Source organism: Polypterus senegalus, chromosome 9 (assembly GCF_016835505.1).
Source record: "Polypterus senegalus isolate Bchr_013 chromosome 9, ASM1683550v1, whole genome shotgun sequence".
NCBI lineage: Eukaryota > Metazoa > Chordata > Cladistia > Polypteriformes > Polypteridae > Polypterus > Polypterus senegalus.
In genome coordinates this window covers 79,890,505-80,149,800 of record NC_053162.1, presented here as the reverse complement: position 1 = coordinate 80,149,800, position 259,296 = coordinate 79,890,505, and the positions used below count along the sequence as shown (strand labels likewise).

Sequence of the window (259,296 nt, the reverse complement as noted above, 5' to 3'; positions counted from 1 at the left end):
TGTAATTGCGGTGTCTTAGGTTACCCAAACTATACGGATATAATATTAAAAGGCGATACCCCTCCTGTAGTGATACGGCTGTAAGAAATCACATAGGAGAAATAACTTAGCTTTCTTTAATGATGATTTAGCGGCATTGCAGACGAAGGAAGCCATAGCAAGACTTTTCACAGAAGTGGGATCTCAATGTATACAGTCTGCCATTTTTGTCGATGCGCTGGAAGGATTTTCAGGATTGGAAGACGTTATCTCCCATCCATTCGTCGGCTTCAAAGGTGTGCCGGGCAATGTTCCAAGGCTTTATACTCTTTCTCCATGTGCATACCCTTGCTTAGGTAAATCATGCCATTCCGAAAAAGGCAAAGAGAGGATACAATTTCATGCTGACTCTAACACACAGAAAAGTTCTAAATTATCCAACACTCTCCTTAGCGGTTTTCTGTGCATTCTTACATCATTTAGTCAGGAAATACAGAATAAATGGTAACAAGGTTTTAAGGGAAAGAAGCTCATTTGTTCATAGCAGTTCTTCAATACCAGTAAACACTTGTTGTAATTTAAGAAAGCGGATTTATGTTATTATTGTTTTTATTATTATGCAGTGCACAGTGCAACAGTGGCTAGTGCTATGGCCTCATGGACTCTGTCCTGGATTTAAATCCCAAACCTGGTCATTGCTTGTGCTATTTTCACTTTATATCCTTGGCTATGTGGGATTTACTCCAGAAAATCTGGTTTTCCCCCACTGACATACATGAAGGCCTGCGCATTAGGCTAATTGCATGTTGGTAAGTAGGCTCTGTGAGGGATTAAGGGTCCTATCTGGAGTTTAATCCCACCTTGCGCTTGATCCTTGTGACCCTGAATTAGTTTAGCAGATTTATTATTATTATTATTATTGATTGCTTTTTCTTTATTCAGGTGGCATAACTGAGGATGCACAAGTGGCCTCAGAGTTGTGCTGTTTTAATGAAATTTTTTCTAAAAACTGAAACTGGAACACTTCAATTGTTATATGATTAGAAATTGCATTTACATGTGAAATGTTTCCTACAAAATACACTGCTCACAAAAATTAAAGGAACACTTTAAAGAAACACATTAGGTACATCAGATCTCAATATGAAGTTGGATATCTATACAAATAACGACAGGGCAATGTCTTAGGAACAAAAGGATGCCAAGTCTTTTAATGGAAATAAAAGTTTTCTGCCTACAGAGGGCTTAATTGTGTAGACACCCTAAAATCAGAGTGAAATGAAGATGTGGCAGGCTAGTCCATTTTTTCAAAAACTTAATTTCTGCTACTCAAAATGCTTTTCAGTATCTTGTGTGGCCCCACGAGCTTGTATGCATGCTTGACAACGTCGGGGCATGCTCCTAATGAGATGACGGATGGTGTCTTGTGGCATTTCCTCCCAGATCTGTATGAGGGCATCCCTGAGCTGTTGTACAATCTGAGGAGCAACCTGGCGGCGCCTAATGGACCGAAACATAATGTCCCACTGATGTTCTATTGGGTTTAAGTCAGGGGATCGTGAAGGCCATTCAATTGTTTCAATTCCTTCATCCTCCAGGTACTGCCTGCATACTCTTGCCACATGAGGCCGGGCATTGTCGTGCATTAGGAGGAAACCAGGACCTACTGCACCAGCGTAGGGTCTGACAATGGGTCCAAGGATTTCATCCTGATACCTAATGGCAGTCAAGGTGCCGTTGTCTAGCCTGTAGAGGTCTGTGAGTCGCTCCATGGATATGCCTCCAAGATCATCACTGACCCACCACCAAACCAGTCATGCTAAACGATGTTACAGGCAGCATAATATTCTCCACGGCTTCTCCTGACCCTTTCACGTCTTTCACATATACTCAGGGTGAATCTGCTCTCATCTGTGAAAAGCACAGGACGCCAGTGGTGGACCTGCCAATTCTGGTATTCTATGGCAAATGCCAATTGAGCTCCCCGGTGCTGTGCAGTGAGCACAGGCGCAGTAGACATTTGGGCCCTCAGGCAACCCTCATGAAGTCTGTTTCTGATTGTTTGGTCAGAGACATTCACACCAGTGGCCTGCTGGAGGTCATTTTGTAGGGCTCTGGCAGTGCTCATCCTGTTCCTCCTAGCCCAAAGGAGAAGATACTGGTCCTGCTGATGGGTTATGGACCTTCTATGGCCCTCTCCAGCTCTCCTAGAGTAACTGCTTGTCTCCTAGAATCTCCTCCATGCCCTTGAGACTGTGCAGGGAGACACAGCAAACCTTCTGGCAATGACACGTATTGATGTGCCATACTGGAGAAGTTGGACTACCTGTGCAACCTCTGTAGGGTCCAGGTATCACCTCGTGCTACCAGTAGTGACACTGACTGTAGCCAAATGCAAAACTAGTGAAGAAACAGTCAGAAAAGATGAGGAGGGAAAAATGTCAGTGGCCTCCACCTGTTAAACCATTCCTGTTTTGGGGGTCATCTCATTGTTGCCCCTCTAGTGCATCTGTTGTTAATTTCATTAACACCACAGCAGCTGAAACTGATTAACAACCCCCTCTGCTACTTAACTGACCAGATTAATATCCCATAAGTTTCATTGACTTTATGCTATACTCTGATTAAAAAGTGTTCCTTTAATTCTTTTGAGCAGTATAATATGTGCCTTGTAGTGTTAAGGTAATGAATTGAAAACAATGAAAAAGGCTTAAGCTAGTTCAGCACATGTTTCTAATATTTAAACATTAGAAATACTGTACTGCTTAAAATGAATACAGCATTAATATTTATCATTTTTTATCCATCCATCCATTTTTTCTATGTAATGTAAATGTAGATGTATTCAATAATGATATAATAAGGAGGAATAAATGCAGGGAGAACATACATTAGGAAATACACAGAGCATAAAGCAATATAATCAGCAGCCCTTCTGGGCTGACTAATACAGATGCTTAACCCTGTCTACCAGATCAGATGGCTCACACACTTGCCTAGCTTAAAGCGCCACAGACCATCCTAATATCATCTGTCTTCCTAACACTAATCATTGACTCACCTCTTTACACAGTTTAGTCTGTTGGAATAAGGAGGTTTTAAACCACTTTCCGTGTCATTTTAATTCTGGAATCAGTGAACAGTCCTGCTATTACAGCAGGAGCACCAGGCTGGCATTCCATGTAGTGACTCTTGGTTTCCTTACAACACTAAGGTATCAGCTACCTTAAGGGGGACATGCCCCAAGGACAGTTGACTTAAGAGTGCTCTGCTTTTCCAGTTTAGAACCTAAGGCTGCACTCAGACTGCCTCGAGGTTAATTTTGTCTACTCTGAGCTCCCCACAACATTCATCTCTTTTTCAAGGAGAACCAGACATATATAGCAACTGTTGGGTTGCATGACCCTTCCTGGGGGAACAACACATGCAGATGCAGAGGTTGTATCTTGCTCTTTAGCTCCCATAGGCCCCTATCTTTAACCTGTGTAGGGCCTCTCACACATACCAAGCATACTATCCCTTAGTGGTACTATTTCATTCCCATTGTTATAATGACATACTCTATGTCGTCCCTTCGAGTGCCTGCTTCTCCGATTCATTGGTCCATAAGACTTTCATCCAGTCTGCTGTAGTCCACAGCCTGTATTTTAAGGCCCTATTTTGTCCTTTAAGGAATGGCTTTCTTACCACCACTTGCCCTGTCAAACCTGCAGCACAAAGTCTCTTTTTCACAATAACAACTGAGAATTGTTTTCTCTGACCACTGTTGAGTCGTGCCTGAAGCTATTGTGCCGTGAGGCACCTATTATTTAAGTTAGTACCCTCAGACACGTCTTCTGATTGGGTTGTGACTTTGCAACTGCTAGATCTCTTCCTATCAGATTTTCTTCCAGCTTCCAATTGCCTACACTTCTAAAAGTAATAATGCTCTGTGTCATTTCATTTATTAATTGCGTTTTTATTTGCCATTATCACTGGAAGTTGCAACTTTCTACAGTGTAATATTGTCCAAATAGTACCCCAGAGGGTGTAGTAACACAGTCTATTCCAACTCTGCTCTAAGACTGACAAAGTGTTTTTAAATAATCAACAGAAGTTGGGACACCTGTGCAAATTGGTTGCTTAAACTTGCAAGGCTTACTTTCAGTTAATTGCCACAGAATATTTATAGGTTGTTATCTATTATTTGTCCCATGAAAAAGACCCATTTGTAATATTCTGAAATTTCCTTTTTTCAGATTTTGCTAACCTAAATTTTACATTTAGACTTCTGGCAGTCTACTGCTTACGTTTTGACCATTTTTGGTCATTCATTGCATTTCAACCGATTAAATTTGAAGATAAACAGGAAAAGCTGAGGTGTTCAAAAATTTTTGACTGGCAGTGCGTTAAACAGATCGTTGGGAACATTTTCCAAGACAGGTGGGATTCATTCCACCAGACTGAGGCATGATCCTGATATTGCAGAGCTTCTTGGAGTAGATTTAAAAAAAGATATCCCATCTTTCCATTGACTAAGAAAGACGTAGTTAGGCAGATATATATGTAAAACACACGTTTAAATGTTTTCTATGAAACCCCAATAGATGTCAGTAAGAGAATGTGCCTCCTGCCTTCTGGCCTATCCATCTATCTAGACCAGGGATGCCCAGACTTTTTTGGCTCGTGAGCTACTTTTAAAATGACCAGGTCTAAATGATCTACCTACATTAAAAATTATATATATATATATATATATATATAAAATTTTAGAATAGTAGTCTGAGCAAGCTTTAAAGAGAGCTTTTTATATTTTCTGTCCATACAATTTGAAGGACCTGCAGCTTTGTTGTTCTCCATCTGTGCTTTTGTTTTTGACACTCTAATTTAAGAGCTGGAGTGCTCTCATTAAATCTGGGTGAATTTCTATTTGCTCTGATCACTTTTGTTTAAGGGGAACCACTGAATCCAGAGCATCCCTCAAGGTCATATTATGATTTGATGTTAGCTGATCCAAGTTGTTTTCAAAAATGTCATTTGATGTTAGCTGATCTAAATTGTTTTGCATTATTACACCTACTTACTCAAAATAACTATACATTTTGAAATAAAATTACATTCTAGATGTCACACTGTCTTTAACTGTATTGGTAATGGCTTAAACAAATCAAATATAATTAAGTAGTGATCAGAAATAACGACATTAAATGGAGTAATATTTTAATTTTGAATCTCAACTCTGTAAGTTATAATTAAATCTACTGTAATTTGTGGTTATATGTTGGACCTTTGACAATCTGACAAATTCCTACTGAATTTAACAAATAAGTAAACTACAGTATTTGCTAATAGCTTCAGTTTCCACATCAATGTGTGCATTAAAATCCCCCATCAACACTACGTGATCATAATTTATAACCAAGTCAGATAAAAGGTTGCCAAATTCAGTCATGAACAATGAATATGGCCCTGGTGGTCTCTAGACCAGGACTACAATTGTGCTGGAATCTGTTTAATATTTAAAATGAGTGCCTCAAAGGATGTGAAGCTGCCAAATTTTTTAGAAACAATTTGCATTTTGTGACAATGAGTTATTCCAAGGCCTCCTCCTTAACCTGTAAGTCTACATTCATGAAGGAATGTGTATCCATCTGGTTATGCTTCAGCTAGGGCAAGAGTGTCAGATTTACTAAGCCAGGTTTCAATGAAAAGACACAAATCATATTTTGTACTTAATATAATATCATTTACCAAAACAACTTTACTTCCAAGAGAGTGAATGTTTAATAAGCAGAATTTAAGACTACATAGTTCTTTGTGAATGGGTGATATATTTCTTGTAACCCTGTTGGAGGATCAAGTTTTATCTCTTGGTTGAATTACTGTATACACCTTATTTTCTACTTCCATCCATTTTCTAACCCGCTGAATCCGAATACAGGGTCACGGGGGTCTGCTGGAGCCAATCCCAGCCAACACAGGGCACAAGGCAGGAACCAATCCTGGGCAGGGTGCCAACCCACCGCAGGACACACACAAACACACCCACACACCAAGCACACACTAGGGCCAATTTAGAATCGCCAATCCACCTAACCTGCATGTCTTTATCAAGTAATTTAAAATTTGCATCATGACTAAATTTATAGGATTCCCCACAACAGGGATTATGGGTAACAGCTTCAGGATAACAGGTGGAATAAACAACAACCTATGATTTAAGATCACAAGACTGTGGCCTGGATGGTGCTCTTATCAGTCAGACAGGTAGTTTTGCTGCCGTATATTGGGATAATACAGAAGATCCCCTCCAGTTAGGATGAAGACCATCTTTCTTGGAAAATCCCCAAGCCTCCCAAAAGGCCCAAAAAATCATCCCAATTGTTCACACAGGCAATTATTTTACTTGCACACAAGGTTTCTAGCCAGTGATGATGGAAACACAATCTGCTATAAATCATATCCCCTCTATATAATACAGGTAAGGGGCCAGACACAATTAAATTCCGACATTTTCTTTTAGCTCTGGTGCATAGAGAGAAGAGGTTCCCCTTTAATACCTCAGATTGCTGTAAATAAATATTCTAAGTGGTGACATGAAGCAATAAGGTAGATACTTCACCATCGGCAACACAATCCAAATGGGCATCTATGTCTGATATCTTTACCGCTAGGAGGCATTTAACATTAACTGTTGGTTTAACATAGTTTGAAATTCTTGCATTCCGCACTATGGAATCACCAATTATGAGCACGTTATTGTTCTCAGTATTCATAGGCGCGCTGCAGAGTTCTGAGAATCTATTCTGGGTCAGAATTGGTGATATGGGTGCCAACGGACTAAATTTTGGCTTCTTAGACGCCCATCTAACTGTTACTCACTCACCCTGTTGCCAAACTGGTGCTGCTAATTTTGGTTGTGCACCTACTACAGTGGAACCTGGAGAGACTGAAGCTAAATTCTCATGTCATTACATTTTTTTTGCTCATTTCAAGCACCACTGCAGGCTTTCTAGCTTGCTTGCTGCTTTCTCCCTAAGGGAGCATCTAATCTTGCAATATCCCAGGCTCAAGAAGTGACTTTCTCTGAGTGAGTGCGCCAGGATGGACACAGCTAAGCAACATTGCATCTCAATGTCTTAAAAGCACAGCTGCTAGAACACTTCCAAAGTGGCCCACTAGAGGGGGGAAAACACTGTCAAAATAAACTGACTAAAACACAAAGGACTGAGATGAATCTTACTGTAATAAAAATAAAAGGTTTATTTTCACAAAATGGTTGTGCAAGCACAAAGCTCTGTATAGCCTAATGGAGATCCCTGAAGAGGCAAGGCAGACACAGCAAACAAGTCCCTAAACCGAATCCAAAGGCAGAGGTTGAAAGAGAGCAAAGGTTCAAAACAAATCAGTAATCACATTCCCAAAACAAAATCCAAAGATGAAACACAGGCAATAGCACAGAAACTCACGAAACTCTCCCTAATATGTTCAATGAACCATGAGGGTCCATTGAAGAGTCTCTAATAAATAGGGTGGAGGGCCATTCTCTCCCATATTTGGGAGGAGACCCCATCTTTGGTGCTGGCCATTCACAGGTCACTTTCATTGGCCAAAGCAAATGAGATGTTGCCATTAGTCAATGTAAAGTCCTTTCTTTCTTGTGTCTTTCCATTTTTTTTTTCTCAATTCAATCACCTCTGCTGGCCCTAAAGGTGCCTCTAACCTTTTTGGCTAAGAGACATCTAATGGTTGAGTTCTCTGTGTTTTTTTTCCTTAAAGACAAAGGAGTGTCCCATGTCTTTTGGTTCTTTAGCAAACATGTTGGCAGAGGAAACAGTGTGAGTTGGAAAAAAGAAAAAGAAAATATAGATAAAAAAGATACATGGAGGATTAAGCACAGTACTTGAAGCCGGCACAGGAGAGGGACGGGAAAAAGAAGGATTAAGGGGGGAGCAAAAGAGAGCTTGTTAAAAAACCCTTGTTGAATCACTAACAAGCATATTGCTGGGAGGAGACAAAGATGCAAACAAAACTGGACAGAAATCTATGGACCTAAGTGAAGAGGGCACAGGCTGCAAAAAAGACCAAAAGATATTTTCTCTTCATCACCAGAAAGTAAAGGGAAAATTACCAAACCTAGTGGATTGAAAGAGGGCAAATTGAGAAGTGTGCTGAAGGAAAAGAAAGCAGAAGATTCCTGTGGCCTGGGTTTTAGCATAAGACCACTAATAGAAAACAGGCAAGGGAAAAACAGAAATAAAACAAGCCCCTCCGAGTAGGAGATATAATGAAGCAAATAAAAAGAAAATAGGTGGTGTGAAAGGGGAATAGGAAAGTAGAAAGCAACAAAGAGGATTGGGAGTAAAACAAATATTGTCAGAAATAATGTTAAGAATCAATACCTTAATGGTGAGGTACAGAAGGGCAGACAAGGCAAAAAGAAGCATTTGCATTCTTAGAAGATATAAAAACAGACTTAGTGTTTCTACAGGAATGTAGTATCCCATTTAGCGAACAATACCAGATATATGCAAAAGACTGAGAGAAAGGGAAGTCCTTTTGTAAGGAACAAATCTAAATAGGAATGCAGGAGTGACGGTACTAGTAAAAAATTCGGAAATAGTGATCATTAAAACAAAAATTATAATACTTGTGTATGCACCCCCACAAAAGCAAGACAGGCAGGAATTCCTAAAAATATTTGAAATCATATTAGCAAACGAATGAGAAGTAATTGTAGTTGGAAACTTTAATTGTTCATACAGTGTACTAAATACTATGGAAGCATGGGTGTATTTAGGAGAGATGGCAGTGGAGTTTTTTAACCAGATTGTTTAATGGAATCTTGGAAAGTGAGAGGATGCCTGAGGAGTGGAGAAGAAGTGTATTGGTGCTGATATTTAAGAATAAGGGGGATGTGCAAGACTGCAGTAACTACAGGGGAATAAAATTGATGAGCCACAGCATGAAGTTATGGGAAAGAGTAGTGGAAGCTAGGTTAAGAAGTGAGGTGATGATTAGTGAGCAGCAGTATGGTTTCATGCCAAGAAAGAGCACCACAGATGCAGTGTTTGCTCTGAGGATGTTGATGGAGAAGTTTAGAGAAGGCCAGAAGGAGTTGGATTGCGTCTTTGTTTACCTGGAGAAAACATATGACAGGGTGCCTCAAGAGGAGCTGTGGTATTGTATGAGGAAGTCGGGAATGGCAGAGAAGTATGTAAGAGTTGTACAGGATATGTACGAGGGAAGTGTGACAGTGGTGAGGTCTGCAGTAGGAGTGACGGATGCTTTTAAGTTGGCGGTGGGATTACATCAGGGATCAGCTCTGAGCCCTTTCTTATTTGCAATTTGGACAGGCTGACAGATGAGATTAGACAGGAGTCCCCGTGGACTATGATGTTTGCTGATGACATTGTCATCTGTAGCGATAGTAGGGAGCAGGTTGAGGAGACCCGGGAGAGGTGGAGATATGCTATAGAGAGGAGAGGAATGAAGGTCAGTAGGAACAAGACAGAATACATGTGTGTAAATGAGAGGGAGGTCAGAGGAATGGTGAGGATACAAGGAGTAGAGTTGGCGAAGTTGGATGAGTTTAAATACTTGGGATCAACAGTACAGAATAATGGGGGTTGTGGAAGAGGTGAAAAAGAGAGGGCAGGCAGGGTGGAATGGGTGAAGAAGAGTGTCAGGAGTAATTTGTGACAGACGGGTATCAGCAAGAGTGAAAGGGAAGGTCTACAGGACGGTAGTGAGACCAGCTATGTTATATGGGTTGGAGATGGTGGCACTGATCAGAAAGCAGGAGACAGAGCTGGAGGTGGCAGAGTTAAAGATGCTAAGATTTTCATTGGGTGTGACGAGGATGGACAGGATTACAAATGAGTACATTAGAGGGTCAGCTCAAGTTGGACGGTTGGGAGACAAAGTCAGAGAGGTGAGATTACGTTGGTTTGGACATGTGCAGAGGAGAGATGCTGGGTATATTGGGAGAAGGATGCTAAGGATAAGCTGCTAGGGAAGAGGAAAAGAGGAAGGCCTAAGCGAAGGTTTATGGATATGGTGAGAGAGGACATGCAGGTGATGGGTGTAACAGAAAAAGATGCAGAGGACAGAAAGATATGGAAGAAGGTGACCCCCTAATGGGAGCAGCCGAAAGAAGAAGAAGTGTACTAAATATCAAAAAATTGAAGATAAACACACAAATATGAAGCTGGACAAAACAGCAAAGAAAATCAGGAACCTAGTAAAGGGCAATGATTTGACAGACATCTATAGGGCGTTAAAAGAAAAAGAAGATGGATTTACTTTGTGGGTGCATAAGGAGTAAGGAAATCCAGAATTGACTACTGGTACAGTATATATTCACAAATAAGAACTGGATCCCAAAGGAATGCATGCTGTGGTGTATGGCCGGTCATTTATCCCGGCCAGTACCCCAAGCCGCCAGGTGGAGCCCTCCCTGCAGTATGGAGGTCCCCCGAAGACCAGCAGGGCATCATGGACATTGCAGTTTTTATACACAGCCCTGCTGGATGCAATGGGAGCCAATAGGAGACGCTGCAGGAAGGAACAGTGTTTATTTACCCTACGCCCCGGAAGTACGTCCGAGTCACATGGACAAGGAGAATGACGTGCTTCCGAGGTGAAGAAAAGGATTTTTTATCTGACCCGGAAGTGATAGGGGATCACATGGACTGGGGATTGGAACATTTCTGGGTCAAGGGCAATAAAAGGATTGTGGGATCTCCCAGACGGTGAGCTGAGCTGGGTGGTAGGAGGGCAATGCGTCTGGGAGTGGTGGAGAGTTTATTGTGATTATTGTTATTGATTATTGGTGTGTTTATGAGTATAGTGGAGGAGAGGGTGCTTTGTGCACTGTGGCAAATTAATAAAGTCAACATTTGGACTTTTATCTGGTGTCTGGAGTCGTGGACAAGAGTTCAAGGGAGTGATAGCGCCCCCTATCTTTCACAATGCCAAAACCAGCCTATTTTTCCAACCATTGTATACTGTGGACCATGTTAGAAAAAAGACAAACAGAGAAGGAAAAGAAAGATCTATCGTGGAAGCTAAATGTGAAACTATTAGAAGATAATGGTATAGTAAAGGAATATGAAATGAAGTATAAGCCATGCAGGTCTCTAAAAGATTGGTGCAAGAGCAAATAAAAAATAAAGATATTTTTCCAAAGGGCAAAGAGAATGAAAATCCAGAAAGAAAGAGCAGAAAAAAAGGGTTTGAACATACTACTATCAGCAGTACAGTGGATGTTATGTAGCACCTAAAATCAAATCAAGTCTGGAAGTGTAAGCTGAGCCTAAAACATTTAGTTTGCATTATTTGAATCACAGCTTCTATGTCATTCCGAATCCCAGTTATAGATTATAGTGAAGTAATAAAACTTTCAACAGTAGGCCAAAGTGTGTATTATTATAGCCAGAGGAAGTGCAGTTATCTAAACACTGCTCATAACTACCTTGATCATAAATGACCTTGCTTTTTAAAACAATGAAGCACAAGCAGCCAATTAGCTTACTTATAACAAAGTAAAACTGCTTACATTTCTCAATCTTACTGATGTAGAAAAATCAATCAAATCTTTATTCAATCTACTATATCCAGTTCATAATTTTCAAAATGTAGGTTGAAAACTAGTGAACCCAAATAAAAAATAACATAGACACAGGTACAGCATTTAAACTTCATATAGACCAGTGGTTCTCTAACATTTTCTCTCATGCCCCCTTTCAAAAAAGTTGACCTTTTCACCTTAAAGCCTTGTGTACCCAAACTACCCGTACTATTTTTTTTTTTGGATCAGTCATCAAACGACACTCACCTTGAACAGATCAGTTCCTGAACAAAATTCGGTTTCTGAACAGAATCTCGGTCATGAAACCAGCAACCAAATGCTCCGCGGGCTGAGATGTACGGCAGGAGAGTGTCAGTTATGCCGCAGTCTTCACTCACTGTAGACTCCTGCTCGAATTTGCAGTGTCTTTTCTTGGTTTTCTTTCTGTTCTGTTGTTTTTTTATGTAAATTGTTATTAAATAAGCCACCAAAGAATTATAGTGATAGCAGCAAAGCAAAAACAAAAGTTGTTAGTCAGAGAGTCAGAGAGGGCTTTGCCTTTTACATGTATAGATTAGGCATTAGAAACAAAATGGGCCAGGTTTTGTTTGTTAAATTGAAATAACACGAACAGCAACTACATGTTTCCTTTCACCTTTTCTTTCGATAATTTCTTTTGTGCAAGTGAAAATGCACTTCAATTTATCAGAACAAATTTGTGCCTCTTTCGTCACTAAGTTCCGGAACTGCAACCACCTTTGCAAGGAGGATAAGTAAAGCCAGTGTCAAAATAAAAAAAAGAAATAAAACAATAATAATGAAATAAACAATACAAACTGATAACTTGAAAATAAAGTCCAGTTACTGTACATGGCAAGAACTGAAAATGCCATTTTGGGAGAGTCCTACTACTTTATTAATGAGCCTGTTTTGCATTGCGCATCTTTTCAAACGGGATACCGCCACTCTCAATTCGTGCTGTGCGTTGAGCTATGCTTTGTTTTCAGTGAGGCAACAGTGTAAAATCAAATCTCACAGAGATAGGATGTTGCAAAGGGAGGCAGAATGGTCACGGCCTTCTGAATGTACTCCCACTCCACACCAAACCACAAATCACTCAGTTTCCGAGTTGTAAAGCTGAATCCGAGTTGTAATAACATACTGTAGAGCATCAAACCCTTGTGCAGTTCAGGACTAATCTCCCTTAATGTCAGAGTTTGGCGAGATGCTGTCCATACAGCTTGCAATACACTTCCTTACCCTGCCTGACATGGTCTGTGCACGATCCGTGCAAATGCTCACACAGTTCTCTCATTTCAGCTCGTGGTCTGTCAGGCAACAGTCAAGAATGTTAAACAATTCCTTAGCTGTCACTCTGCCTACTTGCAAAACAGCAATTCTGCATCAACAAAGCGCACATAAGCAATGAACATAGCAGTCATTACTGCTATCAGAAGCCCCATCAACTTGTAAACCGAAACGTGAGTCATTCAGCTTTTCAATGATTTGTTCATCCAAGTCGTTTGAAATGTCACATATGCGCCTTGCGATCGTGCAGTTTGACAGTGGGATGACCTTTTAGTTTTGAGGCGGTAGTCTCATCCAGGATAACAGACACCATATCCAAGCCCGTGGGGAGAATTATCTCCCCTGTTCTTGAGTGTATCTTTTTGTTTCATGCAACCCTGTCGGTGACTTTGTGTGAGGCTATTTGTGCTTTGGTGTTCAATGTTGCCACTTTTAAAAAGCGACTTTCCTGCTTAGACAGTGTCCAGACTAGGTTAAACTGATAATGGTGGAGGGAGGACCTGGAACAAAATGTTCCCTCTTGCAATATTTGCATTGTTTGAGTTACTTGAGGCTTCTGTCGCTTTTTCTTCCTCTGAGCTGAACTATGGGTAACAACTAGTAGTTATCTTGTACTTACACTGCCTTTAAGTGCTTTCAGAATATTTGATGAAACTATTTCTAATGTCACACTTTACGATTTCTTTTATCCACCTGCATTTTATATAATGAAATAAGGTTTTGGTCAAATTCATTCAGGTAACAGAACCTCCAAAATCTCTCACTTGTAGATCCTACTTTAACTACTAATCAAAAGAGCAATCACAAGAAAGTCTCTCTTAGTCTTGATGGATGGATGGATGGATGGGAAGGCTAATACAATTTGGTATACAGTTCATCTAATTGGACCTCTGAAGTAAAAATGCCAGCTAGTGAAAGATCATGTAAAAGTGACCCAGTGAGAACAGGCACAGCCATGCAATCTCAACACAAGCATTCAATGCTAATATTGTATTCTATTGACAAATGTCCTTTCCAATGAAAAAATACTGTATATACATTCGATTTTTTACAGAAAAAACTGCTTAAGAAGACCAAGTGATTTAACTAGAATATGAAGTAATATTATGATGTAACTGCCCCAGATGTTGTTTGTCTGACATGGCACAATTTTATCAAATATTTATCTTGTGTCAGTTTTAAAAGCAAAACAATAATGTGTGCTTTATTAACAATCAGTGTCTGATAAAGAGGACTTAGAGATTTGGTAGGCCTAGTTTTATTGGTATGTACAGTTAAACATCACCTCATACAGATTTACTATATGGCTATCTGTGTGTTCTTTTGAGAAATGTCAGCCAAAATGCCCTGATCCTCATATTTCTGTGTGGATCTTTTCATTCTTAAAGATTGATTGATAAATAAAACATAAAAAAGTTAATAAAATGCAAAAAGAGCCCAGTTATGTACTGTGCAGATTGCCAAGCAAACCAAACATGAACAAAACATGGCATGGTTAAATGCAAACTGAAATACATTTAGACAGTATAGAAAATGTGTGTGTACTGTAGCAGTTGTTTGCTCGGATTATCAAAGTTACAAACAAAGGTGATTTCCAAGATAGAATAATTTGATTTGAGCACTTTATGATGTTTCCATGTTTTCCCCGTGTCCCAGTGGGTTTCCTCCGGGTGCTCCGATTTCTTCTTACAGTCCAAAGACATTCAGGTTAGGTACATTGTCCCTAATGGTGTGTGTGTTTTTGTGCCCTGCGGTGGGCTGGCACCCTGCCCAGGGATTTGTTCCTGCCTTGCACTCTGTGTTTTCTGGGATTGGCTCCAGCAGACCCCTGTGACCCTGTGTTAGGATATAGCGGATTGGAGAATGACTGCCTGACTGACTGACACTTTATGATATGGAACTTACGCATTTCAACTTAGCAAGATTTTTTAGTTTTTAGTAATAAAACCCCGTTTTATTTAATCATTGATGTAACAGGATAATCTGCAAGAAAGAATGAAAGAACTGCAGTTTACATCTTCACAATATGAATGCTTAACTCTCATTTCTGTTCCCTTTTTGAAATGTTCTTTGTTGCCTAAAACCTTAAAATAATTTCAGCTTATGTTTTGTATTTCAGGCTTTCGATTTGACTATGTCAATTTTGAACTGTCCCACTTTTAAATATTGCTAGACTAGAACTACTCACTATCTTTCTTCACCTAATGAGACCACATGGAGGTTCCTAATGACTTTTTTGGGATAGGCACGACTAGGCCAATGGGTCACCTAGCCACTAGGTGCTTGCTGGTGAACATCACTCCAAGCTTGGCTTCAGGAATGTTCATAGGTGAAGAACAGGGAGCAGAGTAATCAGTAAAATGAACGCTTTCTACAAAGACATAGCTTCTAGTCTATGCACCACTGCAGAGGTTCAGTGGAAAATCTCATCATCACCTCTACTCATACTGATTTAAAAAGAAACACTAATGTTTTGAGAGTGACTGGGAGATTAACATAGTCAAGGAGCAAGGCAAGTTTGAACTATAAATCCAGCCAACCTTTGGTTAAGTTGGAATGTTAAAACAGAAATTGAGAGATAGAAATGAGAACAAGGGATCAAACAACAGAAAGCCACAAAATCTTTTTTAAAGTTCAAATGTAAGATACTCCAGGAATGTCAGAAACAACGTTTAAACCATTGCACCGATGATGTCACAGTTTTGAGACTTCTGGGGGAATTACCATGACTGATTGTCACAAAAGTCCCGAAATGATGGAGCCTTTAGAAAAACAAAAATGGTGTTTTGGCATAACAGTAAAAATATTACATTTCTTCAGTTGACACTGAAGTGAAAAACTAAGGTGAATTTAACAACCCGTGTGTTCCAAAACCCCAAAACTAACACATAGACTGTAAAAATCCATCCAGAATTTTTCATGAAAAGTTGCTGATCATAACACAATGCTGAACAAAATTCTGAGGTACTTGAAGTCATCTGTTTTGGGGAGCTGTACTGTTCCCTCACAGTGCATACTTCACCATATGTTACATAGACGCAAAGATGCTTTAGCTTAAAATTTCAAGTGGTTAGTTCATGAACGAAAACAACAGGTAAATTATTACTGTATTATGACACTGTTTGACAAAAGGCTCAACAAATGTAAAACATTATTGAAGGAAATTACTGTTCAGGTTTACTTATAATGTGAAGCTGAATTTTATCATCGGTGACACTTATTAACTTTTACAGCTTGGATTATTGGTCTTATCTTAATTAATTTAAAGGGCAAAGACTCAGTTTTTACTGATAAAGTGTTTTTATCTTCAGTTTAGGAGATAAATATAATTGTATTGTCAGCTAACTTATCAAAAAATTATGGTTTTGCATGCCTAGGTTTCTTTAGGTTATATTTAACCAGTAAAACCCCGATTCTCTAAAGAATCGCAAATCCAAGAATGGCAATCACTTTCTGTTCCCTCCAATCTTTGGAGGGATGAAAAATGATAGTGGGTGGGAGCGTCCTGGGAAAGTTTTCATTTAATTAAATAAATATATTTGTACTAAAATTAACCAATTTGTTAAAACTAAAATTGAAATGTATATATATCATTTAAGTCCAAAATGTCTTTGAGTTGCTGCACTTATAAGTAAAACAAATATCGGAGTGCAAAGGTTTAAATGAAGTAAATTGGAAACAAAAAATTCATAAAATGATAATAAATTCAAAATAGTTAATCAAAAATTTTTTTATAAAAAACATTTTTGGTAAAAATGGTTTCCTGTCCTTGAATTAGCTCTCCCTGGTATGGAGTAGTTAAAACCTTCACTTCAACGTCACACGAACGCCGGACTCTTGAAAAGGCAACATAAAGTTATCCATGTCCAAATACAGGCTCGGATAGGTAAATCCCTACTTTGTCCATGGTTTGTCCTTGGGATTTGTTGATCATCACGGCAAATACGGCCTTAATGGGAAATTGGCGTAGTTTAAGTTTAAAAGGTAATTCCAGATCAGAACTTGTAAGGTCAATTCTTGGAATCACAACAGTATTGCCAGTATGGGATTGTGTAAGCACTTGTGCCTCAATAACATTTTCTCTCATGCTGCTCACGACCAACCGTGTACCGTTGAATAAACCTTGTGTAGTATTAAGGTTTCTAATAGCATGACTATTGTCCCTACTTTAAGGTTAAAATTGTGTTGTGGTAATCTGGCCGGGCTAATAGTGTTTAAATATTCTAATGGGAAATTAAGATGCTCAGTTTCATGTTCAGAATCAACACTGTGAGTACTTAGAAAGACATGGCTTTCTCCAGGAAGCAATCCAATCACTTGGTTATTTATCTGGTCAACGTCAATAGGTTGTATATGCGGCGGTGTGTGCATTCGCGTGGCGATTGTATTGTGCACGGCTTGCTTCTGGTCTCTGATCCCAGCTTGGAGATCTACATTACTAAATGAAGGTTGTATATGCGGTGGCGTTCGTGTTCGGGCGGCGTTTGTATTGTGACCTGAAGTTTAGTTTACGGGTTGTGTTGTGTTGTTTGGGCGCCACCTACTGAGTCTGGGAAGCCACTGGGTTTGACTCTGGGGCGCTGTGCACGTGTGTTTTCGGTGCTTCTGACCTCTGGCATCCGTGCATATATACAACCTTCATTTAGTAATATAGATTCCCTTTTCTTTTTCTTTATTAGTAGTTTCAAACCTTCATTCAACCACCCACTTTCTTAAACTAATATATATTTACTAGGGGGTTCCTCCCTGTTCGCTTCGCTTGCCGACTCCCCGGCCTGTGCTGCGCGCCAACCACTTTGTGTCTCTGCCGCTCGTGTTGCGAAGAGGAGTGCTGAACTCACCCCAAGGAGAAGCAGTAGCTCCTCCGAAACCCCCTCTTAAACGGTGATACAATGGGAAACAAAAAGAGCTTTTTTTTACCTCCTCTTTGCTCGATCAGCTGCTGGGTTGCTGCTGCTGCAAAGCCACATGATCTGCATTTCGCACAGCGCTGTGAACATTTAAAAGCCTGTACAACAGCTGTCCTACTCTTTGTCTTTTATTTCAAGCCCCGGGCGTGGTTAAATCTTTTCTCACAAAGTCTCTTCTTGCGGGATGTGAGTTCTTGATATTTTTTAGTTTATAATTTAAAAACGGAATAAGAATCTGAAAATCTAACAACATCACATTAAAACTCAATAAATCCTGAAAAGAATGATACCAAACATATATATATAGATTTTAAAATAAGCCTGATTTAAAGCGTGACAAAAAACGTGACATAAAAATGTCACATAAAATCGTTGCACTTTTAGGCTTAGGATTTTATATATAGATAGTCGATATCACTAGCCTGTATGATTGTCAGGGTTACTATTAACTTCTGTGCAAGCTGACAAATATAAGGTGTTTGTAAAGGAAAGAACAACTTCAGGCATGGAATGGTGAAGTCAATGTTTACCACTGCTTCCTTACAGCTCCTGGAGACTGGGCCCAAATACTGGTTCAATCTGATTGTGTGTGAATTAGCCAACATCCAACCATCTTCATTAGTTTTTTTCTGCAATGCTTCCCTTTTCCTCCCAAATCTTGAAGGTGTACTTGGTTGAATAACTATTGACTCTCAAGTGTTTGCATGTCAGAGTGGTACCTGCAATTGTCTAGAGGCCCATGCAGGGTAGACATTTGTATCTGTTTTCATCTCGGAGTGTCTTAAATTATGTTTATTTTAACACAGTCATCGATTGGTTGAACCTGCTATTTCATCCTGCTATATCCTATCCAAACAGGAATGGGCACAAGGCAAGGGGCAACATAAGCCGGATGCAATAGAAATTCATTCATATACATTGGGCCAATTTAGTGTCACTTGTCAAACTTGCATTCATTGGATATACCTGGAGCAAATATGGTGAGAACATGCAACTTCCCAATCAAAAGTTATTGGGAAGAGAATCGAGCCAAAGTCCCTTGACTTCTGAAGCAGCATTATCATATCTTGCACTACTCAACCAACTCTCTCTTTATTAGAGAGAAAGATAGACAGAAACACTCACTGTGTCCTGATCACATACCAGAATTATAAAAAGGAAGAAAATTAAGTTACAGTCATAGTGAGGCATTATTCAGCCATATAGCTGTTGGTTTAAAGGAGTCCCAGTGGCGTTTCTTGACACACAAATGCTGAATGATCTGTATTTTAGAGAGGGGATTTGCAGCATTGTTTGTAAAAACACTCAGTTTTGTTTTAGTTCTTTCCTTTGCTGCTACATCGAAGGGGTCCAGAGTGCATCCTATAACTGAGTTTGCCATTTTTATTACCTTGTTGATTTGGCGGGCCTTTCTTGAAGTGATGTTGCCAACCCATCACACCACAGTGTATAAAATTGCACTGGCCATCACAGAGTTGTAGAAGATGTGAAAGATGTCACTTCCCACATTAAAGGAACACAGTCTCCTCAGAGAAAAAGTGCCTGCTCAGCCCTCTCTTATATAGTTCCTCTGTGTTTTTTGACCAGTCTAGCCTGTTATTGATGTGGACTCCCAAGTACTTGTAGGAGTGGGCCATCTCTACATTCACTCCCTGAATAGTGACCGGGCAGTGAAATCCAGTTCCTTGGTTTTTACTGATGTTAAGTTGCAGACAATTCTTTCCAGAAAAACAAACAAAGTTCTTCACTTGACTGATATACTCTGTCTCACCCCTCTTATCAATATACCCCATAAGTGCAGAGTTATCTGAGAATTTCCGTAAGTGACATGACCTGGTATTATATTTGTGACCACAGGTGTACCGAATGAAGACAAACGGAGACAGGGCTGTTTCTTGTGATCCAATAATGTTGCTCACATCCATATCAGAGACACGGTCTTTCAGTGTGTTTACATAGGCTTCAATAACTCAGTTATTCACAGAAACCTGATTTCTAAAATGCTATGTAAACTCTCATTCCAATTAAAGAAGTCTGGTAATTAGTCTCTGAGAATCCTGATTAACAGTGATAGATTTCTCTGGGAATAATCTTATTATGTGGCCATGTAAACCTTTAATCAGGCTACTGTTAAGGATTTTGTAGTCTGTGCATTTCTGCTGCACTCTGTCATCTGGTGCATGTGTTTGCTTCCCACAGGCTTTCAGTAACCACAGGTAGAAGCATCCACAAAATACATTTCCAGAGACAAACAAATCAGGTCATCACTTTATTCCTTCTCCTGGCTGAAATAATCTTTCTCAGTATTTCAGAAATCACCAAATTCGTGTTGATGAGCTGAACATACAGTATTAATCTCAGCAACACAATCTTGAGAGCAGTAGGGAAACACATTAAATGTAATATGATTTAAGTAGTTTGATTACTTGTATTATATTCCTTAAATATTTTTTGCCAGGTTTTAATTATTTTTTTTTTTTTTACTATGTGGAATGAAGTCTCTTTGTTATGTTTAAATCAAAGCCATTCTTTTTTTGTTTCTTTTTTTCGATCTGCCATTTTGTGTTCTGGTGGATGTGATGATCTATTGTTAGGGGTGTGAATTCAGTAGGTGCATGATGATCGTGTCATTAACTGTTTGAGGGCTGAATATTTTTTCCAAAAAAACGATGGTTTCACACTGAAATCAACATAAAACGTCTGTTGCTGCATGCTGTGGTAGCCAATTTGCTAAGAATGTGCAGCAGACTTGCTTCCAGGCTGTCTTTGTATTGCTGGGACTTCAGCAGCGACAGTCACGGTCGCAGAGCATTACAATCTGATTTTTAAGTGGCAGTCCTCCCTGGCAAACATTGTCAGTAGCACAACTAGCTGGGGACCGATCAGCTGAAGCTGGAACCTTACATTCGTTTTCAATCACTTATATCAAAATCTGAGTCTGACAAGTCATAGTCCAGTTCAGAGATAATAGGCAACACATCATCCACAGAGTATTTTGATCTCTCGCTAGATGTCAGTGCCATTTTTGGCATTGTGTGCGCCTTGCTACTCATGTGAGCACATGGAATCTCAGTTAAACCAATGAATCTAACTTTCCTTCTAGTAATTAGAGTCCAACATAATGGATGGTTTTGTCACAGTTTACAGTTTACATCATCAACTCCTCATTTTGACAAAAGTCGACATCAACCCTGAAAGAGTTAATGTGATGGTATAAAAAGTGGCATCTAAGAAATAATTATCATCCAACATTGTGGATAGTAACAAGAATTTGATGCATTAGCTTATGGTCTTCTGGTATTGATACTTTTTGTAGTTCGTGTTAGACTTTAATTTTAGTTTTTGTTTGGGGTTTTTGTGACATTTAGAGTATCAGTTTATCTCCTGTACTATTTATAATTCTAAATCTACTCAGTTTTTCACTAACAGAAAAATAATACAACTTTTTTCTGATACCAGAAATGAATTAAACTTTGAAAAGTCATACGTGATAAGAAGATGACCTCAAAGTAATAGCTATACAGCACCAATAATATTCTAAATTTTCCCAGGCCTGTTTTATCCAGAGGAGACTAAGTGCTGCTGTTCCAAAGATCCAACAACCTGGGTTTGAAACACACGTCCTGTGCTGTTGTTTATGTGTAGTTTGCATATTTCTTCTGTGTCTGTGTGGGGTTTCTTTCGAGGACTCTGATTTTCCACCTACGTCCCCAATAACATTTGTGTTAGGTTAAAGGATGGTTTCAAATTGGTCCAGTGTGAGTCTGTAACTGTTTAAGTAAGCCCTGTGATGTACCAGCTTCCTTGTCTGTGTTAGTCCTTGCTTTGTGCATGATGTCACGAGAAAACTGGTTTGAGAATGTTATGTGACCTTATTTTTGATTTATTTAAGAATCCACTCACCCATTCATTTTCTAAACATAGTCTTGGATAGTCAATACAAACAATCTTACATCATCATCATTCCTTGATTAAAATAGAAAAAAAAAACCTTTAAAGCACTTAAATCACTTAAAGTAAGTCAAAGTTGTTGTTTTGTTGAATTGCCACAGTGCATTATTTATTTTAGAATTACTTTCTATCAACAAAAAAATAAAAAATTATGAGCATAAAGAACTTGTGACTGTAGTGGAATTTTAATCTTCAGCTTGTGGCTTGTATTAAAGCTGCTGTGCCAAGTCATGTTATTTTTATTTTGAGATAAATCCACAAAATTGAGTTGTTTTTGAAGTGGATAATGCATTTTTTGATAATCCACTAAACAATTTGACAAATTTATAAGAATGGGCTAAACAATATTTTATTGCAGTTGCCAAAAAACCCATAATGGTGGTGAAATCTGAGATAAGTGTATCAAACATGGTAAAGCTACCTTAAATATTCATGTTGTAAAATGATTAGATGGATCGATAGATAGAACTTTATTTGTCCCCAGGGTAAAATTTGGCTTTTGAAGGAAGCTCTTTAAATAAATACATAAATAGATAGATAAGTAAATAAATAAAAATACACACATTGGGTGGTCTGAACACACACCAGAGTGACTAAAAAGAAAGAAATGTACTGACTTGACTGTCATTGTCCCAGTGATGCATTATACTGTACATTCGTATTGCTGTTGGTATAAAGGAGCCCCAGAGTGCTTCTTGACACACTTTTGCTGAATAATTAGTTGGCTGAAAGTCCTCAGTGTTAGTGTGTCATGGAGAGGATGTGCAGCATTATTCATAATGGCACTCACTTTTGATTTCATTATTTCCTTTGCTACTACCTCCATTGGGTCGAGAGTGCATCCTACAACTGAGTAGCATAGATTATAATAGATAGATAGATAGATAGATAGATAGATAGATAGATAGATAGATAGATAGATAGATAGATAGATAGATAGATAAGGCACCATATAACAGATAGATGAATAGATAAGCACTATATAGCAGATAGATAGATTTTTTTTTAAATGACCTTTATTATGAACATAAAAAGAAAAATATTAACAATATACACAGTGAAATGACAAACAAGCCCAATATTCAGGATAAAACAAAAAGGCATATATCAGAGTACCATCACTACTCCCCTTTACACTCCTCCTACTCTGCACATTAATAAGAAATAGATAGATAGATAGATAGATAGATAGATAGATAGATAGATAGATAGATAGATAGATAGATAGATAGATAGATATGTGCACAAAAATGTTGTGTATGCCTGTGTCGACACTTCCATTAAGATGTATAAAAACTAAACTTGGCGTAAAGCTACGCACATTTTCATGGCAGCTTCAGACCATGCGTATTCACGTTTCTGCTTGGTTTTGTAAACAGATGGTACCAGGCGTGAAAGCAGTGCTACTGTTTCTGTGTGATCTCCCTTTCTTTTACAGATTCGCATTCATGATGCCGTCTTTAGCAAATACACCAAAATTAATTGCATATCATTTACAAATTTAAGGTACTTGATTGTAATCATTCTGTAATAATATAATGGTACACAGAATGGCCAAACTATTCCAAGTACTATACCATGACTGCTTTGGCATTGTTAGAATGGAAGAATTAGAAGAGAGCGCGTATTTAGAAAGTATACTGATTTCTTGTGCCATGATGATAAAAAGCTTCTAAGATGATTTAGATTTCAAAGAGTGCTCCTCTAGGAGCTATGTGCTGTGTGATTAATAGGATGTGTACTTGATACGATGTTAATAATGAAATCCATTAAGGTACGTTTATTACATTTTACAGATAAATTGTTAACTTCATTTAAATAATGTATACTGTTAATAATTAAACATGTGAGGGCACAGTGGCATGGCAGAAAAACTGCTGCCTTGCAAGTTAAGGGTCAGGTCTCAGGTGTGTCCTGCCTGGAATTTGTATATTTTCCTACTGGGTTTCCTCCTCATGCTTCAGTTTCTTTCCAAAGGCACACAGGTTAAGGGATTTGGTGATGTTAAATTGACACTACTAGTGTATATGTGTGTGCTCGTATTCACCCTGTGATGAGCTGGCACCCCGTCCTGGGATTGTTCCTGCCTAGCGCTAAATGCTTGCTGCAACTGGAACTTGAGAGAATACCAAGTTTATATATCATTTTGCTCTTTTATTTGATATTGGTGTCTTTAAATTATTGTGATAAAACAAAAATAAACTGGTGAACTAGGATGCACAAGTCATTTTGATATCCATTATGTAAACATTTAGTAATTTTTACAGGATATACAATCAATAAGGTCAAGAAAATCAGTCAATAAGGAAAAGAATTGGGGCCCAGTGTGATATTAAAACAGAGAAAGGGCCTTGGTATGAACAGATTTGTAAACGTCTCATGTAGATGATAGGGTATATGCAAGTGTGTTAAAGAACATGAAGAGTACTTAAGCAGACCTTTTGTAAAGTTTAGCCAGAATTAATTTGCCTATTTATATAAGAGGCAGGAACCTTTATATGTATTGTAATGATGGGGCATTCATGCGGGCCACCTAACTTGAATCAAAGGGTGCCAAAAACAACTAATGTTAAAAATAAGCTATTAAAAAGTTCTCAGAATGAGTGATGAGTGAAAGAGAGAAAACAAAGTTTAAAAAAAGGGCAGAAAATATTCTTTTTTTTTTTTTTATTTTATTAATTTTATTACAATCAATACATAGCAATCACATTTTTACAAAAAAAAAAAAAAAAGAATTATGCTAAGAACAGATCGATCCCCACCCTTGAGAGAGAGAGCAAGCCAAACGGTGTAAAATTTAAGGCTTTTAAAAATACCTAAATCAACAAATTCTCTGTGCTTTATAAACTTATTTCAAAATATTACTGATTAGATCCTGCCATGTTTTGAAAAAGTCTGCACAGATCCTCTAACTGAGTATTTGATTTTTCCAATTTTAAATAATATAACACATCAGTTTCCCACTGACTTAAAGAGGAGAGTTTGGGTTCTTCCAGTTTATCAGAATAAGTCTGCGTGCCAAAGTGTAGTGAATGCAATCACAATTTGTTTGTCTTTCTCCACTTTAAGACCCTCTGGAAGAACCCCAAACACAGCTGTTAATGGGTTAGGAGGGATTGTGAGTCCAAGACTGTCTGAGAGGTAATTAAAAATTTTTGTCCAGAATAATGTTAATTTGGTGCAGGCCCAGAACATGTGACCTAGTGAGGCTGGAGCTAATTTGCAGCGTTCACAGGTTGGATCATGTCCTGGAAACATTTTGGAGAGTTTTAGTCGAGACAGATGTGCTCGATATATAATTTTGAGTTGTATAATTGTATGCTTTGCACATATGGAGCTCGAGTGAATTCTCTGCATTGCTACTTTCCACTCCTTTTCTGATATATTAATTGAGAGATCATTTTCCCAGTGTCCTCTTGGATCTTTGAAAGGAAGGGATTGTAAAAGGATTTTATATATTGTAGAGATGGAGTCTAACTCCTTGAAATTGAGCAATAAATTTTCCAGCGTGGATGAGGGTGCAAGATGAGGAAAATCTGGAAGGTTCTGTTTAACAAAGTTCCTGATTTGAAGATAGTGAAAGAAATTTGTAGCTGGAATGTTAAATTTGGAATGTAATTGTTCATAGGATGCAAAGACGTTGTCTATATAAAGATCTCTAAGCAAGTTAATTCCAAATTTTTTCCAGATATTAAAACTGCATATGTTTGTGAGGGTTGAAAGAGGTGGTTCTTTTGCAGGGTGCCACAGAAAGAAGCTTCTCCGTCTTAAAATGCTTTCTACATTGGTTCCAGATTCTAAGTGAGTGGAGCACAATTGGGTTATTAGTGTATTGCCGATAACGTGTGTTTATTGGTGCACAAAGCAAGGAATACAAAGAAGTACTGCAGGATTTTACTTCTATTGCGGTCCATGCCTGTGTATGTTCTTCTATTTGTGTCCAGGTTCTTATCGACTGTATATTTGCGCCCAGTAATAAAACTGGAAGTTAGGTAGAGCCATACCGCCTTCTACCTTTTGTCTTTGTAGAGTCGCTCTTTTGATGCGTGGATGTTTAGAATTCCAAATAAATGAGGTTATTGTTGAATCTAATTGCTTAAAGAACGATTTATTAATGTATATTGGTATGTTTTGAAATAAAAAGGAGCTTAGGAAGAATATTCATCTTAACAGTGTTAATTCTTCCAGCTAGTGTGAGATGAAGGGTTGACCATCTATGCAAGTCTTGTTTAATTTTTTCCATGCAGACGACGAAATTTTGTTGATAAAGAGCTTTATGTTTACTTGTGATGTTTACCCCGAGGTATTTAAACTGTTCTGCAATGATAAAAGGAAGGGTGTCTAATCTAATATTATATGCTTGCGAATTCACGGAAAGAGTACACTTTTATTCAGATTAATTCTGAGACCAGAGAGCTTTTGAAATTCTGTGAGTGCTGCTAAGACTGCAGGCACAGAATTTTCTGGGTCCGATATATACAGTACCATGTCATCTGCATATAATGAGATTTTCTGTTCCAGTCCTTCTCTGCTAATCCCCTTTATCTGATCAGTATTTCGACAATGTATTGCCAGTGGTTCAATGGCAATTGCAAACAGCAGTGGTGACAAAGGGCATCCTTGTCTTGTGCCACGTTCTAGTTTAAAGTAGTCTGAGCAAATGTTATTGATGCAAACTGAAGCTTCTGGGTTAGTATACAGTAATTTAATCCATGCACAAATGTTCGGGCCAAACCCAAACTTCTCCAAAATAGTAAAAAGGTATTTCAATTCAATCATGTCGAATGCTTTTCTGCATCCAATGATAATAATATTTCTGGGGTGTTTGATTTAGTTGGTGAGTATATTACATTAAACAGGCGTCGAAGATTTGAAGATAAGTGTCGGCCCCTAATAAATCCAGTTTGGTCTTGTGATATTACTGAGGGAGCACTTTCTCCATCCTTCTAGCTATGATTTTAGAGAGTATTTTAACGTCGTTATTCAGAAGTGAAATTGGTCTGTATGATGCACATTGTAATAAGTCCTTATTTTGTTTTGGGAAGACAGTGATTAGTGCTTGGCGAAAGGTTTGTGGAAGAGATTGGTTATCTCTGGCTTCTGTAAATGTTGCTAATAGGAGGGGAGCTAGCTGAGCGGAGAATTTCTTGTAAAACTCTGCAGGGTAGCCATCAGGGCCTGCTGCTTTTCCACCTTGGAGTGACTTTATAGCATCCAGTAATTCTGATAATGACAGAGGTTTATCAGTCCTCCACACTAAAAGCGTCAATTTGTGGTATCTGTAATTTATCCAGAAATGCATTAGATTGTATATTGTCTTCTTTAAACTCAGTAGTATATAGGGATTTATAGTAGTCTCTAAAAGTGTACATTATATTTTTGTGTTCGATGATTTTATCTCCGTTCGTGTTAGTAATTACCGAGATTGCGTTGCGTATAATATAAAAAAGAAAATATTCTTTTTGTGTATCTGTGCAGAGCTTCTTTAGCATCTGTTAAGAATTCATTAATTGTATTCAAGGATAAATCTGTTGAGCTCCTGCCAGTGATTCTGTTTAACTCCTGTTGTTTGAATCAATATGAGGAAGTATAACATAATGGGCTTTTTGTTCCTAATTAGCTCTTGGGTAAGAGTTGTTGTTTAACATTAATGAATCAAAATTCTTTCAGTGATTTAATGGATTGATAATATTTTTCACTGTGCTGATTTCTCACCATTGGATACATGTTGTTTTATTTCTATTGTAATGCATAAAGCTGGAAATAAATGTATTTACTCATAGAAGGAATGAACACCCAACCACTCTATATGTCCAGGTTTGAGAGTAATCTAATGGCAGCCTGCCTAGAGATCTCAGAGTTAAACAATCCTTTTACACCTCTCCTAGAATAAGGACAATACCAACTCCACCTTCCTGTTATTACATGGCTACTTTGAAATTCAATATTTACATGAAGAACATATGCAAAGCACAAAATACTATTGAATTTATGGATACGTGTAATGTAGTGAGCAGCACGGTGACGCAGTGGGTAGCGCAGCTGCCACGCAGTTAGGAGACCTGTGTCTACGTGGGTTTCCTCCGGGTACTCCGGTTTCCTCTCACAGTCCAAAGAGATGCAGGTTAGGTGCATTGGCGATTCTAAATTGTCCCTAGTGTGTGCTTGGTGTGTGGTGTGTGTGTGTGTGTGTGTGTGTGTGTGCACACCCTGCGGTGGGCTGGTGCAGGTTTGTTTCCTGCCTTGCACCCTGTGCTGGCTGGGATTGGCTCCAGCGACCCCCGTGACCCTGTAGTTAGGATATAGCGGGTTGGATAATGGATGGATGGATGTAATGCAGTCGAAAGCTACTACACAATGATTTTTTTTATTATAGTAGTCAGTTTTATTGCTAACAGAGTCTGAGGTATTGTGGAAAAAGATTTAACATACCTGAGATGAAAAGAACTCTACAGAAAGTAATGGGTTTGCAATGGGTAACTTTAGGCAGATTCAGAAATTGAGTACATGGACAGGTGAATTTAAAATATATTAGTAATAAACTTGACAGACAAATGGATACTGGGGAGGGGTTAATAAATACCTTTTTAACTGACTTCTGGAGCTAATATATTTCTTGTACAAGAGCAATATGAAGAGAAAGAGAAAAAGGAATTATACCCAGATAGTGAAGGTGCTAATATGAAAAGGTCCATACCTGGAACTCTAACGGCACTGTTCCAGTCAGTCTGATGAGGTGTGCATTGTGCATTGCTTAGCACTTTGTTAAAGTCATATCAAAGACAGGTGATGAACACCTATGGACTGAGGGGGATGCTTTAGTCTAGTGGGTGAAAGGAATCTAGTAGGGACTGTGGTGTAGAGGCAACGGCATTGAGCTCTAAACTCAATAACTCCCGCTGCCTCAACATGTGATGTGGAAGATCTTTCTTAACCTGTCCTCTGTGTTGTGTGCAGTGGGTCTAAAAGCATAAAAAAACAACGTAACAGATCTTAACCTTGTAAGGCACATTTATATAAAGGTGTCCGCCAAAAATAAAATAAGATGACCAATAAACTGCCTAAAGTTATCAATGGCTTTGACAAATGTAATCATATTCTTTAATCTAAATAGAGAATAGATGTACTTGATAATGCCAATGGAAATGAACAAAATGTATTTAAGACAGAAGCTAAAATTAGTGCTTCCATGAGGTGTCACTGGAGTCGGGAACAATCTATCCTGTTAAGCTGTCAATACCTGGAGAAAAATGGACAATTCAGCAAAGGAGATGAACTGTAAATGTTCATTTGAAAACTGTTTTTATGTCTTTAATTTTTAAGTTACAGAAAATTAGGAATAGGAGGTGAGCGCACTTGTAAAAATTAGGAAGGATACAAATACTGTGCTTCATTAGCTGCAGTGTAACATCCAAAATATAATAAATAAAATGCATTATTTGCTTTCAAGGTAGTACAGTCTCTACTGCCTTGAAGCACCAAAGGTACAGGTTCAGTACTCAGCCTCATCACTCTGTGTAATTTTCACTTGTTCCCATTTTTCGGTGGGTTTGTCTATGCTTTACAGTGTTTTCATATCCTCAGCATGATTCAGTCTGGGTGTGTGCTTGAGAGTATCTTGTAACAGAGTGCTCTACCATCAAGGGCTCCCAGAAACCACTGCTGGTTTAAGCAGTCAGTCATCAGTCAGTCAGTTTCCAACCTGCTATATCCTAACACAGGGTCACGGGGGTCTGCTGGAGCCAATCCCAGCCAACACAGGGTGCAAGGCAGGGACAAATCCCAGGCAGGGCGCCAGCTCACTGCAGGGCACACACATATACACACACACTAGGGACAATTTAGGATCGCCAATGCACCTAACCTGCATGTCTTCGGACGGTGGGAGGAATCCAACACAGACACGGGGAGGACATGCAAACTCCACGCAGGGAGGACCCAGGAAGCAAACCCAGGCCTCCTTACTGCGAGGCAGCAGTGCTACCACTATGCCGCCCTGGATTAAGCAGAATCAGAAAATAAGAAAATGGTTGGGAACATTGCCTTTTTCTAAACAAATCTATTTTATTTAGTTAAATATAGAATATGTTGACTTTTCTCAGGACAGTATAGTATACATACAATACAGTATCTAGTAAAATGTTGGGAGCAATCCCGTTGTGTCCCTGAACCCAATTAATTTAATTTGTTATTTTTTTCTTTGTCATCTTGTAAATCACTTAAAGCTACATCCTTTGTATGAAGATATAGTGTAAAAATAAATGTTGTTCTGAGGGCCAAAATATTAACATATTACTCAACAAACTGAAGAAGACAGGGAAAACCAGAAGGCAAGCATCAAAGAGTCAGATGCAAAAGAACCTTGATAAATCCACTACCCATCTGGGCCTGCCTGTGAATGTCTTGAAATTTTGTCTATTTGTCTTCCCTCCCATCCTTGTCAAGGAGCACCCCAAAGTCACCTTCTTTCAGCATCCATCTGTCTCCCTTTCTCTCTTGTTAACTCTCTCCAGTGAAGATTTCTGTTTCAGCAGCTTTCTGAATTCAAGCTACTAGGCCCCTAGCTGGGAGGAATTTTTAAAGAACATCCTGGCAGTTCCTTTGTGAAGAGAAGCTGCCTCTGGAAACCATTGGGTCCTTTTCATCATCCCAGGAGTGGCGACTTGTAACTCTCCATCTCTAAACCCCAGTATCAGCTTAAAAGGTTAAGGTCTTTGTGCTGTTCTCTGGCTACCTTCCCACTTTAATGAACAGAAGGAGTCCTTATACTCTCTCCACATATTGACAATGAGAATATCTCCTAATCGCATACCTGTTCCCATAACCATTCTAGCATTATGCCCATGGAATAATTATTTCCAAGGGACCCTGTTACACTATTTCGTAGATCCAAAGGCACAGATTTAGTACTCAGCCTGATCACTGTGCATATAGTATACATCATTCCCAAGTTTGTGTGGGTTGCTTGGCTACATTGCAGTGTCCTCACTTGTGCCTAGGCATGGTAACATTTGTCATTCATGCCACTATACTGTTTTTTATTGCTATGCTGTGTGTTATTATTGTCCCATATTGTCATCAGCCTGCAGTTCCCAATTTCCATAAATTGTAAGATAAGTGCTGTGTGATCAAACTCTTTGTTGGCAGATGTTGGTTTAGTCAATGGGATTATCTGTGCACAAAAGGAATTGTTATCTCAGTGCAGCACAACTTTGTGTCCACACAAAACATTTTATCTGCTCTTGCAGGTGGTTAACTGATACTTTAATGGCTGCTTCCTTCTGAAACAGAAAGGCAAGGGGATATTTGCACAGTTGTTCTAATAGGCTGTCATAGACTGCCCATCATCATATAATTCTTACCGCTATGTTTGTTATCAGGCATGATACATCTTGCTTGGTTACACAATGCGGAGCAGACATGAAACTTAAACAAAAGATGCTTATTGTACAAACAACTGTGACATCAGGCAGGTTTAAAGCTGACTGGAACTGGCCAAACTACTTTCAGTCTTGGGAATATGGTCAGCAAAAGCAAAGGATGGACATCACACTGCTCCCACTGATGTTTATTTTGGGGTGTTTGATCGGCCAAACTGATGCCACACGAGACATAAACAATCTGCCCTGTCCGGGGTTTCAAAAAAGCTTTGACGGATCATGTTATGAGTTGGTCAGCTTGCAGCGCACTTTTCACAGTGCTCAGAGCTGGTGTGAAAGAGGAGGTGGGCACTTGGCGTTCATCCTAAATGAAGAGACCCAGCAGTTTTTGGAGAAACATTTGGATTCAGAAAAGGACTGGTGGATTGGGCTGGCACCAGCTACACAGAACCTCACCCAGGAGCCCATCGTCACTGAAGGTACTGTAGGTAGAGAAAAAATGTCACTACTGCTCAAGGGAAATGGTTGAAAAACCATATAGTTAAACTTACATGATTTGCTTTTTGATGATTTTATGAAGGAAACTATTTTTGCATGTTTGTAAAATTCATCAATTTACCATTCAAGCAGTTAAAAAAACTGCTTAATTCAATTTACAGTAGCTGGGAGCTCAAGGATTTTACTCTGAGTGGGATGCCTGCCCATCATAATGCACATTGATACACTCATTTTAGTATAAAGTCACCAATTAAACCAACAAATGCATTTTAGTATGCCTGAGTAAAACTGGAGTGCCAAGAGGAAAACCATCATAGACATGGGGGGAATATACAGATTCTACAAAACAGAATATAAACTCTTTTCTTCTGGACCTCTGGAGCAGCTGTGCATAACAACTAAAAAAATACACCACCCTATTTTTAAAATGCTAATTGTAAATGAAAACCTGTGGTGTTAAAGCACATTCATACTTTAGATTCTTTGAGTCCAGGAAGATTCTTCATCCTCTTTTTAGGAAAGACTGGTTTCAAGCTCAATTTCCCACACTGTATTTAATTTTGTCTCTAAAAAATATGCTCATCTATAGAACAAACAAAAATAAGCCACCATTTTGGCTAAAACTTTTCTGCATGAACAATGAGTGCATCTTGCAAGAATGATTTGGAGGTCAGTAGCCATTACTCAGGGAGGTGGGAAACTGGTGCTTGCAGTTTAGATAGGTTTGAGGAAAAAGTGGTTTATCTGAGAATTTTGAGCTCCGTAGTTTTGCATGAAGGAAAGATCCAGGAGGGGTGTTTGTGATGTTGCCTAGGTGTGTAGCATTATTGAGTAAAAGGATATGAAGCAATACATTTGTCATATTGACAAGTTTTAAAATGGTTTGAACTACCATGTGATTAAGTACAGCCCAGAGTGCTCACAATTTTAAACATGAACATATTTTCACTGGTAAACTTCAGACCGGGGAACTATGAAATCAGAACTCTTAATAAAATCAAAATTCTTAATTGTATTAATTCAGGTCCACTCTCTTGGCTTGATGGGTCTGACGTGAGCTATGCCAATTGGGAATATCAGCCTTCTTCTAATACAGCATGTGGGTACATACAGAAGAATTCCGGATTTCACTGGACGGCTTCAAACAACTGCAGTCAGGAAATAAACTTCATCTGTGAATTTGGTGAGTTTGTGCTTAAAGCTTGATATGTGATATGTGCAGTATGTAGTCTGAGAGGAACTGCCATCCATCCATTAAGTTTCTAATCCAGTTTTCATCAGTACTGGACCACAGGGAATTGCAAGTTTGGGTGCATGTAGACACCGACTCTGGATGCTAATACACCAGACATATTTTGTATAACCCATCATGCTTTTGCATTGTGTTATGAAATATGAGTCTACAGAGGAAATTCACAAAAGTATGTAGGAAAATGCAAACTTCACACTGATAGAATACCAGTCAGCAATTAAACCAGGATCTTAATGTCTGAGAGGGGAATATCCAACAATTTTTAACCCATGTAATAATAACCATAATGTTTAATTTACATGCTACCTTTCTTATATCAAAGGTTGCTGCACATAGCATTAATAAGCAAACTATAAAACATAGAACCAACCATGACAATAACAAAGCTTAAAAAAAAATCAAAATTTCAAAGCACATAACAAAACAACCAGCAAGAATTTACCAAAACAAAATCCACAGAAGCTTAGAGTCAAGACCAGGACAGAAGTATCAGAAAAAAAAGATTGTTCATTTGTGAAGAAAAATAGGGAAGAGCAGTCTTGGATGCAGTTATCTTACTGCCGCCTACAACCCTGTAATTGACAGCAGCAGCACTCTGTTACCTAAGCTAGAAGTTCTTATTCTTGTTTCAGTGGTTTGTTGTTTGCTTTATATATATATATATATATATATATATATATATATATATATATATATATATATATATATAAATCTTGGGTCAAGACGGGATCATTGCGGAGTGACACTTTGACCTCACGCGAAATGTGATCATCTGGGAGAAACACTTTGATGTCACGCAAGACTAGACATTATTACAACCTTAAGAAACAAGACTCGTGAGACAGTGACTTTTGCACGTCACTCCCTACTTACAAACAATTTCAAACAAGTTCACAGACATCTAACCTCGCAGTTGTTAGAATGCTTTTGGCAGACACACTTCATGTGCTTCCGGCTCTTAAAAATATTATACGTTCTAGATGGCACATGAACGACTAAGCGAAGAAGAAAGAGCAGCACGTTGAAAAGAGACACAAAAGTGTTGGAGAGAAAAGAGGGCAAAAAAGGATGCACAAGAGAACAATAATAATCTATGTGCAAATTCAGAAAATTAGGAAAGTAATAATCAGCCATGTGAAATTGAAAAGGTCATAGGTCAAATCTGGGTCAGAAATAAAAGACTTCATAATGACATTCAAAAACGTTGGCACAATACACATGCGGAGCAGTTTAGAGATTATGAAAGCAGTGGAAATCAAAAGGCTCAAAAAAACATTGGCGATATACACATACAGAGCAAGTTAAATAATATGAAAGGAGGAAAATTCGAAAGTATCAAAAAAATATAATAAAGGGTGCACAATGAAATGGAAATTATTACTCTGTGAAATAACGGAACAGCAAAAAGAGGTCGAATATATGGACATAGGTGATATGTCAGAAGTATGTAGATATTAGATATTAAAGATATCTAATAGATATTAAAGTTTAAGTCGGAGACTTGTAGATCAGCTAATTCCTGTTGCCATCAGGCAAAAGTAGTGTTGCCTCCCAATGAAGAGGCGTACCCACAAGAATTAAAAGATTTGTTGTTTGGTGAAAGTGAAATCCACAAACACTACAGGCAAAATATCCGAGTCTACAATAATCTTTTCGCGTTCGCATCATTCAATGCTCAAAACGTAGGTTTTCACGATTCAGGACTATACGAGAAACGATGAAGTCAAAAGAATTAACATTAATTGTAGAACGATTGCACGGCAAATTGGTTAAATGTGTATCAATAGACTATGCTGAAGCAGTTGGCGCTGATAGTGCAGAAGATGAAAACATCAACTTACAATATCCCGTAGAATATCTACAACACCATCCGGACTCCCACTGGCTGAATTACTGTTAAAAGAAGGATGGAACATACGCCATGAGAATCTGTGGTCCCGCAACAATTAAAGCTATGACAAGTTTAATTTTGAAGAAACCACAAAAAGGTCAATGTATATTTATGATCACGGAGAAACTATACAACATAGGATCGAAACAGGGTTCGGTTAAATCAGAGCATACATTTACATGATCGAATTTCAAAAACGGGGTTTACCTCATATGCATTTATTGGTTACTTTGCAAAATAAATTATTAACTGCTGATGATGTAGATCGGTTTGTCTGTGCTGAAATTCCAAACAGATAAACCTATTCTGAATTAAGTCATTAAACACATGTCTCACGGACCACATTTAAAAGATTCAGTATGTTGGGATTCAAAACAGAAAAGTTTTAAAGAAATTTCCAAAGGCGTTCATTCAATCAACAGATATGACTAAGGCTGCCTTTCCTGATTATTGCCGAAGAGATAATCGTCACGAACAGCACACTTATCACGGAAAGAAAGATGGTAAAATTGTGATGATTGATAATTCAATGATTGTACCATATTACCCGTATTTGCTCAAACGATTCAATTGTCATATTATTGTCGAGTATTGTGCATCGGTTATGAGTATTAAGCACAGTCTCAGGACCAAGTTCAAACATATTTAGATACTTGGTACGCCAGTGCAATGGAAAATGGGTGGCATTTAATGGAATTTGCAATGCACGGTCGAAGTCATTCTGTTGAATTTTTAACGATTCATTTACCAGGTCAGAATATGATTCAATTTAAAGAGGACGAAGAAGCAGAAGCTTTAAAGGTAGAACTTAATAAAACAGATGTAAATGAAAAGCATATACAAATGTGCAAATCCCTCAACATTACACATGGCTGAAACTAAAAGGAGTGTGTTTGTGTATATATGTATGTATGTATATATATATGTATATGTGTGCATTTGTATATGTGTATATATGTGTGTGTGTATGCATCTAATTAAGCAGTTACTCAGAAATTAAAAGGAAAAGCTAATTGATGTTATATGTAGTATTTTATTAGATATATAAAAAAAAACTATACATAGAATTTTAATGATACAGATGGATTGAAATGTAAAGTTTTGCTTCTAGAGGAATAATTGTTTCCAGTCTCCTTGGGGTGCATTCTGCCCCCCTCTTCACAATGGCGCATTACGCTGGAGGGGAATGGGGGAGGGGTTGACAAGCGAAGCGAGAAGGGGCGGAGCCCCCTAGTGTATATATATATATATATATATACAGTGGTACCTCGGTATACGTCTGCTTTGGAATAAGTCCAACTTGGTATACGTTCTGTTTAGAGGCGAAATATTTTGCTTGGTATACGACCTTTGTTTGGAATTCGACTCGTGTGCTAGAACAACACGTGTGGTATACTGGGCGCGCACCTTCAAAAAAAAAGGGCCAAGTTTTAATCTGTACAGTAATCCCTCGCTATATCGCGCTTCGACTTTCGCAGCTTCACTCTATCGTGGATTTTATATGAAAGCATAACTAAATATATAACGCGGATTTTTCGCTGCTTCATGGGTTCTGTGGACAATGTGTCTTTTTACTTCCTGTACATGCTTCCTCAGTTGGTTTGCCCAGTTGATTTCTTACAAGGGACGCTATTGGCGGATGACTGAGAAGCTAACCAATCAGAGCACGCAGTTAAGTGCTCCTGACTGAGAAGCTAACCAATCAGAGCACGCAGTTAAGTTCCTGCGTGCTGAATGCAGCGTTAACCAGGAAGTCTCATCTCGCTCATTCAGCATCAACGTGTTTCGCTGTGTAAAGAGTTGTGCTCTTTTGTGTTTATCTTTGTGCATAGTCAAGCCCTTCATTATGGCTCCAAAATGATCTGCTACTGCTTCAGGGGCCATGCCCAAGTGCAAACGGAAGATGTTAATGATTGCCGAAAAGGTAAACGTTTTGGATTTGTTGAAGGCTACGATTCTTTTTATTTAAAAAGAAGAAAAGGAATATAAGATCTACGGCCGCAGTGTCCTTTTAACCAGGGTGCAGTTGTAAGTGGATGTAATAAGGCAGTAGTCTGGATGGAATCTGCTTTAGGGATTTGGATTGAAGACTGCCAGAAGAACAACGGCAGCGCTTCACAATCGCCTGAAGAGGCTCCTTTGGAAGAGCCGTAACGCTCTCATTTGTTGTGCAGTAAAATTAAACTCATTGTTATCGGACAAGTAATTTTCATTTATTTCATCTAATTGTTTTTGTATTTATGTATTTTAGTATTAAGCAGTGTTTAAATTATTTTATACAACCCCATCAATGTATAATATGCCAATAACAATAGAATTTTTTTTTTCATGGGAACGAATTAATCATTTTCCCATTATTTCTTATGGGAAAAATTCATTTGGTATAAGTCCTGTTTGGTATAAGTCCAGGGATCTGGAACGGATTAAGGACGTATACCAAGGTTCCACTGTATATAAACTGCTCAAAAAAATTAAAGGAACACTTTGAAAACACATCAGATCTCAATGGGAAAAAGAAATCCTCCTGGATATCTATACTGATATAGACTGGGTAATGTGTTAGGAACGAAAGGATGCCACATCGTTTGATGGAAATGAAAATGATCAACCTACAGAGCCCTGAATTCAAAGACGCCCCAAAAATCAAAGTGAAAAAAGTATGTGGCAGGCTAGTCCATTTTGCCAAAATTTAATTGCAGCAACTCAAAATTGTACGCAGCACTTTGTATGGCCCCTGTGTTCTTGTATACATGCCTGACAACATCGGTGCATGCTTCTAATGAGATAACAGATGGCGTTGTGGGGGATCTCCTCCCAGATCTGGACCAGGGCATCACTGAGCTCCTGGACAGTCTGAGGTGTAACCTGGTGGCATTGGATGGACCAAAACATAATGTCCCAGAGGTGTTCTATTGGATTTAGGTCAGGAAAGTGTGGTGGCCAGTTAATGGTATCAATTCCTTCATCCTCCAGGAACTGCCTGCATACTCTCACCACATGAGGCCAGGAATTGTCGTGCACCAGGAGCCACTGTACCAGCATAGGGTCTGACAATGGGTCCAAGGATTTCATCCCGATACCTAATGGCAGCCAAGGTGCCTTTGTCAAGCCTGTAGCGGTCTGTGTGACCCTCCATGGATATGCCTCCCCAGACAATCATTAACCCACCACCAAACTGCTCATGCTGAATGATGTTACAGGCAGCATAATGTTCTCCATTGCTTCTCCAGACCCTTTCACTTCTGTCACGTGCTCAGGGTGAACCTGCTCTCATCTGTAAAAAGCACAGGGCACCAGTGGTGCATCTGCCAATTCTGGTATTCTATGGCGAATGCCAATCGAGCTGCATGCTGCTGGGCAGTGAGCTCAGGGCCCATTAGAGGACATGGGGCCCTTGGGTCACCCTCATGAAGTCTTTCTGGTTGTTTGGTCAGAGACATTCACACCAGTGGCCTGTTGGAGGTCATTTTGTAGGGCTCTGGCAGTGCTCATCCTGTTCTGCTTTTCTCAAAGGAGCAGATACCAGTCCTGCTAATGGGTTAAGAACCTTCTATGGCCCTCTCCAGCTCTCCTACAGTAACTGCTTGTCTCCTGGAATCTCCTCCATGCCCTTGAGACTGTGCAGGGAGACACAGCAAACCTTCTGGCAATGACACGTATTGATGTGCCATTCTGGAGAAGTTGGACTACCTGTGCAACTTCTGTAGGGTCCAGGTATCACCTCATGGTACCAGTAGTGACACTGACTGTAGCCAAATGCAAAACTAGTGAAGAAACAGTCAGAAAAGATGAGGAGGGAAAAATGTCAGTGGCCTCCACTTGTTAAACCATTCCTGTTTTAGGGGTCATCTCATTGTTGCCCCTCTAGTGCATCTGTTGTTAATTTCATTAACACCACAGCAGCTGAAACTGATTAACAACCTCCTCTGCTACTTAACTGACCAGATCAGTATCCCAGAAATTTCATTGACTTGATGCTATACTCTCATTAAAAAGTGTTCCTTTAATTTTTTTGAGCAGTATATATATATACAGTATATATATATATATATATATATATATATATATATATATATATTTTTTTTTTTACTGTCAAATAATGCAAAGAGTACGTGACACATGTTTTGCCCTTATTTGGGCTCATCAGGCGTACACACTCCACTGCATCCCCTTGCGGGGATTGAACCTCAGACATAAGCATCGAAGCCCCTTTACGCTGCACCGTGGCATGTGGTTTGTTTATTTGTCAGCCTGGAGATTGGAGTAATTACATTCATAGCATTCGTAGTCTGAGACAATCTGATTATATTACCTACCAGGTAATGCATGTGGTTGGTCTGCAAGTTGGCAAACGTCCGCCACACCCTCTCAGTCGCGAGAAGCAGATGCAGTGGAGTGTGTACGCCTGATTAGCCCAAATAAGGGTGAAACACATGCACTCTTTACATTATTTGATAGTAAAACTATATAACATTCTATGATCTGCTTCTCGCGACTGAGAGGATGTGGTGTACGTTTGCCAACTTGCAGACCAACCACATGCGTTACCTGGTAGGTAACCACCCATACAATCAGATTGTTTCTCAGACTACGAATGCTATGATATATATATATATATATATATATATATATATATATATATATATATATATATATATATATATATATATATATATATATATATATATATATATACTCAGCAAAAAAGAAACGTCCCTTTTTCAGGACTGTGTATTTCAACAATAATGTTTTAAAAATCCAAATAACTTTATAGATCTTCATTGTAAAGGGTTTAAATAATGTTTTCCATGCATGTTCAATTAACCATAATCAATTAATTAACTTGCACCTGTGGAATGGTCGTTAAGACCTTAACAGCTTACAGAAAGTAGGCATTTAAGGTCACAGTTCTAAAAACGCAGGACACTAAAGAGACTTGTCTACCGACTGTGAAAAACACCCAAAGAAAGATGCCCAGGGTCCCTGCTCATCTGCGTGAACATGCATTAGGCATGCTGCAGGGAGGCATGAGGACTGCTGATGTGGCTAGGGCAATAAATTGCCATGTCCACACTGTGAGACGCCTAAGACAGCTACAGGGAGACAGGAAGGACAGCTGATCATCCTCGCAGTGGAAGAGCCCGGATCTCAATCCCATTGAGCACGTCTGGGACCTGTCGGATCACAGGGTGAGGGCTAGGGCCATTCCCCCCAGAAATGTCCAGGAACTTGCAGATGCCTTGGTGGAAGAGTGGGGTAACATCTCACAGCAAGAATGGACAAATCTGGTCCAGTCCATGAGGAGGAGATGCACTGCAGTACTTCAAGCAGCTGGTGGCCACACCAGATACTGACTGGTACTTTTGATTTTGAGCCTCCCTTCATTCAGGGACACATTGTGAAACATTTTTAGTTTATGTCTTATGGTGTTGACTCTTACTGTTCATACAAATATTTACACATTAAGCTTACTGAAAGTAAAAACAGTTGAAAGTCAGAGGACGTTTCTTTTTTTGCTGAGTATATATATATATATATATATATATATAATATGGCGGGCCTGGGTCCCATGCTCGGCTGGGACACCCCTTCTACATATGTTCCGACGGAGCAACCATGGGCTTCTCAGTACCTCCCCCAGGACGCTTGGTGGCAGCTTCCCTGGCTGACGATGGTGCCTCAGTTTCCCGCAGGGCTCCATGGAAGATGGAGTTCTCCACAGCCCTGTTGGTATCTGTGGTGGCCACCAGGGGGTGCTGCATGGGTCCCTGAGCATGCGTGGACGACTCTGCAGCAACGCCTGGAAGTGCAATCGGAACCAGGTGATCAAGCACCTGGAGCACTATAAGGATATATATATATACTATAAGCATATAAGGGGCTGGGAACCACCACTCAGGAGCCAGAGTTGGGAGGTGGAGGACAAAACTAGACAGGAGGAGAGGTGGTTCAAGAAAGAAGTGTGTTGTGTGCTTATTTGGACTGTGTTGTGCCTGCGGGGTTCACGGGGAAGACGTGCCCCACAGGTGAAGAAAAATAAAGTCTGTTGTGTTTTACACGTGCCTCAGTGTGAGTCTGTGCTGGTTTGCGCGCTATATAGTGCCTTTTATCACTGTATATATATATATATATATATATATATATATATATATATATATACTAGCAAAATACACACGCTTTGAAGCGCCGAAGTACTGCCTTAAAATTTTTATTAAGAAGAAAATTAAACCTTTTTAAACTGAGGGAAAATATACCAATAATTATTTGTTAAGGATGTCTTTGTATACCACATTGAGTTCGGCCCTCCGGTTGTAATATGACCAAGCTGTGCGCTGAGCTTACTCTTGAGCATGCAACGTACAGTTGGCCATGTGAACAGTAATCTTGTTTCAAATCTCACAGCTTGAATTGCTGCTGTCATAATCGGTTTGAGTTTCATTGTTTATTTCAATTACGACAGTATTTGCAGGACTTGTGTTGAAGTGACATTCGGCATCTGTCAAGCGTTGTAAGCATACAACCAGTTTCATCGATAACTTCACATCCAGCTTTTGAGAGTTTAAACATTCATAAACATTAAAGTGTCCACTACTGAAATCATCACCTGTGAGTCTAAGATGTTTAAGAGGCACTGGCAGTTGTCGAAAGGTGTAAAATATTTGGCCATTTCGGTACACTTGAAAGCGACAACCGAACAATTCAGCGACAGCCATCAACTCACATGCAGAACAATAGGTGAAGGTCTTAAACATTTCACTCTTCTAGTGCTCCTTTGTAGTATAATTATCTCCTGTACCGTCATCAGTCCACACCTTGAACCTGTCCCAGTCATTCAATACATAAGACACAATGTTCCTCCGGATTTTAAGAGTGAGCCTGATATGGCCGTGCAATATGTAACACAGAGAATGGAAAAGGTAGGTGCCATCTCCGGGCATGGAAACCACTTGGTAAGTGACAGTTCTTTGATCGATGGTGATCACCTTAATAGACATGTTAATGGGGGTACGGTTGGAATGATAAAGAAAATGGGTACCTTAACAATGTAAAGTAAGTCTAAAATACCTAAACAATAACTATAATCGTAATAAACGAACAATAAAACAGCAGAGAAGCCGTGGATTAAATAATAAGGCTGTAGTTATCAGCAGGGAGACGTGAATTTCGTGGCGAAGCAAGGAAGGGAATATAGAGACTGGAGCGACCCAACGCCGCCTCACACGGTGACCAAGCTGCAGGCTATGAACGTATGTGTACATAAGTAGGATTCAGTTAGCATTGGGAACATATGTACCAAATTTCTTGAAGACGGGCCCATAAGTAACAAAGACCGTTGAAAAGTTCAATATGGCGGCCAACAGTGGCATCATACCACAGAAATAAGTACGTACATTGGTTTCGGTTAGCGCAGGGAAGCCGCCTACCAAATTTCGTGAAGATGGGGCCATAAATAAGAAAGTTCAACATGGTGGACATTGTCGACCATTATGACCGTTACGCGTAGAATTTCGAAATGAAACCTGCTTAACTGTTGTAAGTAAGCTGTAAGGAATGAGCCTGCCAAATTTCAGCCTTCTACCTACACGGTAAGTTGGAGAATTAGTGACGTTGGAAAGTTCAATATGGTGGCTGACAGTGGCGTCATACCACCGAATAAGTATGTACTGTACATTGGTTTCGGTTAGCGCAGGGAAGCCGCCTACCAAATTTCGTGAAGATGGGGCCATAAATAAGAAATGAAACCTGCTTAACTTTTGTAAATAAGCTGTAAGGAATAAGCCTACCAAATTTCAGCCTTCTATCTACACAGGAAGTTGGAGAATTAGTGATGAGTGAGTAAGTGAGTGAGTGAGTGAGTGAGTGAGTGAGTGAATCAGTGAGTCAATGAGTCAGTGAGGGCTTTGCCTTTTATTAGTATAGAAGATATATATATATATATATATATATATATATATATATACACTATATATATATATATATATATATACACTGTATATATATATATAGTCACAAAAGCCACGATGAGACAAAGCAAGGTTTGGGGCAGCCACCCGTATAATTTGTTTTCCTGGCTGCAAATTGTCTTTCAAATGATAGCACTGCTGTGCACAAAACCGAGTCCAATACAGAACTGAGGGCATAGGGAAAAGGAGGAGGTTTTTAAAGGGGAAGACAGGAAGTGAGATCATAGGGGTCGGGCTCATTGAGGTCTTCAGCCATTGGTTCGACCCCGGACGTGACATCACAGGGGCCGGAGCCGGCAAGGTCTCCTTTGATAAGCTCGTTCCCGGAAGTGACGTCAGGAGAGCCAGGCGGAATCCCCCGGGAATGGCCTGCAGGCAAGGAAGAAAAAGAATCAGTGCACTCTGCCCCGTCCTGGTATGTCTCAGAACTGTCCTTACCCGAGCCCTTTAGCTGCCACCTATGCGCTCGTGTGTGACAATATATACATTATATATATATATATATTGTGACAGATAGGGGGCGCTATCGCTCTCTTGAACCCCTGTCCATGACACCAGGTAAAAGTCCAATAATTGACTCTATTAAATTGCCACAGTGCACAAAGCACCCTCTCCTCCACTATACAAATCAATACTCAATCATAAATAAACAATCCTCCAACTCCCAGACGCGTTGCCACCCTTCCACTCAGCTCAGCTCACCGTCTGGGAGCTCTCATAGTCCTTTTATATTCCCTGACCCAGTCCATGTGATCTTGTATCACTTCCGGGTCAGGTAAAAAGTCCTTTTCTTCACCCCGGAAGCACGTCGCTCTTCCTCTGACGCACTTCTGGGTTATAGGGCACAAAGGAATCTTCAGTCCTCCCTGCAGCTCCCTCTTGCGGCCCCTGTGGTATCCAGCAGGGCTGAGGATAAAAACTACAAAGTCCATGACTCCCTGCTGGTCTTCGGGGCACCTCCATACTGCAGGGAGGGCTCCATCTGGCAGCCTGGGGGTATTGGCCGGGATGATAAGCCGGCCAAAGATCACAATATATATATATATACTGCTCAAAATATTTTTACTGATATGGACTGGGTAATGTGTTAGGAATGAAATGATGCCACATTATTTGATGGAAATGAAAATTATCAACCTACAAAGGGCAGAATTCAAAGATACCCTGAACATTAAAGAGAAAAAATGATGTGGCAGGCTAGTCCATTTTGCCAAACTTTAATTGCAGCAACTCAAAATCATACTCAGTAGTTTGTATGGCCCCCATTTGCTTGTATGCATGCCTAACAACATCAGGGCATGCTTCTAATGAGACAACGGATGGTGTCCTGGGGGATCTCCTCCCAGATCTGGACCAGGTCAACACTGAGCTCATAGACAGTCTGAGGTGCAAACTGGATTGGAGGCTAGTGAGGAGGCCAGTCAATGGTATCAATTCCTTCATCCTCCAGGAACTGCCTGCATACTCTTGCCACATGAGGACGGGCATTGTTGTTCACCAGGAGGAACCCTGGACCCACTGCAACAGCATAGGGTCTGACAATGGGTCCAAGGATTTCCTCCTTATACCTAATTGCAGTCATGGTGCCATTGTCTAGCCTGTAGAGGTCTGTGTGTCCCTCCATGGATATGCCTCCCCAGACCATCGCTGACCCACCACCAAACCGGTCATGCTGAACGATGTTACAGGCAGTATAACATTCTCCACAGCTTCTCCAGACCCTTTCACGTCTGTGCTCATGGTGAACCTGCTCTCATCTGTGAAAAGCACAGGGTGCCAGTGGTGGACCTGCTAATTTTGTTATTCTATGTAAAATGTCAATCGAGCTCCATGGTGCTGGGCAGTGAGCAGAGGGCCCACTAGAGGACATTGGGCCCTTAGGCTACCCTCATGAAGTCTGATTCTGACCGTTTGGTCAAAGACATTCACACTAGTGGACTGCTAGAGGTCATTATGTAGGGTGCTCTTCCTGTTCCTCCTTGCCCAAAGAAGCAGATACGAGTCCTAATGATGGGTTAAGGACCTTCTACAGACCTGTCCAGCTCTCCTAGAGTAACTGCCGGTCTCCTGGAATCTCCTCCATGCCTTTGAGACTGTGCTGGGAGACATAGCAAGCCTTCTGGCAATGGCACATATTGATGTGCCATCCTGGAGAAGTTAGACTACCTGTGCAACCTCTGTAGGGTCCAGGTACTGCCTCATGCTACCAGTAGTGACACTGACTGTAGCCAAATGCAAAACTAGTGAAAAAACAGAAAAACGTCAGCTGAAACTGATTAACAACCCCCTCTGCTACTTAACTGACCAGATCAATATCCCAGAACTTTAACTAATTTGAAGCTTTTGGAATTTGATGTTCCTTTAATTTTTTGAGAAGTATATATATATATATATATATATGTGTGTGTGTGTGTGTGTGAGTATACTGTATATGTGAGTAAACCACAGCCTTGTGTCAAAAGTTCATACAAACATGAGGACACCTTAACAAAAGAAGAGCTCCAGTTGGCAATTTTACCTGCTGTACAATTTTTTGGCTTAACTGAATGTGTTTGGAGACATTAATAATTATCAAATGACAACATTTATTCTGTATGGTGACTGAAATGACAGGTATCACTGGTGGAGCTAAGTTTGGCTATGGTGTTATTTTTTGCAATTTGTTGTAAAATAAATGAATGAAAGCATAAATTGTTTTTTATATAACAAAATGAAAATGGTAACAGTAGATTTTTAATTATTGCCTCAATGCCCTGCATTTCACAGTGGCATTTTAAAAAAACACATTAACAACTGGTAACTTTTTGCTGTGGTTATCTAATGTTGTGGCTTCACTTTGGAAAAAAGAGCTGTAGAGCTGATACATTTATATAACAAATTCTAAATTGACTTGAATTCATAAAACTGTTTCATTCAGATTGCTTATCCATTTATTGATTTTAAACTGATTAGTTCATCATATGATTTCAGAGAGTTTAGCCCAGTTTCATATATAGAAAATTAAAGCACTACAGATGGACGCAGAACTGTACAACATTGTATTGATTAAATTTGAACAAAGTTTTGCATTCCTTGACTCTGCAATCCTTGCTTTTTTAGAATCGGGGCGCTCCCTGGCTTGTGTAAACTCCAATGCAACACTGCAGTGTGGCTCAGGGAAGGTGATTGAGATTGATGACAGTTTCTATGGGAGGAAAAGCCTGCACTACTGCCAGCTGCCTTCCCAGCCTCCCCTGCCTTTACAAGAAGAATGCAGTTGGATAGATGTGGCTATAAATGTGACAGGTAAAATATAGTTTTTTTTTTAAATGAATAAGTTACAAATGATGCATAACAATTACAATAAAGTAGATTTCATTTTCTTAATTTCCACTTGCTTAAAGTTAAACTTTTTACTTTTGTTTTAAGTGACATGTATGTCACTTTTTGATAGTGATGAACTGAAGTGTATCATATGAATAAAGACTTGTTTTCTTGATTCAGGGTGTAGGAATTCAGTAGTCAGTGCCACATATTAGATTTTCAAAGACGTTTACTTACAATTATCCCCAGATTTGTGCAAAAACAAGGTACAGTACAGAGGCAGATAGTTGAAAATATAGAAACAAAATCAAAGCACAGAATATGATAGATTTGGAATTAAATCAAGAATAACTGTTTTCAAGACATAATGTAAAATCAAGAATAGTTAAAGAAAATCGTGCTAGTCAGTCTTACATTCCTATTTTTTCAAATATCTATTTTTTAGAAACATTACAGTGTTAAATTATTGCTGCATAGGTATACTGGTAGGAAAAACAGGTGAGACAGTATCTTTAAGGTATGTAAAATAATTGGCAGTAAGAGAGCAAAAAAAGAGTTAATTAAAACATACATCTAACCTGTCCTTCTTCCAACACAGTTATGTAGTCCATCTCAGCAGCACTTGATATTAGGCAGGGTCCAATATTTAACAGCAGTACAGAGCTATTGGGAGTTCATGGGGGACCACCCTCCTTATTCCTTTGAAGTGATTGCAACTTTACCGGGACGATTATTGCTTTGATTCAGTGCATGCCGTGGCACACCAAAGAGGTGGCTATGCAGAGTGATACAGTTGCAAAGTGTGGCACTCTGTCATAACCAATAACTCTCCAAAGTCCAAAATACTAACATATTGGTAAGATGACATCAGTTCTTGTGGTAAACTACTCAGCACAAATCATCATACGAGTCCCGCCTATGATATTTCCTGGTTAAACAAAAATGACATACCCTGAAGTAGAGGCTTTAAAAAAAAAGTAACAGGAACTACTTTGCTGGGAATCCTACTAACTTTCTTGAATTTCTATAATGTCCATGGTTCTTTAAAAAAAGTCCTGTGGTGGGAAAGTGCCTATAGTGACCTGACCAGGAACTGAATCAAGTCTTTGGGACTGCCATGTAGGTGAATTAAGCACCATGTCTTCTCCGTAATAAAGAGCAATTGAAATCTCCAAGGCAACCTCTGAGAGGACCAATTCTAAACTAAGAATTGAGACTCTACATTTTGTCCTGCAGCCCCACATAAATCACTGCTTTTCTTCTTCCAGGATACTGCCATGGACTACAAGCATGCCAAGCAGCAGCAGACATTACCTCATATGGAGAGCCTTGTCCGGGCTTAGGAAGTTACCTGTTTGTGGAGTATCATTGCAAGGAGGGTGAGTTGGTCTGTTTCATGTTGACTAAATTAAATAGGTGGACACTTTGAATCCTCAAGTGGCACTTAAAATCCTGACCTGAAATCACTTTTAGAAGTTACAGGGTGGTGTATATATTGTAATGTAGGTACATGTAAAGTACTTTTATATTCACCACCGTAAAATACAGTAAATGTTGGCTGACTAATTGTTTAAAGTTCAAATGTTTTTCAAAATATGAATATTTAGAATGGTTTGAAAAACTAATTTAATATAACTTACTTCATATTCTGCAAGACAGAGCCCTCTTTAGAATTTACAATTAAAGGATAAGGAATACTGAAATCCCTTTGTTAACTGTCTTGCTTTCCTTCACTTTGTTCAAACTGATAACATGTAGGAAATAATAATCAGTAAAGTCTGTTATGTGAACACTTGTATAAACTTTATAATAGAAAAAATCAATAAAATGTTCTACATAGTGTAGGAAGAATAAAAAGTGATGCCCACATTTAAGTTGGCCTTGAGAAGCAACTGTGGGCTTCCTTACATATCCTTTACTAATCAGGTCCTTTAGATGTAAGGGAATGAGGTTTAAGGACACATAACAAGTAAAAAAGAATAGAGTAATAATGTAAGACAGAACTTGGTTATCAGTCAGAAAGGGTATACATATGGAGCCCAGAAATGATAGAGGGCATTGAAAGTGAATCTGTATACAGTGTACTGTAGAGATGAAGCTAGTCAGGACCAAGACTGCAGGTGTTTAAAAGTTGTCTAGGAAAGGAACAGTGTTGTACAGTTCCTCGAGTAATTTGTGTCCTTGTGTTACTGACGCAGCTCACCATTACAATAGCATGGATAACCTAGGGAGACAGCGGTTGGCAAGAGTTTGACTGATAGGAGCAAGGAATTCCAAATTAAAAGAGAGAGATGAGAACATAATGATGTTTGTTGTGCTTGAAGCTTAGTGCAGGGTTTGGATAAATACATAAGTCATAACCCATATAATTAGGTGAAATCACCTATGTAGAATAGCCTAAAGTGGCTTGTTCAGGTGGTTTTGAACTCTTTTTATCACTTTGTACGTTAATTTGTGCTTTCTTTACCCCTTCCTGTTGTTATTTTCTTAATAAATATTCTTTTGCAATTATACCTTCTTAGTTGTATTCTAGATTTGGAAATGGATCAAAAGTTCCCTCTATTGTTCACACCTGGTTTAGTAGGCAGGATTTCAAGCTCTCTTCTGGTCAGAACCTACTGTTCTGTTCCTTTTTTTATTGAGGTTATAAGCTTAAAGCCAAAGCTTGTTTATTTAAAAATAAAAATTTTGTGGCTTGAGGAATACTACTCTCTTTGTGTCAGAAAAAAGAAAGAATAGTGATAGCATGTAGTCACACAAAAGCGACTGTGTTTCTAGAGCTGGGACCTTTTCTTAAAAAGTCAGACAAAGGCTCACTGACAGAAGGCAACAGGAGTGTTGGAGCATAGGCAAAAAAAATTTCATGTGTGTTACGTGTCATAGTTATTATTTTTTTTTTGAAGTTTTATTAATTTTATTGCAATCCATACAAATCAATCAAGTTTTTACAAAAAAGAAAAATTGAGTCAAGGACAAATCGATCCCTACCCCTGAGAGAGAGAGCAAGGCAAATGGCGTGAAATTTAAGGCTTGTAAACATACCTAAATTAATAAATTTGATAAGCCAATAGAGATGAATGCAGAAGACAAAGAAATACGGAAATAATTGCTTCCTCTCTGCTTTAAGAGCTTATTTTAAAATATTACTGATTAGATCCTTGCATGTTTTGAAAAAGTCTATAAGGATTCTCTAACTGCGTATTTGATTTTTTCCAATTTCAAATAGTTTAACACATCGGTTTCCCACTGACTTAAAAGAGGAGAGTTTGGGTTCTTCCAGTTTAGCAGAATAAGTCTGCGTGCCAAAAGTATAGTGAATGCAATCACAATTTGTTTGTCTTTCTCCACTTTAAACCCATCTGGAAGAACACCGAACACAGCTGTTAATGGGTTAGGAGGGATTGTGAGACCAAGGCTGTCTGAAAGGTAATTAAAAAGTTAGGTCCAGAATGATATTAATTTGGTGCAGGCCCAGAACATGTGACCCAGTGAGGCTGGGACTTGGTTACAACGTTCGCAGGTTGGATCATGCCCTGGAAACATTTTGGAGAGTTTTAGTCGAGACAGATGTGCTCGATATATAATTTTGAGTTGTTTAATTGTATGCTTTGAGCATATGGAGCTTGAGTGAATTCTCTGCATTGCTACTTTCCACTCCTTTACTGATGTATTAATTGAGAGATCTTTTTCCCAGTGTCCTCTTGGATCTTTGAAAGGGAGGGACTGTAAAATAATTTTATATATTGCAGAGATGGTGTCTGACTCCTCGAGATTGACCAATATTTTTTCCAGCATGGATGAGGGTGCAAGATGAGGAAAACCAGGAAGGTTCTGTTTAACAAAGTTCCTGATTTGAAGATCATGGTGTCATAGTTATTATTAATCTGAGATATTGCATATCTGAAATATTTGACTATTTTTTGTCATATGCAATATGATTTTTTTGTCTTCATTTCCCAGTCTCAACTACTAAAATTCAGTCCCACCTTGTTCAGAACAATACTAAAACACTTTGGGTCATTAAAACAATTTCATTCAAGAAATAGTAATGAAGTGTATATAAAAACCTGCATGACAGATTGTCATGGCCAAGTAAGCAAATTATTAGGTTTTGTCAGTTGTGCTCATGACCACCACTAGAGTATGTGTTAGCATAACAATAGTGTTCATGATGTTTGCAGAAAACATTTCACACCTTTTAGAAAGATCATAGGAGGCCTGGAGAAGTAACAGTTTGAAAGGACTACTGGATCATGTGTTCTCCTGTCATAGCACATACTAAAAAAAATTCCACCATCTAAAGAACTATTGCACGTTCCATAGATAACCTTGTTAGGCCTTGCACCATGACCCAGTGGTTTTGAGTAAATCTTGTTTAGGCCTCAAGTAACCAGAACTGACAATTGGGTGATGTTCAGCATCTAGACAAATGGATTCAAACATGTGGAAAACATGCATTATAGTGTAATCAACACACCATTTTCAAGTACTGTACTACACTGCTAGAGCAGTCAACATGCATATCTTCAAGATATGGTTAATTACTTCTAATTTTTCCAGACACAGCGGGCTTTCCCTGTTACTCCCTCCTTAGATGTCTAGGCCTAGTATGTTAAAATCAACCATTTCTTTGGATTGGCTTTAGACCAAATTGTATTCAGATATTAGGTCTTCTGTTCACCAGTGTTTATGCAAACTGGACCACTGATTCTACGTGCAAGTTCTTTTAGTGCAAGAATGTGTATGAAAACAATCAAATTGTAAAAGCTGCAAAGGTTTTATGTTTTTCCAAGTAACTCAGGGTCACCAACATTTAGATTTAGGTGTGCACCCTCTGAATGACTACTTGGTCAAAATGTTTACTAAAACAAACTCACAAAGATACTCAGAATATTGTCTGGATACCATATTGATCATATAGCTATATTATTCACATTTTGTTCTGTTTTTTGCTTATGTTGTATTTCTTTTTTATACTCTATATTTGTTATTATTAGGACTCTTGCATGGAAATGTGCTTAATAAGAAAAAAATAGAATTTTGTATTTTTGGAAATTTCGAAAAAAGAATGCCAGTTCTCAGAATAGAACCAATATAACATAGTGTATGGGTAATTTCTTACAAATTCTCACAAATTTCAACCTTGAAAATCTTTTAGTATTTCTAGCCTTTAAATAAAATTCATTAAATTTTGCTTCTTCATTTCTTTACCTTTCCTCTGTTAGCCTTTATTTTCATTATTGCATGTTGTTCTAGGCGGCACGGTGGCGCAGTGGTAGCGCTGCTGCCTCGAGTTAGGAGCACCGGGTTTGTTTCCCGGTCCTCCCTGCGTGGAGTTTGCATGTTCTCCCCTTGTCTGCGTGGGTTTCCTCCCACAATCCAAAGACATGCAGGTTAGGTGGATTGGCGATTCTAAATTGGCCCTAGTGTGTGCTTGGTGTGGGTGTGTTTGTGTGTGTCCTGTGGTGGGTTGGCACCCTGCCCAGGATTGGTTCCTGCCTTGTGCCCTGTGTTGGCTGGCATTGGCTCCAGCAGACCCCCGTGACCCTGTGTTCGGATTCAGTGGGTTGGAAAATGGATGGATGGATGTTGTTCTATTTGTGTTATATTTTCTCATATTTGTTTTAATTATCCAATGTCTTTACATAAATCTTAAAAGCATCTTAAGTTCCCTTCTGATCACTACACTAAGTGCTTTATGTAACTCCATCATGTATTCTCTGCTTACCCCTCACTTTTTTTCCATTTTTTCCCATAGGTCTTCAACTTAACCTAAAGGAAATAGCAGCTGTCTTTGAGAATATCACTGTAAGCATCAAATGGCTTCTCACACCCTCCTCTGGGAACCTAACATGCATCATGATTATGGGAGATGGGCATACTATTGATCTGGACTACCCGACAGAGTAAGTAATGCACCATCTATCCTGCTTCTGTAGTAGAGAAGGTGCAGACTTCTTATCTGTATCAAGCAGGGAGTGCACACTCATTGGGAATGTATTCTTTTATAATCATAGATGCTGCTAAAGCTGACATGTTTCATCCAACCTCAAGGTTCAGCCTCTGTTTTCTGTCCTTATCTTGGGTTCTTTCTTTCTTTATCAGTTGGGTATGAACTGCCATCTGGTCAGTCTCCCCATAGCAATGTCGGCTACTTAATGATCTTATTCAGTAAAATGTAAATGTGAGTACAGTTCTGATGATACATGCTGATATGCTCCAATCCCATCTTTGGTTAAAAGCAGAGAGATCCACACATTTAAAAGTTCTAAATCAGAAGGTGGCATGGTAGTACGTACCTTTCAGGTTTACTACTGGGCAGCAAATAAACACACAGAAAAAACATTGGAAATTACCAGAACAAGTTCACACCAGCCTGGCTCGCCATAGAAAATAAACCCTGTTCCAAATCCACCTGCTTTGTACTCCACTCAATACTAACTATCTTCACTACACCATTAAGCCAGTTATCCACCAACTACTTAAAAATGTAACCAATGCAAGACACATTTCAAGGTAGAGCTTTTATCTGTTGCTCCTATACATAATAATTATCTATGTCAACCCTCTCAAACATACTGTGTTTAACTCATGGAAACCACTAAGAATTAAAACACTTAGAGATCTTTATACAAACGACATATTGCATCTTATGAACAATTACGCTCCAAATTCAATGCATAGCTACACACATTGTTACCTACATTCACATTAGGAATTTAGTTAAAAGAAACCTTCCCAGCACATCTGATACCCATATCAATCCCAGAGGCTGTATTGACCAGTGTGGATGAAGACTCGGAAAGTATAACAACAATATATTAAAACATTTGCAGAGAATCAACATCTCATAGATCCTAGTGCATGGTTGGAAAAGGGATCTTTCAGTTGGCTTCTCAGAAATGGAGTGGAATTCAGCCATACATAGAATACACTCCAGTCTTGTCTGCGCCAAGCACTCCATAATTCAGCTAAAGGTCTTTCATCAATAAGATTTATCCTCCTTAAAACTGCCGAAAATGTGCCAAGGGCAATACCCAGTCTGCAAGTGCAGCTCTCTACCTCCAGCGTCGCTAGGCCAAATGTTTTGGGAATGCACTAAATTAATATCTTTTGGACCAAAGTCTTTATATAACTCTCAAACAGCCTTAGTGTTAAAATCAGTCCAAATTCATCAACTGCAATATAATGTGTACTCCCCGATGGCGTTAAAGTTGTACTGGAGCGAAATGATGCTGCAGGACTAAGAAGGCTGTTTGGGGTATCAACTGAGTAAATTCCCTGTTTGATTTCAAGAAAAGGCACAAAACAAAAAAAACAAAAACAAAAACAAAACTCCTCCTCTGGTGTGATGAGTGACAAGTGCATAGGAAGACATTGATTGTAACAGCCTACACCATATTATTAGCACGCAGACTTATCTTGCTCAACTGGCAAAATCCTATCCCACCTTCTATACTGTAACTCAGTGGGTAAGCACTGTTCTATATAATCTCAAATTAGAAAAAAAACAAATTCCCTCTTAGAGAATATGGCAAGAATTCATTAATAGTATTTTATTGTATCACACTGCAATACACAACAAATTTTCATATCACTACAGTCTCATCTTTAATGTTGATAAACAGTTTAACTTCTAAGTAATTAATGATATTTTGATGTTCACAGGTTCATAACTAACTTCACTGTATGGCTGTTATAGTTTAACATAATGTATGAATCAAATATAAAACTGAAATCTGAAGGGGCATGAAGTGAAAACCAAACATAATGAATTGCACACAGTAATATTGTTCTCATTTCCAGTCAAATATGTAGTGTTAGACAATGAACATATAACTGTTCACTCAATAATTCATCACAATAAATAAACATTTATCGTAATACACCTGAAGGACACATCTTGAAATTCTACTTATCAGTGGTATTTTAGATTCAGGTAAAATTCCGTTACAACAAACTGCCAGGGACCTAAAAAATATTTCGTTATAATGACAATTTCGTAGTAATGAAATTCTGTATTTGTCACTATAGTGCTTTCTTTAACTTACATCCAGGCATTTGCAATCATTTCAATAGCTTCTTTCGCGTTAATTTTAATCTCCTCCTGTCTACAAGTTATGCTGATGCGAATTTTTGTCAGCATTTCCTTTCAATAATACACTGTTGGGGTGCGAATGATGCCTAAATCCATTGGCTGAAGCACTGCTGTGCAATTTGGGTGGGAGGAATTCGACACGGACATTATTTAAATGTGGAAGCATGTTGTGGGCAGCACAGTTTTCAATCAGAAGACAAACCGTCATTTTCTTCTTCTTAATATTGTGAGGTTTCTGAACTATTTTGGGATCCCCCCCCAACTCCCCACCCAATGGGAATGACATGCCAAAGTGCATGCTGGGGCAGGGCAACAGCAGGCTCAGAGCAGTGCAGTGAGGCGCCACAGAAGCAAATCATAAAAGATCTGGGTCACGCTACCCCAAAACACGAGGCTGAGTCTCAGTACTTTAGCAAAAATAGCTTTATTCAGCTTGAAACAGGAACAGCACGGTTATTTATTGTAGTGTGATCTGCCATTTTCCTATACACAGACACATTAGTCAGGCAGGATTGTGCCCAGGTTAGTGGCCAAGTAATACTGTTCCCTGCATTTGCAATGTTCCTTGCATCACTCATCGAGATCTTTTCTGTTTGCTTCAGTGAAGAGCTGCAGCAGAGCTGTGAGCCTGCTGTTGCTCCGGCAATGGATACACAGTGTTCCACAGACGTGGTGATCGCACTTCGGGATGCTCTTCGGCGTGTTGTCCAGTTGGGGGAGGTCCCAAGTATTATGTATTGTATTAAACTACATGTTTTGCAATGCCGATAGTAATCAGTAGGTGGCACCAAGCAAGATATAGTATAGGTGGTGCGCCCTGGAGTTGTTGGTGAATGCAATAAAGAAATGAGTGTTTGGATACTCCGCACCATTACAGAAAAAGTTTGTGTGTATTTATGAAATGAAGTATCACGCAACATAACATAAATTGGCGATGAGTTGTGTGAACAAGAAGAACTGACCGCGCTGTATAGTGGCTAGCTAGTGAGCTGGTGTAGACTGTTTAAAGGAGCCTCTTTTCCGCCTCTGAGTCTAACGTGGAGTGCAAGGTGCCGATGACATGGCTGGAGTAATCGGACGGATGGATCCCTTCGAGGACGCTGGTGAGCAATGGACGACGTATATTGAACGTTTTGAACATTACATACTGGCTAATGACATTACGGCCGTGAAGAAATTGCCTGTGTTGTTTAGTGTAATGGGACCTAAAACGCAGTTTGGTAGCGCCTACGAAGCCAGGGGAGATGGAGTATCACCGTGTTGTGGAGGTTTTACAAGCCCATTTCGCCCCGAAACCACTCGTGATAGCGGAGAGATACCGGTTCCACAAGCGTAATCGGGGGAAGGGGAAATGATAGCACAGTACGTAGCGGTGCTGAAAAGTCTTTCGGAACATTGCGAGTTTGGTGCATATTTGGAAGACGCACTACGAGACAGGTTTGTGTGTGGACTAAAGTGTGAAACTGTTCAGAAGCGCCTGTTGACTGAGAAAGATCTCACATTTCAGAAAGCAGTTGATTACGCAGTTTCTGTGGAGATGGCAGCGTGCGACGTGCAGCAGTTAAGTGCTTCCCTTAAAGTGAATGCGGTGCTTTCTAAAAACTGTGACAAATGCCGCCGTTGCGGGAAAATGAATCATACTGATGATGACTGCTGGTATAAAGACCGTGACTGCCACCAGTGTGGAAAAAAAGGCCACACTAAGAACATGTGTAGGAACAAAACCAAAAGCTATCAGGACAGAGAAAAGAAATGGAAAGAGGGAAATCTTACTCAGAAGGATAATGCAATTAAGCGAAGGATGCAAAATAAGAAGAGAATTCATCATGTCGAGGCAGGGAAAGATGAAAGTGAGAATGAAGAAAATAAATCTGATACTGACAATGAGTTAGGACTGTATTCTTTGTCTCAACAAGGCAAATATTCCCAAATTTACGTGCTGCCTATAGTAAATGGGAAGAAAATGGAAATGGAATTGGATACAGGGGCTGCAGTGTCTTTAATTCCTTGGGAGCAATATAGAAGCACACTGAGCCAAGTGGCTCTGCAACCCACGGATGTCATGCTAAAGACATACACTGGGGAGCCACTGGCACCTGAAGGGGTAATCAAAGTGCAAGTCAAATTAAATAATCAGTGTGCTAAGTTGCCTTTGTATGTAGTGAAAGTAGATGCACCCCCACTGTTTGGTAGAGAATGGCTGAGAGTTATTAAACTGAACTGGAAAGACTTAAAAATGGTGCATGCCATTGAGCAAAGAGAAAAAGAAAACTTGGAGTCTGTGTTAAAGAGACATTCAGCTGTTTTCTCTAAAAAGCTAGGCACAATGAAAGGAATTAAAGCCAGACTGACTCTCAGACCTAACAGTGCACCCAGATTCTGTCCACCACGGAACGTCCCTTATGCTCTTCTACCTCGAGTGGAGGCCGAGCTAAAATGCCTGACTGAGCTTGGAGTGATCTCACCAGTGGAGCACAGTGACTGGGCCACACCCGTGGTGCCCGTAAGTAAAAAGGATGGCACAATTAGACTTTGTGGGGATTTCAAAGTCACACTCAACCCAGCTCTTTGTGTGGATAAGTACCCAATTCCATGCATTGAGGACCTTTTTGCCTCTCTAGCAGGTGGTCAACGCTTTAGTAAGTTAGACTTATCAAATGCCTATCTACAGATGGAGGTGGAAGGAAAGTCTAGGGAGCTGCTGACTATCTCAACGCAAAAAGGGCTATTCTGTTTTAATCGCTTACCTTTTGGTGTAGCGTCATCACCCGCTCTATTTCAGAAGGCTATGGACCAAGTGCTCCTTGGACTGCCATATACTCACTGTTACCTGGACGATATCCTTGTGAGTGGCCCTGATGAGCAGACCCACCTCAAAACTCTGGGTACAGTTCTGGGTAGGCTAGAGGAGTATGGTCTGCATCTCAAACAAGAGAAGTGCTTGTTCTTCCAGGAGTCTGTGGAATACTTGGGTCACATAATTGATGCAGCAGGACTTCACAAATAACCAGAAAAGGTGCGTGACATTGTGGAGGCCCCAGCACCACAAGAGGTTAGTCAACTACGTTCTTTTCTGGGAATGTTAAACTACTACGGACGTTTCATCCCTGACCTGTCCACTATCTTGAAACCACTGAATTAACTGCTAAATAAGGAGAAGCGATGTGGACATCAGCCTGTGAGTCCGCATTCCAGGATGCTAAATTACTCCTAGTATCACAAGAGGTATTGACCCATTACCATCCAGAACTGCCCCTTCTACTTGCGTGCGATGCTTCACCTTATGGGGTCGGAGCTGTGCTCTCGCACGTCATGCCTGATGGCAAAGAAAAACTGATAGCCTATGCATCATGAACTTTTTCAAATGCAACAGTTCGCATAAATTTACAAACCGAAATTTTTTTTTTTTTGCTCGGTCTTTCAAGAAAGTTGACAGTGTCAATGGAGAAATTCTGAATTCATTGACAACATCTTTTTTCTTTTTGCCACAATCGAGACCTGCAAAAATGTTACAATTTTTTTTTCTAATATGAACTGTTACTGTTTTTTGATGTCTGCCTTTTCTATAGGAGGGTAACAATGAGTTAAGTTCCAATGGAATTTTTTCAAATGTTGACGAGCAATAAGCAAAAGGTATTACTGAAAACCACCGAAAACAAAAACAGCAAAAAAAAAATGCAGTACGAGGAAAGTTCAAAGAAAAAAAAAAATTACAGTGTTTCTGTTTGGGGATTGTTGTGCACAACTGAGCTGCGACCACAGAACTAACAGCTCTGTGGATGATTCATTCAGGCATTTCAAGGTCTTTTGGGCACTTTGTTGTAATGAAAGTATCTGCTGAATGTACTTCATAGTAACGAGATTTCTATAGACGCGTGTCATATGGGGAAACTGTCAGGACCATATAAATACTTCACTGTAATGAAAATGTTGTTGTAAAGATATTCGTTGTAATGGAATTTTACCTGTACTTAGGAATATACAGTAATCCCTCCTCGATCACAGGGGTTGCGTTCCAGAGCCCCCCGCGATAGGTGAAAATCCGCGAAGTAGAAACCATATGTTTGTATGGTTATTTTTATATATTTTGAGCCCTTATAAACTCTCCCACACTGTTAACATTATTAGAGCCCTCTAGACATGAAATAACACCCTTTAGTCAAAAGTTTAAACTGTGCTCAATGACAAGACAGAGATGACAGTTTTTTCTCACAATTAAAAGAATGCAAACATATCTTCTCTTCAAAGGAGCGCCGTCAGGAGCAGAGAATGTCAGAGAGAGAGAGAGGGAGCGTGACAGAAAAGCAAACAATCAAAAAATCAATAGGGCTGTTGGGCTTTTAAGTATGCGCACCGAGACAATGCAGCTGCAAAGAAGGGAGCAATGTGAAGGTAGTCTTTCAGCATTTTTTAGAGTAGCGCCCGTATCTTCTAGGCAAACAGCATCTGTGCAAACAGCCCCTCTGCTCACACCCCCTCCGTCAGGCGCAGAGAGAGTGAGAGAGAACGAGAAAAGCAAACAATCAAGCACTGCTCTGGAAGCACATCGTATATCATTGAGGAGTTTTATTTATTACGTAATACATGCTCTGATTGGGTAGCTTCTAAGCCATCCGCCAATAGTGTCTCTTGTATGAAATCAACTGGGCAAACAAAGTGAGGAAGCATGTACTTTAAATTAATAGACCCATTGTCCGCAGAAATCCACGAACCAGCGAAAAATCTGTGATATATATTTAGATATGCTTACATTTAAAATCCGCGATGGAGTGAAGCCGCGAAAGTCGAAGTGCGATATAGCGAGGGATCACTGTACAAGTATTTTTATGTCTACCAGGATTTAAAAGAAAGCTGTATAATAAAGATCCTGTTTTTATTTTTGTGATGCCAAAGAACTCATTAGGGTAAACGGCATGATTCTTTCAAACTGAAATGTGATGGCAGGAAAAAGCAAAACAGGAGATGGAAAGAGAAATGCAGGAATAGGGAAATAAATAATAGCAAATGGTTAAAAAATGTTCAGGCAAGTGAAACCATATAATAGGTTCACAATTGACAACAGTTTAACAAAAAACCATTTGAGTAAGTTAACTATCCTAAATAATTAACCAGCTGTATAAAAATACTCTAAAATATGTCAAAAGTACACCAATAGTAGTGATATCACTTTAATTAGGAGACAAAAAATATATACAATCAGGGAAAAACGATAGGAACGCTGCAAAGCTAGCAGGAGATCAAAGAATAAAGGGTGAATGAAATCAGAAGCATACCCTAAATCTTCAATATAAAGAATCTTAATTGTGTAAAAGTACAAGCTTTTCTTATTTCAAACACCAAAAAATACCAATAGATATTATTTGTAAACAAATATAACCACGTGATATCTCACGTACTAGTTGGCTGATATTAGTTATTTTGTTGTCTTCTAATCAGAGGTAGTTTTACAATCCATGCTGTAATTTGATGTGACTCAGTTCTCATTAATACCAAGCAACTCAGAGCACTTGTGGATCACCAGGGGCCTTTATGTATAAACGGTGCATACGCACAGAAATGTTGTGTAAGAACTTTTCCACGTTCAAATCGCAATGTATAAAACCAACACTTGGCGTAAAGCCACGCACTTTTCCACGGTACCTCATACCTTGTCGTACGCAAGTTCTCCTCTTAGTTTTGCAGACTGGTGGCACCCAGCGTCAAAGCAATGCTACTGTTCCTGTGTGGTTACATCTTATTTTCCTGACGCGGCTTTATAAATACACTGAAACTATCCGCATATTGTTTATTAGTGTAATGCATCTGATTGTAATTAACTTCTAACAATATAATGGTCCAGGGAATAACCATAGTATTCCTAATACCATAACTGCTTTAGCGTTGTTACTCTCACTGCACCTTCTTCTTCTTTCAACTGCTCCCGTTAGGAGTTGCCACAGCGGATCATCTTTTTCCATATTACTCTCATTGCACCACTCGGAGTATTTATATCACTGTATCTGAGTGTGAATCACAGCAGCAGCTGATCGGAAAGAGAATTATCGGTATACAGCTTCAAGCACACACTGTCTCAGCCACGGCAAAACTTTTCAAAGCCTTTCCTGTACGGACCTCGGGGTTCAGAAACAGTTTCATCCCAAGAACTTTAAACGCACTTAATCAATTGCTGCTTGTAGAACTGTTTGTACTTATAAGTACAATCACCCCACTGTAAACTTGCACTACAGTTATATCGCACAACCTGAGCCACTTTATAAAGCGTGTATTTACATATGATGACAATATCATTTTTAAGATGAAATGCAGCAAAATATGTTTATTATATTATACAGATAAAACTTTAACTTCATTTAAATAATCTATATTCTTCACTGGGACTGCCGTGAAGGACAGAATAATTAAACATGTACTACGAAGATATTTCAATGTTCCTTAAACGTTTTGAAGAATCAGCGCTCTAAGCTTACAGATAGCTTAACGTCTATTACAGAGCTGATTGTGTGGCGATCGGTTACATGAAGAAAGAAAAGCAAGGACTGCAGGGGCGGCTACGCCAATATATATTGCATATAAAACAGAAAGAGAAAATAACAACACAGCTAAAAACGCAGCAACAAATTTCGTCAAAAGTTAAATGCTTGTGTCATCAGCACGAGGCGGCTATGCAGTGTCTGCCATCCACCGTGCATAAGCTACCTTACTGACATTGGCGGGCGAAGGAGCCACCGGTTCTTCCTCTGCCCAGGGCCACCACAAGCCTAGAGCCGCCCCTGAGTACTGCTGCAATACGTTATTTCATCGAAGGTCACACACAATCACTGTGCCGTGAAACCCATGTTTAATAATGTACTTTAACTCCTATCATCATGAAAATGACATCACATATATCTCAGTATTTTAGTTACTCAGAAACCTGTAATATCACAAATGTAATGGATTCTGTGTCCAGTTGGAGAAAGAGAGCCGGTTTAAGAAGCAAGTAGTGATTCACATACATTGAGCACATAGAAGATCACATACAAAACAAAGCATTTAACGTGCTACTTTAATTACGATGTGGTTTGAGAAACTGGTTAATTAAACGATTTTAAGTTGAAGTTTATGATGTTCTACTTTAATGACAAAATAAACTACATGATTAAAGTAGAAATTTCGAGATTAAAGTTGACATTTCGTGCTTTTTCCCCAATGTGTGCATTTTTCTTCTCTGTACCCTAATAAGCTTTCATATGACACTCAGACAGTGGGCTACAACTCGCCTTTTCACGGCAACTTTGATATGTGACTTCATTTTTATTTCCGGCACTGTGCGATTTTGTGAACGTGAGCTTTCAAGTTTCTCCAACACGCTATGTCACTCGATCAACTTCCTTTTGTTGATTATACCACGGTTTAAATAAACAAATAGTATGTTTTTCCTTTGCCTCCACTTGGTATTCGCTGAAATTCTTATATTTTCCCCTGTGCTTTTCCCATTGTCTTCTCACAGACGGCTGAGTTTAAGGGCGATTTATATTGATTTGCATATTCAAAGAGGCGTAATTCTGGGAGGAGTTGGGGCGTTACCTAAAGCATGTGCACGAGCGTTACTTTTCACGCTGATCAGGATTTATGTAGCAGAAGAACGTGGAAGTTGGAGTACGCACAGATTCCTGCATCTGGATTTTTCTGTGCGTAAGCATATTTCGGCTTTTGTGCTTACACCATGTTATAGTGCGAGTTCTACGCATGGCGTTATACATGAGGCCCCTGGGCTTTTCTTTTCTGAGACTCCATTGACAAATATCATTTTTATTTAGAAAAATCACATGGCCAAGTAAATACCTGTGGCCAGTCATGCATTTGCCAGTATAAGAAAAGAGTTTTCCAGAATCCCAGTATTTATTATTTGGCTGACACCTTATATCCAAGGGAATGTTACGATTAGGTTCATTTCTGGAGCACAAGCATGTGAAATGACTTACTCATGGTCAAATAGTGTCAACATCAGGATTTGAACCCACAGACTCAGCATTTGAAGTCCAAAGCCTTAACCACTACACCACACTGAATATTGAGATTTTATGAAATAGTCTGGTCTTGAGGAACCCTTGTTATTAAAATATGATGTGAAGAACATTGGTTCAATTTCTTAACTGCTACCCCACAAAATTAAACATACAAAAGTAGAAAAGGAGGGATTGACCATAAAGTGGACATTAGAAGTCTTCCAAAATTATTTTAGAATATCAATTTATGTAACGATGGAGACTGCTATACTGTTCTTAAATGAAGGGATGAATAATGTGGTGAGCAACTATGGTTGCTCTTATGTTTAGTTAGGGATCCCAATTTATAAGGACCACTTAGTTGTTTATTAATTTCCATACATACTGTATAAGTTTTATGTTAGATCAATTGTGCCCTATTGATCACATATGATTAACTTATGAGTATTCCCATTGATAATGAAACACTCATAAAGCTGATTTTTTTCAATGGTTTTGTCTCCAGTGGCAGGTCAGAGGGCAGTGTGGTCCACATGTATTCTCGAGCTGGTGTATTTACTGTCACTGTCGAATGCACAACCAGTGAGTGGAATGTTGCAGCACATCAAGCAGTTACAGTTCAAGAGCCAGCCACTGAGTTTGATACAATTATGTGCTATTGTGGCAATGTATCTGGAGACAATAACAACTGCAGGGCAATAAATGGAAAACCTCTGCTGGTACAAGTGAAGATGAAGAAAGGTAGGCTGGTTCCTTAATTTTGGTATGTAGTTAAAAGTTTTTAATATGAGTTAAAGGATAAGTTCTCTATTTTTCAAGTCAAATTTATTTTTTGACAAATATGATATATGCATTTGCCACACAAAACTGTGTTCTAAAGTTGTGTGTTTTCTATACCCATCCATTCATCCATCCATCCTCTTCCGCTTATCCAAGGTCGGGTCGCGGGGGTAGCAGCTTAAGTAGAGAAGCCCAGACTTCCCTCTCCCCGCCACTTCTTCCAGCTCTTCTGGGAGAATCCCAAGGCGTTCCCAGGCCAGCCGGGAGACATAGTCCCTCCAGTGTGTCCTGGGTCTTCCCGGGCCTCCTCCCGGTTGGACGTGCCCGAACACCTCACCAGGTAGGCGTCCAGGAGGCATCCTGATCAGATGCCCGAGCCACCTCATCTGACTCCTTTCGATGCGGAGGAGCAGCGGCTCTACTCTGAGCCCCTCCCGGATGACTGAGCTCCTCACCCTATCCTTAAGGGAAAGCCCAGACACCCTGCGAAGGAAACTCATTTCAGCCGCTTGTATTCACGATCTCGTTCTTTCGGACACTACCCATAGCTCATGACCATAGGTGAGGGTAGGAAGGTAGATCGACTGGTAAATTGAGAGCTTTGCCTTACAGCTCAGCTCTTTTTTCACCACGACAGACCGATGCAGAGCCCGCATCACTGCGGATGCTGCACTGATCCGCCTGTCAATCTCACGATCCATTCTTCCCTCACTCGTGAACAAGACCCCGAGATACTTAAACTCCTCCACTTGGGGCAGGATCTCCCCCCCAACCCTGAGAGGGCACTCCACCCTTTTCCGGCTGAGGACCATGGTCTCGGATTTGGAGGTGCTGATTCTCATCCCAGCCGCTTCACATCTGCGAACCGATCCAGAGAGAGCTGAAGATCACGGCCTGATGAAGCAAACAGGACAACATCATCTTCAAAAAGCAGTGACCCAATCCTGAGTCCACCAAACCGGACCCCTTCAACACCCTGGCTGCGCCTAGAAATTCTGTCCTTAAAAGTTATGAACAGAATCGGTGACAAAGGGCAGCCCTGGCGAGTCCAACTCTCACTGGAAATGGGCTCGACTTACTGCCGGCAATGCGGACCAAGCTCTGACACTGGTTGTACAGGGACCGAACAGCTCTTATCAGGGGGTCCGGTACCCCATACTCCTGGAGCACCGCCCACAGGATTCCCCGAGGGACACGGTCGAACGCCTTTTCCAAGTCCACAAAGCACATGTAGACTGGTTGGTTGTGTTTTCTATACATTTAAAAAAATATCTTGAAGGTTTACAATGGAAGCTAGGGGAGAAGGGGGAACCACCAAAAAAGAAAAGTCTAAAAACTTACTGATAAAGTAGAAAAGCTTTCAATATAAGAAAATGTAACTTCTGCATGTTCAACGCAAGTTTGTGACCACCTCTGGAAATAACACATTTATTTTCTATTCCTGGTACTATTTTTCTGGAGGTAATGATACATATATTATAAGTGCTCACATAAATGCAGAAGTGAATCAAAACAAATCCAAACACATGACATGAAAAGTTTACTGTGATTTTGTCTTTTGAGAGGAAAATACGCTCCGGGGTGTGAAAGTAGAAGAAGGCAAACACTGAAGTGGCACGCAATGTGGTCTTCTTTTAAAATTGCTGAATCTCACAATAGTCATTTTTTTATTCTGAAATGACAGGTATACTCAAATTTTACAATGTGTGTATAATAGTAAGATGCGGATCAGTACTTGACATCTGGCTTGGAAGTATTTGATAAGTTTTTAAGCCCCAATAGTCTCCAGTGTAAAGCACTAATGCAGGCAAGATACTTTTTTTTTAATTAATAGAAAGCAGTTATTTTTAGTACACAATTTTGTGTGACAAATGCATATATACCATGTTTATGAAGAACTAAGTTTGACTTCAAAAATACTACACTTATCCTTTAAGTAGCTGTTATATTTAACAGTTTCTGCATAGTGAATGAATGAAAATGGACATCCATTCCTTGGGATGTATGTTTTAAATGTACTCCAGAGTTTGTGGTGACTTCATTCTAAGCCTAATTCCTGTTTGTTCTCTACAGGTACCAACATCACCTACACAATCCTTTCTGCAGCATCTCCATTAGCTAAAATATCAGTTCAGCAAGGAATCCAGGCAAAAAACCTCACTATCGACAGTGCATCTTTAAAACAAATAGGTCCTGGTTTCCATCCATTCACAATTGTAGCTTCTAATAATGTAACAACACCACCGGTCACTACACAATTACAAGTTCTGTTAGTAGAAGAGATTCAAGGTCTACAAGCATCTCTGATCTCTCAGGGTAGCGTTACCCTGGGTAATGAGATTCAGATTAATGTCTCCATATCTCATGGTGTGCCAGCAAGTTTACAATTCAAGTTTTTAAGCTCCAACAAAACTTTCTTTGAGACAGCAGAGATGAAGAAAGCACAGCAACCAGAAGTCTTTCTTTTCACCTCAAGATTTGCAGGTAAGTTACCTTCCTTAAATGAAGGTTAATGCTATTAGGTATATTTGAGTATAACTCAAAGCCCTTTACATGTATTAGGGTAGAAACATACAATACGATTGCGACACTTATAAGGATGTAAATACAATTAAACGTTATTTAGAATCTGCAAAGTGTGATAGAGATCAAGGTTGTCTGTAGGCTTTGACAGAGATCTGGAACTATACAGAATTCAATCCAGCTGAACTGCTCAATGCAGTTCAGTGTCATGGCGGCCTCAGACTCTCCTGACAGTTTCAGTCTCAAACTAGCAACAAAAACCGGATGTGCTGTTGGTCCATAGCAGAGCTTAATCATGCAAACACCTACTCTGATGCACTCTAGTTAACCTAATATTAATATCTTAACCCTGTGAGAGAAAATGCAAAGTACCCCAAGAAAAAACTCATGCAGAAATGGTTAGAATGTGTAGACTCCATACAAACAGTGACTGGGGCAGAATTTATACCTAAGGACTCTGAGGCAGGTAGACCAGCAACTATTTCAGCTTGCTGAAACATTTTATTCTACAGGTCAAATAACATGTATGCGACAACGTATAATTGTCATTATTAACAACAACATTTATTTATATAGCACATTTTCATACAAATAATGTAGCTCAAAGTGCTTTGCATGATGAAAAAAGAGAAAAAAATGAGAAAATAATAATTAAAATAAGAGAACACTAATTAACATAGAGTAAAAGTAAGGTCCTAAGGCCAGGGAGGACAGAAAAAACAAAAAAAAACTCCAGATGGCTGGAGAAAAAATAAAATCTGCAGGGGTTCCAGGCCATGAGACCGTCCAGCCCCCTTTCTACCTAACATAAATAACCTCAATCAGTCCTCATTGTATTCAAGGTTCTCATGGAAGAACTTGATGATGACGGCCACGTGGACTATTGGCCTTTAATCCATCATTGGTGCTTTGGTTAGGTGGTGTTGGCGCAGTTCACCACCTCAGAAAACCGGAAAATGAACAGAAGAGAGAGTAGGGGTTAGTACGGATTTTGGAGCCACCATGAATAGTAATGATAATTAATTGAGTATACAGAGCATCAGGATTAAACTAATATGAAGCTATGAGAAAGCCAGGTTAAAGTAATGTGTTTTTAGCAGTTTTTTAAAGTGTTCCACCGTATCAGCCTGGCCAATTCCTATTGGCAGACTATTCCAGATTTTAGGTGCGTAACAGCAGATGGCCGCCTCACCACTTCTTTTAAGTTTTGCTCTTGGAATTCTAAGCAGACACTCATTTGAAGATCTAAGGTTACGATTTGGAGTGTAAGGTGTCAGACATTCCGAAATATATATTTTGTTTTGCATTCATTTATTTGGTATTTTCTACACATTGAACAATAATTTTTAGGTCCTTCTATCACCTCTGTTTTGAGAGCCGTTGTTGGCGCCACTTTCTGTGTTGCTAGAAGTGTGGTTTCTAGGGTCATGACCCATAGGTAATTGGTACAACGGGACAAAAGGTCAGATGGGGGTTCTTTTTATTATCAGATGTACAGATACAAACCTAAATAAAAATACTTCAAAGAAACCTTTTTTTATTGTGTTTCTTGTGAGTTAAGTTTGGTTCAACTTTTTTGACTGTTTTTTCAACTTCAATTCTTGTAACTTATTTGGATTTGGTAGCTAGGTTTATTTTTATTTGTTTTGGTTTCATTTTTTTACATGCTTCTCCTGGTTTATGAGTATCTTAGTAAATAAATCATGTGGTCATTGTTCTGCAGGACAATAATCAGTTGGATCTCTATAAGAATAAAAAAGGCTCCCATGAAGGACAATATGTATTGAACTATGATATGGGTTTTTAGGGTGTTGTGACAGACATGTGCCTTCTGTAATATAACACCTGTCATGAGGCTGAACATTTTCTGCACTGCTCAGTCCTGACTCTCCCATTCGGAAGCTTCTTACTCCAAGAAGATTCTTTAGCTAGGTACATAATTGCAATGTGAGTGGGTGAGAGTAGGAAGTGCCAGAACCAAATCATATTATGGTATTAAAAATGATTTCAGGTCTGCATTTGCATCATTTACAGTAAATGTCAGTCTATATGATATTACAGCCCTGGTTTTTGAAAATGTTTGTCATTATATTGGCCCTGTGAGACACCTGTTTAATATTTCATAAAGCAAGTGCCTGAACAGATGAAATAGCTAGCACAGTTACAACCCCAAACAAACACACACACACACACACTTGCTTCCTTATTATAATCTTGTCAATTTGTTCCTCAACAGGTATATTTGAAGTGAAGATCTCTGCCTCAAATGGATTTTCTGAAGTGAACTTGAACATTGGAAGTCTCACCATTACACCACCTTCCAGCTTGTTTGGTGATCTAACAAATGAGACTCTGTCTGCCTCCGGGAATGGTGAGCAGATTAGATGTTAACTGTTGAGTATTAGGTCTAAAGTAGACTGCTTACTTAAAGTTCCATAGGTCTGACATAAAGTGCATCCCGAAAGTATTCACAGCGCATCACTTTTTCCACATTTTGTTAGGTTACAGCCTTATTCCAAAATGGACTAAATTCATTTTCTTTCTTAGAATTCTACACACAACACCCCATAATGACAACGTGAAAAAAAGTTTACTTGAGGTTTTTGCAAATTTATTAAAAATAAAAAAACTGAGAAATCACATGTACATAAATATTCACAGCCTTTGCTCAATACCTTTGGCAGCAATTACAGCCTCAAGTCTTTTTGAATATGATGCCACAAGCTTGGCACACCTATCCTTGACCAGTTTCGCCCATTCCTCTTTGCAGCACCTCTCAAGCTCCATCAGGTTGGATGGGAAGCGTCGGTGCACAGCCATTTTAAGATCTCTCCAGAGATGTTCAATTGGTTTCAAGTCTGGGCTCTGGCTGGGCGACTGAAGGACATTCACAGAGTTGCTCTGAAGCCACTCCTTTGATATCTTGGCTGTGTGCTTAGGGTCGTTGACCTGCTGAAAGATGAACCGTCGTCCTAGTCTGAGGTCAAGAGTGCTCTGAAGCAGGTTTTCATCCAGGATGTCTCTGTACATTGCTGCAGTCACCTTTCCCTTTATCCTGACTAGTCTCCCAGTTCCTGCCGCTGAAAAACATCCCCACAGCACGATGCTGCCACCACCATGCTTCACTGTAGGGATGGTATTGGCCTGGTGATGAGCAGTGCCTGGTTTCCTCCAAACGTGACGCCTGGCATTCACACCAAAGAGTTCAATCTTTGTCTCATCAGACCAGAGAATTTTGTTTCTCATGGTCTGAGAGTCCTTCAGGTGCCTTTTGGCAAACTCCAGGTGGGCTGCCATGTGCCTTTTACTAAGGAGTGGCTTCTGCCTGGCCACTGTACCATACAGGCCTGATTGGTGGATTGCTGCAGAGGTGGTTGTCCTTCTGGAAGGTTTTCCTCTCTCCACAGAGGACCTCTGGAGCTCTGAAAGAGTGACCATTGGGTTCTTGGTCACCTCCCTGACTAAGGCCCTTCTCCCCTGATTGCTCAGTTTAGATGGCCGGCCAGCTCTAGGAAGAGTCCTGGTGGTTTCGAACGTCTTCCACTTACGGATGATGGAGGCCACTGTGCTCATTGGGACCTTCAAGCAGCAGAAATTTTTCTTTAACCTTCCCCAGATTTGTGCCTCGAGACAATCCTGTCTCGGAGGTCTACAGACAATTCCTTTGACTTCATGCTTGGTTTGTGCTCTGACATGAACTGTCAACTGTGGGACTTTATATAGACAGGTGTGTGCCTTTCCAAATCATGTCCAATCAACTGAATATACCACAGGTGGACTTCAATTAAGCTGCAGAAACATCTCAAGGATGATCAGGGGAAACAGGATGCACCTGACCTCAATTTTGAGCTTCATGGCAAAGGCTCTGAATACTTATGTACATGTGCTTTCTCAATGTTTTTATTCTTAATAAATTTGTAAAAATCTCAGGTAAACTTTTTTCACATTGTCATTATGAGGTGTTGTATGTAGAATTCTGAGGAAAAAAATTAATTTAATCCATTTTGGAATAAGGCTGTAACATAACAAAATGTGGAAAAAGTGATGCGCTGTGAATACTTTACGGATGCACTGTATGTATATCTTCAAAAGATTTTGTAATTGCATAAAATACAGTTTTAACAAAAATAATTAAGTACTTGACTTTATCCAATTCAATAAGTGCAGTCAAAAAACTGCAAGAAAGAAAGAAATGCAGAGTTAGTAAAAAAAAAAGGAAAAAGAACTGACCATCACTGTACTTGTATCTGTAATTGGAACACAGTTCTTAAAATTAACTTAAAATGAGTAAAAACCCATAGATGTCTTGTAGTATGTGGCAGACTAACACATACTTGAATTTACCCTCCAAGTAAAACACACACACACACCAAGCACAATTTAGGATCGCCAATGCACTTAACCAGCATGTCTTTGGACTGTGGGAGGAAACCGGAGCACCCAGAGGAAACCCACGCAGACATGAGGAGAACATGCAAACTCCACGTATGAGGTCCCAGAAAGCGAACCCAGGTCTCCTTACTGCGAGGCAGCAGTACTTCCACTGGCCACTGTGCCGGCCGTAAAGCACTTCATTTTAATTAAATTACTCTTTATATTTAGCATATAAAATAGGTAAAGCAATAGCTAGTAAAACGAATGCAGTGACCCATGAAACACATTTACTGACATGAACGTTAATGTCTCTAATTTAGGAATGAAAGATGTGCGAGGCCCACACCCAAGTGAAAAGCTGGCCATGGACTGAGTGGAAGCAGATATTTTTATTGTCGGGGGCAGAGAGCTGAGAGTGAAAAATAAAAGCAGGAATCTGAAACAGGGAGATAAATAATTTGGCACCAAATCCTAATTGTTAGACATGTTTGTAGTTATTTAACCACTGCTAAATTCAAAAACAAAAAATATTCCTATATCTTTTACCAAACCCCAACATACTGTATAAACCTTAAGTACGTTACAGAATTTTAAACCTGAAAAGTCAAAAACTGAAGAGGAAATTTGCTCCTTGTTTTGTTGATTGTCTACAGTCTTTGGTGGCAGTACACATTCGATGCTAACTTTTAAATTATCACCTTGATGTCATCATATAATCCAACATCCAGCTATGAGCCATCACATCATGGCAACATAGTAACAACATGGTGGTGGCCATGAACAGCAAAAACAAGATAAGAAAAAACAAAGTCAAAATGAAACGTAATTACATAAGTTCATTCTTCGTAATTCAAAACCCAAAATAAAATAGCAGCTCTAGGCAACAAAAAAACTGAAACCTAATTAAGACTGGCCATATCTGGGCAAAAGAGGTAAAGCCTAAGAATGAATATGTCTAGGACAGAGTGAGCAGGGTCAGCAAAAGTTAAATGATTTTGTTTTTAAAGATAGATTAATTTAAAACTGATAGCTGGAGCAACCACAGACATTCCTAAGTATTCAGTTTTTCAACTAATAATGCTGCATTTAAAATGTTTAATTACATTGCTGTTTAATGGTGTTGTTCCCATGACTTATTTTATTAGGACAAAAGATACAGTAAACGCATAAAGAAGCCAACCCTGGATAGAATGCCAGTGTCACTTACACATACTGTACACACATTCATTTAGAATCCCAAACAAAAAATAAAAGTCTTTGGAATTCTGGATGTTTTAGAAAGTTGGGTATAAAGTGAGTTGATTGTTAAGTGTGAATCCCATCAAATATTTAGTGTTTCACTTTATAATGATCCCTTACTGTTTTCCTAGATTCTGAAAGCAAGCTGATGAAAGCAGAAACAGATCTTGAGGTAAGAATTATTATTGTTGTGTCAAGAAAAAAAAACACATTTTTTTTCTGTAATCCAGAGTTTCTCAACCTTTAAGTATTTGCGAGTTTTCATAACAGTTATACAGTAATTTCGCCCTCCTAACGTTTTTTGAAAGGAGCCCACTAATACCAATTTGTGCTTTTTTAATTAATGATATATCATAGATGCATATTTTATCATACCTATTTAACTTTTATCGACATTTATCTAACTCTATATTTATTTTTCTAGTATCAGAATGTAGTTTAAGTTAATTTGTTTTGATTTCAATAGATGTATTTTTCATATTTTTGATTCTTGTTTTCTTTTTTTACATCTTCGCACCCCCCTTTTTGTTACTTCATGCCTCCCTAGGGGGGCCCCCCCACAGTTTGAGAACCTCTGCTGTAATCTATAAAACACCAATCCATCAGTATGGCCGAAAAGCTTTAAAATTAATGAAAGATCCCAGTACACCAGTGGCAATTTCTCTTACTTATACCATTCCCCTTTTTGCTGCTTAAAGGCTCCATGTTATTTATACATAAGCAGTTTGTTGTTTCAGCATTTTGTAGTAGATACTTCTATATACAGTAAATCCATAAAATGCCAAGCTAATGCAAGTTCTCTCCTCCTTATCTCTCTCTTTCCTAGCTGACAGTATTGGCAGCACTATTTTGCTCTTTCACACTAGTTTTTGATTTGCTGTACAGTATACAGGAACTGGCACTGGCATCCACAGTTTGATATCAGCACACAATGTATATGTAACCGCTAGTTATTTCAAAGGATGCCAGACATCCATTACATAGAGTAACTTAAAAACAGAATGCAGAAAAGTAAAGTTGGGCACTACATTAGAGAGAGAGAGAGAAATCATGCCCTCTGCCCTTTTGACCTTGGCTGCCTGTCTGTTTGCATACAAGTTTTTTTTTTCCAGAAACCAACATCACAATATAGCTGAGATTAGAATTAACATGTCAAATCCAAAGTGGCAGCCCTGTCCTAGAAAAGAGTGGCTTGATCCATTTTGGTAAGGGGCGACCAAATGAAAATGTTCGACTAATTATGGGTCTTATTCACAAAGGAGGGTATGGCTGCTCATAGACTAGCTAAGAAAATCGATGCTGCAGTATAAGTTTTACGGACATTGTTTGTTCTAGACCACAGAGGTGAACTGGGAACTACAATAGGTTATCAGGCAAATATTTCACTTTACCAGTCTGTTCTTACCTTCGGACGCATATTCTGAGTGGTTCCTGAAAGAAAGAGAGCATAAGTTCAAGTGCCTGAAATGAGGTTCCTGTATTAATTTGCTGGGTGCACTGTCTGTGATAGGATGGGCAGTTCAGCAGTATGTGAGGGCCTCAATGTGGGGGCACTGTTTCTCTTGATTGGCAGTGGCCAGTTAAAATGGCGTGAGCTTGTAGTTAAAATATCCTTCTGTCATCTCTCAGTGTGTATGAGGCACAGCCCAAAGGGAGAAGACTTAACCAAACTTTAAACATACAAATATGCAAATGATATCTTTCACCAAAATCTTTTATGGAGTACTGTGTGATTAACATATCAGTTAATCAAATGTTTATGCCGCAGAGCTGAATATAACAGACGCGGTCTTGCTGTTCTTTCTCCTTAGTGTTTAGTCCTCTCTGCTTTGCTGATTTATATAAAGGAGAGTTGGAATCCGAGAGACTGTGTTTGTGGAGGGATGGAGAGTTAAGGTGGGTGGGGGAGTCACGTGATCATCTCCCCTCCCATTCACGTCATTTCATTCACTTCATTTCGCTCTGAGCTGAGCTCCGCTGCTGACGCGGTCTTGCTGTTCTTTCTCAGTGTTTAGTCCTCTCTCCTTTATTACTGATATATGTAAAGGAGAGTTAGGATCCGAGAGACTGTGTTTGTGTGTTTGTGGAGGGATTGAGAGTTAAGGGGGGGAGTCACGTGATCACCCCCCCCTTCACCTCGTTTCATTTATTTCATTTCGCTCCGAGCTGAGCTCCGCAGCTGACGCGTTCTTGCTATTCTTTTTTCTTAGTGTTTAGTCCTCTCTCCTTTGCTGATTTAAATAAAGGAGAGTTGGGATTCGAGAGATTGTGTTTGTGGAGGGATGGAGAGTTAAGGCGGGTGGGGGAGTCACGTGATCATCTCCCCTCCCATTCACGTCATTTTATTCACATCTTTTCGCTCCAAGCTGCAACAGACAGCTGACGCGGTCTTACCGTTCTTTTTCCTTAGTGTTTAGTCCTCTCCCCTTTACTGATTTACTGTTCACTAGACGCAGTACTTACGGAATAGTATTTTTTCCTTTAGTTTTTCTACTTAGTGTTTCTTAGTGTTTAGTAGACGCGGTGTTGTGGTTTACTGTTTCTTTCTACTTTGTTTTTGTACTTTAGTGTTTGGTAGACTTTTACTTTAACTCATTTACTGTTTTTCCCGTTTCTATATTTTTATGTAGCATGTTCATGAATTAGTCATAGAGAAAATTTATATATTTTGGCTCCAGGAGGACAAACCAAAAATTATGTATATAAAGAAGCTCTATAAGTCGCATGTAGATACATAATTATTCCAACTACAGCGACTGCAGCGAAGCGCACGTGGTCTGCTAGTAATTTATAATCTTGTGACTTCTCTGATTTGTCATGACCATTGCAGTCCTTCCATTCAGTGCATTGATAAGAAAGAGGGAATCAACTGTTTGTTTTGTAATGGAGTCACAAACAAAGATGTGTGAGGTCTCCTGTAAAGCTGGCCAGGACCTTCACCGTCCTGCCCAGAAGAGATTCAGCTTAAATCAGCCAGTTCCCATCTACTACCTTCTGGCTTCATCTGAGGCAGGCACCAAAAATGTGGAGGTAGCTTAAAAAGTTCAAAATACAAATAAAGGTCCACAGTATATTAAAAATCTCATAAGGGACAGACAAACTTGTCAAAATCTAGATTGCAAGTCTGACAAAGAATATTTGTAAATTGAGAGATTTTTTTTAACAAAAATAGAAAACAGCAAACAGGTCCAAAATCACTATCTGAAGGAAAAATCCAAGAAAACAAAGCAAGAAAATCACAAAAAACAGTAAATTAAATTAAATAATGATACTTCAGGATCCAAATTCAGTTTTCTGTATTATCACTGTCTGTGCAAGCCAGACGTCTTTGCTTTATGTGCATATGTGTATGTATATATCAGAGCATGATCTGACCACTTTTATAATGATGTCTGTCTCTGTGTGTGCCTGTCTCAGGATGTGAATCTCTGGGCACAATAACTAAATTCAAATAGACTTTGCCATAATTATAACTTCTGTAAAATGCTAGAAACATAGTGACTTGAGCAAAGCAGAAGTAATGCTTGGTTGTTATTTGTATACATTTGTGCTTTAACTGGAGCAAACCTTTCTAAAATATATGACTCTTCTATTTAACTAAACATAATAAAACATTGGCCTGTAATATTTTACTGCTTAAACTGTAGCTTTATGTAGGGAAAGTCATGTGCTGGACAAATCAGACTTTTTACTATGCCTTCTTCCAGGAAAAATTTAAAGCCCGTTCTGCAGGTGGAACAGTTTTAAAAATTACAGCAAATCCTTCCATGCCAGTTGTTCTAGGCAAGAGTGTCACGCTGACAGAAACAGGCGTGACAGATATGAAAGCAACATTTCAATGGACTTGTGGTAAGTGATTGAAACTATATTTTATTTTAGTTATGAGTGTTGTACTCATGTGTAATATGTGTAATAGTTTTGCAATGTTATTATAAAAGTTATTGTTTTCATGGATGTTGCCAAACATGTTTGGATATCAACTGTAACCACAAGGGGGAGTCAGAGAGCCCTAAACCATGCAGCAATACAGCCCACAATATATGATTAAAATAGCGGTTTGTATTCCACAAAGCACCTTCCAATGAACACCTCTTCCAACAATTAGCCACAATTATACAATAAACCAACAATAAATGACCAATTCTTCCTCCTTCTCTCCCCTCAAACTCGTCCATCCGTTGCAGCAAGCTCCTTTTTAACTGGGAATACTTCCGGTGCCATTCTGTCTCCTCAAGGAAGCACTTTTGGGCCGTAGACAAAGTAGAGTGGTCCTCTCCCGACAGCACCCTCTATTGATCCTAAGGGTCCCCCACAGGACTGCACTTCCAGACTCCATCTCCCTAGCACTTTAGCAGGTGTTCCAACTGGGTTCTCATACTAGGACCTCTGCCACCTAGTGCATGGGAGATAGAACCACCCTCAAGTTCTGATTTATACTGGCTGGGCACAAAGTTATCTTTTCATCCAGCGGGTCAGTCCATCCTTGGTCAAGATGCCCTTTCTTATCCCACACAGCATAACTTCTAATGCCAATTCAATAACATTATTTATTGTAAACTGTAAGCCCTGTCTGGCCACGTCCAAGATTTTGGATTAAATTCCAAACTGTCAAAAATATTTAGCAAAAAAAAAACCCAAACTATTGTTTGGAAGACTTTTTTATGTTTTTTGACCTTTTTTTTGCCTCTTTTTTGGCAACAAATGTCCCAGTCCTTGTGGATCACTACTAAAAAGTAAGATTTTTTCAGAATATCTTGACAGTATCAGGCAGGAGCCACCCATGGACAGGATGCTAACATAATACAGGAGCCACTGACCCTCGAATCTACATGCACTCTGGCCAGGCCAAATTAGTCTGACCAAGTAACTGAAGCAGGAAGTCTTTGCCATTTTGAATGAAAATAAAAATATCCAGGGTTGAAGCCAGAACAAACTTTATTGGGAAGTATGGAGTTATTGGGTTTTCATATGTGGATGATATAAGATTAGAATACAAATAAAGTCCACCATATTTTCAATTTGGAATATTCCAGAAAGGGCACACACAAAAGACTACTGCAAACAGAGCTATGTCCTACAAATGCAAAGCTGCAGTTTGCACTTTTGCTGAACAAGGCAAAGTTAAGCAAAGATCATGACTATAAAACATACATAAGATGGCTATAAAACATCGATAAGGTGGCAAGGTAAGCACATATACTAATATATACAGACAAGCAACATTGAATTTACTATTCAGTACAGTGGGAGATGGCAGCCTACAATTTTCACATCTTTGGCTCCACCTCACACGTCACGTAGACTCAGAGGTAATACCATCTGCCTTACTTTTCCCAATTCCATGAGCTGATCTAATCCATAACCCTTGAGGAGAGTTATGGCTGGCCATGCACCTGGCTTGATAGAATTTAGCAGTGGAGAATCATCTGTGAAGTGCATGCAGCTAAATTCTCTCCAACCATGATCTAAATCAGCTCCTTTTATGACTGGGTGTTAAGCCCAGTACAGTCCAAAGACATGCAGGTTAGGTGGATTGGCAATTCTAAATTGGCCCTAGTGTGTGCTTGGTGTGTGGGTGTGTTTGTGTGTGTCCTGCAGTGGGTTGGCACCCTGCCCAGGATTGGTTCCTGCCTTGTGCCCTGTGTTGGCTGGGATTGGCTCCAGCAGACCCCTGTGACCCTGTATTCGGATTCAGCGGGTTAGAAAATGGATGGATGGATGGATGTTAAGCCCAGTGATTCTGCTAACATGATGTTTCTTTTCTTGCTTTACGTTTATGAGACATACGCTGGGAAAATTGAATTGATTACTTGGCAAATTGTGTTAATAGAATTTCAGTACACATGAAATAAATAATCACTCATGAATAATAAGCAGCACACAGCACACACAATGTTAATGACAATCAGCAGCTATTCTGCAAATCATTACTTGAATTTGTGCATGCACCCTGGCTTGTTTTAAGCCTGCTTCATTAGAAAGGAGCTTCATTCTTAAAGTATTTGTTAATCAAAATATTACTGTACCGCATGCATTGATCAGTTTTACCATGATTTTGATGGCCAGTCACATGAGGAGTGTAAGGTTTCTAGATCTGCTAAAAATAAAAGGATATTTGACAGTATGCCTGTTGCCTGCTGAGTACCATGTGCAACTATGAATTTCACTGTGCACTTGACAATAATGACCCTGTAAATTAGTCTATTATTGAGAGAGTCTCGGTTGGTGTGTTCATCAGTGTGCCCGTGGCTGACTGATACCATATCCTGCCTTGTGCCTAATGATGCCTGGCTAGGCTTCAACTCTGTGTGATCCTGAATACAGAATATGCACTTGGGATAAGGATAGATGGATGGTGGCATTGAAGTGGAGATTTTATACTGCAAACAAGCAGAAAGAGCCTGATTTCAGAAGAATTTGAAGAAAGCAGAAGAGTTTAAATTCTCATATTAGAATTAAATTAGGTAAAGATAGATAGATACTTTATTAATCCCAAGGGGAAATTCACATACCCCAACAGCAGCATACTGATCAAAAACAATATTAAATTAAAGAGTGATAAAAATGCAGGTAAAACAGACAATAACTTTGTATAATGTTAACGTTTACCCCCCTCCTGGGTGGAATTGAACAGTCGCATAGTGTGGGGGAGGAACCATCTCCTCAGTCTGTCGCTGAAGCTGCTCCTCTGTCTGGAGATGATCCTGTTCAGTGGATGCAGTGGATTCTCCATGATTGACAGGAGCTTGCTCAGTGCCCGTCATTCTGCCACGGATGTCAAACTGTCCAGCTCCGTGCCTACAGTAGAGCTTGTCTTCCTCACCAGATTTGTCCAGGCGTGAGGCATCCCTCTTCTTTATGCTGCTTCCCCAGCACACCACTGTATAGAAGAGGGCGTTCGCCACAACCATCTGATAGAACATCTACAGCATCTTATTGCAGATGTTGAAGGACGCCAGTCTTCTAAGGAAGTATAGTCGGCTCTGTCCTCTCTTACACAGAGCATCAGTATTGGCAGTCCAGTCCAATTTATCATCCAGCTGCACTCCCAGGTATTTATAGGTCTGTACCCTCTGTACACAGTCAACTCTGATGATCAAGGGGTCCAGGAGGGGCCTGGGCCTCCTAAAATCCACCACCAGCTCCTTGGTTTTTCTGGTGTTCATGTGTAAGTGGTTTGAGTTGCACAATTTAACAAAGTCCTTGATTAGGTTCCTGTACTTCTCCTCCTGCCCATTCCTGATGCAGCCCACAATAGCAGTGTCGTCAGCGAACTTTTGCACGTGGCAGGACTCCGAATCGTATTGGAAGTGTAATGTGTATAGGCTGAACAGGACCGGAGAAAGTACAGTCCCCTGCGGCGCTCCTGTGCTGCTGACCACAATGTCAGACCTGCAGGTCCCGAGACGCACATACTGAAGTCTGTCTGTAAGATAGTCCACGATCCATGCCACCAGGTATGAATCTACTCCCATCTCTGTCTGCTTGTCCCTAAGGAGAAGCGGTCGGATGGTGTTGAAGGCGCTAGAGAAGTCCAGAAACATAATTCTTACAACACCACTGCCTCTGTCCAAGTGGGACTCTGAAAAAAAAAAAAAAGTTTAAACTAAAGTGTAGACTCTGGCAGAGGGCAGTAGTTAGCACTGATGCCACACAGTTCAGGTACTCTGGATTGAAACTGTGGCCTAGTCACTGACTTTGTGGTGTTTGTACTTTCTTATTAAAGTGTTTTACTAAGATACCCAAAGGCATGCAGGTTAGGAAGAGTCCGAACTCTAAAATAGCCCAGGCTGGGTAAATGATTGTGGCCTTTGGTGTATAAAGACCCCAACCAGATCAATTTATTGCCTTGCACCGGACCCTGCCAGGATTGATACATGTCCCCAATACTGAGAGATTATAGTAAGTAGAATGAATAAATAAATGGGAATGTAGGATCCTAACAGTTATCAAGTAAAATAATGTCGGCATAAAGTAAGCATCTGCTTCACATAAAGTAAAGAACATAAAACATTTTTATTATAAAAAAAGTTACTTTGAAATACCTTATTTTTCTTGTGTTGCAAATGAACAAATTGTTGTTGTAAACCGTTTTTACATAATGAGGTATCACAATCTGGGATACAAACCTAATATGACAAGCTTTTCAGCTGTCCTGCACTGCGTATAATGTGGCAATGAGCCACTGTGCTAAATGGACATCCCTATTAATTGTGAAGCTTCTACCTCTGTCATCTGTGGAAATCATTATCCTCATAATTAATGTGATGAGCTTGATATTATGAAGATACAATATACACTGTATATCTGCTTTCTCCACTAATATTATCTCAAAAAATGTCACAGTCGAATAATATATTTTAATGGCAGTGACGAAATCTCATGGAGCAAACATAGGGTAAAGTTTTTTTGTTGGTATATAAAACACTAGCTGTGCTACCTGTCTAAGATGGGTAGAAATCTACATAATCAATGTCAACCTCAGCATTAACGTCTGCACTGCTCCATGCAATCCATATGTCTCTGTTATATGCCATTTGGTATGAGATTCATAAAAGCAGTGTTAATGTTTATGATGTGCCATCTATTAGAATGACATTGCAACCAGATGGACACAAAGAGAGGCACACAAACACTTATCGCTTTACTAAGGTAGTTAATAAGTATTAATGTTTTTCCTAGATAATTATGCCAGTCCATTTATTTTTAAAGTGATTTATTTCAGGGTACATGGCAAATTCACACTTATACCCTCACTCACTCATACTAGGCCAATTTAAAGTGTCAACCAACCAAGCATATTCTTATGAACCGATTCAAAGACAAAACCAAAAGGCAAAGGGGAAACAAAAAAACCCTGGCCCAAAAGACCACACCTTCAAATTCTTTAACAAATTTACTTTCTTAAAGTAAATAATCAAAAAACAAGAGAAAAAAAACTCTTTATCAAAAATGAACCAGTAAAGAACAAAATCAATTCAAAATAATTTTCAAAAACTAACAAGAATGAAACATACAGTAAGTCCAAGAAATCAATAGGAATACACTGCTATCAAAAGACAAAAAACATAGAAAAGGCCAAAACTTATGCAAAGTCACAATAACAAAGCCAAATCTGAAATCCTAAATAAAAACCATTCAAAACAAAACATTCAAAAGGCCTCAAGTAAGAAAAGCAAGAGAAATTAGGGGGCGAGATGCAGAAAGGAACGATCCAGTGCCACCACAAAAGGCCTAATGGACGCCTATATTTTTTCTGAGGCTTGCAGTTTAATTAGGGACCTTGCCCTATCACCATCACAAATACTTAAAAACAGAGTGAAAATAATTATACTAACATAAGGGACTATGGCTAGATGTTTTATTAACCAAAAAGAAGTAACCCAGTAACTGGGAAAAGAGAAAAAAACTGAAAGTAAGAAAAAAGAATAACAAATAAATACAAAACAAATTTAAGGGTAAGACCCTTACAAAACCATGACATATCTTTGAGACATGGAAGGAAAATTGGAGTACCTAGAAAAAAAACCCTCTAGATGCAGTTGGAGTATGCAAACAATACAAATGCAGAGACTGCGATGAGATTTAATGTTGTAAGTTGCCTTGGATAAAGTGTCAGCCGAAAAAGTAAATGTAATGTAAATATAGATGTTGTAAAATAAGCACAGAAACACCGTCAAAGGTTTGGGAGAATTCCCCATATATTGTCGCACAAAAAGAAATGACATCTTTACAGACAGAGTTCAAAAAGGAGCTGTCACAAATAGGAAATGAGGGTAGTATATATAGGTGGGTCTGCAAGAAGAGGTGTGATCTCTAGGGTTGGAACCGGAAGTGATGTTACTGGGTGGATTCTTCAGTTCTGCCGGGAGAGAGGAAAGAAGAGTTAGACATTCACACGTGTGTTACAATGTCAAACTAGTCTTTTTGTGATGCTGCTTTTCTTGCAATTTTTTAAGATTATGTTTTGTGTGATTTTTAACATTAACAGCATAATTTTAATAATGATTTTGTATAACTTCTTTTGCAGAAAGTCCCTGCTGGGGACATTGGCAACAGTGTGAGAAGAACAACAAAATGGACAAAACATCTCGTACAATGAATATTCCTGCTGAGTGTTTACCAGATCCTTTTGATTTAAGACAACTAACATTGAATGTAGGTGGGGTACATCAACAGAGTGCAAAGCAGTGCTTATCGGTCACTGTTAATAACAACGTTCGAGTTACCATCAGGTACAGCTGACAATACACTTTGAGCTACATCATTTGTATGAAAACGTGCTATATAAATAAATGTTGTTGATGTTGTTGTTAAGGAAAGTAAAATCTTCACATTTACTGAATTGTACATACAACTTAGATAAATAGAAAATGTCCTTCCATCTATCTTTTAATAGTTTATCATAATCAATCTAGATTTCAGTCAGTCTACATGTGTAAATAGAGAGACAGGCAGATAGGCAGAAGAATAAAGGAAAAAATTTTAGGACTCTGCCCAAAGAAATTTCACCATGGCACATTATTTAACAATAGTACAATCCAACATTAGAGCATCTATGTTCATTTGACTTTGGCTTCAACTAGATTAATGACATGCAGGTTAGGCTGAGTGCCAGCTCTAAAGTGGTCTGAGCTGGGTTCATGAATTTGGCGTGCTGTGCCATGTATGTTTGAACTACCCTTAAGCTATCACAAATGTATGATATCTTCTTCATTGCAGTAACTGCATCATTTTCAAATTGCTTTACCATTTGATTTACTCTCATAGATAGATAGATAGATAAGTAGATTTCATTGTATACAAGTGACCATTCTTTAAACTGAAGGCAGTGTTTTACACTACCTAATGAAAATAATTTTGTTTTATTTTATAGCTGTGAAAAGAACTGTGATGGAAACAGTCAACAAAATATCACTTTAAAGGCGCAATGCAATCCTAAATGCCAAAACTATAAATGGTATAATGTAGGTGATTATGACCAGGCAAGTAGAAAACCTTCTCACTTTTTTATTTTTTAAAGATACATCAATCAAACAAATGTATTCTATTCAATTGGCTAACATCAGCATGCAAAATTTTATTAGAAGCCTTGTTATCTGTACATTCATTACTTTCTTAATTTTTAACACAATATTTTTAAAATATGAAATGCTTATTCTTCAAGAATATTCCAAGCAGCTGCAAATCAGTTACACAAGACAAAAGAAAAGTGACCCTTTTGAAGGGGTCATCCCAGACATTTAAACTGACAACTGCATACCAGAAGATGTATGGACCCAGCATTGTCATCAGAGCAATAGGTAAGAATCATTATATTCTGAAACCTAATTCTGAATTATATCATATTGCATTTCATTTACTACAAAATACAATTTGTCGATATATAAGAATAGCATATGATTGTAGACAATTTACTTTATATCCTTTATATTGATTGCATAAAAATTAAGGAATAACATGACAAACCTGACCCTGATCTTATTGTAAATATGCCAATGCACATTTTAATGAAATTAAGACCCTTCACTACTCAATGATGCCATCTTTTGGTGGCTCTTTCAATTAATAAATAACTTTCAAAGAAAGACACTGGATCATAAATGGAGATAAAAATATAGTTTTTAGGTGGAGAATAAAATGTTTGTTTCATTTGCAAGTATTAGCAGTGCAGGATTAGGTATAATTTAAATATCTGCACTGCAACAAAACATTGCTGTTGTTTTACTTTCAGATAAGGAAGAAAAGAATGTCCTGAATGCTAGCCAATTTGTATTTCTATTTATTTATGCCTCAAGATTAGTTTGTAAATTGAATTCAGTTTATTGTACTTAATGGAGAGAAGGAAACTGCATGGACTAAAAATACCAGTTATTAGAAAATGGGCTTAGAAAATGAGAAAACAATATTAATATGAAAGGATGAACTGAGTTCTAATCAAAAGATCCTAAATTAAGTATTTAAAATAAACTTGAGAGGCTGAAGAGAAATGAAAGCAGGAAAATAAAGTTCTTAACCTAACCTAACAATCTGTCCCTTAAGTAAATAATTGTCACCAAATGCATTTTAAAATATTAATTCTAAAGATTTTGAAGCAGGAGCATGTACATTCATGTCCTAAACACTCTTTGAATGAAGACATCACACATCATGTCTACATGACTGTTATAAGGCATCATTTCAATAAACATGGCGCCCCTTATATTCAAACAATTCAAACATCGACCATTAGAAAACTATTTATCAAAATGTCAAAGCAAAATGCTATGAAAGCAAACCTTAATACCTTAAAAACCTTAATTTCAGAATTTTATATCCCAAAAGAAATCACATGGTCATGACACAATGAAAGACTAGTCAGAAATTGTTTTTTTTTGTTTGTTTGTTTTCTTGTTGTTTTTTTCGACTGTAGTAGATTCCATGCTGAGCAGCAGAAATGGCCCTTGTCTGTTTAGCACCTTAAGCAAACTTTTGCACTGGGACTTCTCAGATGTTATAGAATTTGTGTTTGTGTCAGATTTAAATATTCCTTACTTAGAAACTGCTGCTAAACCAGGGCTGTGGAGTCGGTAGATAAATGCTCCGACTCCAACTCCTCAGTTTCTAAATCTTCCGACTCTAACTCCGACTCCCCGACTCCGACTCCTCTGTATGTATATACTATGCTAATGTATTTTCTACATCCATTGAAGGAAAGGAAGGCAACATACATATCATTTCACCACAGAACTACTGGCTAGGAAGCCAACATTCTACTATAATGCCAGATTAAAGACAAACACAATTGATTGGCGGCCGCAGATTGCGGGTGTCCACATGGACAGGCAGATCCAGCTTGCTGAAAATCTCGACCACCGCCCCCATTCAAAGTAATGTGATGCCTGTGTCAGCCAGCCAGAAGTTTAGTGCATTGTGTCACTCACCGGCCAGCTGATCAGCAGAACGAGCCTCTGCTGGAGACAGGTAGGGAGATCTGTGTTCTCGGCTCCTTCGGCCCCCTTCACTAGCGCATAGCAAAGGGGCCGACGGAGCTGAGAACACACCAGATGATTTTTCAGGCGTTTGACGCGTGATGACTCGTTGAACGGCCGAAAAATCGGCAGTGCATCTGTAAATGTATGGGGGGCTTTAGGCTAGGTTCACAGTTCCCTGTAACAGTGGAACACGACACAATGGAAAGCGGTGCCGCACCTTACCTGTGCATAACATCCCATATAGTGACGCATACAGTCAATGAAAAGCATGCTTCATGGTTACTTGACATGTTCGTTTTGTGGTAAAATTATGCACTGCATGCATTGGGCTTTATTCTTACAGCAGAGAAGTAGTTCATTATGACTGTTTGTGAATTGGGACATTTCAACTTACTTTTTTAATTCCCATTTAAATTTAGTAGGAGTCGGAGTCGGTTAACTTTTTGCCGACTCCGATTCCGACTCCAGGTACCCAAAATTGCTTCCGACTCCTCGACTCCGACTCCACAGCCCTGTGCTAAACTAGGAAAAAATTGGCGGTCACAGTAATTTTTTCACATTTTTGTTTTTTGATAACAGTACTGTATATCTTATGAACAAGTAACATTGTTTTTGTAAATGACTGATTCTGTCATACCAAATATTAGTAGTGAGTATACATTGCTACTTTATTGGCTGTTCGGACTGAAAGTGAAGGTAAAGTTTCAACTTGGAGGGGTTTCATCAGCTCCATTTTATACTGAAGTATCAACACCCCAACTCCCCTCCTCCTCCCGATTTTTTCTCTGGCAGAAAAAGCATATTGGTGTCATCGCCCATAAACAACATATACACTACCTGTCACATTCTGTTAGTTCAGCTAATCAAACACCTCCATCATCTACCAATCTCTCTATTATAAAAAAAAATCCTGGAGAGAAACAGTAGGGCGACGATACATGATCTTCACGTTAAGATCACGTACTTACAAATAAATAAGAGCAAGGGCAGCCAGCAAACACACTCAGTCGTATTTTGGCTTTGAGCACACACAGATCCAGGGCTCTCAGTGCATATAAACTGTATAAGGACAATACGTTATAAATGAGACATAGACGACAAAGCGAAGAAGAAAGCAGCGCGGAGAAAAAAGACTCAAAACGTTGGAGAGACAAAAAAGAAAAAGAATAATCTAGGTGCAAATTCAGAAAATAAGGAAAGTAATTATCAGCCCGGAACAAGTGGAATTGGAAAAAAAGCACGTCCAATCGGGACGTTTGTGCTATACACATGCAGAGCAGGTTTGAGATTATGAAAGCAGTGGAATTTGAAAGGCTCAAAAAAAAATAGTTGGCGCGATACACGTGTGGAGAAATTTAAAGAATATGAAAGTAGGAATATTAGAAAGTATAAAAAAGAAAGTAAAGATCGCAGGAGCGCACACAAACGGAAATTATTACACAAAAAAGGGAAAATAATCACCATGGACCAGGTGTCATTAAAAAAAAAAGCAGGATAAAGCGAGGTCAGAAATAAAATACAGAGTAGAAAACAAAATAAAACATTATAAAAAGGTTAAAAAACAAGGGGGGCAAACACATGCAGAGCAGGTTAGAGATAATGAAAACTGGAATTCAAAAGACTCAAAAAAAAGTTAAGCGTGACATGCAGAGCAAGATACAGAATATGAAAGCAGAAAAAAATGACAGTGTCAAAAAAAAGAAAGTAAACATCGCATTAATGCAAAGAAAGACAAATTATTATTCGGAGAAATAATGAAAAGGCGAATAGATATCAAATATGTGGACGTAGGTGATATGTCAGAAGTATGTAAATATTGTAAGGCTTTGAGGTTTAAGTCAAGAGAATTTCAAAAATGGAATTTACCTCACATGCATTTTTTGGTTACTTTGCAAAAAAATGATTAACTGCTGATGATGTCGATCGTTTTGTCTGTGCTGAAATTTCAAACAGAGAAAGCTATCCTGAATTATGGTACAAAGTCATTAAATACATGTCTCACTGACCTCGTTAGAAAGATTCAGCATGTTGGGACTCGAAAGATTCAAAATATTGTTTTTACAGAAAAAAAATCTTAAAAGTGTGTATCCGGAAAAACAAAAACAGGGGTTGGCGAGCGAAGTGAGCAGGGGGCAAAGCCCCCTAGTTTTTTAAAAAAATAAAAACAAGTCATTTTTACAATTGATAAAGAAAAACTTTCCACTTGGGGTTCCTCTAGAAAAAGCAGGACCCTAGACAGTTGCCTAGTTTTCCAGCATCATCGGCCACCTCTGCTGGTAGTATTATGTGCCAGTGATTAGTGCTGCTGCTTTTTATTTCCAGGAGACTGGATCTGAATCATGTTGTAACCTCAGTCTTTGTAGAATCTGCTTGTTCACTCTTCATAGCCTTTCACTGTCTTTTGCTCTCACATCCAAAAGATGTTAGGCTAATTGGTTATCTAAATCAGTAAGTGACAGCATGAATGTAATGTGCAATGTGATGGTCTGACTCCTTGTCCATGGTGGTTTGCTGTCTTAAGGCCAATGTTTCCAATGTATGTGCAAGGCCCAAGTCATTTAAAGTTATATAACACACATTTACAAAATGGATGTTCTGAAAACTGATGGATGTAGAGGTCACATAGTTAATCTGTTATATTGCATTATGTGGTTGATTTTGTTATGTGTTCAGAAATTAAATAATTTAGTTTTCTATTTATTCTTAAATTGGGAGACCTTTGTGTCATGGTTGAAGCTATATAAAGAATAACATAATTGGTAATGGTGGCACAATGGCGCAGTGTTAGCACTGCTGCCTCACAATAAGGAGGCCTGGGTTCGCTTTCCGGGTCCTCCCTGCGTGGAGTTTGCATGTTCTCCCCGTGTCTGCGTGGGTTTCTTCCAGGTGCTCCGGTTTCCTCCCACTGTTCAAAGGTATGCAGGTTAGGTGCAGTAGCGATCCTAAATTGTCCCTAGTGTGTGTGTCCTGTGGTGGGCTGGTGCCCTGCCCGGGATTTGTTCCTGCCTTGCACTCTGTGCTGGCTGGGCTTGGCTCCAGCAGACCCCTGTGTTAGGATATAGTGGGTTGGGTGATGGATGGATGGATAATAGGTGATGTGGTGCACTGATTTCTCTGGAAATTTTTTGAACAACTTTTTCTTTGGAATCACATTTTCATTTGATATAAAATGATATTTTGAATCTTTTTTTTGAGGCTTATCTTACTTTTTGTGGTGGCAGACAATAGTTAGAACAATAATCTTTGGGAAGGCTATACCATACCATGCAACCAAACATTCATGAAATAAATATACACTAATATTACAGGTGTGGAGCTCTATAAAATCAAGCTGTTTTTTGTATATTGCATAAGGTAACTCAAAGTTATAGCGATTTAGCTGAATGATTGAATACATAACCACGTAACTCACCTCAAAAATTATCAGCACTTGATGTTATGATTTCAGAAAGTCTGGGCTATGTGCTAAAATGGACTAAAGTACTTTTGACTGCCATTGAACTATGACTTCACTGTTTTTTTCTTTTGTGGCAGGTATTAAAGGGTCAGATTCAGGATTTATTGATTATACAGTGACTGTGCCAAAAGATTCAGCCACCACTCCTGCTCCTCCCACACCACCATTTTGCAGTATTACACCCTCAACAGGCTCCGTTTTCACCCTCTTCACAATCACCTGCAAAGATGGGACCTGCACAGCTCCTCCGTGCACTTACTGCTTCAGTGATAACCAAGGTGGGTGTCTTCTAGAGATGGCAATTCTTATTGCCACCTTTAAATTTGGCCTTTCTAATTTAGGTTAGGAGCTCTGCATTTCCTTCATAGGAGAGACCATTATGAAACATACTTTTTTTGAGTATTCTCAGATACATTCAATCAAAACGCTGGAACAGGTGAAAGATTATTAAGTTTTCAATGGGAAGTACAGAAGATCTAAATGTAATGTATTATAGTGCTCTTCTAAGAAGATAGAATATGAGCACTTCTAATCATTTACTTATATGATATAGCAACATATGAATAATACTGTATGTAATATAAAACCAAGCAAACACATTTAGTATTTAAATAAACAGTTCAGTAATAAACTAATAAAATGCTGAGAAAAGGTACATTTAGAATACATTAATTTAGCAAATAATAGGGAGGCATGATCGTGAAGTGGTTATTACTGCTTCTGCACATCTTAAGGAATGTTGGTTTAGTTCCTGTCTATGTGCATTTTGTGCATTAATCTTTAGTCTCTGTGACTTTCTTCGCAGTACAATACTGTGATTTCTTCCTGGGTTACAGAAATTTGCATTAGGTTTATTCGTAATTCTAAACTAACGCATTGTTGATACTGTATATGGAGTGTGTCATGCAATAGACTCTGTCCCCATTCAGTGCCAGTCCTCCTTTTGTAATCACTGATTTTCTAGGACAGGTTTGGCTTACTGCAGACATTTAAATGTGAAGAATGTGTAAAGATCTGTTTCTCACTTTCTGTCTCCCTGTTAATTTTTATGTATGAAATTTATTTAATTAAGATTACATATGATATAAAAAATATATATTTCTATAGGACATTTTCATATAAAATGTGTACTCCAAAGTGTTTTACAAGAAATTAAAATTAATATACAAAATAAACACTTACACAATACAGAGATTGCCATTCGGCAATGTAGAAGAACACGGTAAAAACTCCAGTTAATAATACTTGAGAAAATAAACATTTGAGGTGGTTTCTTTAGATATAGGGTGGTCCAGATCTAATTATGCAATTTTCATTACGTTCTAACTTATTAAGTTTATTACATAGAGAATTCACAAAAAAAGAATTTTTGTTGCCGATAGATGGGAGCACCTGCCCTGCATTCCAAAATGGCGGGGAGATGTTTGTCAGTCGAACAGCGAATGCGATGTGTTCACCTTTTCATAATTGCATAATTAGATCTGGACCACCCTTTAGATAGTGTACAGTAATCCCTCGCTATATCGCGCTTCGACTTTCGCGGCTTCACTCTATCGCGGATTTTAAATGTAAGAATATCTAAATACATATGACGGATTTTTCGCTGGTTTGCGGATTTCTGGACAATGGGTCTTTTAATTTATGGTACTTGCTTCCTCAGTTTGTTTGCCCTGTTGATTTCATACAAGGGACACTATTGGCGGATGGCTTAGAAGCTACCAAATCAGAACATGTATTACATATTAAATAAAACTCCTCAATGCTATAAGATATGCATCCCGCGCGGAACTTGATTGTTTTCTTGTCTCTGCCTCTCTCGCCCTCTCTGACATTCTCTGCGCCTGACGGAGGGGCTGTGAGCAGAGGGGCTGCTTGCACAGAAGCTGTTTGCCTAGTGGATACGAACGCACCTCTAAGAAATGCCGCTTTATCACGGTGCTTCCAAAAACACACTTATTGATTTTTGGATTGTTTGCTTTAATCTCGCTCTCTCTCTCTCTGACGTTCTCTGCGCCTGACGGAGGAGATGTGAGCAGAGGCTAAAGGCAAACTTTAAAGCACAAGTATTGATTTTTTGATTGTTTGCTTTTCTTTGCGAGCGCGAGCTCTCTCTCTCCCTCTGAAATTCTCTGCTCCTAAAGAGAAGATCTATTTGCATTCTTTTAATTGTGAGAAAAAACTGTCATCTCTGTCTTGTCATGGAGGACAGTTTAAACTTTTGACTAAAATGTGTTATTTCATGTCTAGAGGGCTCTAATAATGTTAACAGTGTGGGAGAGTTTCTAAGGGCTTAAAATATATAAAATAACCATACAAACATATGGTTTGTACTTCGCGGATTTTCATCTATCGCGGGGGGTTCTGGAACGCAAACCCCGCGATCGAGGAGGGATTACTGTATATACCAGAGTGTGTAGCTGCACCCCAAACTCCCAGACACAACTATACAAACAGTCCTCGGTTTAAACACAAGATCGTCTTTATTTACAACACTTCCACCATTCATCATAATCTGTTATGCAGTAATATAATAATACAATAATTTTTTTTCTCCTTGTGCATTTTCCTCAAAGCCTCACCGACACACCTCCTGACTCTGAATGCTCTGACAGGAAATTCTGCTTCTTTTATGGCAGAAGTACTTCCGGTTACACAGCATTGCACACTTGATGTGGAAGTCCTTAAAAGAGGTTATAACGATCCCCTGCAGCTACCCCTGTCGGCATCCAAGAAATCCAAAAGTGCTGTCCCATGGGACTACAATTCCCAGCCTGCCCTGTGGGAATTCCTATGGGTGTCCCATCAGTGGAATACTGCCACCGTGTGTACAGAGGGAGAATATGACTTTGGGAGGCAGGCACTCCCTGTTCTTCCATTGTGGCCTCCCTTCCTGGCCATAAACCAAAACTTCCATCCTAGACATCTAACATGGCATTCACAATAGATAGACAGATGGATAGAACTTTATTTGTTCCTGAGGGAAAATTTAGCATTTTAAAGAAGCTCAATAAATAAATTAATAATAAATACACATGTCCTGCGGTGGGTTGGCACCCTGCCCAGGATTGGTCCCTGCCTTGTACCCTGTGTTGGCTGGAATTGGCTCCAGCAGACCCCCATGACCCTGTGTTAGGATTCAGCGGGTTGGAAAATGGATGGATGGATGGATGGATAAATACACACACACTATAGTCTGAACACACACCAGAATGACTAAAAAGAAACAAAATTCTGACTTGGCAGTCACAGTCATCGTGAGGTATTATGGAGACATTTTGCTCTTGGTATAAAGGCCCCAGTAGCATTTCTTGACACAGTTCTGATGAATAATTTGTGGGCACAGAGATCTCAGTGTTGGTGTGCCAGCGAGTTTTGTTTTCATTCAGTCCTTTGTTAGATAGATAGATAGATAGATAGATAGATAGATAGATAGATAGATACTTTATTAATCCCAAGGGGAAATTACTACCTCCAGGCAGTCCAGAGTGCATCCCATAACTGAGTCTGCCCTTTTAGTTTGTTGATTTTTTGGGCATCATTTGAAGTGAGAGCCCAGAACATCACAGCATAGAAAATCACGCTGGCCATCACAGAGTTGTAGAAGATGTAAAGGATGCCATTATCCACATTAAAGGAACACAGTTTTCAAAGAAAAAAGAGCCTGCTCTGCCTTTCTTATAGAGTTCCACTGTATTTTGAGACCAGTCCAACCTGTCATTATTGTAGATCTCTATGTACTTGTAGGTGTGGACCACCCTTACATCCACTACTTGAATAGTGACAGCACATAGAGGCTCTTTGGTGTGGTGAAAATCAAATGTACATCCACGCACTCAAGGCCATCTTATAGTATTATTCAGCACACATTAAGGTCCATAACAGTGGTATGATTGCACAATAGTCAGATATTTTGTGTCACCATTAATGTCAAGAATTCCCAGGCACCCTTACATCTTGTGAAATGGCCAGTGGTGGTATATTGGGGTCTTGGTTGCAGTCATCACATGTATTGGCACAGTGAATGAGAAAGGTTTAGTAATAGCTGCTCACAATATTTGCAAAATTCTATATTAAACAAATAACTAACATGTATTTCACATAAATAATATAATAATAGTACAATGCTCTGCTAAAATATATATTGGAACTGCAGTCTAGATTTAAATGCCAAGGTTAATATGACATACCTTACACATATAGTATCTTAATAGTTTCATAATTACAAAAGTTGGGGGAAGATTTCCCTGGAGATTTTTGAAAATTGTGGTTTCACAAAGTCTAACATTCTATAAATGTTGATTTTTCAAGATTCAATCTAGAGAGATTCTTAAGTATTTGTATCCTCATTCACATTGTGTTTTATTTATGGATTTGTGTTTATAAGCTTATTTGTGGTCAACTAACAGTATGGGTCTCTGTTAAAAAGTGTATCACTGACAATTTGTATCGTTTTTCAGCTTAACAAAGACAAACATACTGTATTTTTTGATCCACATCGGTATCATTATGCATTAAACCAAGCTGGACGTGCTCATTTAACTTCTACTCGAAAAATGATATCGACTGCCATCACTACTAGAATTTCAGTGTCTGTTGTTTTTTAATTTGCCAAGGCAGGATATGAATGCAGAGAAAACTTTATCCTTTTTCGGCCAATAAGCGTATCAGGTTTTACTGTGACCCGTCATTTGCGCGATAGACATATGCGCGCCGACAAAGTAGCGCCGATTAAAACGCGCCGTCAAAATCACTCCGACAAAATCGTGAAAGTTTCATTAAATATAAATTACTAGTTTAAAGCATATATAATAATGTTAATTTTAGAAGTCAATATTATGAGACGCGGCATGCCATCAGCACGGCACGCAGATAGTCTTTAAGATCACGCCCTGCATATGTAGGAAGAATTGCAGCAAGGGCGTCCCACTCTCTTGGCCTCTCTAGCAATTTTGTCGTGGCGATTTTGTCGGCGCTCATTTGTCGGTCGCGGTTTTGTCGGGGTACATATGTCTATCGTGCTTTTGTCGGTGAACCGCTTTACATTTAAAGCAAAGCAAAAAAAAATAAACAAGTGTGTGAAAAATTAGGAGGACAAAACATTACACACCCCTTAACATTTTTGAAATGAAGCAATGGTTTATCTCAGATTGGGGTGCTATTTTTCATTTTACAATATCTTGTTTCCAGTTATTTTTTGGCTATATCAATAAATCAGATTAATTTCGTCTATTCAATATTTTATTTTTTATAATGTCTTCCAATACTTCACACTACCACATGGATAGGCCATACACTTTGATAATGAGTTTCTTTTTCCGTGTGCTTTACAATTCTTCATATGATGGCTTATTTTTAGGGTCTACGTTACACTGTGGCAGTGAACTTGTTGTGAACTCTCTTCACCTACCATTGGGGGACAAGCAAAAGAATTATGAGTTGGAGGTGACAGTGACAGCAAAAAATTCAGCTGGTCAGAGTAGTACAAGAGCAACTGCAGTACAGGTGAAAATTTATCTTGTTGTATAACATCCTCCCACTTTATCATAATTTTATATCGTAATTTGTGTGAGCTACAAAATAAAGCTCCTTTTGTTTGCACTTGCTGTTAAAATTTGTCAGGCATGCATCCAATCTCCTTATTGTATTTTCTGAGCTACTTTTTTATTTGTATTCAAAGTTATTTGTTTACATTGAAGATATTAGTTTGTGTTTTTGATACTGAATTTTAAAAGTGTCATATCATTTTTTTAACTTGCTTAATCCAGACCAGGGTTACTGGAGCCTATCCCAGCTAGCACAGGGTGAAAGGCAGTCCATCACAGGGTAAACATATATATTATAGTCACTCACCAAACACTCACTAGCGACAGTTTAGCATTTAGATAAGGTGACTGTCCAACAAAGTCTTTTGAAGTTTCTGATGAGTTTTTCAATGCAATGTGGGTCTGTGGACAGGTTGTCTGTGTCAGTCAGCGTCTCTCTGATGCTCTTGACTTCTCACTATAGTTTTGTTTACAAGTGTTTAATAGAGTAGTAAGGGTTTATGGTAACACTTTGCTTAGCAAAGTTTATATCCTAGTTAGTTGTATCAACATATTGTTTGGTCATAAAGGGTCAATTGCAACAAACCACATGAGTTAGTCCACAGCTATATCCAGAGATATAGTAACAAATGAGATACTCAATTGCAGTTAGTCATAAAAGAGACAAAAACCACAGCTATAGGTTTGTAGAGCTTGTTTATGGATTTAGTGAGAGAGGACATGCAGGTGATGGGTGTAACAGAACAAGATACAGAGGACAGAAAGATATGGAAGTAGATGATCCGCTGTGGTGACCCTAACAGGATCAGCCGAAAGAAGAAGAAGAAGACATTAATGTGAGAAAGAAGTTACAGGCAGAACAGTAGCACATTGTTTACCAGTTGTACCTTACAACTTTAAAGAGAAAGAGCTGCTTGGTCCACTCACTACTAGTAATATTTTCTTAAGTTTGAGTAATTTTACTCTTGATATTCAAGTTTTCTTCCACACTCCAAGGACTAGAGTACTGATTTTAAAACCCAGTGAACATCTTAGGGTTTATGTGTGTGTACTTGTGCTCTGTGATGGACTGATGTCTTAACCTTGATTGGTCCTGTTTTGTGCCTGATGCAGCATGCAGGCACCAGCTTGGCTCCCTATACCACTGTATTGGAATAGGTTTAAAAAATTATTGATTGAAAGCAGTGTTTTGTGCATACAGCTAGTTGTACATAGAATACAATAGATAGATATATAGATACTTTATTAATCCCAAGGGGAAATTCACATAATCCAACAGCAGCATACTGATACAAAAAACAATATTAAATTAAAGATTAATAAAAATGCATGTAAAAACAGACAATAACTTTGAGTAATGTTAGCATTTACCCCCAGGGTGGAATTGAAGAGTTGCATAGTCTGGGGGAGGAACGATCTCCTCAGGCAGTGGAGCAGGACAGTGACAGTAGTCTGTCAATAAAGCTGCTCCTCTGCCTGGAGATGACACTGTTCAGTGGATGCAGTGGAGTCTCCATGATTGACAGGAGCCTGCTCAGCGCCCGTTGCTCCGCCACAGATGTCAGACTGTCCAGTTTCATTCCTACAATGGATTCCTACAATCCTACAATGACTGTAATAAATCAATGGTTCATTGTTAATTGCATTATAATGTGACATTATCATTTTGAATGATTTAGGTTTTAAATACAAATGAGACTTCAGACCCCAATAAACTCAAAGATCTTGTCTCAAAGGAAGTTGCTGTCCTCATGAATAGTGGTGAGGTAGCAGTAAGTGCAATGGCTGATCTGTTCCAGTCAGTGTCATCTGTTTTGAATGACCAAGAGAATCAAGTGGATAATCAGAAAAATACACGCATGCAGGTAAGCAGGTTGGCATGCAGTAGTATAGTAGGTAATGGGGATTTATTATTTATTTGGATTAACATATTATTGTTGTTGTCACAAATTGTTTTACTTTCTTTGTTTTCTCTTCATGCAATGAAGTAGATAGCGCATCAGTGACTAGTTCCTTCCCTGTTAATGATTCTGCTGGGACAGGCTAGGACTTTGTGTAAAGAAATGCTGTTTTATTCTATCACATGGAACAACTACAAATAAATTAGAAACAGCTGAAAATCTCTATGAAATAATAATACACAGTAAAAAGAAACAGGCATGAGCCACAATTTGACATTAAATCTGTAGATTTTGACATCTTGTAAGGATCCATACCCCAGTAAGCATTTTTAAACCAAGAAATTCATGTGAATTAAAACTAATTTTTCTGACTTTTGTAAAATTTTAGTTCTAGTTCAGGTATATAAAGCCACTTGAAAAAGAAAACATTGAATTGAGAGAGGCTGGGAGTACAATCAGAGACTGAGTGAAGCTATTTTACAATGAGAATAAAACAAAGAAAGAATGTGCTCAGAATATCAGATATCACCATATGTAGAATAATCTTATTTTCTCTGCAATAGTTAGTCTCTTCACCTTGTATATCTGTTACATACATGTAAATATGCTTCAAATAAGAAAGTTCCTGTGACCATTGTAAAAACATTTTAATATCATAAACACAGGAAATGGTTAAAAAACTGGGGGAGAATCAAGAAAGACAAAAAAGTCAACTGCAATTGAAACAATAAATGGAAGATCCACTGTACTGAGCAGTGTTAAACATTATATTGTCAGCCAGTGTTTTCAGAATGAAGAAGCAGAGCCAAATATATATGTAACAAATCAAAGGGCCAGTCTTTTATCATATGCTTGCATACCTGTCCCCTTGTAATTCAAGGTTTAAATATGGCACAAATTATGTTTTTGGTGTTGTTTATGTGGTTTAATATTTTGTTTTTGCTGTCTTTTTATAATCTTTTGGTGAATTCTAAGTAGTAATGTTAAATGATGCTGTTTCCATTAACAGCTGCGGGAAGAGATGCTGTTAGATTTATCCTCTGTTATTCAAAATGGTTCTGTGCAAACAGTTAATGATGCTCTTAAAACAGCAGAAGCCCTGAAAGGACTCACCACCAGAAGTGATGAACTGACACCTTATGCTCAGGTACATATAAAGAAATGCAGGAAGTTTCAAGATGTATATGGAAATCACAATGGGATGTTTACTTAAGCCAGACAATTTAAACATAATGTAGATTCAATTGTAGTTTGTGTTATATTATGAATATTGTCATTAGTTTGTCTTATGTGTTCTGCTTTGGTTTTTGTGCTGTATTCTTTTTAGTTTTTTTGTCATTTATTAAGGTGACAGCAGAAGGTAATATTTTCTGTACTTCCTTTCCTATGGATGCAGTTGTTTTGTGTGCTGGTTCACAAGTGATGTAATTTTGCGTCTCTGGTCACAATAAAGCTGCATGGTTGCTATGCACGTGATAACGGTGCCTTGTAAACCATGACAATATGTTTGCCATGATATATAAGATTGTCACTCGCATTGAGCAAGTTCCAAATACTAACTTGTTACAAGAAGGATGTCGCAAGACGCCACATTAATCTGTTTCAGTCATAGCTCTTCTCTTACTGTTGTGCAGATGGAAACCAGCTCGTCTTTGCAAAATCTCAGTCAGTCACTGCTGTCCCTGGTTGTTGCTGAAAATTCGACAAGTGATGAACTTGTACTGGTGGCAGAGCCCATCATTACTGCAACAGGCAGTGTCTTGACAGCATCTGAATCAAGTTCTGTTGAGAATCAGGTAACTGAGAATCAAAAATAGATAAAAACTTGCTTCTTTAACAGTTTGTCCATTTAAACATTTCAAAAATAATTATACAACCATATTATTATCAACAATTATGAGATTAAAGAAATTAAGAATAGAAATAGATTTATTGTATTTTTTTATTAAAACAAACGTTCAGTATCCCTAGTCCTGAAGAATCACAACATCTGTGGAATTGAGCTCTCAGTAACTCAGCAATGGATTTAATATGAAGCTTTCAGTTCTTTTTAATTGTGGTCTTCTCTGAAACAAATTTTTCAATTCTCGCTGAGCTGGAATTCCTGTGGCTGTACTGTCAACAGAATACAAAACACCTTTTATGTTAATTACAGATAAGAAGTGACTTGATCAGTCACGTTGACAGCTAGCATTCAAGAAAAAAGAAACATAATGGACTTAACAATAAGGTGCTTTGTTGCACACCTTTTTAATGGTACAGTTAAAATCAATCTATCTCTTGTAGATGCTTTCCTCCAGTCTACTGATCAATGCGATTGATAATATACAAAGTGTTCTCCTTCATGGAAAGTTAGCAGATGAAGATCCCATTGTTATAAACACTCCGACTGTCAGTCTTAGTGTCAACAGGTAAAGGTTTTGTCTTATTTAATGCCAGTCTCCATTTTTTAACAGTTTCAGAATTATGACAGTTCAAGGCATCTTCCTTTCTATCAGTTGTTTTTAATTTTTTTGCAAAAGTTTAAAGAACAAGAATATATCATAATATAACATTCTGAAAACAACCTAATATAGTTCAGCATTATGGGAAGTCCAAGCCTATCCAGGCAGCATTACTATTAATGGAGCCCCCAGTGGGACACTAATCAATCACAGGTCCCACTCCCATGGGGCAAGAATCGGCAATTAAACTAATGCACATCTTTGTAATGTGGGAGAAAAAAACGTATACCCAGAGAAAAAGTCATGGAAAACTCCACAAAGGCCGTGGAAAATTTTAAATCAAGGATCTGTGAGACACCAGTGCTAACCACAATATCATTCTGCCATCTAATAATGGTATAGTTGGCATAAAAACATTATAGGCCATTCTCAATGACCACCTTACAGAACCATAATCCTTATGTTCAGATGAAAGAAAAATGATCATCCATCCATTTTTAAATCCACATACCTATATTTCTTTCCCCAAATATGTGCAGGGAAATCACACAACAAAGGACCCCAACTGAAACAGCTCTCATTTTTCTCCTGCTCATAAGGAGGCTTGTCTGTGTGTGATCATAAAAAGAATGTTACTTTGATTTCTTAAAGTTTTAGCAGTTTGTAGAGTGTTCTTCACTCATGAGTGTGATGTTTATAAGCATAGGCTCTTAATCTGGTATTTGCTTTTGAAGGCACTTAACAAATCAAAGAACTGTTTATTTTTATTTCCCCTTAAAACATGGTCGGTGCAGTGGGTAGCGCTGCTGCCTCACAGTTAGGAGACCCAGGTTTACTACATGGGTCCTCCCTGCGTGGAGTTTGCATGTTCTCCCCCGTTTCTGCGTTTGTTTCCTCCCACAGTCCAAAGACATGCAGGTTAGGTGCATTGGCGATCCTAAATTGTGCTTGGTGTGTGTGTGTGCCCTGCAGTGGTATGGCGCCCTGCCCAGGGATTTGCCTGCCTTGGTGCCCTGTGCTGGCTGGGATTGGCTCCAGCAGACCCCCATGAGCCTGTGTTAGGATATAGTGGGTTGAAGAATGACTGAATGACCTTAAAACATTTTTATGTACCAAAAAAAATTTTAAATCATCTGTTCATTTCCCACACCCATTTTCCATCACTGGGCCATCAGTCCCTTGCTGACACATTGCTAAGATGTGGAAGGAAACTGAAGAATTTAGGCACAACTTATATGGACACACTACAAATGTTAAACAAAGAAGTGACTAGATCAGGAAATCAATCTAGATTTTTGGACATACAAAAGAGTGGTGCAAATCAGCATGTTGTCTTTTTAAAAAAACAGTCTGTTTGCTGCTAATCTGTTACATTTTTTTTTTTCTTTCTCTATCTTCATTTAGTAACTTACGATACCTTGCATAAACTAGAAATATACTATTTTGTTAAACTTTTCAATGAGGCCAACAATTATAGATAGATAGACAGAACTGTATTTGTCCCTAGGAGGAAATTTGGCTGTTTACAGAAACTTGTGTTAGAATCAACATATTAATTGAAATAAACTCCTCCTCCACCAGTACAAGTTCAATTAAACCTTTTTGAGTCAGCAATCAGGCAGGAGAAAGCTTGTCCATCTGCATCATTAATTTCACCCTGGCAGCACCTTGCTGAAGAGGGAGCATCCGTTACAGAAGTTACAACATAGTCAGATTAATCAAAAAATACAGGTACAGGGTTATATTTATAGACAGTTGAATTTTCATAACAATGCTAAAAGAACGCTTGCATATCATACTGATTGATTAAAAAACACAAGGTGTTTTAGCTTAGGGCACAACCACCCTAAAATAAGTCTTTCTCTGTTATATCTTGATTCTTCAACATCTCTTGAATTCAAGTCTTACTAGGAGCATGAAAGAACATTACATTAACCAGTTTCTTGGACCATCCCCCTGGAACATTCTCTTTGTTTACTTGGCAACTCCAGCAGTCTCTTCATGACATTAGAAATACAAATGCTTATATATTTCACTGCAAACCAAAATATTTAACTACTGTTACCATAATATGGAAAGTATCCTAAATGACTTTGTGATCTCTAAGTTCCCCAAACTCAATAAATAAATAAATTTATATATAATGCAAAGTTAACGGACTGACTTATTTGTTCATCAGCATAAACAATATTTCCCATTTATTTAAGAAGCTGAAATTTGCCAGGGTGTTTTAGCGCATCCATTAAGAAAAGACATTTCAATATATCAGTATTTAGGGGTAAAATCTCAGAAACGCTTTGACTGATTTGATTGAAATTTGGTGACATTACTTAAAAATAACAATTGCGCATGTTTTTTATTCGTCAATATTTGTTGTTAATAATGCTGCAGTGAATGGGGTATTCTTAGCAACCTTCTTTTGCTTCAGCTGTGATCGCACAGAGAAACAGGGCGTGCAGTCCATATTAATGAACACCCACAGCAGAAACATGTCACTGACCAAGCTGCAGCTGTAATCAAACAGAGAAATGGGACTGGCGGCAAGTGAAGAAGGGAAACTGTCCTGCACAGAAAAAAGAGACAAGGTGGCAAGTTGTATGGAAAATGTGATGTGAAGTAGACAAAGGAAAAACTCAAAGAAGACATGGTTAGCAAGTGGCCTCAATGGGTGCAATTTGGGAAGTATTCTGTCAGCGTCTTCTTACTACTCACAATGTGGTATAAAATATATGCAAATTTATATTGGAATAGATTGTTCATCACTTTTACATAATAAAGATCTAAGAATGGAGGGAGGGCTTAGTGGTAAATTAAATTAAATATTTTGGAGAACTAAGGTATCCCCTTTGATGTGCCACTGCCCTTCACTTCACAAAGCAGAAACAGAGAACTGCCAGTACTGCAGTACCAGTCTAGTCTACTGCAGTCTACTTCAAGCCCTATGTCCAACACAAGCCAGGAGTGATGGTATACATTTATCAATTTACAAACCTGTGCATCTCAATAAAGAGGCCCACTATGGATAGAACATAGATGAGGTTGACATTGTACTTAGTTCACGTATTACTACTTTCACATGTTCTTAGCTGGACAGTAATTAAAATGCAGAGTTCATTTCATGGGACACATGAATATGCAGCCTGTAAACATCAATGCTATATATTCAATAAATTAAAGGAAACTACAATTCAGTGTATGCTGCTTTTGATCTAAACCCTTTATAAGAGTATGAGATTACAGATCAAAGTGTTACATTCAAATCTGACTGAAGTTACTATTTTTAAATGATCTGCTACAGGGTGAAATTAAATTTATACCCAAAGTTGTTACATTAATTACCTGTTTGTATTCAAAAGAATATAGTTTCCTGTAAAATTGTGTTTTTGCGATGGCCATTAACAAAAGTTGCTAGGAAAGCAAGAATTGATGCACAGTACAGCAGGAGTGTTTTAATCATATGCAATTTTATGTAGTATGTTCAAGAGCAAGGAGCTCCAGTGAACTAATAATATTACCACCTGGGTTAAAGTAACAACAAATATTTAATACTGACTAGTTCTAAGTTACTTACATGGTACTTCTGATAGATTCCAGTAACCCTCAGCACTATAAACGAGGCCCATTGTCTTAGGAAATTTTCCTGGCAGAGCTGGGAACACGGCTCTTATTATTTTATTATCCTAAACAACAAATATACACCACAATGACTAAAAAGAAGGAAAACTCAAAAGAAAGAAAACTTCTGACTTGGATAGAGATAAAAAGTCCAAATTAAATTAAATTTAATTTTAATTTAATAGGGTATGTATTGTAATTTTGAGAATATTTGATAATAGGTCTTATGACAAGTAATAGAATAGTTTTAGTTTTAAACCTTGGAAATGCTAGTTTCTGGTCTATGAAAACTATTCTTTTCTGGTCTTGGTGAAGTGTTTTGGCCATGTAAAACATAAATAAACATTTGATTTTTAAGTCCTGTTTGTTTTGCAAATAGCAAGCACAAATCACATAAAACAAAAGAATCCATTATGAAGAGTGAGAGTAAGTAGAGGTGGTTAGCACTACTGTCTCATTGATCCAGCATACTGCGTTCAAATCCCACATTCAGAGTTTGTGGGAAGTCTGTATTTTCTTCTTTTGAGTCTTTATGGGTTTTCCTCTGGGTATTCTGATTTTTCATATCAAAGATGTGGTTTTAGGTTTATTGGTCATTCTAAATTGACCCCATGGATGTACATGGGCCCAACAATGCACTGAAATCCTGTCCAGAGCTAGAAGAAGATATACATATGGAAAGCTGTATATTGGGGGGGTAGGTTGGAGTTTGTACACTAAACTCATGTCTGCTTCGGTTTTCCTACTGCATCACAAAGTCTTGTGTGTTAGGTTTATCATAACATGAATAGTTGTGAGCTTGTACAGTATATGCAAGTGTATCCTGTGATTGAGTGGTACCCTGGCAAGGGTTGGATTTTGTCTTGTGCCCAATGCTTCTGGTATAGGCTCTTGCTCCACATGTCCCTAAATTGGATTAAATGAGTTTCAGAATGTGATACATGTATTATACTGTATATGCATTGAATTAGCATATTGTGTTTTACAAGTAGAGTGGACCTTTTCTTTTAATCTGTTCTTTATTTTGAGGCTGTACTCCGGTTCAGTGAGTGGGCAAACCATTAACCTCAGCAATGAGACTACAGCCAGGTTCACATTCCCATTGATAAATGATCCTGAAATTTTGGAAGAAGAAACAGTTAATGTCAAGGTAAGATTAAGTATGGAGAATCAAAGCAATTATTATGCTGTGGGTAGAAACAGATGTTTTAATATAATTCAAAAGAACAGACAATTGTAAAGACAATTTCATCTAGGTAGCACAGTATCGAGTGCTGCTACCTAAGAGCTTTGAGAAACTGGATTTAATCCTGATAAGGACATTCTCCTCGTTTCTCAGTTGATTTTTTTCCTACTGTAGGTGCTCTAGTTTTCCTCTCACAAGCCAAAGTCTGAATTTCTCTATTGTGCATGCATGATTGTACCCTACAGACTGGCACCACTTCCAAAAGTGGTTGATGACTCCCCCCACCTTGTTGTGAAGATGGCTTCCTGACCCAAAAGTTTTATAAAGTGAGTTAATAATATGGATGGATGACTATTTCACCTAGTTAATAAAAGGCAGATCATTCCATAGGCAGGAATATTTTAGCATAGAACACTACATGAAACTGGGGTGATGAAGTCAATTAAAAGGTTTTGCATTTGTATCAAAAAACAGCATTTTCAGTGAATGCATTTTAAGGCAACAGTTAATATACTTTATCTGTAGGAATGAAGTGTTACTTTTATTGGTTTTCTATCTACAGATGACAAGTTTCAAAGTCAACCCCTTTGCCTGGGCTGGAGAGAATGAGATCAGTGGAGCTTTAGGGGGTCTGTCTTTAACAAGAGATAATGGGTCTATTATTCCCGTGAAGAATCTCACACAGGACATTAAAGTAAGTTACTACTCATATTGCATTTTAACATTTAAAGAAACATCCATGTTATATCATTATATACAAATCAAATAAACTACCTAATGTTTTAGTGAACACAATCTTAAGGCACTGGCTCAGAGTCATGGGCAGGGACAGAACTGATATCCATTGTTGTATAGTCAAGAGGCCACAAACATCACATATAGGAAACTATTGTATTACATTTACTATCTGCAAAAAGAACAGATTTCTGCTTATCAAGGATTTCAGATAAACAAGCCCACAAAATTAAATATACAGTATGCTTCACATTTATTTATTTTGAGTCTACTTTCTTCCACTCTTCAGTTTTCCCAGTGGCATTCATGACACTTTCTGTTGGTTGCATAATTCAAGTTAAACAATACAGCTGAGCATTAGATTGAACTGAATTGCAGTATTCTTAGGCATATCTCCATTCTTCTTAAAAGAATAAAGCAAAGTGTGTCACCCCAACCCAAAACAAAGCTGGCCAAATATTCAAAACATTATTAAAATACAAATTTATGAAGTAACAAAAATACTCATAAGGCAGGAATAAATAATGGAAGAAGCCCAAAGTAATATATAAACTATCAGGGTAAACAGGTTCAAACTTCTTCCTATCACATAAGTGGCTTGTACACTTGCCCACTAACAACGTTAGTGCCACAAGTGCCAAATTACTCTCCCACTCACCTCCTAACTTCTTAAATTGTCTGTCTTTTTCTCTGTCTCTCTTCAACTTCTAACCAATCTACTTCCATAGCAGCCAGGCCTCTTGCTCAAGTCACCTCCACCCTAAGCACAAAAAAGCTATGGCCAATGAGTTGTTTTATACCCTTCTCTGAGGCTGTTTCCCGTGCGGTCATCAGAATCACTTTTCTGCATCAGGAATGTGTCCTGAAATACCTACGGCCATTTCTCTATATCTCTGATATCCTTGCCAAAGTTAAAAGGCCAGGAGCCCAGGGTGATTCAGCTCTGATTTGCAAACCACAGATTTCAGGTCATTACTTTTGTAGGGTCAATATATATTACTTTCCAGAGTAAAACATCACTTTATCTGTTGTTAATAAGCAAGTACAAATTTTACTGTACGGTGTACTTTGTACATGTGCAAATAATGGCCCTGTGAACTTATAGGGAAAATCTTGATCCCAGTTCTATTTACATAAAAGGTTCTTCAGACTTGAGCAGTACAGAAGTATATTTATTTATCAGAGCTGTGTTTGGAGCACACTTCATTCTTATTTAGTGACCAGAGTTATACTGACAATCATTGTCTCGATGCATGCTCAATAATCCAGGTGAGGAAATTCTAGAAAGTTGATTCAGTTCATCTGGACATAGTTTTTTTTTCCGATACGTTTCATCACTCATCCAAGTGACTTCTTCTGTCTCAGTTGACTGCAGGTTTCTCCATCCTTCTAAACAGTACCTTTGCATAATGACCGAAAATAGCACCATTGATTAACAATGGGCCATGTGATATGCAAATTGTCCATTGATCAATGGCCATGAGTACATGATTTTGAGAGATGTCATTGTAGAGGCAAATGAAACTATGATCTCGTATGATGTTATATCTCTATTTACTTGCCTTCCAGTTACGCAAGCAGTGGAGGTGGTCCGTAAGAGATTACAGGATGACCCCACACGCAGTAAAAGGACCACTCTCAGCACCGACCAAGTGTGTCTGCTCTTGGAACTGTGTTTTCAATCCACATATATTATATACAAAGGCCAGTACTTCAGGCAGAAACATGGGTGTGCCATGGGTTCCTCAGTTTCACCTATTGTGGCCAATCTGTATATGGAAGAAGTGGAAAAGACAGCGCTATGATCCTATCCTGGAACACCACCGAGCCATTGGTTCAGGTATGTGGACGACACCTGGGTGAAAATCAAATCTCAGGAGGTACCTCAATTCACTGACCACATCAATTCAGTGGACAAACACATCCAGTTTACCAGGGAGGACATGAAACGTGACAGGCTAGCTTCTTTAGATTGTGAAATTTCCCTCAGCAATGAGGGACATTTGAAAGTTGATGTGTACTGTAAACCAATGTATACGGATCAGTATATAAGGTTTGACTCTCACCATCCACTACAGCACAAAATAGGTGTCATCAGGACTCTACAAAACAGAGCAAACACCATACCCACAGACACAGTGGCCTGGGAAGCAGAAGAACGTCATATCAAAAAGGCCCTGAGTAAATGTGGTTATCCCAGCTGGACTTTTGTCAAAGCAGGGAAGATACCTAAAGAATGTTCTAAGCAATCCAGGAGAGAGGAAGGACAACAGCTGCCTAAGCGAAAACCTTTGGTGATCCCTTATGTGTCAGGAGTATCGGAACAGCTGAAACACACTTTTTTAAACACCAGGCAGCTTTCAAACCCCAAAACACGATATGGCAAAAATTGGTCCATCCCAAGGATCGGGTGCCCCGGCACAGACAGAGTAATATAGTTTACTCAGTTAATTGCCAAGAGGATTGCCGTGAATCATACATCGGGGAAACCAAACAACCACTGGCAAAGCGGGCACCGCACAGAAGAGCTACATTGTCAGGCCAGGACTCTGCAGTCTATTTACATCTACAGGACAGTGGTCACTCTTTCAGTGATGAAGATGTGCACATCCTGGACAGGGAGGAATGCTGGTTTGAGCAAGGAGTCAAGGAGGCCATTTACGTGCAAAAGGAACGACCATCTCTGAACTGAGGAGGGAGCCGAAGGGTACACCTTTCACTATCTTACAATGCTGTGATCGCAGCCATTCCCCAACTCACTGTGAATGGTACTCATGACCATTGATCAATGGACAATTTGCATATCATTGATCACACAATCCATTGTTAATCAATGGTGCTAGTTTCATTCATTATGCAAAGGTACTGTTTATAAGGTTGGAGAAACCTACAGGCAACTAAGAATGAGGAAGTCAATTGGATTAGTGATGAAACGTATAGGAAAAAAGCTATGTTTAGATGAACTGAATCAACTTTCTAGAACTGACAATCATTTGTTAGACAAAGGCTTTACAAATGTGTATGACTATGCAAGGGAATAACTAGCATATTTATAGCAGATAACATGTTAATCTAATATAAATAGGTCCATATATGAGACATTGGATCATCCTGTATTAGGTTACATAGGGATATACAGTACGTGATACTTCACTCCATGCCAGTGGCATGCATAGTAGAATGAGATCATCCTACTTAGAGCAGTTAGACAGAAGGCAAAAACTCAACAGACTAAAAATTTTACATAAAAGTTTTTTGCTACAATTCTTATAAATCCATGTTGGGGCCTCATGGTAATTTATGGACCATCAGTGGTCCATGCCCATGTTTTAGGGTAACTGTTTCAGATTGACTCATTGTAAGTGAGAGTGGGTGTACAAATGTGTATGCAGTGAGGAGTGGCATCTAGTTAAGGGCCAGGTCTTGTTTATCAACTAATGCAGCCAGGTTGGAGTCTTGTCCCCCATAACACTAAATTGGAAAAAGCAAATTTAGAAAAAAAACCCAGATATTTTCACAATGGAAAAAAAAAGCAGAGACATGTAAGCTAACTTCAGAATTGTAAAATAATACAAAAGTATAAATGGCACAACACAAATACTATCACCTGTCTGATAATCTTATTGTGAGGGTTGTGTTTTTTTCAAACAAGCCCCATCTCTAAAAATGCACAGACGGGGCGAAGGAAGAAAAGAAAAAATAAAAGTTTTTTATTGCATACTGTACTCTTCATAGGTGTATTTGGAATTCTGAGTTCTTATTCAGGTGTCTTTAAATAGATGTCTAAACTGGTAATGTATAATGAGGCAAGGTATTTATTAAACAGAGTCAGTGGGAAAAAGTGAGTCAGATTGGCTAGTTTGCTGAAGTATTAACTTGTTTTATAATCTTTGGTTAAGTTAAGACAAGTCAAATCAGTTAAATAAATAAATGGTTGTTATTCAGTACAATACATGTCTAAACATATTCATAAATTACCTCCAATATCTGAGAAGATACATACTGTATATTCATGGGGTAGACTGAGAAAAATGTTTCAAACACTTCAGATGCATCAAGGAAATTGGCATAGACAATGATTCTAAATTTAAGATGATTGAGTGTAGCATATCTTTCAGTTTACTTACTTACTTCTCAGTTTAAACACTAGATAGCCAATTTTCCTTTACACTGTGTCGTGATTTCAGATATACCTGCCCAGGACAAATGATGTACCAGTGAATGAAACAATAATACCACTGAGGTCCTCAAACATTATAAAGGTGAACATTACAGCAAGTAATATGTCTCTAGTTCTGAAGCTGCATCCAACCTGGATGGTCCCACTGGAACTGTTTCTGGGATTTCAGTATCAGCCTAATGAGACATTTTATGATGCCAAACATCAACTCCCTAATAAAGGTAAGACTGTCAATTTTATGTATATAGAATTTAGGTTACAGATTTTCTTGGTCAAATTCAGGTTTAATTGTGTAGTAGTAGTAGTAGTAGTACTACTCAGGCTTGCTCATTTTTTTTATCTTGTTCTCTGTTGCTATTGATGCAACTGCTAATGATTACCTGCTAATCATTTTCTATGTATTACAACTTACTTTGCAAGTCTCCTTGGACAGTAGCATCTGGCAAATAAATTAGTACTACTACTACCAATAATAATGTAAATATGTGTAAAAATAATGTTCAGGCATGTTTGACCAATGGAAAGGCTTCATGATAAAACTAAAAAAAGCAAAATTTCAAAGACTTTTTCCTGATGCCATGATAAGATAATGGTTAGCACAGCTACTGTACCTCACATCTTCAGCATCCTGGGTTTAATAATTAAGGTAGTATTTATAAGTCAATTAAAAGTATTCAAAATATGCTCCTGCAAGCCTGTTTTTGTTGTTTCCAGTTTGATAAATCATATCTAATTTTTTTTAATATAATAAAATCACAGGATTTACCAAATGTGACTAGTAAACACATAACTCTATCCATCCATTTTCAAATCAACTTAATCAAATTCATGTTTAAAGGGATTCAGTGTCACTAAGATCAGTTGTAATGTAGGAAAAGTAGATAACTTGATAGTTAAACACACTCAGACAGGCATCATTTGAGCTTTTCCTACCACATTTAATTGCATCAGAATCAGAAATCTACTCTTTATGTACTGTATAAAGGCATGATAAGAGCATTACCATTTTAAATAAAATATTTTCCTCGAAAAATAGATGTGCTGTGTGAATTGTCTATACAAAATGCATTTATCAGAATCTTTATATACACTTAAGTCCATAAGTATCTGGACAGTGACACAATTTTCATAATTTTGGCTCTTTGAAATAAAGCAATCATGATGTGGTTGAAGTATAGACTTTCAGCTTTAATTTAAGGGGTTTGCCAAAAATATCATATGAGCTGATATTTTTATACATTGTCCCCCTATTTTCAGGGGCTCAAAAGTATTTGGACAAACTAACATAATCATGGGGCAAACTAATCACAATCATGTTGAGAGTTCACAGTGACAACTTCCAAATGCAAATTCCACACTTGAAATCAATTCCAGACCTTTTACCTGCTTAATAGTTAATTAACACTAGAATTACCAAAGCTTACAAGAAAACACATGAATCCAGTCCATCTTAAATCCACTCGCACCTCTGCATTCAGCGTCGTTTGTCTTGTAAATGTGTCGATAATCCCAAGCAGCAAGCAGCCTGGTATGCCACAAGAACAAAAGAAGCCTGACTGCATTCTCGTACCATTCCTCGCGTACTAAAGTGTCAGCAGGCATTTTTCATGGCATTACACATGTAATTTGTGAGCATGCCCTTGATGATCAAACAAAGGGAGCTCTACAGTATACTTGTGACTTTACACTGTAGGAAGATAAGTAAATAAATCAAGATAAGTAACATTCGATCTGGCTTTTATATAAGTAACATATAAATTCTTCTTATGTAAAGACCATCACAAAACATAATCACAAACATGAGTTTGCACAATACGTTGGCGAGCACTGTAAGCCATGCTGTTTCTTTGAAGGACAGGTGATTGGCAGGATGACACCGGACTTTGTCCTGTATCCAAACTGTGTCATCTTTCGCCTGGTGCAGCTGCGTTCTTATATGTGAGTGGACATTTCTTGCAGGGAGGGCTTCTGTTCTCTTTCTCTGATCTGAGTTCACATCTGTTATAGCTCGTCTTTATTTGAAAGCAGCAGTGTCAGATCGGGCTGAGCATGAACAAGACTGAGTGCATAAAATTGAATTAAAAAAACGCTAACCTTTACAAGTACCATACATTTACAGCGGCTGTTACAGACTCAAATCAAATGTATGTTTTTACTGTATAATAGTAACAATAAGAACAGCTCACTGCTCAAAACGTTTATTTTGGAACACGTTAAGACTCAAACCCAGGACCTTCTGAATAGGAGTCAGCAGCTATAAACACTGTACTACCCAAGAAATCGGGATAACAAGCAACACTAACCTGATTTCTTTTTCTTCAGTTATAGTTTTGGGTTTGAAAGTGCATTTGTTCTGTTATACTTGTATCTTTTGTGAAAGTGCTTATTTGATATTTGGACTTCAGTCTTCACACATTATACACTTCATGTCTACATTTTGTTGTTAGTACTAAAACATGGAAAAAGTTTGTCTTTTAGGTATGTGTTCAACATTTCCTGTCATCCTACACTTACATACATTTTTGTAGACATGGAACACACGTGAAATGCATGTGTTCCGAATAACAATATATTTTTTTAGCCTAGGTACCTGAGTCACTGATAAACATGGCATCAGTTGGGAGAGGTTTTTGCAGTTTCTCCGGCAGTGGGGGGGATGGTATAGCAGGCTGCTTGCTCTTTAGGATTATTGACACATTTACAAGACAAAAGAGGCTGAATGGAGACGTGCGAGTGGATTTAAGGTGGGCTGGATTTACAAGTTTTCTCGTAAGCTTTGGTAATTCTAGTGTTAAATAATTTGGGAATTGCTAGCAACTGTCTGTGGAACAGCTTTACAGTCAACTGTCCAAATACTTTTGAGCCTCTGGAAATGGGGGGATTTTGCTATGCAGAAAAATGGCAGTCATTCCTAAATGGCTCATACAATATTTTTGGTAAACCCCTTAAAATAAAGTTGAAAGCCTGCACTTCAATCTCATAATGATTGTTTTATTTCAAATGCATTGTGGTTGTGTACAGAACCAAAATTATAGAAATTGTCCAAATTGTCAATACTTATGGACCTGACTGTATATCTCTAAATATTCAATGTCTGTATGTCTGTCCGCTTTTCACGAGAGAACTACTTGACAGATTTAGATCGGGTTTTTTTCTATAATTTGCTTGAACATTCCAGTTGATTTTGCAACTTCTCTCATTGTGCTAAGTATCATAGTTCACTTGCAGGAGCGATATATTCTCTATAAACGAGACAAAGGCTGCAGGCTGAGGAGAGGGAGAAGTGTGATGTTAGGAGTGGGGAGCCAGGCAGGGCCCTTCTCACTCACCCCACCACAACAGAAAGACTAAACACTCCAAAATATCAAAAATGGTTTTACTGATTTGATTGAAGTTTAGTGATGTTATAAAAAAACAATTAGCCAACATATTTTTTGTGAATACATTTTTTATTTATTGATATTTTGCTAATGTGCATGCTTTGTGCTGCACTGTCGGGAGCTCTATGTAAAGGTAGCACACAACAGAACTGACTGATGAGCCACATGGTAGACAGATGACTGACTGGAGACGGTGCGGTTTCCAGGACAGGAAAGGAGAAACGTGATCGCAACGAAGCTCATGAAAGATGCAAAGCTTAGTGGTTAGCAAGAGTTGTTTTTTGCTATTAACTACTGGCACTCTTAGAGACATACTGGCTCTCATCTTGATTATGCATTCTTTTCTGTTGACCTCCAGCCCCCAGTGGCGGCACTGAAAACTACAAGGGGGAACAGATACCCCTGGCATTCCCTCCACCTGCTCTTCAATTATGGAGCTTAAATCATGCAGTAACCACAGAGATTGTGCCACAAAACTCAAATCTACTGCTCTGCACTCCCTGCTCTTCACGTTAATACATCAGCGCAATATGCAGGGTACTGGCACTGATGTATAACCACTTCAAATATTAATTTCCATGTAATTTTCCATCTATGGACTTTAAAGGGGGACTACATACAGTACAGCTGACAATAAACACAGAAAGAAGTATACTGTACTTGAGTAAAGGACATAAACAAATGAAAATCATAAACATCTAATAAATACAATATATACTCTTTTCTCAAATAACTCCACCAATTCAAAAGAATACATTTCTCTGTAAAATTTATATTTTGTCATGACTATCAACAAAATCAAGTCACTAGGAAAAGTAGGAACTGATCCAATGCAGGATTTACTCATGGACAATTGTATATAGCATGTTCAAGAGTAAGCAGCTCCCGTGATTTAATAATGATACTATAATATTTGACTGATGTCTTTATCCAAAGTGACTTACAATATTTGAGATACAATTTGTTATGTTTCTTTTATTTTTCCAATTAGAATACATGCAAGTGAAGTAACTTGCTCATGGTCATACAGTGTCAGTAACAGAATTAAAACCCATAACTTCAGGGTGTAAGTCCTAGGTCCAAAGCCTGAACCGCTACACCATATTGTCTGTCAATAATATTAGTTCTTGGTTAAAAAAATATTAAATATTAGCAAAATACCAAGGCCAGAGGAGAAGTAGTGTGTTAAAGAAGCAATGAAAAGAAAAGGAAACATTTTGAAAATAACGTAACCTGATTGTCAATGTAATTGTTTTGTCACTGTTGTGAGTGATGAGTGTTGTTGTCATATATATATATATATATATATATATATATATATATATATATATATATATATATATATATACACACACACACATAAACATATATATATATACATATCTATACATATACACATATATACATACATATATATACATATACATACATATCTACATATATACACACACAGCTATTTCGTATCAGTGCAATACGCTGTTTGTTAAAACGGTTGACTCCCGCTCTTACGTGCAATAAAAATCAAATCATTCAGTTGTCTTTGCTCATATGTCATTTTAGAGCTGGACACCTGGCATCTTTTTTTGGCCACAAGTTCGTTTCTGTTTGGTGTGAGGTTCTGTGTTGTGGAGATTCTCAGGATGGATTGCAGATGCTCATCAGTGAGGCGACTCCTGTGTGCTGTTTTGTTATTCTTTATCACTGGAAAGAGCTTCTCACACAGATATGTGCTACCAAACATGCACAAGGTTCGAGACGCATGTAGACGGACTTTTTTTGTTCTTCAAAGTCACCAAAGCGCCGTGCAAACTCAGTGCGCAATAACTCTAGTAAGCGGTAAGTGTTCGGCAAGGCAGCTGAAGCGCTGCATTATGGGATCTGTAGTTTATTGTGTTACCAGCGCTTCATATACCCGGGCTTTAATAACAATAATACAGTATATAAAATGATCTCGGGCCGGATATAATTACACGCCGGTCCGGATGTGGCCCGAGCCCTTGAGTTTGACACATATGGACTAAATAGAACTTGAAAAGATATATTTTTTCAAATGTGATCGCGCAATTCAGATAGAGTTGACGCGCACTACAGCCTGCATGCCTCAATGAGTCATCCTCCCCTCGCTCTTACTTTTTTACCGTTCATCTAATGAATACACTGAGTATGGCTTTACCAAAACAATCATTGATGGCGAATAAAGTATCCATTATTCGAGTATGTAGAGCGGGATATATATATATATATATATATATATATATATATATATATATATATATATATATATATATATATATATATACCGCGTATCGCAGCGGAGAAGGAGTGTGTTAAAAAGGTAGAAAAGAAAAGGGAACATTTTAAAAATAACGTAACATGACTGTCAATATACAGTATTTGTTTTGTGAGTGTTACTGAGTGTTGCTGTCATCAAGGATTTGATTATCATTATTTCTTTCAATCAGGTTCGTATTTGTAGGATGTGTTGTGTTCAAGTTACATTCCGTGTTTGTCAATCGTTGTAAAGATTACAGGTTTCATTCATCGATTCGTTTCTTACTGCATCAATAAACAGCTCGTCTTCTTCTTTATCTGAGACCTGACACACTGCATGCCCGGTTTTTTACACTGTCTTCCTTTAAGCGGACATTGACTTTTTCCACCGTGTGCTTTGTTTCCACAGTAGCTGCATTTATGAATATGCTTATCAGACGCTTCATATTTTTTGCTGCCTTTTCAATTGTGTAATTCGGTTTTGTTCAACGCTCTTTGGAACTGTTGCTTTTATCTGTGCACTGCGTCAGTTCACGTGAGCCACTCGGTGCACTTGCATCGAAGGTTCCCAGCTGTGCTGGTGCCATCTCGTGCTATGTCCATAGCTTTATTTAATGTTACCTTAGTCCTGGCACTTAAAACTTTCTCTCGCAGTTTCGCTGAGTTTGTGTCAAACACCACCCTGACCATCTCATCTTCCTCTCCATAAACACAGTCCTTCACCCGTGAATATTTACCCGTGGCAGTTTGCTATTGGATTGCCGCTGACGGACGGCCTTATATGGGCAGGCACTAAATTACAAACGCCAGCGGCAGCCTATCTATGAACTTAATTTAAAGTGTAGGTTTACATCGTGCTTTGTTTCAAGTAGCAGAACTCATGAATATGGTTGTATATGTCACTCGCCGCTTCTTATTGTTTCGCTGCCTTCTCAATTATATAATGCATGTTTTCTTCAGCGCTTTTTTGAGGTCTTCCTGATTTTCTATGTGCTGCGTGATTACGTGGGAGGCGTGATGATGTCACACGAAACTCCGCCCCCACGGCGTTGAAGCTCATCTCCATTACAGTAAATGGAGAAAACTGCTTCAAGTTATGACCATTACGCGTAGAATTTCGATATAAAACCTGCCCAACTTTTGTAAGGAAGCTGTAAGGAATGAACCTGCCAAATTTCAGCCTTCCACCCACACGGGAAGTTGGAGAATTAGTGATGAGTCAGTGAGTGAGTCAGTGAGTGAGTCAGTGAGTGAGTGAGGGCTTTGCCTTTTATTAGTATAGATTATTATAATACAAATATTGTTATCAGAAAAGCACTTATTTAGTTACATTGTACTTATGATAAATCTGATTAACTACTGGCACTATAATGAAGGCCTATTGTCTTATGAAATTTCCGGATAACCAAAGCAGGGTAACACAGCTGGTAGATGCATATTGGAAATGGCACAGTGCCATTTCCAACCACTAAAATGGTAGTCTGTAAGGTAGAGTGATTGAGAGAATGAGAGTCAAGCTGGCACTGACCAAAATCACTACAATTTTAAGTACTTGTTAAATTGTTTTTATTTAACAAAATACTGTCAAACTGTCTCATAAAACATGGTGTGAAAGTCTCTTGTATGGTCGCTCTTGCCAAGATAATAAATAGAGATAAAAATTCACCTTTACATAGAGTGGGCAATGAAAATTACCTGTATATATTACATAGCAAACAAAATTTTCATTTAAATATACTGTATCTTTATATATCTTTAAGTTACCTTGAAGTATTTGTATCAATCTTTGAATCAAACATCAAACATTAGATTTTCACATTATGAGTTTAATTATTATATGAAGTGCTTCTGCATAATTTAAAGGTATGATTTTTTTTATGACTTTAAATTTTGATAACCTATACAGTATATGATACTAGCAACACAGCATATGTTGTACATTACAATATAATTGAGATTTATAGATGGAAGGAAGAGCCTACACAAAGAAGTTGTTGATATTGGTAGTAATGAGGGTGCACAATTCTCAATCACATTGCTTCACTTCCTGTCAGGAACCCATATGACAAGCCAAGTGCAAGACAACAAGGTTTGGCAAGAAGTTGCAGCACTTTGGATGGTGGAGTGGTGGTTGAGTCAGTCTTGATCAGGACCTTACCTCTGATCTTGCCGCCATGGGTGGCCCTACCAGGACTATGTGACTTCCGATGGCATAGCTCAGGGGATCATTGATCATACAAACCACTTTGCCACATTAAGGCACTGACTTAATAAAGGAAAATTTTGTTTAAAAGACAAAAGACACTGACGGAGAGGTGCGAAGGGATTTATGGTGGGACGGATTAATGAGTTTTTTTGTTGGTTCTGGTAATTCTAGTGTTAATGCATGTGAATATGTTAGGATCATTGACTTACTTATTTGGACACTCTGTAATCTTAGATTTTGATAAAACCATTTTATTAAGATTTTTATTAATACTAATTAACAATTATAGGTACACATTAGTTTTAACTTGCAGTTCCTCATACTTTTAGGTGCCATGGATGCTCATGGAAAAATGTGAAGTAAAAGGACATCTTTATATGTTTTCAGTTCAGTTCAGAATTAATTCATAATAAAATTTAAATAGCCCAATCCAGAAAAACACGTTTGACTTAAAAGGAAAATGTTACCAAAAAAAATAGAATATGTAACAGTCAAGTGTATCTTATTTTTAATAATTCTACCATTAGGTGAAATCAACTTAACTGTTGTGGTTCTTGGTTCTCCCACAAATGATATTTATAAAGTTGATATTAATAGAGAGTAGAAGGGTCACTATGTTAATGGAAAACATACACCAATGGTATACAGGTCAGGTTGGGGAGCATGCACTGGTACAGTGTATTGCAGCACCCACCACACGACGAAACAGCTCAGGATCCTGGTTGGCAACCCCCCATGCAGACATGTGATCTAGCCATCATAAATGACCATCTATCTGCTTGTTATGTGGGTGTCCCCTTGGGCTGGTCCAACTACTTGGGCCCTCAACAATGAGGATCCTGTGAGCCGGACCACCCCCAGGGAATTGCGCCACATGGTCATAGTGTCATAAATGAAGTTCCGTCACAATGCAGGTAATGTATCTCATTTGGAACTCTGTGAGCAATTGCACTTTCGACACAAAGTCAAACCAGCGGTACCCAAGGATTCTCCGAAGAGGCACAGTTCCAAAGGACTCTAAAGACTGAGACCTTCATCCTTCTGCATAGATATTGGGAGCACCATACATACCTTTCCAGCGACCTCATGACCCCCATTGTTCTCCCAATCCATCTACTGACTTCATAGGAAGATTCACCAGAGGCATGAATGTCACTGCCAAAGTAAGTAAACCTCTCGACAAGGTCGACACTCTCTCCACAAAAAGACACACTGCTGATAGCTGTGCCTAAGAGGTCATTAAAGGTATACACCTCCCTAAAAACTATTTTCTTTTTTTTTTCCAAAGATCTTTAAAAGCCACCTTGTTACTACTCTACAAAACATAATTGATCTTTATTCTTCTGTTATCTGTATTCTTGCAGAATGCTTTCAGTTACCAAAACCATTTGATTCAAGCATCACAAAAAATCTACTAAATGTATAGTTGCTGGTTGAAAAATGTTTGGGTTTGCTTTCACTTTTGTTGTGATACAGATGAGGAGTATACCTGGGTGCTAAGACCTGATGATTTGAGTTTACAGGTTGGAATTTATTACCTGTTAATTATACCTCGTTGGGAGGTTGGATCAAACATGACCAATGCTTCAATCAGTGTGACTTCAATTGTTGCTAGTTGTAAGTACTGGGAAGAAATGAGTAGCAACTGGAGCACTGCAGGCTGTAGGGTAAGTAGCAAAGTTCTACTCTGTTCTACATCATTCATTTATAAAAACAATTTCATTTTGATTTTGGTCAAACTTTAAATTTTGAAAAATTACTTATATTTGTATTTTGCTTTTTAATGGTTCAAAGGTAACCTCAGATCCTTTTCTGTTTCAGGTTGGCCCCCACACAAATTCAACTGTAACTCAGTGTTTTTGCAATCATCTGACATTTTTTGGCTCATTTTTTGTCATGCCCAATGTGGTAGATGTTTCTCGTACAGCAGAGCTATTTGCCACTTTTACCAACAATCCTGTTGTAGTATGTGTTGTAGGAGCACTTTTCCTCATCTATATTCTTGTTATCATTTGGGCACGCAGAAAGGACATACAGGATGCCATTAAGGTATATAAATGTAAATTGACAATGTAGAGATATGTGATGTTTCAAACAAAACGTAAAAAGTAAGATCACAAAATTAAATGTAATTCTGTCATTCTTTGGTCAAGAGCTGATGTCTTCATTGTATTTTATAGTGTAAAGAAATTTTGAATTAATTTGTCTCCTTTTGTAAGGTAAAGATCACAGTTCTAGAAGACAATGACCCCCTAGCACAGTATCGCTATATGTTAACTGTTTTCACTGGGCACCGTCGTGGAGCTGCCACATCCTCACAGGTCAGATGAATGATATTCAGATGTGTTCTTTATGTCTCTGAAATGATTAAAAAAATTTGCCTATTGATTTGATTTAACAAGCAGGTCTTTCATCCCCAGTCAATGAGTACTGTATAGTATTGTCAGTATGTTTTTCCAAACACAAAAACCTTATAAAATAATTTTCTTTGTTTATACATAGGTGACCGCAACATTGATTGGTACAAATGGAGAGAGTGACCCCCATCACCTATATGACTCTGAAAAGCCTGTATTTGAGAGGGGAGCTGTGGACATGTTCTTGCTGACTACACCTTTCTCTCTTGGAGAGTTGCAAAGTATTAGATTGTGGCATGACAACTCAGGAAAGCTTCCCTCTTGGTAAGGGAGGTTTTGTGGTTGGGAGGCCTATGAATTTCAATATACAGTGGTACCTCGGTATACGCCCACTTTGGAATAAGTCCAACTTTGTATACGTCCTGTTTGAACGCGAAAAATTTTGCTTGGTATATGTCCTATGTTTAGAATACGACTCACGAACTAGAACACCGCGCGCTACCCTTGTTTACCTCTCTCGAGGCAAAGCCATGATTGCCCACGAGCGTCAGTATGCCAGTTGCTAGCATTCAGTGAACAACCCGCACTATAACTCGATGTGAATTTTCACGTGATTTTGTGTTTTTTTTTGCATAAATTTGAATTGTTGTTGAAAAGTATGAAGGTGGCATGTGTATCCGGGACATGCATACCGTATGCCGAGAACGACGGTATCTATGATTGTGAAAAACAAAGACGTTATTAAAAAGTGTGGTTACATTTTCATTTATTTCATCTAATTGCCTTTGTATTTATATATTTTAGTATTAAGCAGTGTTTAAATTATTTTATACTTCCCCATCAGTGTATAAAATGCCAATAACAATAGGATTTCATGGGAACGGATTAATCATTTTCCCTTTATTTCTTATGTGAAAAATTAATTTGGTATACGTCCTGTTTGGTATAAGTCAAAGGATCTGGAACAGATTAAGGATGTATACCGAGGTACCACTGTGTCTGCAGTAACTAAAAGGTTGGTTATTAATGATAGGGATGATCAGGACCTGCTCGATTAAAGTGAGGATTCAACCCATTTGCTGACACTTAATCAACAACTCTTTTGGTATGATGGTTTATTGCAAATGGATTCCCATGAACAAAGACATAAATGAGGCAGCCATGTTGAGAAGCCCCTATGTTAGGAAATGGATTGACACAGGTCTAAATCTTTGGAGGCAATTGTATAGTAGAGTGGTGGGCTATAACTAGCATCCTAATATAAGAGTTTTGCATGTCAATGAAGTGAAAAGGAATGTAAAAAGCCACAGAGATGGTGTCACCACGACTGTATTAGTTAATGTGAAGACAGAACTGAGTTTAGGCATTACTAGCCTTTGCATGTCCTTCATGCCCATGAAACTGATTCCCTGAACTGAACTAAATTTCTTAAAGTAAGTGGCACAAAATTCTGACACACTGAGAGGGAAAAAAATATCTGCAAGTACAAGGTCACCTGACCTGTGTGCCTATTTTTGAAAATAAAGGATGGAACACCAACTAGCCCAGGTATTTTAGAAGCTTTATTTTTTAAAGTCCTGCTGATAGGCTTTCAGTTTTAACTGTTAAGATATGTTTAAAATTATCCAGCCTGTCTGAAAGTAAAGTGCCTTTGATGATAATTTAAACACGTCTAGTCTCTCTTTCTCTCTCCCTCTATATATATATACTGTATATATAAATATATACATATATATATGCAAATATATATATGTACATATATAACTCCAATGTCTGTCTGTCTGTATGTATTTATCTCTGTCCGCTTTTCACAAGAGATGTACTTAACAGATTTAGATCAGGTTTTTCTCTATAATTTGCTTGATCATTTCGGTTGATTTTACGACTTATCTCATCGCGCTAAGTATCATAGTTCGCTTGCGGCAGCCATTTATTTGCTTGTATCCTTTTGAGAAATCTGAGCCCACCCAAACTTCACAGTGGTACCTGTCTTCAGGTCTGTCAGCTTCAGAACAGCATCACAGTGACAATAATCATGACAGGATGTGGCATTGGTAACACGATTTTAATGCCTCACATTTCTCTAATCTCGACAGACATGCCCTTTGAATTGAAGAGATTACAGTTCCCAGTGAAGTTTTGCTTTGCAATGTCAATTAACAAGTTGGCAAGGGTTGATCTTAGCTCATCATGGTTCTTGCATGGTCATCTTTACGTCGCTTTCTCCAAGAAACCTATACTGTATGTCCACGCCCCTGATAGCAAAACCATAAATATTGTATATCAACAAGTCCTCAGATTCATCAATATAAATTCTTCTCAGTACAAATTACATTGTTTAAAAATTTCTGTTGATTTTTAAAGTTTGTCCTGTTTCACTACTACATGAGCAAAGCTGCAGGGAAACAGCTAGTTAATGATATAATTCAAGCCACATGATAATAATTATAATAATTCTTTACATTTATATAGCGCTTTTCTCACTACTCAAAGTGTTCTCTACGCAGTGAGGACCTGGGAAGCGAACTCACAACCTCCTTACTGTGTTGTTGTCAAGCTATAATTCCAGTTTCTCCCTTTTTTTGTTTTTGGTTATTTTATAGTCTTCTGAAGGCCATGCATATATTTTTGTGTTGTTTATTTAAGCCCAAATGAATTTGAACATCATTGTTTAGCCAAGGGTTCTGGTCTGCATGCAATACATTATGTCTAGTAATATCCACATAGTGTTTGATATGTGATATTCCTGATTCTGTTTACTCATTTGACACAAATCTGGGCAAAATTAACAGTCAGTCAGTCATTTACCAACCCTCTATATCCTAACACAGGGTCTTGGGGGTCTGCTGGAGCCAATCTGGCACAGGGCGCAAGGCAGGAACAAACCCCGGGCAGGGCAATAGCCCACCACAGGGCACACACCCACACACTAGGGACAATCTAGGATTGCCAATGCACCTAACTTGTATGTCTTTGGACTGTGGGAGGAAACCCACACAGACACGGGGAGAAGATGCAAACTCCACACAGGGAGGACACTGGAAGCCAACCCAGGTCTCCTTACTACATGGCAGCAGCACTACCACTGTGCCACCATGCCTTACATATTCTAATGCTCCTGATGAAAACAGTTTTACAAAGGCAAATACTAACGAAGGCTTTGAATAAATTACTAATGATCATAGCATACTGTATACACTACACTTTTTGTTACAGATTTTGAAGCTCAGCACGGTGGTAACATATTTGGAAAAAATCTGTTTAAAATTTGGAGAGTCCCTTTTTTACAGGATCCCGGAGGGACAGCCTCTAGTCCCATGTGACCTTAGATTGTGTGAAGTAGGCAGCAGGTTTAAGACTGTTCGGTTCTACTTTTTTCTGTCTTGTTATGTTATGTTGTGCTTTAAAATGTATCACAAAAAACGTATGATTTTTCCCAGGTACATCAATAAAGTAATGGTACACGACTTAGAAAAGGACCAAAAATGGCATTTCTTATGCAACTCCTGGCTCTCCATTGACATTGATGACTGTGTCTTAGATAAAGTATTTCCAGTAGCCACTGAGATGGACTTAAAACAATTCAGGTAGGAAAAAGTTGTAAAAGATATTTTGAATGTCTCATTTCATTTTATTATGTCATATGCTGTTGTATATATAAAAATACACATCTGTCCTGCGTCCATTAACTTTCACTGCTGGAATTACTGTCAAATTATTTTTTTCATATCTAATTTGAAAAATATTTGCAAGTGCAACAAATCCTATTGGGTATCATTCACCTTTCACTTACTCTGATCAGTGTCACTGGCAGTGTGTCTGTATGCATTGGTCTACAATTATAAACTACATGTGGAAAAGATGAAAAACATTTCAAACTGTTAAGCTTATGATGTCTTTCCTTAATTGTGCCTAGTCTTTCTCCTTGAAAATGTAGAGGAATAGCTTATTTGTATGAATTAAAACATTTTGGACAGAATTTCACTTATGTGGGTATATTTGTCAATTTTCTATTCAAAATACAGTTGTTAAGGATATAACAATTCACTTTCCCAGTCTCTGTTTGGGTCTTCTTCCAGATACACCAGCTATCCTGCCACACCCCTGTTTTGTGTAGGTTTATTTCACTGGCTTCTATAAACTGGCCCAATATATCTAAGTGAGAATATGTTTTTACTGTATGTGTGTACTATATGAGCATGCCCTGTGATAAACTAGAATCCAATTCAATGTTGAGCCCTTCCTTGCCCTTAATGCCGTCAGGGTAAGTCTCACCATGACCCTGTGATTAATATGTAGGCTCCAAAAATGGATGCATGGATTAAAATAAAAGATGAATTTTCTATAATATGACTGTCATACTAAATTTAATGCTGAAGGGCATACAGTATGCTTATTATACGCTATTACTGCATCACATGTCTCTAAATTGAACTTGGTCCTATCTGTGCTTTTTTCAAAGCAACCTCTTCTTCATGAAGACAGCAAGAGATTTCAGAGATGGCCACATTTGGTTTTCAGTGCTGAGTCGCCCACCACACAGCAACTTTACACGTGTTCAACGTGTTTCCTGCTGCTTCTCGCTCTTGCTATGCACCATGCTGACAAGTATCATATTTTGGGGTGTGCCTAAGGACCCAGCTGAGCAGAAGATGGACCTTGGTAATTTAATACATTCACAAGTACTTTCATAATCGAATTAGATAGCTAGCTAGCTAGCTAGATAGCTAGATAGATAGATAGATAGATAGATAGATAGAAATGTATTTATCTCTAGGGGAATTTGGACATATATATATGTGTATGTATATATATAAATATATATATATATATATATATATATATATATATATATATATATATATATATATATATATATATATATATATTGTCATAAAAACGAGTCCAAGACATTATAAAGGTTTGGGGCAGCCACCCGTATATTGTTCTTCCCAGCTGCAAAAGGGTTTTCTTTATCAAAAAAACGATGTGCATATCACAGAGTCCAAAACAGAACTGGCTATAGTAGCCTAAGGTGGAGACTTTAAAGGTCTTGAGAGGAACTGATGTCATTAAAGGGGCCAGAACCAGAAGTGACGTCATCAAAGGGGCCGGAACCAGAAGTGACGTCATCAAAGGGGCCAGCTTCGGAAGTGACGTCTTCAGAGGCGCCGGAACCTTGCAGGATTTCCCGGGAAAGGTCTGTAGGGAACTGAGAAAGACAGTCAGCGCACTCTGCCGCCCCCTGGTCGGATGTTTTATTACAATTACTCGAGCCCTTTAGCTGCCTCCTACTCGCACATGTGTGACAATATATATATATATATATATATATATATATATATATATATATATATATATATATATATATATATACACACACACACACACATTCTGGTCTGTTAGTGTGTGTCAGAGAGAGGATGTGGAGCACTGTTCATAATGACACTCAGTTGTATTTTCATTCTCTCCTTCCCTACTACTTTCAGGGGGTTGACATGGGTGTCATAGTGTTGCCTTGTTTAATTTTCAATGTAGATGTTTTAAGTTTGAAGTTTGCACATTTTCTGAATGTTCTTGTAAGTTACTTGGAATGTAGGTCACTAATAAAATGGTGCCCCACAAAAAGTATTTTTCTGCTATGCCATTGATTCTGCACCATCATGACTTTATAGTTTAGAAATTGAATGGGCAGATAAATATAGTGCTGTACATACATTTCATCGACCCATATATAGTTCTTTAGAGGGTGGCAGGAACCCAAATCACATCCTGGCAGCAATAGCATACCACAGAGCACACTGGAATATTACTATTATATTAATATTATTACTTTTTCGGCTAGTTTAGATATTCCAATTTACCTAATGAGCACATCTTTGGGATATTAAAGGAAACCATTGAGCTCTGAGAAAAACAGAGATATGCAAGGACTGACCTCCACACTTGAAGCAGGTAGCAAATAGAATGTGTGACACTGGATTTTAATTATGAGTGAGTTAGGATGTAAAGAAATATGGGCATGCAGGTTAGCACACAAAAAATATTGTGTATTAAGCATTAATTTGTTTCACAAACCAACCAAAATGTACTTTAAGATACATTAGCTTTATGATAATACAAAGATAATCATACACATGCACAAAATTATGTATTGAAATTTATGTGCATTTCATAAAAGAAATTGACCTAAAATTTTATTTTTCTGGTGGTATAGTGTTTAGAGTTCCATGGATCTAAGTTCAATGCCCAGCACAATCTCTGCTTTTCTTCTTTTACCTGCATAAACTTTCTTTTTATACTTCTTTTTGGACAGCTCCCACATTTCAAAGACGGGCCCGTTATCTCTATATGAGCCAGTGTGCTCTGATGAGCTACTGGCAGATTCAAGCTTTGTTCCTGCTTTTCACCCGATGGTTCTGAGACCTAGTAATGTTCTAAGCATTACAGAAAGACCATACATGTACATTTTGTAAAACATAAGATTCAGTACTTCCTCTTTTAAGTCCATTGTTTTACGCATCAAAAACAGCTTTAACAAGTCCTAAAATTAGTTAAATATAAGCTGAAGTTGCAAAGAACACATTACAGATTTATTTTATCATTACTCTGGTCTCTGGTTATATGAATAAATGTGGTCTGTAATAGACTGGCACCCTGTCTATGGATGGTTCCTTCCTTGAGTCCAATGGTGCTGGGATAAGCCTTGGCTCCCTGCAATGCTGAAATGAAAAAGCTTGTTGGAAAATGGATGGATTATTCAACAAAAAAACAGGCATGCTTACAGAAGCCATGGGTAAGAGTTTAAGTCCACCCTGTGATTCAGCAGCTTCTAAAACTATCATTAGTGGCAATAAATTGAAGCAATAATTTCCAGTATTAAGTTTATCAGTTGTATACCCCACTATGCAACACCATTTCAGTCATTAATGTTCGAGGGTATTCTTTGATTAACTTCTTTAAATCTAGTCAAAGCATTGGTCATTCCAAAATCTTCATTCTTTTCTTTTTCAGCTGTTCACTTGTAGATTTTATGGTGTGCATAGGAACACTGAAACAACAACAATAATAATAAAATAATAATAATTCTTTATTTTTGTATAGCGCTTTTCTCACTACTCAAAGGTCTTTTAGTGAGTGGGGAGCCACTTCAACCACCATTAATGTATAGCATCCACCTGGATGATGCAACGGCAGCCATTTTTGCACCATTACACTTAATACACATTAGCTATGAGGCGGTGAAGTTATGAAAGAGAGAGAGACAATTAGAGACAGGTGATGATTAAGGGGCCGGAATGACTAGGCCATGAAGGATAATTCAACCTGGATATCAGGATGCACCCTGATCTTTACAAAGGATGCCCAAAGATCTTTTATGACCACAGACAGTCAGAACCTGAGGTTAGGATGGCATCATTTCTACAGCACAGTGTCCCCATCACTGCACTGAAGTGTTGGAATCCACATTCAGACTACAGGGTAATTACCCTCCTGCTGGTCTCACCAACACCTCTTCCAATAGCAACCCAAGCTTTTCCTAGATGGTTTCCCATTCAAGTACTGGCCGGGCCTGAACATCGCTTAGCTTAAGGTGTATGACTTCCTCTGATGTGCTTGTGGTATATCTATGATACGTATCTATAATGCAATTTTGGCTAAGCTTTAGGTCATATGCAGATGGCCTCATATTTCCTCTAGGGAAGTTCATGGTAGAACCAATGACTTAAAGATGTCTGGGCCCTGTTGTTAGAAGACAACCCCAATAATAACCCTTCCTCCATTATACCAGACAGTTGGTATGACCAGTTTTGTCGCATCATTGTTCCAGATGTCATGTAGCCAAGCCATGCTTCCAAGTTATTTTTTCAGAGATACCCTTTCATGTAAGCCAACTCATTCAATCCTTTATGATGGAGAAGAATTGTAACATTTAACATTTTAGTAGAGGCCTATACATCCCTGAATGTAGTTTTGGAAAATTTTTAGGCCATCATACAGTTTCACCCTTAGATAAATTTCCTGAGTTATCACTGTTTGAAAAATGTATAGCTTTCAGAAATGTTCTTCATTTGAAATGTGTTTTGTCCTTGTCCTGGTGTTATCACAAATTTGAACTCTTTAAACCAAGTTATCAAAGATTCTGCTATTCTATAATAGTGGTAGCATGTCCTGATCATTAACTTTTTATGCATATTTGAACAGAAGCACCCGACTCAAAGTAGCCTCTTAAATGATGGTTTCCACACATAGCTTCTGTTGGTTTAATTATTAATAAAAGCTCTGTTATATCTATTATAAAGTATGTTATTTGTCACCTGTGGTTAGATGTGTTTGTTTGTAGGGCTTGTTGAGAACTACCATAGGTGATTTTTAGTTATGTCTTGGAATCTAGTTAGTTAGTTATGTTATGATATGCACAGTAAATATATCTCTGAGAAAGGGTGTACTTTCTTTTTCATATCAGTGCATGTGGCTGAATAATTCCAGCATAACCACTTGTTTCTTAACAATGTTAAAATTATATTTTGGCACTGACCTTTTGTCCACTTTGCTTCCTTTAAGATATCTTTGCTCACCTTACCACCAGTACTTGAAAATGCTTGTTTGTCTTATATACAGTAACACATTAAAGATATGCACAACAATTCAAATGTAACATTGTGGTCCATTATGCACAGGGATATCAAGTTCTGTTCATAATGGACCACAATGTTTTGTTTGAATTTAGCTTCTAACCATCTTTATTTCTGAGATTTGAATGGCATACTAGGGAGAGACAACTACAAAGATAACATATGGAAACAAACAAGAGCACCAGAAGAAACAAATATGAAACTGTTACCAGCCCTCAAGATGGCAAAACGGTTGTTTTGTAATAAAGCTGTGCATTTGATTGTTATGGGTTTATTCTTTTACAGCTTTGACACTTAAGTTATCAAGCTAATTAATTTCTATATTTATATTTCTTTTAACTTTAATGATTATATTTCTCTTGCACTTAATTCCAGTTATAAGAGCACTATCATATTGTTACAGTTTGTTTTAATAGGAATATTTGTATAGACAGTTATTATTCGCCTCCTCACAGGGCAAATTGAATTTACCTGGCAGCAGGTGATAATTGGATTTGAGAGTTCTATCCTCATGTTCCCTATCAACCTACTCATTGTCACAATCTTCAGAAACATCCGTCCGCGTGGCAAGAAGTCAGTCCAGCCTAATTTGGAAGTGGACAAAAAGCAGGGTAAAAATGGTCGGGTATCTCCTTCTGAACCTCCTTCTCCTGAGAATATTCACAAGGAGCTGTCACCAGATTCTGTTATTAAGGTAATTTTCATAACCTGTAGCATTAGCCTGTGTCCTTATTCTATACTAGACTCATTTCACTCACTTACAATGTATCTTGTCTGTATCTCACCATATATAGTACAGTAGTTAAGTATTTCATATGACACCTAGCAAAAAAAAGCTTTCTGAATCATAGCTTAACGTTAGCATTCAAAAGACATCAAATCTTTTTGAGGACTGGATACACAGGATTCTGTGATTTGCATTTTCACATATTCAGAGATATTAAAACTCAGTGAAGTGAAGAACTTTGGCTTGCTGATTATCTGTACTAGAGGAAAAAAATGTCATTCATGCTCACCTGGTGGCTGCATGCACCTTAATGAGAGATATTAAGAATCAGTTCAGTACAGCAGGCTCATTTTGTTAGTTAATAGCTAAGTTATATTAAAATCATCTCCAGATATTTGTTTAAAGAAGTGAAGGTTTCCAGTTCAACTTTATGGCTCATTAGATTGTTCCAGGATTTTCATAGCCATTTCTGTGAAGACATGTTTTAAAGCATATCCACCACCATCAGTTATAACTGATTATCAATAATCATGTGAGTAATCATACATTTTTTTTGCTTTGTATGCCTTTTTGTAGGACATCAGGAGGATTGCTCAATCACTATCCAAGGCCACAAAGCATACAATACCACAGCTGGAAAGAGATTTTCGGAGGACAACAGACATCAACAAATTGTTATCTTTAGTTGATGAAATCATCCGACAGCATAATGGTGTGGACAGGGAGTTTTATACTCAAAGCCAAAAAAAGGAGCCATCCCTTGTCCTTACACTGGGGGCAGTGAACATTCAAGGTATCACCCAGGAAAGCTTACAGTCTTTTTAGGTTTGTCAAGAATAACAAAAAAAAAAAACTTATTTCTACCTCAGAATTATTCCTCCTTTATTCAAATGTTTAGGCAAGCAGAGATCTGTTTGTATCTATCCATCTAATTTCTAATCCCATGTTATCCTGAGCATAATCATGGGAGCCTTTGCCAGCAAATACAGAGTGCAAGGCAGGGTGTCAATCCATCACAGGGTGAACACACAAATACACACAGCAGAGGCCAATTTAGCATCGATCAACCAACTTAACATGCTTCTTTTTGGACTATGGGAGGAAACCAGTACACATCAAGGAAACACACAGTAACAACATGCAAATTCCATACAGGGTGGACCCGGGACATGAATACTACCACTGCACCACTCAAAACATTATTTGAATGGGTTTTTAAAATAATGCTTTAAGAATGTTTGAATGCTTCAGTGACGCCGCTGGACAGCCGAGTATAGTAAGTCGTTGTTGGTTCGAGCAGATAACAGTAAGTTTGGTTGGTTTTTGGAACGTTGGTTTGATGGGGTGTACTTTCCAGGACTAACATCGTCGACTTAAACCCTTCGACAGCTCTGGAACCATAAGTAATTTAGAACGTATCGCCATTTGCTTGGTATGTCGAAATCTATCTTTGGGCAGTTCGGTTTTGGCATCCGTCCTTCTGACATCTATTGGCAAACTGAGTAATGACGGCTGGGTACTAACAACGGTCATTGTTTAAATTTTATCCGATTTCAGATCTAAAATGACCACGACAACATAATTATTACTCCGACTCTGATTATAGTCGTAAAACATGGTTTGTTTTGAAAATTTGTTTGCTGGAAAAAATCAAATGAGGTTTGCCAAAGAGCTGAGTTCACGTCTCGCAGCCCCGTTTAAATAGGAAGCTCTTCATTACATTGTCCGAAAAGGTCTATTTTAAGCACAAATCAGTGCCAAGATAACAAAATTATTTCAAGGACTTAAAAAACCAAATAATTATTTGCAGAGAAAGTATGGATTTCACAAACGTAGAATTTGTAGCCCGATTCGATTGGGCTCTCAGTCGCTAGTAAAATTATAAAGATATAAAGAGAGTAACCTTATTTGCCAATATTCTGTGGTTCTGCTAGAGGAGAGAAGAAAACCACATGTGGTAAATCGAGACTGTAAGAATAATAGGCCAGACATTTAAGAAACAAGATATGAATATAGATATTATCCACATGAAAGCTACATAGTACATTAAAACGTTAAACAAAAATGTCTTTGGTAGTGGTTACATGAGAATAGATAGTGTTTACAGTATAAAATATGACATAAATTAACTGGGTGTCAGTGTTGTCTTTAATTTTTTTGTTTAAATAGAATCCAGCCTCATAGACAGCCCAGAGAAGACAAGCCAGTGCCGTGTCGACTGTAATCACTTCCTCTACAGGCAGCTACAACATGTGGAGAAACAGCTGGAGCTGCTTGGCCCTTCCAAGTTTGGCTCTCCTCAGAGTTATGTGCAGGCTGTGCAGCAGGTTCACAGTATGAAGGTCCTGCTTGAAACGCATTTTTTGTCTATCAGCCCCAAGTCTGACAGGTATAGTATGTTTGCCTTACAACTACATCTCTATGAATTTGTGAATTGCATCTCGTGGTTGGTGATTACTTATCATCACTTGCATTTCAGGCTTTGCTCAAGCCCTATAGACAGCGCCACTGCAAAGAAGGGTTGTCAGAAGGGTCTTCCTTGGTGGTTTGTCTTTATTGGTTGGTTCCTAGTGTTGGCAACAAGTGGAGTCTCCGCCTTCTTCACCATGCTTTATGGCCTACACTATGGCAAAGAAGGCTCCATCAAGTGGATCATTTCCATGGCAATGTCATTCTTTGAAAGTCTTTTCATTACACAACCTCTGAAGGTAACGTTAAAAAAAAAAATTGAAAGAATAAAAACACATACACACTGATTTATATTCCTGGGGAAACAAATCAGGATTTAACTGAAACTGAAGATAAAGAAAAAAAACATTGTCATGGTGCACATTCTGAGTTTACAAAATATGGAAATGTTTCATACAAAGCAAGATACAAGGAGATAATAGAATATTTTTGAAAAAAAATTCAGATGCTGTCTAAATTTTTTTCAGATGCTGTCTAAATCTTTGATCATAAACTATACATTGATGCACATCCATAACAAAAAAAAATAACTGTTTCTTGTTTTTATAAAGCTAAAAATGCCTCTCTCAGAAATTATGTATTTTTACAAAGTGTTCAGTTTATCTAGACTAAACTTAATACAAAACCTTATACATAAGGGAAAAACAATGCATTATTTTAATCCATCCTGTAAAAATGGTGCTAATCAAGCAATAAATAAATAAATTAATCTACTTTTTATAATATGATATCTGTTTTATTCAAATTGAATTTTTGCAGAAAGGATCCAAGATTGGTCAGTTTTTCTCAGCCTGGCATCAATTATCTTAAATTACAATGCAAACCAGTCTGGGATACTGGTTGGGGTTTGCCATAAACCATGTTGTTGTCGTGTAAGTCCCCTCACCAGTCACTTTTGTACAGAGAACTTGTAGCATTCCTAGATAAATGATCCCAGTTAACTGTTTGAGGTTGGGGCACTCAAGGTGGAAAGTATCTTAAATGCTCCATTAACACCTGTGGTTAAAGTTTTTTTATGTATATTTTTAATCTAAACCAAATGTCTCACTTTAACATTTATATTTGGACCTTTCCAATTTGGAAAACAAATTCAGATGAGGGAAGGAAGTGCAAACTGCACACAGACAATATCTAGGCAGAAGAATTAAAACTAGGGCACTAGATCTGTGAAGCTGCAGTAATAACCGCTGCACCATTTTGCCACCCAATATTTTATCTTGATTTGCTAAAAAAAATACATAAACCCACATATGGTATGAATATAGACACAGAGATCATATTTTTCTTCAAGACCACGCGAGCATTAGGAAAGACATTCTTTTAAATTTATAGTGTCGATCCAGAAAAATCGAATCATTTTATTTAAATGTTGCATGAAAATCAACAAACATTTCAATAATGGTAACATATGAATTTGCATGACCTTAATTGTTAATCTTTTCAGTAAATTTGTATGTCATTAAAGCGAATGTTTAAATTTGAACTGCTTGCATAACTTTTTGACATCTTTTTGTGGATGAAGTTCATCTGAGTTCAAATTCTATGTCCAGACTTTGTCTGTTTGGAGTTTGCACATTCTCCCAATATCTGTGTGCATTTGCCTCAAAATACTCTGTTTTTCTCCCTTTTCCCCAAAGATGTGCAGGTTAGGTTGGTTAGTGATTCCAAACTGTATAAGTGTTAGTGTGTGTGGGTGAGTGAACCCAGCAATGGACTAACTGGCATCCTGGCATTGGCATTAACATCGAATTAGGGATCAAATGAAAATGTAAAAAATGTTCATAATTTTTCATGAAAATCTGTGTGTGCTATTAATAAAAATCTGAGGCAGGAATGACATAAAATACGACACCTTTTCAATATTTTCTTTCTCTTTCTACAGGTTTTAGGATTTGCAGCCTTTTTTGCCTTAGTTCTCAAGAAAGTAGACGAAGAAGAGGAGATTGGAAAGAATCCTTTAGGAGAAACACTAGCAACACCAAGTAAAACAATTCAGTAACTTAAAGAATAGAGCACGTTTAAAGAGTCATTTATATACAGTATTAGTCTGTATTCTTTTATTTATTCTGAATATTGCATTGACCTCTTGTACTATTGTATATTTAGCTCTAGATCAAATTTTGAGTGTTTCCCATTAAGGTAATTAAAACTTTCTCCAATTCCACAGTGGATGCTGACATGACATTAAACAAGCGGAGAGACAGTAGCTGCAGTGTCTATCATCCACCACCTCCCACTGACATTGAGAAAATGAAAAGTAAAATGTTCAAGGAGCAAAAGGTGTTTGCACTAATCAGAGAAATACTAGGTAAGCATTCCTTAAAGGAAGGAAGCTGGCTTTTTATTGTATTTTTATATATGGTAGCTGCCATGTATATTTTATACTGTGACCGTCCGAGTTGCCTGCAGCTGCCTTAACCCTCTTGTACACAGGACCATTGATAGTCATATACATATACTGAGATGAGCCAGGACAACCCAGCAAAAATAAGGTGCAAGGTGCAATTGTGCTCATATTTTAACATTGCAAACAATGTGAAATTACTGCAGTGCAAGTTCTTCAAGAAATAATCCATTCATAAAAACAATTGTTCATGTGAAGGATAAAAAAACAGTAATAAATAAGTTTAAAAAGTCCAGTCTAAAACCATGCACATATCAGTTTCTTTTCTGCTCCAGTCAGCCCAGTGCATCTTTCTCATTCTGTCTCTCTAGCTCACCTCATCAGGCCTTGCGGCAGATGGAAATACCAGCAGCAGCAGTTCCTTCCCTTATTTTTTAAATGTGCTCATTCTTCTCCTCGCTTTTGTTTACCTGTAAACGTGCAAGGTACAAATTGCCTTGTTAACACTCGGGTCCGTGATTAGCGCACTGTCATGTCTATTATGTAGCTTAAAAGGAGTCGAAGCAGGACAGTGGAGAAAATCAGATTGGTAACTAGAGACAGAACCAAAAAGTACAAGCTAACACAGTGGAGAGAAGGAAAATGGTTGATGACTCCACTGGGGAGTGAGCGGTCAATGTTCCAGGGTGGACATGTTCCCCACTGAATGCCTTGCCAACCAACTTCCCATCAACACGCTGAGCTATACTGCATGCACGTACATCCATCCAAGCCTGAGCTCACTGTTTTATTGAAAAACCATGAAACCTAACATGCTTCACTAAATATACATGAAGAAACTGTCTATATCTGTAAGCAAAGAACATGTATATTTAAATAGCAGGTAAGGCCAATTATTGAAAGCCTATTATTGTCATTTTCTAACTCTCTTAATCCAGGACATGGTTGTAGGAGCCTATCTCATCTAGCACAGGGCAGGTACAAACCCCAGATACGGTGGCAGTCCATCAAAGGGCAGACACACACAAAGGCCAATTTAGTGTCACCAGTTCACCTAACCTTCATTTCTTCGGACAGTGGGAAGAAAGTAGAGGACTCAGAGGAAATCAGAGGAAACCCACACAGACATGGGGAGAACATGCAAACTCCATGCAGGGAGATCGGATGCGAATGTTGGTCTCCTTAGTATGAGACAGTAGCACTACCACTGCGCCACCATGCCGTCCTTATACAGATAAGTTTTGAACAAAAAACCCTTACTAATTAACTTCCAAATAGATATTTTTTTATACGATATTGAAAATATAAATAATAATTTGGTCTCGTCCATTTCGAGAGATGGACGTCTGAGACAGAACTGTGCTAGCAACAGCATTATTTTTCCTTCTTTTTTTTTTTTTAAAAAAAAGAGGTACCCTGTATTTTGTCCACTTGAGGGGCTTTATTACAGCATATGCAAGGATATATAAGTATGACTGGCAGGAGAAAAGCTCAGAAAGGAATGGAAAAGACAGCTAAAGCTTCATCTACGTCTAAACAGGTCTCAAGCTCCAAATACGGCCTGGAACAGATAGGCAACCTGAAACAGTTAAACTGGCCTGGAACAGATGGGCGAAACAATGGATCTCCCGGATTTGACGCCATAGCTTCGCCTCCATCCGAGAGCGAAAGTGGGAGTGAAAATGCAAGTGAGTCAGGCCAGGAGACCATGCTGATTCTAGAAGGTTCATTGGAACTAAAAAAGGCCTTACTTTTCACCCTGTCAGTTACCCATTGCGGGCCGGCAGCATCAACTCCAACTGGGCTTGCTACTCCACCTGCAGAGCACAGAGAAGACCGAAATGAACAGTCCGAGCTGAAGGTAACAATCACCGCGATAATTGGCACAACAACTACCACATTCGGGGAGGAGATAAATGAGATAAAGAGCAATATAAAGAAGAATACAAAGGATATAAGGAAAGATACAAAGAAGATAAACATGACAAATAAAAAGCTGTTGTAGGATATTAAAGACTCAGAGATATGTTTAAGTACTCGCTTTGAGGCAACCTTTAAAACCATGCTAGAAAAAACAGGAACATGCGAGTAAGTTTGAAAATAAATTTAGACCACTTGATGCTCAGCTTGAAGACATTACGCAAACATTCAGGACACATATTGAAATAGTTGAAAAAATGGCTTTTGCTGCTGACAAAAATTTCTCAGACTGAAAAAAGAGATAATATTTGAAAATTACCATATTCACATTTTTCTTGATATTTCACCTTCAACAGATGCTAAACATGCCTCATTTTACAGCATTAAACAGCATTTATACATATCCAAAATCAAATACAGCCTTGTCTATCCTGCTAAATTAAGAGTGGATATTCAATGCAAGTTCTGCATTTTTAGTTCTTCGGATGAAGCAGAAAAAGAGCTAAAAAATCTTATCCTGACACTTTTTCAAATACGATTTTGAATCCCATTGTGTCCTGGCAAGGCAAAGAAGACTACCATCAATTTGGCCTATTTGCAGTGAGACCTTTCTTGTAATTATACATTTCATACATTTTATTACACATTTCATTTGTTTTCCTGCTACTTTAATATTTTAATTACAATTAAAATTATAATTGTATATGTATGGGTGTGTCTACGCATGTATATATATAAATATATATATATATATATATATATATATATATATATATAATATTTGCATATATATGACTGTATGTGTGTGTATATGTATATATATGCATTATGTGTTTTGTGTTTTTTTTTCCCAAATGGGACTGTTTAAAATCACACCCTTGGTTTATTGTATTAGGAGTGTACTATTATACGTTATCTACATCTCCATGGGTATTGTTTAACATTATATCCTGGTTTTATTCTTTCAAGACTGTTTAAGATCATATTCTAAGCTTATACTATTTGGACTGTACTAACAGTAGATATCTTTACTTTATTTATTCTACACTGCTGCTTAGAGGCTTGTTTTGTTCTGGACATGCTCTGTCTCTGTCCTTTTCATCCCCACAATTGCAAGTGCCAACACAATAATACGCTTCACAGCCATACCTCCTTGCAATATTGGAAATTAAGATTAAACCTATGTAACAATGTGCAACCTTAATTTAAGTTTACAGAATGACAACAAAAGTTCAGAAGCAATGTCTCTATGACCAAATAGTAAACTTTGTGAGCTGGAATGTCAAAGTTCTCAATCATGAACTAAAGAGGAAAAAAGTATTCTCTCACCTAACAGGTCTAAATGCCAATATAGTGTTTTTACAGGAGACCGACTTATTAAATGTTTATTATGTTTAATATTATTTAATGTTTGGCAATCATATTGGATTAAATCATTTAGAGATTTGTACATAAATAACGTATTTGCATCCTATGAACAATTATACTCCCAATTTAATCTCCCATCAACACAATTTTTCCACTATCTCCAAATTAGAAACTTTGCTAAACAAAATCTGCCCAGTTTTCCTCACCTCCCACCTATTTCTATTCCAGAACAATATTGATCAGTCTTGGGGACTCGGACAGCATTTCTATAATATATAAAAACATTTTAAAATCCTTTCATTTTAAAGATCCCAGAGCACAGTGGGGAAAAAATATCTTACTCAGCATTTCAGAAACGTAGTGGAAGGCAGCATGCACAGAATTCACTTTATCTCCATATGTGCAATACATTCAATTGTTCAACTTAAAATCTTTTATCGAGCACATCTGTCTCGTTTGAAATTGTCCAAAATATTTCCAGGGCAAGAGCCAACCTGCGAACGTTGCAATCGAGCCCCAGCTTCACTGGGCCACATGTTTTGGGCATGTACCAAATGAACATAATTTTGGACGAAAATGTTTAAATGCCTGTCAGATAACCTTGGTGTTGCAATCCCTCCTAATCCATTAACAGCTGTGTTTGGTGTACTCCCAGATTGGCTTACAAACTGTAACTGCCTTTACTTCACTACTAGCACGTAGACTTGTTTTGCTCAACTGGAAGAAACCTAATCCTCCTCGTTTAAGTCAGTGAGTAGCTGATGTTATATACTATTTGAAATTGGAAAAAATCAAATTCTCACTTAGAGGATCTGTTCAAAACTTTTTTAAAACCTGGAAGGACTTAATTAATAACATTTTAGAATAAGCATTTATACTGGGGGAAAAGACTCCTTTCTCTGTTTATTACTCTTAACAGTTTTGGTCTGGTTGTTGGCCTTCCTCTCTTTCTCATGGGCGGGGGTTGATTTGATTTTAGTTTTGTTAAGTTTAACTTAATTGTATGGAATGTTATATGGTTTTAATAAATTTAACAAATAAAATTAAAAAAAAGAAAATTTAATTAATAATTATAACTTGTATCGGTCGTTAAAATGCATTCTTTAAAGTAGAGTTATTGATCACATAAATGTTGTGAAGCAAGTACAGTGGCGCACTAAGTAGAGCTGCCTGTGTTGATGTCCTGAAACAGTCCCTGTTCTCATGAAGTACAGTACAATCCGCAGTTTCTACAGTTATTCTTCTTACATTCCAAAAATGTTAATAGTTGGGTTATTGTTTTCTCTAAACTTCCCAGAATAAGGCAGTTTTGTTATATGTAAGGGTGAGTGACTTTCAATGGATTTGGTAACAATTCCATTTCACTTGCTGGCACTTTTGATAGCATCAATGTGTACGTTAATCACATTTCTCTTGTGTCTTTGAAATCAACAGAACCTAAATAACAACAGCCAGAATCAATAGGTATGAAATGAATACTGCCAATGCTATCTGCTATATTACAAGAAAATAACTGTTTACACTTTGGTGTTTAAAATGTATTATTTATGTGAGAATATGATTGATCCCTTTGCTTAATTCATCTAAAATATCAAAATATCAATGCACACACTTACACACTTCCTAGGCAGCCCTAACTTTCTAAAACAATTTAAAAAAACAATAATAAAGCTTTTAAATACCTGGCCAAATTTTGAAGTCTGTGAAGCCAAAGAAGATGAGAAAAGAATTGTCTTTGAAACAATTTCCATTTGTCACTTTTGGTACTTTTCCCTGTTTTTGGGGAGAAGAAGCAACTTTTGGAATTAACAAACGTAAATAAAAGGTGAACTTACACCATCACAAGCCACATAACCCTACAGTGTTCACATTAAATATCTATTGTCACGCATGTGCATATGGGAAAACAGCTTGAAGGCATGGGTGATGATAATTCTCTACCGAGACAGGAGGTGGCACTGTGTACTAACAACCTCTCATCGTCTCCTTCTGCAGAAAGGATGATTGACACCATTCGATCTGACATCACCTATGGGGATTGTCCACCTGTACCTTCCTCTTCCTCCCACTATCCTAATAAGTCTACCTAAGACAGAAGTTGGAATGGCTCAATTTTGTGTTATAACTTGTGCTTTCTTTACATTTATTGCTCATAATTATACGGGGTTGGCTGCAAGGTGCCCCAAAACTCTAACCTTGTCCTGTTATTACTTTTATATTATATAAACAGTAAAATGGTCCATAATTTAACACGTCATCTACAATGGACTGATACCCATGCAGAGGCTGTTTCATATTTTTCATCCAGTGCTGCCAGGCAGGGCTCTAGCCTCTTTCGATCCTAACTTAGATTATCCACAGTTGAGAATGTTTTATTATATTGTACAAATCATATCAGCAGATTTGCACACCAAACTATTTATTCATTCTCAAGCTTCTGTGTAACCAGGTTTTTGATAATGATTGGGATGTCACTGAGGTAAAGCTAGCTTGACATTCAACATCCATTTGATGTTTCTGTGCTTTTTCATGCCACAGTCAGAATGGTTCGCCAACAGTCCAGATAATGCTCATCTACAGATAGTATTTTAGTGAGACACTGTATGTCTTCACAATATGCACATTGTACCCAATGTACATCAGTGTACCACAATGTGCATCCTTGGTTAGCTCTTTTTCTCATCAAGATAGAGGAAGACATGGTTGCTTTAGTCATTCAGGTGTTTAACATAAGCATCTTTATTATGAGTAACCCCACAGATCTGTGCAAGTGAACACTTTACATCCACAAGCTTTCATTTTCTCCTCCAGTTCTTGGGACAGTTCCTAATGGCACAAATAATGCTGGGTTCTTGGTAGTTCATTCCTCTTTTTGACTGAAAAAAGTTCAATTTCAAAATTTAAGTAAAAATGACATTTTTCTTTAAACATAAAATGATGTTCATATATGTATCATTTTTAATTAAATATGATTAAACAATAGCATTAACTGTTTCTGATTTTAGGCCAGCTGTAGCAAAGGTTTTCTGCCTGGTGCATTTATGGAATTGACACTAATGGGCTAAGACCCACTTTGCCATTAGTCTCTTAAATGTTTCTGTCTTGTACACTCAGTATATATTCAGTTATTTCTTTCTTCTTAATTTCCTGAAATTGTTCCTAAAACTGGTTATACATATTCATCTCTGTCTTCTCTCTAAACAAATGGTCTTGCCTTTCAGCCTATCTGGGATTTTTGTGGATGCTGCTTCTGTTGGCTTATGGGCAGCGTGATCCTAATGCTTACTTCTTGACCCAGCATATCAGACAGAGCTTTACAAATGGCATACCAAATACCCTGGCTATCAGTGACATCTTCAACTGGGCTAATACGACTCTGGTGGGTTGCCTATATGGTACATATCCTGGTAAGCTCCTAAAAACTATGTTGCATTTATTCTGGTAGCTTCCACATTGTGACGTTTGGTTGAAAGACACTACAGCCTTTGTATTTTCCACTTAAATCCAAATGTCTTAGAGTAGTCTCCTAAACATTTTGTCCTCCCTTATAACCACAGTTATAAACCATCCACAAAGCCTCATTGATTAACTTAAAAATTGTCACCTGGCAGACAAGAAATTGTGCAGGGTGAAAATGACACCATGAAGACACAGAATTGGGAAACAACCTACCTAAGTCTGTAAAAAGAGAGAAAGCCTACACTGGCCTTCAGAATGCATTCTTATATACAACTACTGAAAAGTTATACTTGCAAGGGCAGAAGTGAAGTAATGAATCCCTAGAGCAGTGTTTCTCAACCACTTGGGGGCGTTGTATACTGCCGTCAGTGGATTGCAAGTTTCTGTTACTTATATTGGTAGTGGGCTGGGCTGGGCTGGGCTGGTAACTCGAAGGTTGCTGGTTCGAATCCTGGCAGTGACAGAAGGAATGCTGCTCTTTTGGGCCCTTGAGCAAGGCCCTTATCCTGTAATTACTCAAGGGGCGCAGTACAAATAGCTGACCCTGCACTCTAATCCCTAAACTCTCTGGAGATTACAGAAAGAAATGCAAGAAATTTTATTTTGCAAATAAAAGATTAAAAAGGGCGGCACGGTGGCACAGTGGGTAGTGCTGCTGCCTCACAGTTAGGAGACCCGGGTTCACTTCCCAGGTCCTCCCTGCATGGAGTTTGCATGTTCTCCCCGTGTCTGTGTGGGTTTACTCCCACAGTCCAAAAGCATGCAGGTTAGGTGGATTGCCGATCCTAAATTGTCCCTACTGTGTGCTTGGTGTGTGTGTGTTTGCGCCCTGTGGTGGGCTGGCACCCTGCCTGGGGTTTGTTTCCTGCCCTGTGTTGGCTGGGATTGGCTCCAGCAGACCCCGTGACCCTGTAGCTAGGATGTAGCGGGTTGGATAATGGATGGATGGATGAAGATTAAAAATCATTTTTAAAAAATTCACTAAATCATTAGTGGGGCACACAAGGGGGTCACGGTGGGTCGCTGCTCCAATTATCGCACTAAGTTCCCCTCCTGTCTCTAGTAATCGTGCTTGATTCAGCAAGGTGGACCTCAACTAAACCTGACCACTGACTCTGGAGTCAGCTGAAAGCTTGTGGGAGGAAGTAAAGTCAGAGAATCTGTAAATTAGAGGAAGGGCATCCACATTCTGCTTTTGTAGGGTACAGCAAAAAGATTCAGTCCACCAGACAGACAGAGTATGTAATCATGAAGGCTGGTAGGGATTTTTTTTTTCTTTTTTTTTTTTACTAATCCCATGGTTTCCATTCCTTGCAAATTTTATTTATAATAATAAATATAATAATAAATTCACATGTTTTGATACACTTTGACTGCTCAGCAATATTTTTAATTCGGAAAGGCTCAAAGTTTGTTCTTCATTTACATTATTATACACAAGGGGAAATGCATAGACACAATGAGTTTGCATAAGAATAAATAAGTCAGTTATGAAATTATCACAACAAAGTGAAGCGATACACAAATGAGTCATCAAATTGTGGAAAACTGCATAATTAAAGTTACCTAATTATTATGAAATATAAAAATGCACAGAGAAAGAGAAAGCGAAGGAAGCCAATGCATAGGCAGATGGATGAAGGAAAAGATTTGAAGGAAGAATGTCTTACTGCGGAGGAGGCGAAGGGCCGAGCTGTTTAGAGAAGGTTGATCAAGCACATCGACCTCACAAAGTAGTGGGAAAAGATGAAGAGGATGAGGAAGAAGAAGAAGAAGAATTAAGCAAAATTCAACTAATTATTCTATAATATTTCAGCAATTTATTATGTTAAAATCATGTTATGTACACATAACATAAGTACATTACTGAAACAAAATAAAATGATGAAATTGTATTTCTTAATAATTAGTTTACTGTTATTGAACAATTTTTTTCACAATGTAATAACTTATTTGTAAATATTACTAAACTTTTTCATGTAATTATTTCATAATTGCTCTTATATTTATTTCATTTGGAACAAATGATATTCCATAGGTTTAAAGGTACATCTAGAATAAAAAAATAAACATCCTCCAATCGTATTCCTTAATTTCTGTGAAAGTTAAAAGTACTTTCTAACATGTTTATTTTTGTTTTTAAAACGACCACATGTTTGTTGTGTTTCAGGCTTTATTACAGATGGAAATTCCAAGCTAGTAGGAAGTGCTCGAATACGTCAAGTTCGAGTCAGAAATAACACATGCCCACTTGTTAAATCTGTGCAACGTTTGGTGCCAGGCTGCAATTCTCCATATTCATGGGATACAGAAGATACCAATTCCTATGGGCCTGGCTGGAATGACATGCTAAGCAACACATCTCAATTCAGTTCCTTCTGGAAATATCAGACACAAGACATCTTAAGAGGACACCCTATTTGGGGGAGTAGTGCCTTATATCGTGGTGGAGGATATGTGGCAGATCTAGGCACAGACTCACAAACTGCAAAAAGGTACTTCAAGAATATCTCAATGCCTATCTCTTGACATGTTTTTATGTAAAACTCATTGTTAAAATATGTGTTTTCTAACAATATGTGCTAAAAAGGCTTTGTAGATGCTGCAGCATTAACATTTCAGTCTAAACATGCAAGCATTTAAAAGTAAATTTAAACATGACAGTTTTTGTGCCATTTTTCAGTAATATCTCTTAGGTATTCAGTAAGATTAAGGTGAAATTTAACACCCCAAGACTGCTAATATTACCAGCATTCTCTGATCCTTCCCTGATTATTCACAGTTTTTGTGCTGTCTTTTGTTGGCCAAACAACGACACATGAGAACAACATTTGGTTTTCAGATTTAGATGGATTGTTTGCTGTACACATTTAATCACAAAAAATGAAAACAGAAGGGAGCTTTTAAAAAAGCATCTGGTACAAAAAGAAAATAAATTACCTGGAGATAAGTTGTAAAGACAGTGATCAATGTTACTTTTGTGCAGGTCATTCTCTGCACTTTTTGGGGCCACAAGTGTATGTCTGTTTAAGGGACAAACTGCAGAAACACCATTTTCTCTGTGTGTTGGTGGCCTTCACTGGTAATGAGCATTTGTTTAGCTTGCTGATGCTAGGAAATGGCTCAGATTGTGTGAGATATTGAACACTGGATAGCAGTCACTGTGAATTAGTGAACGTCTTGGCAGCTAGGAATATGGAATACTTATGGAAATGGAATATGACAAAAGAAAAAGAGGATTAAAATGATAGTAATAGATTTAACTACATGATCACTTCATATTAGTATCAAATTTGTTTTAAACAAGTTTAAAAAAAACACAAGTTATTGACACCCTGTCCAGAAAAACGTTTGCCCGATTAATTTCATTCATTCTGTACTGTTTTGATGTGTACCTTATTCTTTCCCTGTCTAATCATTAGTAATGCTTTTTTTATTGCATAAATGAACTTTAATAGTCGCCTCCTAAGAATGTTACTATGGAGTGATGGAGGAGTTTGTGTATCTCAGCTATCCTTAGACCTACAGTATACTGCATTACTAGGAGTATAGAGATATGAGACAAAGGACATTTGGACCCTCTTGTGAAGGGAGATTGGAGTTGCTGCTTGTTGGTAACAACATGGTGGCCAGTCAACCCACTTACACATACAAAGTTGACAGGAGGTGTCACCACCTACAAAAAGAAGGGTGAGGGAGTTATGGAGAATTCCAGTCAAGTGACATGTGTAGGTTTAATGGGTAACCCATACTAGACCTTTGATTATTATGAAATCTGCCTCTTGGAACATGGAGCATAACTTCTTTGATGGAGAAGACTCACATTTGTGCATAGTATACACTCTGAAACCAGATGATGGTCTCTCTTGCCCTGAAGTTTAGTCCCAGTAGAAACCCACAAGCAGGTATACCTATATTCACAAGCCTCTTGCTGGTTGCCGTGCAGTTTGAACTTGTACCAATGGACAAAAAGGTCACCACAAAGTATGTTTGTGTTACAGAGAGATTTAAATGGTGCCTGCAACCTTTCAGAGTATTCCGATCTTTTTAGAGACAGTGGATTTCAACAATCACATGAGAAGTAACAGCTGCATTTACAGGGGCATGATTGGAATAAACATTCTACTTGATCTAAACCCGGGTCTTGCACTGTTATTGGATTTCTGAACTAAATCCTTCTATATGAAAGCGGTCGGGATTGTCCTTCCATCCCGTGAGTGCTATGCAGGCGCGGAGTTTCACACACGCCCCGTCCATTTTGCAATGCACGATGGGATTTGTAGTTTCGTTTTTCCAGGTCAAAGGTGATTTTCTACTCCAGACTGTGCGATATCTTCTTCTTCTTTCTTACTATATAAAAGCAGTCGGGATTGTCCTTCCGTCCCGTGAGTGGAAAGCCTAGCGGTATTCCGCTTATCACAGACTTACTACTTGCAGCTTGCGGTACGAAGCGACATGATGTGAGCAGAGTTCTGGTGCTCCCATCGTTCCCTTGCTTTTGTGCGCAATGCACTGGAAAAATAGACAAAATTATGTCTCTGGAAATAATTAATGTTGATGGAGTACAAATGCCTCACCGTGTAGTAAATATCAGGGGGGTTCAAAAGGGCGACCTTAATATAGAAAAAAAGTTAAAATTTCATCACAAAAATAACAGAAACTACGAGTATTAAAGTAATACCGCTCAAATGCAATATAACCAAATTAATGAGTTTGTATAAAATATCAAATTGATTTACATATTGAATTGCCTTAAGAAGTGGTCAACTTAAAAGTCGGTTGCCTTAAAAGGCAGGTCAGCCTAGTTACCAATAAAAATGTTCAAACACAAGGATGTCTATAAGTGCACTTGGTATCAGAACAACCTGGACCAAATGACTGGCTTTGTATTTAAGTCATTTGATCTAGTGCAGAGATTCCCAAACGTTTGGATATCAAGTACCACCTGAGGTTAAGTGAGTTGTGTTGCGTACCACCCGCACCTTGTTGAAAGGGAGGGAGAGCTGTAAGAGGGGGGGGAGTTCGGGTCTAAACCGCCCCGAAATCTAAATAAAAGTTAAAGAATTGGAAGAAATTATGCATAAAATTAGTGAAAAAATTTGTGCATGTACTTAAATTGATAAATTCCGCCCCAAAACGAAATCCTGCCTTCAGCCTGTATGTGACGCAGTTACCAAAGACGAAATGGTATCGGCTTTGTGCTTAGATCTAGTGACTACGATGCGACATAGCGGCAGTGCACGTATAACAGCAAACGCCAGTGGTTTCTGTGAGGCAGAGTTACCGAAGACTAAATAGTGTCGGCGTTGTGCTTTCATCTAGTGACCAAAAGCTCAAACAGTGAAGAAGTAGAAGTTGACTTCCGCGAAACGGAATTATGGTAGTGTTAAATGAACTAAATACTGATTCGAATAATAGGTTTTATTTATTCAGATGATGAAATTTCACACCACACTAAATTTGGGAATCCACGTATTATTGTATTTAAACAGTTTCGTTGGTTTTTGCTCACAACAGGCATGTCATAAAGGATTTGGCACAGATAAATTAAATTTCAGGGACCGCGATGCATACCACCTGAAAAGGCTCCGTGTACCACCAGTGGTACGCGTAGCACAGTTTGGGAACTGCTGATCTAGTGCTGTGCATTTTCAGTATCTAGTAAACAGAAACATGCTAAGCTGTATGGCCACTGCTTAGTGGTGAGTTGACACAGGCTATTGGAGAATCTGATGAACAGACCTGGAACATGCAAATGGGTAAGGAAAGTATAGTTTCAATGGGTAGTGGATTCTTCTGAGCTTAACACTCACCTCAAAAAGAGTTACACATCTAGATTGCGAAAGGTTAGGAGCGTAGAGTCTGAAATGACCCCATTCAAGTCCTAGATAATAGAAAATACTGCAATGGCCTTTGATCTTAAGGCAGTCAAGGTTTGTCATTGAGCTTTCATAGGACTCATTGGTGGACATCAGTTGTAAGGAAAGCTATGGCAATTTTGGTGAAACTAAATAGCATGACTTTTAGGTGGCCTGCAAAAGGAACAATAGGGAAGAAGTTGGCCAAACTATTTCGACTAGTGCTATCATAGGAAGGTTGAAAAGTACTCTGAGGAACTCCTAAAGCCAGTGGATACACCTTGCTCAGTGGCAGCAGTGCCAGACACATGAGTTGGGGCAGAGTCCTTCTTGATGAATGATATTACTGAAGTGACAAATGAAAACATCCATGGAGACAAGGTCATGTGGTTGAATAAGGTCCATCCAGAAATTAGGCAAGTTCTGTGGTGTATGTGGTTGTCATGCTTAGCGTGTTTCATCACTGCTGTGTTTCTTCATTCTTGTCCATCAACAATGAAACTGAGACAAGGGTATGTTTTCTTAAAATGAGGTACAAGAAATGTGCTCCAGTTATCAAACGTTCACATTTCCCAGCTTTTCTTGAAAGCCTGTTCTGAGATACTGAAATTGACATTAAATTTAATACTTGAACTTCAAATTTAAAAGGAACAATGGAGATTCTGCCCTAGGTGTGGGACAATGATCCAATTCTTTGTCCTTGCACAGATATTTGGGGTGTTGTGAGTGTTTGCCTGTTCTGTCCACATTATGCCTTGTGAAGATGGAAAAGTATTATATCTGCATACTTTATGGTATCTTGTGGAAGGTTTTACAATAGTAGAGCAGTACATGACTGCTACTATATACCATTTGTTCCACTGAGCAAGATTTGTTTTTACGTTCTTACCATTAAGTTGAATTCACTCAATGTGGTTGTTTGACTCCTGTTCATGACCTTCATGTACAGACTATCTAGGCACATGTAAGAGTTTCCACTTTGGAAACAATAGAAGTACATCTCTGCTGTCTTACTTCTTGGTTTCATCAGACTATGATGTCAAGTCTGCCCTGGAGTGTCTCTAAGCAAAGTGTGATGTACTTGGAAGGGGAAGAAGGGCTTTGAAAACTGAGGTCTTAATTATCTACCAGAAAAGAGTGGCTTGCTCCCTCGTACTTCTCTATAACCATACTGGCTGGTCACCTGCCGTTGCCACTGTGCAAAATGTGTAACCTGGGATGGATTATGGTGGGATTCCACAACTCTTGCCATAGTCAGCAGCATTTGCAGTGTGGAGGGGATGCTGTGCAGTATGGGGGCACTGAGTGAGAGACGGGTAGAGAGAGAGATCTGAGATAATGTCATCAGGTAGCACTCCAGTTTGCATTGCTTACAGCCTGTCCCTACATGAACAGTTAATGGAGTTCTCCTTTAACTTACATGTAGGAAAGCTACGTATATGAGAGTGTCCTTGTACTTCAGGTGTCGCAGGTTTCTGGATGACCACCAGCAGTTACCACACTGCAAAACGTGTGATGTGCAATGGATTATAATGTAATTCCACAACAATGCCCTCACTCTTGTTTGTTTCGTCTTTCATGTTTGCTCCCCAGCGGTGGATCAGATTCTACAAGAAATACTACAGTTGTGATCTTGCCTTTCAACCAAAAAAATCAAAGTCTGTTTGAAATGAATTTCATTTAAATTTTTGCCTAAATCAAAGATTTCCCTCACTCTTGTCCTGGCCCCAAGCCACCCTAAAAACAAAATTGTTCTTGGAGTTATCTATTGCAATTTGGGGTTCTTTGTATCAAAAGTAATGACCAAGAATATTGTATGGAAGAAGCTTTCCAATGCAAATGACAGCTATGTATTAAAAGCCAAATGTTTTAGAGTAACAAGTTTGCCGATATATAATTTGTTATGATATTAAACTTTTCCACATGACCACTTTCTCACCCAGGCAATACCATATAACTCTGGTAATGTTATGAAAAGGATTATAATGTTTTAGAATGAGTTCATTCATTTGTTAACTTGTATCTTCTCGTTTTTGTCTAGATGCAATTGCTCATTTTTTGTACATTCATATATGGATTCAACTGTTATCATTTTTTAACCAGGTAGAATTCATTAAGTAATCTTCTTTTGAAGGATTGTCTCATCTGTGTTAATATCTTTCTGTGCAGTATTTTACAGTATCTTTTTAATAACACTTGGCTGGATTTATATACTCGTGCTGTCTTTGTGGAGTTTACGGTCTACAATGCCAATGTAAACCTCTTTTGCATTGTGACTCTGATGATGGAGACAAGTGCTATAGGTGAGTCCTTCTCTTCTAGCTGCCACATTATGTTCCATAAACTTATTTTCTCTCTTTAATATATTTATCTTGCTATGTGTCAAACACATTTTGTCCTTCAATGACATATTTCCATTGTAACTCTTCTCAGTCTGTTGCCTTTATCCTAGAGCTGTTTTGCTGTGTAAGCAAATTTCATTGAACTTGGATCTGGTCATTCCTTATCTTCTCACTTTCCATCAGTTGTTCTCAGATTTGATAAATCATTTCTCTTAATTTTAGTCCTTTTGCTGTCTTACTATGATTTCTTCTGTACAGGAGCATTTCAGTTTGGGTCTGAGCTGCACAATGTCCGCTTATATCAGTCCCCTGGTGGTTTGCATATCTTTGTCATGGCTTCTGAGGCTATCTACTTCCTCTTTATCCTTTATTACATGTTCATTCAGGTAAGAAGTATAATTCCTCTTATCCCTTATTATTTACATGGTGAAAAAGTTTAAATTTAGTCCAGTTCTGTATGGAATTTGTAAGATTATATTGGCTGTGACTTCTGTACTCCATGCAGGGAAAATTGATGAAGGAGCAGAAATGGTTGTATTTCAAGAGTAAGTGGAATTTGCTGGAATTGGTGATCATCATTTTGAGTTGGAGCGCATTGTCAGTGTTCATCAAAAGAACACTGCTTGGAAATCGAGATGTTGACTACTATCAGAGTCATAAAGACCAGTGAGTACTATAGCAGCTAAGAAAACAAATATATAGCTTTTACTCATACTGTAATCATAATTTTCTGTAAATTGTAATTTTTTATTAAATCAAAAACAAAAAACAGGAGGTGCTCTCTCTCTCTCTGTATATATATATATACACAATAGCAAAATACCTGTGCTTCGCAGTGGAGAAGTAGTGTGTTAAATAAGTTATGAAAAAGAAAAGGAAACATTTTAAAAATAATGTAACATGATTGTCAATGTAATCAATGTAATTGTTTTGTCACTGTTATGAGTGTTGCTGTCATCAAGGATTTGATTATCATTATTTCTTTCAATCAGGTTTATATTTGTGTTCAAGTTACATTCCGTGTTTGTCAACCATTGTAAAGATAACAGGTTTCATTCATCGAAGTGTTCACTACCCAAATCGCTACTCGTGAATCTAAGATGTTTAACAGGCATTCCCGGTGTTAAGTTGTGGATTTGCCTGCAAGTATTTAGCGACAGCGTGTCTATTAACATGTGGATTTTTCTGTGAGTATTTGGCGGCAGCATCACAAAGTTGTTTTCATCTAGCTGCAGAAAATGTACCACGATGTCTGACATGCCTCCTTTTTACTGTTTTCGCACAGCCTGGATTGCTGCTGTCATAATCGGTTTGAGTTTCATGGTTTGTTCCAATTATATTAGTATTGCAGGACTTGTGTTGAAGTGACATTCGGCATCTGTCAAGCATTGTAAGCATACAACTGGCTTCATCGATAACTTCACATCGTAATAAACAAACAATAAAACAGAGGAGAAGCCATGGATTAAATAAAATGGCTGCAGTTATCAGCAGGGAGACGTAAATACCATGGCGAAGCAAAGAAGTGAATGAACAGACTGGGCAGGCAGTCAATTACGTGGGAGGCGCGGGGACGGGGGACGCAATATAGGAAGGCAGCCAACTATGTGGGAGGCGTGGTGATGGGGGACGCAACACCGCCTCACACGGCGACCGAGCTGCAGGCTGTGGACGTATATATGTATGTAAGTAGGATTCAATTTTGACCGTTACGCGTAGAATTTCGAAATGAAACCTGCTTAACTTTTGTAAGTAACCTGTAAGGAATGAGCCTGCCATATTTCAGCCTTCTACCTACACAGGAAGTTGGAGAATTAATGATGAGTCAGTCAGTCAGTCAGTCAGTGAGGGCTTTGCCTTTTATTAGTATACTAGCCAACCCGCGGCGTAGCATATGCCGCATAATCAGGCCGCTTTTTAAATGATTTTTAAGCACAGAGGAAAAAATAAACATTTGAAAAATCCGTAATTTAATAAACCACCAAGAAAAGTAACATTGCAACAATGCACGCTATGAACCAACATACAATTGTCCATGACTGAAAACCGGAGGAGAGCCGTCGCGCTTTCTCCTTCTAAAGCAAAGGACGGGGTTGAACGGCGCTCGTTCAGTACGCACTGCCCGCATATGTGCCCGCCCCCAACTCCCTACCTGAGTCACTTTCGTCTGTGTACAGTCCACATGCATCTGTGAGTCACATTGACTGTTAATTTTCCAAACACCGCCTCAGTCGGTTTCCACGTTGATTTTTCATTGTTCTTTGCGGTTCCGCTGCTTTTTTATATATAATCCACCAAGTCACCCGACCATGGGGGGCTTTACAAAGGGCAGGGACGTAATCAGTGCGAGTGTATGACCCGCATGTACTGGGAATTTCTCGTTCGTGGGGAACAATTGGAAGCCACGGTCTCCATCACGAATGGGGTTCAACAGCTTACCTACGCCTCCCCGTGCCAGGTAGACACACGTTGATCCATTCAGTGTAGCGCACGTGCAGTACCGGACATACAAGTGCATCACAGACCTGTTAATGCTCAATCTCACGTGGCTGAAAGTCACTTGTCCCTCTAAGAATTTGGACGCCGACCGCTGTTGGGTCGTGTAACTATTTAGCAGGCGGGAGTCTCGTTCGTTTTCGGAAATAACCAGCCAAATCGCTCCACCAACTAAGAACTGCCAAGCACCACCACCCACAGAATCGAGAAAGAGCTATCAATCTGTCAATCCTCTCCGTGTCCGGGCCGGGTGAGGTTTCCTGTGTTGAGTTAAATGAAGTGAAAGGCTCCACACCTGGTGGTGCCCTTCCGTCAATTCCTTTAAGTTTCAGCTTTGTAACCATACTCCCCCCTGAACCCAAAGACTTTGGTTACCCGGTTGGCTGCCGCGGGTCATGGGAATGACGCCACCGGATCGCCTGTTGCGGGCCTGCATTGGTGAAGCAGGTGAGACGGTAATGAAACAGAGGCACAGGGCTTATTGGTTTTTAAAGACTGCTTCCTTCATTGGGTTTTAACCAATGCACGGAACGAAACAACACACAATCGTCCGTGCGGCGCTCAGAGTGGAACGGGAGGAGAGGAGAAGGACATCCACTCCGCTCCCTCCTTAATGCTAGCCTGCTGATTTCTTGTTCAGTATACACTGCCTGCTCATGTGCCCACCTCCAACTCGTCACTCGAGTCGTTGTCGTCTTTGTACAGTCCAGCTGCACCTGTGACTCACGTAGACTTTTAATTGCTCTGTGCGGTTTTGGCTGCCTTTCTATATATAATTCACCAAGACACCCGACCATGGTGGGAGGGGGGTGTGTACAAAGTGCAGGAGTATCTAAGAAGACACATGTTTGTTGCGGATGCGAATTGCTGTATGTAGCGTGTAAAACAGTTTGCTATGGTGCACGCAGTCGTGCGTCGTAACCAAAAACTCATTTTTTAAAGACTGCTCACTTCATTGTGTTTTAACCTCAGTTGTAAAGAAATGTTTTAAGGATCCCATGGGATACCCCTCACAAACAGTTTTACACGCCGCATATGGCGATTCACCTCCGTGAGAAACATGCCTCTATTAACAGTCAACGTGGGTCGGAGCTGCATGTGACCTCTACGACAGACGAATATAAATGACGCTGGTTTTTCTGTGTCGTCGCATCCGAGTTGGTGGGCGTGGCTCTGTGAGTTGTCGTCGTATCCAATGGTCTTGGAGTTGGTGGCCGTGGCTCCTTCCTGCGTGCGCCATAGGTGTCTCACTTATCGGCTTAGTGAATCCACGCCCTTTCCGGCGTGCTTTCCATGGTTGTCTTGCCTTAGTGAATTATATATATATATATATATATATATACATATACTGTATATATATATATATATATATATATATATATACACAGTATATATATATATATATATATATATATATATAAGAGGTGGGACACAAAAATAACCGGACTGGGCTTGGAGCTTTCCTGGAAAAACATCTGGAGGTCAGCCAAATGTGAATCATAGAACTATATCCCCTCTGACATGCCCTCTCAAACTACCAACCAACTAGGTGTATCCTGTTAATAGCCTAGTCAGTATTTGCACAACAATTGTTACACGAGTTGCCGCTATAATGTTGGGTGAAAAAAATCAAACAGTGAATCAACATCTAATTTCTCGCAAAACTGAACAAAATGAAATGATGAAAACAGTCTACGGTGATAACAGTTTGTCTCACACACAAGTTTTTCAGTGGTACAAACCTTTCCTAGGACAAGAAAATGTGGCAGTTGTTCAACGCCCAGGTCGAGAGGGTCGTGGGTGCTTCCCGTGCACAATTCTTTTTCCGTAAAGCAGTTTTTGACTGGCAAAAACATTCCTGTCCTCGATCATCCTCCCTATTCACCCGATTTAGCTCCCTGTGATTTTTACTTGTTCCCAAAAATCAAAAGTGACTTGAAGAGAACACATTTTTCTTCAATGGATGAAGTGAAGACAGAAATGGCAAGCCTGTTGAAGAGTGTCAAGCGGGAAGACTTCCAGCACTGTTTCAATCAATGGAAGATACGTATGGAGCAGTGTAGAGATCGGGAGGGGGAGTATATAGAAGGTGACAATGTTTAGAATGCTGTAATTCATCAATAAATATATATTTTTTTACCAATCCGGTTATCTTTGTGTCTCGCCTTGTGTGTGTATATATATATATATATATATATATATATATATATATATAACTGAAAATCTTCTAGAAAAATATGGTTGATTTTCCAACAATGCAAGGTATGTGTAGTAAATTACAAACTATGCAACACTACACTCACCAGCTACTTTATTAGGTACACCTTGCTAGTACCGGATTGGACCCCCTTTTGCCTTCAGAACTGCCATTGCATAGATTCAACAAGGTGCTGAAAACATTCCTCAGAGATTTTGGCTCATATTGACAAGATAGCATCACACAATTGCAGATTTGTCGGCTACACATTCGTGATGTGAATCTCCCGTTCCACCACATCCCAAAGGTTCTCTATTGGATTGATATCTGGTGACTGTTGGGGGACATTTGAGTACAGTGAACTCATTGTCATGTTAAAGAAACCAGTTTGAGATGATTTGAGCTTTCTGACATGGAAGGCATGTTATCAGGTTCAAAGTAGCCATCCGAAAATCTGAAAAAAGGAATGGACATGGTCAGCAACAATACTCAGGTAGGCTGTGGCATTTAAACAATTCTCAGATGGCACTAAGGGTCCCAAAGTGTGCCAAGCAGGATGGATCTATGCTTTCATGTTGTTGATGTCAAATTCTGACCCTACCATCCGAATGTGGCGGTAGAAATCAAGACTCATCAAACCAGACAACATTTTTGTAATTCTAATACTGTTCAGTTTTGGTGAGCCCATGCAAAGTAGCCTTAGTTGCTTGTTCTTAGCTGACAGGAGCGGCACCCTGTGTGGTCTCCTGCTGCTGTAGCCCATCTGCTTCAAAAGAAAAGAAACAAGATTATTAAGAGACATTTTATTAAATGAGAGAGGCCTTGCAATATTCTAACAATCATATTTTCTTTGGGACAAAATCGTCCAACACATGACAAATCCAAAAAAGTGTTCACAGTTTTAAACTACAGTAAATCTGACACTTATTTTTTGGCTAACTACAACAAACTAGTTATCTACACAATTCTCCTACTGTAACAAGTCTCTGTACAAACAAAGATGAGAGAGCAGGGACAGGAGGAATTACAAGAGGATCGGTTTATTCACTTTTTGGACATAAGCCAAATGTCATCCTCGCTTCCACTGAAGAGATCATACAACTTTTGGATGGTTAGGTAGATATTAAGTGTTTTGGTGGAAGATACAACCCCTTGTCATAGCTCCTTCTTGTCACAGTAAATGTATAATCTGTCAATCTATCATTTTCCTACTCATAATGAGTTTATATTTTGAAAGTATTCCCTGCTCCCATTTCTGTTTTGTATTCTCTCCTTTTTGGAATTTAAGTCATCCCAGCTTGTATCTTGCCTAACCAAAATGCAATTTTGTTCTTAGGTTTGCCAGTTTTTATGATACGGCTGCAGCAGATTCTGTGTTGGGTTATATTATTGCTTTCCTGGTGCTACTGGCCACCGTGAAGCTCTGGCACCTGTTGAGGCTTAATCCTAAATTACACATGATCACATCCACCTTGCGTCGAGCCTGGACTGACATCTCCGGATTTATCACAGTCATTGTCATCATGTTCCTGTCCTACTCCATTGCTGTAAGTTACCTTGCCTAAAGCAGTAAACCTCAAAATTTAGCTTGTTGTTTCAATCTTACCAAAAAGACCCATTCAGAAAGGTAAAATGAAAACAGAGAGAGCCCTCTTCCCATAGTACATCCTCCTGCCATCTCTTCCCCAGGTACGAAATGACACACATGTACCTGGCCAACCACCTGATTGAAAAGAAAATGTAATTTATCAGACTATGCCACCTTCTTCCTTTCTTCCATGGCCCAATTCTGAAACTCACATGCCCATTGTTGGCATGCCCACTGTAATAGGTTCATCATGGGGACTCTGGTCTGAGCCTACTATGCACTGCTTATTCTATCACCTTCCACTCATGACCAGCATTAAGTTTTTTGTTCTAAAGTAGTTCTGTAGGATCAGATCAGACGGGTTTTTGCTCCTCATACACATTAATGAGCCTTGGGTGTCCATGACACTGTCACCAGTTCACCAGTTGTCCTTCCTTAGACCACTTTTGTAGGTACTAACCACTACACACTAGGAGCATCCCACAAGCCCTGCAATTTTGGAGGTTCTCTGACCCAGTCATCTAGCCATCATAATTTGGCCTTTGTGAAAGTCATTTAGACCCTTACATTTGTCTATTATTATTATTTCTGCTTCCAACACATCACCTTCAAGAGCTGACTCTTCACATGCTGCCAAATATATTCCACCCCTTGAAAGGTGCCACTGTAATGAGATAGTCAATGTTACTCACGTCAACTGTGAGAGGTTTTAATGTTGTGTTTGATTGGTGTATGTCTTCCATTTTGGTCTCCCTTGCATGTTCTCTAAGCTCAAGGTTGGCTCAAGGGCTCCCCTTATGATAAAGATACATGGAATGAAGACTGCAGGGCCCAAAATGCAAAGTGATGAGGTTTACACAAAAGGTTATTAACAGCTGAAATTATATAGGCTCAAATAAGCTACATATTATGATTTCAACTTTAAATATGACATAAGTGGATTGGTATTGCTAAATTGGCCCTAGCCTCCGCCTGTGTGTGTGTGTGTTTGTGAGAGTGTGTTCACACTGTGATGGACTTATGCCCCGTCTGGAGATTACATACAATGCCTGCTGACATAGACTCCAGTTTACCTGCCACCCTACTCGGGATAAGCAGGTTTGGAAAATCAATGGACAGGTGGATGACTGTGTTTCTGTCTTAATTATGTGAATGTGGTAAAACAATTAAAAAATAGTAAGTCACTTTAAATGTACAGACAAGATGAGGAAAATGTCTGCCCCATAAGTAACAGACTCATCCTCATGTCTTAAAAAAATAATATAAAACTGTCTGCAGGAGAACAAGAACCACAGTTTATAAGACAAGTGAGCCCAATAAGTGCAATGCCATAATGCATATGAGAGTATGTTCTGAATGTGACAGTTAGTTATGAACAAGAGACCTATAGGAATACTGTATGTTGGAAATGTAGAAGAGAAGGTGAACTGTGTTCATAGTACAAAATGAAGCTCCTGTTTAATTACTGTATACAAAATTCATCTAGTTGTCTTACATTCATCTCTTAGTTTGTCTAACACATGGATAAAAATTGTACTTTTGACAACAAATCATGCTTTTGAATGTTTGTTTTAGTCCAATCTACTGTTTGGTTGGACATTATACTCATACAGGACATTAATGGAGGCAAGTCTAACCATGGTCAGCCTGCAGCTGGGAATCTTCAACTATGAAGAGGTAAGCACATAATGAAGTACACTCATTTAATTTAATTGATATATCTATATATATATAATTTACTAAGGGCACACAAGACAGAGAGCCTCGTCTGCCAACTCTAACAGAGCCCAGCCCACCAACTGTAAGACCATGGGATACACTCGACAGAGTCCCGCCCGCCAACTTTAACCCTCCTCCCGCGTCATGGGATACGCACAACAGAGCCCCGCCCACCAACTGTAACTCTCCTCCCGCGTCCACCGTCGCTCTCGAGGCATGTGCACTGCCTGCTCATGTGCCCGCACTCAACGACTCGCCAAACACAGCCTCATTTGCTTTCGTCTGTGCTACAGTCCACATGCACCTCTGAGCCACATTGACTTTTCATTGTTCTTTTCGGTTCCGGCTGCTTTTCTATATATATATATATATATATATATATATATATATATATATATATATAATCGACCAAGTCGCCTGACCATGGGGTACGCACGACAGAGCCACGACCGCCCACTCTAACCCTCCTCCCGCGTCATGGGGTACGCACGACAGAGCCACGACCGCCCACTCTAACCCTCCTCCCGCGTCATGGGGTACGCACGACAGAGCCCCGCCCGCCAACTCTTACCCTCCTCCCCGCGTCCACCCTCGCTCTCGAGGCATGCGCACTGCTTGCTCATGTGCCCGCCCCCAACACGTCACCAAACACATCCTCACTCGCTTTGGTCTGTGCTACGGTCCACATGCAGCTGTGAGCCACGTTGACTGTTCACGTTGATAATTATGCAGCGGATGCTACGCCGCAGGTCGGCTAGTACTGTATAAAAACCCTTTTGTTTAGGGTGATCCATGATCCATTTGCTGATTTCTCTTTCCTGGCATAAAACCAGTGTGGATTCCTCTAATCCTGTCATATTACCCTTTTTTTTTTTTAAATGGCTGTTTTTCCCTGTGATTATATGTTTTACAGCATACATCTCTGGTCAAACCGTAAGTCAATTGCCTAGACAAGTGTTAAGTAAAATTTACAGCCATGTTTTTAATTAAGACCAGGCAACAGTGAGAAACAGAGTTGTCATTTATAGAAATCCTAAGTGTACCTGCATGATAAATGTGACACGGCACTGGTTTTGTTATAGACTGTCTTTTCACTTGAAATCTCAAAACTGCACTGAAAATAATTTCTGCATTTGACCCTTTGAGAAGCCATTTAAGTAAGTAAGGGTTACAATAAAAAAGAAACAGGCCACTAAAGTATATAATAGAGATTAGTGATTTGTGTAGACTGTATTTCAATTAACCTTTGTAGGTCTTTGTTGCATTTTTAGCCACAAATGGGCTAATTTCTAGCTATTTTCTCAAATGAGTTCCTCTAAAAATGAAAATACAAAATTTTCCTTCAAATTTTTTTCTGGGGAAGTTTACAATATATAATAGCTGTCTCCAAAATGCATTTAGGGAATACACAGGGACACTTGAGTATTTCATGTTGTGTTAGGATGGGAAATATGTCAAGACAAACCGTACCTGTAAATAATGTGGGCATATCTTTAAATATTTGAAGAGATCTCTAAATCAGGGTGGCATGGTAGCAAAGTGTTACCATGCTTTGATTTTTGCACCCAGGAAATCTCTCTTCATGGATATGTGGGTTTTCCTCCCACAACTCCAAAGACATGCAGGTCTGTTAATTCTAAACTGGTCCTGTCTGAGTTGGTTTACGGGGTGTGTACAGTATAAGAGAGCCATCTGATGGTCTGGCATCCTTTTCAGTGCTGTCTGGATAGGCTTCAGCTCCCTGTAACCTTTAATTAGAAAACCAAGGTTTTAGAATGCATGTTGCATGTTATCAGCCAATATAGGTTAGGTAGAAAAGACTTAGATTTCAATTATGTTGATTTTTTTCATTTGTCTTATTTTTAGGTTTTAAACTACAATCCTGTCCTTGGTGCCTTCCTGATTGGCTCCTGCATTGTATTCATGACTTTTGTGGTGCTTAACCTGTTTATCTCTGTCATCCTAGTGGCTTTTAGTGAGGAGCAGCAGCAGCATCAGGTGAGTCTCTGGCACAGGACTGATAATTAATACTACAACTTAACTCTTCGTTACTGAATATAGCCAGCCATTTACGTATTTATTGAACCCAGTCGTGCATGTTTCCTATCCAATGCCCTAGTTCTAGAATCACGGTGTACTAAAGCCCCTGTCAGTACTATCAGGTGCTTGGCAGACAACAGTCCTGAATGGTCCCCAGTTTACTGCAGGGCAAACATATGCACCTCATGGAAGTTTAGACTTTACAAGCTGTACACATTTTGGGATGTGGGGTTAAAATCAATGCAGCCAATGGAGAAAAAAAAACAAGAGAAATGGGTAGAACTTGCAAACCACACCATCAAAATCTGGGCCAGGACTGAAAATCAGACTCCTGGAGCTATGCTACCACAGAATTTAGCCATTAAATAATCTCATAAAACAACAGATGATTTCACCTTCTGTTCTTCAAGACACGTCATAGATTTTGAAGCACCACGGTCAAACAGCAGTAGAAGAATTTTCATATGTACAGAGTACAGTGGAATTACTAATGTGCACATTCACAAAACACAAAGCATTTTACTTGATGTTCTCCTTACCCATGTTAGTCCAGCAACAAGGACAGAGCATCACCTAAGATAGACAGAACTTTGTCATCAGTGGGAAATGTTAATAAAATAAAGAAATAGATAAATAAATATATACACACTCTGTTATTGGTATAAAGGAGCCCCAGCAGCATTTCTTGACACACTTCCACTGAAAAATCCATTGGCTAAAAGTTCTCAGTGTTATTGCATCTGAGAGAGGATGTGTGGCATTGTTTGTAATGGCACTCAGTTCTTTATTGCTGTGACCTTCAGGGTGGGTCAGAGTGCATCCCATAACTGAGCCTGCCTCTTTAATTAGCTTGTTAATTTGGCGGGCCAGCCCAACACACCACAGCATAGAAAAGCAAACTGCACTTCAGAGTGTTATAGATGACGTGAAGGATGTCACCACCTACATTAAAGAAACATGGACTCCTCTTATGTAGCTCCTCTGTGCTAGGAAACCAGTTCAACCTGTCACTGATGTGGACCCCCAAATACTTGTAGGAGTGCACCACCTGTACATAAACAGGGGCTCGGACATATAGACTGTTTGGTGCAGTGAAAGGCAATAACCAGTTCTTGGTTTTGCTGATGTTAAGTTGCAGACAATTCTCTTTGCACCAAGAAGCAAAGTTCTCCATCTGGCTCCTAGTCTTATACCCCTAAACAATACACTTCATAAGTGCAGAATCATCGCAGAATTTCTGCAAGTGACCTGACCTGGTGTTTTATTTGTAGTCAGAGGTGTACAGAGTGAAGAGAAAAGGAGACAGGACTGTTCCTTGTGGTGCTCCAGTGTTGCTCACATCTCTATCAGAAACACAATCAGTGAGTCTCATAAATGGCAGGCTGTCTGAGAGAGAGTCCATTATCGAGGACATCATAGACACATCCACCTGCATATCTCCGAGTTTACCCCTTAACTGGGATGTCTGGATGCTATTGAAGGCACTGGAGAAATCAAAAAACATAATCCTCACAGCGCTGCCAGCTTTGTCCAAGTGAGAATAAGCCTTGTGGAGCAGAAAGGCAATTGCATCCTCCATTCCAATATTTGTGCAAAGGCCTTTATGATATGAGGTGTAAGTGTCATTGCTCTGTAGTCATTAGGTGAAGAGGTGTCTACCTTCTTTGGAAGAGGAACAATACAGGATGTTTTCCACAGCAACAGCACTTTCTGGAGACTTTGTCACCCATTCAGTCTGTCCCATTCAGTCTGTCCCTGAGGACACCACAAAGTTGGTCAGCACAGGCCTTAAGAATTCAAGGACTGACTCCATCTGGTCCACAGGTTTACCTGTGTGTAGCTTCCTCAGTTATATCCTCACTTGGTCTTCAGTTATGGACAGCCCAAGACATTCCAGTTGATGTGGTAGGAGCTGTTAATATAGCAGGGATGGTGTGGGATGACTCGTCATTGGAAGAAAGGAAGGGAAACTCTATTACAAAATTGCTTCAGCATGTTAGATTTGTCCACATATACTTCTGGATCCAGACATCTTTTATGTTGTTTTTTTTTAGCTTTGTAAGCCTCCTTTCCTTTACTCAGCTGCACTTGCTGTGTATCCTTTAGAGCCACTTTGTCACCAGATTTGAATGCTCCCTGTCCTCATCTGGAGACCTTTTAGGTCCTTCGTGATCCTGGGCTGCTTGTTTGGAAAGCAATGCAGTGTCTTTGAGGGTATCACAGTGTTGACACAAAAGGTAACCTAGACTGTGATGCAGTGACTGAGACCTTCAGTATCATCCCTAGGTGTCTCGCACATCATTTCCCTGTCTGTCTTTTAGAAGCAGGCTCCTCTCTGTCTTGGTGGTAACAGTTTACAGACTTCTAGCAGGGAATAAGACCAATCTTGGTATGGTCAGATTGGCCCAGAGGTGCCAGTATTTTACACATAAAGGCATATTTAACATTTAAATGGAGCAGGTCCAGCTCGCTATTTTCCTTTGTGGAACAAGACACGAACTGAAAGTGAAATGGTATAACTTTAGGGTTGGAGTACTGGGTGTCTGTCCAATGACGTTAGTCAGGTATATCAGGTTGAAGCCGGCTCTCTGTAAAACACACACAAAAAAACAAGAAAACAAATATGCCAGTGGCCTGTGTCTGTGGGTGGGTGCTGCTTGGTTCTTAAATTTTCACAGAGCCCAACTAAAAAAAAAAACCCAGTGAAAGTTTGCACAGATTCCCCATTTGTAAAAGGAAAGACTGTAAGTGCTATTTCATTCCAAAATCTAATTTGTGCCAACACCTCAGGTATTTTCAGGTACCCCAATTGTGGTAACTCTGTTATGCAAATTCACACTTTTAAACCTGCCTGGGATAGTCCAGGCTAGCTGCAGCTGCCATTACATCCTTGAAGTTGGATCTGTCGAGAATCTTGTCCAAGATGAGCTGGCCAATGAGGACATGATGGCAGCTGCAGCCAAGCCAGACCATCACATTTAATGGCAGAAGTGGGATTTGAATCCACACCTCCTGTGAGACTGGAGCCAGTGGCAGTGAGGGGCGAAGACAAGATAGAAGGAATGAGAACAGAAACATGACAACTTAAAAGAAAGATAGAGTGTATCATAGTAAAAGCAAAAGAGAAGGCAGAATCATGGTGGAACCATTGCAGTTGAGGACAGGAAGTGGGCAGTTGGGGACGTGTCCAAAGAGGACTGCATGGCCAGCACTTGGGGTGGGGGCAGAGATTGCTCTTGTTGAGTGCATTTGGGAGCAGGAGTGACCTGCTGCTCTGTATGGCTCCCCCAGCTGAAGGCCGAAGAATGGTGTCAGGAAACAGAAGCAAGGCTCAGTGTGGCGCTGCACACTAAATGCCTTGGAAGGTTGCAAGACCGGAGTCCATTAAAGGCTGACTGTGCCTGTTGGTAGATGTTTCCCCATGGTTGTGGAGGCTCCCAAAGGGTAAGCAGAGGAGCCTTTTTTTGAAGGACAGTACCACAGCTCATGAGTTTTTAATGTATGAATTCTGTACTGATTTTAACCTCATTTTAGGAATAAATGATTTGTTTATTTATTGGACATTTTAACCTCAACCGAAGAGCACCTATTTTTATTGAATTATACTGTATATAGGGTGGTCCAGATCTAATTATGCAATTTTCATTACGCTATAACTTATTACATTTATTACATAGAAAATCACCCGAAAAATCCCAGACCATCGAGAAGTGTGCGAACTGACGACATGAAGAATCGTCTTCGTGCCAAACTGAAATCGTCCCCGCATAAATCAAAGTCACCGAGACGATCTGGATCTGCATAATTAGATCTGGACCACCCTGTATTGCTTATTTCTTTAATGGATGGACTGCACTGCACTATTTGCACTTTGCAACACCACCAAACACCAAAGCACTTTGCACCATCTCTTGCTGGTTATGCGTCCTCATTGCCCAGCTGATCTCGGGCATGATTTTTGACGATTTCAGGTTCAAGGATGTGATGGCACAGTGGCGCAATGGGTAGCACTGCTGTTAGGAGGAGACCCGGGTTCGAATCCCGGATCCTCCCTGTGTTGAGTCTGCATGTTCTCCCTGTATCTGCGTGGGTTTCCTCCCACAGTCCAAAGACATGCAGGTTAGGTGGATTGGTGATTCTAAATTGTCCTTGGTGTGTGTGTGTGTGTGTGTGTGCCCTGCGGTGGGCTGGCGCCCTGCCCGGGCTTTATTCCTGCCTGGCTGGGATTGGCTCCAGCAGACCCCTGTAACCCTGTAGTTAGGATATAGCGGGTTGGATAATGGATGGATGTGATGGCAAAGGCAGCCAAAGCAGACTGTCACACTACCTAGACCAGACTTTGCACAGATTCACAATTTGTACAAGGATGGACCACAGACTCTGTTTCATACCAACATTAAATTGGTGTTCCATACCAATACACCAGGGGTGTTGAACTCTGGGCCTGGTGGGCCGCAGTGGCTGCAGGTTTTCATTCTAACCCTTTTCCTAATCAGTGACAAGTTTTCACTGCTACTTAACTTCTTTTCCCTTCATTTTAATAGCCCTGTTTTTAAGGATTCAGTCCTCTGAATCGATTCGTTTCCTCATCAAATGATAGCCAAACAGAAATGAGATGTCCAGCTATAAACTGGGATTTTAAACTCCAACCACTTTTTTAATGAGAAGCTGATTCTTGCTTTTAATTAAACTCGTTATTTAATTCCATGGCTTGTTGCTGCTCTCATTCTACCACCGCAGATGTTTCCAAAGCTGTTGATTTTTCTGTTTTTTTCTAAGAATGACATCAAAATGTTTTGGTGACCTGAGAGATCAATCTTATCAAGACCATCACCTTTCTTTATTTTCAAATGTTGTGCAATGGGCAGAGGTGAGCTGGTCATGTTTCATATCTCACTATTTTTCTGCTAAGTAAGGAAAAAGAAACAACTATGGGGCCCGAGTCAAGATAATTAAAACTAAGGCAAAAGACGTTAATTAGCAGCAAAAACTGGTCACTAATGAAGAAGGTTAAAATGAAAACCTGCAGCGACCGGAGTTGGACACCCGTGCAGTACACCATAAATCACATGGAAATCAGCACTAGATAAGGCCTACTAAAGTGCTATATAAATCAAATGTGTTATTATTAAACAAAGCTGAATGTACACAGTGAAATCAAAAAAATTATCCACAGAAGTAGCAGTCACGCAGATGATGCTGTTGTGCTATAAAGTGCATCTGAGAAAAGGTGTTTTTTTTTTTTGTATTTAAAAGTGAAACCAGAAAGAACCACATTGGAAGACCAAAAAAGATATTTTCAAAGTAGGAAAATTTACAAAGTTTAACAGGGTTTCACAAAGTTAAGGAGGGTAGCATCAGGCAAGCATAGACAAGCCTGTCTGGTGTGTGGCTTTTAAAATCAAGTGCAGAGCAAGGTTATTATAGTTAACGAAAACTAAAATTAAAACTGAAACTATTATTAAAAAAACATTTTCGTAAACTGAAATAAAATAATTAACAAAACTGAAATGAAAAACTAAAACTAAACGAAACTATTAAAGTTGCTGGAAAAACTAACTGAAATAAAATAATAATTTACTAAAATATTTTTAGTTTTCGTTTTTGAATAAATATTCTTGCCGTTAGTCTTTAACCCTTGTAAGTTTGAACTCTAAAACAAAGTCATCCACCATGAGCCGCCCGCATATATTCATCCAGTGAACGGCAGCTGGTGAAGGAGGGCGGCAGTTCACACAGCATTTGCGGTGACAGAGCAAGCTGAGTGCGGGTGCATAAAGTATGAGAAATAGAAAGCGATTTGTGTGCCGCATTTCTTTGTGCTTTTCGTATATCAAGATGTAATTCAAATGGCTGAAATCAGAATGTGCTGGTCAATAAAACGTTTACCATAGAAAAATCACGAGTGAGTAACGTGTCAGTTTATTTCTCAGGTGTCTGCTTTTTGTTGACAGCAATTCACCTGCCACTTCACGCAGGAGAAATCGTTTTTACATTCTCATATACAGAAAGTATAGTAATCATGAAAAAATTCGACATTGATATTTTGATGAATCTTGACGTTGTCCAACAATACTGTTTTTTGGAATTGTTTGTGTGCGCGTCTCTGTGCGTGTGTAAACACGATAACTCAAAAACGTAACTAGATAGATGGATGAAATTCGGCATGTGGTAGTTATACCTCAATTGTAGATCTGTATTAACTTTTTGGCCAAATCCATCACCCAGAAGTTGTACTTTATCTGAACACATACTCAATTTTTCTTTATTTATACAGCTGCAGAGTCCGATTTATTCAACTTTACTTTTTTAATAATTGTTCAATATATTATTAATTTGATTTGTTGTTGATGATTCCTTAAAGTACATAATATGAAAATATAATCATTGTCTTGCAGTTTACTCCTCAAATATCCATCCCCATATCCGAGTATACAAGGAAGTCCAGGGGAGATCATTCCCGGTTTTTTACAATAAAAGGGTGCCGATCGAGAGACAGAGTAGGTCATCATACAAGATCAGCATATTGTTACTGACCAATCACTTTTGCTTTAAAAACATTGTTTAACAACGAAGCCATATAAACAAAGGCAGAAAGTCCGACAAGTGATGAAAAACTACAAATGGGTTTTTGTATTTATTCCATATTTATTAATTTATCATTTTTAGTTCATATTCACAACTCAAAATACGTGATATTGTTAAAGTAATCCATTAGCAAAATATTTTAAAATATTTCTCTCCGTTTTTTCAATGTTTTTCTCTCTCTCCCAAAATAGATTGTTGAAATATCATATTCTTTTTGTTCTTAACATCAGCCTTATCATACATATTGCATACCAGGGATTTTTCCTGCCTTGCATCCAAACCTGCTACGGTAGGCTCCAGGTTTTCTGAAATCCTACTCTGGATAAATAGGTTTAGATAATGTATATATTGTTCCTAATCTCAGACGCTGTCTCTGTTATTTTATGCCTGTCTGTACTCCTATTGCCTGCTCTTGCCCTGCTCATTATGGGTTTACTGTCCTTTATGTTGGGCTATTCAAGTCTCACTGCCCCTAACCTTGACACTACATGCTTGTTGTTCTTTGTTTCCCTCAATACAGCTAGGTGGGGTCTGCACACTGATTCAAGTCTAAGAGCCCTATTCTTCCTAAGCCCCTGTGATTTTCATGAGAAAATATTTTAAAAATTATAAAATTGTGTAAAATTGTTCATATTCAGTGTCTAGTTTTGATTATGCTTGTTTCTATCAGACACAAATAAAACCAGATAAAAAACCAGGCTGTATAGTAAGCTTCCACTAACATTAAACTTGTATCCAAATCTGTTAAGTGTACAGTTCTGTCTGATTGTGACACAAAACTAAGCGCTCCATGCCGTAATTACTAAAACTAAAACTGAAACTAATATATATAAAAATAAAATAGAAATGTTTTTGTGAAATAAAAACTAAACTAAAGCTAAAAATACATGATGAAGGAAAACTAAAACTAAACTGAATTTCCAAGTAAGATAAGAAAAAATATAGAAATAAAAACTAATATAAAAAGGCAAAACTATAATAACCTTGGTGCAGAGATCTTAAAACAGCTTGATGTCGGACAAATCAGATCATGGATCAAGAAATACGGCACATTACTAGGAGGAAACATGAGCAAACATGGAACGGTGCAGAATTCACAAGTCTTCAATGCAAATCCAATCTGCACACTGCCATTAGGTATTAGCTGCAGATCTTCTAGCTGTAAACTAAACTTCGGACATGTTTACAAACCTTCTATCTGCTAAGAAAATGAATAATTGTAATTCTGACTATTCTGCTGAACAATCAACAAGACCAACCTAGAACATGCATTTTCTTTGAATGCTAGTTAGTCTGTCTAAATATTGTATCCGAAATTCTTTTTTTTGGTATATGTTGCCTTGGAATCTTTTTAGATTCTGTAATCTTTTTAATTTTACAGTGTGATGTGATGATGCTTGCTGTGCAAAACATGGAAAAAATTGTGCTTTTGCTCACTACAAACTCACCAGAAATTGCTTTGTTTCTGAACATTTGACAGATCTATGAATTTTTTTTAAGAGAGTGAAGTTTATGGTTTTGAAAATTTATATTGAGTGCCCACAAATATTTATTTACAACTCATTACTTATTACAATATCTATAAATGTTGCTTATTAATGTAATTCTGCACTTTGTCAGTAAATGTTGTGTGACCCGACATTTGCAAGATAGACATATGCGCGCTGACAAAATAGCGCTGATTAAAACACGCTGACAAAATCGCGAAAGTTTCATTAAATATGAATTACTAGTTTAAAGCATATATAATAATGTTTATTTTTGAAGTCATTATTATGAGACGGTGGCGCAGTTAGGAAACCTGGGTTCGCTTCCCGGGTCCTCCCTGCGTGGAGTTTGCATGTTCTCCCCGTGTCTGCGTGGGTTTCCTCCGGGCACTCCGGTTTCCTCTCATAGTCCAAAGACATGCTGGTGGATTGGCAATTCTAATTCTGATATGTGGGTGTGTGTGTGTGTGTGTCCTGCAGTGGGTTGGCACCCTGCCCAGGATTGGTTCCTGCCTTGTGCCCTGTGTTGGCTGGGATTGGCTCCAGCAGACCCCCTTGACCCTGTGTTCGGATTCAGCAGGTTGGAAAATGGATGGATGGAATATTATGAGACGCGGCATGTCATCAGCACGGCACGCAGATAGTCCTTAAGATCACGCCCTGCATATGTAGGAAGAATTGCAGCAAGGGCGTCCCACTCTCTTGGCCTCTCTCGCGATTTTGTTGTGGCGATTTTGTCGGCGCTCATTTGTCCGTCGTGGTTTTTTCAGGGCGCATATGTCTATCGCACTTTTGTCAGTGAACCAAATGTTGTGGACTATATGGGGTGCACATTCTTCATCACCAAACCTAAATGACAACAAAAAAAAGAACATTAGTGGCAAAAGAAAAGGGTCTTATTACCCAACACAGTGACCATTTGAAACAATTCTCCAAGATCATACAGACTTGGGTATCTGAGCCTTCTGGCCATTCTTGTTTACCCTCTAAACTACTCCCCTTGCCTAGCCTCCTAACTCCAACACTCCCTGACTGTATACCTGGGTCAGTAAAACCCATCCAGTGACCCCTCACTACTGGTTCCATGTTATCCTGCCAGCGCACAGAGGCCTACAGGGACCTCTGAGGGGCTCCCCTAGTGGCATCAGGTTTCCCTGGACTCTTCTCCCGCACAGACTGTAATTGAGGAGGGCCATTCTGTCTGTCCTCCCCAATACTCCTAGGGGACATTAGTGGCCTGTAGGACATTAACAAGGGATTGTCTGCCTTCCACTTTCACCATGTGTTATATTGAATCATATATGTAAACAATTTAAATGATAAATTTGGAGACATCTTTGGGCCTACTATATAGAACATTTGTCAGTTTATTCCACTGCGGGATTATGATTGGCCACATTACACTGGCCCACTTTAGGCCATCTTTATAGCCATTTGTGAACCAAACCTTAAAAAATGGGGTACTGGTGCATCCAGAGAAACACCATGATACTGAAGAGGGTAATCACTGCGCCATCATGCTTCATAGAAAAGCAGCAGTAATAAACTGCTTTGGGATGACATTGACTAATCATCATCTGATTTTCAGGTAAGAGCTGTACAATTTGATGCAACACATTTCAGAATTTTGGGCTTCCACATTAATAAGTGATAATAATAATACATTTTATTTATATAGCACCTTTTCCATGCTCCAGGCATAATATGGCCTCATAGAAACATTACACTGTCCATATTGTGTCATCAGCATTCTTGTTTCATTGTATTGTACAGTGATAAGAAAGGTATCGTGCATTTTGAAGTAATTTGGAGAAGTACTGCATGTTGGATGGAATGTTGGGGGATATTTAAAAATTTAAAACGATCAAAAACTCAGTAATAAGTGGTGTTGGAATGAAGAGTCCACCATCATGAATGAGGCTCTCTGCCACGTAGCACTTGCACCATTAGATTCACAGATAGTTGTTACCCCAGTTTGTTAGGGTACTCTATATTCCATCTACTCATAACTAAACTCAAAAGTGCATTTAAACAACTTGGCTGCTCTTTTGTTTTAATATAGATATTGTCTATTATTGTATTCAATATCTGTTTGGCACAGCTATGTCACCAGCCTGTAGGTGACCTGAGCCTCGAATTCAAATGACTGCAAATCTCTACCAAGGAGAGTGACTGATGGGCTCATACATGTACAGCAAGAACAGACACAGACAGTTGCCGTTACAAATAGAAATCATTAATGCATTTTGCTTTTGTCCATATTGTTTTTCACAGCCATCTGAAGAAGAAGAAATTGTGGATCTTATGCTTATAAAACTCTGCAGCTTCTTTGGTCTTAAATACAAGAAAGAGGAGAACACCGCAAAACAAATGGAGCAGGACCCTGTCAAAAGTTAGACAGCACTTTTAAGAATGAGTAGTTCATAAAAAAAAAAAAAGAAATGCTTATTTCAAGTTAGAAAAAAATAAAAAGCACACATTGCATTATCCTTCTATCTAGTTATTGTCTCCACGACACTAAACTGGAAAAAGCAGGTTTAGGAATGTTATATAGGCGTACCTTTTGTGTCCTGTTTCACTGTTAGTGATTTAGAGAGGCAACATCATTCTGCCTTTTGAAACTGTGAGCCATTCAAATTCTGTTTGTGTAGCAATGCTTGTGTGAAACGCCTCCGATATTGTGAATTAGTTTGTTTGCCCAAATGCTTAATCAAAGTGAATGCTGAATCTGTATGCTGTGCTTAATAATGAATAAATGTGTATAATGTTTCTTAGAATTAAAGGATATCAAATGTGATGCTTTTTGGTTGTCGTAGCTTTCAAGGCTGGTTTCCCTTCATAAGTTTGAAGCTATTTGTCTGGGAGTTATGAAACTATGGAGAGCATTCATGGATTTGTGACAGATGTCCTGTAAAGTGTAACTGATGAGCTAATCAGCTTTGTGCATTATATATTGTATACAGTATGGTGCTCCACCTGGAAAAAAAACTGTTAAACTCAAAAACGTAGTGGAGTTAGTCTTATTTCCCAAATACATGTCTTCCAATAGTATGGTAGAAATATGGTTTGTTTTTTACTTAAGTGAAAATGATCACATCTTATGAACTGAAAGGAAAACCAACAAAAAACAATACTTGAACTGGTATAGAACAGTTAATCTTTCCCTTTCAGATTTCAGCTCGACTTGTGTCACTTAAAGAAGTAAGGCCACACATTCTGAAAAATGAACACCATTAGATTCATAATATAAAAGAACCTCAATATCAACGCAGAGTACAGTGCAGTAGCTCAGCATTGTGGCACTTGGGTTTGTCCACAGTGCTTATTCTTAGCTGGATTCAATTTCTGGCCACTTCTTGTTGTGACATGCAGTGCGCATAACAGTGGCATTTAAGCACTCGTGTGTATTCTCTCCGCCGTCTACTTGCCATTCCATTCACCCTCTTTAGGAATTTACTTCATTCGTTACAGGGTCACATGACTGAAACGGCAGAGACCTGGATTATGGGTGACAGAACAAAAATGTTGCCCCACCACTGAATATGCTATCTGTACTCATACTGGGTATCAGATATTGCCTTACTTTTTTAAAACGTCTGTGCATCATAGGCTAATTTAATCTCAAATGGTATTAACCTCAATATTCACAAAACGATGCAGAAAACTAAAATGGAAAATTATTAGGAGGCATGTGGACAATCCACTTAAATCCATTAATGCAATTCAGGCTTTCCAACGCAATATTTCCACAATATTAAATCTTCATATAAGAAATGTACTGAATGTTTTTTAATTATTAGACAGTCAAGCAAAACATTACAAAACAAAATAAATTAATATACAAATATGTCCGTTAATTCAAGTTTAAGTCTTTTGTTTTGTATTAAAATAAAAAAACATTAACACCGAGATGGAAAGGCACACCAGCCTAAGAACAGGAATGTTTACTTACTGAAACGTCTCACTCCGAACACCCCATCACCACAGAAACGCCTCACAAAATGGCAGCTCTGCCTGCCACTTCTGCACGCTGTGTCTTATCATATGCTCAGGCCGTCTCCACCTGTAGTCTTGAAACTTCCAGGGCTTTAAGTGTATCCCGAAAAATCCAGGAGTTCATGGAATGCAGAGCGCCATTTACCTGTGTGACTGTCAGTTGTGCATCTGGCTCTTCAAGTGTTCAGAGGAATCTGCAGACTGCTACAATATTAACACAAAATGTTTGCACTGCAGTAACAACATGTGTTGTACGGTGATCAGCACGTGCAAGGAAGAATTTTACTGTACCCTGTACATGTGACAATAACACTCAAATTATTTTCAAAAGTTACTACTTGCAGTGGGCTGGCGCTCTGTCTGGGATTTGTTTCCTGCCTTGTGCCCTGTGTTGGCTGGGATTTGCTACAAAAGACCCCCGTGACCCTGTAGTTAGGATATAGCGGGTTAGATAATGGATGGATGGAAGTTACTACTGTGCAAAACCATCCAAATGTAAACTTGTCTTTTTGTTTTCAGAGTTAACACCCAACTTTGCTCCAGAAGTGACTGTCCTTTTATCCTGCCTAAATGCCTTATTAACTCATTTATAGATCCAGTCACAGCTACCAACTTACAATGTTACATTTCCCTTTAAGAAAAATGAAAATATCAACACACTACATAAAGCTGAGACCTCTCCACCACCATGTCCACTTCACTCATGGATTGCTGTCCAGAAAAATGTGCATTGGGAATGCGTCTGCTCTCTCTCTCTAACGCACTACTCTATCCCCATTTCACAATCAGTTATCGGTGAGAGGTATGTGGTTGTATCGAGCACTCGTTCTCACATCGGCGGCTCAAGAGAACAGCAGTACCTGCAGCTTGCTGCTCCCAGTAGTATTTGTGGATCTCGTGGGAACTTTGGGCCTTTTTGGTCCCAGTGGTATCCAATTTGAAAACAAGCCTGTGGATTCAGTGGTGCATTTATGGAACAATTCTGTGGTTTGCTGGATTTGTCTGAAGATGCAAAATTAAGTATGTGTGTAAAAACATGTAGCCTCCGGTCCCAGCCAACTTTGTCCATGTAAATTTCAACATCATATCATTACATAAGCGGTAAATAACGGTTCTGCCAAAGTGCACTCAGTTTGCCATGTTATACTTTAGTGCTAGCTTTTCAAGCAGATTATTGAAGTCCCTGCTTACGACAAAAGATGTCTTCATGTTTTAGCATTTCATTTCACTTATGTGGCAATGCCACATTTTTAACTGGCAGTATTTTGTGTCACAAAATTCGATACATCAAAATTTTGTCTTCTGCTTAATAATTATGAGTTGTAAATTCAAGCGACATTATAAACAAAGAGACAAATTTTGGGTTGTCTTACGTAAACATCTTATGCTATTACAGAAAGGTGCTTAGAAATCGTAGACTCCAGCAGTACTCACATGTACATTTTTTGCTTTCATTTTCACATTAAGCATTTAGTGATAATTCACAACAATTGCATACAGGGCTGTGGAATCGTAAGCAATTATTGGTTTACTGGAGTCGGAAAAAGTGTTCCACCTCCAACTAAATGTAATATTTCTAATTAGACACATATAAACAAAAGGCCTGTGTGTGTATGGAGAAGGCCACTCTGCTCACGCTCAACCACAGCCACTAGATGTCACATGCATGAACTTCTCAAGACCTGTGCGCAGCAAACACCATGACACAAATGAAGAGACGTCGAAACAAAGCAAACGCCCCAGCTCAACAATGTGCAAGTGAAACACCTCAGCAGCAGTGGGCAAGGCTTGAAATTTTCACTAAAAACATTGTCTATGGGCAGCACAGTGGCGCAGTGGTAGAGCTGCTGCCTCGCAGTTAGGAGACCTGGGTTCGCTTCCCGGGTCCTCCCTGCATGGGTTTGCATGTTCTTCCTGTGTCTGCGTGGGTTTCCTTCGGGTGCTCTGGTGTCCTTCAACAGTCCAAAGACATGCAGGTTAGGTGCACTGGCAATCCTAAATTATGCTTGGTGTGTGTGTGTGTGCCATGCGGTGGGCTAGCGCCCTGCCGGGGTTTGTTTCCTGCCTCGCGCCCTGTGTTGGCTGAGATTGGATCCAGCAGACCCCCCATGACCCTGTGTTAGGATATATGGGTTGGATAATGGATAGAGCATTGTCTATCTGGAGGTATGTTCTCGAAACAAAGATTAATAGGACTCATTTGCCAGCAATACGGCTAAGATATGGCATCAGGTCCACGTCCACTGCACTGAGTAATTCTTAAGAGTTAGCTGACGTCTCTCCAAGTTCATGAATATAGTAAAACTGTTACTATATAACTGTCCCAAAAACCACACACAGCTAGTATCACATATACAGATTCAATTAAACTATTTGTTCTTCTAGACTTTTGATGAATATAGAGCTTCTTTTTTTAACATTTCAAGTTTAGTCTTATATTTAATTATACTCTGTGTTTGTAAGCTACATCATTACTACAGCCAATAAACCTGAACTTTAACAGGGTTGATTGCCAAAAAGTAGCCTAAGGATTCACGCTGGGGTGATGAAGTGCCTTATATCGTACTTTCAAACAACATAATAAATGAGTCCAGTTTGGAGGTACCAGAAATTGAGGAGCCACAGTCAGTGGTACCATAAACTGAGTAGTCAAAGGTTTTGTGTACCAGCTCCTCTGCCCTTTGCCAAACTACTGCAAATGCTGTCTAACTCTATGCAGTTGTGCTTGAAAGTTTGTGAACCCTTTAGAATTTTCTATATTTCTGCATAAATATGACCTAAAACATCATCAGATTTTCACTCAAGTCCTAAAAGTAGATAAAGAGAAACCAGTTAAACAAACGAGACACAAATATAATACTTGGTCATTTATTTATTAAGGAAAATTATATATATTTATATTTTTGTGACTGGCAAAAGTGTGTGAACCTCTAGGATTAGCAGTTAGTTTGAAGGTGAAATTCAAGTCAGGTGTTTTCAATCAATGGGATGACAATCAGGTGTGAGTGGGCACCCTGTGTTATTTAAAGAACAGGGATCTATCAAAGTCTGCTCTTCATGACACGTTTGTGGAAGTGTATCATGGTACGAACAAAGGAGCTTTCTGAGGACCTCATCAGACTGGAAAAGGTTACAAAACCATCTGTAAAGAGTTTGGACTCCACCGATCCACAGTCAGATTGTGTACAAATGGAGGAAATTCAAGACCATTGTTACCCTCCTCAGGAGTAGTCGACCAACAAAGATCACTCCAAGAGCAAGGCGTGTAATAGTTGGTGAGGTCACAAAGGACCCCAGGGTAACTTCTAAGCAACTGAAAGACTCTCTCACATTGGCTAATGTTCATGTTCATGAGTCCACCATCAGGAGAACACTGAACAACAATGGTGTACATGGCAGGGTTGCAAGGAGAAAGCCACTGCTCTCCAAAAAAAAAACATTGCTGCTCGTCTGTAGTTTGCTAAAGATCACGTGGACAAACCAGAAGGCTATTGGAAGAATGTTTTGTGGACGGATGAGAATAAAATAGAACTTTTTGGTTTAAATGAAAAGCGTTATATTTGGAGAAAGGAAAACACTGCATTCCAGCATAAGAACCTTATCCCATCTGTGAAGCATGGTGGTGGTAGTATCATGGTTTGGGCCTGTTTTGCTGCATCTGGGCCAGGACGGCTTGCCTTCATTGATGGAACAATGTATTCTCATTCATTCATTCATTCATGCACCAAGACAATGACTCTAAGCACACAAGTCATTCTACCAAAGAATGATTAACTTTATTCTTCTTTAATGTTTTGGAATGGCCAAGTCAAAGTCCTGACCTTAATCCAATCGAAATGTTGTGGAAGGACCTGAAGCAAGCAGTTAATGTGAGGAAACCCACGAACATCCCAGAGTTGACGCTGTTCTGTACGGAGGAATAGGCTAAAATTCCTCCAAGCCGATGTGCAGGAATGATTAAAAGTTACCGGAAACGTTTAGTTGCAGTTATTGCTGCAAAGGGGGGTCACACCAGATACTGAAAGCAAAGGTTCCCATACTTTTGCCACTCACAAATATGTAATATTCGATCATTTTCCTTAATAAATAAATGACCAAGTATAATATTTGTGTCTCGTTTGTTTAACTGGTTTCTCTTTATCTACTTTTAGGACTTGAGTGAAAATCTGATGATGTTTTAGGTCATATTTATGCAGAAATATAGAAAGGGTTCACAAACTTTCAAGCACAACTATACATCTCCCTAGGTTTTGCTTACTACAGCAGACCAGTTTCCACACCTGTTAAGCTTTGCATCTTCTTGGTGATGAAAAAAAAAAAATACCCACAAACCCTTGACATCACTGCAATTAACTGAAAGATAACTTTACATTTTTTTTCATCTGTTGTACTGTCAGTAAGAATTTTCCATTGTCAGACAGCAAGAACGTAAGGGGGAAATGAAAATAAAAACTGAGCAGATCCCATCTTTGAATGATTGATCAACACCTAAGACACATCCAATTGATTAAAGCATTTGCCAAATCTGCTTTTTCTGTTCTAGAAAATTAACATCTGTTTATATGCATGGAAAATAAATATTTTTGTAACAGTTAAAGGTTTAAAAATTTTGATGTGAAATGTATTATTTAAGCCGAGTGAAATCAAATTATTCCTTACCACTCAACCTAAATGAGGAGGAATACCTCTAACCAAAGTACAGTTTATACCTCTGCATTAATGTTTAGAGTGCCTCTCCTCGATTAATGTATATTTAAAACCTCCACAAAACATTCAAAAGAATGCTCTGCAAACATTTAGGGGGAAGAAATGGCACATTAGTGACTGAATGCCTTTAATTCTAAATTAAACTGCACAAAAAAGGCACTGTCCCTCATAGACTAGGTAATGTAGCAAAATTAAATACATTTTTAAAAAAAAAAAAAAAAAAAGGATGCTATCCGAAAAGAAAATAAATTTTTTTTTCTTCCAGACCCTAAAATACTTACATTCCAGGACTGTTCTAACAAAAAAAGTTAAATACATGCTCCCATCTCCATGCAACATAATGGAGAAAGGAAAGACAGAAAATGCTGAAAAAGAACCACCATCTTTCAGCAAGAGATTTTTCTCCTTTTTATTTAGAATGATACGTTCATGTCCAAATTCATTTCTTTTCTTTTTTATCATCTTTCTTTGCATCTCCTTTCTCTTTGTCCTTATCTTTTTCTTTGTCCTTTTCTTCCCTCTTGTCTTTTTTACCCTCGTCCTTCTCCTGGCCTTCTTTTTTCTCAGCGTCACGGTTGGCAATCTTGTTGTTGATGAGGTTGTGCAGTGCTACTACAGATCGGATAAGGGAGGCCAGGTATACAACCAGCATCTGGTCGTTGGTCTTCAGATAGAAGGCTTTGATGAATTCTTGCAAGTTAACATCTGGCAGCAGGTTGAAGACATCCTGCAACTGATAGATGATTTGGTGATTGATGGGTAATTTGCCAGTTGCCACCTTTTCCAAATAGCTTTTGATGTCAAGTAGTTTTGAGTTTAGCCCTTTCAAGCCATGCACTTGATTTGTGATGCGCTGGGACAGGGTACCAACAGTAGTGTCCTTGATGTCTCTGTAAATAAAATGAAACAACACTTAAAGTGTTTCACTGGCATACAGCTACAGAATATCAGAAATACTACTAAAAACTATTGGGCATCTGAAATTTGTTTAATTCAATCCAGTGTCTAAAATAATAACATTTACCCTTATAAGCAACTTGGTATTTTTTTTTTTTTTTTACTCAGTAGTTCAATAGATTGAATTTCTGAAAAAGATATTATGCAACATACAGCATCAAGCTACTGAAGGCTTAAATCGGTCTGCAAGTTTTCATTTAAAAAGGTGCTTTTTAACTGAATTTAGCTGCTGCCATGTTTGTGTCAGCCTCTAAATTAAACAAGTTCTGTTCACTTCTTACAGGAATTAAACAACAATTTATTCTACTGCAGTGACGCACACCACTGCTAACCTTATGGTCGCCCGTGTAGCGTTTTGGAGGTTTCATTTTTTCTCTTTCTCTATTGAAAATCCATAGTCTTTACTTATTATCTTACTGGGCAGGGTGGTATCAAACAGAGTCGCCAATGTAGGTTGGCATGAGCATATACAACCAGTCTGAATGATACAAACATGGGATGCACATGCGATTGTCACCGACTTCATATCAGGCATTGCCCACGGTTTGGAGTGCAAACTGGCTGGTCTCTTTGCAGTGCATCTTATCAACAAGACAGTTTACAATGGGCGGAGGAGGCAATGGCAGGTAAACACACCATATTGACTTTTTTGGAGAGATGCAATAATGGATGTAATTGAAAGAGACAGAGAGAATATTTGCATTTTGGTTGCGCTTTTCTTGTTCACTGCTTTTACATCACTCTTTATTCACCTTTAGTCATAGTGCACGTTGAACCAATTTTAATATTGTTAGGGATTTTTTACTTTTTATTTGAACAATAAAAGCACTTAGATTTTAAACTGTCCCTTTTGTGTTTGCCTCCTTCACTGTTCTGCAAGCCCTGGGTCTCTATTATCTTTCTAAAACATTTTAAAGTTTCTGGGGTGTGATATTTATACAGAAAAAAAAAAAATCATTATCTTGTTTGTTAATTTACACTCTCTTAGGCTATTACTAATAAGTGCAGGGGCAGTTAAGTACACCAAACTACCTTAGCATACAGTATTTGCACCTGCTTTTACCTTGCTCTTTGTACGTTTTCACTATATTGGGATAATTAAGGAAGCCGCTTCCAACCAAATGAATAAACACATCTCTCTATTATAATAAAAAAATCCTGGGATAAGACGAGACTTTGTGCCAAGAGATTTAACCATGCCCGGGGCCGGAAATAAAAGACAAAGTGTAGATGACAAAGTAGAACGTCATAAAGAGTGCAAAAACACTGGCGCAATACACATACAGAGCAGGTTAGAGATAATGAAAGTACTAAAATTCGAAAGTCTCAAAAAAAATGATAAAGATCGCATTAGCGCAAACAAACAGAAATTATTACTCTGTGAAATAACAGAACAGTGAAGACAGATCGAATATATTGTTCTGATTTAAACTTTAAGTTGGAAACTTTGTGTTGCCATCAGAGAAAAGTAGTGCTTCTTCCCCATGAAGAGACCTATCTGCGAGAATTAAAAAGATGTGTTGTTTGGTGAAAGTGAAATCCACATGCGCGAGTGGCAAAGATGAGATGTGGCTGGCGTGTAACACAGGCCGGGGGGCGTTGGCAAACGAAATGAGCGGGGGCAATGCTCCCTAGTTAGTCTAATTACAAATAGAGGAGTCAGAGGTTGGTTAGGTTACACCAAAAATACCAGTTTTTCATGCAAATGTAAAACACATACAAAGGCAAAAATAGTAAACCACACCGGATCACATAAAAACCTGCAGCAACTGCATACTTTAGGACAATGTTTGAGAATTAGCTGTTTTTATGACCTAAACAAGTATTTCATAGGCTTTAATGGCATAAACTAATAACCAAAAATGATAGAGTTAAAACATATTTTGAACACACCAAGTTTTTTTAAATGATGCTGTGTCACTATTAGCCTGTACTTTGGAGAGAAAACATTTAGCTACTGATCATAACTTTAACTTAAAATGGTTAAATGAAAATAATGAATCTGGTGTCTCTGCAGATCCTTGACCAGCATCTGCTTAATAAACAGCCAGCCTAAAATGCAAAAGGGTGTACTTGTTTTAGTCTTCCATGTTCACTTTTGAGTTTGCTCCTGCAGTATAGTGACCTATGAAACAATGTTTAATGCTGTATAAAAAATGCATTGTGGTACATAAAGATAAAAATGGCCTATCCACATTGGAACACTAATCATAAAGCAGGTTCACTCATTTTCAGAAATGATGAAAAACTAGTATTTATAAAAGCATACAACTGTAAAGAATTGTTAAACTTGCAAAAAAAAAAAAAAATTCTACCAAACAAAGAAGAATGATCAAGTTTGACAGTAAAAGGATTTGCTGAATTCATTGCTGAAGGAGGTCAACATAAAAAGTACATGTAATATACTCACCAACAAAGTCAAACACCCCAGAGATATTATCTTTGGATGCAGAAAAAGCATTTGACATGATTGAATGGAAATACCTTTTCACTACATTAGAGAAATTTGGGTTGGGCCCGAACATTTGTGCATGGATCAAACTACTGCATACCAATCCAGAAGCTTCTGTTTGTATTAACAACATTTGTTCAGACTACTTTAAACAAGAACATGGTACCAGACAAGGATGCCCCTTGTCACCACTGCTATTTGCAATCACCATTGATCCACTGGCAATACACTGTCGAAATGTTGATCAGATAAAAGGGGATTATCAGAGAAGGACTGGAACAGAAAATTTCTCTATATGCAGATGATATGGTATTGTATATATCAGATCCACAAAATTCTGTGCCTGAAGTCTTAACAGCACTTACAGAATTTCAAAAGATCTCTGGTCTCAGAATTAATTTGAATAAAAGTGTACCCTTTCCAGTGAATTCTCAAACATATATTAGATTAGATACCCTACCTTTTATCATTGCAGATCAGTTTAAATACCTAGGGGTAAATATCACAAGTAAACACAAAGCTCTTTATCAACAAAATTTCACCGTCCATATGGAAAAAATTAAGCAAGACTTGCATAGATGGTCAACCCTTCATCTCGCTCTAGATGGAAGAATTAACACTGTTAAGATGATTATTCCTCCTAAGCTTCTTTTTTATTTCAAAACATTCCAATATACATCAATAAATCATTTTTTAAGCAATTAGATTCAACAATAACCTCATTTATTTGGAACTCAAAACATCCACGTATCCAAAGAGCGACCCTACAAAGACCTAAGGCAGAAGGTGGCACGGTTCTACCAAACTTTCAGTTTTATTACTGGGCCGCAAACATACAAGCTATAAAAACCTGGACGCAAATAGATGAACATACACAGACCTGGTCCACAATAGAAGTAAAATCCTGCAGTACTTCTTTATATTCCCTGCTTTGTGCCCCAATAAATGCAAGTTATTGCCGATATACTAACAACCCAATTGTGCTTCACTCACTCAGAATATGGAACCAATGTAGAAAGCACTTTAAGATGGAGAATCTTTGATCTGTGGCACCTCTGCAAGAAAACCACCTCTTTCAACCATCGCAAACATATGCTGTTTTTAATATCTGGAAAAGATTTGGGATTAAATTGCTTAGTCATCTTTATATAGACAACATCTTTGCATCCTATGAACAATTACAATCCAAATTTAACTTTCCACCCACACATTTCTTTCACTATCTTCAAATTAGGAACTTTGTTAAACAGAACCTGCCCGATTTTCCTCATCACGCACCCTCCTCCATGCCGGACAAAATATTGCTCAATTTCAAGGACTTAAGACGCTATCTCTGCAATATATAAAATTATTTTACAGTCCCTCCCCTTTTAAAGATCCAAGAGGAAAATAGGAAAAAGATCTCTTAATCAATATATCAGAAAGGAGTGGAAAATAACAATGCAGAGAATTCACTCAAGCTCCATATGTGCAAAGCATACAATTATTCAACTCAAAATTATATATTCGAGCACATCTGTCTCGCCTAAAACTGTCCAAATGTTTCCAGGACAAGATCGAACCTGCGAATGCTGCAATCAAGTCCCAGCCTCACTGGGTCACATGTTTTGAGCCTGCACCAAATTAACATCATTTTGGACAAAAACTTTTCAGTGCCTTTCAGACAGCCTTGGTCTCACAATCCCTGCTAACCCATTAACAGCTGTGTTTGGGGTTCTTCCAGATGGGCTTAAAGTGGAGAAGGACAAACAAACTGGGATTGCATTCACTACACTTTTGGCACGCAGACTTATTTTGCTAAACTGGAAGAATCCTATCTCTCCTCTTTTAAGTCAGTGGGAAACCGATGTTTTATACATTTTGAAATTGGAAAAAAATCAAATATTCAGTTAGAGGATCTGTACAGAATTTTTTCAAAACCTGGCAGGATCTAATCAATAATATTTTAGAATAAGCTCTTAAAGCACCGAGAAAGCAATTATCTCCGCATTTCTTTTTCTTCTCCATTCATCTCTATTGCCCTATTAAACTCATCAAATTATGTATGTTTACAAGCCTTAAGTTGTACTCCATTGGCCATGCGCTCTCTCTCGCTCTCTCTCTCAGGGGTGGGGGCGACTTGTTTTTCAATCCTATTTTTTGTAAAAATTGATCTACAGTATTTGTATGGAATGATTACAATAAAATTAAAAAAAAAAAAAAGTAATAATCACGACAAGGAATGTGGCCTATTGTGTTGTAGATATCATTTTAAAATCGATCACTTTCTCAGTCTACACTCAATAATTCAGAAAAGACTGCAAATGTATTAAAAAAATCTCTGATTCACACAAGTATTCTGAGCCTTTCCTGTGGTACTGCAAATTGTGGCCAGGTACTGTACATCCCGTTTGCTTTAATTATCCTTTAGATGTGTCTAGAACTTGACGGGAGTCCATGTGTGGCAAACTGAATTGTTGGACATAATTAGAAAGGCCCACACCCGTGTATATAAGGTCCCACAATTCATACTGCATGTGCATGTTAAACTAAGCAATGAAGTCCAAAGAACTCTCTATTGACATCCGTGATAAAATTGTGGAGAGACATAGGTCAGGGCAAGGGCATAAAACCATTTTTAAAGCTTTGAGTATTCCCACGAGCATGGTGACCTCAATAATTGTCCAGAAAAACCGAATACCTGGGCAAGAAATGCCTTGGTAAGGGAGGGGACCAAGAACCCAATGGTGAATCTAACAGAGCTTCAGAAGTCCTCTATTGAGATGGAGAAGGACAACAATCGATAATGAATACAGAGAGGTCCTTAAGAAAATGTCCTCCAGAGTGCAAGTGACCTTAGACTGGAGTGACAGTTCACCTTTCAGCATGACAATGATATGAAGCATTCCGCCCAGACAACTTTGGATTGGCTTTGGGTCAAGTCTGAGTTCCCATTTGATGCTTCCCATCCAATCTGAAGGAGCTTGCGAGGATCTGCCCGAAACATTGGGATATACTGCCCAAATCCAGGTGTACAAAGCTTGTAGAGACTTAGCCAAGAAGACTGAGAACTGTAAATGCTAACAAAGGGGCTTCACAACTTACTCAATTAAGGATCTGAATACTTATATTAATAAGAGGTTTATATTTTTTGATATTTAATAAATCTGCAAACCTTTCTGAAAGCATAATTTCACTTTGTCATTTAGTGAAGATAGATGGATAAACATAGCAAAGTCATCCATTTAAAATTAAATCTACAACACAATAATGTGTGCAGAAAGGGGTTCAAATGCTTTCCAATCCAATATATATGCTATTTTACTTGTAAACGAAAAGTTGTATGAGGACACATTTTGCCAAAGTGTTGAGCAAGATTTTGAAACTAAATCAGAGGCCATCCCAATGTTTTTTTCCCCTTTAGGATAACATTCCAACATGCTTAACACACATCTGCAGGACTGGCTATGTTGTGTCAGGCTGCAATAACTTAAATATGTGAGATAAGGTCAATATATCCAGTAGCAGCCTAATCAAAGAATGAGCTGTAATCAAATCCAAACTGGGAAAGTGCTGCCTGTGGTGGCAGAAGATATTCTTTACCATAAAAGAACAATAAGGAGCCGATTTTCCTATAATGGTTTAACCTCCGTAATATATCGGTCCATTAATTGTGTAAAGTTAGCAAATGCAATTATTGGGACACAGGCAGACAAGTGAATCCAGTGTTGGAAATACAAATTCACAAAAAGAGATTGTGCGTACTTCACATGGATAGAGAACAGGGCTAGGATTTGAGCCCGAACTATTAGAGCCATAAGGATGCAACATTAACTACAACATCACAGTGCCACCCTTGCCTGGAAATATTTTATGGTGAACCACAAGAATGTTACCAGAAGAGGCATTTAGCATCAATTATTTAAATGAATTGTCAACTATTTTAACTTAAATACTTTATCGCATGAACTTTAATAAAGTCATGCTGGTTACCTTTATTATTACATAGCTAATACAGTAATTTAAAATAAGTCTCATGTTTGTTTAGCAGCAAGGGGGTCAAAATATACAAAAAAAACGAAGGAACCAATTTTATCTTTAGCTGTATATAATAATCAACCTACTTGAGCTTACTGTCAACCGCATTTCTGGGAAGGCAATATAGGTCGAGAATAAGCATTCACAGACATGTTCTCTTTCTTTCTCCCTCATCTTGCTTATAATAAAGGTTTTTTTAAAACTTTCATTTTTTTCTGCATAATAAAACATTGGTTAGATGGATGCATTACTTAGGGTGTGTTTTTTGTTTATGGCACTGCAAGCATGGAAGTAGTCTGCAAAATTCGCAATTGCTTCCATAAAAGTCTGCACCCTAAATACTGTCCACTGAAAGGACCAAATCCATACCTTCAATGTGCACTCTTACCTTAACAAGTGCTCTACACCTACTTCCTCTGCTTCTTCAGCACCAATTTCACTTGTCACATGTTCAAAGGTCTTTGATGTAGGAGTCCCATCCTAAACAAAAATCATGGTTATTATACAGTTGGCTTTAAACTATCCATCTAGAAAGCTCATTATGAACTCCTTTATAACCTTTTCAAAATGTAACATTTCTTGTATAATGCACTTCCAGTAACAGTGGAGTCTGCAAGTATGATTACCTTTTATGTAGCTAACAGATTAAAAAATAATTTCCTTCAAGCTACTTAAACAGGCTTTCCCCTGGTTCTCGTATTATACAGAAAAAAAGTATACAAAAGGAAAATTCTTATTATCTACATAACTATTAAGTCCTCATTATAATTTTTATTTAGTGAATACTTTTATTCATGGCAATTTGAAAATTTAGTAAAATACGTTTTGGTGTTAAAAATAATAATAATAATAATAATACAAGATGCTGCTGGTACAAAGTAGACAGTGTGCAGACCGTCTGATAAATTTGTGGCACAGCACCCCAGCTGAATGCTGCAGGCAACAGCCAGGAATTACAGATGGGGTTAAATTAAATGGGGTCATTTTCTTCTTTATGGATACAGCAAAAATATTATAAAGGTGGCCTGAATATTTTTAACTAGGCGTCATTGCTTTGGGCATTATGGATCAAGCCAGCAGGCAGTAAGATGGTAACTAATCGTGCAACACCATATGCTGACTCTGTGCTCTGCTGACACTGAAAAATTCTCTTTAAAGTGGGGATTTAAAGCATTATAATAATACAAGGAAAATTAGAAAATATGACAGTTACATTATTTTCCATTTGCATGAATGAGAACATCTTACTATAAAACAACAGTCAAGGATCTTAGATTTAAAAGTGAATTAGAACAGAATCAGATACAGGACACACTTTATGTGTACCAGAGAAGTCTTTAAAAAAAAAAAATCTGCTCTGAATATACCTTTAGATTTAAAGAAATAGGGCCATGGAACAGAAAATACTGTCCCAAACTAGGCCAACATATTAATGCAACACTACAAAGCATGTCTGGAGTAACACTGTACCAAAATGAGATATGAAGTAAAACAAATAACCATTGTTGTACACTCAAATGTCTGGTTTTGCCTTTGAATAAGACATATTTCAAATAAATTCTAATTACAGTATATTTTAGTGGTGACATTTAATATGATAGTATGTGCAGACTTAACAATGCACTGATGAGAAAGGATATAAAGTACTTTGTGGAGATCTGTTACCACTCTATACAACAAAGACATCAGCATTAGAAGCAGCAAAGACCCATACAGTCAAGTACATCCAGAGACTAAAAGGCATGTCCTACTCTGACACACTAAGGAAATTAAACCTCCTTGCTTTGATCCGTCAAATGTTTTCTCAATTAAGTAGTTAGTTGCATACTTAAGACACCAGTTGAAATTAAAAAGAAGTACACTTTAGTCTGAAGCCAGAAAGCAGTTTTTTTTTGTTTTTTTTTGCAAAAAGGGTCAGTGGGACCTGCAACACACTACAGAGTCATGAAGCTAATAAAGCAACCTAAATGACACTGATGGACTGAGCAGTTTTCTTATTTGTGAAGCTTCTTATAACTGTGGCGTTTGTCACTTACATCATGCACTTCTTCTACTGATATATAGGCTTCTGTAGGCAGGCCCAAATCCTTTGGCTTCACATCAATGATAACTAAAACCTAGAAAAAAGGAAATGTGTGATTACAATCAGTTCTGTATAACCTCCACTTCCATATCAATACTTTATTACTTTTGAAAATTTGGATAAGACATGGATGTGGTAATTAACAGATCTTGTACTATGATTTCCTTACCCAAAAAAATATAAAAAAAATGTTCCTTGTATAGAACACAAATGCCTCATCAAACTGAATAAAAAATCCAGAAGCAAAGGAGCCACATGTCAAGACAACAAAAACATTCTGCTAATAAATTAAGGAATGCCTTGTAATGTTTTTTGAGGAACTACTTCCCAACTTACATCTTCACTGCAAATAACTACACATCCCAATTCAGCAGAACACAAGCATAACACAGTGCCATAAGGACATGGGGTCCAACTTCACTGAAATTTAAATAAAATAAAAATAAAAAAAAAACTCATCTCCTTTTAACTGCATTTCCCAATCTAGCAATGTTCATTGTTATGTCTGTGCTAAGACCATACATTTTGATGATCTTGCTTTTCTACAAAGACTCCTCCAACTAATTAGTGCCATTTTTACCAATGCAATACTTCCAAAAAACAAAGAGAAAATCTCAACTGGCATCCTAACACAATCCTTCAGTTTTCTGTGCTTATTTATCTGCATATTTTCGATTAGTAGAACAGTAATATTAGTAGTCAATAATGTTTGTAATCTTTTCGTCGTATGCTGATCTCACTTTAGTACATGTATCAACAGCTATCCAATATGGCATGCAGTTTGGAGAGTGCAACATGCACCCAAGAGCTGGTTTTATTTTCATTCTCTCACTCAGGGTTGTTCTTGTGATGAAATATTAGTTTTAACAACTTGAATCTCAATTGTGCATCCTGTACTGAACATAAGAAAAATATGGAAGGCTTCCCCCTTTACCACTTTAAACAGATTAGCTGTAAATATGACTGGTTCCCTGGAAATAGAATGCCATGTGTTATGCATGTCATTTTTCATGAGTTAGGAAAAAAACAAACAATAGAATTGGAAGCATTGGCACCAAAATTGCAGTAATTTTTAAGATTAGTGAATAGTGATTGGAGTAGCAATAATGTAGTGAAACAAATATATTAATTCATTTTCCTATTAGGATAGAAATCGGTCAGAGCCAAATCACTGTTTATCGTATGTAATACCTTTCATGTATATCTCATTTCAAATAAATACTCCACATTGCACAGCTTAGCGTAGTTAGTTTACACACCATGACAAAATGGGCTACGATGTTAACCAAAAAATAGCAGCGCTGGGAGCACACACCAGGTTTATTTCAGGTTATTCATCTAAGTACAAAGCATTCAGCCTTCTAAATTGTACATGTTTTGAGCAAAACATAGCTGACAAAAATGAAAAGACATGAACAAGGTAACACATCACCATTAACTTAATTCCTGGACATAAAAGAAATACTTACGGAATTAGAACAATATCGTTTCATCAGTTCATTAATGGCAATATCATTCTTGTGGAGTTTGGGACCTGTGTGATACCATCCGACTATTCTTTCTCTTGCTATAAAGGGGTTAAAAAAAGTATAGCAAGACAGTCTAGACAGGGGTGCATCAAATTTCCCCAATTATTTGTCAGAGTTAAATATCCAAATGTTATCTCACAGCTTCAAATGAGAGAATCCTTTATAAATGACCGTACAGGTATATAATATATATATAACCCAGTGGTTCCCAACCTGTTTTTGGCCATGCCCCACCTAGGCCTCTCTAAAATCATGATGTCCCCCACTGTAACATATACCTTATTCTTATTATTACCTATTCAAAAAGTAAACTACTACTCATGTGGAGGAAGCCCATAATATCATTAATTTGGTCTAAACAAGCTTCCAAAGAACATGGAAACAAAAGAGGGAAAGGATAGTTGAAGTACTGACAAAGAAATCAGAAAAATATAATATGAATATTAAAATACAGCAGATACAGTTATGAATATTAAAATACAGCAGATACAGTTTTGAAAACATAACAGATGTGATATTCATAAATATAAAATAACTTTAATGACAGCTTTATCTGTAATATTTTGATCATTTTAATTACTATACAATAAAATAAAGACAAATAAAAATAAAAGGTACGAAAAAAATTCAAAATACAATCTGAGCTCACTTCAAGATAAGTAGATTAAAAGTTAGTGAGATCCTTGTGCTTCATGCCTGCTGCAGAGATATTTTATATTAGGCACCAATTTAGTTAACTTCAATCTCAAGAATTCTCGTTTAGTGATATCCAGTCTATTTCTTTTCTTCAGTAACAAATCATTTACAGCACTAAAGCCACATTCAGCTAAAATATGAAGATGGGAACGGTAACAACAGTTTTCTTGCGAAGTTAGTTGAATTTGGGTATTTAGTTTCTCTCTCATCACAAAGCCATGCCATCGCTCCTTTTATATTGAATAAAGCTATAACTGACTCACCATTTTGCATTTCCAAGAGTTTCTCTTGGTAATGCATTGAAACATCAGACAGATCCACTAGCAATGCATACATCACCCATGTTGGAAAATCAATTTGTTTAAAATCAGAAAATCTTTCTTTCAAATCAGAGGTTAATATTTGCAGGTGATCCAAAATGACAAGTACAGCAGCATCAGTCACGTCACATGTTTTTAGCCAAGGAAACTGTCAAAATTTTTTGCATTGACAAGAGTTTTATTTGTTCCTTGAAGTTGTTTACTCAACATATTCAGTTTTTCAAACATATCTGCTAAATAACTTACAAATGTTTTGCCATCAACGGTTAGCAGGTGCTTCATGTCAGGCTTGTCACTTGAAAAGTCACTAAGAACATCAAATAGTTCCATAAATCTTTTCAAACAATTCCCCTTTGAGAGCCACCTTACCTCAGTGTGAAGGAAAAGTCTTACATGGTCAGCATTTTTATCTTCGCAAAATTGCTTGAAGCGACGCTCACATTTGGCATTAGATTTGATCGCATTAATACATTTGATAACTGATTTTAGTACCTAGTTCAATATATTTAGAATCATTTATACAGTATATTGCTTTGTTATATTGCAAAATTTGATAATCATTGTTACAATTCATATTATTTTAATGGTAAAAACAATTTCTAAGTAGAAAAACCCAAGCTGGTTGTAAAATCATAAATTAAAGGGTTTCTTCACCATCCATTCAATGTTTATATAAATATCTCTGTAAAAAATAAAAATGATGTTTATTTTTTTTTCTATCATTTTTAACATTGAATTTCTGTTTTTTCATTTTATAAATTAAAATACCTAAATTCTGAAATTTCTCTCCTAAAAAATCAAATTGCGTGCGCCCTGTGTTGGGAATCACCGATATAACCTATGCAAGCAATCATTCTTTTTGTTAACCCATAGGAAATGCATTAGGCAGAAACCAATAATTGACTAGTGTGCGTCCACTTTACGACTTAGTTATTCACATTCCCTCGCTCACATTGAACAAAATTACAGTAACCTATAAAAGTAACAGGCAAATCTTTTAAATATCGCAGGAATCCAGTACATCCTCAGCAAATCCAGACATATGCCTGGACCAGGGCACAGATCCATCACTCTGGAGGCCAAGACACAAACACACTCATCACTGCACCAACAGAACACATGAGAAGTTTATAAAGAAAACACCTAAGAAGTGTAAAAAAAAAAGTACAAAATATACATTTCACCAATGTTGTACTTTTAAGAAAGAAGCTCCTTACTGTCTAAATGTGCACTCACCATTAACCTTTTTAAACATGCCATACATGTTCTCTAAGTAATCATGGTCCAGAAACCACACAGAATCATCCTTGTCATCTTCATCAAAGGGGACTGCAGAAAAAAAACACATTTTAATTAAACTAGTAGAAGGAACAAATATAACATGAGAGATTTAAATAGAAGACAAGAAAGAAATTCAGGAAAAAACAGTTAAAAAAATATTATTGACCTTATAATAGATTATCTCAGAAAATGAACAACAAAGCAAGTGTAAGTAACCAATGCTTTATATATTTGTAACTTTTTTACTTGAAATTTTTGGTAAAAGTGCATTTATAATACATTATGAAGTAACTGCAAGACGATAATGTAATAAATTCTTTTGCATTATTCATTCAATCATTCCTGATACTTGCAAAACCAAATTGCCAAAGTAAAAAAAAAAAAAAAATCAAGTCTAAAAAACAAGGACAGAAATATTGCAGGGATATGACAAACATCTTTATTCCAAACTACAGTTAAAGGATGACACAACATTGATAGGGAATTACAAGTGAATATCACTGGATCCTATCAATGTACCATACTGTGTTAGTCTAAACTGAGAAAGGGCTACGACACAAGATCATAAAATAAAATAAATCAGAGTAATAGCATACCTGCAAAGCTGTTGGAGACATCAAGAATTTTCTTCTGCCATGAACCCAACAAGACCCCTACAACACGTTTTTGATTGCCTATTTTTCCTATTCTGTAAAAAGGTAATAAAAAAATAACGTTTTTTTTAATAAAATGAAAACAGAAATAACTACTAAAAAGATTTTTACCTCAATCAAAACTCACCCAATTCAAACTTATATACACTGTGCATGTATTTGTACCTCTCTGTCTGTCTATTCATAAGACTCTATACAATTGAAGTCTGAAGTTTACACTTAGGGTGAACTCACTTTACAACTTCTACACAGATTTTATACTAACAAACTATAAATTTGGCATATCATTTAAGACATCTACTTTGTGCAGGGCCAAAGTAATTTTTTCCAACAGTGTTCACAGACAGAGTATTTCACTTTTATTGACTATATCACAATTGCAGTTGGTCACAAGTTTACATACACTTTGTTAACTGTGCCTTTAAACAGCTTGGACAATTCCAGAAAATGTTAAATCTTTTGGTAATTACAGACAATTTGCTTCAAATAGCCAATTAGTCTAATTGGAGTCAACATTTGAATGTATGTTAAGGCCTAACTTTAAACTCAGAGCCTCTTTGTTTGACATGCAAAATAAATCAACCAAGACCTCAGAGGGGAAAAAAAAAACTGCGGACCTCCACAAATCTGGTTCATCCTTAGGAACAATTTCCAAAAGCCTTATGATTTAACATTCATCTGTCCAAACAATAACACACAAGTATAAACACCCCGGGACCACATAGCCATCGGGAAGGGGACTCATTCTGCCTCCTAGAGAGACAGAATCATACTTTGGCACAAAGAGTACAAATCAATCAGAGAACAACAGCAAAGGACCTTGTGAAGATGCTGGATGAAACAAGTAGGCAAGTATCCATAGCCACAGTAAAAAAAACAAGTCCTTGTATCGACATAACCTGAAAGGCTGCTCAGCAAGGAAGAAACCACTGCTCCAAAGCTGCCATAAAAAAAGACTGCAGCCTGGAATGGCTAATGGGGACAAAGATCTTGCCTTTTGGAAAATGTACTCTGGTCCGATGAATCCAAGATTGACCTGTTTGGCCGCTTGCAGGAAAAAGAGTGAGGCTTGCAAGCCAAAGAACACCATCCCAACCATCAAGCATGGTGGGATTGGGGCATCATGTTGTGGGAGTGCTTTGCTGCAGGAGGAACTGGTCCACTTCACAAAACAGATGACATCCTGAGGAAGGAAAGTAATGTGGATATGCTGCAGCAACATCTCAAGAGCTCAGAAAGCGCAGTCACAAATGGGTCTTCCAGATTGACAGTGACTCCAAGCATACCTCCAAAGTTGAGGCAAAATGGCTTAAGGACAACAAGAACAAGGTATTGGACTGGCCATCACAAAGCCCTGACATCAATCCGACTGAAAATTTGAGGACAGAACTGAAAAAAGCATGTGTGTCTGAAAGAAGGAGGCCTATGAATCTGTCCCAGCTACACTAGGTTTGTCTGGAGGAATGGGCCGGAATTCCAGCAACTCATTGCAAGAAACTTGTGGAAGGCTACCCAAAACGTTTGGCTCAACAATTTAAAGACAATACTACCAAAGAGTATGTTAAACTTTTCACCCGCTCGAATTGTGATAGAGTCAATAAAGTGAAATACTCTTGTCTGTGAATATTGTTCAGGGCACAGGTCATTTTTTCCAACAAAGTAGAGGTCTTAAACGAAATGCCAAGTTTATAGTTTACCAGTTAGTATAAAATCTATAGAGGGGTTATAAAGTGAGTTTTAAGCAATTCACCCAAAGTGTACAGTTGAAGTCAGAAGTTTCCATACATGCATGTTTTCAATAACACCTCACTATGACAGCCTTGTAACAACTTTTCTCTCTTTTTAACAAGCACACACACTTTGTTATATAAAACTAATGCAAGACACTGAAACTACACAAAACTTTAAACACTGAAAAAAATCAAGCGTGCACATACAGCCTTAGCTGTCTTACGGGTGTAATTTATTTTACAAGGGTGAAGTACTCAGCTAAACAATCTGTCACAAAAGACCGAACATCATATCTATCCAATGTACAAGATGAGATCAATCTGGTGTGTGCATCAGGATTCAGGTGTATATAAATGAGAAAAATATCCAGAAAAAAAAAAATCAAGCAAGCAATATTTATTAAATAGAAAATAAGTTTAAAAAATATCAAAAGAGAATTGATTTTTTGAAAATTAGCACCGTGAAAGAACTGAATGATCAGTAATAACATCAGCAATACAGGACCACATAGAAAGCGACAACGTATTGGATGCTTCTTTCCTTTTCATCCTTACCTACCACACCGCAACTAAACTTCCAAAAATTAACAAATCCTTACATACCAGCGGTACCTTTACACTAAGGTCAATTTTACTTTGGTTTCGTAAAAATAAAAAAGAATCATAAGACATAACTAGCACTAACTGTTACTGTAACAGAAAGGAACTCACAAAATGAATTATCGACTCTAAAAAAGATTCAGATCAGCAACCGCTAATAGCAGAAATGTAACTAACTATTATTAAATATTTCTGTAAATTTCCCCCTGGGACAAATAAAACACTAGCTAATTATTTAACTAAGACGAGGAGCCAATGTGTTTAACTGAAATGTACAATTTAATTGAATGAACGAGGTGTCCTGACATAATGTTTACACCAATTTTGTTACCTGGTGATTTAAGGCATTCAATGCCTTTTAGTTTTTCTAAATTCTGTATCCCGCAAAATATGTTCAGAGTGAACTTGACTCGTACAATTAAAAAACAAAATCCCAAAAAACTTAAATGGCATCTGAAAAGCAACACCTTTCCGACAATCAGTATTTAATCATGACTATCTGCTCCGTATGACTCAGCAGATAACCACTTTATTATGTCCTACTGGGCTTCAACATATTCCTAAACTAAACTAAATAGTTGTGTTTTAAAAAACAAATCACTTTTAACCTAGCGACTGTTTAATGGTCTACTTCCGCTGTCCGATGGTACTTCTTTCTAATGAATGATTTGCACTTTCATTTAACAGCGCGAGCTCTAACAGTTTTATTAAAGGTCTTGGTATACTACAAAAGTACCTTAAAAATCAACCTGCTACATTAAAGTAAATATGTAAATCATAATCAGGCTTTCTAAGCAGTGCACCGTTTAAACCAAGTCTTTTCTATGTTTCTTGTTCAGTTTAAATATGAATTAGGCCTGCTTCAAAATGCTCCGGTGAGTCCCCACATTTGAAGGTATTATCTGTCATAAAAATATTTAAGTTTACTTACCGATTAAAATGATCGACCACACTTAGCAAGACTAATGGATGTACCACCACCCTTTCTACCGCTAATTCTGGCATTTTTCTAACAATACTAAATATTACAAAAGAAGATAAAACAAAGAGCTAAAAATCCTACTCGTTAACAAGACACTCCTCCAAAATCCCACAATTCTGTCAATAATGCGACGCCATCATAGTGCGGGGCGTTCCCATAATGCAACAGTGCAAATCGTTCCATGTTGATGAGGGGCACTTTCTGGAATTACGACACGGATATTCACAAACAGGCGTATTACTGCCCTCTTTTGGGGTAGAGTGGGAATTATAATCGCGAAAATTTGAAGGCCTCCATGTAATACTGATTTTAAGCAAAATATTCAGTTCAGTTCAATTTTATTGTCTCAAGAGGGCCATTTACCTTGTCAGTGACTGCAATTGTCAAGTCAGAAGTTTTTATTTCTTTTTAATTTTCTTTCTATTTAATCATTCAGGTGTATGTTCAGATCAGTGTGCGTGCATATTAAAAACATATTACAAAAACAGTCATCAAACTTAGGCAAATAGGTAAAATACAGGAGTTAGCATAATACAGTAAAAACATTAGTTCAGGCATGTTAGGCATAATAATTAAACCAACATTTAGATTTTACTAATGACTGAAGCAAATGCTACTGTCCAGCCTATGATTTAAACCTGTGGATGTTTATTAAAAAATGAAGTTATGTAGAAGATTAATAGCAGTTGAAATAAAATGGTTGCTTTTTAATCTTGAACTTTTGACCTGATGGCAGCAACTGAAATTGAGAATGTAGTGATGAGTTCTGTCTGACAAAATCCACTCCGCTTTCCATAATACTCATCTTTTAAGCATGGTCTGTGAGATTGGACTGTTCAGACATTGCTATTTTATTGCTCCATTCTGCATTTTGATTTATTCTGTTTTTCTTGCTGATATTAAGATTTCTTAACCAGTGCAGCAAAACACAAGTAAAGGCGGAAAAGACAAGATTTACTGTCACTTTTTCAGATGGCTTTCCTTAAAATTCTGTTCTGAGTCAATGATTATCTCCAGATATTTATAACTGTCAACAATCTCCACTGCCTTGTGTATCTTCTGAAATCACTTTTAATTAAGTTCCTTAGTTTTTGCAACATTTAGATATAAAAATATAAAAGTTAACAACGTCATCTTCCACTGAATTGGACTGTTTTCATTCTCATTTAGTAGGCTAACCATCACTGAGTTATCAGCAAATTTTAAAATAAACATGTTTTCAGATTTTCATTTTCAACCATTTACTAAACCATGTACTAGAGGATAAAGTGATGTGGAGAGCTTGTCAGTCAGACAACCCTTGAGTCCTGTTTGTCAAAAAGTCACTCAGCCTCCCGACTAAGTTGAAGTCCAAATAAAATCTTTTTTTATAAATCTCCCTGTAAGAAGGTGGTATTCCATAGGGTAATTCATTTTTATAGAGAACAAACAGTAATGTATATTTAATAAAATGAGCAGTTCATTTTATAAGAGAAAAAGAAGCTAATTATTGAAATTGCAAACAGAAATGGATTATCTTCTTATTTTTGACTATAGTGGTGAATATGAATGTCAATTGAAAATATTCAGATATCATGTTGAGGTCAGTATTACAAGCACAGACTTACCAAAAGTGATGAAGAAGTAATACTTTGTAATAACCATAAAACTTGTATAGGTTCATAATTTACTTCTTCTTCTTTCGGCTGCTCCCGTTAGGTGTTGCCACAGCAAATCATCTTCTTCAATATCTTTTTGTCCTCTGTATCTTGTTTTGTTATACCCATCACCTGCATGTCTTCTCTCACCAATATACTGAGCATCTCTGCTCTGCACATGTCCAAACCAGCGCAATCTCACCTCTCTGACTTTGTCTCCCAACTGTCCAGCTTGACCCTCTAATGTGCTCATTTCTAATCCTGTCCATCCTTGTCACACCCAATACAAATCTTAGCATCTTTAACTCAGCTACCTCCAGCTCTGTCTCCTGCTATCTGGTCAGTGCCACCATCTCCAACCCATATAGCATAACTGGATTCACTACCATCCTGTAGACCTTCCCTTTCATTCTTGCTGATACTGTACCTGTCTGTCACAAATTACTCCTGAAACTCTTCTCCACCCATTCTATCCTGCCTGCACTCTCTTCTTCACCTCTCTTCCACAATCCCCATTACTCTGTACTGTTGATCCCAAGTATTTAAACTCATCCACCTTCGTCAACTCTACTTCCTGCATCCTCAACATTCCACTGACCGCCCTCTCATATACACAAATGTATTCTGTCTTGTTCCTACTGACCTTCATTCCTCTCCTCTCTATAGCATATCTCCACCTCTCCAGGGTCTCCTGAACTTGCTCCCTACTATCGCTACAGATCACAATGTCATCAGCAAACATCATAGTCCATGGGGACTCCTGTCTAATCTTGTCTGTCAACCTGTCCATCACCATTGCAAATAAGAAAGGGCTCAGAGCCGATCCGTGATGTAATCCCACCTCTACCTTGAATGCATCCATCACTCCCACCGCAGACCTCACCACTGTCACACTTCCCTTGTACATATCCTGTACAACTCTTACATACTTCTCTGCAACTCCCGTCTTCCTCATACAATACCACAACTCCTCTCAAGGCACCCTGTCATATGATTTCTCCAGGTCCACAGACACAATGCAACTCCTGGTCTTCTCTATACTTCTCCATCAATACCTTCAGAGCAAACATTGCATCTGTGGTGCTCTTTCTTTGCATGAAACCATACTGCTGCTCACTAATCATCACCTCACTTTTTAACCTAGCTTCCACTACTCTTTCCCATAACTTCATGCTCTGGCTCATCAATTTTATCCCCCTGCAGTTACTACAGTCCTGCACATCCCCCTTATTCTTAAATATCGGCACCAGTATACTTCTTCTCCACTCCTCAGGCATTCTCTCACTTTAATCTGGTTAAAAACTGCACTGCCATCTCTCCTAAACACCTCCATGCCTCTGGACCAACGGCCTTTCCATTTTTCATCATTTTCATAGCTGTCCTTACTTCCTCCTTGCTTATTCATTGCACTTCCTGATATACTATCTCCACATCATCCAACCTTCTCTCTCTCTCATTCTGTTCATTCATCAGCCTCTCAAAGTACTCTTTCCATTTGCTCAACACACTCTCCTCGCTTGTGAGTATGTTTGCATCTTTATCCTTTATCACCCTAACCTACTGCACATCTTTACCATCTCTGTCCCTCTGTCTAGCCAATCGGTACAGGTCCTTTTCTCCCTCCTTAGTGTCCAATCTCTCATACAACTCATCATTTGCCTTTTCTTTAGCCTTCGCCACCTCTCCCTTCACCTTGCGCCTTATCTCCTTGTAATCTTGTCTACGTTCTGCATCTTTCTGACTATCCCATTTTTTCTTTCCCATCCTCTCCCTCTGTATACTCTCCTGTACTTCCTCATTCCACCACCAGGTTTCCTTTTCCTCTTTCCTCTGTCCAGATGTCACACCAAGCATCCTTCTTGCTGTCACACTTACTACATTTGTTGTAATTTCCCAACTGTCTGGTAATTCTTCACTACCACCCAGTGTATGTCTCACCTCCTCCCTAAACTCAACCTTGCAGCCTTCCTTTTTCAACTTCCACCATTTGATCCTTGGCTCTGCCCTCACTCTCTTCCTCTTCTTGATCTCCAACATCATCCTACAGACCACCATCCTATGGTGCTTAACTACACTTTCCCCTACCACCACTTTGCAGTCTTCCATCTCCTTCAGATTGACTCTTCTGCATAGGATGTAATCTACTGTACCTGTGTGCATCTTCCTCCACTTTTATACGTAACCCTATGTTCCTCCCTCTCCTTAAAATATGTATTCACCACAGCCATGTTTATCCTTTTGGCAAATTCCACTATCATCTGACCTTCTTCATTCCTCTCCTTGACACCATACCTACCCATCACCACCTCGTCTCCTCTCTTCCCTTCACCAACATGTCCATAGAAATCCACTCCAATCACCACTTTCTATCCCTTGGGTACACTGTTCATCACTTCATCCAACTCACTCCAAAAATCTTCTTTCTCACCCAATGCACACCCAACTTGCGGGGCATATGCACTAACAACATTCATCATCACGCCTCCAATTTCCAGCTTTACAATCATTACTCTGCCTGACACTCTTTTCACCTCCAAAACACTCTTGACATACTGTTCCTTCAGAATAACCCCTACTCCATTTCTCCTCCTATCCACACCAAGATAGAAAAATTTGAATCCACCTGGCCTTACTCCCCTTCCATTTAGTCTCTTGCATGCACAATATATCAGCCTTCCTTCTCTCCATCATATCTGCTAACTCTCTCCCCTTACCAGTCATACTGCCCTACCCTCAGTTCCTCTCTTTACCTTCCTCCTCTCCTCCTGCCTCCGGACACGTTTCCACCCTCTTCTTCTCCTTCTTCTTCTTCAGCCAACAGTAGCCCAATTTCCGCCTGCACCTTGTTGACTAACAGTACTGCTGGCGGTCGTTGTTAACCCGGGACTCGACCGATCGGTATGGAAATTTGTATTGTTGTCCGCATATTAATTTGGCACAATTTTACACCGGGTGCCCTTCCTGACGTAACTCTCCCCATTTATCCGGGCTTGGGACCAGCACGAAGAAACACACTGGTTTGTGTATCCCCTGTGCATGGGTTAGGTTCATAATTTACTGTAATGGTTTATTACTGCCAAAATCCTGGTTCAATTGTATTGATTTAAAAAAAGGTGCATTTAATAATACATGAAATTGTAAAATGGAAATCTTCCTTAATCTGTGGGGTAAAAGTGACATAATTAAATTAAAATGGTAAAATTCAAACAGGCCTCCAACACACCTGTTGCATAATATTTGAAACCATAACATTATTCATAACAGGATTTTTTTTTATTTATTCATGAAACAGCTCATTGAGAAAGGCACTAAATTAGGATTACTTAAACTCCACAGTTTTAATTAGTTGATTTTGTAGGAATGCATAATTCCTTTACATTGTCTGTAAGGTGGAGTATGGTTGCCTTAATACTGAATTGGCAAATTTGAAAAACAAATCATAGACCATTGGAGCTGGTGAAGGACTGTAACAGTATGCATCTGCAAAACAACAAAAAATACATGTTTCCTTTATCCAGTTTTTCCAATGGACTATTGAATAGATAGATAGATAGATAGATAGATAGATAGATAGATAGATAGATAGATAGATAGATAGATAGATAGATAGATAGATAGATAGGGGAAATAGCAATGTTATAAGAGCTCATAAGTATATAAACAACAATGACACAGAACAAACTCAAGTATAAACAAATAAATAAATATGTTTGTACTTGAAACAAAGGAATGGTACGAAATATACACTTATTTCTTTATTTATTTGTTTATTGATTGATTGACTTATTTTTGACTCTTGTGAATCTATATTCTTGTTTGTTATGTTTCTCCTGCTATATGTATCTACATTTCCCCATGGTAATAATAAAGTTTATCTAATCTAATATCAAAACATTTTTTACCACAGGATATGTTCCATAGTTGGATTGACAGTTGTTAAAGACTCTGACTGGAGTCAAATGATTGAATCAGCCTTGAACTGAATAAGATGTTCTGCAGTTTGCCCAGATTGTCATACAGAGGTTTTGAGATTTTGTTCATTATAGCTTGAAGTCATAACAATTTTGCTTTCTACTACTGTCTCCATGAGACCATGCTAGCCCCAGTTTAAGTCTGTTGGCACCTCCAATTTCTGTGCTAATTTCACAATGCATGACTATGAAACACAGTACACTTGTCTCCAAAGTCTAATTGATAATATGCAGAACCATTCTACTCATTGGCCTCAAGAAACGCACTCAACCCTTTCCCTCTTTGCATATGGTTTCAATATTTACAGCCAAATCCAGATTTCTGTACAGAAGCACCCAGAAGGACATCAATACCTAAATCACCTGAATGGAAATCAAAATTGGTGAAACCGAGGTTTTCCTGAAATCCATCTATTCTCTTGACTTTGGTAACAGTTTAGCTGTATGTTTTCATCTGCACCACTCAATAAAGTCATTCACCAAGTCTTTCTCACACTGGTTGACTAGAAGGAAATCTAGAACTGTTCATTGGTGGGGTATCTGTTGATGACCTCCCTTTTTGACTCACAGTGTTGCAGTTTCACAAATTGTCTGTCTGTAATCCATGTAATTGATATAATTGGAGGTATAGAATACATCTTATTTTAAAATCTTTATAAACATTTAACAGATTAGGCATGTCTGTTGCTTCAATCATAATATTTAGTAAAATAATTCATTTAGATACTAAAATCTTACTTTTTTAACTTCTTTATACCCTTTTTGTATCTGCCTGTGGACCCTCCAAAGGTTTGTCTTCCCCAGGAATGAAGCTTTTGTCCCCCTCTCCTCCACTGTCAACTGCCCATATCTCAGTTTTAATGCTAATGGACCTTATATTGTCATGAATTATATTAAGCATTAAAACTTCTATTTTTGTCAATTTAATTTACACTCACCAACCACTTTATTAGATACACCTTTTTAACTGCCTGTTAATGCAAATATCTAATCAGTCAATCACATGGCAGCAGCTCTATGCATTTGATTTAAGTGACTTTGAACATGACACAGTTGCTAGTGCCAGATGGGCTGGTCTGAGTATTCTAGAAACTGCTGATGTACTGGCATTTTCATGCACAGCCATCTCTAGAGTTTAAAGAGAATTGTCAGAAAAAGGGAAAATATCAAGTAAATGGCAGTTCTCTGGGCAAAAATGCCTTGTTGATGCCAGAGGTCAGAGGAGAACGGCCAATGTGGTTTGAGCTGATAGAAAGGCAACAGTAACTTAAGTAACCATTCATTACAACTAAGGTATGCAGAAGAGCATCTCTGAACGCACAACATGCAGAACCTTGAAACAGATGGGATACAGCAGCAGGAGACCACACAGGGTATCACTCCTGTCAGCTAAAAACAGGCAGTTGAGGCTACAATTCAAATAGGCTCACCAGAATTGAACAATAGAAGATTGGCAAAATGTTGCCTGGTGTGATGAGTCTTGATTTCTATATTCATCATTCGGATGGTAGTGTCAGAATTTGGCATCAACAACATGAAATCGCGGATCCATCCTGCCTTGAATCGATGGTTCAGGCTGATGGTGGTGGTGTAATGGTGTAGGGGATATTTTCTTGACCCACTTTAGGCCCCTTAGTAGCAACTGAGCATCATTTAAATGCCTACCTGAGTATTGCTGCTTACCATGTCCATCCCTTTTTGAATGCAGTGTACCTATCTTCTGATGGCTACTTGGAGCAGGATAACGTTTCCATGTCACAAAGTTCAGATCATCTCAAACTGGTTTCCAGAACATGGCAATGGGTTCACTGAACTCAAATGGCATCCACAGTCACCAGTTCTCAATCAAATAAAGCACCTTTGAGATGTGGTGGAGCGGGAGATTCGCATCGTGGATGTGCAGCTGACAAATCTGAAGCAACTGTGTGATGCTATCAAGTCAATATGGACCAGAATCCCTCAGGAATGTTTCCAGCACCTTGTTGAAACTATGCCATGAAAAATTATGGCAGTTCTGAAGGCAAAAGGGGGGTCCAACTCTAGCGCTAGCAAGGTGTACCTAATAAAGTGGCCAGTGAGTGTATGTAAGTGTTGCATACTTTGTAGTTTTGTTGTAGTTTTAATTTACTACAAATACCTTGCATTGGTGGAAAATCAACAATATTTTTTGTAGAGGTTTTTCAGCTATAATGTATACTTTATGTTTTGTAAATTTCATTAACTTTTCTTTGTTATTATTTTATTATTGCAATTCTTATTTTAGTACTATCTTAATTTTGTGTTTTTTATCTTTTTATGTAGAGGCTGAGGTCCCCACTATTGCCCAGGTGAGAAACTGGAAAGGGAAATGTAACAAAAAAATTAATTACAAGTTTGATATTACCAAACTTTATCATCCTGAAAATTGTTGCATTTACTAAATAATTATTTACAATATTGGAAATCATCTTTGTATACATGTTTATCATTCCTTCTGGCAAATAGATCTCCAAACTGTAATAAAAAACTATAATTTGTGGCCATGACAAAGACAGCTTGATTAAAGAAAAGTTCAATTTCATTAGTAGGACTCAAACCCAAATTTCAGGCAAGCGTGCTAACCATCACACCCAGCATGGTGCTGGTTCTGTGTTGTTAGATAACACTGGAGTGTTTTTTGTCACTCTCTCCAACCCCAATCCTTCTTCAGCAGCTAGAAGATTACCTGTCAAAAACATGCAACAGATGGTAAGAAGTACCTGGGTGCCTAACTTCAAATCTGTGCCTTGAAAAACAAACCTGTGCATAAAGAACAAAAGCAGAGCTTGTGTTTTACAAATACAGAAATTAATGGTGATTGATACTCTGATTTTTTTGTTGTAAAGCACAGTGACCTACATTCACTTCATGAAATGTTCTATACTAATACATCTACTGTTATTATTATTATTATTATTTATTTATTTATTTATTTAATTTATTTATTTTCATACTTGAAAATATTTACAAGGGGTTTGAGCCTGTACTTAGTGAAGAGTTCTGTTCTGGCTCAGTTTGGTCTCTGCAGATGTTTCCACTCTTTGTCCCTTGTCATTTCTTTCATTTTTGTTTCTTTTGTTTTTTCTGTTTGTTTTAGTTTTTTTCCATTTCTTAGTTTGTTTTCTTTAGTTATTGTTGCCTTGTTATTGCTAATCAAATTTCTTTATTCCACTTTGTATTGTTTAAGGTAAGCATTTTGTTTGAAATAAGCTGTCTGATTTTACTTTTATTTTTTCTTCTGTTTTTTTTTTCCTTTTTTCTGTACTTATTCTTGTTATTCAGTTAAAATTCTTAATAGTTTGTTTTAATTTATTGATAAATATTTAAATTTCACAAAATCAGTCATTGTGTCTTGTGGGGATCATAGTAATGGTTTTGCCATTCGTTTTGTCTCCTAAATTACAACAAGTGCTATTCAAAAATACATAAACGTAAAAGAGTGGTTATGGGTTATTTTCTTTATTTTTAATTATTAGACATAGCAGAAGACAAAACTTCCAGTCATCCATTATCCAACCCGCTATATCCTAACTACAAGTCACGGGGGTTTGCTGGAGCCAATCCCAGCCAACATAGAGCACTAGGCAGGAAATAAACCCTGGGCAGGGCGCCAGCCCACCGCAGGGTGCGCACACACACCTAGCGACAATTTAGGATCGCTAATACACCTAACCTGCATGTCTTTGGACTGTGGGAGGAAACCGGAGCACCCGGAGGAAATCCACGCAGACACAGAGAGAAAATACAAACTCCACGCAGGGTGGACCCAGGAAGCGAACCCGGGTCTCCTAACTGCAAGGCAAACACTATAAAGATATTCAAATTCTAAATATCTGTATCTGTTATTTTACTTTTATACTATACTGCTTTCTGTTAGTTCAAAATCTAAAAAACACACGCCTATTGCATTTCATCCAGGGAGATGTCTAAGGTTAAAATATCTTTTGTAAGTCTGTTATTTTAACATTGTTGATTATTTAATTTTTTTATATCTATGTATCTTTTTTCCATATGCCATGTGTTTTGTGGGTGGCCCCTTCCTACCTGGCCACTGGTCACTGTGATATGACTGCCCTCAGTGCCTTGGTGGCTGAGGAAAACCTACAGTTCCTTGTGGTTCATTGGTGTTGGTGAGTTTCTCAGATGATTATTCTGTGCTTTTTGTAAAAGTTTGGGTTTTTGACCTCTGTGCTCTGTCTTTTGACTATTTTTGACATTTTGCTTTTCGATTGCCTTTTTGATGGCATTTCCTTCTGTGCCTTTGTGCTCACTGTTACTGTTATAATTTTTGTAAAAGTTAATCTTTTTATTTATAAAGATTTTATGTTTGCCTTCATATTACTAGATAGGATTTGGTGGTTTCCCTATCCCTCTCCCAAATTTAGTGGGCATTTCTGAGTCATTTCTGGACTTTTTGTGATTTCGAACAGCAAGTTCATGGCAAAATATACAGATAATAATTCAACCTCAAATTAGAATCGTAGGCAGTTTAAATTATGCATTACACATGAAACTCTTAAAACGTAAAACCTACACAATTGCATCAAAATATCCTAAAATCCTGTCTACTGAAACAGCTGCCTGTTAGGAAATAAAACAGTTTTTGTTTATGATATTATTTTAAGCACAAAGTCTGGGATGTGTTTATGTGGCGAAAGCCTGTGTAAACATGCACACCATGCTCCTAACATGCTGGTTTTACTTTTTTCCATAAGGCACACATTATAAGCACAGGAGATGGACTTTAAATGATGTCTAATACTGAGCTTCAGAAATTCCCAAAGAGTGTGATTTCATATTTTTGAAAATGAAGCTCCAGTTGAAACTTAAGTTCCAGGTTGTTTGTTGAATAACTCATTTGCAGTAGTTGCACACTGCTCTTCCTGTGTTAGTTACAATGTTAACATAAACAAGGCCATCCTATTCTCTACAGCATTTCTCAAAGACAGTGTGCCCTCAGTCTGCTTTCAGTGAGTCATGCCCAAATCCTGTTAGCTGGGTCCTTGCACTGGCTATTATACTGTATATCATAAAAATAGTCTGAGGTCTTCAAAACTAAAATTTAACAAAGAAAGCATTTGGCTGTTCATTCCAGTCTCACACAGTTTCACAAGAGTTTAGTGACCTTCTTAGGATGGTCATTCCTCTGTGGAATTTGGTCCAACAATTAACAACAACTTCCGGTGTGTTGCCAGATTAGATAGTAATTAGACAATAAAAGGTGGAGCTTATTTAGGCAGAATAAAATTAATGTCACTGTTCATTTGGAGTTTCTCCACGATTTGAGGGGTACACATGAAGTTGTTCATATGGAAAAAGACACGTATTATGACTATTACAATAGAAGAAGAAGAAGACAGAAAATAAAAATAAATAATATAATAATAAATGAATAAATAATTATACAAGATTAACCTTTTGCCCACCCCTGTATACATACTATATGCTATTAGTAATTAAGGCCATATATATATATATCTATACTAATAAAAGGCAAAGCCCTCACTGACTGACTGACTGACTGACTGACTGACTGACTACTCACTCACTCACTCACTCACTCACTCACTCACTCACTCATCACTAATTCTCCAACTTCCTGTGTAGGTAGAAGGCTGAAATTTGGCAGGTTTATTCCTTACAGCTTACTTACAAAAGTTAAGCAGGTTTCATTTCGAAATTCTACGCGTAACGGTCATAACGGTCAATAACGGTCGACAACGTCCGCCATGTTGAACTTTCTTATTTATGGCCCCATCTTCATGAAATTTGGTAGGCGGCTTCCCTGCACTAACCGAAACCGATGTACGTACTTATTTTGGTGGTATGACGCCACTGTCGGCCGCCATATTGAACTTTCCAACGTCATTAATTCTCCAACTTCCCGTGTAGGTAAAAGGCTGAAATTTGGCAAGCTCATTCCATACAGCTTACTTACAAAAGTTAAGCAGGTTTCATTTGAAATTCTATGCGTAACGGTCATAACGGTCAACAACGTCCGCCATGTTGAACTTTCTTATTTATGGCCCCATCTTCACGAAATTTGGTAGGCGGCTTCCCTGCACTAACAGAAACCAATGTCCGTACTTATTTAGGTGGTATGATGCCACTTTCAGCCGCCATATTGAACTTTCCAGCGTCACTAATTCTCCAATTTCCCGTGTAGATAGAAGGCTGTAATTTGGCAGGCTCATTCCTTACAGCTTACTTACAAAATTTAAGCAGGTTTCATTTCGAAATTGTACACATAATGGCCATAACTTTCGACAACGTCCGCCATGTTGAACTTTCTTATTTATGGCCCTATCTTCACGAAATTTGGTAGGTGGCTTCCCTGCGCTAACCGAAACTAATGTACGTACTTATTTCGGTGGTATGATGCCACTGTTGGCCGCCATATTGAACTTTTCAACGGTCTTTGTTACTTATGGGCCCATCTTAAAGAAATTTGGTATGCGGGTTCCCAACGCTAACTGAATCCTACTTACGTACATATATACGTCCATAGCCTGCAGCTTGGTCACCGTGTGAGGCGGCGTTGGGTCCCCCATCACAACGCCTCCCATGTTGTTGGCTGCCTGCCTATATAAGACCGTCCGTCACTCCGGTCTCTACATTCCCTTCCTTGCTTCGCCACAGGATTCACGTCTCCCTGCTGATAACTACAGCCTTTTTATTTAATTCACTGCTTCTCCGCTGTTTTATTGTTCATTTACTACAATTATAGTTATTGTGTAGGTATTTTAGACTTACTTTTCATTGTTCAGGTACCCATTTCCTTTATCATTCCAACCGTACTCTCATTAACATGTCTATCGAGGTGATCACCATTGATCAAAGAACTGTCATTTACCGAGTGGTTTCCATGCCCGGAGATGGCACCTACCTTTTCCATTCTCTTTGTTACATATTGCACGGCCATATCAGGCTCACTCTTGATATCATGGGTTTCCTCTGGGTGTTGCAGTTTCTTCCCACAGTCCAAAGACATGCATATTAGATGAACCAACTTAGCTAATTCAGCCCTACTGTGAGCTTGTGTGTATGTGTGTGTGTATGTGTTTATTCACTCTGTGATGGACTGACACCCTGTCCAGGGATTGTTACACTTGTTGGTTGGAAGATAAATAGATGTAATTCTAATTTTTCTTTATTATTATAACACTTTAAATAACCACTTTAAATGGCCTTTTCAGTGTCAGCAGTGCATATTTAGTTACCTCATCCAATACATAATTTAATCTTTAGTTTAGGCTTAATCTATAACGTCTAAAACAAAGAGGTGTAATTAAAAATATTCATGCCACCTAAATTATATTTTTTGCTACTTTCTGTAAAGTTTAGTTGAATTCCATCTCTCATTCCTTGACAGCTGGCTCCTGCAGATATACAGATAGCGTCCTGCACTACAAACTACAAAGTCATTCCACATACTAAGTCTACTTTGCCCCACTTACATTCTTTATTTAACTTTTTTTTTAGCTGACTACATCCTACATCTTTTATAATTTTGCTCATTATCATTTTTTAGCTTAGTGATTTCCTGGTAGACACCCAAACTCATCTTACAGAATTTCTAATTTAATGTGAATAAAAAGTCTACTAGATAAATCTATAATGAGGACTAAATACTTAAAGATAATTTACAGTACAACATTTGAGTTGAATTTTGATTCGAAAACAGACTCAATGTGCCTCAGTTTATATGAAAAAAAGATGGACAGCAACGTCACATCTTGTGGCCACAAGGACCAACAAGCTGCTTAGTAAGTGAAAAAATGACTGCGTTTAACATATTTAAGGAATCATGGATGATTTTGTCTGGGCTTCATATGTGCATTTCAGGCAGTGCTAAGTGTATCCAGTTCTACTTTCTTTTTGATCACTTCACTTTGTGCAAACAGAGAACAACGTTGTTGTGAAGGGCTGCGTTTTCAAGCATAAGGACTGTATTATTCACTCACCAGAAGCACTTCTTGTTTTGCAGACTCACCTTGAGTAAAAAAGTAAAAATTTGTAGCAAGGCATAGTGCCAGTGCACATGAGTCATAAGGATTTAAGCTCCTTTCCATGGCTGATTTAACGGTTTGCTGTTCTAACAAGGACTTGCTTACCCACCAGTCACTACTAGACTGAAGAGAGGATGGCTGCACATATTTTTCCCTTTTATAGGGTACACCTGTATGGTATTTTAATAACTCTTACCACAATTACTTTTTTCCTGAATAGACGAGGTTGCTTTTATTCATGCTGTTACCATAATAATAAAATATAAAAATACACATACAAATGTACATGTTACAGTCAGAATCATTAACCTACATCTGTTTATATTCAAATATTTACTTATTTTAAATTTGAATATTTGAGTCTTATTTTTTGGCTAATTTGACAGTGTGTAATATGTATATATATGGTATATATATATTTTTTTTTTAATATCAGTTACCAACCCTTAAAAGAATGGCAGTACTGTAGAGGGAGCATTCACTCACTCTAAGTGGTTCTTAACTTTTTTTGGCAGCCAGCACCTCTTCCATTTTCTAAACATATTCTTGCATCCACATGAAAAATGATTTAGAGTTTTTTATAACACAATTTAGACTAATCAGTAAAAAATATCTTTGGTTTGCAGGAGGAATCAGAGTGCCTGTACCAGTGACCTAGTCAGGAATCAGACCCTGAGACTTAAGGCCCTACAACTTACCAAGCCAACCAAAATCTAAAATATGTTGGATTTAAACCCAGATAGCTACATTAACAAAAACAACCTACACAAATGGGTATTAATGAACTTGTGGTAATTAAATTTAAATCACAAACGATCTTTGAACGCAGGAAATGACCTGTAATTCTGAAAATGGCTGGACTAAAAATCAGCAACCACAGTGTTCCCCAAGTACAAGAATCGGAAAGTCCATGAATATAAACATCAAACTTAGTAATAGAAATAATTTCCAAAAAATTTGGAAGGTCAACTAAAGCTCAATCAGGCAAAGAAAAATAACAATTAAAAATCTTAAAGAATTTTAAACATACTTGCTCTTACTTAGTTCTTTCCTTTTGCTAAATTATACTACTTTACAGTTTTGCTCTTTCTGATACTGTATTTAATGTTTACTGGGGGCCTCTGCCCCCTGCTCGCTCCGCTCACCCACCCCCGGGTTTGGTTTTCCAGTTATACAATTTAAAGAGATTGTTATTTTCATGGAAATTGTTACATATGCATTATTTTCACTTTTACTTTAAAACATTAGTAAAAACAATATTTGGAACTAACTTTCTTCAAGATTGCATTGAATTTTGATTCCGTGTTTGGACTTATATCTTGACAACGCAATGTAAAATTGCCTGTGAGTGAATATCGTTTCTTTCTCTCTAATAAATAAAAGGACTTTCTCAAATGTTTGTCCATTGTCTTTCTTCTTCACTTAGTCATTGATGTGTCATCTACTGATAAATTGTCCTGATAAAATTTATAAGAGCTGAGAGTGCAGGAAGTGTGTCTGACAAAAGTATTCACACGAGTGAGGTTAGATGACCTTGGTCTTCTTTGAAAATAGTTGTAAGTAGGGCGTGACTTGAAAGAATCTCATGTTAAAAGTCTCCGTCTCACTGGACTAAATACCGCGCCAACGTTTTTGGAATGTTTTATTCCTCACTGGTAACACGAATTAGACGATCTACAAGTCTCTGACTAAAAGTTTAAATCTGAACAATATATTCGATCTCTTTTCACTGTTCTGTTATTTCACCGAGTAATAATTTCCATTTGTTTGCGCTAATGCGATCTTTACTATAATTTTTTGAGACTTTCAAATTTTAGTACTTCCATTCTCTAACCTACTCTGCATGTGTACTGCACGAACATTTTTAAATTCTTTATGACGTTCTACTTTCTCATCTACTCTTTGTCCTTTATTTACGGCCCGGGTGTGGTTAAATCTCTTTCTCTCGGGACATATAAGTGTCTTTCTGAGAAAATCACGTCTCGTCTCCTTCCAAGATGATTTTTTTTTTATATAGAGAGAAATAAAGTCCTTGCAATGGGAAAGTGAAAGAGTAAAGGATATCCAGAATAGATCATTTATACAGTATAATTAAGGATCTGTTAATAAAAATAACAATATCATTTTCCAGGTTAGTATTAAGAAACTAATACTTCATGTGTTGTGTTTATTTCCTGCACAGGTTTAATCTATAATTTTCCATGTTAAAATTGATTACATAATATTAATAGACCTTGCATTTACTTAAATTAGATCAATGATTTTATTTATTTTTCTGTAAAAAGAAAAACATGTAAGGCAAACAAATATAAAAAAAACGTAAGAAAATCAATCAGTTACAAAAGACTTTTCTGATGGTCTTATTTTGTTCCTTAACAACAAAGTTGTGCTTATGTTTAATTTAGTTTGTTGCTGAAAGATGTTAAGATATCAGTTTCAACATACAGGATTAGGATTAGAGTTCAATTACATGACTTAGCAGGTTTTGAAGCCTTCCAGTAATCTTTTTATAAAGAATAATCTGTTCTCTTCTATTTCAAATGTGCTTCCTCTTCCTGTAAATTAGGAGTGCTGAAACAAATAAATGCCTGTCACCAAACATAAATGTCACATTAAGGATTAGAACAGGATGGAGGGAGTGGCTACAATTCTACATTTATTAACAATAAGTGACATTGACAAAGTAGGAAGTGAGCTGGGTGTTGTTGTTGGACCACTTAGCTTTTTTTTTTCAAAATTCATTTTGTTGTTTGTCTTAGTTTTTAAATCTCCAAATACTTAGCATTGTCTATTAATTTCTACATGCACATCTTTCAAATATATGAAAAATTCAAGTTGCCAGGAAGAATTTTCACAGACAAAGAGACAGCATGCAAACTCTGTGTCAAACTCAATCTAGATATTAAACAATTTTGAAAATTTGCACCTGGTGTAGCATTCAACATGATTCAAAGACTGTGCAGGCACTGTAAACCTTCATGGTGGGTTTAGTAGATAGGTTCTAGAACCTTCTCAATCCATTTCAAGGTTGCAGGGCCCAAAAACTATCTCACTGGGATTGGGCAAAAGGCTGAAAACAAGCCTGGATCATACTTTAGTCTATCACAAACATCATTGTCACTCACACACACAAAATATACACACATATACAAACACCATATTTGCACAAAATGACAATTCACAATTACCATTTACCACAATCTGAATAAAAACACACCTTTTGAATTTAATTTGTTCTTGACTTGAGTATTTCTGGCTGTTTGTAATGCTATATATTGGCTTTAAGTCCTTTGGCAGCTTGAACCAGGAACCGTCGATAGTCATAGACCAAGGATGGCCCAAACAAATGAGGATACACACACAATCAGGCAAGGGGTAGGTGAAAAGTGCTTTGTACTTTATTACATCACACCACTTTAATTTTCATGAAATGGTACTTGCAAAGGGGCAGCACGGTGGCGCAGTGGGAAGCGCTGCTGCCTCACAGTTAGAACACCTGGGTTTGCTTCCCGGGTCCTCCCTGTGTGGAGTTAGTATGTTCTCCCCGTATCTGCGTGGATTTCCTCTGGGTGCTCTGGTTTCCTCCCACAGTCCAAAGTCATGCAGGTTAGGTGCATTGGCAATCATAAATTGTCCCTGGTGTGTGCTTGGTGTGTGTATGTGCGTGCCCTGCGGTGGGCTGTCGCCCTGTCCAGGGTCTGTTTCCTACCTTGCACAATGTGTTGGCTGGAATTGGCTCCAGCAGACCCCCGTGACCCTGTAGTTAGGATATAGCGGGTTGGATAATGGATGGATGGTACTTGCAAAGATATTCATTTATAACATATGTTAGGGAATAACAGAAGTGACAGGTAAACCTTATTACAGCAAGTCACAATTATGGATATCAGGTAAATGTGATGGTAAATTATAGGGTGACCAGATTTTCAAAGTTTCAAACAGGGACACTTTTATAGCATGTATGCCCACGCATAAAGCAGATCCTCATTTGTTTGTTGCCTGCTTTAACTCATTATCAATCAGAGAGAATCAGGGCACTGAAAAAAAACAACACTTTCACAAATGAACACGTAGGATCCTTCACAGTGGCTGATGTGGGAACAAATAAATGGTAGTACTGTCTGTTTTTGTCTGCTTCTTGGTTGTTCCTGCAATGCAGTTCAAGTTTGACATAAGTTCTTAATCTTCCCCTATCAAAGTTTTGACCAGGCTGCTATACATACGTGTATATTACATTAAACTAAGAAATGGGATATAAGGGGATCCTGCTTGGAGTTCCATACACATTGTTTTAAATATATGTGAGGATGTTTGTTTTGGTGGTGGAATGTTTTAGTAGATGCACAGCCTGGTAAAACAAGGACATTTTGATATACTTCAATTATTTATCAGGACGTATATCCTGAAATTGGGACTGTCACTGTCAACGGAATGACTGGTGACCCTAGTAAATTATAGTGTCTTTTAAATAGTGAATCATTATAATCTGAAGATAATGGAGCTGTGAGGCTGGTTTAGAGTGAAGTAAATACCAAGCAAATGGTTATTTATTTTGTGCACAATGGCTTACATACTAGTCTTCATTCATATCTAGATAACATTTTGTTTTCCTTGCTTGCATTTTATACTTTTCTGGTAAGGAAGATCATTTAACTTACTTGTTACAACTTAAAGCACTGGGAAGGGTGAAATGCTGAAGAACTGGTTGTCTCCTGTTTGTATTTAAGCAGCTGGGAAGACTGAATATAGCATAAACAATTTGCTGAGGCAGAGGTTTGTGTGTGCAGTCAGCTAGACTTGACTAAAAAGAGGATTGCCATGCTGCACACGTCCAATCAGCCAGTGAAAATGACCTCCAGTCTATTGGTTTTTCATTACCTTGTACTGAGGATCTGTTTGCCATCAGTAGCAGCTATTGGAGGTGAAAAAGAAGAAAATATACAAGTTGGTGTAACTGCTGTCAAAGTAAAATTGAAAAAGTAGAGTAATTCTTAGTAGATGTTGCCCAAATTATTTCTCCATTATAAGATAATCAAATTAGCAAGTTTGCCAATGCTTTTCATAATATCTCAGTGAAGATTGAAGTGTCTTGACAAATGTCCTTGAAGAATAAGTCTGGATGGCTGTGTTGTCTCATGCCGACAGACAGACATGGCTATTGCAATTGGTGCTCTGTAGATTATATGAGAATGCATCTAACAAGGATTAAGACACTTGCTTGGAAAAAATCTGAACAATCCATTCATCCAAATTATCCTCTTTAATAAAACCCCTGTGTGCGTCCAGGTGTCCGTGTGTGTGTGTCTTCTGGTGAAGTGCGCATGCACGGGGCCACACGGCACGTATTCAGTCTCTTCCTGTGCATTCCCTGTGCAAAAAGAGAGACAGACACACACACAGCCGCGTGAGAGACAGACACACACAGGCGCGCGAGAGACAGATACACACACACAGGCGTGCGAGACAGACACACACACACACACAGGCACGTGTGAGACAGACCGACACACACACACACACAGGCATGAGAGAGACACACCCACACACAGACACAGAGATGCACGCTTAAGAGAAACACACACACACGCGAGAGACAGACACACACACACAGGTGTGCGCATGCATTGTTGCAATGTTACTTTTCTTGGTTGTTGATTAAATTATGGATTTTTCAAATGTTCATTTTTTTCCCTGTGCTTAGAACTCATTAAAAAAAGTGTTTTTAGCGAGCAGCTCGTAAGGCTATAGCGCAAACTCTTGCAGTGTTAGTTTTCTCTGTTGTTCAAGGTTTTCTTAGTGTTATTCAATGTTTTTACATTTAGTTTACTATTACGCTGTGCATTCAATGGTGTAATTAACTATATTTGTGCTTAAAAACGTAAAAAATTATATATTTACATACAGTTCATACGGTCTGGAACGAATTAATTGTATTTACATACAATCCTATTGGGCAAATTACTTCGGTTCACGACCAAATCGGGTTACAGCCAGAGTTTTGGAACGAATTATGGTCGTGAACCGAGGTTCTATTCTATTACTGTCAGACAAAATTACAGGCATTTTATGGAAATACAAACCAGTATTAATGAGAGAGAAAATTAAAGGCACACAATACATCCATTTTCCAACCCGCAGAATCCAAACACTGGGTCACGTGGGTCTGCTGGAGCCAATCCCAGCCAACACAGGGCACAAGGCAGGAACCAATCCTGGGCAGGGTGCCAGCCCACCACAGGACAAACCAAGCACACACTAGGGCCAATTTAGAATCGCCAATCCACCTAACCTGCATGTCTTTGGACTGTGGGAGGAAACCGGAGCGCCCAGAGGAAACCCACGCAGACACGGGGGGAACATGCAAACTCCACGCAGGAAGGACCCGGGAAGCAAACCCAGGTCTCCTAACTGAGAGGCAGCAGCGCTACCACTGCGCCACTGTGCCGCCCGCACACAATACAGTGACGCATATTACAGCCACATACAAGGTCCCTTGCCATTTAATATAGACTGTTCCTACTAATGTTTATGCACTACTGTTCTAGCACCCGTTATTATAACAGGCTTAATGTCTAGTTAAGTATAAACTCCTTTCCTTGATTGTCTTCTGGTAGCGAAATGCTGATGTTTTCAGCATATAAAAGATTGTTCTTTCCATTTGTGATCCTGGATAAGTATAAAGTATAATCCAAAGAAAAAGATAAAAGAATGATGTCACTTTATCCAAGAGATACATTCAGTATTACATTCATATACTTTATATAGATTGTTTAGATTGCTGATTTATATTCATTGAATTCATTTACTCTTAAGAATATTTCAGGCAAGATAGTTATACTCACCAGTCATGGTACATGTAGCAATAATGGCCCCATAAACTCCTAAACTTATTTAATGTATGCCTAGTGAACAAATTTATTAAGAACACCCATACACCTGCTTATCCATGCAATTATCTAATCAGCCAATCATGTGGCCTCAGCACAATGCATTAAATCATACGGGTACAGGTCATGAGCTTCTGTTAATGTTCACATCAAACACCAGAATGGGGAAAAATGTGATCTCAGTGGTTTTGACTGTATCATGAGGTTTGGTGCCAAGTGGGCTGTCTTGAGTATTTTTGTAACTGTTGATCTTCTGGGATTTTCACACACAAAAGTCTACAAAAAAACATCCAGTGAATGTAAGTTCTGTGGACACAAATGACTTGTTGATGCCAGAGATCAGAGAACAATGGCCTGACTAGTTCGAGCTGTCAGAATTGTTACATTAACTCAACTGAGGTGTAACTGTACAACTGAGGTGAGCAGAAAAGCAACAGAATGCACAACATGCTGAACTTTAAGGCAAATGGGCTACATTGGCAGAAGACCACATTAGGTTCTGCTCCTGCCAGCCAAGAACAGAAAGCTGAGGCTGCAGTGGGTATAAGCTCTCCAAAACTGGAAAGCTGAAGACTGGAAAATCAAAGCCTGGACTAATGAATCTCAATTTCTGCTGAGACACACAGATTGTAGGGTCAGAACCAATGGCACCAACTGCATGAATCCATACATCCAACTATCCTTGTGTCAGCAGTCCAGAGCGGTGGTGGGGGTGGTGTAATGGTCTGAGGAATGATTTCTTGGCCCACTTTAGGCCTGTTGATACTAATCTGCTTAAATGCCACATCCAATTTGAGTGCTGCTTGTCTTCATGGCCACAGTTTACCCATTTTTTAATGGCTGCTTTCAACATGATAATACCCCATGCATCAAAGGAAAAGTCATCTCAAATTTGATTTAATGAATATGACAATGAGTTTCTTCAATGACCTTCCCAGTCACCAGATCTGAATCAACAGAACATCTTTGGGATGTGGTAGAATGGGAGACCCACAGCATGAATGTGCTGCCAACAAATGTGCAGAAATTGTGTGATGTGATGATGTGATTATGTGAAATTGTGATCAATTTGTGCAATTCATGCAATGATGAAATAAGAGCTTTTAGAGCAAAAGGAGGCGCTACACAGTATTAGCCTAGCATTCCTAATACCTTTCTCATTGAGTGTATTTTTATTGAATTTTCAACATTTTGATGGAGATTTTAAAAACTGGATTTATTTCTATACTTAGGACAAGGTCATTTTCTTTAGCTTATGTTTCAAAATAAAATTTGTACATTATCATTTACAAACTTCCATACTGCATGAATCCAGTTCTTCTGCATAGCCAAGCTGGCTAGTGTTCATTTAACCACAGCGGCTCAATTTCAGCTGTGCTTACCTGAATTTCATATTTTAATTAATGTTGTTGTACAGTAATTAAACTTTCCGCAGCTGCATAGTTTTACTTTCTGTTCTGGTCCACTTGCAAAGAGAACCCTTATTGTTGAACATAAATCACTCCTCAATGAAAGACCAAGTCATTTTACAGTACATGAACAGATCTATTTACAAGGCTGTAGAACCACAGAACTTAAAATTAACCATATAGAGGTTTTGCACTGAAGGGTGTGACAACAAACTGAATGGTTTCATTCTTTTCTTAAACGCAGTTGGTATACAGCTGCTTTTCTCATCCAGTGTAATGTTTCAAACCACTAACTTACTAATTGCTTCATATTTAAAGACACATGGCATGGTTTTGGACTATTCTTACTTGACCTACAATATACTTGTAATTTTATCTTTATTTATGTAGCACAATTTAATTAGTATTTTTATTTCTACATTTGGGGCAGCAGCAGTGGTAGCGCTGCTGCCTTGCAGTTAGGAAACCCATGTTCGCTCCCCAGGTCCTCCCTGCGTTGAGTTTGCATGTTCTCCCCATGTCTGTGTGGGTTTCCTCCAGGTGCTCCAGTTTCCTCCCACAGTCCAAAGACATGCAGATTAGGTGCATTAGCGATCCTAAATTGTCCCTAGTTTGTCCTTGGTGTGTGTGTGTGTGTGTCCTGCGGTGGGCTGGCTCTATGATTTGTTCCTGCCTTGCGCCCTGTATTGTCTTAAATTGGCTCCAGCAGACCCCTGTGACCCAATGTTAGGCTATAGTGGGTTGGAAAATGACTGACTGACTGATTTCTACATTTGAATGCTATATGCTGACATTACTAGGCCACCTATGCCTGTTTTTAGCATAGGTATTGTTTAAGATTGTAATAAGATACATATTATGCCTTTTCCTGTTGGTCCCAGATAAATGTACACCATTGTCAACTTAACACGCAAGGCACCGATTTCTTGAGTGTCTCTCTTAAGCTGTCATCCGAAAGCTGTTTCTTGATGTACTTCTAATTTAAATGCACAAATTAAATGAGATTTAAACATTATAACATACCTTTAGTTCATGACTAGCCAAAGTACCCGGTGTTGCCTGGGTTTATTTGTATAATAGGTTAAGGTAAGAAAGCAAATGTTGACCCTATTGACATTGCTAGCTGAAAAACAAGTGCCCCATCCATCATCAACACTACCACTGTGATTACTATTAATTTCTTTGCTCCCATGAGTCGAGAATTTGTTGTTTGTTTGATTGGATTTCATAATTGTGGTAACTCCTTGCCAGGTTGGGACCATTAACACTACTTCTTTGAATTTCCTGGTTTACTGCGGTTTTATGAACAGATGATCAATCCCACATTACTAAACTGGTTGACTGGTGTGGAACGTGGCCCAAACACAGACAGGCAGACATCGTATTCAGCACCACCACGCATTTATTTACAAGTCTACTATTTACAATTGTGCACACAGCCCACAAACTCCCCCAAAGTCCAGGCATCTCTATCCAATGCCTCCTCTTTGTCTCTGACTGCCTCCACTCCTCTCTTCGCAAGCTCTGTCCTCTTCCACCCGACTCCAGCCCTCTGATTATATGGAGGCGGCCCCTTTTATTCCCACCCTGTTGTGCTCCAGGTGCTTGATGACATCCTTCTGGCAGCACTTCCTGGTGTTGCGGAAATGCTGCCCTTGTACCCAGAAGCACTCCGGGCGTCCCTGGAAGGATCTTCCTCCATCTTCTCGGGTGTGGCGGAAGGGAATGTTTCCCGGGCTCCATGAGGCTTGAGGCACCCCTTGGCAGTGGCCACAGACCCCAACGGGCTTGAGCCTCCTTACTCCTCTCCCGTGGTCCTCTCCCGATCCAGGGAGGTTGCCCCCTCATGGCCTGGAGGACGTATATGCCACCTCCCGGTCCTTCCAGGCATCCCGGCAGGGTCTGTCCCCCAGCCTCCTGTGACACTGGGCAAAACTACCAATTTCACATTGTCTCCTCTGTTGAGGATGAAATTTTTAAACTCTATAAAATCTATATGTTATACCGGGTTTTCTGTAATACACATGCAACATGTCATTAACATCCTCTCAGCTATTTTGTGATAGTTTTGTTATATTGCCCTTCCTAATATGACTCCCAAATGAAATTCTTGAAACTCCACTAAATTTATTTTTAAGATGTATGAACAATAATGTAAATACAAAATTTTGTGAAGGTAGACATATTGTAGTTGTTTTTGACAAATGCACTGATTATTTGTTGTGTTAACTGTAGCTTTGGACTGGACTATAGCTTTGCCTTATTTTATTTGGGTACTCTAGTTTCAACATACATCACAAATATCTGCAGTTAGGATCAATTTGAAATGCTAAATTATCTGTTGTGAGCAAGTGCAGGTTTACGATGTGATTTGTAATTAGCTGATATGATTTTTACCAGTGTTACCATGATAAGTCTTGGTCTGCTGTTACCATGCAATGGAATTAATAATCAATTATTAGTTAATGTGTTGATGTCCCATTGATTTTCAGTTGGTTCAGCTATTATACAATTAAAAAACAAATGTTTCAGGTCTGCAAGAATATCAGTTTTTAAAAGAGAGTTCAATATTAAAAGATAAAATGGGGAAGGATGGGAGATCATACTTCCTTCTTCTTCTTCTTCTTCTTTCAGCTGCTCCTGTTAGGGTTTGCCACAGTGGATCATCTTCTTCCATATCATCCTGTCTTCTGCATTTTGTTCTGTTACACCCATCACCTTCATGTCCCCTCTCACCACATCCATAAACCTTCTCTTAGACCTTCCCCTTTTACTCTTCCCTGGCAGCTCTATCCTTAACATCTTTCTCCCAATATACTCAGCTTCTCTCCTCTGCATATGTCCAAACCAGCACAATCTCGTCTCTCTGACTTTGTCTCCCAACTGTCCAACCTGAGCTGATCCTCTAATGTATTCATTTCTAATCCTGTCCATCCTCGTCACACCCAATGCAAATCTCTGCATTTTTAACTCTGATTCTCTTCATTCATCAGCCTCTCAAAGTACTCTTTCCATCTGCTCAACACACCCTCCTCACGTATGAGTATGTTTCCATCTTTATCCTTTATCACCCTAACCTGCTGCCTATCTTTCCCAGCTCGGTCCCTCTGTCTAACCAATCGGTACAGATCCTTTTCTTCAAAGCAGCATACAGATAAGAGACAGGGTTCAAATGGAGAGATAGAGAATGAGAGAAATCGAAAAGAGGGTGAGAGTCAACAGAAGAAAGTTGGAGAACTCCACATATCTTAAAGACTGATCTCAGAGAGAGATAGAAGAAAAAACAACAAGGGGGAAAACAGAACCTGTACCGTCACAATTAGGACATTCTAATACATGGACCATTAAAAATATCTCAGTGTGACAATGTGCTTACAGGACCAGGACCAAAAGACAGCTTAACATCACATGTGTGCTAGCAGGAAGAGAATTGTGTATCCAAAAATTGATTTATAAGAAAGTGCTGAGTGCAAAATCAAAAAAGACTGTAATACTGTTTTCAAGCCCAAAACACAAAGCCAAACTTGTTAGTCAAAGTGTGAAAGTGGATTCACAAATGCCCCATTATCCTTACCCACACCAGAACTGCACAGGTCATATTTTTGTTGATTCCACATTATTGGATGCTGTGGAGAATTTTAATTTTATATTTTCATCTTGAGTAGAGATAATAACATTTTCTATGGTGACCAATGCTGGACAACAGCAAACAATATCAAAATCTTCCATGAAAAAAATCTCACTTTACTTGTGTTGTGTAATCTACATGTTAAGTCACCAAGCTGTATGCTCATATTATCAATGTATTTTTGCTAAAATATCATGAACGAAAATGGAAAGTATAAATTTTCTTCTCAGTTAACACTATAAACTGCGAGAGTTAAGTAACATATAAACAAAAAGTAATGTTTTTGTGGACTATTCCTTTAACAACTGTTATAACCAATGCAAATGTTCAAAAATACCGTATATACTCGTGAATACTGTAAGTTCTCCCGTGGATATGTTGGGACTTGATTTTGCTGCATAATTTCTGGTACTTAATAATGTTGGTCGTATAAGTCGAATGTGGAAAACTCACGCTATTGGTCCAAGAGATTATGATATGGTAACGCCCACCTGAGAGAGTAACCACGGAGCTTTTTTTTTCTATGTATTGTGGCTACGTGACCACACGGTAATACCCGAACTATTCCGAAGCAACGTTTGCACTGATTTGTATTTTTTGTATCTCACACCCTCATACACCTTTATCATAAGAGTATCCCTTATCTACAATGGAGCGTTTGATCAGAAGAAAATATGAAGCAGGTTTTAAATTAAACGTCGTTGAAGTGGCAAAAGAAATTGGTAACTGCGCTGCTGCAACAAAATTCAATGTATCTGAAAAACTGATGCAAGATTGGAGGAGGCAAGAAGATGTAAAAAACAAAAACAATTTAAGTGTCGCATTTTTGAATGGCCATATAAGTCGGGGTCTGATTGTATGATCGATATTTCAGGTTTGAAGAAACGATTTATACATAAGTATACACGGTAGTCCTCTTAGTTTTTAGTTAGAAAGTATCAGATATCTCGAAATATTTTGGGGGACTTTTCAAAAGTGTATTCAGGTCATTGTAGAAGTTTTTATACTAAATATTAAGTTCAATCAAAAACTTCACTGGGCTCTACTAAACTTAATATTGCAGGACTGTTCTTCTTTTAATGAGCCTGATCAGGAGAAAAGACAAGGCCAGAATGTAGCAAAAAATGTCAAAAAACAAGAGATTGTCAGCACAGGCGACAAATCCAAGATATTAGGCAAAAGTTAGCGTCAAAATATTCAAGAACAGGGTCTTAATGAAAAGTACATGAAAAGAACAAGTATTTTGGTGCAAAGGCACATAAGAGTTTATCTCTGAACTTAGTTTGAAAAGTGCTGCACTGGTGACCTTTAAACCCAGCATGACCCCCACCGGCAAAGGTGTCCATAGCAACAGGAAGACAAAATAGCAACACCTGCAATAACCAAATTGGCAACATAATCAGTTCAAAATAAAATGACAAAATTCCAGCAAGGCCTAGAAACGTAATTCTAATACAAAAAACATGTTTTCTGTCTTCACAACCCAATCAGAAGATACGTTTCTGAGGGTCACCAGCTTGCGTGACAGGTGCCTCATAGCATAAAAGTTTCAAGCACAGCTTATCAGTGGTTGATAAAAGCAAGTCTCAGTTTCTACTGTGAAGAGGAGACTTTGTGCTTCAGGGTTGACAGAGTGAGTGGCAATAAGAAATCCATTTCTTAAAGGTCAAAATAGGGCCTTGAAATACCAGCTATGGACTACAGCAGAATGGACAAAGTCTCGTCTTTGGGTTGGGATTGCGTTGTGACTTTGGGTCTGCCAGATCTCATCATATCAGAGTTTCTTCCAGTTTCCTATTGCCTTTGGATTGTATAGTACACCATACTCATTGACATTTTGATTTTTTTTTTTGCAGTTTCTCAAAATGAAAAGCCTACGCTTCTAAGAGTCAATCATTTCATTTGTTAATTGCTGTTTCCTTGCCATTATAGCTGTAATATTGTCCAAGTAGTACTTCAGAGAGTTTAGTAACAAAGTCTTTTCCAACTCTGCTTTAAGACAGACAAAGGGTTTTTTTAGTAATCAACTGAAGCTGGGACACCTGTATAAATTGCTTGCAAGGCTTAATATACGTTAACTGTTGCAGAATATCTGTAGGTCGTAACCTTTTAATTGCTCCCTGAAGAAGGCCCGTTTATAATATTATGAAATTTCCTTTTTTTTCAGATTTTGCTAAGCTGAACTTTAAATTTAACCCTTTGGTAGTTTACTGCTTTCCTTTTTACCATTTTAGGTCGTTCATTACATTTTAACTGATTACATTTGGTGGAAAACTGGAAAAACTGAGGTGTTATAAAACTTTTGACTTGATAGTGTGCATAATTCAGAATCATAAAACATTACTAAGTTGTAGAGACAAATTTATAAAGCTCAACAAAGTTTTCCAAAACACCAGTAATCATACAATGTTTAATGCATGCAACCGTTTTTCATAGCATGAATGTGGTTGCTTCAAATACCAGGCAACTCAATGTCCTCACAGCATAAACTTTAAAATGGTAGCACCATGTAAAGCAAGTACAAAAAATGGTGACAAAATGATGTAAGAGAAATAACACTAAAAATATAAACAACAAATATAAATAACTATTAACTTGTTCCTAACAATACCTACCAAAACAAGGCCCAAATAATATGATAGAATGCCTTCTTTGCATCTAGTGAAAAAATGTGCTCCTAAATGAAGTATGAAGTTGGGACTGCATCAGTAATATGGCAGATGAGATGAGGAGGATATTGTCTATGTAATGTTTTGACCCATGGAATTTAGGTGCCTATGACATGGAAAGGAAAGGGAAATGTTTTCCTACCACCACCTCTCTATACAATCAATATGACAACAAGAACATTGCTTTTAGGAACCAATCTTTTTAATGCATCCAGTTTTAATTTGTTGATCATTTTTATCCTACCTCACAGATGTCATCTGTAATGAGTCTAAATCCTATCTCACTCTGGCACCTCTGTGCAACCAAAGCCAAGGAACTTTTATACATGTCTTTTGGGAATGTTTTCCTTTGGTTTGCTACATGGTACATTATTTTTAAATATTTTTGAGTCCTCTTTACTCCTTAAACCTGTCTACTGTTAGACCTATCAGTTTCACCTAATTCTTGCATTCCGATGGGTCTATAAAACAAAATTGATGAACCTTCTTTATTTTGGGCTTTCCACTGCATAGATGAATGGTGCCTCCGCCTCTAGTAAATCTAAACTGAAAAATAACATACGGATTGCTGTGTTCCATCTAAACGTAACTGTCCCTGATTTTACTCATAGACATCTATGATGAAGCAATCACTTTATCTCTTCTATTTAGGATGTATATTGTTAATCTCAGTCAAGACCAATTTTTTTTTTTTTTCACTTTTCTGTTGCAAACTTCAGCTTACTCAGCTATGCCATAGTGGATTCTTAATTACTGATTTTTTATTACATCTTCCACAGTCAAAGTTCCCATTCTATACTGTTTGTTTACTTTTGATAGTCTAATTGTATTTTACCAACCTTTTATAAGTCAATAAACATCAGATGACAAGAAAAAAACAAAAGGGCATTGGTCAAAATCCACAAAGTTAATAAAAAAAGCGGAATACACAAAGCCCAGAACAAATACTGAAAATAAAAGTCAAAAGAACTGTGAAATCATTTTCACATGCCATACCACATGTACTTTAGAACAGGTTATCCACCAGAAGCTAAGCATGTTCTGGCCAAGCTATTACTTGGATGGGAGACCAACTAGGAAAAAGCATGGTTTGCTGTTGGAAGAGGTGTTGATGAGGTTTATGAAGTCCCACATAAACAGAGGCAATACGAAGTGCCTGTAACTAAATAAAAAACATTATTGCCTGGGCCGGTTCTAGACAGGCATATATGAGGGGGCAGACAGAAATGTAAAGGGGGCACATGGTGGTGACAGAGGCGGGAAAGGGGTGGGGTGGTGGTGGTGGGGGTGCCCTGGATATCTGTTTTTGTTATGTACAGTAATTGGATTGCACCTTGTCAGGACTCTACCCTAAGACATGTCCAACTTGGGTGTCCCAAAGAAAGGCTAAGCTTCTGCTGGTGTAGCTCTTAGGGTCACTGAGGCACGCAAACCCCCTGACCACGATAAGGTGGCAATCCCTCAGGAGGAAAACTGAAAAGTAAAACAACAAAAAATAAAATAAAATATTCCTCATCAGATTATAACAACTAAAAACATGACATTTACCTTAATTGGATGGCCTATATCAAATATATTCGAACCCAACAATAACACTTCTCACTATTGCCAATATTAACAAAACTAAAAGGGTAGGCCAAGTTATAAAAAAATCAGTTCACCAAGTCTTGAAAAATAAAACTGAAAAATAGAATAAAAAAATAAAATAAAATATCCATCCAGATCTTTACAACCAACAACATAAAATGTATCTTATTTGAATGGCCTAATTCTCAAATAAATTTGCAAAATCAAGTAAGAATAAAATAAGAACTCTCAATATAGCCAATATTTACACAACTAAAAAGGGTTGGCATAGTAATTAAAAAAAAAAACAATTCACCATGTTTTTTCCTACAATTCTCAAACTAATTTGTAGAACACAACAGATTTAGAACAGAACATTTTAACTTTTTTCTTCTTTTTTGTCTTTTTGTCTTGTTTTAAGCTTGTTTGTTTTGCAAGCAACTGAACTCTCTGTTTGCAACTGAACAGCTCCACTCTCCTTTCTCCTCAATCCACTCTACAACAAGAGTCTCCTGTTTCCCTTTGTAAAAACTCTTACAAATTCATGTTATGGACTTCTCATGGGCCAAGATCACCAAATTCCCCTTTCTTTTATGTAACATGGTGTGACAATAGGGGGTTAGGACCCGTGACAAAGTGGAGAAGGAACTCTCACACAATTCTGAAGACATGTCAATTACCAGGGCTGTTACATACAATTTATGCAACTCAGGAAAGGCTTCCTTGTATTCCTGCTGGAGTTTACACACAATGGGCAGGTCTGTTTCCTTTGAACATTTTTTGAGCAGCATCTGTTTTGCCACAAGAACTTAATTTTTCAGACTTACAACATCTGCTACAGTGCCAGCCATCACAGCCAGAGGGTGCAACAGGGTGGGATCTAGATTTGAAAGCAAGACTAGATATGGCTCTCATCAGGTCAATATTCTTGTGTGAAAATCTAATTTCCATTTCTGAAATAGCTCTGTCAAGGATGTTGAGCAGGGATCTTTTCTGAGACTGATGGGGGGAAATGGTAGGGTCACTAGAGTCTGTATGGCCCAAGATTGAGAGCACAACACTTTGACCCAGGTGTTTGCTCATTGTTCTCCTTCTCTTTGTTGGATGTGACTCATCCTCAGCAGGAGATGACACTCCCCAACAGTCATCCTCACAGATGTTTTTTAAGGAGTCCAATGCTGCACTAACAACCTCAGACGTACTGCACAGATCAACTGACTGAGACTGTAAAATAGCATTTGCTGGTTTCAAGACACCAAGCACCCGCACTAGGAACTTTCCAATCTTAAGTAATGCTTCTTAATTTGGCATAGCAGGCCTGATGCCTCGGTGCACAGGTCAACTGCAGCATCATCATCCTCTGTCATCTCAGATAGGATACTAAGGATTTGTTCTTGATTGTCCACAGTGCACCTTGTCACTTCATAGAGGCTTGTCCATCTGATCTCAAGCAGCCTTTTTAGACAAGGTGCATCATGTTTATTGAGCACATAGTGGTGGTGAAAAAAGTTGTAGAGTGAACTAGATAGGCTAAAAAATCTTTTTGCACATGGCTCACTCTGCATGGCATGCACAACCATTAGGTGCAGTTGGTGGTTGTAGCAGTGGATGTATGGGACATACTGTATCTGTCAAGCCTCTTTTGGAGCAGAGCTTGTACACCACCTCTAACTCCACTCATCTCAGAAGCCCCATCATAACACTAGCTAAGTATACTGTCAGCACTGTAGCCAGCATCAGAAAGGTGTAACAGTATCTCAGAGGTGATGTACTCTGCATCAAGTTGTTGGAAGTCAAGCAACCCAATAAGATGCTCCTCTGGCATGGAATTTCTGACAAATCGTATTATCACAGACAAATTTTCCACATTGCACCTATCCCTGATCCCATAACTTTTGAGGCAAAACCCTGCAGAATCAGCACTTTCATATTTTTCCCTGACCTCTCCAAGCACCATATCAGCCAGTGTTTGGATAATTTCATTTTGGATATCCTTAGATGTGTAATTTGGATTTATGGGATACCCTTAGCAATGCTTGCTATCTTCTCATCCTTCTCTAAGGTATACTCCATCAGTTTTAGAAAAACCCTGAAGCAATGTCATCATTATTACCCACTGCATCATGTCTCAAGGTTTCTGCAGTCCCACGGAGTCCCAACTCATTTACACAGAGAAAACTTATAGCACTACCAATACTCTTGACATAGTAATGGTTTTTTTCAAGTTGTGTTTTACCAACCAACATTGAATCCACAGTCCCCTCCGTGGCCTCTCTGCTTTTATGCTCGGTCCAGATGGTTGAAGCATGCGCATGGTTGTGGCTGGACACATGCCTCTGTAGCCCCTTGTCTCGATCAAGTGCTGCTTTCCAGTTGTTAAAACCAGTTAAGGTAAAAACTACATCCCTCTCATTAACAGTGCTGCCATATTTCCGACAAGGGAAACAGAAGCATGTGTCCCGCACAACAGAGTACTCCAGCCCTGGTTGTGTGCGGTACCAGGCATGATTGAATGATCTTAATGTTGTACCACCAAATACACGTTTGGGGTAACTACCCAGTATTGGCTGGGATGGTGTATTGCCATTTAAGTCACTGGGTAGCTGAGCGGGTTGCTTTGGGGCAACAATTGTTGGCAGAGGTACAGGAGAAGCAGTGCCTGTTGATGCCACAGGAGTAGACATGCTAGCTGCTGTCTCTGATGTACCAGCAGCAGCATCATTGCTACTGCTAATGGTATAGGCAGGAGCAGCACCACACTTTTTAAAAGCTTGGAAAAAAGGATGCATCTCACAGCATTAACTTTCCCTTTGTGAGCTGCTGGAAGCTGGGGTGAAAAGTGAATAAGCTTTAATAAAATCGCTGTGATTACATCAGTATATCAAACGAGAAAACTGTTGAGTGCAGAGTTGAAAGGTGGGGCGGGGCTTTGTGTCGGGGTCTAACAGACAGATACAGGTCCTCCAGTGGTGCTTGTGGGATCGAGAAAGAAACACTTCTCTACCAGACTGAAACTGTGAGAAGAACAAAGGACTAGTCCCCCATTGACTGTACAAATATAGATGTATTTTTTAGTTGTTGTTAATTATCTCACGAGTCACTATGATTTTGATGACAGAGATTTGCTGCTTCCTCAAAGCCTCCCGCTGTTGCGCAGCCCTGCCTACTGAGAAACCTGACACCAAGTCATTTGCATACTAACAGTGATTGGATATTTAGCTGGGGGGAGGGTGAGTTGAGGATCTCTGCCGAGTGATGTATGAGCCTGTGCACAAGCAGAGCACGGAGGGAAAGAGCGAACAAGAGGTGAAACCTATCATCTCATTTGTGCCTTTTCCAGTGGATTTTTCAGCTACTGTAGTAAATCTTGTCCATATTCAGTTTGTGGGTAATCTATTATTTTCTTTCTCAACATCTAAAAGTTTGATTTAAGGGGGCAGGACGTTTGTTTAAGGGGACATTGCCCCCTCTTGCCCCAGCGTAGGGCCGGCCCTGATTATTGCCAATTAGACTTTGGAGATGTGATTTGTTCCACTATCTTTAGCCCTCACAACCAAATCAGACCTTCTTATTCATCTAGTGAAATTATTGAACATGTGTTTAAATCTAATCAGAATTATTCTCTTTCTTCTTTCTCTCTCCATCACTGCCTCATCCACTCTTCCCAGCCTGCTTCGTTCTCCATCCTCCCAACTCTGGCTTCCAGAGTTGAGGCAGCTGGCTCCTTTTATGTAGCACATGGGAGTATATCCGGTGTCCCGTAAGCATGGTCCAAAAGCACCCCTTGGTGGCACCCATGGAACCCAACAGGGCTGAGTTGGCAAACTCCAAGTCCCATGATGCCCTGTGGAAACCTGGGGCACTGCTGCAAGCTGGGAGATGGGCCACCATCTAGGGATCCGGGGGAGATAATTCCCTATGCATGCTGTTTCCCCCAGTCCATCCATTGCAGAGGCATCTCAGCCAGGTAAGGCCCCTCACAATAAGATAGATAGATAGATAGATAGATAGATAGATAGATAGATAGATAGATAGATAGATAGATAGATAGATAGATAGATAGATAGATAGATAGATAGATAGATAGATGTTCAATTAATCATAATTACTATTCATGGTGGCTCTAAAATCCGTACTGACCCCTACTCTCTCTTCTGTTTCTTTTTCTGGTTTCTTTGTGGTGGTGGCCTGAGCCACCTCCACCTACTCAAAGCATCATGATGCTCCAACAATGATGGATGGATTAAAAGGCAGAAGTCTACGTGACCATCATTTTCAAGTCCTTCCGTGAGAACCCTAAATCCAAAGAGGACTGTTTTATTTATGTTAGGTAGAATGCCCAGAGGGGACTGGGCAGTATAATGGTCTGGAATCCCTACAGATTTTATTTTTTTCTCCAGCCATCTGGAGTTTTTTTTGTTTTTTCTGTCCACCCTGGCCATTGGACCTTACTCTTATTCTATGTTAATTAATGTTGACTTATTTTATTTTCTTATTGTGTCTTTTATTTTTCTATTCTTTATTATGTAAAGCACTTTGAGCTACTGTTTGTATGAAAATGTGCTATATAAATAAATGTTGTTGTTGTTGATAGATATTTGTCCCAGAAATGAAGATTAGCATGGGATTGGAGAATATTAAGAGAACAATGTAGTATTTCTGTATTGCTCCTAATATTCTCTACCAGAAAGCAACAAAATCTATCAGCTTTGTCAGAACTCAATGAAAGCTTATTGAGGTTGCATCCTGCAGGGGGTGCGCTCCCTGGGAATATGTTTGAAGATTGCAGCTTTTACCAAACCAAATATCCATATATAAATATATATTATACAACAAAACATTAAATCCTTCCCTAGAGGTACGGTTGAAAAACAACAACTGAAAAAACAACACTAAAGGAAGGATGCACTTATGTTAATATCGGCTGGCCAATCACAATAATACAATTTTCGAAGGAGAGGTACTGGCAAAAGTGTGCAGTTGTGGGGTTCCTGCAGTCAGCTCTGGCCACTTCTGAAGGGTGCAGGAGGCATGTTTGCTAGGTGTGGGCAGAAGCAATGTCTTCCATCCATTCGTAGATGAGCTCTATTGTTCATTGCAGTTGCCAGAGCTTTATACTTTTCTTGCTGTCTTTGTTTCCAATATAACAAGATGTATTTGCCAAACATGGAATGCAGTCTTTTGCATGTATAAGATAAATGGAAATAGCACACAGTAACTGTTGACCATAAATTGACCATCAGACCACGGGATACACCAACTCTTTTAATATCCCACCACTTGTCTCTTCCCATCTTCCCATCATGTACTGTGTTACAAACCTCACAGACTGCTGTGATACATTTCAAGCCTTTTGATACAGAGGTACAGGTTGCATTTTACTACATCGATAACACTGAACTTATGTGAATTATGCTCACTGACATAATATTGAAACCATGGCCCCAAATGTTACAGAAGGCAGCAATTTATTTCGCACAAGTGTGACAGAACTGAACATGTGATGCTACAGACTTTATATATACTGTATATAAAGAATTGAATTTAAACCTAGGGAATTTAAACCTAGGGCTCTGGAGACAGCAGGGCTATCCACCATTTCATAATTTCACTCCAAAATAATGAGAGAAAAATAGAACTTATAATTTAAACAGAAAATCTTTTGCCACAGAAATGTTTCATATAAAGCTAATGGTATGAGAACAAATAATAACCCAAGGACAGAGAACAGCAGGTAAGTAGGCAACATCAACAAGCATTAAGCAATCAAAAATCAAAAACATTTACAGAATTGATGAAATTCTTTTATCAATGATTTGAAAAACAAAGTATGGCTTTAAAGAAAAAAAAAGTATTGTTTTGATAAACTTCTTTTTTTCTTTTAGAGTATTTTCCAATTTCCACTTTGTGAACAAATTTGTTGTTTGTTTTTTACTGGTACTAAGGTTTTAGTAGTTATTGATTATGTCTAAAATAGTGCATGCAGTTTGGGGTGGGGGGGGGGCATGTTTAACATTGATTTTAAGAATACCTTTTGTGAATTGTGTTCCATGAATTAAACATACCTTTTATCTTTAAGTGCACTGCCAAATTTCAAATTGTAACTACGAGGCCATTCAGAGTAATGCTATGAGTCAATTCAAGGGAATTACTAGAATTAAATACTTAAATGCATTGAATCAACATGCAGCTGGAGAAGCGAGTTGGCCAGTTTATTCAACAGCTGTAACGAATGCTGAGAGTAATTCAGATTTAGTTTATTGCCACATAAAGACTCCTGGCCTGGGGAATAACTGGATAGATAAAACATAGTGCCTGCTTAAAATTTAAATACCTAAAAAACTAATAAAATGGGTAAATTACAGCTTCATAAATAAGAAGAGATGTACAACAATTTAAAATGAAATTACTAATATAAGAATCATATCACAGGTTTACATTGAAAATGTTGTTTTGATTATTTCATTTGTTTTTTATTATTCGTTACTGAATTCAAAAGTGAAAACCATTTTTCTCCATGTAAGATTTTTATAGATTTTTTATTGCTTTTGCGCTTTATCTTAATGATAATTTGTTTGAATTTAATATTTTCTAATATTAAAATCTATGTTTAAAGAAAAACATTTATTTTATTGTATAATAAGGTCAGACTACAGCTGGAATTGAAGATGGTGATGAGGTAGCAGCAGATAGCAGCATGTAAAGTTAGTAGAAGCATATGATTTTCCTGTGAGTGAGACAGCAGAGCTACAGCCTGGTGCCAAAAACACCATCAGACCTATCTTGGTGGATCCAGCTACCATTGTTTCCTTGTAAGCTTGGTTTAATCAAGCAGTTTGTCAAAGCCCTATCGAAAGATGGAGCCTATTTTACTGTATGTATTTGTGACAAAAGTTTGCCTGATGCTGAAAGACAGCATTTTTGTCTGACCTGTTATTAGAAATAATAATAATAATAATACATTTTATTTATATAGTGTCACAAAAATAGTCCAAAGATATACAAAAAGGTTTGGGGCAGCCACCCGTATATTGTGCCTTGGCTGCAAAAGGATAATTTGTAATGAGATGTGTACAGGTCTTAGTCCAAAACAAAAGTGACTAAAAGACTGTAAATATGGCGGCTTTAAAGGCCGAGACAGGAAGTAATATCTTCGGGACTGGAAGTGACATCATCCATGGCCTGGGAACCATAAGTGATGTCATCCATGAGACCAGAAAACAGAAGTGGCATCATCCATGGGGCTGGAATTGTGGATGATCTGCAGAGGATTGAGAGAGAAAGGATTTAGAGTGGCAGCTCGCCACCCCCTGGTCTGACATGGAATTACTTTTATTCAGGCCCTTTAGCTGTCTCCCACTCGCATGTGTGTGACAATAGACTGATTTCAGGTGCAGAATTTGACAAGTGTAATGTGCAACCCGAAACAAGCTTCATGGGTGTCATTCAAAGAAGCAAGGTAACAATAAAGATCCAAATTGTGAAGAATAAATTTAGAAAATTGGGTTGCAACATATGTCTCAAAGTTAATTTTGTTGAATTTGTATTTGGGTTTTTTCCCTGAAAATCATGGTGAAGAGCAGAGTAAAAGATTTACGATATCAAAGATATGGAAAAAAAGAACCAGGGACGTTGAGAGGATGGGCTATTGCTGAATGATTCTTAGTTTTCCATCAAAAAAACTAAGAAGTGACAAAATTCAGAGAGGTACAGTATGTAAGTCAGTGAAAATGTATTGTTGCTCTTTTACATATACATTTAAAAATATTAAATTGTCTATGCATTTCATGTTAAATTGATTTAGAACAATACTATATGCATAATTCTTCTTCTTCTTTCGGCTGGTCCCGTTAGGAGTCGCCACAAAGCATCATCTTGTATTATATGCATATGATTGTATACTTAAATAAATTTTCAAATGTTTAATTATGTTACATTGAAATAGTATTGTATATTGTATACATCTGCCGTGGGCTGGCGCCCTGCCTGGGGTTTGTTTCCTGCCTTGCACCCTGTGTTGGCTGGGATTGGCTCCAGCAGATCCCCAAGACCCTGTAGTTAAGATATAGTGGGTTGGATAATGGATGGATAGATATTGTATAAATATTGTATGCATATTGTATGTATAAATAATCTTGTATTGTATGCTTAAGATTGAATGCACACATAAACTGTCAAGTTACGCTACTTTTAAACTTTATACTTCAATGTGACATAATAGAATTATTCAAGTTATATTTTTTAAATTGTTAGTGAATGCAAAAAAATAACAATTCATAATTAAAACTATTCTTTTATTTAAGCAGATTTATTAATTTTGCAGATATGTGAAATACTACAGAGGAGTTTCCAAACCACAAAATTATATTTTAATGTTCTGCTTAGTGTTGGAATGTGAGCGACCTACTTATTTTTACGGTATTAGTAAGAATATACATGGCTGACCTTCCTGGCATCCGCGACCATGTCACTATCAGATCACACCCTGGTGACAAACAAACCAGTTCTTTAAATGAAATTTGTAATAACTTTTTAAATCGCTTTATTACCGCTGCTGTAAGTTAGCATAAATAAAGTAAATTGTGGGAATGGAATGTGGGAGGTGTGGATAGTAGTACTAGTACATACAGTATATGCAGTATTTGTAACATGTGGACCTGCTTCCTTTTCCAAGACAACTTTGTGAAGGAAGATGATTAAAATATAAAGTAAGCTACAAAGTAGAAACTGTTCTGTGCTATAAAATTAAGCAATTTCACTTTGTAACACATCCCAAACACATGTGTTAGTTTTAAGCTGCTGGCGCTAAATTGTCTTGGCATGAGGGACGATGTGTTATTGTATGAATGTGCCCATAAAGGACTGATTCCCCATTTAGTGTTGGTTCCTGTCTTCAGATATGTTCCTCCCCTATCTCCCCCAAAATTAAACATATTTTTAAATATTCTGAGCATTAAACGTAAAATACAAATTAGCCTGTAAGCCTCTATCTACATATCAGTGGCACAGCTAACTTGCTGAAGTCCCCTGTGCAGTGCCCTGAGGTGGGCCCCTCCTGTCTAGCATAACTGTTAGCAATTTATTCACAACTAGATCCTATGGGCTGGCTGGGCAGCGGTGTCCGCGACTTTTGTTCACACACTGGCGACAAACAAACGAGTTCTCTAAATGGAATCTGTAATAACTTTTTAAATCACTTTATTACCGCCGCTGTAAGTTAGTATAAATAAAATAAATTGTGGCCATGGAATGTGAGAGGTGTGGATAGTAGTACTAGTACATACATGCAGTATTTGTAACATGTGGACCCACTTCCTTTTCCAAGACAACTTTGTGAAGGAAGGTGATTAAAACATTAAGTTTTACGTAAAGCTACAAAGTAGAAACTGTTCTGTGCTATAAAAAGAAACAATTTCACTTTGTAACAAATTAAAACGACAACACTGGCTGACAGGATACTACTACACAATCAACCTGTTTTACAGAAGCGCTGAGAAAATGGACATCATAAAGTGGTCACGCTCACAAATCCTCACAGTAGTGACACTAATGCACAGTAAGCAGTACTAAGGTACACATTAAAACAGATTACAGATATGTTAAACTGTTAAAGCTTACAATAATGGAACTGACTGACAATTCTCAACTGATATTACTTCTAATGTCACTAGTACCTTAAAATACTTGCTTGCGTCAATGACAATGTTTGACACATTAAGTTGTCTGGCGCATTTGTTTTCCATTGAGAGTACAGCCAAACCACTAAGTCTGACTTGCGACGTGGTGCTTCTGAGGTCATTTTGATGGGTTTTAACTTGGAGAACAATCGTCCACCCGCAGTAACAGTCAATGGCATAGTCAGTAGTAACATGTAAGCTGTGCCAATGTCACTGAAAGTGCACAGTGACCTATCAGCAACAGTTGAGCTACTTCGAAAACAGTCGACTTGGTTGACAGGATGGATTGAAAGCATGCACAAAATGACAACAATTGAGTGCAAAACGCCGGTGAAATGTCGATGCTATAGCGTTCAATGAAAAGATCAGCAGCAGCATACAATTCATCGACAGCCATCAAGGTCAAAGTTGATGGTAACAAGACATTGAACGTTGAAGCCACTGCATCGAGACTGAATCCTCTGTTTTAGATTAGTTATTAAAAATAAAAATAAAAAAGTCTATACGGCCCTGAGTGGGCCCCTCAAGCTTGTAGGCCCTTGTGCTTTGCACAATCTTCACAATCTATTGCTACGCCATAGCTACGTATATAAAATGACAAAATGTCTGGTGTCTGTGCCTGGGCCTAATGTCGTCCAGGATCTGCATGAGGGCTTTAATGACTGATGAACAAAGGCAACAAGATGCACAAGGAAAGAAAGATGCAAGGGCTTGTATGTCTGATGAATAGAGGCTCATAAATGCACAATGTGAACAAAACAGACAGATTTACCATTGTACCATGGTGCCCATCTTAATAAAACTATGCTAGTTTTTCAGTAATGTTGTACTATAAAACATACCCATGACAGACCATAACAAACATCTGCATAGTCACAACCTCTTCAATGAATTAATAACACTTAAGCAAGATATGTAAAATAAGCCATATATCATATTTTAATATCCAAAGAGTGATAAATTAAAAAAAAATGATTTACCACTAGCAAAAAGACCTTGAAATTAACATCTCCACTGGTAATAGAGGTGAGCCAAAATGAAGTGCCACATTTCCCAAGGTCATTGTGCAAGGTGGAGGCAGCCGACTGGTTTGGGGTGGGGATCCTTTGATAGGCGATACCTTGTAGTTTTCAGTTGGCAACTTGCCTTGATCCGGTGTGCACTGTGCTTTCGCTGTAGAAGCATTCTTCACAAACAATGAATCCATCATCTACACAAAATTTAGACAGATGGGTACAAGTCAAGTCAAATGAAGTTTGGGAGCATGCACTGGTACAGTGCATTGCAGCATCCACTACATGATGAAACAACTCAGGATCCCGGTTGGCAAACTCTCAGGCACACACGTGGTCCAGTCCCACCCTCCGGAAATGACCCTCTATCTGCTGCAGCCAGGTGTTACGTGGGTGACCCCTTGGCCTGGTCCAGCCACTCGGGTCCTCAACAATGAGGATCTTACGTGCCGGATCACCCTCGGGAAAATGCACCACATGGCCGTAGTGCCATAACTGATGCTCCCTCACAATGCAGGTAATGAGCCTCATTCGGGACTCCATGAGCAACCGCTCATTCGACACAAAATCAAACCAATGGTACCCAAGGATCCGGAGAGACACAGTACCAAAGGAGTCCAGTCTTCGTCTCGGGTCACTGGATAGCATCCATGTCTCGCAACCATATAGCAAGACAGGAAGCACCAGGACTCTAAAGACTTGGTCCTTCGTCCTTTTGCATAGTGTGGAGCCAACCCGGACACAGACAGGCGGACATGTTCTTAATCACCACCACACGTTTATTATTTACAATATTTACAATAATTATGTCACTCAGACACAGTCACGTTAGTGCACAAACCCCAATTCACAGTCCTGGCCACTCAATGCCTTCTCTTCGGGCTGCCTCCACACTCTCTTCTGCCCCGTCCTGCTTCCACCCGACTCCAGCCTTGAATGAAGGGAGACGGCCCCTTTTATACTCTCCCGGATGAGCTCCAGGTGGTTCCCGGCATTCCCCTCTTGGCCACGCACCAGCGTGGCGGAAGTGCCGGCTCTCCTCCCGGCAGCTCTCCGGGTAACCTTCTAAGTCTTGCCCCCAGCACTTCCTGGTGTGGCGGAAGTGCTGAGGCAACAGGTCCCCAAGGCATTGGGGCGCCTCCTGGCGGTGACCACGGGCCCCTACAGGGTGGGGCTTCCATGCCCTAAACCCGTGGCCCCCAGAGCAACCAGGAAGGCAGCCCCCATGTGATCCAGGGTGGGCCTTGACCCTCTTCCGGTCCCTCACAGCATCCAGGCCGGGTCGTTGCCCCTGGCATCCCTGACAATAGATATCGGGAGTGCCACACACCCCTTTCCAGTGACCTCATGACCCCCCACGCCCTCCCAATCCATCTACTGATTTCATAGGAAGAGTCACCAGAGACATGAATGTCACTGCCAAGTTAAGTAAACCTCTCAACAAGGTCGACACTCTCTCCGCAAACAGACACACTGCTGAAGGCTGTGCCCAAGAGGTCATTAAAGGCCTAGATCTTGGTTTTTATCCAGGACACTCGCAAGCCCAGACACTCAGACGTCTCGCTCAGTCTTTCGAGTGCCCCGATCAGAGCCTCCATTGACTCTGCAGTGAACACAGCATCGTCAAGATCCGTGAATCTTTCTTCACCGACAGATGCCCCACAGCCGCTGGACAACACAACCTTGCCCAACACCCAGTCCATACGAGCATTGAACAGAGTAGGAGCAAGAACACACCCCTGATGAACCCCAGAATCAACTGGGAAAAAAACAGAGGTTCTGCCTCCACACTGCACAGCACTCACAGTACTAGTGTACAAAAGCCTTAAATAATCTTACTCCATCTTATATATCGGAATGTCTGACACCCTATATTCCAAATCGTAACCTTAGATCCTCAAATGAGTGTCTGCTTAGAATTCCAAGAGCAAGACTTAAAAGAAGTGGTGAGGCAGCCTTCTGCTGTTATGCACCTAAAATCTGTAATAGCCTGCCAATAGGAATTCGCCAGGCTTATACAGTGGAGCATAAAAACACAGCTGAAAACGCATTACTTTAACATGGCCTCTTCATAACTTCACTTTAACTTAATCCTGATACTCTGTATGTTCAATTCATCATAATAACTATTCATGATTGCTCTAAAATCCGTACTGACCCCTGCTCTCTCTTCTGTTTCTTTTTCCGTTTTTTTTTGTGGTGGCGGCCTGCGCCACCACCACCTACTCAAAACATCATGATGCTCCAACATTGATGGGCTAAAAGCCAGAAGTCTACATGACCATCATCATCAAGTCCTTCTGTGAGAACCCTAAATCCAAAGAGGACTGTTTCACTTATGTTAGGAATGCATAGATGGGGACTGGGCGGTCTCACGGTCTGGAATCCCTGCAGATTTTATTTCTTTTTCTCCAGCCGCCTGGAGTTTTTTTTTGTTTTTTCTGTCCACCATGGCCATCGGACCTTACTCTTAATCTATGTTAATTAATGTTGACTTATTTTATTTTCTAACTGTGTCTTTTATTGTTCTATTCTTCATTATGTAAAGCACTTTGAGCTACATTTTTCTGTATGAAAATGTGCTAAATAAATAAATGTTGTTGTTGTTATTGTTGTTGTTGTTGTTGTACAGGCTGGCCATGATATCCAGCAACCTCGAGGGGATTCCGCGAACCCTCAGGATGTCCTCAGGGTAGCTCGATCAAATAAGTCGAACACTTTACGAAAATTGACAAAGGCTGCAAAGAAAGTCTGCCAATATTCATGTTTGCGCTCTTTGAGAAACCTCAGTTCCAGGATGCAGTCGATGGTAGACTTCTTAGACATAAAACCTGACTGTTGCATTCGCTGGTAGGTGAGCAAGTGATCACGGATCCTATTGAGGACGACCCTAGCAAGGAACTTACCTGGCACCAAGAGCATTGTTATCCCCCTGTAGTTGCTGCAATCCAGGTGATCATCCTTCCCTTTCCAGATAGGGACAACAAGTCCCATTTTCCAGTCAGTTGGGATGATGCCAGTCTCTCAAATGGAAGCAAAGATTACTTGTAATGCCAGGAGGACAGCCTTACCTCCAGCTTGGAGAAGTTTACCCTGCAGCCTTTTCCTTGCCTCAGCTGGTTCACCACCTGTGCAATCTCAGTGAGATTGGGTGGTTCACAGTTAATTGGAGGATCAGCCTTAAGGACCGTGGACCCAGAGATATCCAACATCCTAGCCAGAGCATCAGCTTTGAACAACTGCTCAAAGTAGCCAGCCCAGCGAGTCACAACTGCAGCGTCATTCATAAGGACCATTCCATCAGCCGCCCTGACTGCGACTATCCAAGGAACTGATTCAGATGTGTGTAATGCTTTAATTCCTCTGTAAGCAGGATTTCGGTCACTAGACCACAGATGGGGTGTCACTTGCTCACAGATTCCTCTAACAAACGCCTCTTTATCTGCCCTCAGAGCCCTCACAGCCGTCCTTCTCAGCTCCTGGTACAGACCAGAGGTGCCATTGAGCCGTGCACTGCGACTCCTCTCGATGATATCTAGGGTGCCCTGCGAGATGGAACACCTCCTTCTGGGAACACCAGTAACACCAACACAACCCTCAGCAACCTTCAGGGTCTTGACACGGAAGGTCTCCCACATCACATTAGGATCGGCTGTTGGATCCAAATCTGACGGGTACAACATTGAACAGAAAATCTCCAGGCTGTCCTTGGACTGTACAAATGCCTAAAAACATCCACGCTGTAAGGGCATCAATTTTGCAGTCTCTTAGACGTTCAGCGTGCACACATGCTTCTGCCTTAGGCATTTCCAACAAGTCTTTGAGGAGGATTTTGCATGAGGACTTTAATTTCCATGCATACAAAATGATGGTAGTGCAGGAACTCACTGACAGAGACTGAGAGAGCCGTAAAGAGTTGTGTGTAACATTCTGCAAACTGTTCATCGACATGCCATCATTATGTGCAGCGACAAGACACATTTCCATTTGAATGGTTGTGTAAATAAGCAAAACTTTTGCTATTGGGCTGAAACCAACCCTCATGAACTTTATCAGAAACCTCTGCATAGTTAGCGTGTTGCAGTTTGGTGCAGTGTTGCAGAATTTGGAATTGTAGACCCTTACTTTTTTGAGGAGGGGGGAGCAATGGTCACCTTCACTTCAGATACGTTACATTAAAATGCTAGAGAACTTTTTTGTGGCGCCAAATGGAAGAAATGGATGTAATGGATGTCTGGTCTCTACAGGATGGAGCAACAGCTCATACAGTGCAGAAATCCATGCAAGTTGTGTGGGAAATGTTTCCGGGAAGACTGATTTCCATGTGCGCCGTTGTTGGGGGGTCTTCATGTACGCCTGATTTTGCTTCGTGCAATTTCTTTTTGTGGGGATATCTCAAGTCGAAGGTATACACTTACCAACCTCAAAACCTTGAAGCCCTCAAGGATGCTATTCATTACAAAATTGCCACTATTCCCTTTGAAATCACAGAACAAGTCATGCAAGCATTCAGAAATCGTCTTGAAGAGTGTATCACTAATGATAACCACCACCTTGAAGACATCATTTTTAAAACAAAGAAAAAAAATGTATTTTGTATACCCTTTCTTGTGTCGTAATGAAATTTATTTTATGTCTGTAGCGTTTTTGTAGAATAAACGTTTGAAATGTGGTACTTCTTTTCAGCTCACCTTATATATTTCTCCTGCTCTTCATTACAAACTAACCCAATGTAACATGTATTTAAGAGGTATTACTTAAGTTGATCAGTGTGTGATATCTAGATAGTCTGATTGATTGCCAAACTAGGTTATAAAAGATCAAGTCTTCATGAAAGTAGATCACACAATTCAATTTATTCTGAAGTTCATTGCATTGTTACTGTATCCTGTTGTGTTATTCACAGTATTGGTGAATTGGTAGTATTTCTCAGAGACACCTTTTTATCTCCAACAGCACAACAACATTTTACACTCATTTCCCACTTGTGTGGCTCTTTGCCATTCATAAATGAATTACATCTGTCTTCAGCAGGTGACACCTGGTACAATTCCCTTTGAAGCTTTGAATCTCAAACATGTAATATAAACCCAGGCAAGAGGTCACATGATCTGTCAGATAATCTGGGATGAAGTAAGGTTTGCCTCCTGCATTGTAAAGGAGACAGAGGAAAAATGAACGATAGACAGAGAGAATGACCATGAAATCTTAACACAACATTTTGATAGAACATTACTTAAGACCTTGACCTGTCCAGACTACCTGACATCATTTCTGGCTTTACATGAGATAAGTTATTTTGGCAGCTGATGCATATAACTGAAACCTTTTTTTGTTTTGTCTACAGGGTCATTCTTGTCACAATATGCACAAAGAAATAACACACATAATCACCAAAGCAAAATATAAGCCAGATAGTATACTTTAACTTTTACACATCTTACAAGTGGCAAGACTACAGTGACTAGAATGAATCAATAGCCTTGTCATATTGCCTGCCTCAAAATAAAAATAAAAAAATTCAGAGTTGCAATTTAATACAGGAATGGCAATTGTAAAATAGAACAATGGACATGCATTAAAAGTAATAGTGAGTGAAAGGAACCTTAGAAATGTTTACATAACACATATTTATTTGTCAGTTTCTTTTTATGGTGACAAGATTGCATCAGAGTATAAATTGTCACTAGGTTATGATAGGAGATCTAAGAATGGATCACACTCAACAATTATTGGATGCTCTTTGTTCTGTCTGTGTTGCCTGAAGAGGCAGAGAAATGAACATTGATGGCTAATAAGCAAACATATTGTCATGCATATACATCTGTCGGTCACCCTCCAGGCTCATCTGAAGCAGATACTACCACCCGGGATTAAGAAGGGGCACTCACACTAAACTTCTCTTTTCTTCCCTCCACAGTACCAAGAAGGTTCCCAGTGAGGGCATTTAACTCCGCCCCTTATGGTTTCCCACCTATTAATGAAGAATGCGGTCCATTTTGAATGGACTGCACTGTAGAATGGAGCACCCGATCACTTGAAGAGAAAGACAAATCTTGTTATCTTAGCCAGATGGCTTTCCTATTTTTGGCTTTTCTTTTTTTGTTTTTTGTTTGATGTGCTTAGTGTCCTTTTCATTACATTTCCTGTGACTTGTGCTGAGGTGTCACCCGCTGCACTTGGGTCCCTATCCAGGTGGTTTATTGTATGGAGGGTGCAGCAACGTGCCATCAACACATGCTTTAACCTATGACTGCATTAAACAGGAATGCCTAGGTTGGTGTAATAAATGAATTAAAAATAAAAGATGTTTTGGTCTTGAAACTTCCACAGATTTTTTTTTCTTCAGCTTTTTTTTGTTCTATCCTACCAGCCATTTGACCTTACTCATCTTTTGAGACTTAGAGTATGATATTATATATTGGACTCAAATTTTCTTTTCAGATATACGAGGGGGCTTCACCCCCTGCTCACTTCACTTGCCAACCCCCCAGCCTGCGCCTACTCACCAGACACTTCGCATCTCTGCCATTTGTGTATGTGGATTTCACTTTCACCAAACAATAAATCTTTTAATTCTCACAATTATGCCTCTTCATTGGGAAGATACACTACTATTCCCTGATGGCAACACAAATTAGATGATCTCCAAATTTCCAACTTAAAGTTTAAAGCTGAAAAATATATTCAATCTCTTTTCGCTGTTCTGTTATTTCACCAAATAATAATTTCCATTTATTTGAGCTAATGCGATCTTTGCTATCATTTTTTGAGACTTTCGAATTTTAGTACTTTAATTATCTCTAACCTGCTCTGCATGTGTAGTGCACCAACAATTTTTAATTCTTTACGACATTCTACTTTGTCATCTACTCTTTGTTTTTTACTTCCAGCCCTGGACGTGGTTAAATCTCTTGGCACAAAGTCTCATCTCACGGGACATGAAAGTATCTCTCTGAAAAAGTCACATCTTGTCCCAGGCTAAAAAGTCTCATCTAGTCCCAGGATTATTTTATTATAATAGAGAGATATCTATGTAATGTAAGCTTGTATTGATTTATTTTGTATCACTTGCTCATTTTTATTGTTGCCTAATTTATTTTTTGTTCCTTTCCTTGTATCAATTTCTTTGACTTCTGGTAAAGCACTTTGAGCTACATTGTGTGTATAAAAATGTGATATAGTAATAAATGTTGTTGTTGATATGGCATTAACTCTGCAAAGTGACCTTGACAATCACAAGTATAATCTGTTAATGTTTTTGGCTATTGGATTTTCTTTCTGACAGAAAAGAGGTGGCGAAGCAGAGGTAGTCCTTCACTATGGACATCACCACTCTGATATTCTTCATACACCAGTGATTGCACTTCCCATGCTGATTCTGGTCAAGCAATATAGCTCAGGGTTCTCAAATTCAGTTCCTGGAAGGCTGCAATGGATGCTGGTTTTCATTCCAGCTTCTTTATTAATAACTATTACTATTACTACTGCTAGCGGAAAATACTTTGCACTGCCAAGTCAAATAAAATAAATAAAGTAACATGTATCATTAATCAGCTTCTAATTATAACATTGGCTACAGCAAAAACCTGAAGCTATTGTGGCCGTCCAGAAACTGAATCTGAGACACCAGATCTAAATGATTTTTGACTTGGGGCAGATCAGCACTTATTGTTAACCAGCAACTGGTTAAGAAAAAAATACACAGTTTTAGGCTTATGAATGCTATAAAGACAACACAGTCTGTTCCATTAGCAGCAGCAAGTATCTGCTAATTAAGAAAGTGGCAGTGATGTATTTTGAAAGTCTCTGTGACCCTCAGAAAACTAAGTTTGAGAATCTGTGATATAGTGCAGGGTTGTCCAACTCTGATCCCAGAGGGCCATAGTGGTTGTACTTTTTCCTTCCTGCCATTTTTTTAATCAGTTAATTGACATCTTTTAGGGCACAGTTATTTGCATTGCTACATGTTTCCTTAAATGGCAGCCAAACAAAAAGGAGACATGAAGTGAGTCAACAGATGACCAGTTAAGCTGAGACCTAAAATTCTGACTAATCTCACTCCAACCAGATTCTTAATTAGAAGCTGATTCTTGTTGTTAATTAAATTGAATTATTTAATTCAATGGCTTGTTGGTGCACTCATTCAGTTACAGCAGACTTTTCCGAAACTGTTGATTTTCTTTTTTTCTAAGAGCATTATTGAAATGTTTTGCGGACCTGAGCAGATCAACGTTACTGAGATCTTCACCTTCCTTTATTTTCAGATATTTTATGCCAGAAACAGGTTGCTGGTCATCTGTTGACCCTTTTTGTATCTCATTATTGTTTGGCAGCTAATTAAGGAAAATAGAAATAATTAAGGGGTCTGAATCTTAAGTAGCAAGCCAATTAAAATTAGGCAAAAAAAGCTGGTCACTGATTAAGAAAAGGGTTAGAATGAAAACCTGCAGCCACTGCAGTCCTCCAGGATTGGATCTGGACACCCATAACATAGCCTATATCAGTGATGTCGAACTCTGGTCCTGGAGGGCCTCAGTGACTGCAGGTTTTCATTCGAACCATGTTTTTAATTAGAGACCAGTTTTTGCTGCTAATTAACTTCTTTTTCTTTAGTTTTAAATAACTTGACTCAGACCCCTTAGTTATCTCTTTTTCATTAATTAGCAACCAAACAATAATGAGACACAAAACAAGCCACCATATGAGCAGCTCAATTGTGCCCATCACACAATATCTGAAAATAAAGAAATGTGAAAGTCTCAGTATGGCTGATCTCTCAGGTCACCAAAACATTTTGATGGTGTTCTTACAAAAAACAGAAAATCAACAGTTTTGGAAATGTCTTCTGTGGCAGAATGAGAGCAACAACAAGAAGCCATGGAATTAAATAACGGGTTTAATTAACAGCAAGAATCGGCTTCTCATTAAGAAACTGGTTTGGAGTGAAATTGGTGGGAGTTTGAAATCCCAATTTAGCTGGTCATCTTTTGGCTCATTGAACATCTCATTTCTGTTTGGCTGTCATTTAATGAATCCTTCTATATAAAAGCGGTCGGGATTGTCCTTCTGTCCCGTGAATGCTACGCAGGCGTGGAGTTTCACACACGCCCCGTCCATTTTGCAATGCACGATGGGATTTGTAGTTTCGTTTTTCCAGGTAAAAGATGATTTTCTACTCCAGACTGTGCGATATCTTCTTCTTCTTTCTTACTATATAAAAGTGGTTGGGATTGTCCTTCCGCCCCATGAGTGGAAAGCGTAGCGGTATTCCGCTTATCACAGACTTACTACTTGCAGCTTGCGGTACGAAGCGACATGATGTGAGCAGAGTTCTGGTGCTCCCATCGTTCCCTTGCTTTTGTGCGCGATGCGCTGGAAAAATAGACAAAATTATGTCTCTGGAAATAATTAATGTTTATGGAGTACAAATGCCTCACCGCGTAGTAAATATCAGGGGCATTCAAAAGGGCGACCTCAATATTGAAAAAAAGTTTAAATTTCATCACAAAAATAACAGAAACTATGAGTATTAAAGTAATACCGGTCAAATGCAATATAAACAAATTAATGAGTTTGTATAAAATATCAAATTGATCTGCATATTGAATTGCCTTAAGAAGTGGTCAACTTAAAAGTCAGTTGCCTTAAAAGGCGGGTCAGCCTAGTTAAGGAATAAATTTAGAGGACCAAATCCTTAAAAACAAGGCTATTAAATGAAAGGAAAATGAGTTAATTAGCAGTGAAAAGTGGTCACTGATTAGGAAAAGGGATAGAATGAAAACCTGCTGCCACCATGTCACTCCAGGGCTGAAATTTGACACCCCTGGCCTATATAATTTTAAATTAAATGTCAATGAAACAGAAGAATTAGTGATGAATTTTAATCAAGGACATAGAACAAACTTGCTATTATTAGATTAGATTAGATTAAAATGTATTAATTCCAAAGATAAATTCACATGCATACAGCAGCAGAAACATAAATAACAAGGATCAATCAATCAATAAATAAATAAATAAACATTATGATGAAATTTCAAAATTAATTTAAAGAGTACGTTGGGAGAAAGCACTGAATTGCCTGATAGCTGTGAGCAGAAAAGACCTCCAAAGATGTTGCTAAGCACACTGTGGTGGCATATGGCAAAAAGTTCTCCAAGAAAGCACCTCCTGGAGGTGATGGAGGGGATTTTTCATGATGGCATCAAATTTTGCCATTATCCACATTTCCAGTGTGTCCAGGGTTCACCCTGTGATAAAGCAGGCTTTCCTGACAATTTTGTTCAGGCACTGTGCTTCTTTTGAGCTCAGGTTGCTTTCCAAGGAGAATGTGGACTAGAACAACACATTGGCTACTATGCACTGGTATAACATTTCCTGCATACATCAAAAGATGTCACTGACACTGTTATAGAGTATCACAATAAGCAGGTTTGTTATTGAAAGTGTTATACTCTGCCTGCCATCATTTGGTAAGAAAATATATTTGCCACAGACTAGAAGCATCTAACAAGAGTATTATGCACTATTTCCAAATTCAAAGGTGGCATGTTCAGTCTGAGGATTCAGTATAATCTTCCAGCCAACCCATTCCCTGTTCACTCTGCCTTAAGTCCTTCCAAGCTGTTTTAAAACATTATTTATTTACAGGCTGTGAGATGGACTATTATAGCCTTAAACTTGGTCTTGTGCACTTAACACTTTTGCCTTAATTTCTATATAGCTTGTGGGGACATCATTTTGATGTACTGATGTTTTAGTTATATGATGTTCACCAGTTTGTGTTCCATAAAACCGATATAGGAGTAGAATCAGTAACAGCATTAATAGTGGTAGTAATAGCTGCTAATTTTTTACTTTTGTATCTGTAGCACATTGATTCTCTTGTTATGGCAATAAAATAAAGTTTACTGAGGAAGCAGATTCTCTTCCCATTTCTTTTTCTTCTTCATTTATGTTTAGCCGCTTATTAAACTCGTCAATTTATTTATTTTTACTAGCTTTAAGTTTTACTCTGTTGGTCATGCTCTCTTTCTCAGGGGTGGGGGTTGATTTGTTTTCAATGCTATTTTTTGTAAAAATGTATCTATTTGTATGGAATGATTACAATAAAATCAATAAAATTAAAAAAAATAAATAAATAAAATAAAGTTTGATTTTTTTTATTTAGCACTTGGGTGTGTGTGTGTCTGCCCTGCGGTGGGCTGGTGCCCTGCCTGAGGTTTGCTCCTGCCTTGCGCCCCGTACTGGCTGGGATTGGCTCCAGGCCCCCCATTACCCTGTGTTGGGATATAGCGGGTTGGAGAATGACTGACTGACTTTTAAACTTGTATTTTGAGACAATGTAACATGAAACAATATAGCCATTACATAAGCAATACAAGTTCAAACATTATACACCAAAGACTTCTGACTTTAGGAAATACACAGTACAATACACATTCTAGTGAAAAGTAAAGCTTCAGGGGTGGGGGTTGATTTGTTTCAAACCATTTTTTTGTAAAACTTAAGTTATTTGTATGGAATATTATTGATTTTAATAAAATCAATAAAATCAAAAAAGAAAGAAAGAAAAGTAAAACTGGGTTATCTGCAAGCAAATGTAAACATTTATCACATGCTATTATTTGTAGGATTTGAACTATACTGGACTAATCATATACAGTAAGAATACATCCTATAGTATTAATCAATTCAGTATACAGTAACATGTCTTGAAATGTGAGCCGTTTAGTTACTGCGGAGCACTCCACTGTTTTTCTTTTCTCTCTTCTTACATCCTTTTTAATTATTAAATTACTTTAGGGTAATACTGTATGCTTACACAGTGGTAGCGTTGCTGTTTCGCAGTACAGAAACCAAAGTTTGATCCCCTGAGTCCTACCTGTGTGGAGTCTGCATGTTTTCTCCATATCTGCATGGTTTTACTCCCTTTGCTCCAGTTTCCTTCTACTATCCAAAGACATGCAAATTAGGTAAACTAATGAAAGTAACCTGGCCCTAGTGTGTGTTTGGTGTGTGTGTGTGCAGTCGCCTTGTGATGGACTGGTGTCCTGTCCAGGGATTTTTCCTGCCTTCTGCCCTATACAAGCTGGGATAGGCTCCAGCCCACACCCTTGACCCTGGTCTGCATGAAGCAGGTTAGAAATTGATTTTAGGGTAATTGAGATTTTTGGATTTTAAGCTTTGCAGTTAAATTACATAAGCTTAAGACTGTTATAATTATGGTAATCATTTTATTCAGTTGCCCTGCGGTGGGCTGGCAGGGTTTGTTTCCTGCCTTGTACCCTGAGTTGGTTGGGATTGGCTCCTGCAGACCCCCATGACCCTGTAGTTAGAATATAGACTTCTGTCCCCTTCCTTATTGCCTACTAGCTGAAATTCCTGGCATTGCCCGGGATGGAGATAAAGTGTTTTTTTTTTTTCTATTCTTTGAGGAAAATATAATAAAAAAACCCCACAACTTTATAAATAAAAATAAATTAACAAACAATGAAGATTCACTAATATGCTTGTCTTGTGGTCTTGCCCCATGGGGCAGTTCTAAGTTTCCCCAAATGAGTTCCAGGGAGAAAAAAAGAGCCAGACTGTGAGCTGGAGAGGTCCTCCTAATGCTAGTGTGGAAAACACTGGAGATGCTGGGGTGTTGGTATGCCCTGGAAACCAGCAAGGGCACCAACAAAAGTTAGAAAGACATTGTCTTGAGTGGAATGTAAGCAAGAAGGAAGTTACTGTGGGATCCTTCATAAGCTGGGCCTGATAGAAAGAAAGTTGAGACGGATAGAGACAGGAGGTGAGAAGGGGGGTGCTTTGAAATTGTAAGCAGGCAACGTGGCTGTTAAGATTCACAGTCTTTTTTATTTTTTTTTTCTAGGTTTTTACTTAGGTATAAAGATGGAAACCTGTTTGTTTTGGGGGTTTCTCAAATGGCAGTTCTGCTATCTGTTCTGTGATTTAGTACTTTATTTAAAAGTTATTAATTTGTTACCTTCGTTTCGGTGCATTTGATGTTGTTATTGGACGTTGCCATTTTGAGAGATTTTCATTATGGCAATTTCTCATAATCCTTTGGAAATACACATTATCATGTGTGATGGTATAAAGTTCACCTAAACAGTTTCTTTTCTCTGTAACATTTGGATAAAATCATAATTATTATGACTGACTCTTTTCTGACTTTGCTTTTGACTTGTCTTTGGACTCTTTGACAATACTTGCGGTTAGTGTTTGATTTTAATGATATGTTTTCTTTGCTCTTCCAGTACCAACCTTGCTTTGTTTTCCTGACCATGGCTGCTTCCCAGTCTTTTTATAAAAAAATAACTTGACTTATACTTTAGTCACTAGACCAGGCTATTGTCCACTAAGATTCTGTATAGTTAGGCTCCAGGTGGCAATATGGTTTTGTTTCTGCTCTTTGTGTCCTTCATGTTGTTTGTCCCCGTCATTTTTTATTTAATTAAGGTGTAATTTTGCATTAGCATAATCATCTTGATGTTTTCTGAATGTGAAAGGCTACCAGTGGTGCAGATAAACTTCCCCACATTTGGTGTAGATGATTCTAAATAGACTGAGGAGTTTTGGACTGCTCCCATTTTTCTTCTTCTTGAGTGAGAAACATAGCTATGGCAGACACCATGCCTTCACCTATTAAAGGAAAATGAACCATGTATTAGTAAAAGAACAATGCCTCTTAAAACAGTGAACAAATAATAACCATTTAATATTTGTGCAGCTTTAATATTTGTGCAGCTTGTTTCAGGAAAGCAAAGTACACAAAATCAATAACTAGAATTTGTAAGCGGTTATTGTAAATCATTCCAGTGTTCACAGGAGAATATCAACACAGACATTGGAACTTGACACAGATGCATCTTTTCTTGATTTGAACCTTTCGCCCAAATGCTGTAAGTGGTGTCTTTTCCACAACTCTTAAATCAGCAATACAACATGCCTAAGCACCTTTTTTATAAGCACACTGGAAATTTGCTTCTAATTATATTTAAATAAAAGTTAAGAACACAAGGAATTTATGAAGAATTAATAGATTAATAGTTATTCATCTGGGGAGGCATGGTGGCCCAATGGCTTTAGATAATGTGCTGTAGTTAATGTATTAAAAAAATCTGATAAAAGGCACATAAGCAATTGTACTTTAGCCCAATTTTGTAAGTCACCTCCAACAAAGGTGTTAAATGCAGGCAAAGAGACCTGGTTTTTGTTCACAGCCTGGTCACTTTTTGTATGGTGCCATGCATGAGTACTTGAATATCCCCTTCAGGGCTCAAATGAAGCAGCTAATACCACATCTTCTCAAGATGAGGCATGTGATGGTCTGGGTTGCTTCCAGGAGCCTCTTGAAACCTGAACCATAATTCATGTACCTGAGGATGAGCCAGGCAATGAGGACACATAGTCAGCAAGGGGTTGCTGCAATGTGTTGGGTTTTTTTATTTACAAAAAACATAACAAATAGTGTCCAAAAGTGCAGTGCTCCAGATCTTTTCCCCCTGCTCGCTTCGCTCAACAACATCCCCCCCACCCAGCCTGCACTTCGTGCCAGACACTTCACATCTCTGCTGCTTATATATGTGGATTTCACTTTCACCAAACAACAAATCTTTTCTTCATTGGGAAGAAACACTACTGATGGCAACATGAATTAGACAATCTAGAAGTCTCCAACTTAAAGTTTAAATCTGAACAATATTTTCGATCTCTTTTCGCTGTTCCGTTATTTCACTGCATAATAATTTACGTTTGTTTGTGCTAATGCAATCTTTACTATCATTTTTTGAGACTTTCAAATTTTAGTACTTCCTTTATCTGTAACGTGCTCTGCATGTGTATCATGCCAACATTTTTTAATTCTTTACAAAGTTCTACTTTGTCATCTATTCTTTGTCTTTTATTTCTGGCCCCAGGCATGGTTAACTCTCTTGGCACAAAGTGCCGTCTCGCGGGACATGAAAGTATCTCTCTGAAAAAGTCACGTCTTATCCCAGGATAAAAAGTCACATCTCGTCCCAGGCTAAAAAGTCTTGTCTCATCCCAGGATTTTTTTTTATTATAATAGAGAGAAGTAAATGATCCAAAACAAAAAGGTGTCACGTGGAGGTTAAAATATTCAACAAATATATTTCATAAAAGAGGTCAAAATCCCATGCAACATCTATGCTTTACAAAATCCACTAGCCCCCAGTGCCTCCTTCCTAAAACTGACATCTCCTCTGCTTACCCCACATGAGTTCTCAGTAGGCAGAGGAGATGTCCACCAACAGGTGCTTGAGTCCCCTTCAAGACCCAAGTTCCTGGAAAAATGCCACACTGAGCCCTGCTTCTCTGACTCCCGCACACACTCTTCAGCCTTACACAGGAGACCACCTGGAGCGGTTGGCCTTTCCTGCTCCCCACAATTGCTCAGCAGGAGCAACCCCTACCTGTCATTTCCAACTGTGCATTTCTAAATGGGCTGTTTTCCCAGCCACCTGCTTTCATTCCATCGCACAGGCTCCTCCTCCTTGACCCTCCCTCTCTCCTTCTTTCATTAATCTCCATTCCTTCAACTTTTGGTTCCTTTTCTCTCTTTTTGCACCGTGCAGGCTCCCTTGGTACCGTCCATTGGGTGCCCTCCCCTCGTTCCAAGGTGTGATTGAACCACTTGAATGACATGCTAACATTTTCATGTGAATATGAAATCAGCCAAGCATCCCAATCACCCTCGGAGTGCTGCATGCACGCTCACATGTGCACCTGCACCCACTTGGAGCCTACAATCTCTGGGACTCATGATTATTTATTTTTAAAAAAATCACATTTCGCCACGGATCTCTTATCACAGGATAATGTCACTAATTGTTCATTCTCTTCCTCCTGCAGCTTCAATAAAATGACCAATGAAGGCATATGACACACGCAGAGAAGGCCCACTCCTTCTCGTCGCAACCTTATAAAAGCCAGCCATCCTTGGAAAGAAGCATCATTTCTTGGACCAGAGCCTACCAGGGCAGAGCTCCAAAACTGACCTGCTATAGAAGTGAGCTATATAAAAGATTGTCCATGAAGACACCTTTTTTGTAGTTTATACATTGCCATTGCACACTTGTTTATTTGAGTACTTGACTTAAACAGGGTTGCCCAGTTGGCTTACCAATTATTCCCTGGGACTTTGTCAAATCACTCGAGCAATTACAATGGAGTTTGCACATCTTCCATGTTTCCACATGAATTTTGTCCAGTGTCACACACGTGCGATTGGGAGGCAACTAGATTGCCTGAATAATAGTAGTACCACACCAGACCAGGGGGTAAAGAGCTGCACTAACTCTCTCTCTCAATTCTTTGCAGACCATCTACAGGAGATCCCGCTAGGTTCCGGTGCAGTTGATGACGTCATTTACGGTACCGGTGCCATTGATGACATCACTTCCAGTACAGGGGCCATTAAAGATGCCACTTCCGGTCCAGAAGACACCACTTCTGGGTCCGGCGCTATTTGGGATGTCACTTCCGGTAACTGGGCCTTTAAAGACGCCACTTCCAGTCCTGAAGATGTTACTTCTTGGTCCAGCGCTACTGAGGACATCACTTCTGGTTCCAATGACATCACGTTCGGTTCCGGTTCTGATGACATCACTTCCTGTACTGGCTTTTAAAGCTACCATGCTCTCACTATCAAATTAATTCTGATTTGAACGTTGTACCATTAACAAATAATCAAAATTACCTATTTTGCAGCCAAGGGGTATTATACGGGTGGCTGCCCCAAACGTTTGATGTTTTCTATGTCTTATTGTGACACCAGGTATTAGCTAGTTAAAATTGTTCCTATAATGTCTCCTTGCTCTTGATGCAATTTTCAACCCTATAATTGAACTAGAAAATTCTGAAACTGTGCAGATCAAATTTGTATTAGTTGATAATACTCATTTCAAATGAATAAGGTGAGAAAGTAGGTAGAGTTACAGTATTTATAAGTGAACAGGCAATGATTTAAAGTGAAAATTATACCTCTATTTGTTTTCACAAACATTGTAGAGAGCTGGGGCACCGACTAAAGGAAGATTAAGAATAAAGGAACAGGCTAATTTGATTATTTGGTGAACTCACTGTGACAATAATTCATAGAACAGAATCAACTGAAATTGTCCATAACTATATTTATGTAGACACAATCTTGCTTGTGTCAAGGCTTTTGTGTTATTTTCACAAATGTCATTCATATTTAGTTAATGTGTTAAAGAGAAAGGCATAGAATGTTTAGATATGATTATTATGTAACCAAATTCATCTAAAAAACAGCATTATGTTGAATAAGAATTTAACCTACTTAAATATGACTTTTTGAACTTCTTTCATTTGTTTTGCACTGTAAATAGTTGATTTGCCTTTGTACTTGACCTTTGGACATGGAGTCTCATTAGCATGGAAGTAAAATGCTTTGACCTCCAAATCCCTATATTATGTAGAGGGAGCTTTAGGATTTTTAGGGAGCTGTAGAGCTTTAGGATTTTTATCTTAACTATCCATCCATCCATCTTAACTAATCTTTAAAAATTAAAATATTTTGTTAGACAAAACTAAATAATATTGTTAGCACCATACATTATTCCTTTTAAGTATTTTTAATATCTACAGTGACGTTAATGAGAAAACATTACCAAACAACTGCCCATCATCAAACTTTCAAAATAAAGTTCAAGGTTGTGAGTATAGGAGATTATTTTGGTGGAATCATTCACAAGGGAGGAACCAGCCCTGAAATGGGATGTCTGTCCATCACAGAAGCAAACTCACATTTGATCATTCAGGACCATCTTAGCAACTTTCCAAAGTAGAAGGAAATTCAGCGTTACTTGGGAAAATGTTATGCAGACATAGGGAGAACTTGTAAACTCTACACAATCATTGTCCAGGCTGGGATTCAAACCCAGGACTCTACATCTCTGCAGATCATTTGTGAAAATCAAAAACAAACTAAAAAAAAAACTAGCTTATATTCTTAAATTCATATTAATGTATTAAATGCTATGAAGTCATCTTTATTACTGACAAATGTCCATTTTGAATAATATATTATTGCTTTGAAAGACATATAACTTGTAGTAGATTTCTATCAAAGGAAAACATTTAAATCTAGTAATAAGTGAAAATAACTGGAGTAATACCAGAAATAAAGTTAAAATGTAAATAATTCACATAGTGGCTTGTGGTGTTTCCACTGAACATCATACAATGGACTTTTTAATTTGTTTACAATCATTTCATAATTACCGGCAAGAAAGTGATTGCTGGATGATAGATGGAGTTAAGGAAAAGAATATTAAAATATATGGACAAAACTGGAAAAATATTTTTACAGTTAAGGTAGTACACACTGGAGTGATTTAACGCACACCTTACAGTACCACCTAGACACATCATCATTGATGTAACCTGGATCTTTCAACATCATACACCCTTGCCCAGGCGACCCAGCCAAGGGTAATCAGCCCCCAACTTGTGTTTAGGTAGTTGATATGGTCCACAGACTGCTCCTTTTGATCCATAGCCACCTTGATGCTTTCTCAGTGACATCAGTGATGTTCTTGATGACTCTCTTATTTATTGTGCAGATCACTGATTCCCTGGGCCCTGCAGAGCAAATGTCTGGCAAATTCTCAGTAGCCAACCTCAAAGTAGTAGCAATGGGTCTTCCAGCCCCTGCTTCAGCATTTGCCTACGAGCTTGTTGTACTTAGCTCTCTTTCTCTCAAATGCCTCTCTCATCCGGTCTTCCCCAGGTACAGTCAATTCCAGCAAGACAACCTGCCTTAACACTTGTGACACAAGAACCATGTCAGGCCAAGCATGTGTTTAATTGCTTAAAATATAATCAGATTATTAATTATTTATGTATTTTGTTTTCTTCCAAATTGACTGACAAGTAACAGATGTTTGACAACAAGTGTAAAGAAACCATATGACACCAGATTGTGGGTGCTGTGTTACAGTTGTTTGGTATGATAAGTAAGCTTCAGCTAGATATAAGTTGGGTTAAGGAAATATAACAATTACTAGTAAAAGACCTAAGACATAACATCACAAGATCACATTATAAATAGTACCATACTAAGTCTAAGTAGTCACTGGAGTCTAAAGAAGTGGATTTGAATGATCAATAGTTTAAGTTATGATGTGAAGACATTTAAATGACTTCCAGGCCAGAGCTGAAAAGTGGCTGGCAACATATATGTGTTGCTCCTAATATATAAACTTAACCAGATGATTAGCAGAACCTGACTATAGGGCCCAACATGACACCTTAAAATGGAATGAAACCTTTTATTTTCTAAGTTAAAGACCTCTGGGTTCCCATTGCACATAATTAAGTGTAAATGCATTATTGACATTTATTTGTATTCTTTTTCAATTTCATCTTTATTTAACCTCATTATTGATGCAAAAGATTGTATAAATGGCAATTATTTGTGTTTAAATTTAAAATTTAAAAAATGCGTAAGTTCCTTTGATGGGTGGTAATTCTATAAATTGTAAGGCAATACTAAATACTGTACTCTTATAAATCCAAAGGTTTGAATTTTAGTTTAACTAAGTTCATTTAAAATTTAAGTGTTATCTTTGACAAGGGTTTAGGCTTTGGTTGACACATTTCTGTACTTCCTACGACCTACTCTTTCTAGTTTGTAAATAGTGCAAAATGAAATGTGTTTTTTAAGCGGCAGAACCTTAAAAAGCAAGTTCAATTCATTTGTCTCAAGAAAAGACAATTCTTTAGAACATTAGAACAATCTAGATGAGAACAGGCCATTCAGCCTAACAAAGCTCATAATTTCTATCTACTTAATTCTTCTAAAAAAAATATCAGTTCTAATTTTGAAAGTCCTACTGTCTATCTACCATGCTACTTGGTAGCTTATTGCAAGTGTCTATGGTTCTCTGTGTAAAGAAAAACTTTCTAATATTTGCATGAAATTTACTCCTAACAAGTTTCCAACTGTGTCCTCTTGGTCTTGATGAATTAATTTTAATACAAAAGTCTCGATCCACTGGACTAATTCCCTAACTAAACATAATTTTAAACACTTCAATCATGTCACCTCTTAATCTTTTTTGCTTAAACTGAAAAGGCTCACCTCTTTCAATCTTTCTTCATAATTTATCCCCTGTATCCATGGAATCAGTCTAGTCACTTTTCTTAGGACCTTTTCTCGTGCTGCTATGTCCTTTTTGTAGCCTGGAGACCAAAACTGCACACAGTATTCCAGATGAGGCCTCATCAGTGCATTATAAAGCTTGAAAGCTTGAAGCTTTATGGTAAAGTTGTTTGATTTGTTAACTTAGTATTTTGCAGCTAATTTGAAATACGGCTGCAGGAATATACAGTAAGTATGACAATATAATTCTGGTTCTTAAATCATTTTGCTGGCTTCCAGTGAAGTTTAGTGATAATAAAAAAACCCCCTTCTATCATATATAAAGTTGGAAAGGGTACAGCAGAGTTTTTTAGTACCTATACTATGCATTAAGATTTCAAGATGCAAATCTCCTTAATATTCTGTGGATAAATGAAACTGCCTTAAGTGGAAGAACCTTTAGCTGATCGTCTAAACTCTTAAATGATGGATGCCACAGGTGCAGGCATTCGATGACCTTGATGATCCTATAGTCTAATGAGCCAGAGGATAAAGATGCTTTTGAATAATGGGTCATAGAAAAGTGGGGTAGCATTAATCACGAAAACCTGTTTCTATTTTTGCCAGCATCCTGGTCTTTTCAACCACTTATTCCAGAGAGGCCACGATCAGTCTAGAAATATCGGGTACTCTTTTAATCTGGCAGCCTCTGAGTTGGTGTTGATTGCCAAGACTACAACATATTTCACTATGAACTAATAGAACATTACTAGCAGCCTGTCCTTCACAATGAAAGATCTGGGCTTAATGAAAAAAAGTCTGCTTTGGTCCTTTATTCAAGCATATTAACGAAATGTGTAGATTAAAAAACAAACTCAATAACTGCATTGCATATTTGGCAACATTTTGTAAAGTGTTCGAATGACAATGGCTTTTTACTATCACTAAAACTTGAACTTATATTTGACATTCAGTTATCTGCGGATTGCGTCCCAATTTAGGCAACGAGTCTCTCTTTCTCGCCTTCTTCTTCCTTTATGTGTGTTATATCCATACAGGTTATTTAATTTTAAAACTGAGTTAATAATCGCCAAGGCTGACGCGTACCTCAACAAGGTTTATAGCGGGTGTCTCTTTCGGATAAGTCACGTTCCCGTTTTGTCACGTGACGCAGCGGCTTTCCCAGCTGATCTGCGCCTGCGTTCAGTGAAAGGGGTCGCGTGGGAGGAGGCGCCTAAAGAAGCACAGAAACAGACGAGTCGAAGGAGGTTGGAGAGTTGAGCTTCCTGGCAGGCTGGTTTGACGTAGAAAAAAAAAAAAGATATAAATAAGCAAACATACGGACTGATACCTTGCTTGCTTTTCTTTTTTGTTTAGTTTAGTATTTTTTGTTTATTTTTGCTTTCTTTGTTCCTTTTGAAGAGCATTGCTTGGGTGTGTTATTCGTTTGGCATTCTGAGGGCGCCGTGTGGATCCCCTCAGTTGAAGAAGCAGTGCGATGCCATCTGATTTCATCTCCCTTTTCAGTGGTGATCTCGACCTAAATTCGCCGAAATCGTTGTATTCCAAAGGTAACGCTGACATTATGGGCATGTTGACAGTTCACAGTGTTGTTGTCTCTCTTACAAATTTCCTTTTCTGTTTAATAAGTTAACGTGTTTTCGCGAAGAGTTATCTGCTAAAGATACTTAGGTTTCGGCCTTTTCTCTTTGACATGCTGGCATTAATACTGTAGTGTTTATTAGCTTGCTGGGATGTAGGACTCGACGAGTGGCAGTTACTCAGTTTCTATGGGCACCCAGAATGAAAAAGGGAGACAAAAATACTTTTTAGTAAGGTGTATCAGTATAATGTTACTCTTTTTGTATGGCACGTGATGACAAAAGCAATGCTTTCACAGGGCGATCGTAATTTTAAAAGAGTGCAAACACGCCCTCTTCCACACTCCCATTCCTTACAATAATAGGTTTTTCTTGGTCGCCCTTCTTGCTAATTTTACTTGCTCTACAACTGGTATCATCCCGTCAATTGTATATAAACCCATTTGTACCGAATTTAAAGAGAAGTGCCAGAAATCCGACATGACTGGCATAACTGTAAGTAATGCTGGCGCCTATCCTGTAGAAGCTTCGCAGAAGTGTTATTAGCTGAAGAAAATCCTATTATGATGTGTTCCAATTATGTACTATATATACGACGCGTAAGCTTTAGGTTAAGAACCAGTTTATAGACTAGTAACCTTCATATTTTTATGCACGTTTTACCATGTGGAAATTAATTATGATTCTTCAACCGTTTCGCTGTTGTTCAACAGCAGATCCCCAAAATAATTTCTTTAGCCTCCCAGTTTTATTATCTGTTCGCAACATCAGAACCTGAGTTTAAATAGTAATGAAACTCATGACTTTTATTTTGTCATTTAGAAAATCTTATTTAATTATGTACTTTTATGTACAAAATCATAAGTGTTTAACTGTGTAGTACTAAAAAGGAAAAATATACCGAAATATTTTGCCAAAAAATGTTTATTACAGCGCCCTTTGTTGTTAGATCTTTCTTGTGTTATAATACAAAATGAATTAAGTTAGTTTTTTTTTTTTTTTTAAACAGAGTAAATGCATACAGTAAGTTAGAATGAAGAGACATAATAGGTTTACAGGTGACACAAGCAAAGAACTACAAATCTGTATTCCATTTTACAAAAATCACAAAAGGACCATAAAACAGTATGCTTTAAAGAGGTTTGGGTAAATCTTGACAAAAAGTAATAACACTGATAAAATTGCATCTTATCTTGTAGCACTGATCTAAAAATGTTTAAGGACTGCACATTTAGCTTTAAATCATAAGTTTACCGTGTTGGAAGGGAGGGTGTAAATAAAGGTAGCAGAAGTGTAAAGCATGCATTACGTATTGTTTTGTAAATTTTGATACTTTACTGTGTTGACCTACAAATATGTTTCTAGGTGTAATAGTAGTTCACTACTGAAAATTCTACTTTTTGTCCAGAGATCGCATTGTTCAGATATATACTGCTGAGTTCAAGTTACAAACTTAACCTGAATGGAAATAGTCCTCTTTGTAACATGACCACCAAAACTAGGACAATGCAACACAATGTTCTGCAAAAAATTGAAAGCGAAGCATACAGTGATACATACCATATAAATGTCCATATTCTGTTTGTCAATGACAAATATGTTCTGAGATTTTTCAGGTAAGGAAGACAAACCTGTTCAGTTAATGTTGTTATTCTCACTAATTGTAGCAGTAGATAGTAAGAATTTGTTCCATGTTGATTAAAAATTTCACTCTACTCTGTACACATGACCCTATAAATCTATCCAAGTCACCAGTATATCGCAGGGCTTACACTGATATCGTACCCGAACAAGATAAAGTTGGTTTTTTTTTTTAAAAAGATACTTTGCTTGAATGGATAAATTTTATATTCTGTCATTAGTTTCAGCACAACAAGAAATGACATTCTATAAAAGTCTAATTGACTAGCATGCATATGGATGAAAATTCAAATAGGAGTTGTGAGTTCCACTGAAGTGTACGCAAATAGGACAGTTAGGTGCTTCTATGAAAATACCTTATGTTTAATATTTTCTTCTTCTCTCCTCCAAAGAATATTGCCCATTTTAGTGTTCTCTCTTAAGAATACTCTGGAAGTTTCTAGAGTTGAATGGTTAGCAGACATATGCAACATGATTGTGTTCAAGAGAGTTTCTGAAGATTGGAAAATAAGTGGGACCATTCCACCATACACAGGAATGGTGATCCACTTGAGTGTATGTAATTGATTGAGTGCTCAAGCTTTTGGAGCATGTAATGAAGGTGGTTGATAGAGCGCTAGAGAAATGAATTTGAGAGCAGTTGAAAGTTAGCCAAATGCAATCTTTATTTTTGGGAAAATATGTGAAAAGCATCCAGTGAAGAAAAAGAAGTTGCACTATGCATTTCTTCATCTGAAAAAAATCATTGAGAAGGTTGGGTGTGGATGAATGATTACTGTTTATGGTAATGTCGGTGTATGACGAAGTACAAACCGTGGTTAGGACTGCATATGTTGATAGTTAAAGTTCTGAGGCAAAGGTGGAGATGCACCTTGCTTTTTGTAATACTGATGGAAGTGGTGACTAGAGAAGTGAACAAAGGATTACCTTAAGAGCTCTTGTTTACAGACAGATCATCATCTATTGACAGTAAAAATTGAAACAGATTGAAAGAGAACATATTGAAAGGGAAAGCTGGGCCTAAAAGTAAATCCAGAAAAGACCAAGGTGATCATTGAAGGCGAAGGGGGCATGCATTTTAGAGATATTGAAATGCAATAAAATGTACAGGTTGTTGAAAGAGAGAAGTGACCCAAAAAGGCAAAACATGAAGCTTGAAAAAATTATTGGAAGGATGTGTGGAATGTCATGGAGTCAGAGGATGGTGAATGCTGATATGAGAGAAAGTTTTGGTGTGGAGATGTTAGGGTGCTGTGCTGAGGAGAAATAGACTAAGGTAGTTTGGGAATGTGATGTGAAAAGCAGAGGATGATAAAGTGAAGAAATACACCATAGAGGTAGAGGGCTAGAGGCCCAAGAAAGGATGAAGGTGACGTGGTTAGAATTGGCGTCAGATAATAAAAAGAATGGGATCTCGCCCAAAGAGTGGCCAGAAATGCAGAGACTAGTAGCAAACAATTTGGCCGGCACATGGCTAACCCAACTATACTTGAAAAGTGGCTATTAAACCAGTGATGATGATGATTATTATATTTTTTAGAACAGTAGAAATGCTTGATATACAGGTTGATTTGGTATATTGAAAGAAATTATACTCCTAGTATGGGGTTTATTTAAAAAAAAAAAAAAAAATTACCAGTATTGTAAAATTAGTTGAAAATGTACAAACACATTTTAAAATACAATACAAAACATGCATACAAAAGAAAATGGGAAATTTTGTTTCTGGTAATGAGTGTCTTAAAGTTATTGAATCTCTTTGTGTGTGGATTTGTATCTGAGCTGTTTGCAATAACTCGGCTCAAACTCTCTTTAAGAATATCACTGTGCATTTCAACCTGTTTGGTGAGCTGATGGAAATAGGAAAGTTAAAAGAAGGAAGAAGCATCTTGTGCTATGTTTGTTTGGAAGCATTGGTAGCCTGAATGAACAAGGGTGCAAATGAGGAAAAAAAACCCTGTACTTCTATCATTTTGACTACCTACTATCAAATATTTGGAATAGAAGAGTGTTAGCATTGTTTTGACAGATACGATTCATGCCAGTGTGCGCAGTAAATCCATAGTACATTTGTTACATGTTAAAAAATACATTTCAGTCTTAAATGTATGTGCAAATAAATTATACCACTGTCAACTAAAACTGTCATAATTAATAATTATACCACAATATGAATTTTTGCCCATACTGGCCATACCTAGTGTACAGTTTATATTTGTTTCCAATATGCTGTTTATTACAGTAAAAATGAAGCAAAATGACACCTTTTATTTGCTAACTAAAAATATTACAATATGCAGGCTTTCAAAACTCAGGCCCCTTCTTCAGACAAGATGTAATGATGTAGAATTTTTCATGTTATTTAACTTTGCAGAAATTGGCAAACTATCAGGTATTCCTTATCTGTTCACATTGAATAGACATTCAACCAAGTGTTAATTAAAATGCACTTATGTTTACTGGGTATTAACTATTAAAAATTAAGCAAAAGGCTTGATTTTTGTTAACGTCAATTTTTTTTAATTATGTTCTTAAAATGCTAATTATGACTAACTTTATTAAAATAAAATTATTTAATTGGCATAATTTAATGTGCTTATTTTAAGAATTAGGTCATGTTGAAAGTGTAACATAATACAGTACAGTACATGTAAGAAAGTAAGCATTATATTCAAGTACCATTATTGTGATTTTTAAATTAATATTTAAGAGTTGAAGTGGAAATGGTGCAAAAAGGTTTAACTTAAATAAATGTGATTATAGCTGATAAACCAGTTATTTTTCTTGTTGATTTGTAATGCTTGGCAGTGGTGTGTGTGTTTTTTTTTTTTTCCTGCTTTCTTATTACAATGATGTTTACCAAGTCTCTCTTCATTTTAGATTTTGGGAGGTCGCAACATGAAAATATTTAATGCATTTTATGAGTTGTGTGCCACATGTACCTTTTTAATATGAGGAGAGAAAATCTCCGCAGCAAACGTGTAGAGCAGGTAATAGAAGGGCACTTTACATTCAGCAAGTGCCTTAAAAATAAGAATATCTTTTTGTTTATTTCTCCTTGCAAGATCAGCAGTCTGCTAAGTTTTCCTTTTTTAAAGTAAAGTTTGCATGCAGCAGATACATGGTTTATGTTTTATGCCTGTTGTTATTAAATATTAAATTCACAAATACGGAATAAGTATCAGACTTCATTTGGACACATTATAGGCACAAGATTAATGACAGGGTAAGCAAGGTATATTATATGAAGTATAAGTACAACTTGCAGAACCTGCCAGTTTCGTTCTGTTAAAGAGTAGATATTTGAGATGAAACCTATAGGTTTGTGTTAATGTTTTCATTTACAACTGCAATCATTAGCATTTAAATATTTGTTGCTAGGCAGTTTAAAGAAATGAACGAGGAAGTGTGGTGGGAGGGGAGTTTTAAAAGTTTTCGTTGTTACTATGTGGCTTGTCGACATACATGATTAAAATAACTTCTCTTAAAGGAATTCTTGCACTTTTGCCAAGCAAGTCCCTGCAGAATTAATTTCCTGGGATATGGTGTCCACGAATAGAGTCATGTGACTTGCTAGTGCAGGGAAGTAACAAGCACACTACATTTTTTCTCTATATATAATAGGTTGCATATTAAATTAGGTAACTTATTGGTAGTGTATCATAGTCGTATTTTTGGGGGGAAGCCTAACATGATTGTCCATAGTTACTTAAAATCACTAATGGATAACAAAGTTTTGCGTGTTTTTAAAAATATATATTGGCATGTAACTTGCTCAGGATCACACCTGGAGTCCAGTATGTGGTTTGAATTGGCACCATGTGTTTTAATTCTGTGCTTCATTTTGTATGCTGATAAATTGAAGTAAAATGAATATTTTTTCTAAGTATATATTTTTCTTGTTTGTCATCAACTTTTATGGTTTTATTCTGTAAAATACGTAAGCTCAGTACATTCTCTTCTGGTTCTGGTAAGCTCTAGCCATATGGTGTTATTTTTTCTGCATTTCTTTATTTGCAGACACTATCAGTACTGTAGCCATATTAAGGGACCTTTTTAGTACAGGAGAGCATGATGGTATAAAAAGTAGTTAGGGAAGTGAATATTGGAGTCTCTCATAGTCTTTGTGGTGTTTGCATATTCAGAATCCTATGGGTGTTTCAGTTTTGCCAATGTTGCAAAGACTTCTACGTTTACTGGCAACTCTGGTTTTGGGCAGCATGTGAATATACTTGATTCTGTGGGTGCCCCATAAAGTGGTGCTGTCGTAGGTTGGCTCCCTCTTTAGATATAATGCTATTAAGACCACTGACGATCTCTAGAAAACCAGTGAGTTGAGGAATGTGTTTTAGTTCAGTTACTTCTTAAGACTTTTCATCTTGAATAATTTTTTGGGTTCTTGTACCAGCAGCCAATTTAAAGTGAGTATGTACAGGGTGAGCCAAAAAGAAGTACCACATTTCAAATGTTTATTCTACAAAAACAAAATTTCATTATGAGACAAGAAAGGGTATACAAAATAGATTTTTTTTCCACTGTGTTTTAAAATGATGTCTTCAAGATGGTGGCCATCATTAGTGATGTACTTTTCGAGGCGATTTCTGAACGCTCACATGACTTATTCGGCGATTTCATGGCAAATAGTGTCCTTGAGGGCTTCAGGGTTTTGAGGTCGGTGTGTGTATAACTTCGACTTAAGAGCCCCACAAGAAGAATTCTTACAGCATGAGATCAGGCGAACATGAAGGCCACCGAACATCGCCGCACAGGGTGATCCGGTTCCCTGGAAACATCTCCTGCAAAACGTACATGGATCTCCACGCCATTTGAACTGTTGCTCCATCCTATTGAAACCAGGCATCCACCACAACCATTTCTTCCAGTTGGGGCCACAAAAAAGTTCTCTAGCATTTCAGTGTAATGTTCTAAAAGGACAGTGACTGCTGCTCCCCTC

At 38.4% G+C, this 259,296-nt stretch overlaps 3 protein-coding genes across 4 annotated transcripts in view; 2 read left to right on the top strand and 1 right to left on the bottom strand.

Annotated features, from left to right (window-relative positions):
* Positions 1 to 31,205: 31,205 nt before the first annotated feature.
* Positions 31,206 to 167,273, top strand: LOC120535466 (polycystic kidney disease protein 1-like 2). Its single transcript, XM_039763347.1, has 43 exons — positions 31,206 to 31,558; positions 32,602 to 32,760; positions 45,784 to 45,969; positions 47,256 to 47,366; positions 51,746 to 51,893; positions 62,579 to 62,814; positions 64,927 to 65,337; positions 67,613 to 67,747; positions 71,121 to 71,161; positions 74,697 to 74,838; positions 81,020 to 81,224; positions 81,866 to 81,974; positions 82,157 to 82,292; positions 87,498 to 87,698; positions 92,777 to 92,922; positions 94,643 to 94,828; positions 95,874 to 96,011; positions 96,499 to 96,660; positions 97,151 to 97,275; positions 101,953 to 102,073; positions 102,672 to 102,803; positions 107,032 to 107,245; positions 116,358 to 116,548; positions 116,703 to 116,930; positions 117,101 to 117,202; positions 117,384 to 117,562; positions 120,679 to 120,825; positions 121,701 to 121,900; positions 126,330 to 126,568; positions 127,178 to 127,394; positions 128,771 to 128,990; positions 129,081 to 129,309; positions 130,953 to 131,052; positions 131,238 to 131,378; positions 137,924 to 138,109; positions 140,332 to 140,656; positions 146,189 to 146,322; positions 146,620 to 146,747; positions 146,867 to 147,027; positions 152,391 to 152,601; positions 154,218 to 154,319; positions 156,228 to 156,359; positions 166,751 to 167,273. The coding sequence occupies exons 1-43, from the start codon at positions 31,240 to 31,242 to the stop codon at positions 166,871 to 166,873; spliced, it is 7,458 nt and encodes a 2,485-aa protein (XP_039619281.1). The 5' UTR covers positions 31,206 to 31,239; the 3' UTR covers positions 166,874 to 167,273.
* Positions 167,274 to 173,289: 6,016 nt separating this feature from the next.
* psmd7 (proteasome 26S subunit, non-ATPase 7) lies at positions 173,290 to 190,613 on the bottom strand. Its single transcript, XM_039763345.1, has 7 exons — positions 190,429 to 190,613; positions 187,111 to 187,202; positions 186,470 to 186,562; positions 184,158 to 184,255; positions 182,642 to 182,722; positions 180,994 to 181,085; positions 173,290 to 174,069 (listed from the first exon to the last, which is right to left on the bottom strand). Exons 1-7 carry the CDS (start codon positions 190,500 to 190,502, stop codon positions 173,619 to 173,621), a joined length of 981 nt encoding a protein of 326 aa, XP_039619279.1. The 5' UTR covers positions 190,503 to 190,613; the 3' UTR covers positions 173,290 to 173,618.
* Positions 190,614 to 252,346: 61,733 nt separating this feature from the next.
* Positions 252,347 to 259,296, top strand: part of nfat5b (nuclear factor of activated T cells 5b) — a 134,495-nt gene continuing 127,545 nt past the window's right edge. Inside the window, exon 1 of one of the 2 annotated variants that reach the window (XM_039763341.1) lies at positions 252,347 to 252,671. In XM_039763341.1, coding sequence (XP_039619275.1) covers positions 252,599 to 252,671 — 73 coding nt within the window. In that variant the 5' untranslated portion in view covers positions 252,347 to 252,598. Of the gene's footprint in view, positions 252,672 to 253,178; positions 253,197 to 259,296 lie in introns of those variants that run through there. The other variant, XM_039763342.1, reaches the window with a different exon arrangement.

Bases quoted from the DNA above. Each gene is read 5' to 3' on its own strand.
- LOC120535466 (XM_039763347.1), top strand. From the start codon at position 31,240: ATGGACATCACACTGCTCCCACTGATGTTTATTTTGGGGTGTTTGATC. The intron at 107,246-116,357 runs GTAAGACTGTCA...GTTGTGATACAG, and splicing joins ACATCAACTCCCTAATAAAG to ATGAGGAGTATACCTGGGTG. The intron at 116,931-117,100 runs GTATATAAATGT...TCCTTTTGTAAG, and splicing joins ACATACAGGATGCCATTAAG to GTAAAGATCACAGTTCTAGA.
- psmd7 (XM_039763345.1), bottom strand. From the start codon at position 190,502: ATGCCAGAATTAGCGGTAGAAAGGGTGGTGGTACATCCATTAGTCTTG. The intron at 187,203-190,428 runs GTAAGTAAACTT...ACCTTTTTACAG, and splicing joins GTGGTCGATCATTTTAATCG to AATAGGAAAAATAGGCAATC. The intron at 174,070-180,993 runs GTAAGAGTGCAC...TTTTATTTACAG, and splicing joins GGTGTAGAGCACTTGTTAAG to AGACATCAAGGACACTACTG.